General features: G+C 44.8%; 5 protein-coding genes across 6 annotated transcripts; 2 read left to right on the top strand and 3 right to left on the bottom strand.

Annotated features, from left to right (window-relative positions):
• Positions 1 to 33,661: 33,661 nt before the first annotated feature.
• LOC127666160 (60S ribosomal protein L9-like) lies at positions 33,662 to 34,358 on the bottom strand. The gene has a single exon (XM_052158912.1). The coding sequence runs from the start codon at positions 34,333 to 34,335 to the stop codon at positions 33,757 to 33,759; it is 579 nt and encodes a 192-aa protein (XP_052014872.1). The 5' UTR covers positions 34,336 to 34,358; the 3' UTR covers positions 33,662 to 33,756.
• Positions 34,359 to 74,442: 40,084 nt separating this feature from the next.
• Map3k13 (mitogen-activated protein kinase kinase kinase 13) lies at positions 74,443 to 115,036 on the top strand. The gene is made up of 13 exons (XM_052158933.1): positions 74,443 to 75,007; positions 82,160 to 82,343; positions 88,480 to 88,671; positions 90,036 to 90,194; positions 90,682 to 90,840; positions 91,359 to 91,467; positions 93,728 to 93,837; positions 96,052 to 96,168; positions 99,315 to 99,452; positions 105,266 to 106,046; positions 109,090 to 109,157; positions 109,834 to 110,131; positions 111,354 to 115,036. Exons 1-13 carry the CDS (start codon positions 74,518 to 74,520, stop codon positions 111,453 to 111,455), a joined length of 2,907 nt encoding a protein of 968 aa, XP_052014893.1. The 5' UTR covers positions 74,443 to 74,517; the 3' UTR covers positions 111,456 to 115,036.
• Positions 115,037 to 117,863: 2,827 nt separating this feature from the next.
• On the bottom strand, positions 117,864 to 124,364 carry Tmem41a (transmembrane protein 41A). Its single transcript, XM_052158885.1, has 5 exons — positions 124,173 to 124,364; positions 122,765 to 122,918; positions 121,297 to 121,458; positions 120,335 to 120,473; positions 117,864 to 118,569 (listed from the first exon to the last, which is right to left on the bottom strand). The coding sequence occupies exons 1-5, from the start codon at positions 124,289 to 124,291 to the stop codon at positions 118,349 to 118,351; spliced, it is 795 nt and encodes a 264-aa protein (XP_052014845.1). The 5' UTR covers positions 124,292 to 124,364; the 3' UTR covers positions 117,864 to 118,348.
• A 4,210-nt stretch (positions 124,365 to 128,574) lies between these two features.
• Liph (lipase H) lies at positions 128,575 to 163,839 on the bottom strand. The gene is made up of 10 exons (XM_052158949.1): positions 163,594 to 163,839; positions 155,334 to 155,701; positions 153,216 to 153,324; positions 149,478 to 149,579; positions 147,285 to 147,374; positions 141,115 to 141,282; positions 139,177 to 139,272; positions 135,431 to 135,542; positions 131,366 to 131,539; positions 128,575 to 129,866 (listed from the first exon to the last, which is right to left on the bottom strand). Exons 1-10 carry the CDS (start codon positions 163,640 to 163,642, stop codon positions 129,779 to 129,781), a joined length of 1,356 nt encoding a protein of 451 aa, XP_052014909.1. The 5' UTR covers positions 163,643 to 163,839; the 3' UTR covers positions 128,575 to 129,778.
• Positions 163,840 to 179,964: 16,125 nt separating this feature from the next.
• On the top strand, positions 179,965 to 217,971 carry Senp2 (SUMO specific peptidase 2). 2 transcript variants are annotated; one of them, XM_052158122.1, is made up of 17 exons: positions 179,965 to 180,200; positions 181,729 to 181,787; positions 184,255 to 184,388; positions 186,167 to 186,233; positions 188,322 to 188,412; positions 193,532 to 193,700; positions 196,080 to 196,180; positions 197,365 to 197,459; positions 198,149 to 198,200; positions 203,446 to 203,506; positions 205,449 to 205,625; positions 207,041 to 207,187; positions 208,904 to 209,107; positions 209,897 to 209,976; positions 213,368 to 213,452; positions 214,572 to 214,667; positions 216,713 to 217,971. In XM_052158122.1, exons 1-17 carry the CDS (start codon positions 180,100 to 180,102, stop codon positions 216,773 to 216,775), a joined length of 1,782 nt encoding a protein of 593 aa, XP_052014082.1. In that variant the 5' UTR covers positions 179,965 to 180,099; the 3' UTR covers positions 216,776 to 217,971. The 2 variants fall into 2 exon arrangements, with proteins under 2 accessions (XP_052014082.1, XP_052014083.1); XM_052158123.1 differs by having other exon boundaries at positions 179,966 to 180,200; positions 207,056 to 207,187.
• The last annotated feature ends 7,243 nt before the right edge of the window (positions 217,972 to 225,214 follow it).

Here is a 225,214-nt window from a genome sequence, read left to right as displayed (position 1 = left end):
TTTTTCCTACTCTAATAACTTCTCATGTGAAGGCTGTGATCAGGTGTGTGTTTGGTGAGAATATTGCCTTGTCTCCAGGAGCAGGGTGTGGAGATTATTGGAGCAAAGTTTTCAAGCCAATAATTACCTTTCCGTATGGACATTTAATGGTAAAATAGTATTTCATTTTAATTGGTTGAAAATTAGGGACGAAAATTGCTCTCCTACTTTATCCATGTCCTGTTTATCATAGGTAAGTCATGGGTTTAGTTGTATTTTGAGATCACTGAGAATTTGGTGACACACATCCGTGACACGTAGCTGGCCCACAAGCACAGGTGCGCACGAATCACACACTCTCACATATATACTCAATCCGGAACTCTATGTGCCGTCGTCAGAGAGTATTGATGAGTCATTAACTTGCCCTCCCCGTGTGACTAAGCCTCGGCCACAGGTGCTAAGCAGTGAGTGGTTATAGAAGGCATAGCGGCAGGTGTGGCCAGGTTAAAGCTTCTGTTATTTTTTTCTTTGATAATGACATATATCTTGTAATTTGCCAAGTGAAGTCATAATTCAGAATTATATTTAAAATTCTAGGTAGCCCAAGTTTTAAAGGCAGTCACATATTTCAACATGGCTGCTCTGGCAGATTTGTGCCCAAGGACCCCGTGATGGGACTAGAAAATGAGCATGTTGTCCAAGGACTAGGGAGACCTCCCCACCCACCATGCTTCAGTCTCAAGGCTTGTATTAACGCCATGTGTAAATTTTTGCAGTCTTCTCCGTGAGCTTATTTTCTCCCAAATAAAAACTGGTGTTACAGTAGCTTCAAGCAAGCATGCCTGTGGGGGAAGGGGAGGGTGCACATGTATTTGTGGAGTCTGGCTAACAACTTGTGGGAGGTGGTTCTCTTATCACTAACATGTTTGCTTTTTCTCTGCTACTGCAAGCATCCTTTGACAAGTCCTGACTAAGTACTCTCGTGACCTTTGTTTTAAGGTCACCCATCACCTCACCTCACGGCGAGATGCTCCGGTGGCTTTTCATCCTGCCTTTTGATTGTCATCTCTGCTTTCTCCAAGCCCCTTCCCACCCCCACAGCCCACAAACCCATCCTGATCATTGTTTGTTGTTTTTTTTTTTTTTAAGATTTATTTACTTTAGTATATTTGGGTATACTGTTGCTGTGTTCACACGCTCCAGAAGAGGACATCTAATCCCATTTGATGGTTGTAAGCCAACATGTGGATGCTGGGAATTGAACTCAGGACCTCTGGAAGAGTAGTCAGTGCTCTTAACCTCTGAGTCGTCTCTGCAGTCCCCAGTAATGTTTAAAATGCTCAGTTAAAGATGTGTGAAATTGCTCAAGCTATAATCCTAGCACTCAGGAGCTGAGGCAGGAGCTTGCTCCTAGTTCAAGGCCAACCTGAACTACATAGTGATCCTGTCTCAAACCAGCCCAAACTAAGCCAAACAGGCTTTTTTGAGTAAACATTTTATCTTTGGATTAAATTTTTTTAGATTTACAGAAAAGTTGCAAAGACAGTACAAAAATTCCTGCATAACTTTCACCCAACTTCTCACATAAGAATTTTCTATGGACATGACTTGTCAAAACTAAGAAATGAATATGATTATTATCTGAAATCTGCACTTCATTTGTCTTTTACAAAGTTTTTCAAGTATTGTATTTTGTGTCTCAACATGTAATCTAGAGTGTCCTATTACATTTAGCATATTTTCAAATTGATAATATCAGCTTTGGTAAAAAGTGCCTGAAGCACAAAAGAACCCTGTGTGTTCCCCCTCGGAGCCTCTGCTAACCTAGAGTCTGCTTCTGTTTCTGTTCTCTTAAATATCCTTCCTAGAGGTGTCTACAGGCATGTGCGCCCCGTACGCATGCCTCAACCATGCCCATGTGCATGAACATGCACATAGGATTGCATTTAAACAAACTTCTCTGTGCATAGTTTAAATTAGTATAATTTGTTTATTCTCAATGAGTGGCCCGTAACTGCCTTGTTTTTTCTCCCAGATCCCATCAGATATGATAACTGCATTTCCTAGTTCCCTGTGACTTTACTCTTGCAAACAGCGCTGCCGTGGCTATTCACACACACACACACACACACACACACACACACACAAACAGGGAATGTGGCTTTAGTTATTGCTGTGTACTCGTCTTGCGTCCATGTGTTCTCCAGAGAGCTTCTACCAATTTAGCTTCCATCATTTCCCCCTGACTTCACAGCAGTGTCTTATACAGTATTTTGAATTTTACCAAATTAAAGTTAAGATATAGATTAAGATGATGCCGTTTTATAAATTCTTTTCTCTCCTGTGCTAATGAAATTGAGTGTGAAGAGGCACCATGACCATAGCAACTCTTATAAAAAGAAAGTATCCAGTTGGGGCTGGCTTGCACTTTCAGAAACTTAGTCCATTATGATCATGGCAGGAAGCACAGTGGCATGCAGGCAGACATGGTGCTGGAGAAGGAGCTGAGAGGTCTGTATTCAGATCCACAGGCAGCAGGAAGAGAGAGTCACTGAGCCTGGCGTGGGCTTTTGGAAACCTCAAAGCCCACCTCCAGCAACACACTTCCTCCAACAAGGCTGCCCCCCAAATCCTTTTCAGTAGTGCCCTCCCTGGGGACCACACTTTTCAACGTGGGTCCAGTCTCATTCAAACCACCATGGTATCTACGTGTGTTCCAAAGCCTTCCCTCTTCTTGTCTCAGCTGTGGCTAGACCAGAGCTCACAGAGGAGAGCAGAGTCAGAGTGTCTCGGTCAGTGTTCTGCTGCTGTGAGGAGACACCACAACCACAGCATCTCTTACAAAGGAAACCTTTCACTAGGGCTGGCTTACAGTTTCAGAGGTTCAGTCCAGTATCATCATGGTGGGAGCATGGCAGTGTGTGGGCAGACTTGGTGCTGGAGGAGCTGAGAGGTCTACATCTTGATCAGAAGCCAGGAGGAGACTGTCTTCAGCACTGGGCGGGGCCTAAGCTTAGAAGACTTCAAAGTCTGCCTACACGGTGACAGTGACGTGACAGTGAAGGTGACAGTGACACACTTTTGCCAATAAGGTCACACCTCCTAATACTGTCACCCCCTAAGGCCAAGCATTCAAACACATGAATCTGCGAGGGCCAAATCTACTCAATCTAGTGCTACACTGATATTAAATCGCTTGTGTGGGCAGAGACTTGGGGTCTACTAAGTTGAATATAATGCATTAAAAAGCAAAAACAGTGTTTACTTCCAGGCCAAGGATATCTTTTTTATATCTTTATATTTTAATATTTTTTCTTTGTCAGACATCTTAGAATATTCTATTCAGCCTTGAGTATTATACTTTAAAGGGAATATATTGAAATTAAGTTACCTATATTATTTTTCCAGCCTATAAAAATTATCACAAACTTATGGTTTAAATGACTAGAGATTCTCAAGCTGCAGAGATGGCTCAGTGGTTTAAGGAACCTGCTGCCCTTTCAGCGGACCCAGGTTTCTTTGCTTGCTTCTGTGTCCGGTGGCTCTTACTTCAGTGACAGGCCTTCCATGGGCACCTGAATGGACACGCACATGCCTTCCCATAAATATATATGCAGGTACATAATTTAAAAAATAAATTAGGATTATAGACTAGGCTCCAAGGCGTGTCTCACTGGACTTAAAAACAAGTATTTTCAGGGCTCCAGGCCTTCCTAGAGGCTCTGAAGGCACATCTCTTTCCATGCTGCTTCTAACTTAAGTCCACCTGAGGCCGGTAGATTGTGCCTCTTAAAGCCAGCAGGGATTACTGGAGTCCTCACAGCGACTTTCTAATCACAGCTGGGAAGAGTTTGCACTGATAACAGTCTTGTGAGTAGATTGGACTCGTGGATAATGTCATTTCAGCATTCTTAAACTCAATCACGTGTACAAAGTCCCTTGTGTAAAGTAATTTTTACAGGTTCTGATAATGGGGGCATGTCATTCTGCTCATCGCAGAGTCACCAGAATGTGAGGAAGTCAAGTTCTATACAGAGAACCAAGAAAAGTTCAAGATTCCAACATGTATTTTCTGGGACAGAAAAAGATAATGTTCCCAGAGTAGTTAGCACATGTAGCTTCTAATAGATGGCCGATACCGAAGAGGCTCCTGGTGACAACTGGCAATACAGTCAGTCGCTCAGGAGGGAAAGCCTACAGGCAAAGGACAGCACTGAATTCTCTTAATTCAGTTAAACACAATTAAATCTACAAGCAATCCTGCATTATATCATTAGAAAAAGAGGCGTGAAGAGGGAGCTGATGGTGTGCAAACAGAGAAGCAAGCTTCAGGCCTCTTTCTGCTGTGATTGCACAACTCTGAGGAGGAGGAGGAGGAGGAGGAGGATGGAGGAGGAGGAGGAGGAGGAGGAGGAGGAGGAGGAGGAGGAGGAGGAGGAGCCACTTCATGAAATAAGGATTGAAATCCTTGGAACTCTGAGGGCTGTACTCCTCCCGCCCTGGAACTCAGGGAAACCCAGGCCGGGCCATCAGGGATAATGAGAGTTTGCAGGCTTCCTCCAGCCCTCATTACATTTGTTTTTTTCACACACTGACCTGCACCTTTGGGATGCTTCTGAGCCGCAGGAGTTAAAGGAACAACCCCTCCTACCTGGCCTGTAGGGCGGGAGCTTCCAAGGCCACTGCAAACATGTATCTGTGTGAACTTGATCCAGAAACAGCCAGGCAGGGGACAAAGTTTAATCCGAGGGAATAGTTGGCCGCCTGCAGTTTCAGGCTGTCTGTCCAGACTTCAGCATGCCGTAAGTAGTTTCTGTTTTTTAACTTTTGTGACATTTTAATATAAAATAATTGCAAGAATAATTTCCATAAGATTAAATCAAGTTCTACATGGTTTTGTGTCTTCTATACTAGACCTGCTTAGGAAGTTTCACAAATGGTTTTGTTCTTTAAAATGAAAAGAGAGACCATATGAATCTGAAACAAGTATTCTACTCAAACTGATCCTGATTGAACAAAATGATCCTAATGTCTTATGTTGAGTGGACATGTTTACAACTGAAAACAAATGGGAATGGGTTTATGCCCTGTGCCTGGAGATTGAGCTTTTCCAAATCGTGGTTAGATTTCACCCTCTGTTCCTTACAGTTGGTTAGGGCTTATGTTAGCTGATATCGCTCTGGGCTGATCGAGGTAGAGATTTTTATATTCAAAGAAATGAAAAGAGCAAGAAAGTTGTGCTTAAAACACAGCAGAGGTTGGGACCCCAGACTGGTGCAGCAGAATGAAATGGATGGAAGCTACAGACGTCCTGAGGCTCAATGTGGCATGACAGAGAGATTGTAGGACTTTGTCATCTGTACTGATTTGTCAGGTAGAAATCCCAGTCTTATATGCCTATAATATATAAGGCATGCCTCATATATGAGACATGTAATGTGTGTGTGTGTGTGTGTGTGATAAATTACTGCTGCTCCCACTGCCCTTGTTTTGAGATTAGGATTCTGGGAACTGCACACTGGTGCACGAACATGCTGACCTCTTGAGTGTCGCTTCACAGATGTTAAGGCTGCATTTGGTGTTGCAAAGGTTGATCTTTTCTATTTTCTTCTTACTACAATAAATATTTTAAAAACTGGTACATGATAATTGTATGATTTTGAATGCAGATATAAACTTTAACATGTTTAATGTGAATTAAAAGCTAGCTCTTAGCCAGTAACCCTGCAGCCATTGGTAAATGTTGAGATTGTTTATGTAGAAGCTCACAGGGCTTCCCTGCCCCCACTAGGACTTTAGCAACAGTTTATGCCCAAGCCTGTGTCTTGCTTCTGTGTGCGGAGTGGGAACCAGACTGTGGTGCTGGTGCTGGTGGGATGAGAGCGCAGGACATGTTCTAAGCAGGGTCCAGGACTGTTCTGAAGTGAAACTTCGTTGAGCCTTTAGACTGCTGCATCCCAGTAATTCAAGGCTCCTGGTCTGTTAACTTCCTTAAGGCAATAAAGTTTCTTGGGCGAAGTTATTTGGTTAGTTGTTGGTTCATGACGCGAGACTAGGGCGGGAGTACAAGTCTTTGGAAAGAAGCCAGACTGATAGGCCGCCGGGGAAGCAGCTGTTTCCTGGCTGGGTGAGTCCTTTAGCCACCGGGAGCCGGACAAGCATGTGCTGGCTTCTGAATCTTAACCAGAATCCTTTGGTAATTTTAAAAAGCCAAGCTCTTTTGGAAAATTTCAGACACCCCTGCCAGCTGCCTATACATCTCTGAGTCACCTAACATCCATGCCACTGCTGTGCCTCCAAGGTGACTCAGTCTAGCTCCCGAGGGTGTTTGTACCAACTCCACCACCCCTCTCTTCAGTCCGCTCCAGCACATACAAGGCTTTGCTGTTACTTGGTTATATCAGGCTTGCTTCTGCCTTGGGGCCTTTGCTGCCTGGAGAGATCTTTTCCCAGGTTGTCCCTTTCTGTAGCCACCAAAGCTTCCTCCTAGCACCTGGAAGAGTGCCCGGGAGGGCACTGCCCCCTCTCCTGCCCTCCACACTACTCCTCTACCTTTGCCAGGACTTGCTGTTTTGTTTTGTTTTGTTTTTCAATGCCCAGTAGGACATTATGTTATACAGATAAAGAAGAATGCATATCTGTGTATATGTGTACATACTTGTATATTTCGTCTTTTTCCATAGGATGTGAGTTTTAAGAGGGTAAGAACATTATCTTGTTCTGTGCTGAATAATCAATACCCATAGTATTGCCTGGTTGTGGGAATAGACACGGGAAATAGTTGTAGAGAGAGATTTATCTGGTGTCATCTGGTGTCATTAAAATTGATTCTAAACATTCTTTTTAAAATAACTGATAGAGTCACATGATTCTAAGACCACCACCACCACCACCACATAAAAAGGCCCATGCGGAAAAGTCTTCTCACCCAGCCCGTTCCCATCCAGGATGTTTCGCCTCTCGTTAGAGCCCTAGACCACTGCTGCTTCCCGTGTGCCCTGCTCATGCCTTCACGTGGACGTGCTTCCTTTCCCCACACAGCATTTGCATTCTAAACTGAATTTTTCATATATGTTGGATATGTCTTGATAATAATACTTAGAGAACACCTTCATTTTTAAATAGTTGTGTTTTATTATACTGTATGTTTGAACTAAATAGAAGCAGTCTCGTAAAGGCAGGCATTTGGTTGTTTCCTGTTACAGTGGTGGCATTCTTATGGTTCAGTGCATTGTCAAAAGATACCGTAGCCTGTCTGGTTGTCCTCCAGGAAGATGATACCAGTTTGTGGGGCCCTAGCAATATATAAAGACATTGGTTCCAGTATCCCCCTGTCAAGTGTATTATTAGACTTTGGCCAGTCTGATAGATAAAAAAAAAAAATGACTTCAGCATACTTTTTTTGTTGTTTTTAGAGCTTATAATAAATTTTTTGTGAAGTAAAAAATTTTAATTGCTAATAAACAGGTTATGAAATTTACCAACTTAATACCAATTTTCAATATACAGCTTAGAAATAGTGTGTCCACATTGTGGGACAGATCTCTAGAACTTTCTTTTTTTTAAGATTCACTAAGCTTAAAAAAGTATGTGTGTCTGTGTGTGTATGCACATGTGTGTATGTGTACATGTATGTGTGTGTGCACACACTCATGCATGTGCCATGGTGTATGTGCAGATTAGAGGACAACTTGCAGGAGTCAATTCTTTCCTTCTGCTCTGTGGGTCTGGAACTCTAACTCAGGTTGTTGGCAGAAGACCTCTCTCCTGCCCTGTGCGAAGCCCAAGGGAAGAGCAGAGAACTCACCCTCTCGCATGCCACACACACACACACACACACACACACACACACACACACAAACAGATGTGGCTCACAGATAAACAGAGCCCCAAAGCTGTGGAAAGAGAGTGCGGGAAAGTGTGTTTGAGGGGAAGCAGCTTGAGGAAAGAGCTGAGGAAAGAGAAAGGAGATATAAAAAGGGAACAGAAGAAACGAGCTTATGCACTCATGGCCTCTCCGGGACTGTGCTAGGTTACTGTGTTTAATAAGTGGATTGCATAGCATTTTCCAGTGACCACAGAATCATTTCTTTCATCTGGAGCCTCGGTTTGACTGACCCTGTCCTGCCCTGACACCATCCATCAGTTTCAGATTGTTAACCCTTTGCTTCCCCCAACCTTTGAGTTCTGTGGTTCTCGAGTTGCTCTCCAGTATCAGACTGCAGCTGTGTACAGTCTGGGTATCCTTGGCACCAGGACTCTGACTCATCTCTGATTTAATCGCTGTGTTCTTCCTGCTCGTGGAGAATGGACTGCCATTTGTCCTGTTCTTTCTATGAAATATGTAGGCAGAAAGGAGAAAAGGAAAACGGAAGGCAAACTTACCTGAATCTCATTTGGCTCATAGCTCACCTACTTCACAGAATGAGATCTTAGCAAATAAAATAGTGTGTAAGTCAGAAGGAACACAAGAAGTGAATAAGGTTAAAGGGTATGAAATATACCAGGGCATTATAATATATGAGGGCATTATAACATGTGAGGGCATTATAACATGTGAGGGCATTATAGCATGTGAGGGCATTATAACATGTGAGGGCATTATAACATGTGAGGGCATTATAACATGTGAGGGCATTATAACATGTGAGGGCATTATAGCATGTGAGGGCATTATAGCATGTGAGGGCATTATAGCATGTGAGGGCATTATAACATGTGAGGGCATTATAGCATGTGAGGGCATTATAACATGTGAGGGCATTATAACATGTGAGGGCATTATAGCATGTGAGGGCATTATAACATGTGAGGGCATTATAACATATGAGGGCATTATAACATATGAGGACATTATTACATATGAGGACATTATAATATGTGAGGATGGGGCTAGCCTAGGCTATATAACAAGACCCTATTTCAAAAAAACAGGTAAAATTGAACCACTATAATAGATAATAGCTTCTCCTGAATATAGAAAACTAACAGCCAGATATGGAAATGTCATCTGACTAAAGCTTACTAGACACCAAACATGCCCTCCCCTTGCTACAAAAGTATGCATATATGCAAGCACGCATGTGCTCAGATTATCTGTATATGTACGTATGCGCACTCTCACACATGAGACTCCATCCAAGGCACTGTGTCGTTTAGCCATCCAGCTGTGCCCTGGATTCTCTGTGCTGGATAATGTTAGGATCCTTTCTCACTCAGCCTTCCTCATAAAACAATCAATGTGACTGTATCCCGGCAATATACCATACTGTTTAAAGATTAAATCTTGAGTGCTCTGTTGTGAGAGTGGTTTCCATAGCAAAGTGGTGTGATCAGTCTGGTAAAATTAATTTCAAAACACACTGGCAGCACAAACTTAGCAGAAGCCATTTACACAAGATAGTCTGCTGACATCAAAGACAATTATGGAACACCTGGGAGGCATAGGTCAACGCTTTTCCTACTTCTCAGTGCACACAAGGCAGAGTAAACACCATTCCCAGTGGTCTAGAAAGGCACTTGGACAAACAGGCAGAGGCAGGATGGCCACACAGATGACACTTTAGAACCTGAGAACCAATTTGGGGCTGACATTAAGAGCAAATGCTACGTAGAAGGGCACCCAGCACAGGGAGTCAGCACTGATGGGCACTTCAGGGAAAGGTTTCTCACAACTCAACACTGAGAAACCCTCTCCTCTCCCAAGCAGTTCTTGCCTCTTGTTTTTTGTTCTTTGTTTTTTTTTTTTTTAAATAGGATCTCTCTGCATAACCTTGGCTGTATTGGAACTCAATATGTAGACCAGGCTAGCCCTGAACTTACAGAGCTTCCCCTGCCTGTGCCTCCCAAGTGCTGGGATTGAAGGCCTGGGCCACCACCCCTAGCTGTAAGCCATTCTTGTAATCAGCATAGAACAGTCCAATCCATTCCAGGATGTCTTCCCACAATCCTTCCAACTTTCAGAATTCAGTGATGTGGTGGGAGTGGTGGGAGAGTGGGGGCCAGGGGATGACAAATGTCCAGCACGTTTTCTCTCAGGTCCCCAAATCACAAGAGAGTCACAAACTAGGGAGAGCCACAGGCAGTCAGCTGGATGCTGAGCGTGTGTGGCTCAAAGATGACATGTATTCTTAGTGTGTGCAGGGTCCCTGGGCTTGGTCCCCGGACCCAAACCAAACCATTCCAAACAAGCTAAGTGCTAACTGAGGTTTGGGAGAGAGAGCTCAGTGCTTGATCTAGAATTTAGATCCCAGCACCCACTGGACAAGCCAGGTATCCCCGCAATGCCTGCAGCCCAGCTCCAAGGAGGACAGAGGACACCCTGGAGGACAGAGGACACCCTGTACCCTTGCTGGCTTCTACGCATATGCACATACACGTACAGAGACACAGACATGCAAAAATCAGCTACTGAGATACCAGGGAAAGGCTACCAGCAGTCTGTTTTCTGGAAAGCAAGAGGCCTTCATGGCTGTTTCAAGAAACTGCAGAGATCTGTCAGAGTGTTTTCTTCTGCGAAAGGCCAAAGAGCCAAGATTTCAAACAGTGTACTTAAGAAACATAGAAATGGGTGTGGGGGCTCCTGGGGAGTCAGCTCAGCAGATAAGAGTGCTCACAGCTCCTCCAAGGAGCCTGGATATAGTTCCCAGTTCATACCTCTAATTCCAGCTCCAGAGGATCTGATGCTCTCTGGTCATGCACATACAAGATGTGTGTATGTGCGCGCACAGACACACACACACACACACACACAGAGCATGCATTCACATACAATTGCATACAAATGAATATATATTCTTATTTTTAAGAATATATATTATATATATTTAAAGATTTGTTTGTTTATTTTATGAGTACACTGTAGCTGTCTTCAGACACACCAGAAGAGGGTGTCAGGTCCTATTACAGATGGTTGTGAGCCACCATGTGGTTGCTGGGAATTGAACTCAGGACCTCTAGAGGAGTAGTCAGTGCTCTTAACCTCTGAGCCATCTCTCCAGCCCTTACATTAATTTTAGAAAGGAAATAGAACAGAAACATTAGAAGCAGTTAGCGGCTGGGGACTCATCAGCACATGGGCGAGTGTGAATGGGGCTAATTTTCTGGAAAAGAAAAATAACTGATTTTCTGAGACCTCACAGCACAGCTGCCACAGGAGCTGTCTTCATTCTATACTGTACATTTCACAGTTTGATAATCTTTGACTTGTTGCTGTCTGTTGACAAATTCCCTGTTTGTGCGTTCTTCCTTTTCCTACTGGCCCCTTTAACAAAGGCCATTATTGTGATGGCTGTTATAAGAGCTGGTACCTGAGTTTAAAAGTCTCACCAGGACTCACCAGGACTGGAGTCAACAGAACACTTGCCTTGCAAACACGAGGGCCTGAGTTCGAGTCCCAGAAGCACATAAAGGTGTAGGGGAGTTGCTGGCACCCACTTGCAACCACAGGAAGATTAGATGGAGGTGATGGAGGTAGGACACTGCTGGGGCTCACTGGCCGTCCAGGCCATCGTAACTGGTGAGCTGTGGGCCATTGAAAGACACTGCCGTAAGGAGGTAGATGACACACACCTTGGCTATTCTTACAGGTTCATGTGAACCAGCACACACATGTGCACCCACATAAACATGTACCCACATGCACACATGTTCATAAAAAAGTATTTGAACTGTTCATCATAAAATTATACCAAGTACTAATTTCTAAAAAAGAAAAAAATCTGACCTGTTTAATTTAAAATAACATTTAATAGGACTGAAAGCATATTAAGTAGTAAAATATATGCATCAGAAGCACAGAGAATGCAGACCCGAACCGATGCATGAGCTGGATGGTAATACATTAAAAACTGATTCTCCAAGTGCCCCCTGCAGACCAGGCCACAGCAGTGCCCTTAACTGAGCTCTTGTTCAAGATGAAGCTCCAGGTTCTTCTCCATAAAACTTAACTGACTTAGAATATTTCGGAACACAGCACAATAATCTGGGGCTTGATCCGTGCTAACACTCACGAAGTGCAGCTTTAGTGCAGAGGAGCAGATGGACGGACACTCCCGTGGGCTCTGCGGCCGGCAGGACCCTTAGCTGCCTAGAGGCAGCAGTGGCAGACTGTACAGGAGGAGGGAGGGAGGCAGGTGACACCGGAATGGAAATGAAGTATTAAACGTGGGCATTGGGGCTGCAGAGACGCCAGTGGTTAAGAGCAGTGTCTGCTTTTGCACAGGACCCAGATTTGGTGCCAAACACCCACATGCTGGTTCACAACTGTCTGTAACTCCAGTTCCAGGGAGGAATCTGACGCCCTCTTATGGCCTATGTAGGTACTGCACAGACAAACATGCAAGACATACACATAAAATTTAAAATAAACATACATTGTATGCACGTATGAAAATGCCTTAATTAAACCTATTATTTTATATAATTAAGATAGTCTACTAGGACAAAAACGAATACAGACTGCCCTTTCTTTGCAGAGTATTCTAGAATCATATAAATGATCAGGCAGGCTGAACCCATGCAGAGCGCTGTTCAGAATCGATGGAAATGCAGGTGTGAAAGTATGTACCTGTAATCCCAGCACTCAGAAAACATAGGTAGAAGGATCACGAGCTTGATTTGAGGCTAGCCTGGACTACATTGTGAGCCCTTGTCTGAAAATAAAAAATAATTTGGTGAAAATTATGGTTGTTTGATGACCCTTAATTTAAAAACTTCTAAGCATGTTGGTAAGGGTAGAGGAGGCACTTCATTGTATTAGGAAGCTGCACCTGGGGCTCCGCAGACGGTGGAGATGTCACCGGGACTGCTGTTGCCAACACTTTTGTGGGTCAGCACTTGTCCTCCTGAAGGAGCAACAGCAGACTGAGGATGTAAATTGCATGTTTACAAAAGGGTTTTTTGTTTTGTTTTGTCTTAGTACACAATAGAAGTCTGGAATAAAATCTGCAGTTTATAGTTATCAATGGCTATAATATATTTAATAGATTAGGGGCAACTATCCAAATTCAGGAAACAGCAGGGTTGTATAGGTGGTAGGCAGAGAGAAGGAGCAGGGCTGGAGTGAACGTCAGGGGACATGTGTGCCCTGAGCATTGCGAGAAATTCACTCACATACCCCAGGGCCTCAGTGTGTACTCTCCTCTTACCTTGCATTGGGATAATCTTCTGTCTGCTGAAGGAGTGCTGTCTTCAAAGACCCTGCTTCCAAATAAGGTTACTCTGTTCGTGAACTTTCCTTCACTGTAAGGAAGTATCCAAGGAAGGGGCAGGGTCTGCTTTGGTTCCTGGTTTTAGAGGTTGCAATTCGTGTACACTACACTGGCACGGTGTATCAGAGAGGGAGCACTGGAGGAGCCCGTTCATCTGATGGGGCCCGGAAGCTGGTGAGCAAGAGGCGGAGGCGATGGCGACGGAGCTTCAGTATTGCCTTTGATGGCATCTAAGTTGTAATAGCATGGTGCATTAATCCTTTTAATAGGAATAATAGAAACTTATGACAAACGTCCTACCTGGTGATCAGATCCATCAGGTATAAGCCTGAATTCAGTTAGGAATGGCAAACAAGGCAAAGCACACTGGAAGCCAGAGGCTGTGTCTCCATGACGGTTACTACCGATTTCAGGTGTCTAGCCCGAGTGGACCTACATAACCAGGCAGGTAACAGTTGCTACATATTTCTGGGTTTTGTACTAAAAGGAGCAATATACTATGCTATTAGATCTTTATTAAATATACTTCACGGGACTTAAATGCTTTCTGCAGGGGTAAACTAAGTTGTCTGTAGTTGGGATGCTATGAAAAAAATCTGTATGCCACTATGATCACAACTTACTGGCTTAAAAATATGTATTTCTTACCTCACTTATGGGGTGTGGCCTACCTATACCTTCTACTAAAGTGTTCTTATAGCCTTAGTAAAGACAGTCCCCAGGGCTGAATTCCTTCTCCCCAGAGGTCTAACTAAGGGATGGGTGCAGGTAATACATTCAGTTCCTGTGACTGGCTATCAGACTGAGAACTTCCGTTCCCCTACCTCCTTGTTTCCTGCCAAGTGAGGAAGTCTCCCCTCAGCTCTAGAGGTCACCCCACATTTCCTTGCCATGTGGCCCCCTCCAGCATGGCCATATGCTTCCCTGTAGCCACTGTGAGAAAGAGACGGGTGGCAGACCGGAGGCATGGTTCTGATGACAGTGATAGTTACGTGTCCGTAGTCATGTTGATCTTAGCACCTTTCCTTACCCTGTTGATAGGTGGAGTCAGTCCTCAAGGACCGGGGTTGTGGGGAGGTGTGGGCCACTGGACTACCTTAGGGGTATGTGTGCTGCAGAGACCTAGAGGTCACGGAAATCTACTCATGGGGTGACACTGGTGGCTTGCCCAAGGGGCTCCTCTACCCAAATGCCATTGCAGTGTCCTCTTATTTTTTCCTCTAGTTTGCTGTCAGTGACTGGCTGCCACTGGGATATTTTAATGACTAGAAATGGGACAATCAAAACCAGAAGGGTAAAAATATCCACTCTGTGAGGACTGCAGGGTGCTGTGACTAGAAACGTCGAGGTGTGTGCATGCGGCCAGACTGACTTCAGGAGAAGCAATTAGTGTGCTAGAGTGCCACCATTACTATGTCCCTGCTGCAGGTGTAGACGGGCAACTTCTCTGCCTAGTGTCTGCCAGCTGGTGTGCAAGTGTGAAAGGGCTAAAGTGTGAGGCAGACAGACCTGCTCTCCTGTCGCACAGGGTGTGCCATTCAGTGGTCACTTCCTCCAGTCTCTCCTTTCAGAGCTCAAGGTCATCCCGGGCTGTGCAGCTAGTTTGAGGCCAGCCTGGGGAACTTGAGATGCAATCTCAAAACAATAAGACTGTTTCTTTAAGCTGCTTAAAGAACGGTGTCACTTGTCCCGTTATGCCTACTGCCAGAGGCACTGTGTGAGCTCCTGTTTCCTCAGACTTCCAAAGGGAGCACGTGGCCATAGCAACACAATAAAACTGAGCTCAAACCCTTTGCACGCAGAAAGTGGTGTTTGCTTTGTTTCCATTTCTTTAATTAATGTTTAAACTGAACGTTTTTCTTTTGAGCCTTCTATCTTTTCATCTGTGACTTAACTGGTAGGTGAGCCTTTTCCTTGTCCGTCTCATTCCTATGTTTATCCACATTAATGATTCTTTTAAATTGACAGTTTTTTTTCAGACAACATCTTTTAATTGTGTTTTCTTCTCCCCCAACTCTTCCTAAATCCTTTCCACTTCCCTACCATCTCAAATTTATCTCTGTATCTTAATAATTATTCAACTCACAGTTGTACAAACTGTTTCTTTTTACATTTTGTCAACTTTATAAATTCCTCCAAATAAGCTCTTTGGTTCATATATATTCAAGTCGTGCAGGAGTTTCATTTCCTCATCTTCTCTAAAAATAATCACCATGTGGTTTCATGGAAATTATCCCTGGACTGAGTTGTTTAGCGCTTCCAGACCTGGTGCTGCCTTGAGTTGTGACCCTGGCCGGAGGCGGAGGCGGGGGCGGAGGCAGGTGTCTCTTCTTCCCACTTTTCTTCAGTTTCAGGCCCTCTGAAGTGCAGCTGGGAAAGCTGCTGCCCAGGATGGTGCCACAGTCGGGGGCCAGAGAGGGGCGAGTGCGTGCTGGGGAGAGTGTCCTCAGCACAGAGGAACAGGTTCGTGCTTCGGTGTGGATGGTAAAGCGGAGCTGTGTGCACTTAACAAAGTCGCTCGCTGCTGCGCCGGTTAGCTTTCTCTACTTCTCTGCATATTGTCTTATTACTCGCCATTCAGGAGTCTGGCATACTTTAACTGGAGGTTGACTCACTTCTCTGACAAAATGATTCCCAAGTAATTCTAGCACATTGCACTCTCCCTTTCAAGTCCGCACGTATTTCAAGAATACTTTTCTGATTTACAGTAGGTGGCAGCAATGGATTATTTCACGAGGTTCAGCATGCAATGAGGCATGTGCAGGGATATAAAAGCAAGTTCACCATCACCTGTGACTGTATCACAGCCCAGCCATGCAGTGAGCACCAACAACTCCTCTGGGGAAAATATACTTAAACTTCTTAAGTCACAGCTTTGCTTGCAGTGTGTGAATTCTGTGCATGTATGTGTGTCTGTGCACATGTGTATGGGGGACACATGTGTGTGTATGTGTGTATAGGGAGCATTGTATCAGGGTACACATGTTTGTTATGCATGTGGAGGCCAGAGGAGAACTTTGGGTGACTCCTTTATGACTAACTTATTCCTTTGGGACAGGGCCTCTACCTGAGGCTGGAACTGGTGACCAGTGAGCCCCTCCACCATCTTGCTCCCACACCGCAGGGCTAAGGCCGAAGATCCATACACTCACACCTGGCTTTGCTGTGTTGTCCTGGAATCAGAGCTCTGTCACTCACTTGAGCAGAAGGCCTCTTTACATACTGAGCCACTTTAAGACACTAGCCTGTCCTCTATCGGATACACATTTCAAAGATACACATTTCCTACAAAGTCCCAAGTAATTTAATAGACTAAAAATATGCTAAGGTCGAGTCTTTTCCAGGCCAGTGCTTCCATCGTGAGTAGTTTTAAGTGGAGCCATGCCTTGCTGATTTAAATTCCAGGTCTGATATCATCTCACAGTATTTATCACAGTTGTTTCTAGAATGGAGTGTTCCCTATGAAGGTAGCCTTTGGCTGAAGTCCATTCAGGACAGAGGCCAGCCAATCCACAGTGGGCAGGCCAGGGGTACACTTGTGTAGCCAGGAGAGGTGCTGTATGATAGTCAGTGTTCACTGTGCTGTCAGGTCAGGAACAGCCAGAGACCATGACAAAGGTGTGTAAGCAATGGCTTCCTCGTCTCCCTGTAAGAGTGGCCTCAGAATGAGACAAGAGTGAAGATGACAGGGGACTTTGTTACTATCCCAAAATTCAGTGTTTGAGGGCAAATTCCATCCTATCCTGAATTCTCTGTGTAAAAACATATGATGAAAACCAAGTTCTCAGACTGACACACCAGGCTCTTTCGGGACAGGGCTGTATGCTTGTTTATTATCGGATCTCGGTTTGCTGCCAGCACAGTCTAGCAAGTGTTCACCGGGTGAATAAGAGAAATCATCTACTTCCTCTCGATGCCAGCCACCCCTTTCTTCATATGCCCTGTAATGGGTTGTGACAAACACACTGAAGTATGAGTTAGCTCTTCCTCTCCAGCAAGGGCAAGGGCATGGCCAGACTGAGACGGTTCCGGTCAAGGGAGGCTAACCAGTACAGGAGAGCACCTGGGATGCAGACTTTGGAGCTAATTTTTCAAAGAAAATTTCAAAAATTATAAATCGAGGAAAATTGAAAATGAGGCCCTAGGGTGTGGCAGGTATCCACAGGCCAGCACGACTTACATCACAGTAGTTTCTATGTCTCTAAAGTGCCCAGGCCCCCAGGAGCTGCCCTACTGCCCTGGCTCCCTTCATTGCAGGCCTGTTGGGGCTCTACCTAAACTTGCGAGGTGTGCGTCTTTGTCTCATGTTTGCACTCCTTTGCTTCAGCCGCATCCGGTCTACTAGGACTTTCTCTTTTTCTACTTTGCAGATTTTAGATCGCCCACAGCAGCTGACTGTGATTTACCTCGTGCTCCGGCAGAGGCATGATTTTGTCAGCCACAGAGAGTTTCTGTGATTGTGTGACATTTGGAATTCTGGAGAAGTCTCAGAAGGTATTAAAGGCTATAGCTCCAAGAGGTTTGTGAGTTGTTGGTTGGTTGCTGTTGGTTGCTATTGGTTGCAGTTGGTCGCAGTTTGTTAAGTAGTCCTATGCAAGAATAAATTAGATGTTCTGACGGCAAAGATGAAACTTGTCCCAAGGAACTCAACATCCCTAATCAGCAGGAAGTAGTCTAATGATAACGTCGCCCCCTTTCCTTCTATCCTTTTTTCTTTCCTAGCTAGTGATAGGGGGTTGAAAGGGTGGAGAAGGGTGGAAGAAAGAAGAACCTATGAAGTAGCAAAAGACTGCCACAGAACCCCCATATGTGGTTCCCAGGGTGTCCGCACTGCCGAGCCCCCGTCTCATACACCTTTGCTCTGTTTTGCAATTTCTTACTTAAGTTTCTGCCAAGCTTTAATCCTCAGCCACACTGAGCCTAGACCAGAAATTATGAGGTCATTTGGGCAGAAGTAGTTGTTAACCACCAGCAGTTTCTATCTGTCGCTAAAAAAGATAAGACTCCCTTATTTTGGCATGGTGACTGAATGTGACAGAAAACCAAGAGCTTTTCCATTGTGGCTTGTTACTTGGTTGTAAGTATATTGTCTGAACATGGCATCAGTTATATCAAGGAGTGAATATTAAAATAATCTTTCTTGAGAGATTTTTGTATACCGTCCTCTTTGTTCCATTATTGTTGTCAACTGTAAAGAGAGGACAACCGTCCTCTCCTGATTGTGACTCTACACAGTAACAGCCTATTTGTGGAGAGTTGTATAAACACATTTTTAAAAACTGAGTCCATACTGCCTTGATTCAGTGTTTGTATCTTATAATCTGTAAGACTTCTGGTTCCTTTTTTGGAGTATTAGTACACTGTGATCTCACCAGAAGGATGCTTTTAAATTGTTTTGAGCCACAGTGTTATGGAGTCTGAGCTAGCCTCAGACTCGCTCTGTAGTCCAGGATGGTATTCAGCGTCTGAGCCTCCTGTCTCACCTCCCAAGTACTCCCAAGGGCTTACAAGTGTGCAGCCCTGCACCTGATGCCCTATGACCTTACAATGAAAGTCCTAATACATGTCTCATCAGTGCTACACCTGGCGTGGGCACCTCAGCAGAGCTGTCCCTGTTGTCTCCTGCCTATTTTCTCGAATCCTTCCCCTGTACAGACCAGCTCCACTCTACCCTCCTATCATAACTGGCTGTAACTACCCTGCTCAGAATGATCATTCTATTAGAAAAGAAAGAGGTAGTCCAGGCCCTTGCTAAGAGGGTGGCAGTGAGACTGGGAGTGGGGCGTAAGGATGGATGCACTTGTGTAGGGACCAGCCATTGTTCCCACTACTAAAGACAAGCGAGTCACGAGAGGAGCCCTGACCAGGAAGGGTGGCTCTCAGCCTGCCTTCACCTCACTCCCATTCTCAGAGCTCTTGCTGAGGCTCAGTCCGAGCATCTTTGGTTCTCATATCTTTCCTCAGTGGACTGATGTCTCCCCCGAGGCACACAAGGCACCGTTGTCAAAGGATCTGCTCTAATGGAGGACAGTGGTGAGCACCACTCTAGGTTAGCCTGGTCTCAACTGGGACTTCTCAGTCCCCAGGAGAGAGGTGTCGGGGCTTTCTCAGCTGTAAAAGAGAAGAGGTTACTGGGATGTGAGTACCAGTGTGCTTTGCTCTGTAAATCTCATGCAGGGAAGACTTTTCTTGTCCCAAATTTCTAATATGCTCCAACCTCAACACATTTCTGGCCACATTAACTTAGCATTTATACCACATGTGAATTTTCTCGCCTTATCAAAACTCTTCAATGCCAGAAGCTGGCCTTTTCATTGTTGGATTTCCACTTTGGGCTGGCATGTAGCTCACTCGCTCAGTGGTACAAGGCTTACCCAGCATCAACAAGGCCCAAGCTAGGAGACGAGCTTAAGTACCCACATCACAAGAATAAAGTCATTCATTTGTAATCTGTACTCCCTAGATGGTGGACTACAGTCCTCTGCAGGGATGTGGGAAAAGCTATATAGATTAAAAGCCCAGTTTTCACTATGCTACAGGATACAGACACAGCTAAAGTAGAGGAACTAGTTTCATCGAGGCCTTCCTTTCCTTACATATAAAATAAAACTCATGTCAACCTATCTACAACCTTTGTGAACTGTAAAGTGTATTATAATATTGTTTGCTAAAATTATCTTGGGCTATATTTGTTCCCAATTATTTTTTTTAATAAGGGCAACACTTTTTTTTTTTAAAGATTTATTTATTTATTTTATGTATACGAAGACACTGTAACTGTTTTCAGTCACACCAGAAGAGGGTGTTAGATCCCATTACGGATGGTTGCGACACCCTAGTGCACATACACAAACAGACTTCCTGAGACACCACTGTCAGTGAGTCCCAGGAGAAGCTTCTCCTTTTGCTTCTTGCTTCTTCTCCTTTAACGGTGAGCCTTCACCCACTGGGCCATCACAGCGTCTGTGCTGGATTGTAAGTGCAGTTCGGGAGAAATATTCTTTGGAACAGTCTCATGTGGCCTAGGCTGGTCAACTCTGTAGCCAGGGATGACCACGAGCGTCTGAACCTCCTGACTCCTCTTTCCCAGCAGGACAAAGACTACACCATGCTGGAGTTGAGTCCAGGCCTCTCAGTGCCCTCTGAACCACAGCCTCAGCCTGAAAAGTTTTCAAAACTTCCTTGATAGGTCACATAATTTAAGATGCATTTTTCTACCATTGTTTTTGACCTATCAAATATTTCTTTTCCCTAAAGTGGAAAAAAAAGCATATTAAACATAAATTCAAACATTTGAGGCTGTGAACACAACACATTTGTTTTGGTGTCAAACATCGACATTGTTGCTTTTAGTGCTTCTTTAAGAATATTTAAAAGTGTCAGCAGGAGAGAAGGCTCAGCACCCTTGTAAAGGACCTAAGCCAGATTCCCAGCACCAATGTCAGGAGTTTACAGCTAGCTTCGTGTAACCTAGGGATCAATGCTCTGACCTCACATAGACTGAATTAAAAAACAGAAATCAAAATATTTAAAAGTGTTTTGCAATAATTTAAAAATATATAACACCTTTGTTGACTATGTATGTAAATTTTAAACTTTTTTTTACTATTCTTATTAAGGTAAGCTAGACATACAAGAAATTATACACATTTAAAAATGCAATTAGATGTGTGTTTTTTAAGAGATTGAAATATTTTTATTTTTATTTTTATTTTTTATTTATTTTCTAAATTCTTTGTTTACATTCCAAATGCTTTCCCCTTTCCTGGTTCCCCCCTCCCCATATGTCCCATAGGCCCTCTTTTCTCCACCCATTCTCCAATCAACCCCTCCCTTTTCTCTGTCCTGGTATTCCCCTACAATGCTGGATCAAGCCTATCCAGGATCGGGGGCCCTCTCCTTACTTCTTCATGGGAGTCATTTGATATGCTAACTGTGTCTTGGGTATTCAGGGCTTCTGGGCTAATTAATATCCACTTATCACTGAATGCATTCCATGTGTATTCTTTTGTGATTGGGTTACCTCACTTAAAATGATATTTTCCAATTCCAACCATTTGCTTAAAGATTTCATGAATTCATTGTTTTTAATTGCTGAGTAGTATTCCGTTGTGTAAATATACCACATTTTTTGTATCCATTCCTCCATTGAGGGACATCTGGGTTCTTTCCAGCTCTGGCTATTATAAATAAGGCTGCAATGAACATAGTGGAGCATGTGTCCTTATTGCATGCAGGGGAATCCTCTGGGTATATGCCCAGGAGTGGTATAACCGGGTCCTCCCGGAAGTGTCATGTCCAATTTTCTGAGGAATCGCCAGACTGATTTCCACAGTGGTTGTACCATCTTACACTCCCACCAACAGTGGAGCAGTGTTCCTCTTTCCCCACATCCCCACCAACACCTGCTGTCTCCTGAGTTTTTAACCTTAGCCATTCTGACTGGTGTGAGGTGAAATCTCAGGTTTGTTTTGATTTGCATTTCCCTAATGACTAGTGATGTTGAGCATTTCTTAAAGTGCTTCTCGGCCATCCAAATTTCTTCAGGCGAAAATTCTTTGTTTAGCTCTGTACCCCATTTTTTAATAGGGTTATTTGGTTCCTTGGGGTCTAACTTCTTGAGTTCTTTGTATATATTAGATATTAGCCCTCTATCGGATGTAGGGTTGGTGAAGATCTTTTCCCAATTTGTTAGTTGCTGTTTTGTCCTTTTGATAGTTTGCCTTACAGAAACTTTGTAATTTTATGAGGTCCCATTTGTCAATTCTTGATCTTAGAGCATAAGCTATTGGTGTTCTGTTCAGGAACTTTCCCCCTGTGCCCATGTCCTCAAGTTTCTTTTCTATTAGTTTCAGTGTGTCTGTCTGGCTTTATGTGGAGGTCCTTGATCCATTTGGAGTTGAGCTTAGTACAAGGGGATAAGAATGGATCAATTCGCATTCTTCTGCATGCTGACCTCCATTGAACCAGCACCATTTGTTGAAAAGGCTATCTTTTTTCCACTGGATGTTTTCAGCTCCTTTGTTGAAGATCAAGTGACCATAGGTGTGTGGGTTCATTTCTGGGTCTTCAATTCTATTCCATTGGTCCACTTGCCTGTCACTGTGCCAATACCATGCAGTTTTTAACACTATTTCTCCGTAGTATTGCTTGAGGTCTGGGATACTGATTCCCCCAGAAATTCTTTTACTGTTGAGAATAGTTTTAGCTATCCTAGGTTTTTTGTTATTCCAGATGAATTTGAGAATTGCTTTTTCTAACTCTATGAAGAACTGAGTTGGGATTTTGATGGGGATTGCGTTGAATCTGTATATTGCTTTTGGCAAGATGTCCATTTTAACTATGTTAATCCTGCCAATCCACAAGCATGGAAGATTTTTCCATTTTCTGAGGTCTTCTTCAATTTTATTCTTCAGAGACCTGAAGTTCTTCTCATACAGATCTTTTATATGTTTGGTTAGAGTCACACCAAGATACTTTATATTGTTTGTGGCTATTGTGAAGGGTGTCATTTCCCTAACTTCTTTCTCAGTCTGCTTATCCTTTGAGTATAGGAAGGCAACTAATTTGCTTGAGTTGATTTTATAACCAGCCACTTTGTTGAAGTTGTTTATCAGCTGTAGGAGTTCTCTGGTGGAGTTTTTTTGAGTCACTTAAGTAGACTATCATGTCATCTGCAAATAGTGATAATTTGAATTCTTCCTTTCCAATTTGTATCCTTTTGACCTCCGTATTTTGTGTAATTGCTCTAGCTAGAACTTCAAGTACTATATTGAAAAGATATGGAGAGAGAGGGCAACTTTGTCTTGCCCCTGATTTTAGTGGGATTGTTTCAAGTTTCTCTCCATTTAGTTTGATGTTGGCTACCAGTTTGCTGTATATTGCTTTAACTATGTTTAGGTATGGGTCTTGAATTCCTGTTCTTTCCAAGACTTTTAGCATGAAAGGATGTTGAATTTTGTCAAATGCTTTTTCAGCATCTAATGAAATAATCATGTGGTTTTTTTCTTTGAGTTTGTTTATGTAGTGGATAGCATTGATGGATTTCCTTATATTGAACCATCCCTGCATACCTGGGATGAAGCCTACTTGATCATGGTGGATGATCGTTTTGATGTGTTCTTGGATTCGGTTGGCAAGAATTTTATTTAGTATTTTTGCATTGATATTCATAAGGGAAATTGGCCTGAAGTTCTCTTTCTTTGTTGGATCTTTGTGTGGTTTTGGTATCAGCGTAATTGTGGCTTCATAGAATGAGTTGGGTAGTGTTCCTTCTGTTTCTATTTTGTGGAATATTTTGAAGAGTACTGGTGTTAAGTCTTCTTTGAAGTTCTGATAGAATTCTGCACTAAAGCCATCTAGTCCCGTGATTTTTTTGTTTGGGAGACTTTCTATGACCCCCTTTATTTCTTTAGGGGTTATGGGACTATTTAGATGATCTATTTGATCCTGATTTAATTTTGGTGTTTGGTATCTGTCTAGGAAACTGTCCATTTCCTCCAGATTCTCCAGTTCTGTTGAGTATAGGATTTTGTAGTAGGATCTGATGATTTTTTTGAATTTCCTCAGTTTCTGTTGTTTTATCTCCCTTTTCATTTCCAATTTTGTTAATCTGGATACTGTCTCTGTGTCCTTTGGTTAGTCTGGCTAAGGGTTTATCTATCTTGTTGATTTTTTCAAAGAACCAGCTCCTGGTTTTGTTGATCCTTTGTATGGTTCTCATTGTTTCTATTTGATTGATTTCAGCCCTGAGTTTGATGATTTCCTGTCTTCTGCTCCTCCTGGGTGAATTAGCTTCTTTTTGTTCCAGGGCTTTTAGGTGCGTTGTTAAGCTGTTAGTGTATGCTCTCTCCATTTTCTTTTCGGAGGCACTCAGGGCTATGAGTTTTCCTCTTAGCACTGCTTTCATTGTGTCCCATAGATTTGAGTATGTTGTGTCTTCGTTTTCATTAAATTCTAAAAAGTCTTTGATTTCTTTCTTTATTTCTTCCTTGACCAAAGTGTCATTGAGTAGAGTATTGTTCAGTTTCCATGTGTATGTGGGCTTTCTGTTGTTTTTGTTGCTATTGAAGACCACTTCTATTCCATAGTGATCTGATAGGAGGCATGGGATTATTTCGATCTTCTTATATTTGTTGAGGTCTGTCTTGTGACCAATTATATGATCGATTTTGGAGAAGGTACCATGAGATGCTGAGAAAAGGTATATTATTTTGCTTTCGGATGAAATTTTATATATATATATATCTGTTAAATCTAAAAGATCCAAAGTTTCAATTAGTTTCACTGTGTTCCTGTTTAGTTTCTGTTTTCCTGATTGATCCATTGAGGAGAGTGGAGTGTTGAGGTCACCCACAATTATTGTGTTAGGTGCAATGTGTGCTTTGAGCTTTAGTAAAGTTTCTTTTATGAATGAGGGTGCCCTTGCATTTGGAGCATAGATGTTCAGGATTGAGAGTTCTACTTGGTGTATTTTTTCTTTGACCAGCAAGAAGTATCTCTCCGTGTCTCTTTTGATGACTTTAGGTTGAAAGTCAATTTTATCTGATATTAATGTGGCTACTCTGGCTTGTTTCCTGAGACCATTTGCTTGTAAAATTGTCTTCCAGCCTTTTACTCTAAGGTAGTTTTTGTCTTTGACACTGAGGTTGTTTCCTGTATGCAGCAAAATGTAGGGTCCTGTTTACATATCCAGCCTGTTAGTGTATGTCTTTTTATTGGAGAATTGAGTCCATTGATGTTAAGAGATATTAAGGAATAGTAATTATTACTTCTGTCATTTTTGATGTTAATTTTATTTTTGAATTGTTATCTTCTTTTGGATTTGATGAAAGAAGGTTACTATCTTGCTTTTTCCAGGGTATAGTTTCCCTCCTTGTATTGGTGTTTCCCCCCTACTATCCTTTGTAGGGCTGGGTTTGTGGAAAAATATTGTGTAAATTTGGTTTTGTCATGGAATATCTTGGTTTCTCTGTCTATGGTGATTGAGAGTTTTGCTGGGTATAGTAGTTTTGGCTGGCATTTGTGTTCTCTTAGAGTCTGCATGAGATCTGCCCAGGATCTTCTAGCTTTCATGATCTCTGGCAAGAAGTCTGGTATAATTCTGATAGGTCTTCCTTTATATGTTACTTGACCTTTTTCTCTTACTGCCTTTAATATTCTTTCTTTATTTAGTACATTTGGAGTGTTGATTATTATGTGACGGGAGGTATTTCTGTTTTGGTCCAGTCTGCTTGGAGTTCTATAGGCTTCTTGTATATTCATGGGCATCTCTCTTTTTAGGTTAGGGAAGTTATCTTCCATAATTTTGTTGAAGATATTTGCTGGCCCTTTAGGTTGTAAATCATCACTCTCATCTATGCCTATAATTCTTAGGCTTTCTCATTGTGTCCTGGATTTCCTGGATGTTTTAGGTTACAGGCTTTTTACATTTTGCATTTTTTTTGACTGTTGAGTCAATGGTTTCTATGGTATCTTCGGCATCTGAGATTCTTTCCTCCATCTCTTGTATTCTGTTGTTGATATTTACATCTATGGCCCCTGATTTCTTCCCAAGGTTTTCTATCTACAAAGTTGTCTCCCTTCGTGATTTCCTAGTTGTTTCTACTTCCGTTTTTAGATCCTGGATGCTTTTGCTTAGTTCCTTCACTTGCTTGTTTGTGTTTTCCTGTAATTCTTTAAGAGATTTTTGTGTTTCCTCATTCATGACTTCTGCCTTTTGACCCAAGTTCTCCTTTATTTCTTTAAGTGATTTTTGCGTTTCCTCCTTATTGGCATCTATCTTTTGACCCATATTCTTTTGCATTTCTTTCAATGATTTTTGTGTTTCCCTTGTAAGGGCTTCTAACTTTTGATCTGTTTTCTCCTGAATTTCTTTAAGAGATTTATTTATGCCTTTCATGTGTTCCTCTAACAGCATCACGACCAGTGCTTTTACATCCAAATCTTGTTTTTCCGGTGTGTTGGGGTATCCCAGACTTGCTGATGTTGGAGAGTTGGGTTCAGATGGTGCCATATTGCCTTGATTTCTGTTGGTAAGATTCCTACGTTTGCCTTTTGCCATCTGGTTATCTCTGGTGTTAGTATGTCTTGTTGTCACTGGCTGGTGCTTGAACCTCCTGTTAAGGTTATTTCCGCACAGCTGGATGACTAGGTTTCCCCTGGCACAGATTGCTGTTTTGCTGCCCTCCTCTTGGGTGCTGTTGGAGCCCTTGTGTGTTCTGTCCCAAGCAATGTTATACTTGGGTTGTCTCTGTGGACCGAACCTGGTGCTGCCTCTCTGCTCTGTCAGGGCGTCCCGCAGGGCACAGGACCCACCCCTGGCTGACTCACAACCTGGAGCACAGGCTCACAGGACCTGGGCGCAGGTTGCAATCTGCAGCTCGGGTCTTAGTCCCCAGAGGTCTTATACCTGGGATATCTCGGTTCCTGGGGTCACCTGTCCCGTCAGCCTGAGCACAAAGATGGCAGCTGCCAACTTCCAGGACACAGGACTCACGCCTGGCTGGCTCACAGACGAACCGGGCGCAGGCGGCGGCCCACCGCTCGGTGGTCTGCGTCCCCACAGGCCTTAATAATACCCCAGAGGTATTACTCCGGATATCTCAGTATCTGAGGTCGCCTGTCCTGTCCACCTATGCGCAGAGATAGCATCTGCCAACTTCCCACAGGGCCCAAGACCCACGGCTGGCTGGCTCCCAGATGTGTTTTTAACATCCACCTGTGAAATCCTCACTAGCATCAAGGCAATGCGCATAAACATTACCCAGGGGTGTCTGTGGAGCACCCCTTTCTGCCATGCTTCTCCCTAGCTGACAACCACTGCATGGCTTGTCACATTAGCACTCTCTTCCTAGGACTTTATATCACGTGGATCATAAAGGAGGCTAGGCGTGTCGGAGCATGCCTGTAATCTCATCTCTTGGGAAGCAGAGGCAGTTCAGCCTCTACCACATGGTCACTTGGAGGACAGCCTAGGCTATGAGATTCTGACTCGAAACAGTTAGCAACAGAACAGTCATACAAAGAATACACTGTTTTATATGACTTCTTTTACTCCTCAATGTATGTCATGAAACATCTAAATTGCAGCATATATGAATAGAACATCTCTCATGGTTACTGAACATAGCAGTTATCTCTTGTTGGGCTGTACTAAGGTATTTGTGTGTGTGTGTGTATGTGTGTTTTCTAAATTTATATTTTATTGTTTCCTTGTTTCATACAATATTGAAAACAAAACATCATTTTCATTTTCTCAAGGAATGTAAAGATGATCTCTTCAGAGATAACTCTGGCAAGCCTGAGCGCAATCAGCTGGTGCTGAAGGCTACAGCAGGGGAAGCCGCTTGACCTGAATGGTCTGTGATGTGCTACTGTGTAACAGGAGAGGTGGTCAACTTAATAGCAGTGCTTTAAAGGAACTTCCTAGTCCATGAACAGAGTAAGGGCCAAGAGTAAATCAAAGTTCGGAATGATATTCTGTGACCAAATCTTTATATGTGTGAATAACTAGAAGTGGCGTGTCCCTGTTACACAGTAGGTGTGTATTTGTTACTTTAAGAAATTATAGAGGCTGGAGAGATGGCAGAGTCGATGATTGGCATTTCAAGTATGAAGACAGAGTCTGGATCCACAGTCCCCAGGTGTGTCTCTGTGTGTTCATCTCCAAGCATGGTGACATGTCTCTAGTGTGTGTGTGTGTGTGTGTGTGTGTGTTGTGCATCTCTAGGTATGGTGGTCTCTGAAGAGTTGGGGGGAGAGGAAGTAGGTATGTAGCAGAGACAAACAGTTCTCTGCGGCTTTCTGGCTATCCAGTCTAGTAGAACCTGAGCTCTAGATTCAGGGAGAGACCATGTCTCAAATAATAAGGTGGCAAGTCACTGAGGAAGACATCTATAGCCACAAGCACATACCCACAAGCATACAAACACACACACAGAAATTATGGCTGTTTTAGCAGTTTTAAGACTGAAGATAGCCGGGCGGTGGTGGTGCACGCCTGTAATCCCAGCACTCTGGGAGGCAGAGGCAGGTGGATTTCTGAGTTCGAGGCCAGCCTGGTCTACAGAGTGAGTTCCAGGACAGCCAGGGCAATGCAGAGAAACCCTGTCTTGAAAAACCAAATCCAAAAAAAAAAAAAGACTGAAGATGTTCTCTCTAAAATACCTAGCAGATAATCATTGTGTCATGCTGGGCCTCTGCATGCTGCTTGCTCTGTCATACGATGTATGAAGCAGCTCTGTTTTAAATCTATGGGATCAATGGGGAGTGTGTGTGTGTGTGTGTGTGTGTGTGTGTGTGTGTATGAAAATGAATGCAATAAGATTATCATCTCCCAAACAATAATAACTTTATTTCTTCAAAACAAAGTATGTGATTCCTTTAACATTAATATTTTGGGTACAGTTTTTTCTTCAAAACAAATATACAGAGTATGTAATTATTTTAATATTAATATTTTGGGTGCATTTGACGGGGGGAGCTAGAGTTATAGAGCTGGGTAAAGCACATGGTCTCCCTCGGTAATCCTTGGCAGATTGCCTCATGAAATACATTCTAACACATTGATTTTTCATTAGCTTTGTACACTTGTGTCTTTTAAAACAAGGTTAAAATCCTTCTCTTAAATCATTGTAGGAATTGAATGAAATGTTTAATAGGGTCATTCTAGTTTCCTTTCTGTTGCTACAATAATACACACCAAAAACACCTTGGGGAGGAAGAGTGTTTTCAGCCTACTATTTCAGATCACAGGTTGTCACTGAGGGAAGTCAGGGCAGAAGCTCAAGCCTAGAACCACGGAGGAATGGTGTTTAGCCTCACTCTGGGGCTTGCTCTCAGCTAACTTTTGTATACGCAGGCCCACTGCTTAGGGATGGTGCTGCCTACAATGGCTGGCCCTCCCACATGAGTCATCTGTTAAGATGACTTTCACAGACATTGCGGTAGTCACAGACAGTCTAATCTGGAGGGTCCCTCAGTTGACTGCAGGACAGGATTCCTACAGATGACTAGGATGTGTCAAGTTGGCAGTTGAAACTGACTAGGAACAGGGGCTTTTAGCCCAATGCTTAAAATATAAGTAAAACTTATCATTTATAGCTCGGTTAGCATTGTGCTCCATAATAGTTCTGGCCACTGAAGGAAGAGCTGGTGACATAGATAATTTAAGTTGATAAGTGATCAAAATATCTTTTGCTCATGGCACAAAATTCTTTGGTAGAGTCTCCAGTCTCTAGTATTTTTCTTAGGCTCAAATCCCTTTACCTTATATAGTATAGTCATAGAAGAAAGAGCCATTAAATGGATATTCAAACAAAGCAGTGAGAATTGGCTTTAAAATCAGTGTCAGGAAAAGGATCGTAGGAAAAACAGGACATAACAACCTATTTGAATAGAAAGAGACACAAAAGTATATATGTTATAAGAAGTGCAAACAATATGAGATGCATGCAGCGTTGAGATAGAGACATGAACTATAACTGTGTGTGGTCATGAGCAGAAAGACTAGAGGCTAACATCACGGTGTCCAAGGCAACTCTCTGGTGGTCCTCGCAGCTCGAGCTACGTGGGAGCTGGGCAGCACAGGTGCCTGGTCCTCACAGTTTGAGGTCAGCCTGAGCAGCATAAAAAGATTCTGTTTAAAAGGAGAAAAGGAAAAAGAAAATGAATCAAGGACAGAATCTTTCCTTGAGTGGAGACTGCCGAACATTGAAGATGTCAAAGACAAAGGTAAAATGTAAACTCCAGGCATTAGAAAACAGACCTCAGAGGTTGATCTGCAAAACTATGGAGATTATCAGTGTTAAGGGAAAGACTCTGGAAGTGTGAGGGAATGAGTACAATGTCAATAACATTATGTGAGGTCTCTTTTGGCAAGTGACAGGAACCCATGTCAAGTTGGTTTAAGCTTTTAAAAAAACAAAGTTAGAAGGGAGAGGCTGAGTGTCCTGTGAAGTGAGGAGAGACACTTCAGACATGTCTGTTAGAGGCTCTGTCGTGTTTCAGGGAATCTGTCTGTCTTTACATTTGTCCTTTGTATGGACAAAGAATTCAGGTCTCTGCTCATTCTGTCCTTAGGGCTAGGATCCTAATTTTAAAAATTGTCCCCAGTAGTGTCACCAAGCATTCTGGGCTGAATGTGATCATTTTCATTGGCTGGCTTATGCCTTGTGTCTGTCCTTTGTCACTACCAGTGACCAAAGACATGAGGTGGCCAGACTTGTGCCACTGCACGCTTTTGAACCCTAAGTGGTGTTCATCAGAATTACATGGGTTGAAATTAGGAGGAGAGACAGTTTCCTCAAAATGGGGACAGGAAGGAGGCAAACCTAAATGGGAGAGGTGGATGTCCACTACCTCCCATCCTCATCCTTCTTGCTGACTCCGCTTTGAGACTGAGCGAGGTTGTCACCTTGTGCCTAGTGTCCCCTTGCCTTCGGCTTACAATCCTCCTGCATCCACTTTCCAAAAGCTAGAGCTGGAGGCATGCACCACCACGCCCGAGTGGTTAAGCAGATTTGAGTTTAGTTCTATTTTTCCACACCCATTTTCAGGAAGTAACTTCTCCAGTTCTCTGTCGCTGTCCCAGTCCTCACCCTGTGTCAGCACCCTAGAAGATGGTTGAAATCTGGGGTGTTGTGCGGTTTCATTCTGCTTTCAGTGTATAAAGCATTTCCACTAAGTCCTACACAGTACTTTAAGACCTCTGAAAGCTTGATTATGCCTTGCCACCATAATTTATATTATGGATGACATATTTTGAGGTTGCTAAATATTTGATCAACTGAGAAACCATTTGCTTTGGTGAGTTTGCATTATCAGTTGGAATTCCTACATATTTCACTAATAAGCATGCTTTTGGCAGAGAGGATGCATTAAAACTCCATTATGCCGTTAAGGTTTGTTTAGCTAGCATATAGCATTCAAAAAATTTCTCTTCTATAGCTGACTTGATGTTTTATTATCATTTGAAAAATATTGCAGAATTCCTATCCAGTTAAATAATGTTACTCTTCTGGTGCTTGGTAAAACTACTGGGGGCATTTTAAAAATTAGGATACTAGCTATAAGGCTGTGAGCAGAGACCTGAATTCTTTGTCCATACAAAGGACAGACAAACACAGCAAATGCACAACTATGCATATGTTGAAGGGGTTTCTCTTATCATAAAGATGATTGTAGAATTTACCTACATGAGATTTTTATATTTTTAACATTTATAAATATGTATTCCGGGCTAAAACTTTATTCATAATGATTTGAAGGACTTATGAAAAATATATACGTTGATGCTGGGAGGGAAGTCAAACTCAAAAAAAGGAAGAACAAGCAAAGTGTTAATTACAAAAGTGTGTGAGAGACATAAGCAGGCTCTGGCCACCCGCTACAGGAACAGAGATGGTAATTCACTGGTTACACTTGCAGTCGCCTGAAATGTGGGTGGCTAATTCCAAAGAATAGAGAACTTCTCCCTGGTATTCCCCTGTAGTACAAATCCCCTGCCTGAGTTCTTTTTCTGGGAGATAACATGCAAGATAATGGACATGCAGAAGCAATTCGGCCTTCCTTATAATTGTTAAATAAAAACAAAACCATGGAACCGAGTGGCAGTGATCCTGCCAAGATGGTGGCCATGAGAGTATGGACAGCGTTGGGGCGGTCACCTGTAACACAAGGGTAGTGTGTGCGCTAGAGAAAGGACCCAAGGAGCTGAAGAGGTTTGCAGCGTCATAGGAGGAACAATGATATGAGCCACCTAGTACTCCCAGAGCTCCCAGGGACAAAACCATCAACCAGATAGTACGCATGGTGTTAAACATGGCTCCAGATGTATAGGCACCAAAGGATGGCCTTGTTGGATTAGGGGATGAGAGACCCCTGGTCCTGGGAAGGCTCGATGCTGCAGTACAGGGGAACACCAGGACAGGGACGTGGGAGAGGGTTGGTTGGGGAACAGGGGGGAGTGGAGAGGGCTTATGGGATTTTCATGGGGGAACCAGGAAAGGGGAAATCATTTGAAATGCAAATAAAGAATATATCTAATTAAAAAAAAAGATGGAGAACTCTCAGCTACTCCAGCACCATGTCTGCCTGGGTGCGTTCATGTTTCCCACCTCGATGATAATGGATTGAACCTCTGAACCTATAAGTCAGCTCCAGTTAAATGTAATCATTTATAGGAAAAAGAGAGAGAGAGAGAGAATTCGGTTCCTCAAGCACACTAAGCACCTTTGACTCCTTCGCCGCATGTGGTGACCACATCTGTACATTCCTGGCTCTGGTGAGCACGCCATGCGTTTGTGCCACTGTAGCAGGCTCTCCTGGGTGCTGTCCCTTAGGATATACATGTTTGTCTTCCTCTCCCCATTCCCCACAAACAATGACCTCCTCTGAGAAAGATGTCTATATCTTCTGCGATTTGGACAGATGACTTCCCATGCTATTTGACCTTTGTTGGCTCGGTTAGTGGTTTTGTGGTCCAGGAAAGGATGTTACCCCAGACCAGGCTCAGCAGACTGAAATGCTAAGTTCACACAGCTGTCTAGTTTTACTTTACCAGATGATGTATTAAGCAGCAGTCTTGGGTGACTTAATTAGAAGCACGTGTAGACTCGGCATTGTTGAACTGCCACCGACACGATCCCTACCCCGGCAGACCTGTTAGAGATACTGCTGCTGACTGACCTTGGCTGAATGCGGCAGCTTCTAGAGCAGAGCCAGCTGGCTGTTAAAACAGCCTTATTCAGAAAGAATTACATGCAAAGTCATGTGTACTTTTTAAATTTTTTTATTTATTCATTTAATGTATGAGTACATGGTTGCTGTCCTCAGACACACCAGAAGAGGGCATCGGATCCCATTTCGGATACTTGTGAGCCACCATGTGGTTGCTGGGAATTGAACTCAGGACCTCTGGAAGAGCAGTCAGTGCCCATAACCGCTGAGCCATCTCTCCAGCCTGATGTGTACTTTTAATACATATAGCCTGGTGTGCTGGTTCACCAACCTCATTGACACAGAGCACAGTAAGTCTAGAGAATGAGTCTGGATAGTCTCCACTTTCTTCCCATTTAATGATTCTAAAGTAAGCTTGGTATCATGGATATTTGGCATAGCCTCTGGGGCACACACAGCGCCTGCTAGCACCATTTCTATGCTGTATTAGCTACAACCAATCCTAGCTTACACAGATAAGCTTCTTTGGTCTAACTTTTCCACAGTAATAGTCTACAAACTTCTTTATAGTGGTCTGTTGATTCTCTATGCCATCGAGAGTCTATTCCTCACATAATACGATAGTGGAAAGTCTTGTAACGGCACTTTCCCTTTTCTCTGCTGTACAAGGCATCTGGTGAACACCAGAAGGCATCTCCCTTGTGAAGGCTCTCAGCCACGAGACAGTTCACACAGAGACCTTAGGGTAAGCACTTCTGTTCTTACTTCAGTTCAAAGATTTGAGACCTTTTTTTTTTTCAATATACAAGTCCTTTATTGTCCTCAAAGAGCCCAAATTGTATTCATGATCGGGATCTTGTTTCTGGAGCTGGAAACTGAGGCTTCACTCGTCAGCCTGCTGCACGGTTCCCTTCTCAGACACATAGATGCCACCCAAGAACTTCCTGATATCCTTGTTTTTAACTGTTGTGGCTTGCTGAATAAGAGCGGCTGAATTTGAAACAAGTTCAATATCATTTCCTTCAAGGATTAACTCATCCTTCTGGGCTTGAGACATAGAACAAGCAACACCTGTCCTCATCCGAACCCTGCGGATGTATTTCTCACCCAAGAAATTTCGGATTTCAACTAAAGACCCATTCTCCTGAATGACGACGTTGATGGGGAAGTGAGCATACACGGACCTCATCTTGTAACGGAAGCCCAGTGTAACACCCTTGATCATGTTCTGAACATGACTGCAGATGGTTCTGACAGTGGCCAGCTCCTTTCTGTTACCCCACCATTTGTCAACCCAGAGCCTTTTCTTCTTCTTTCCAAGAAGACTCAGTTCTACATTGATGTGATTGAAGTCCCTCCGCAGGGTTCCCCTGGGGCCCTTCACAATGACTGTGCGCCCCTTCAGAGTGATGTCGACATTTTCTGGAATGTCGACAGTCTGATTGCTGAGAATGGTCTTCATTCTCGCAGTAGATGGGGCAAAAAAAGCGATTTGAGACCATTTTACAATTACAAAAATGATGGTCAGTGTTTGGAAAGCATTGGTGATTGTAAAGCAACGTGTTAGGGAGAAGACAGTGGCATTAGCTTCTACTCTGGTATAACATTTCAACCTTAAAGAGTTCAGGACTGTCCTGAGCCCATTTGGTGATTGAACACCGCTGTTTTTGCTGCTAAGATTTTATACTGAAGTCAAATTTTGCCTCAAGATTCATTAAGAGTCCTTTTAGAGCCTTGTCTTAATTAACTATCAGACATAGAATAAAACCAATGAGGGAATGCTGTCCCTTATTTAAATCTAACTGTAAATTACCCTTCTCCTCCCACTTTTGCTATATCACAAAGGTCTGGAACACGTTGGGATAAAAGCAATACAGCTTATGTAATTCCATTTTAGAAAACCGTATGCACGCTTGCCCTATTTTTTTAGTGTTTCACATTGTGTTGTGTGGTGTGTGCTTGGTGATCTGACGCCAATCTTGGGAACAAATTCTCTGACTTTGATTTCTTTTTATTACATTAGGCATGTTACTAAACATCAAGACGGGTTAAAGGAAATCACTCTAATAGCCCTAGTGAATAAAAACTATTTTATCTTTGGGAGCATTGATCCTTCTAAAATTCCATTGACTCTGTCATTCAATAGAAAGAATAATGTGTTTATGATTATCACAGCACGCTCGAATTTGTTTTCTCTCTCTCTCTCTCTCTCTCTCTCTCTCTCTCTCTCTCTCTCTCTCTCTGTGCTGCAGCTCTGCTGGTTTAAGGCTGTAATAGATGTCTGATTGGCGGGCTCTGTTTATTCTGTGACCAGATTCTTTCTAATAGAGGGCTGGTCATACCTGCCTGAAGCCTATTGGCTGGGTTCACTCTGGGCCCTCCCTCTCCCTCTCCCTCCCCCCCCCACCTTTTCCTTCCCGGCTCACACAGCCACTAAGTCTGTGCGGAATCCTAAACCAGCCCAATTTACATCCATTCATGAATGTGTGACGTCAGCAAGCTTTGAGCTCCTTTGCGGTGGGCCAGAGGATTGTGTGGGTAGAATCCCCTCCCCCTTATTTTTCCAATTCTGCAAGGCTCTTTAGATTAACCTTCCATCTTTTTAAAGCAAGAAAATGGAACAGCATGTGTAGGAATTCTTCATTGTTGTGAGTATTACACTCTTTTCCTGTTTCGTCAGCATGTATCTCACAAGGACAGATGGGGAATTTATTTGTGCTTTAAGCTTATTAGAAAACTGATATTACGGAGGGAGACCCAAGGTGAAGGAGACAGCAAAAGCCGTAGGAAACCTGAACCACCCCCACCCCCACCCCCACCCCCACCCCACAATCCCAGCACAGCTCAGCTACTGACAGCTGGTGGTTTCTTCGCTTGTCTGCCTGCTGGATGTGGACATTTTTCGATTATGGCTCTGCACGTCACCTTCGGATGCTTGCTTGGTTTGTCTTAAAGGGAGATTCAGTTCCCTTCGAGAGGACGTGGATGTGTTGTGGGGGAGCCTGGGAGAATACCAGGAAGGAGCTGCAGAAAGGGGCTGGCAAGACGGAGCAGGCTCTAACCCAGCGTGTCTCTGTGTCTGTCTCGGGGCTGCTGTCCCTCCTGCCATGTCTCACCCGTCACCTTGCCTTTGTTTCCTGATCACAGAACAATCAATATCTTGTGTTTGCAATCTGGGAAGATAAATAGATCTTGTTCGACCATTTTTCAAAAACCTTTATGATGCGAGCACTTGGGATATAGTTGTATATATTTGCTGCGATTGTTTTATATATTATTTTTATACTAGAATATCTGTAGTGAAGACTAAACAGGAATTATCCTTAAATTGTAGGGATATATTTTTAAAGATTGCTAATGAAGTTATTTCTTCCTATATTCCAAAATTGTATTGTAAAGAAATGTAACTAAGTAGTTTTCTAAGGTGAGCTTCCAATTGAAGAGTTTACGCCACTGTGTTTTGGAAATAGAGGGAAGTTCTGATGTCGTTCACATTTGAAGTTGGTTTGATAATTTGTTCATAGTTTAAACCAGAAGTATCTGGGGTTGTTTTCCAATGCTTAGGTTTATTTTGAGGAAAGGTGTGTCCTGTTGTGTCCAGGGTGGTCCCAGGACACAGGTGACCTAACTGCACTTGCCAACTTTGAGCAACTGATATTCTGCTCCCAGACACGTGTTTGATTTTTCTTTTGGGGGGAGGGGGAGGGGAAGAGAGAGAGCACGCACCATTATTTCTTGTCACTCAACCATGTCTTAGTCACTTTGTGTAATCAATGCTTCGTTTTGAGTTTTTCTTCTAAGCAGAGGTCCTAAGGTGTGGTCCCCATTTTCAGATTATTCCTTTGTGGATTATTTTGGAGGAAGGGTTATTCTTAATCTTTCTAATGAGCATCCGTTTTGTAAAAAAATTACTACACCCGAAGCTGAAATATTTTATTTTCTTTCTCAAATTAACCTTGGATGCCATCATTTTGGGTTTGGTTTTTTTTTTTCCCCGTGTATGTTCATGCCCTAGAAGAGAGCCCACTGCCTACTGTTCAGAGAATGGCAGTTTTATGTTTCATTGTTTTATTTGCGTAGTCGAACACATTTGATATTATTTTAGATATAATATCTTGATATATTGCAACATTTTTCTATTCTGTGTCCTTCCAAGACTTTGTTGAAAGCATTTCCAAATATGCATTAAATTGCTGAAGTCTACTAGAAGACCAAATCATTAACCATTTAAAAAATTAAGTTTATGTACTCAAAAGTATTTTGAGAAATGTTCATTAGATTCTACCTTTATGCATAGTTTATTAAATCAGAGCTTTATTTTCAGGAAAGAAATTTAGCTTGGTTTAATTTAGCTTCACATAGACTGAGTGAAGTAAAACTGTCCCACTGTGGCACAGGTATCTAGAACCCACTGTCTCCCCTGGTGCCCGTTTTCCAGATTATATTTATTTTTCTATATATTGTACTCATGGGATAAAATAATAACTCTTAATTGTTTGATATCAAACAATAAAATACTGTGTTTCAGCGATTATCAACAGATGCCTTTCTGTCTAAAAGTTGAAACTACTCCAGGAGTAGGAATTAACTTATTTAGGAAACAAACTCAATCAGACCAAAGCCGTGTCCTGGGGAACTGGTGGCGAAGCAGTCCTCAAGGGCAAGAGGCTACATCCGTGGAGTGTGACACAACAGCCAGCCTTGGGTGGCAGAACCTAAAGCTTGGTTCACAATGTCTACTTGCCTCCCCCTGTGTGCCACCGGTCACTAGCCACATGAGGAGCACACGTGACTCGATAGCCAAGAGGATTGACTCTCCCAGGTGGTCGGCCTGAAACTTGTATTCTTTGTTAAAATTAAAGGGCATTACCCAGGAACACTGCTGATTGAAGAGGAAAAAAGTTATTCAAAGGATGTCACACTCCACAGTCCTGCTATGTCAGTTATTATTGGGGGGGGGGAAGAGTCAAAGTTTTAGAAAATGCAGTTTTTACTCCCAAGAAATTAGACATTGACTCTAACATTAGAATTCACGACATAGTTTTTCTCTTTCCCTCCCCTTCTCTTTCCCATCCTTCCTCTTTTCTTTTTCACTATTGGGTGATTTTTTTTTTTTTTTTTGGGTACATTCACCATGACCACAGTCAACTTTAGAATATTTTCATTATCACAAAAAAAGCAGCTGCACACTCATTAGCAGGCCGTGCTTACTTCCCAGCATCCTCAGCTCTAGGCAAACACCAACCAACTCCCTTCTTCGTCCTTTTGTTTATTCTGGACATTTCTTATAGATGAAATCACATGATGCATGATCCTTCGTAATTAGCGTTTCTCACTTTTTCCAAAGTTCATCCTTGTTTTACATAACAGACATCAGCACTTCATCTCTTTATGTTGCCAAGAAGTATGTAAGTGTACATCGTTAGATCGCCGTACTCCCCATCCACCTGTTGTGGACATGGGCTGCCTCTACCTTTAGGTACTAGGATCCTTCTGCTCCTTATATTCACACACAAGTTTTTGCCTATCTTTCCACTTTTCTTGGGATAGAGATGGCAGGTCACATGATAACTGTACAGTGAACGTCTGAGGAGATGCTGAGCTGCTTTCTAAATGGCAGCACATTCCTTTAGCAATCAGAGTTCAAACCTTTCCATGACCTGGGAAGTGGCAGTGTTTCCTGTCAGGTGCTGAGGACTCCCCTTAGCCATCTGAAATCGCATCTCCTTGTGCCTTGTTGACATCTCCCCAGGGGCCAAGGATGTCGAGCACCTTTTGTTGTGTTTACTGGTCGTATGTATATCTTCTTTAGAGAAATGTTTGTTCAGACCCTTTGCATATATTAAAAATTAATCTCTTATGTTTTTGTTATTGATTTATGAGAGTCCTTTCTGTTCTCTGGATACAAGCTGTGTAGAGCTTAGTGATTTGTTAATATTTTCTTTTAGGCCATGGACTATCTTTTTCTCAGTGTTTTTATGAAGTTCAGTTTCTCTTTTTCCTTATTTGTGCTTTTGACATTTTATCAAAGGCAGTGTTCCCTGATAGGGTCATTAAGGCCCATCTCTATGTTTGCATCTAAACAGTTTATATTGTTAGCTCAAAGTTTAATTACATTATCAACATGACATGAGAAAGGGATTCAATGTCACTTTAGAATATGGATATCCAGTTGTTTCGGGACTGTTGGTTTAAAAAGGATACTCTTTCTCTTTTGGCATTCTGTCAGGGAACTTTCAGAAACAAAATACTGCTGCATGTGATGGCCTACCCCTGTACTCCTTCTTGGGAGGTAGAGGCAGAGAAATGAGGTGTTCAAGGCTGTCCTGGGCCACAGAGTGAGTTTGAGGTCAGCCGTAGCTGCCCGAGAGAGCTTGTCACATAAAATAATGCAACGGAAATACCTGCTCTAATGCTTCCATCCCAGGACACTCAGAGTTAACTGGCTGAGTCACAGTTTACTCACCTGTGCTTTTGAAAGCTCCTCTACTAGAACACGTGGACAGGGTTGAAAACTATTTGTATGGGTCATTTTGGGGTCAGTCTTAGGAAAGAAGAGAGGCACTGCTTCTGAGTAAGGACAGAAGATGAATGAAAACAGAATGCAGAGGAGGAAAGAACACACCTAAGGTTACCCATACCAGAGAGCAGGGGCTCTTACCCATCGCACAGGGGAGGCATTGTCACAGGGGCGTGTGAGCCTTCATTTAACACGGTGTACCAGCTTATAAACCTCTTCAGAACTTTTTGTGTATATTATTTCATTTAAATAGAATCCTCATAATACAAAGTACATACTATTCTCACTTTGCAGCTGAGACAAAAGACTGCTGACTCAACCAAAGATACCAGAGAATACACGTGAGGCTCAGTTTTCAAATTCAGTTTTCATGCCTAATCTTTCTTTTGTGTGCTGCGGATTTTGAATTGGGCAGTACTGTGAATTTTTATTGATCTAATCTAGCATGAGTTACAGGTCTTTTCTGCTATTGCTTTGGGCTGGACAAGGAGTGAACTAAGTAATTGTGGGAATGTACGGTTGAGGAGCTGGCACAGCAGGTGCCGTGGGAGATAAGAGGGTGGAGCTAGAGAGGATTGTCATGTCCTAGAAGATCATGGAGCCCGGGCTGCCTGCCGGGCTAGATGTAAGGAAAGCCCTAAGAAGATCAAAGGCTCATGTGCTGGGCTGGAGAGGACGACCGAGCGGGTGGTGGAGAAACCGCGAGGGAAAATAATGGGCCAAGGAGGATAGGCAGTGGATAAATAGTCACATATTTAATGACTGACCGTCTAGTATGTATCTTGGGCACTAATACGTGGCAGAACATAGAGGAGACAAATGGGGCTCACTTTATTCCAATAGAAGGAAAAAAGCAGCAAACAAATGCTAACCCACTAATAACCCACTAATGCTAACCGTTTTCAAGGAGAAAAATAAACATGGGAAGTGATTAGAGACTAGTGGGGTGAGGTAAAGGGAAAGAAGTATCTTTTAGTTGAATTGATTTTTTTTAAAAAGATATTAACTCCTCAAAGAGGTGAAAGAACCAATAAGCACTGGCTAAGTCAGAAGGGAAGAGAGAAAGGAGAGGTGGAAGGAGAGGAGGGTTGGCTGCCTTGAGCTGGAGCCCTCGGCTTGGTACCCAGTGCCCAGCATCCCATAAACACTGTATATTGCAAAGTGTACTTTTGATTGGGAGAGGTGCTGGTGCTTTCTCAGCAGGGAGAGAGAGAGAGAGAGAGAAAGAGAGAGAGAGAGAGAGAGAGAGAGAGAGAGAGAGAGAGAGAGAGAGAGAGAGAGAGATCTCATAGCGTCACCCCTGGGGATCAATGCAGCAGGCCATGGTTAATGAGGGTGGGTGACCCCGATGGATCAGGCAGAGGAGCAGTGGTGGACACAGCTGGGCCCACACTTCAGCTTCTTTCAGTTTCTACATCAGTCTGATTTTCACAGGAATACTACCTTGAAACATTCACCGCCTTCTTCTTTTATCTCAATAGCTACTTAGATTAAAGTACTTTTTAAAAATAAGAAAAATCAGTTTACTGTAAAGAACTTGCATATAAAAACATGATGCAGCTAAGTTAACTTAAGTAAGTACTTGTCCTGGCCCAGAGTCTGTGTGCTCCATGAATTTCTGTGCAGTTAGAGTAGCCATCTAAAGCTGTGAGCTTTGCTATGGATATTACACTTTCACTACCAGTTACATTTATATGTACTTACCTACCAAAAAAAAAAAAAGAAAGGAAGGAAGGAAGGAAGGAAGGAAGGAAGGAAGGAAGGAAGGAAGGAAGGAAGGAAGAAAGAAAGGAAAAGAAAGAAAGGAAGGAAGAAAGGAAGGAAGGAAGGAAGGAAGAAAGAAAGAAAGAAAGAAAGAAAGAAAGAAAGAAAGAAAGAAAGAAAGAAAGAAAGAAAGAAAGAAAGAAAGAAAGAAAGAAAAGAAAAATCCCGACAGAGTTAAAACTAGAAAAACTATTCGCTTTACATCCTCTCTATATACATCTTATAAAGGCTCGTGTGTCCTTTATAAGACGGACTTTTAAAACCAAGCTTGCCATTTTGTGTCTCTGTGGTAAGACACAAAGTCACGATGGATGTAGGAAGACTTGAGCTGAGTGTGCGAAAGGCCTGCAGGGGGTCTGACCATTCTCCACAGTGCATTTGCCATCCCAGTGGCTTTTTTCCTCCATGTCCATTTTAATCCATGAGATAAAGGCAGAGCGTTTACAGAGTCAGATGGCCCTCTAAGTCTGACAGTGTAGGAACCCGGCTGTGAGAGCCAACATCAAACAGGCAAACGGCTATTTCTAAGGCAATCTGCTTAAAGTTCCGGTTCACTCTAGACCTTTCACGCGTCTCCACAGGAAGTGGCTGTGGCCGGTGGGCAGTGTTGAGTGTCTCGGGTGGAGCAAGGAACAGAGGGTCAGATCTCAGACTTGTCCAGGACTTCCTTCTAAACCGGTGGGTCACCCTTCCTAATGCTCGGTTAGCTCAGGGTGGTTTCAGAGTCTCTCGGTGGAGCTGCGGTGACCTTGAACCACCGCTCCAGCACCACTCAGGTGCTGGGACTGCAGGTGCTGCAGGCTATGCTCTCTGCTCTTGTCTTAATTGCTGTAAGGATTTTGTGTGTCTGAGTGTCGACTCCTTTAATACCAATACTCTGTGTGACAGCGTGATAAAAAGCTGTCTTCTTTCAAAACCCAGTTGTGTGTTGCAGAGCAACCTCCAGAGAATGCCCAAGGTGCAATTTTAAATGTTTGAAAACGCTAAGGGAAAACAATGTAGGGCTTCCTGCAGACAGATGCTGGTTGTCTCCAGTGACTTCCTGGACTCAGTCAGGGGTGGAACTGGCAATTTTAAGGCAATTTGGTGAAATTATGGCCTCAGAAAGGTTGGAGAAGCAAAAGACTGAGTTGGTTGGCGAGAAGGACTGAAGAAATGGAGAGAGAAAAATGGAAGAAAGAAAGAAAGAAAGAAAGAGAGAGAGAGAGAGAGAGAGAGAGAGAGAGAGAGAGAGAGAAAGAGAGAAAGAAAGAGAGAAAGAAAGATGTGGAGACCAGAGGCCAAGGAGACAGTTGGCTAAATCAAGGAGGGGAGGCAGCCAGGACAGCAGTTCTCACCTGAAACTAGGGGAAGTCCTGCTGGATCCAGACTGAGAAGGGTTCTGTTATAGAGTCCTAAAGGGGACTGTCACAGTTGCTATTACTAAAGAGGGATCAATTTGCAAAATAAGTCCACTGAGGCTTCTTATTACCCCCAGGCACGGTGCCTGCCTTGTTAGCTGCTGGCAGGCCTGCCGTTAATGGGATACATTAGACTATCTGCAGGCGTGGATAGCCGTGGGTAATTGAGCCTAGTGAGATAAAGCACCAGAGAGCAAAACACAAGCCAGGATTGCATTTTCCAGAGAAAATAATCTCTGAAGTAAGAGTAAGCATTTTACTAATCACGCAGCAATTATTTGCCATATCACAAGTTTAAGTGCAAATGCATATTGAAGAGAGAGAGACATCTGCACCATACCTATGGCCCATTGTGACTTCCAGACCTCAACTCTGGGCTCCCCTTCATTTTGTTGAGCAGAGCAACTTCTGGGACATGCCCACAAGACAGTCAGTGCAGCTGGTCAGGCCCTAGAGCCAATATGATAGATTCCGCCATTTTGCTGTACCCCTCCCCACCTGCCTGTCTCTTTTTTTCCATTTTGCTATATCCCCTCCCCCACCCTCCATTCTCTTGCCATTCTGAGTAGAATCCCTTCCATCTGTTCATCCATGAAAAAAAATAGCTGAACATTTGCTTCATATTGCTTGTGCTAATTTTTTAAGCTGTGCCTTTAAGTACTCTCAGAGACCTCAAAACCAGATTAGGCTTCTTGGAGAAAGAAATGCAATCATGTGGCTTTTCTGGCTTTTGCCATGATTTTGGTCATCCAGGACTTTTTCAATCACTATTTCCTGCTCTTCTTTGAGCACAGAATTACTCAGGAAGGTGGGTGGAGGTGGGGATCACTTGAGTGAGAGGCCATCCTGGGGAGCAAAAGGAGACCACTGCCCCAGCTCAGAAGCAAGGATGGGTGCTGGGGATATAGCTCAGCCCGTAGAGTGCTAACCCAGCTTGCATGGAGCCTGGGTTCCAGGCACATAAACTAGTGTGGGGGCGTATACTCCCAGCACTGGAGAGGTAAAGGCAGGAAGATGAGATCTTGGGGTGCATGGGGGGGGCAGGGGTATCTATATTGGCAATAAGGTGTGTGTGTGTGTGTGTGTGTGTGTGTGGCTGTGTGTGTTTTGCTTGGTATTAAACCAAAGGCCTTGTGTGTGCTAGACAAATGCTTGTCACTGAACCACATCCCCAGCCTGTGTAAGATTTCTTTCCTCTGGATCTTACACCAGGATCTTATAAAAGGGTTTGGCATGTTTCATATCTGCTAACTATTTAAAAGTCCATGGGATGATTTTGAAAGCAAAGTCTGAGCTTCTAAATGCTCTGGACCAGCCCTTTCCTCTCTTTTCCCCTCTGTCTTAATGAGTGTCCTGGCTGATGCTATCAAGAACATCAACAGTGCTGAAAAGAAGGGGCCAGTGCCAGCCACTTGCCGGGCCTCTCCGGAAGTCGCCGTCGGGTTCTTCTTCTTCTGCTGCCGATATACTTAGAAGAGCTGATGGTCAGGAAGCCGGGAGTGTGCGCGCTTTAAACACAGCCGGGAGTGAGCCAAGCACTGAGCCATCTACTTAGACGCAGTAGCTGACAATGGCAGAGTAACCAGCTCCCTCTGGTCAGCTCGGAGCCGTTGTACCAACAGCTTCAGCTGGCATGACAGACCACAGAGAAGAAGGGGGTGGGGGGGGGCTCTTTTCTTTTCTGGGAATGCAGTGCTCATTCAGATAAGGTGCTCAGTGGGGAAATGAGCTGTAGTCTAGTTAGGCCAGTGATAAGGGTCATTGGCACACAGACATAAGAACCAAAGTTCAAATCCACAGCACCCACAGAACACCTCTAATCTCAGTGTCTGGGTCGTGGAGGCAGGAGATCACTGGCAGGCTGACTAGCTAGACTTGCTGAAGCCACGAGCTCTGGATTAAATAGTAAGATCCTACCTCAGCCAAGTGCGCTGGCAGCACCTTTAATCCCAGCACTTGGGAAGTAGAGGTAAGTGGATCTCTGTGAGTTCCTGGACAGCCAAGGCCTCATAGAGAGACCTTGTCTCAAAAAAAATAAATTAATTAATTAAAATGAAAAAGCAGCAGCAAGCATAATTTAATATCTAAGGTGGGATGTGATGACTGAGGAAGATACCTGTTATCATCTTCTGGCTTCCACTTCCACACACGTGTGTGTCCATATGTGTGCCAACATGTATACACACATGCACACCATCCACACAAAATAAAAACAGGAAAGGAAGTGTGGGGAATGACAGAAGAACCTCAATATCACTGCAGAGCAGAGCAGATCACAAGAGAGACCTGACACTGCAGGGCGTCTATGCGGGAGACTAAGAGGCCATAGGAGAGACCTGACACACTCCAAGGCAGCGTCTATGCAGGAGACTACTTTATATCAAAGCCTTGCCAGGCTCATGAGTAATATGAATTTATAATGGTGACTTAAATAGCTTATCCTCAGAAATTCTGCTATGCTGAGGAATCATGCATCTGAGTAAACCGTGTTCTGGGCCGGATTCTGTGTGAGCTTCTAAGAAGTATCTGGTCTTTTCCTGAGTAGCACTAGCCAAGGATTTGTCAGAGACCAGGAAAACATTGAAAAAGCTTAAGAAAAGAAAGTACTTTTCCTAGAAAATCCCTCAGCTTATCTTCTTGTATATAATTGTAAAATATAGTTGATAAAACAAACAATAATAAATTTTTCAGTTACTATGTGATAGTTTCTCTCATGGCATATACCTAAATAAGAAGAATTAAACACATTTTGTTCTCTTCTGTTTCTCAGTTGACCCTTCCATATTACCTGCCCCTGCTAGAGACAGATCTACCCAATCTGGTTAGCTTGATCTAGTTCCAAAGCAAGAAGATTTCTTCTGAAAGTTATAAACCACAAGTGTGCATCAGGTCCTTTACAGCACTGGTTCTGCCAGAGTCTTACCGTGAACCAGCCAAAGCAGTGCCTCAGAAATGTCTCCTAGTGTCGTGTCCTCAGCATCACTGGGGAACTTGTCAGAAATGCAAAGTCCAGGCCTGCTCCACTTCTGCCATCAGAACTGCTGGCAGCAGGTCCCGGCATCTGCGTTTAACAAGTTGACTAGTGGAGACTAGTGCATGCAGAAGTCTGAGAGCCCTTGGTTTATAGCAAAGCTGGGGATTTTGTTTAAAACCAGATTCTGGATACTTGGTCTGGCAGCTATCTAAGTAGCCCCCCAAGGGATGCTGATGCTGAGGCTGATGCTACCAGTCAGTGGCAAAGCACCGAAGTCTGGATCTGGGATGCTACCACTGTCAAAGGCCCATGTGTTAAAAAGGCTCAGTGCTATTGGGAGGAGGGCGAGCTTGTAAAACGTAGGGCTAAGTGACAGGTTTAGGTCATTGAAAGCATTTTCTTGGGATTATAGAGGCCAGTCTGGTCCTTTCTCATGAGGTGAGCTGAGCTGCTTGCTCTACCACACACTCAGCTGTGGTGATCTGACTCACCACAGGCCCCAAAGCAGCAGATCATGGACTGAACCTTCCCAAACTTTGATCCAGATTAAACCTTTTCTCTTTATAAGTTCACTATCTCAAACATTTGTTACAGTAACAGAAATCTGATTAATACGTATGGATCTGGAAGAACTATTATGGGCTGCTCCAAGAAGGAGCGCAGTTAAGTAGGCTTCATCAAAGCCGGAAGTCTCCCACTAGGTCCCAAGGGAATGCAGCTCCCAGAAGGCGCCTGATGAACAGCACTGAACACAGCCACATTCTGAATAGGAAAAAACCCAGCTTAATTGCCCAGTAATTGGAAACTACAGTGATTCCTCCTTCACAAATACTGGTTTTACAAATTTACTTGGCAAGTAAAGTTTATTCTTAGACCAAATCAATACTCCTGGTCCTCTTATGATCCTGTTCACAGATAAGCACAGAATAGCAAACATCTGAGTGTGTGACACACTCTCAGCCAATGCAGGACAGAGGGAAGCTCTGCTTTCTTATTTAGGCTCCCTGAGGTGGGCAGATGTCTTCCTGGTCTAATAACTCATGAATCAGAACTAATACACTTCTGTGAGAACTAACCCAGTCTCACAAGAGCTACGTCAATCATCCCTAAAGGTCTTCCCTTACAATACCATACTTGGGTAATCACATTCCAGCCTGAGTGTGTCAGCTATCATCAGCCTGAGTTGTGGCACAACACCAGGCTGGGGTGTGTGGTGGAGCAAGTTGTTCACCTCCTGAGATAGGAGCATTACTGTTATCTCCTATCACTGCTTCCAAGTGTGTGCTGCTAATGACCTAAACCTCTCAGTTAGCCAACGTCTCACCATCAACTTTAGGGTAGGACCCCAGACATGTTGGTAAATGGAGTTACGACGGATGACCAAAGAGAGACACTTGAGGATGTACAGACTTCGCACCAGCAGGGGGACAGTCTCAAATGGTATGAACCCTGGGCAGCTTTGCAGAAGCATATTTATTGATTGTTTATGCAAATGTTATTTTTAGAATAAGTCAAGTTTCTCATACCAGAGCCTCTGATCTGATGTATGTGCTATCTTAAAAACACATGGCCCACACCCTTTTGTCATCATTGTGCAACATTTGTGCAGTATTGTGTAGTGCTCAATAATACAAGAATTCCAGGTTTGCCAGGAATGTCCTATAACTAAAGTCATATGTAGGCCTTAAAGCTCCTTCAGAAATACAGTTCCTTAAGTCTCAGAAGACGATCACCAATCAGATACAGAACATAATCTTGGAGCTTAGGTGGGCCTAGAAGAACTCTGGGTTTAGACACAATGGCTTTACTAATTTTCCCACTACACGGACCAAAACTATAGTGCCTCATAAAATATCTATTTTCAGGAAACTATAAATGTCAAGTAAGTGTCATGAGTCATTGGACCATGGATTTCATGTTAATTAATTAATAATATAAGTGTACATATGACCTGAACATGTGACCAGAGGCTCATAGAAGCCTTACCCTGTGTCAGTCCGGGAGCAAAGGTTCAGAGTTCACTAATCCAGTCTTCAAAGAGGCCTCATATAATGTAACCATGTCAGATAAGAAGAATGAACTGCCAGACTGCATTGTACAGTCCATGCTGCATTTAGAAACCATGGGGCATGCATGCAGCTGCAGGAAAAGTGTTGACGGAGTCACGAGACACAGAAGAGTTTTCAAGTATAGCACTGCTACTAGATTTAATTTTTCAAGTAGGGAAAATTGGAAGAAGCACACCAAGAATTTGGAGAGGTTATTCATTTTTCTTCACGTTTTATAATGTTATTGTTTTGACACGTGTGTCCTCTTCATTCCTTTAGAGGTGCTGTGAGGCGCCTCTTTTCCCCTGGGCTGCAGAGGCCACACGCTCTGTCTGGGTGAGGACTTCGCGCACATTAATAGAAGAGCACATCCTCTCATTCAGCCAAGTAAAAGTTGCTCCACGTGACAAAGTGACAATCCCAGAGGCATCTAGAGCTCCAGGCGCTAGGCAGCAGCAGAGCGTGTGATTAATAGCTGTCCTGGGCTGTGCTTTGTGAGGGAGTGGTTTTGCCTAACAGCTTTGACTTCTTCTAAATCTCACTTGTCAACATGGTTGACAATCTGGTCTCTGGAGTCGGACAGATGAGAGGTGGGTCCTGATGCTTCTGCTATTTGCTGTGTCTCGTGTAAATTGTTGAACAACTCTAAATTTCTCTTATATATAGTAGACATGGTCGTGGAGGCAAGCGAGGGTTCAGTCAGAGAGACCACGCACAGTGTAGAGCACACACTGAGCCCGAGTGGACAGCAGCTGCTCCTTGTCCTTTGTTTATTGTATCATGTGCTGTGTAGGAGACTGTCAGCTGTTACAGGGGCATTTTAAGAAAAAGGAATAGAAAGAAAGTAGGCTAGGTGGGAGAAGGAAAGAAAGGGGCAAAAAACATTATGTCCCAAGGATTCCCAGCTTGCTGGGAGTCGGTCATATACACTGTAGTATAATATAATAAATATAATATAATATAATATAATATAATACAATACTGACTCTCTGACAGTTGGTCTTTAGACTAGAAAAGTGAGGGCCCCCAAATAGTTCATTTGTCTGAGTTGTTTATCTGTATTTAGTAGATTAGGATTTAAAACTGAAAAAAAAAAAAACCTTAAAATGTTTTAATTAAAAACAATAAGTAATAAACTTTTTACTAACAAAGATTATTATCTTTTTTTAAAATAACAACAGCAGCAGCAGCAGCAACAACAACAACAAAACAACTGTTTTCCGACCTTTCAAGCCTCTTTTTCAAAAGGTAGCATGGTGAAGAGGTTCTCCTATCTCCTCAGTGTCTGACTTGATGCTGGATGGAGCGAGTTGGCCACTGTCTTAATCTGTGGTAACATAAGCTTGCCTGCAGTGGCTTCTGGGACAGTCGCTACTTAGAATGAGAAAAGAGGTGAGGAAAGAATGGCTGGAAGCAGTCGCCCCCTCACAGACCCCGTCCCCAGAGCTGAAGAGGGTATCAGATCCCCCGCAGCTGGAGCTGCAGGTAGCTGTGAGTCACCGGCTGTGGGTGGTGGGGACCAAACTCCACCTTCAGGTCCTCTGCAAGGAAAGCATGTAGCTTACGGCTGTGCCATCTCTCCAGCCTTTCATCCTTAGCTTTATAGAATGAGTTTCTTCTACAGCACTTTAGATTTGGGTTCCCTCCCCCTCCACCCCTGGTACCTGTGCCAGCAGCACAATTCTGCACACCCTAACCTAGGTTCCGTAGTTTCAAGGCAAAAGTAATTCTTACCTTAAGTACCTCACAGACGGGATGGCATGTGTGATTTGATCCTTTCTGACTGGCTTCCTTCATTTAACATAATATGTCCAAAGTTCATCCACACAGTGTTCTGCAGTTTCCTCTTTTTTAAGCCAAATAATAAGGATGGGATTTTGTTTGTTAAGGATAAACTTTATCTGAGCATGGCACATCACGCCCATAATCTCAGCATTTAGGAGGCTCGGACAGAGGACTGCCATGAGTTTGAGAACAGCCTGGACCTCATAGTGAGTTCTAAACCAGCCCAAGCTATGGGGGGGGGGCTCTGTCTAAAATAAATAAATAAAATTTATAAGCACAGCACCCAAAGAAATAGCAGTGAATTAAAAGTGAGTATAAACTACATAATTTAAAGAAAGGAACATTGGCTTATAGTGTTCTGCATTTATGCCTTATTATAAAGTTTCTATTTTCAAAGATTTTTTTTTTTCTAAAACTCACAATATTGAGCTGGTGGAATGAATAAGGTAAGGGCCCTTCCTATAGAGCCTGAAGACTAAAGTTCAAATCCTAGGGCACACCTGGTGGAGGAAAAGGACAGACTCCTGCAATATGTCCTCTACACACACACACACACACACACACACACCACTAAAAACAAATTCTTACTGTTTTCTCCATTAATGCATATGCCAAATAGAATCTTTGACACTGCTATTTTGAGTGTGCCAATTAAAGGTTCGTGTGTTGGAAGCTCTGTTTCCAGTATGGTTATGTTTGGGTGGTAGAACCCTTTTTTTTAATTATATATTGTTATTTTCTATATTCTTTGTTTATATCCCAAATGATTTCCCCTTTCCCAGTTCCCCCCTCCCCATATGTCCCATAAACCTTCTTCTCTCCACCCATTCTCCAATCACCTCTCTCCTTTTGAGTCTGGTGGGAGGGTACTACCCTTAGGAGGAATTGGCTTATCTCTCTTGAGAACTGGTTGTTAGAAACACAGCAGACCTGGTTCTGTGCTTCCTACACTACCATGTGAGGTTGTCTCTGGCATAAAATTATTGTATTGCTACTTCATAACTGTAATTTTGCTACTGTTATGAATCACAATGTAAATATCTGATATGCAGGATATCTGATATGTGATCCCCAGAGCGATTGCAGCCTACAGCTTGAGAACCACTGATCAAACATGGGCTTAACAGCAGAGCTATGCTCTCATATCTCCAGAATTATGAGCTAAATAAACCTCTTCATTGTGTGGCACCTAGCCTCAGGTATTTTATCACAGTAAAATAGAAGGTCCAAAGACATTTCTAGCTTTTAGCCAAAGAAAGGAACCATTTACTTTTCTTTGGAATCTTTTCAACTTAAACTTCCTAGCCAATTGTACTTGTTCTCATCATTTATCCCCTGAAGAGGTATCCCTGACTGCTTTTATGAATCTTGAGCAATGACCAATTTGACTTTGACTTAATGTATATGGATGTCAGGTGAGGTAGTCTTGGTCCCCTGCGGTTGAGCTATTGAAAAGACCCTATCAGTGGTTTTCTTCATATAACCTTCAGGTGTGTGGGGGAAATGGAAATCCTTGACCGATGCCCAGAGAAAGCTGAGGGAAGAGTAGAGACAAGAGTTACTAGAAGGGAACCAGGAGAAGAGGCAGAGGCTCTTAAGGAGGTTCCACACCAAAGTCCACGAGGTCTCTTGATAACATCACAAGAGCATCCATCTATTAGTCCTCCTCATTTTCCCTTTGCCCTCTAAGCTTGACTTGATAGTGATAAACCCAAGAGCTTCTTTCAGACACTTTGATAGTGATCAGAATGTCTACAATCACCATGTGAGGGCCCTCTAGAAAAGCAGAGAGAAGATGTTTAACCATCATTTGATTCTTCAGTTAAAACAGTAGTCTGTTTCTCTTGTCTATGGGCAAACACTGCAATGTTGGATTAATCCACAGTCTAAAGTCTTGTATCTTAACAGCATCTTTATCAAGAAGAAAATCATTAGAGAGATATAGTGCTCTAAATAATATTAAATTTGGGGTTAAGTTTGTTGTGTAGAAAATTCGAGCCCTTGGACAGTTAGAGAGCATAACAATAATCTTTGGTTATGTTTTCATGCTGGATATTTGAGACCATGTATTTAACCAAAATTAATAGTTTTCCTGTTTTATTGTCAAAGCTAGTTGAGGGTCTGTTTACCAGGAGTCACTTGGGTTTGGGTTGGGGCTTTTCTGGCCTTCCTTTTGCCAGTTGTTCTGTCTGTGTAAGGTAAGTCAGTGGTCTTCTTTGACTGTGGCTTTTCTTGGAAGTACAGAAGACACAGGTTAGAATCCACCCAGGTTTCCATGGCCTCCCCAAACAAGAGAGCTGATGATGTCCCCACAAGATATTTAGAGAGATGTTCTACAATTTCCTGGGGCCTTCTTGACCAAGGAGAGTGTCTTAGTTAATGTTCTGTTGCCATGACCATTGCAACTCTTATAACAGAAAGTATTTAATTTGGGCTTGCTTACAGGGTCAGAAGTTTAGTCCATTATCCTTGTGTTAGGGAAAATGGCAGTATACAAGCTGACATGGTGCTGGAGAAGGAGGAGAGAGTTCTACTTCCATATATGAAGGTGGCAGGCAAAGAGAGAAAGACACTGGACCTGGCCTGGGCCCTTGAAACCTCAAAGCCCACACCCAGTGATTCACGTCCTGCGGTAAGGCCACATCTACACTAACAAGAACACACCTCCTAGTCCTTCTCAAGTAGTGCCACTCCCTGATAACTAAGCATTCAAATAGATGAGCCTGTGGGGCTGTTCCTATTCAAACCTCCACTGAGGGCAAGGGGTAAAAGACTGTCTCTTTTGGTCCCTCTTGACTGTGTTAACATCGGCCTCCATGTATAGTTATGAGACATGCAGGCCAGTTCACCAGTCTGTTTCTTTTAGCTACTACATAATGCTTAGACAAAGCTTGGAAAAACTGAACACTTTTAGTCTCTGATGAGATGCACATTTTTATTTCTTAAGTCAGTCTTTGTAACTGTTACCAAAGGCAGATCAATAACTCTTAACGATTTAAGTAGAAGTTTGAACTTTGATCTTAGACACTCTTAGGAACCTTTGTAACATGTACAGCCCCTCTAGCTTTCATTGTCATTCTGGAAGCATACATCCATCTTAACCCTCAGATAATGCAAAGTCTTATTTATTAAAGCTATTTTTTAAGTTTTCCTCATTTTGACTTTTTTATGTACCGTTTTTATCTTAATAACAGGAGTCACTGTAACATTAACAAATAAATTTACTAACTGTTCTGAGAACTTTCTCTGTGGAAGATGAACAGCCTTTACTCGTCCTCTAAAGCTCCAAAGACAAACCAAAGGTCACATTGCCACACCCTTCCTGAGGAAGCAGGAGGGCTGGGGGCTTAGAGGGTGTGGTCAAGGTGTCTTCACTCACAGCAGTGTGACCCCAAGGTAGTCGAACTGGAAAGTCCTCACCAATGTGGGCAGTGAATTTCCCATAGCCACACAGGCGGAGGCCCAGCTCCTCATTTCTCAACATTTAGGCTATTTCATAGTCTTTACAGTATTTGGCTTTTCTCTTCCTGGTAGTCTTGCCTTTCCTCATTCCTAATTCAACTTTTAAAATATTATAATTCAATATTGTTGTTGGGTTCTTTTTAAAAATATATTTTCCGAAATTCCATATCAGTATTTTAGTCTTCTCCCATTTATAGAAGACATAAACACATGTATTGAAATTATAAGCAGATACACTCTTCCAGATTTGCCTGACAGGATCATAGGGCTGCCCAGGTGGCTCAGTGGTTACAGGTGCTTGATGCCAATGCTGACAACCTGAGATGGATACCCAAGACCTACATAGTGGAAGGAGGGAACTGACCCCTGCAAGTTGTCCCCTGACCTCTAAACAGGACATGTGTGTGTACAGACACAATCAATCAATCAATCAATCAATAAATGCAACTCAAAATTCAAGTCATATAAAGGACTTAAGGAAAGAGCGTGTTACTAAACCTCACTAAATCTCAATTCTCTTCCAAGAAGCATCAATACTACCTGCCATGCACACCTTACATGGCTATTCTGAAACTCAAATGAAATTAAAATCTGTGAAATGACTTTGGAAGCACAGCAGTATACAGATTTAAGATAATGGCCATTTTCATTCGTAGCTCTTTAAGAAATGTCTCTAAAGGCACAGCCAGGTAGGGAATAGGTCACTCCAAACAAGTAGGAGATGACTGTCAGAAGAGACTATGTAGTGAAGCCCGGTGTGTTCAGTCTGGAGCCTGAGCAACTGCAGAGGGTGGGCCCTTGTCACTGCTGGGGGATGCGCAGAGGGCGGGCCCTTGTCACTGCTGTGGATGCGTTCACAGTTATGTCCATACAGCTGGCCTGAGGCAAGCAGACGCATTAGCTCACCGTGGCTGTCGAACATTTGCTGAGCTGGAGGAGCCGGAGGATGGTGATCCCTCCCCAGTCTCAACATTAAATTAATTTCTTCTGCTGATGGTTTTACGATCTCTAAAACTAACCCGTAAGTTTAGAGCATCTTACATGTGAAAGACATAACAGAGATAATTTGGGTCAGTGCCCCTCACAAAGTTAAGAGTGTTTTGTACAATTTCTCAGATAGATGTGGTCCCAAGGGGGGCCCTTCTAGAAACTGTTCTCTTGCCTATATTTGTATTCACAGACTAAAAAGACCTTGGAGAGCATTCTAGTTCAATCTATCTGGTTTGCAGATAAGGAAACTGAGGCACAGAGTTGTTAAGTAAGTTGCGCAGGGCCAAGTCCCTCGTGACCCGGCTGGCTGGCATCCATTGGCACTTCTTTCTGAATCATTAAAGTGCAGTTGAAATGTAATAAACATCCAGGGGTATTAAACAGTATCACATAGCCTACAAAAGCCTTAGCATAGCAAATATCTACCTTAACTATAGATGAACTTATCTTGATTTTGGACTGGGTAGAATCTAAATCTTCTTAAATATGTTCAAAGACACTTAAGAGGCTTCTACAAAACCTCTTTCGACAGCTGGTGCTCTCTCTCATCCTCTCCCCTTTCCTGTTCAGGAAATTGAAGAAGAAAGAAAGAAGGCATCAATCTGGCCTGATGTCAGGAGTCATGTGACTGGGGGTTGGGGAAGGCCCAGTTCTCTGCCTGACCAGAAGGCTGTGGCAATGTGGCAGAGGCTCAGGCCAGAGACTTTGAAAGGTTGCCTGGCCTCCCCACCTCTCAGAAAGACTTTGTATCTGAAGGAAATTTGCAACCTTTGTCCTGTGACATTAATCACTGGAAACTTCTTGCGCACCCTGTGCTGGGGGTGGGGGCAGCGGGTGTGGGCAAGGGTTAACGCAGGGGCAGAGCACTAATTGACTGTGGTGAGAGATGCTGATAAAGCATGCTGGGAGAGGGCTTGGTATGGGCTTGGCTGTTAGAGAAGCGCTGGGAATGGTGCGCTATAAAGAACTGGCAAGCAGTGCTGGTTCAAGGAGTTCCCAAGATACCTAACAAAGAAGCAGCATCTTCGAACGTGCGCGCCCTCGGATTAGCCATTTGCCGTTCTCAACCCGGCAGTGAGATGTATCCCTGAACAGCAGTGAGAAAGGCATCCTCCCACCCAGACCTCAAACCTGATAGCATTTCCTCGTAAAGACAGATGGCCAGCCCCCTGTTCCCTAGAGGCAGAGATTATGCTCCCTGCCCTCGTTGTACCCCGCCTCTGTCTTTGCATCTCTGTCATGGCTGCACTTAACCTGCCTTCAGTCCACACTGAAGTGTTTGTCCTTGTTTCCTACCTAGATCCAGCCATCTTACTTACCTGGCTAGACTTGAAGTCTGAAGGACAGATACTATTTCTTGTTCAGTTGCTTTTAAAATTATAGCATTCCAGGAAGATAAAAATCAACAAGGTGCCAGCTGTCCATGCGCACGTGACTGTCCATGAACACAGCGTGCCACGCACAGCAGCCTCTCCAGACAGGTTTGTTGAACTCTGATGTTTTCTCACCCTCTACAGACCGGGTGGAATTGTAACCACCTTGTTCTGTCAGAACAAGGCCTCTTGTGTCAGAGTCAGTGCAAATAGACTGATATTTATGGATGTTATGGCTGTTCTAATGAAACCTTGAACAGCAGTGTTCACAGTAGACAGCCTTACCTACTGATAGTCATAGGGAGTCAGTGGTTCCAGGTCTTCCTTCTGAATGCAGAACTCTAATGCTTAAACAACGCAATGGAGGGCAGGTATGGCCATGTGCTCCTGTACTCACAGCACCCAGGAGGCTACGCATGAACTTGATAGTTTAAGGACAGCCTTACGCAGCGTGGAAGGACCCTATCTCCGTTTGAAAATGCAGCAAGCAATGAAGACATGTAGTCAGCCATCGTTGCGTATGAGTTCCACCGCTCTTACAGGTGTGATGGCCACATCTGGTCTGAGCATGCGCTCTTACCAGTTATCTCCACACAGTGGCCCATGACAGTGATTTGCATTGCACTCTCATTATACTAGGCATTATAAGCAATCCAGAGAGTGTTTAAAATACACAGTGGATCACATACCTTCTAGGCCAATATGTCTTCTTTTTGGGTGAGGAACTTCTCAGGGAGTCCTCAAGTCAATCCCTGCAGATCCTGGAGGGTGACTGTATTGCCAGTGAGAATATAGATTTTGTGTATTCAGTCAGGAAAGTTTGTCGTCTACCGTTCTTCTGTAACTGTTGTTGTCTGTTGAGTCCGACAGTGGCTTATAGAAGACGGGCTTTGAAGGGAAGGGGCACTGTTAGGATGGGGGAGGCATGTGGAAGATTGTTTATGTGTGCCAGTGAGAAAAGACAAGACAAGAAAATGGAAATTACCCTTGAGAGAGGAATAACAATACTGACCACCAATTTAAGACAGTGAGCCCATGAGAACTCTGCGGACATCATCGTAATCCTGGGAAAATCTCCCCTTACTTTTGTCTTTCTAACATCCCCGACTCCATTTCACTTTAGCCGCTTCCTCCCTGTGTTTCAGCTGCCTTTTCTGAAAGTGTGTGCCCTGCTTAGTGACAACACAGACTGGTACCTCCTGTGGTTCCTGCACTGACATGCAGCAGTGGCCCACCCCCGACTCCAGCCAGCCAGCGCACGTCAGCCCTGTATTCTAAACATCATTCTTAGTCTTCGCATCCCCTCTGTACTAGTTGGGTTCCACGCACTGCTCTCCTCTTATCTACTACTCTTAAACAGAGCCATCTTTCAGATCTAACCGTCTCATGTCTCTGTCAGGAGGACAGACAACCTTACTCCACCTCCCCTGCCCTGCTGTGTCTCCCTCTTGTCTTATGATTCCTTGTGTCTCTGTGTGTGAATGCGCCTCTCCTGACTAGTGTTCTTCCCGCTAGTCATGTTGAGTAGCAAGCTTACTTTTGAGCTTCCAAACTTAAATCCTTTACAGCAATGGTTCTCAACCTTCCTAATGCTGTGACCCTTTAATGCAGTTTTGCACGTTATGGTAACCCCCCACCACCATAAAAATATTTTACAACTTAATGACTATAATTTTGCTACTGTTGTGAATCATGATATAAATATCTGAGCTTCGGATCATCTTAGGTAACCCCTGTAGAAGGGTCATTCGACCCCCAAGGGGATCACAGCCCACAGGCTGAGAACATTGCTTTAGAGGATCTCACAGTGCCGAGTTACATTTATTTGTGTGTTCTCCTCTAATAGATCCAGGGCAGGACACACTGCTTTGTTCATCTGTGTGTTGAACTTTTTACCTAATAGCAAGCCAACACCATCAATGATTAACAAAGTATCTGTAAATGAGTAAGTAGAAATATGTGGTAAGTGATCATCCTCACAGACAAGTGGCGCTTTTGCTGTAGTCTGGTGACTTGGATGACAAATCTGAGGGATGTCTTTCTCAGAGGGCAGTGGTGAGAACTAATGTGGAGATTTTGAGTCTTCCAGAAGACATGGCAGGTCTAAGCTGTAATGCCAAGATGAACAGACACGCAAGAGGTGGTTGTTTCAGCACTTCTGGTTGTATTTTTCTCCCAAGAGTGAACTCAGGTTTCATTAAGGCTACTTCTGGTTTGGTTTTGGTTTTGTAACCTATAGTTTTCTGGTTTACTTGATAAATTTAGTTCTCCGTTTTATTATCTTCTTATTTCCTTCTGTCTTTCCCTTGCCTATCCCATCTTTAAAAGTATCATATTTTAAGAAAATTACCTGAGGCAGCTAAGCTTTTAGCTTGCAATGAGAGGCAGAAGGGCATCGCCAGCAGTGGGGCAGTGGGTGCTTAGTGTCCTCACGCAGTCCATGTTGCTTCTTGTGAGGTTAACATCTCCGGCTACTTCTTGTAATATCATAAATAATATTCATTCTCTTGTCAAGAAATAGTTGCAAGTTGACTAGAGGTGGAGGAAGCATCCCTAAAGCTGTTCTTCCTTCTCTTGAGTTTGCTTGTCTAGTGCTCTCTGAGTCCTAAACTCCCTCCAGGGTGCAGACACTTCTCTTTATACTTAACAAATCAAGGACTTTGCATACGAGGGATGTGTGCGTGTGTGCGTCTGTGTGTGTATGTGTATGTCTGTGTGTGTGTCTGTGTGTATCTGTGTGTGGTGTTCATGTAGCTTTGGAAAACCAGACAATGCTGTATCTCGCTGCTGTAGCAGAGGCCCTTCCTGAACTCAGAACTGCCCTTCCCTCAGGGCCGTCTATGGATGGCTGCATTGATAGATGGAATCTCCTCAGGGAGCCTTGTGGAGCAGCCCTGTCTGTTCCCATTCAGCAGGATTGTAATTTATAGCCCCAGATGGCGACTTCCACCTCATCACTCCTTGCTTGCTTCAGCAGACATTTACCTCTGTCTTTTAAAAATATTCTGTACTGTTTGCAAATGAACATACACAAATGTTTATCAAAATACTGTTTAAAATGAAGTTTCATCAAAATGTGATATACATTGTAGAAACAAATAGTCAGACTTTTTAGTGGGATTTTAACTGGAAATGAAATATTTAGGAAAATATTCAAGTCAGATTCTTGAATTTTCCTGGGGGTGTCGGGTCTTCTTGGGTGGGTGTTTTCAGTGCTGAGGATCTTGGGGTGTGTTCTGCCACCACTGAATTACACCCCTAGCCTCTTACAATCATCTAGAGCTCAGGAATAAAAAACAGAGATTTGTCTATGGCAGCTGTGGCTTGTGTCCTAATGGATTACCTCAGGTCTCGACACAATGTGCTGCCTTTCTGGGACTTTGGAATGTGTCACCTGGTCGGGAGAGGTACTTGGGAGAGGTACTTGTGCTGTATTTGAGGGGTATCACTGTGGCTCTGCCATCTTTCTCACTTGGGGTACATCTCTGAAAGGAGGCTCTCTTGGAAGAAACAGAAACTGCTCTTACTTTTTCTTACTTGAACAATTGTCTTTATTTTGATCCAAAGAAAGTGCTGGTCCAGCTCTGTGAATTATTTTTACATGTTGTTAGACAGTATTTACATTTTTTTGCCTACTTAACTTTTAATTGTTTTGAGCTTTTATCTATATTTTTCTTAACTCCTTTATTATGCTATGCATATTTTTTGTTAGCAGCTTCAAATATTATTTAAGGCCAAGTCTAGGTGTCTTCTCTTAATGTTTGTTTTTAAATTAAATCCTTTTCAGAAGCCAAGCTTATTTTATCTGTCTTACAATAAAATCATATCATTACTATTAAATATTAGTATCTAGTTGTAAATGTTTTTGAACTCTTAAGCTACACATCATGAAATACAGACAGCATTAATTACACCGGATGTCGGGGCCAGGTGATGTCTGGACGTCTTGCTGTGTAATTTAATCCTGGGTGCTGTGTTGTTTGGCTACACTGGACTCTCAGTGAGCATATGTAATTAAGTGCACATGTGTAAAAAGCAGGCCCCGATAGGAAGGAGAGGGAGAAAGATCATTAGCAGGGATTAGATTTGCCTCTCCAGCTGGGCAGTATGCCTCTGAATTCCAAGGGCTTTCCCCAGTGTGAATTATGAGACTGGCTCAGCTGCCACTCAGTTCCCCTCTGGCTGAACTGCATTTACTAATGCTATTAAGCTGTGTCCCCGGAGGCACCACACCCTGAGGTTCCAGATATATCTTATGCATGCAAAAAGAACACGGAATCCCTGGTACATAGTCTTCCCAGATCAAAAATTGAATGGCAAAGTGGAAATTAAAAAGAAAAAAAGCTGTGGGCGAACTTTAGGTACATACATGGGGCTTTGGGAATGGTTAGTAGATGGGAACAATTCCTGTCTAGCTGAAACAAATAGTAACTAATCAAAGGAGTGTAGTTAAATCAGTTGAGACCATCTGCCCATCTGCTGCTACCCTGAACTTGTAAAGACCGGTGAACCAATCCCTCTCTGAATCAAGTCCTGTGTCCATCTTCCTTGATGAGGTTCTTGGGTAGAGATGGTACATCAGAACTATGAAGCCACGAACCCTTTTAGTACAGTGTGTCGCACAATAACAAGACACAAGTTTGGCCCATCAATTGGCTGACTAGAAATTGTAGCTGCAGTAAATGTTTTAGGGTTTTCATTGACAATTAGGGCCGCAGATATGATGCTGCTGTAGTCTTCAGAGGCAAGGTGAGGAGTGGGTATATTAATTGTGGTCATTTTACAGCATACATAAATAACAAGGCATCACATTATATACCTTTTGTCTGCCAGAGTATTTTATCAGAAGTATAACTTTTGCTGTGACCCAATGAAGCTGGAAAACAAAGAGGCCTGGTGTCTTCCCCCTGTGACTTACCTAAAAAGACCAGCATGCCACAGATAACAAAGACATTGTAACTAAAGAATCGTTTTTAAGCTTTTCCAAAGCCATGGACAGTTTTTTTAGTTTGTCAACAAGTGTTGACATTATCGTATCTGAGCGTTGAAGCCTGCATGAAGACATGTTGGATGTTGTCAGAGGGTTTTTCTGCATCGATCGAGAGGATCATATGACTTTTACCTTTAAATCAATTTGTATGGTAGAGGGTATATTACATTTGTCCCAGTGACAAATGAAGTGGGGGATGACTAAAGATTATACTAGAGTTGGCTTCTAGCCTCCACCTGCATGTAAACACACATACACATAGACATATACACAGGAGTGCTTGTATAGAAAGTTTGTATGCATACACTTATTAAACATGCTCTTACAATGGGCTCAAGTTATAAATCCAGAGGAAGCTGCTGACGGTGTCTCTAAATTCTACCCTCTGTAGAACTGGTCTTCGAATTGAAAGGCTGCATCCTATTTCCACTCCAGACAGTCTGTCGTTCTGCATCTGTTCTTTCCATCGGAGCTGCCGCGTGCACTTGTCTGCAGTACGCATCAAGAGCAAGCCGCAATTCCTGACGGCCGCCCTTGTGCCCATCTTTTGAGTGGATGCAGCTCTTTTGAGTGAATCATGGACTCTTGAATAGTGTACACAGTCTCAGCTATGTTGGGAATAGAAATGGAAACTCCCCCAATGAATAAATCATAGGCATAGACTAAATAATTAAATTGTAGATATGGTTAACTCCCTAGCACCAAATCTAATCCATATTCTAAAATGAAAAGTTATTGATTGTTCCCAATTTCAAATTTAGATTCTTGGTAAAGCTCAAAATGTTCTAGCCTGTTTTCCAAAGCACTGTGTGTACTGAGCCAGTGCTTAAAAGATTTAAAGGGCAGGGGTTTTTCATATTCCAGGCTAGCCTGAGCTACACAACAAGGTCATAACGTGTTAGGCCTTGGCTTCTGGCTGCAGCAGTGGGATAGCCTGTGCTCAGCTCCTGTGTTTAACACCTAGCTAACAATGGGTCGTTGAAACAGTGTACACTCCGACTTGTTCATTCAGTGTTATCAGGGATAACATGAAGTCTTTGCCTGGTGGGTCTATTGAGGATTGGAGTAACCAGGAAAACGGTTTAGGGCTGTAATAGGCACGGACCTTGGTTAGTGTTAGCTTCTGTTGTTATTTTTTTCTTTCTCTTTTTTTGAGGCACAGAACATGACCAGAACCTTCAACATGCTGGGCAAGAACTACATTACTGAGTGTGTGTGTGTGAGTGTGTGTGTGTGAGTGTGTGTGTGTGTGTGTGAAGTCCTTCCCATGAAGTGAAGCATCCTATTACACCTGGGCCTGTGTTTGGTGATGAGCCAACTAGTAGGGAGGGGCAGGGGACACAAGGTACAAAGGTAAATAAGACCTGAATTTTCGCATAGTGAATTCACACAGTTTATTACAATTAACAGTTTCTCCTGAGAAGCAGATACTCCTGTCTCTGTCAACAGTCTAAAATTCCACTGTTTCCAAGCAACAGAAAGCCAGCAAGCGAGCAAAGGTGGCAGGAGAGCCTTAACAGTGTCCTGCCTCCCACCTCTGGGCATCGTGTCCACCCTGGCGCTGGGGTCGCACTGCATGACACAGCGCAAAATGGGCCGCACTCACCTCTGCTTCCGTTCGACTCCACTGCCCAGCCGAGCAATCGGCATGCCTGGCCGTGACTGGAAGAGAAACCTCAGAGTGTAATTTCCCTCCTTTACCACTCGCTCAGGGTCGTGCTGTTCCTAATAGCAATGCCAGCAGTGCTTTTTAAAAGACGTTTTTGAGATTTATAATTATACCATTTCCCCTCCCCTTTCCTTCTGTCAAACTCTGCCATGCGTCTGCCCACTTACTCTCTGTAAAACTCATGGCCTCTTTTTCCTTTCTTATTGTTACACACATGTCCACTCACTTGAGCACGCATGTATATATATTTATATACATGTATAAAATACACACATGTATATGTATTTATTCATTGCTCGTGAGCCTCATGAGCTTCCTTCCCTCCTTCCGTGTTAGTTTGTCTTTGGCATCCTCCTTGTTCAGCTCATGTTGGGCAGCCATGTTGCTGAAACGGTATTGGTGCAGCTCCTAACATTCCTAGGACACAGCTTCACAGGAAATCCCCTGCCTTAGGTACAGGAGGTGTGTTGTAGGGCTGTCAGGTGGAACTGGGCTCCGCAACTCTGAATTTTGGTTGGTTGTGGGTTTTTTGCAGTGGACTCTGCTTGTTGCAAAGAGATGTTTCCTTGATGAGAGGTGAGGAATATTCTCATCCAGTTAGACCCTGGAAAAGGATGGCCAGACCGTTGCTAAGCAGTGGTCATCTTTCGCCTCCCTAGAGCCACCGTCAGATTTAATAGCCATGACCAGCACGGGTTATTGCTTCATGGCTTTTTTTTAAAGGTTTATTTAGTTCTATGTACATTGGTGTTCTGCCTTCGGGTTTGTGTGAGGGTGGCAGATCCTCTGTTATTGGGGTTACAGACAGTAGCGAGCTGCCATGTGGGTGCTGGGAATTGAATTCAGGGCCTCTTTAAGAGCAGCCGGTGCTCTTAACCATTGAATCATCTCTCCAGCCCGCTTCATAGCTTTAAAAGTCACTTTTATGTCTTTTATTTAGTATTAACATAAATCCTATGCAGACGTCTTTTGTTATAATTTTTCATAACCTGTGTTATGAAAGGGGCCTCCACAATAAGTATTTGATCATAAGATGAATCTCATATGGTTTCAGTTAAAAAAAAAAACCAGTATTCAGCATACTCCGTGGATGACCCAAATATAATAATGGCACTTTCCATATTTAGAAGAAAAAAGAGTCCCCACACATTTGCTCAGGCAGAAAAGGGCATTTTCTAATGGATCCCCACATCTGTAGAGCCAGTGACTGCCGCCGGTTCCGGTGTTCTCAGCACAGAAGCCCCTGGGCAGCGTGGACCCAGCTCTGTAGCTTCATTCCCAGCTTTGGCCGGTATGTCTCTGCCTTTGCAGGGCTGTCCACTGCTGGGACGCTCAGGCATGACAAGACTTTTGGGCCTTCACACAACACCCTGTTCTGCGCCTACAGAGGTTGACATGACAAGATACCTTGCTTCGGATGTGCCATCGGGTTCAATCAGTGAGAGGCCCTCTGGGCCCGCAGGGAGTGGCAGCGAGGGGTTGTGACTCAGTATCAGCGCCTCCGGCTCACACTCACATCACCACACCTTGCTCCATCACTCTGTCAAGGATGGAGACAGTAACTATGCTCTCCAAGACTAGCAATCATTCTTCCCGTTGTCTGGGAAATAGCTCACCGGTCAGTTCACTCTGGGGCACAGAGCAGCCCTGTGCTTTTTCTGTCCACCCCTTTGTGAATTATGTATTTTATTGAACTTTCATTTGCCCCCTTGGGCAATGCCATCTGTTTCCTAACAGGACCCAGACTCATGGAAGCCCCCAGAAACGTATATGACAGTGCTTACCACTGCTGGTCATTCACCGTGTCGCCAGTGGTCACCCAGACACTGGAAATCTGAATTCAGAAAAATGCTGATATACAGTCCAAGGTTACCTTCTCTATAACCACAAGTACATTTGGAATGAGATCAGTCTAATTAGACTGTGCTTCCTCCTTTAGGAACATATCAAGGCTGCAAAGAAGAACCACGTGACATAATGTGTTCACAACATGGTGTTTACTAGAAGCAACCATTAAATGTTTATATTCTCGCCATCAGATGACATCCTTGTGACACCCCTACTCTACCTCACTGAGGGAGTCATTCATCTTTCAACATTTACAATTCTTCAAAGTGTATCCATTTAACACTAAATAAGGCGTAGAGACTGTGGGCTAGTCAGCGCGGTCCCCGGTGCAGGGACCGTGACAAGTGATACTGAGTGAGTGGGGCAGGACATCACTTATTTCTGAGCGGCTTGAAAGTGAATGGCCTTTTCATTTCTAAAATGGAAGCATCCATTCTTTGCGAGCACATTAAAGTTCCTTTTTCCCAGTGAGGTAAAGATACACTTGTTTTCAAATTCATGTTCCTCAGCTAACAAGATGGCGCAGCGTGTAAAGACACCCGCTGCCTAGCCTGTGACCTGAGTGGCAACCCCACGGTGCACTTTCTACCATCGTGGCCTCACATGGTGGAAGGAAAGATTTAACTCCAGCAACCTGACCTCTGACCTCCACACAGTCGCTGTGGCCTGTGGGTGTGGGAGCAGAGACACCAAAGAATGAAATGATTTTAAGAAAACCACAGTCATTTGAGCTCACTTTTAATTACACAGATAATAATAAATAATTCTGACTTGGCTTGGTGGAAGTCATTTGCGCATGCGCGCGCGCGCACACACACACACACACACACACACACACACACACACACACACAGCATGCGCTTCCTTATTTTAGAATGCAGTGCTTATGAATTAAAGTATAAATAACAAGCCTTCATTGGTGCCTGGCTCTGAACCACAGCACAGGCTACGCGAGCTGCGTGGCCTTATTTAACCCTCGTCACCTCCGTAGAAAGAAGCACAGGGACAAAGCACAGGGACCAAGATGCATGAGGGCTCAGAAAGCTTGGGTCCAGAGCTCGTGTTTTATAGCAATGCTAATTTATCTAATTGTCATTTTCCAAAAGCAGTGTTTTCCTGGAGACAGTTACTTAAATGAATGAAATAATCTCCTAATTTAAAACACATCAATGATAAAACTCTGGGAATTTATTTCCCCTTTTAATATCAGAATGATTGGGTATTAATATTCTCTCAAATATTATAGCTGCTTTGAGCTTTCTTGCATTTGCATTTTGTGATTTATTAAAACCTGGAGTATAAAAATAGCTGCTGTAGTTAGAGACAAGGAAATTGAGTCTGTCTGTTTTCTCCTTCCTGTGTCTCCTCTGGCCCCTGAGCTGCCGGGTCTGTTCCCTTTGTCATTTCAGAAGCCACCTTGTTACCCCTCTCTGGCAACTGATTGATCTTAGCTTTTCTTTTTAATTTTTTTCAGTTTTAAAAGAAAATCTTATTTGCCCCTCACTGGTTCTTCCTTTATTCCTCTTGATTTCACAAGAGTTGAGCATATATCTTCTTATTTTAGATTTGGTTAGCCAGGCATGGTGGTTTATTTCTCAAATTCCAGCATCCCAGAGGCTGAGGTTGTGAGTCCAGGTCTTCCTCCCAGGCCTTCTGCCTTCTGCCTTTATAGTTTTGATATCAGTATGAAACCCATGGAGGCAGGATATAATGATTTATACTTTTAATCTTACAGTGGGGAGGCTGAGGCAGGGGAATCTATGTGAGTTTGAGGCCAGCCTGATCTTTCTGGTAAGTTCTAGGACAGGCAGAGCTACAATAGCGGGTCCAAAGAAGCTTGTCTAAAGAAGAAAGAGAAAATAATAAATAAATAAATAGATAAATAAATAAGAAAGACAATGTCAGAGATTGTCTGGAAAGAGCTCGCCACTAATCAGTAACTCTCAGAAATAATGTTTAAATTAAATTTCTGTTCAATTTTGAAGACTTTCAAATCATGTGTAGGGTAAATTTTGTAAGACTATTTTGCTCACTTTATGAAAGTAAAATCTGAACTTAATAATAAATAACGTTATCTTCTATTAGCGACATAAAATAAAATCGTGTAATCCAAGACTGATCCAGTCCAGCACGTCTCCTTTCTTCTTTCTCTCTACCCTGCATCCTGGGATGTTGGCATAAAGCCAAGGTAATTCCAGAAATTGGCAGGTCCCTGTCATGCGTGCAGCTGCACCGTCTAACCCTTGCCTGCTCGTTTTGTATAAATCAGTTCTTCCTTTTGAAGACAAAATTTGAGAGGGCAGAAATGTGTCCCAAGGCTAGGAAGGAGCACCATCACGTGCTCCTTCAGACAGAGGCCAAAGGCGGCGGGCACGGCAGCATCTCAGCATCTGGCTGCAGCTCCGCAGTGCCCAGGCGGAAGCAGGCTTCTCACCCTCTACCCCTCTGACGTTCCGCATCTTTTCCACTTGCCTGTCAATGTTCTAACAATTTTGCCTTATCTCCCTTCCTTTAAATAAATAATAGCGTTGATTTTTCATGAATAAAAAGAACCAAGTAGTCAGTCCCCAGGGAAGGTACTGAACCAAATGTGGCCGCGGAGAGGGAGGGGAATAAACGAGCAAGCAGCGCAGGGAGTGTCTGCTGGTTCCCATCAGCTTCTGCTCGCCACGCCCTCCCTCTGCAGTGGCAGTGGGTGGGTGCGCACAAACAGGTAAAACCTAGATATTTTTATCTTCCTTCTCACATACAGCTCTGATCACATTTGAATATAGTCATGGAGATGGTTTTTCTCCCCTTCTGTTCAGGCTCTCTTGATTGCCCCGCCTTTGTGGCTTTGTGCGGGCGCTGATATTCTGGGGGAAGCACAGGGGAAGCCCCACCTCGTGCACACAGTGAAGCTGGCCTCACGCCTGCCCGTGGTGATCCGAGAGTGCTGATTGCTGGGTAGCCTGTGCTGCTGTTGAGAGGTGCAAGCTCACCTCTTCAGTGGGTCTGTGCCTCCTTGGATCCGACTTGAGCAGCATTCTGAGCTGCTAAATCTCTCTTGGCATCTGTTCTGGTGATACTGTGGCTACTTGTTTCTCTGCATGAACAAACAAGCAGGCTAATAGAAGGAGCCAGGGGGAGAGCGGAGGACTCACCCCAGGTTTGCCCCTGTTGAGCAGCCTGCATCCACTCTGGGACTTGATTTGCATTGAAAACAGTTGGGGGTGAACGGTAATCCTTGAAGCTCCAGCTACCATCCTCTAAGTCCTGTGTCCAAACTGCGTGCAGTGTGCAGGAGTGGGTCTATTTTCCAAGCTCCGGTATGCAATCAAGGGCCAGGGCAATGGCCATAGCCTACATTGTTTGAGGGGGTCTCTTGGGCTCCTCTGACCAACGACCAAAGGGGGGTTTTCATGGCTGAACCTGGAGGTTTTTTTTTTACTAGTCTATGGTTCTTAGGCAATCATTTCATCTCAACAGTGTAACTTCATTTAAATTATATATATATATACACACACACACACACACACATACACTTGTATGTAGTATACACATCTTTAAGTAAACATAAAATAATGTTTTCCTGTGGCGTTTTCATCCACAGTGTTCTTTATCCCACCCCTTCCCTGTCAGTATTGAATTCTCTTCTTCCTTCTCACATTCCATCGGCACAGCTCCATTTCAGAGCACCCGTGTCTCTAGAGTCCCTCCCCACCACGGTCCTGTTGTTACTTTCCTGGTAACTTCAGGTTACAAACCCAATCTAGGGATTCGGAGTGAGGATTCACAAATAAGAGAGCACTTGCTCTGTTTGTCTTTGGGATTTGGGCCACGTCATTCCTTATAGTATTCTCTAGTTCCGTCCATTAACCAACAGAACTCCCGATTCCATTCTGTAAGTCAGGTAGAATTCCGCTGTGTATGAACCTCACTATCCGCTCATCAGCTTAAAGATGTGTAGGTTGTTTCTATCCCCAGCTATTGTTGCTAGAGCATCAGTGAACAAACATGGTTGAGCCAGTGTCTGTAGAGGAGGTGCCAAGTCCTGTGGCACATGCCAAGGACTGGCTTAGCTAGCTTGTGTGGTGAGTCTACTTTTAGCGCTTTGAGAATTCTCCACAGTAACTTCCACAGTGGCTACACTAGTTGGCAATCCCCCCCATAGGAAATGAGGGTCCCTTCCCCATATTCTCACCACCGACAGGGAATGAGGGCCCCTTCCCCATATTCTTACCACCAACAGGGGATGAGGGTCCCTTCCCCATATTCTCACCACCAACAGGGAATGAGGGTCCCTTCCCCATATTCTCACCAGCATTTCTTTTCATTATTTCTTGGTCTTAGCCATTCAGACTGGGATGAGATGGAATTTCAAAGTAATTTTAATGTTCATTTCCTTAATTGCTAAGGATACAGAACACTTTAAAAAATCCAGGAAAGACTTGATGCCCCAGTGTAGAGGAATACCAGGACAGGGAAGCGGGGCAGGGTTGATTGGAGAAGGGGAGATGGCTTATGGGATTTTCAGGGGAGGGAGAACCAGGAAAGGGGACAACATTTGAAATGGAAATAAAGAATATATCTAATAAAAATATTTTTAAAAAATAGGTTTTTTCTCTTACAATATATTTTGATTAAAAGTACATGTGTTTTTACTTTTTACTTAATATTCTAAAGATTTATATATTTCATGTGAGTTACAGATGGTTGTCAGCTGTCTTGTGAGTGCAGTGAACAGAACCCAGGTCCTCTGCAAGAGCAGCAAGCGCTCTTAACAGCTAAACTATCTCTCCCATAGCTTTTCTTGATTTGGGGAAATATTCTTCCATGACATTTTGAATATCCGGTCCATGTCTAGTCCACTTGGGATTCTTCTCATTCATCTATGCCTACAATTCAAAATTTCTACATGTTCCTTTCATGCATTTGTAATGCTTTCCCCACATTTTTTTGCATGTAAGGTCTAATTTCAATCCTGCCTCTTACCTCTGTCCCGTCTTATTAGTAACTTTTCCTACCATTGCATCCAAAAGCCTGACAGGAGAGCTCTTGCCCTACCTCAGTCACAAGTGCCAAATGACCACCAGGGAGTCGACTCTGAGGCAGTCACACTCGGGCTCTTTATTTCAAACTGGAGTTTGGATCACACTGCAGAGCAGCAAAGCGAGAGGGTGAATCCCGAGCTCTCGCTCGGTGGTACGAGGTTTTATAGGAAACAGCAAGCAAGACAGGGGATCTCTAGCCTGGTGCACATCTGGGGGGGGGGGCTTATGGAATTTGCTGCCCTATAAGATAATTGGCTGGTGGTGGGAGCCAAACCATAAACTGAACTTCTGTCTTCCTCCTGATTGGTGCTTGTTAGGAAGTGGTGCGAGAGGAAGGCTTGTAACACGGAAACTAGGGCCAAACACAGGTATACCGGGGAGTAACCTGGAAACTGGTGCTAACCGCAGGCTTGTTAGTTAGCTGGTGTCCAACCTTAGGTCAGGTTCTCTAAGATGTAGTCTGAACCCAAGATCTGTTCTCACTATGAGGGATGTGTGATGGAAGGCTGCTTGTTCACTTGTAGGCATATGAGGAAGTGGCGAACAGGGACTTCACCTGCTCTCTCCTTTCCGCCTTTTTATCCAGCCCAGACATTCAACCCATGGGACGATAATACCCACACTCAAGAATCGTCTCCTCCTCCGCTGGTCCTCCCTGGAGGTACCCACCCAGACAAGCCCCCACGTGTGCATTCTTCCTACCCCATGTGTCAGTAACCTGATCAAGGGCAACAGGATTAAACTGCTTGCCATGCTAGCGTTAGAGTTGGCTTCAATCCCCAGCACACTTTCTACTTCCAGGGATACCTCGTTTATCAGCCTGTGGTGCTGCAGGACAGATGGTGTGGTTTGCGTGTCCACAAGGTGTGCAATCATTCTCTACCCTTAAAATGGAGTCCAAAGCCGCTTGAAAAATGGAGTGTTTGAGGGTAAGGCCTGGCCTGAAAAACTATGGTTTCCACAGTGTCAAGTAACATAGAGTAGGGCATGGCCTGATCCCATCACCAACTTTCTAGTCAAGCACTTTGCCTGCTGAGCCATCCCCTCCCCCCCAAGAATACTTTTTGTTCTGCTTTAGTTTTTGAGACATGGTCTCACTTCACCCAGGCTGATCTTGAACTTCTGATCCGTCTGCTTCCAGCTTCAAGGGCTGGGATTCCAGTTGCACAGCACCAGACCTGTCTCTATCTCTCCTTCCCCATCATTCTCCAGTGTGATAGCAGAGTTATTAAGGTCTGGCATCCCTAGTAGGTCAGGCACAGCTAACTGTCCTCCGAAAGCCAATTACAGAGATAAATTGGTAGGAGGTAGGGGCAGTCAATGTGGCCACACTGAGAAAAGGATGACTCCCACTCCTGCCCTGAATCCATCTTCAAGATCCTGGCACGATGTGTAGGCTTAAATAAAGAGCCAGAGTCACACACAACCATGGTGTATGGATCTATCCACTGAGCAGCCATCATTGTCTCAGCTCCTGTTTCTCCTGAAAGGCCCTTACACAAGTTCAGATCTCCTTCTGAGAGGCAGGTTTCTCCTCTGCCGGGCCCTGGACTTCAGCTAATTTCTCCTCCCGTTTCTTGGGGTCTGTGCTCCCAGCAGCCTGACAGCCAAAGTGAGGGGCACTGTCTTTCAGAACATCCTTGATCTGTCCAGCTGGTTGCAAGCTCCTACTCTTGATTCTTAAACAGTTTTCTGTTTTTGATTCTGCATGTGCCTGAGACCATCTGGCACTGTTGTGTCTTTAAGGGCAATAGAGCCCTTTTTGGCCCTCATAGCCTAGATTCAGAGTCCTAGGATCCAGGATGGCTAGCAGTCACCATGTCAGCGGTAAGGGAACAGAGACACAGTTCCACCTGATCACCCTTAGCAGCCTGGGATCCAGCCTAAGCAGGATTGGTAGCTTTGACATGGAGAAGAGTTTTAAGGCTAGCTAGGGGAGAGCAAAGCGGGGTTGAAGACCAGGTGATGACTTTTTTAGTGTATGTTTAAGTTGCAAGCGTTCAGTGAAAGAACCACTCAGAGAAAAGGAAGCTGCATCCAGATGTGTGATGTGCTTCCCAAGGGAGAGTAGGGAAATAATTGTCTTGATATTAACCTGATGTAACATTTTAGGGGCTCTCAAGTTACATCTCACACGGTTGCTAAGAAACCTTTTTCTTTTCTCCTTTGTTAAGTGGGAGAAGTGAAGTGGCCCCAGAAGGCCCTGGGTGTAATTATAAAGGTGAAACTAGAAGCCACTAGGTTTGCACAGGGTTAGAACGTGCCCTTTCCCTGTCGGTGGGCTTCCTGGTGAGATTCCTAGAAACTTCCAAGCTAATGAAGGAGAAGGAAGCAGAGGCTTACATGGTTGGTGGGCAGGCTGGGACTCTCTTCTGCTGGCAGAGGCTTCAGCTGGATTCCGGGCCGAGGGAGCCTTGGTCCTTCCTGGGCCCTCAGAATTTCTCCTGCGTTGTGGCCTGCTTCCGCCAGTCTCTCCTATCCCAGCCAGTGGCTTGTCAGGTGCACAGTGTCTCGTGCTGATGAGGGATAAAGATTTGAAGGAAAGACGTGAGGGAAATGAAAGAAAATTGACTAAGGAAACTGAGATCATGGTTCCAGTTGGTTGGGTGGTTGGTTGTTTTTTTTAATCTTATTTTCATATACTTGTTTTTCAAGTTTTTTTTTTCATATACTTATTATCCCATAAATGCCTGTTTGTTTTCTAATGAAAGACAGAAAGAGTGTGGATCTGCAAGGGAGGGGAGATGGGGAGTCTGGGAGGAGGAGGGGCAAAGGAAACTAATCAGAATATATTGTATGAAAAAAATCTATTTTCAATAAAAAGGAGAAAAGAAAGTGAGATGAACTCCCAAGCTGCCTTCTAAAGAGAGGGGCACACACTCCCACCTAGGTTAGTGGCACTGATGGGACTTATGTCAATAACTGAACAAAGACAGGCAATCTTTATTGAAATCGGTCATTCTTTTTGTATTGAGTTGATTTATTTAAGTGTCTGTGTGTCTGTGTATGTCTGTGTGTGTGTGTATCTGTGTGTGTCTGTGTGTGTGTGTGTGTGTTCACACATGGGCTCATGCACCACAGTATGTGTATGGAGATCAGAGGAAAACTTGGGGAAGCTGGTTTCCTCCTTCTGTCTTGTAGTTCCTAAGATGGAACTCGGGTCATTTGCCTGTCTTGGAGGCAGGAGCCTGTGATGCTAAGGGCCAGCTTCCTGAGCAGCCTTATGCTGCTCATCCAATCAGGTCACCTAGGTGCCTCTCCCTTCTCTTTCCCCCTGCTTCTCTCTTGTCTTATTTATTTTGTAGACTACTGATTGAGTCATCTCTCTCTTGTTCATGGGCTACACTGACTCACTAACTTATGATTCACCATGGACCCTCACCGTCACGTCCTAAGGGAGCTCAGTCCTGTCTTACTTGCTGCAATGTGACTGGTTTTCTTATTATCCCATAATAAGAAAATGAAAAACAACACAATAAGATTTAAAAAAAACCCAACCAACCAACCAACCAACCAACCAATGATCTCAGTTTCTCACAGTGTCTTATGGTTCCCTCCGCGTTGTCACAAATGATAGGATAGCATCCTTTTACGGCTGAGTAATGCTGCATCGTATGACATACAACTTTTGTGTATCTGCCCCAGTTTCTCTATGCGTCCCTCTATTGATGGATCTGTAGGTCTGCACTTGTGACTAATGAATGCTACAGTAAATGTGAGACTGCAGATGTCTCTCTGACAGACCGATTTCATGTCCTTTAGACAGGAGCACATTGCTGGGTCATGTGGGAGTTCTGCAAACCCACCATACTGTTTTCCGCAATGGCTAGACTAATTCACGGTTGACTGATGGTAGTCAGCCCTCGCCCTCGCTTGCCCACACTCCTTGTGGTTCTGGTTTTACACAAACCTGATAGGTTGGGGCTGAGCGTTTTCTTGGAGGAATCTTGACTGCATGCTAACTCCGCCTGCTTAAGTTTTACTGCTGTTGACTTGAGGTCTTTATATAGTCCAGGTACTGTCTCTTATCAGATGTGTAGTTCATGAACATCCCTCCCAACCTGTGGGCTGACTCTTCAAGGCCTTAGATTGTTTCTTTTGCTGTGGGAAGGCTTTTTAGTCTAATGTCACCTTATTTCCCAGCTTTTCATTTATTTCTGGGATAAGAGTCTTATCCTGCTTTTAGAAAATTTGAGATTGATTTTTGTCAATCTGATAATCTACAGCAAATCTTTGTTTTCAGAGGTCCAGACGTCCCCCAGTGTTTCTGATGTGTAGATAAGAAGCAAAGAATAATTGAAAACCTGGGGCTTAGTTGTGCTGCCCTAGATTAACAAAAGCCGTTACAGCTCAGGAGTTTGCCTTGCTGTGCACCTGTAACTTTTGTCTGTATGAACTGAGAATGGCAGGAGAAACCGCACCAGCCTAAGACACCAAAACAAAGGGAGGAGGACGGATTGGAGCATGCAACAATCTATATGTCATGTGCAGTGTGTATCAGAACCGCATAGTTTTCTCTTGTAATGCTCTTAATAGAGCACCCTGGGACACCATGGAAATCAAAACTGCTTAGCCTTGAAGCTTGACCCCCTGAAATGAAATATTGTTCATTTTTTGTATGAGTCCTTCCAGTTTCTTTTTGAAATACATGCTTATGTATTCTTTTAATACTTTCTCAAGCACGTGTCACACGCTATCCTAACTGTTCTTTATATTGATGTCATGAAAAGTCTCACATTATTTTCACTGCTGCCCATATTCCATTGTCTGTAATAAACTTGCCCAACCTCCTCATGGTTTCAGTGGGTTTTTTTAAAACAATATTTACTTATTTTTATGTGTATATGTGTTTGCCTAAGTGTGAGTGTGTGTGTATGTGTGTGTGAGTGTGTGTGTATGTGTATGTGTGTGAGTATGTGTGTATGTGTGTTTATGTGTAAGTGTGTGTGTGAGTGTGTATGTGCGAGTGTGTGTATATGTGTGTGTGAGTATGTGTATATGTATGTGTATGTGTGTATGTGTGTGTATATGTGTGTGTATATGTGTATATGTGTGTATGTGTGAGTGTGTATATATGTGTGTGTGAGTGTGTGTATATGTGTATGTATGTGTGTGTGAGTATGTGTGTGTATATGTGTGTGAGTGTGTGTATATGTGTGTATGTGTGTGTGAGTGTGTGTATGTGTGTATATGTGTGTGAGTGTGTATGTGTAAGTGAGTGTATGTGTGAGTGTGTGTGTGTGTGTGAGTGTGTGTGTATATGTGTGAGTGTGTGTGTATGTGTGTGTGAGTATGTGTGTATGTGAGTGTGTGTGTATGTGTGTATGAGTGTGTGTGTATATGTGTGAGTGTGTGTATGTGTGTGTATGTGAGTGTCTGTGAGTTTGTATGTGTATGTGTGTATGAGTGTGTGTGTGTATGTGTGAGTGTGTGTGAGTGTGTGTGTGTGTGTGTGTGTGTGTAAACCATGTGCATTCTGGAGCCCACTGAAATCAGAAGTAAGTATTTGATCCCCTGGAGTTACTGGAGTTGTGAGCTGCTGTGTGGGTGCTGGGAACCAAACCCAAATCCCATGGAGAGCTGTCAGCTCTAACCACTGAGCATCTCTCCAGCCCAGTGTCAGTGTTTTGGTTGTGTAAACAGAAGTGAAGCAGTGTGGAGACTAAGGAAACAGTGGCCTCATGTTCTCCTTTTTTTCTCCAGGTTTTGGAGTCCTCTCTTGTATCCAACCTCTGTTGCCGTAGTCCTCTGACTGTCATCTCAGGACCTGGGTCACCCTCATGGCACAATGGCCAGCCCTCAGGAGCACCTGAGCTGCTCCTCTTTGCCGCCCTTGCCCTTGACTGAGAACAAAGCCTCTGGTGGACGAAATGAGCTTGCAGCCATGGGGAACCACCCTTCACCCAAGCTCCCTGAGGACCCGCAGGAGAGGGGGGCTATACGGTCAGAGCTGATGGAGATCACAGGCAGCCCGATCTCCACCACAGTGCTGACCAGTGTAAGCGAGGATTCCAGGGGCCAGTTTGAGAACAGTGTTCTTCAGCTAAGGGAACAGGATGAGTCAGAGATGACCATGTCTCCGGGGAACAGCAACGCTGTGGATGGAGAGGACCCGAACGGACCTGAAGACATTAAGATTCAGTTCAGTCGGTCAGGCAGCGGCAGCGGCAGCGGCAGCGGCAGTGGCGGGTTTCTCGAAGGACTGTTTGGATGCCTCAGGCCTGTGTGGAATATCATTGGGAAGGCGTATTCCACTGACTACAAACTACAACAGCAAGGTGGGTAGAGCAGGTGCGTCCTGGGAAGGCGCGTCCTGCACCACGCTCCCTCCACCCCACCAGTAACTGGCTAATCTTTAAGGAGTGGGCCAGCAGCGAGGCCAGATGACCACCCTTTCACTTTCCTACGGACTCCGAATGGAGCAAGTTCATACTTAGGGCTTCCTTCTTATTTAGAGCGGGATAGACTTTGTGGTCCACCAGCCTAATGGTGTGTAGAGTTGAGAGCACACATAAGGTCATAAGGAGAAGCCTTGGAGCTCCCGTGTGTTTATCTCATTTAAGATGTCTGTTATCACATGTCTTTGGTATCCAATATTTTAATATAATTGTATAGATATATAACTTATGAATGATTGTCATCGTGGATTCGTTTAGGTTTTCTTACTGATAATTTACAGAGTCAAAAAGTCTGATGGCCAAAGTCAGGCACAGTAGTGTGGGCTTATAGTTTCAACTATTCAGAGGCTGAGGCAGGAGAGTTACTTGAACTAAGTTAGGTCATTCCTAAGCAACATAATGAAACTGTCATTTAAAAAAAAAATAAATAACATGTCTAAACAAGCCTGAAGGACATTTGACTAGTTCCAAACCAAGCTGACCCCAGGCCAGCTCATCAGATTCCAGGACTACCTTATATTGTAATAAAAAAGAATTCTTGTCTTGCAATGCAGGTGCAGCAGACTCAGAAAGCAGAAGGTTCTGTTTTGCAGAGCATATAATTTCTCATTTTAAAATACACAGTCTTAAGATGGGCAGTAGTGGCACATGCCTTTAATCCCAGCACTTGGGAGGCAGAAGCAGGCAGATTTCTCAGTTCTAGGCCAGCCTGGTCTACAGAGTGAGTTCTAGGACAGCCAGGGCTCTACAGAGAAACCTGTCTCCAAAAATAAACAAACAAAAACAAAAACAAAATACACAGTCTTAAATTCCCATCATTGGATAATATATATTCATATATTTCAATTTGAAGTAAAAGAAACATATGTTCTTGATGTTGTAAATGGGTTATTCTCTAAAACAACGTGACTCAACTTCCCCTCCAAAATTTAAAATAATCTATCATTCATATCTTAGGAATAATAGTCGTTAATATTTTAACAATATATCAGGCTGGATATAGTGATATGTGCTTAATCTCTGTATTTGGGAGACTGATGGAAGAGAATCATGAGTTCAAGACTAGCCTGGTCTACATAGTGAATTCTAGACTAGCCTGGACTATATAATGAGACATTGTCTCAGAAACTATGAAAATAAATGCTCTACAGCTTGATGCCCTCAGTGGGCACAGAGTCCACCCTGTTGGACCAGGTACTGGGCAGCCGGCTGGTCTCACCCCGCCCTCAGCTCTGCCTGCTACTGAAGGGTTTAAATAGTAGTTGTGGACTCGTGTCAATAGTCCCAGCTACTTGAGAGGCAGGAAGATCACAATTCAGAGTCTTCCTGGGCTAAGAGAATGATTCCAAAGTTAGCTGAAGCAACTGAATAAGACTGTGTGGGGAAAATGCAAAGGCCTGGGATTGAGCTTGGTCCTAGAGCCTCCACTTGGCACACCTGAGGCCTGGAGAGCCTTCAGCATAAAAAATAAAAAATTAAGGAGTTTACTTTTGTTACTTTGGGTTTTTTTTTGTTTTTTTTTGTTTGTTTGTTTTTGTTTTTTTTGTTTTTTTTGTTTTTTTTTTTTGGTTTTTTGAGTCAGGGTTTCACTGTGTAGTCCTGGCTGTCCTGGAACTCACTCTGTAGACCAGGCTGGCCTCGAACTCAGAAATCCGCCTGCCTCTGCCTCCCAAGTGCTGGGATTACAGGCGTGCGCCACCACTGTCTGGCCAGGAGTTTACTTTGTATCGTGAAGATTTTTCCATTTCTGAAGTATGACTCTTCAGCGTCTTTTATTTGTTTTATGATTTGTGGCAGTGCTGGGGACTGACCCAGTGCCCTGCATATATGTTAGACAAAGACTCTAGACACTGAGATATACCTGGACCCCTTCAGCAAGCATAATTTTAATGGCTATATAATATGTAATTATTTAAATATGCTGATATTTAAGCCATCCCTTTGGCTTCACACTAGTTTGTGATTATTAACTACATTACAATAAAATTAAATATTTTATTATATTTTAATTATTTGTTTTGTGAATGTGTGTGTGTGTGTGTGTGTGTGTGTGTGTGTGTGTATGCACCTGGGGATGGGCTTGTAGAGGTCAAAGGACAATATCAGGGAGGGGTGTGTGTACTGCACATACACAGCTGTACCTCTGAACCACACCCCAGTCCTCTGCCTATTTATTCATTTGTAATGTTTGTATTGGGGGTGGGGGACAAAGTCTTGCTTTGCAGCCATTGCTGTCCAGGGACTCACTGTGTAGCCCAGGCTGGCCTCTAACTCTCAGCAGCCCCTCTGCCTCTGCCTCCAGTGTGCTGGGATTGCAGGCGTGTGTCACCATGCCTACCCTTGGTCTGCCTTAGAAGTGCTTTGTCCTCCGTTTCTCACAGAACCAAATGATATCTATTTCCTCGATGAGCTCCCTTTGGTTCTCAGAGCCTCCGCTTGTTCAGCACTAATTTGCATCCTAACGTGAAGATGTCTGTATCCAAGTGTATCAATCACTGAGCTTTAGACTCAAATGAATTATTACCCATGCTTGCCAAAAGAAGCCCTTTAATTGTTCTACAAATTAACATTTAACTTAGCTTCCAGTTGATCATGTGACCTTCAGAAAGGCTCATTTTGGAAATAATTGAGACACAAGCCCAATCTATCAGAATTATAGTATATCCTATTGAAGGCTGGTGCTGCTTATGGCCCCAAAAAGTGACTTGTCAGGAATCGAATGTTGTACTTTCCTCGTCAGGATCAAGATGGTAATCTTTAATCCTGCATCACAGGCCACCAGAGGATGAGAGATGTGCCCCTGTGTTTGTCCTGGATCACAAGTATCACTAGCTTTTGAAGCATCACATCTGCATCTTCCTTTTAGTGTGCTTGTTATATCACAGTAGTAATGTGTTGTGATGTAGGAGTAGTGCGTTGAAACCTTTTTGTTTGTTTGTTTGTTTGTTTGTTTGTTTGTTTTGAGACAGGGTTTCCCTGTGTAGCCCTGGCTGTCCTGGAACTCACTCTGTAGACCAGGCAGGCCTCGAACTCAGAAATCCGCCTGCCTCTGCCTCCCAGAGTGCTGGGATTACAGGCGTGTGCCACCACCTCCCGGCTGCGTTGAAACCTTTTATTGCCAAGTAGTTTGCAGTATCACCAAATACTGTCATGGCCAGATCTGAGTGCACAGACAAAGCCTTAAAGCATCTGGGCTTGAGGGGCATCCTCAGTCTGTGGATCGAGGTGTTATCAGATAAGAGATAGTGGTCATGGTGCTTCAACAGAACAGCTGGAGAAGTGCGGTGTAAAAGCAGGGGGCGGGTGGGATCACATTAGCGATCTGGTGTGTGGTTCTCTAGGGGCTCAAGCCTATGTGTCTTTAAGACTCTCTTCCTTCTACTTTGTCCTGTCTTGGCCTCTCCTTGTAGGTTAATTATCAGCATTAGTCGGATCCCTTCCTAATTGCTGATCGTTAACCTGTGAGGTTAAACAAAGAAGACTCCGTTGGCATTACTCCATTTTGTGTCTGGTAATCAGCTCATGCAGAAGGTTGTTGGGAGCATGGCTTGAGTGCCTGCCTCATGCTCTCTGTGCCTTCTGCAGTTGCAGGGGCAGACCCTTCATGTCTGGGGACGGCCGAGGCTTCACTGACTGCAGACGAATAGCTGCAGCATGCGCTGTCGTTGATGGAGAATTGTGTTATCGTGCTGTCGTTGATGGAGAATTGTGTTATCGTGCTGTCGTTGATGGAGAATTGTGTTATCGTGCTGTCGTTGATGGAGAATTGTGTTATCGTCATGGTGGCAGCAGTTGGGAGTTCAACGGCAAATGCATGCCGTTTGCAGTTTCATAATTCACTCCCCACTTTTTAAAACTACTAATTAATAGACCCTGCTTCTGGAAATATAGTAATTAGAGTATGAGCATCGTAAAGCAGTCTGAAAGAAAGAATTATTTAGCAAATCACTAAATATTTATGTAGATAAAAATAGACTTACATCAGCCTTCATAACATATGCCAAAATAAACGTCACATGACTATAGAGAGACATTTTTTCATTTATTTTGTGTGTGTGCACATGTGTGTTTGTACATGCATATCACAGCATGTGTGTGGAGATCAGAGGACAACTTGTGGGCCTCTCCTTCTTCTATATGGGGACCCAGGGGTCAAACTTAAGTCCATAGACTTGATGGCAAGGGTCTTTACCATGGTGCCATCTGCAAAAGTCAATGACAGAGAAGCACAGAAGACAGACTACAGACAGTGCAGGAAAATACTGGAAAAGAATACAAAGGAAGGGATGAATAGGAGAATGTATACAGCAGAGCCGATGAGCTCCCAGAGCTTCGCCATGCCTGACAAGCAGATGCAGACCCTTGTCACTGACACACCCATTCACACGTAGAAGACAAGTGTACAGCAAGTTGGGAATTAAAATGAAACAGTAATCACTATGCTCATTATGCCGTAGTGTGATGAGACCATCATTTCTGGGTGTCAGTCCTGTCAGCATCAACCACATAAATCCTTCGTGTCCCTGCTCAGAAGGCCTTATCCCCAAGGCTAGGAGACTGTCTCTAACCCAGGGAGTCACTCTGAGGAAATATATAAAGAAAAGGCATTTTGTATATGCAGTTATACGCTGAGGCCTGCAGAGATGCCCCAGTGGTTAAGAGCCCTGCGTGGCCCTCCAGTTATGTCACGGTCAAGATTTAGTCACTGTTATGAGAAACCACGTTTTGTTATGACTTGAGAGAACCGTTCCTCTCTCCTGGATACTGACTGAAGGAGGGGTGCCTCTCTGGATGCTGAGTAACTCTCCCTACTCTCTGATGGACACAGTGGGTAGAGATTTCATTTGACTTTTTAAGACCAGAACCGATTCACAGCCAAGAACTCAAAGCTACTTCAATTAGTGTCCCACAGATCACTTGTTGGTGAATCTGGAATCTCTCGTGCCTTTTAAGTGGTGCTGTCATCCTCCTCACACCGATGTGTCTGCTTCTTTGGATGATGCTTTCTTCAGAAGGGGGAGGGGGCATTGAGGAGGACCAGTGGATGCATTCCTTCTTAGGTTTTGTAAGCTAAAATTACACGTTAGTGGATTTCTAAAGTGTTTTATTTACATATTTATACTTTACTTATTTTATATATTTGTGTATTATTTATATATTTATATATTGTTTATTTGTGATATCTTAAACTGTGAGTGGTGGTACATCCCTGTAAGCTCAGGAACAGGGAAGTAGAGGCAGGAGGGGCAGGGTCATCCTCAGTCATACAGTCTGAGCCACACAAGAGCGTGTCTCAAAATAAAATACCATTTTATTCATTATAAAAATGATATAAGCTTGTATTTTAAAAACCAGTACAGAAAAAGATAGACATTAATATGAATTACCATAACTACTTAGAATAAAATTTTAAAAAACATTCTTTAAATGAAGGCAAAAGTTGAGAGTGGTGCCGTTTGGGTGGACAGCAGCCAGGGCCTCCCCAGCTCCATCACGCACAGAAAGCAACGCAGGACAGTAGAGAAGGTGCTGTTTCTAGGATGGCTGCTCCTGCTGTTGGTTTCTGCATTCAAAAGTCCTGTCTGCTCACTGCGTCTGCTCGCTGCGCTCACTCGCGCGCGCCACACCACATGCGGGGATGCGGTGGAGCCATGAGCACCAATGAGACACGCCAGGCCAAATAGTTCCACGTGGGACTTTATTTAAGATAGGGAAGGGGTAGCGGGCGGGAAGGAAGGAGAGAAAGAGGGAAGGGAAAAAGGGAAAAGGAAGAAGCGCTGCCCGGTTATATACTGGTGGTAAAGATAAAGGTAAAGGTAGGCTATGGAATTCTGGGTAAACAGCAGCTGTTGCCTTGGCAACAGACCTATACATTGCCAGCTTTGCAGGCCTCGGGTACCTACACCTGCTTTACCAGTCATGCGACCTTGAATAGTCACTCAACCCTGTGCTTCAGTTCTCTCCTCTTTACTATGACGAGGCCAGTGGATAAACACACTTGCCGTGCAAGCCTGATGTCTTCGTCAGGGTTCCATTGCTGTGAGGAGACACCACGACCATGGCAACTCCTATCAAGGACAACATTTCGTTGGGGCTGGCTTACAGTTTTAGAAGTTCGGTCCATTCTCATCCCAGCAGGAAGCATGGCGGCATCCAGGCAGACATGGTGCTGGAGGAGCTGAGAGTTCTACATCTGGATCCAAAGACATTAAGCATAGAGATCCCAAAGCCCACCCCCACACGTCCTTCAACAAGGCAACACCTCCTAATAATGCCACTCCCTATGGCCAAACGTTCAAACTTGAGTCTGTGGGGACATTCCTATTCAAACCACCACACCTAAGGACCTGAGGTTGATCTCCAGATTCTGGGATGGAAGAGAACTGACTCCGAAAAGTTGTCCACTGCCTTCCACATGATGTTGGCATACATGTATTCACACACATGCCACACACACACACACACACACACACACACACCAATAAGAAAAAGTGGATTTAAAAAATAAGGCCAGAGACATAAAGGTAATAAAATGAAACATGACTCTGCTAAAATTAAATCATTTTGCTAGCTTCTGGTATCTGGTAAGTGCTCAGTAAGGGTAAACACTGAGAAAAGTGTTACACACAATCTGGTTATTGCGAGGATGTCTTTGAGATGGAGCCAGGGAGGATCCATTGAGCATCTGCATGAGCAGTCCAGAAGAATGAAAAAGCACCTGTAGTGGGTGGCAGGGTAAGGATGGCAGTGTGGGGACAGAAGAAGGGCCGCTGGTTATCCCGGCTTAACATAGGGGAGAGGTTGTCAGAGTGACAGGGTGTGGGTTTCTGGAGGAAGGTCTCCTGAGATCTCAGGCATACTTGAGTTAAGCAGTTAAAAATCAATATTTACCAGTATGTGACTTGTAGTGCCCAGGCCCAAAGGAAGGTCACGTCTTTTGGTGGGGATCAAAGAGTAGGGTAGTTGGTACCTTCAGAATGGCCTGTACAGCGGTCTCCAAATTCTGAGCTTGTTTCTTGATCATGTGCCTAGATACTTGGGAAGTGCCGTTTGAGGAAATCTCAGAGCTGCAGTGGCTGGGTAGTGGAGCCCAAGGAGCTGTCTTCCTGGGCAAATTCCGAGCAGAGGAGGTGGCCATCAAGAAAGTAAGAGAACAAAATGAGACGGACATCAAGCATCTGAGGAAGCTGAAGCACCCTAACATCATTGCCTTCAAGTAGGTCCACACTTGCTTGCGGGCGTTTGCTTAGTTAGTTAGCTGGCTGGGTGGGTGGGTGGGTGAGGGGGTGGGTGGATGAGTGGGTGGGTGGATGAGTGGGTGGGTGAGCAGGTGAGTGGGTGAGTGGGTGGGTGAGTGAGTGGGTAGGTGAGTGGCTGTGTGTGTGTAGGTGGGTGGGTGAGTGGCTGGGTGAGCAGGTGAGTGGGTGGGTGGGTGAGTGTGTGTGTGTAGGTGAGTGGGTGAGTGGCTGGGTGAGCGGGTGAGTGGGTGAGTGGGTGAGTGAGTGGGTGGGTGGATGAGTGGGTGGGTGAGCAGGTGAGTGGGTGAGTGGGTGAGCAGGTGAGTGAGTGGGTGAGTGGGTGGGTGAGTGGGTGGGCGAGTAGGTGAGTGGGTGGGTGAGCAGGTGAGTGGGTGAGTGGGTGAGCAGGTGAGTGAGTGGGTAAGTGGGTGGGCAAGTGGGTGAGTGGGTGGGTGAGCAGGTGAGTGGGTGAGTGGGTGAGCAGGTGAGTGAGTGGGTGAGTGGGTGGGTGAGTGGGTGGGCGAGTAGGTGAGTGGGTGGGTGAGCAGGTGAGCAGGTGAGTGGGTGAGCAGGTGAGTGAGTGGGTGAGTGGGTGGGCAAGTGGGTGAGTGGGTGGGTGAGCAGGTGAGTGGGTGAGTGGGTGAGCAGGTGAGTGAGTGGGTGAGTGGGTGGGTGAGCGGGTGAGTGGGTGGCTGGGTCAGTGGGTGAGTAGGGGGTGGGTGAGTGGGTGAGTGGGTGAGTGGGTGGGTGGTTAGTTGAATGGCTTTGTTTGAGGAGTGGTTTTAGAGAAGCAGAGCTACTTTATCCCTCCATTGTAGACACTTAAGTTTCTGCTTTGGAAGATATTTCAAAATCCCTTGATAGGCTTAGCACAGTGCTAGTTTGCTACAGGACTGCGAAGCCTGAGTCATACCCTCAAGCTTTTTAATCTAGGAGTTCCTCTTGCAAGGACACGTACTGAATGCACAGGAGGGAGGAAGGACAGCCCTGCCAGACACCATAGATCGGCCACATCAGTAAGATAGCAAAGGTCACTTCACAGTATATCCACCAACTGCCAGTTCCAGCAACTCAGGCATCTGAGTGGCGTAACCAGTCCTCCCTCCGTGACGACTCATATTTGTGTCTGTTAACATCCTTCTTAAATACTACCTCACGAAGACAGGTGTCCACACAACAGCATCAGGTTTTACTTCAACCCTCCCCTAGTAACACCAAACATGGAAGCCGAATTGTAGAGTCATTAGTGATTCATTCATTTTACAGAGCAGTTGTGTTCAAGTGCGTGCTTGAATCCACTGTTTCTTAAGCTCTCTGCTCACAGCCCTCTCTTGCCCTTATAAACCAAACACTTCCTAATATTGAATCATAAATTCATTTTAACAGTTCTCCAGTGTATATATAATTTGACCATTTGTTAAACACGAAGGAACTTCACATGCTAACAAGTTGGGTGTGCTGGTTTGCTTTTTCACAAGGAATTAAGTCTTGGCTGAATTTTAATTCCACAGGATGTAGACTATCTCCAGTGTTTTTCAGAGTTGCCTGATACTTTGATGTCATAGCTGTTTGTACTGAGAACACCACACACACAAATACATAATACAAAATGGCAGAAGTGTGCGTGTTCAGGGCTGTCTCAGAATCATTGGAAATTCTGTCCTAATCCCAAGCTAAAACTAATTCAATGAGCTTTTATGAATCTTAAGTGAGAAACCCAAATAGTAATTTTAGAATCAAGCATTTAGGGCTGGGGAACTGGTCGGTAAATAAAGTGCTTTTACACCAGTGTGAAGACCAGAGTTCAGATCCCAGCTCCCTAAAATCTGAATGTGAGGGTGTTTGCCCAAAACTCCAGTGCTGAGCAAGCAGCAGCATATTCCTGGTGCTCTAGTGGTCGCAGACTAGTCGTTCTGGAAAACAGCAAGGTCAGGTTCAGTGAGAGACAAGAAAGGAGGTGAAGCAGTTAAGAAGGATTCCCTAATGTCAACTTTGCCCCATAGGCCAGCATACCTGCATGCACACATGTGCACACATGCACAAGCATGCACATGTGCACACAGACACACACACACACACACACACGTACATAAAATGCAGCATTCTAACATAATACAATCCAAAGGTAGACTGATTTGCACTTACCTGCTGAAGAATGATAAGAAAACGCTAAAGTATCTGTTTTCCATAATTGAATCATTGTCTTTCTGTAAGAACAGAAAAAGATACAGCAAAAATAAAAATCCATAATATGCAGTCTCTAGTGTGAGCTGAGGTATTACAGTGTTTGATGGTGTCTGTGGCTGGCAGCAGGCAGAGTCTGAAGGGGACCAGGGCTGCTGCGAGGTCCAGCCGCACTTGGATTCATTGTGTGTTTGATTTTGAATTAATTTTGCTCATTGTACATTCTGAAACATGTTACCATTGCCAGACTTTTTCTGACCCTTCCATTGTAGCCCCATGTGGGGTTACAGCCCATGGTTTAAGAAGGGTTCTAACTGGGTTCTAACTCCAATCTTGGATAACTTCGTGGACACACTGGAGTTGGAAGGTGGCTGTGATCACGGTGTACCACCAATGCGCTGCAGCACTGGCTGCAAGGTCAGCTGTGTGTTCTGCTGCCTGAGGCTCTCCCTTGAGCTCTCCGCCTTGTCTGTCTTTATGCTGTCCCACCACAAGCCTGAGCACGTGATTAGAAGAGGAAGAATGAAGAACAGGGATTGCGGCCCAAGTGAGACAGAAGACCGAAAAGGACCTCTGGCATGTTGGACCCTATTTTAAACTTTTGGGAGGTAGTACAGTACAACCAATGAGGCTTTAGCAAACATGGGGGAAATTACACATTGTCCTTCCTTAACTCAGGAGCAACTTTCCCCAGCAGAGCCAAGGGCTCCTCCTCTGGAAAACTACGTTCATGAAGTAAAGATGCCATGTTTCTCATATCCTCAGAGAAAGCAATAGAGTTGATTCTTGGGTACAGTTTTATGGGATGCAGTTTGGATTCCCTTTGTGGGAGCCCTTACATCAAGGGAAGGGTGTGGGAAGAAGACCTGCATCCGCTGGAGTACAGAGGCTGGGGGCAGTGACTTGTTCAGAGGACAACCACTGTCATAATCCTGTCATCGAGTGCCCTGGTGAAGATGTTAGGCTGTAGAGGCTAAATATAATTTTTCCAGAGCCAGTAAATTTCAAGTTAACAGAAGGAGAATATTCAGCAGACAGACAGAGAGATGGACAGACAAATAGAACCATCTTTTCCATTTTCCTTCACTGAAATGATTGTGCATCCCTTCATGAAAGAAGGGGCTAAGAGCTTTGACTAGAACTGAGTTCCTTTGGGCTTCCTGGGATACAGTAAGCTGTGTGTCATTGGTAGGAGAACTTCCCAAGCACATGCCTGAGTAACAAAAGGTAGACATGAGTCCTGAGGGGAGACAGGGCATTGCTGTCTTGTCCCTTCCTACCATTTCCTCGCCTGCCCTGCCAGTCCTCTACTTAGGGTGCATCTTTCAGTGCTGTTGGGTTTGAGGAGCTATGCTGGGGCCCAACTCCCTAAACCACGTTCAGATCATCTCTCCTGCATGGTGAGCCTAGGCCCCCCTCACACAGAGTCATCGCACAATGTCATGTTTACAGTCATGTGCCATGTGTTTCTTTGGTCCGTGAACCACAGTCATGAATCTCTGGAAGGCGTGGGTGGGTTTTAGCACATGTTTCTGTGCTTATAGATTCATTTGAAGTTAGTAAGAGCCACACACCAAAAGAAAGGACAAGCTGGGAAGACAGTAGCCATTTTTTTCTTATTTTAAGAAAAACCAGCTTGACTATTTCTAATAGAATTCAATCCCAAGCGAAGGTAGCAATTAGAACTGATGGCACAGCTGTTATTTCTAGCTGCCTGGAAGCCTTGTCACAGCAGGGGACAGGTGGAATGATGACTCCTCACCTGTCAAGGTAAGAAGAAAAGCTCACAAGCTGTGTCTCTGTTAGAGCATTGCCGTCTGTGCGTCAGCTGAGTAGGCGCTGAGTCCACGCAAGTATGTTGACCTTCGCTTTCATGTGCGCATTACGTTATTCCCTGACTGGTTTCTACACAGCCATCAATTACCTATTTGTAGTTGTTCACGTATGCATCACTGAGCTTCCTAAAAAAAATTCCATTAAAAGTCAAGAATTCTAGGGCATCCTAGAAAAATGACAAAAGAATAGTTGATGTTTTTGTGGCATTTGATAAAAAAGACAAAAACCAACAACTGATTGCTCTTCCTCATATACAGCCCTTAACACATATCCACTGATGTAAACAGATGCATGTGTGGATCCAGAATCATGTGTAGATGGGAGATCAAGAAAGCACGCAATGGGTGACAGGGACCGAATGCAGGGGATGTCCACCATGGTGTAGAGGGAATATGAAGTTGGTTGTTCTTCTAGCTCTAACTGCGGTGGGCTGGTCCCCTTAGGTGAAATGAAATGTGTGCTACCATTCTATTCTGCAACACAAGTCCCCTCTTTCTTGAACAGGCTGGGCACTCATGGGTGCCTAAAAATGCACTCGGGAGTGAATTTTAGGATGCAGTGTGGAGTCCAGAAGGGCCTCTCTAGCTGTGTGGATGTTGGAATTGCTCGAGGTAGGAGAAGCGCAGGCTGACATGCATGCAGCCTCCTGCTGGTGCGTGTCAGGGCCTTATGCCGTGCCCTAATACCTCCACTGCTTCCTGCCTCAGCCTGGGAGACAGGGAAGGGAAGCCAGCTGAAGACTGTCTCTGTCTTGGCCCTGAAGAAGGGGAAGTTCTGAGGGGGGGCCTGAGCATACCTAATGGATCCATCTTGAAAACAGAGCTGTGATGTACAGTTCATATTATTTCTAGTTAGTGAACTAACAGCATTAACATAGGAATCCCCAATATAACTGTTTATGTAGAAATTTAAAACACACAGAGTATAATACAGTGAGGGCTGGCACCTGGGCTTTGAAGCTAGACTACCTGGTTCCTGACTGACTGAATGGATCTGGTATGGTAAAATAACTCACTTTCACCCTGATCCTTCCCTGTAAACATGGAAGAGGTTGAGTCTATCCTGTGATGATTCCAGACAGATGAAGGAAAACATAGAAATGTGCTTGAAACCCGGTCTCTCCCGTGTGATTGTGAGAGCCTGTCAGTCATGAGTGCTGGAGTGAAGTCTGACATGCCAAGGACTGCCTGGGCCTCCACGCCTCACAGACAAAAGACCCTGAAGGCCACCACCACCTTCAGAGTCTGCAGTCGGTGTGAACAGAGAAAACTCGTGGCTACTGAGAGAAGAAAAATCCCTTTGGACTTAAATAATCAAGACAAGTTTGATGGAAGATACGGGAATCAATGGAACCATCACCTGTGTAGATGTATAATTGATATAATGTTCTCTTTATTATAAATCATTTTCACAGAACTGTTCATTCGTAATACTTATGATTCAAATAAATTCAAATAAATATTCATTTATTTCCTAATGATTTTAAATTTGAGGAACTTAAAGTTTAATAAGCAATCATAAAATATAAATACTTTAATTCTCTGTTTATGTTAAAATCTGTTTATGTTTAAAAGGAAATTTTTTTTGTTGTTGTTTTTTTGGATTTTGTTTTTTCGAGAGTGTTCTCTGTAGCCCTGGCTGTCCTGGAACTCACTCTGTAGACCAGGCTGGCCTCAAACTCAGAAATCCATCTGCCTCTGCCTCCCAGAGTGCTGGGATTGCAGGCGTGCTCCACCACAGCCCAGCAAGGAAAATATTTTAAATTATTTTAATGATTAAAAAAAAAAAAAAAAAAACCCTGAGTGCATCCAGCCTATCCAAGCCTCAGGAGAGAATACTTTTTGTCTCAGAGTGAATAGTGTCACACAAAGCTACCAGATTAGCACAGCCTGTTGCTGTCTAGACTTAAGCAAAAAGCAGAAATGACCTATGTGCTTACCAGAGAAATGGGTATGCTAGAAAGATGCAGTTCTTATTTAAGAATCGAGAACTCTCATCTGTATTATTGTGATATCTTTGGGTAAGGAGTGGGAGTCAGATGTGTATGCATGCATGGGGTCTGTTTTCATGCTCTCCCGTGTGCTTTCTTCAAAGGGGCGTCTGCACCCAAGCGCCGTGCTACTGCATCATCATGGAGTACTGTGCCCACGGGCAGCTGTACGAAGTCCTGAGAGCTGGCAGGAAGATCACGCCCCGCCTGCTCGTGGACTGGTCCACGGGGATCGCCAGTGGGATGAATTACCTTCATCTCCATAAGATTATACATCGAGACCTCAAGTCGCCCAAGTGAGTCCTCGAGCCCGGAGCTCACCTGTTTTGTTTTCTTATTTTGAAGTAAGACGTCTTTATCAAGTGTGGCCAAGGGTCTCAGACTCATAACTTGATTTCAGCTACACTGTGGGTAACTGTTGACACATCTTAGCACTGAAGCTGAGGTCACCATTTACCATGGGGACATGTTCTCATACTTAACTCAGGCTTTCCCGTCCATGGCTCAAATTGTACAGCTGTGCAGCAAACTTCATTATGACCTGAAGCATTCATCTTTCATCACATCAAATGGTTAATGCTAGTCTTCCGTACTGGAAACCCTGGCTTGTGAAACCCTCTACTTTAAAAACTGTCTACCTGACTTTGAGAAATGTTTATAGCACAACAGAATAAAAATGGCTGAATGATAGCCGAGCAATGATAGCGCACGCCTGTAATCCCAGCACTCTGGGAGGCAGAGGCAGGCGGATTTCTGAGTTCGAGGCCAGCCTGATCTACAGAGTGAGTTCCAGGACAGCCAGGCCTACACAGAGAAACCCTGTCTTGAAAAAAACAAATCCAAAAAAAAAAAAAAAAAAATGGCTGAATGAGACAGAGCCAGGTTGGAAATACAGCTCAGCAGTGGAGCACTTGATTCAGTCCCCAGCATGGAGAGGGGGAGACGTAGTCACAAAATTCAGGCCACAGGCGCTGTCCAGTTATCTGAGGTAGACTTCAGACTTGGCTTTGAGCTTCTGAGAGTATATAGCACAGGAAGAAATAGGTAGATACAAGGTTCCTAATGGCTGTAAGAAATAGGTCCCTGCATTGTTTAGGGCCCTGGCACTCAAATCATTCTAACCTGTTGAAAGAGTTTCTTCAGGTGAAGCCAATGTGTGTGTGTGTGTGTGTGTGTGTGTGTGTGTAGGGGAGAATCAATATTCTCATTTGTATACACCTTTAAAATCAGCATGCTTTTGCCAGTTTGTCCCGGTACCCATTGTAAGTGGCTCTTGTGAGGAGCAAAACATGCCTTGTACGGAACCTGCTTGCACTTGGGTTATTAGTGCCCACCCTGGGCACGAAGAAGACGCAGTACTCCTCTTAGCTCGGGCTCATCTCTTGAATGTGATGCCATGGTCCCATTCGTGGGTTAGAGAGAGAAAATAGGCCTACAAGACTAGGTGGCTTGGCAGACGTCACTGTCACTACGTGGACGAGGCTGAGCACCTGGCCTGTGCAGGCTTCTAGTGTGGTATCCAAGAGCAGTGGGAGCTGTAAGCTGAACTCTGCAGGGTGGGAGACTGTGGGTAAGAGGTGGGTAACGCGTCAGCCACTGCTTACACTCACGGCTCTCACGAGCGCTAATTGATGTCTGTTGTCTTTGTTTCTTTTTAAAGTGTTTTAGTGACTCACACAGATGCAGTAAAAATTTCAGACTTTGGCACATCTAAGGAACTCAGTGATAAAAGCACCAAGATGTCCTTCGCTGGCACCGTTGCGTGGATGGCACCAGAGGTGATCCGGAATGAGCCTGTCTCCGAGAAGGTCGACATATGGTGGGTAGCACCCTTGGCAGCTTGGAAGCCCCGCCCACTTCCGCCCAACTCCTGCCCTCCCTGCTTCTCCTTCCGGGAATGCTCTTCTTTGCTTCTCACTTCCGGTTGATTCTGGTTTCACATTACCACAGGATCAGTTCTGAGGCACCTCCATGAATATGCTGAACTTCCTGGAGAGTTAGAACTTAATTTTGAGCAACAGTTTAGTGTTGAAGGCTTTATGAAATGCATTGGATAACTCTCACTTTTTTAAGTAAAATGTATTAAACAAAACTTACTTGGTCTTGATGACGTGGGTCCCACTATACAGCCCAGCATGGCCTGAAACCTGCCATGTCCCCAGGCTGTCCTTGAACTCATGATCCTCCTGCCTCAGCTGAGGGCTGGGATCGCAGGCATACCCCATCTACCAGGCCTTCAGCTCTTAGAGCTGAAGTGGGGCCCCGCCCGCCCATGTGAACGCCTTCCATGGCCCCCCCTGCTGCAGGTCGTTTGGTGTGGTGCTTTGGGAGCTGCTGACAGGGGAGATCCCCTACAAGGATGTGGACTCTTCAGCCATCATCTGGGGTGTCGGGAGCAACAGCTTGCATCTCCCCGTTCCTTCCACTTGCCCGGATGGCTTCAAAATCCTTATGAAGCAGACATGGTAAGAAAGGCATTTCTGCTGCTGTGCTCTTACTTCCTGCCTAAAAGGCTATCACAGTTTCTCTAAAGGAGCAGAGACATCTCCACATTGTGTGGAATGGCAAAGGCTGCAGAAGTTTAGAACCTTGCAATCAAATGCTGGCTCTGACTTTTTGTTACCTGTGAAATAGGGGGTGTGCCTTCCTGTAAAGTAGAGCCAACTCCTACATGTGGAGTTGTGTGTGACTGATCAAAATATAAGTGAGGGGTTCAGTGTGATGTCCTGAGGGTGTGTCCTGTCTAACAGCTGATGGCTAGGACAACTTCACTGTCCCCAGGAGGTCACAGACCTAACTCTCCAGGCCATCAGTAGATGTTTGCCCTAGTTGTGTGTTCCCATTGCATTTCAGTACATCTAAACTGTCTGGGACATGGCAATTCTTAGAATACATGTGTATCTCATAAAGCAGAATAAAGCCTCGTCCCCACCCTCTGCCCCCAGACACAGCCTCTGAGGTGAGCATGGTGTCTTTCTCTTAGGCAGAGTAAGCCTCGCAACCGGCCTTCCTTCCGGCAGACGCTCATGCACCTGGACATTGCGTCTGCAGATGTGCTCGCCACTCCTCAAGAGACGTACTTCAAGTCTCAGGTGAGCCAGCACATTCCTACCTCGAGGGACTGAACAAGGAGCGCCGTTAACCATGTAACAGTCCTATGACCCTATCCGTTGTGAGACAGTAACTGTGATAGTCGGTGGATGCGACTGTGAATCTTGGTGGCATTGTTTAAGGAGAGAGAGGGTGTGAGGGCCGCATCAGGCCTACACTGCAGTCAATATCACTGCTGCTGCTCATGAAGGCCTTGCTCCCTTTGATGCCCAAAAGCTGAAAACTAGGGCAGGAACTTGAGGACCAGACAGAGCCACAGCAGAATTAGACCATAAAGCATCTGTTAACTGTCACTATACTAAAATTTCCCATAACTTACATGAAAAAAAGTACACATTTATTTAGCCCACCGTTCTGTAGGCAGTTTAAGCCAGACAATGTTTGTGATGTTTTAAATTTACCGGGATGCCTGTAGTCAGATCCCAGGTTAGCAGGAAGGTGGCTGGTTCCAGGTGGTCTCCTTAGCAGGTGTGCTGATGTCTGGCTGGGAGCTAGAGCTCCTCTGTCCTCCCTGGCCGCTAGCTCAGCCTCAAGCTAACTCGACCTTGGGCTAGCTCGGCCTTGGGCTAGCTTGGGCTAGGGCTAGCATGGGCTTCCTCATTCCTGTTTGTTTTCATGGTGGCAAATGGATCCGGAAAGCAAGCCTAACACTGTACAGGTGATGTTTGTGCTGCATTGCATCATACTTGCCATAGTTGTCACACTGGCTGAAGCCAGTCACGGCCACCAGACTAGACTCTCCAGACAGAGTGGAATAGACAGGCATGGAGCCAGAGAAGGGGGGTGGGGTGCAGCTGTTGGGTGAAAATGTCACAAGGATGGTGCTCTGCCCACTGTCACTATGAGCAAGGAGTGGGCAGAGATGAGAACATGTTCCCTATCCCTAACCAGGCACAGGCGTGGTCACATGGCACAATAGTTATCCCTCTGTGTGTACAAAAGCATCGGTGTTGTTATTATTGTTGTTGTTGTCATCAGCGTTGGTGTCACCGTGGCAGCACAAGCAATGGAACCTAGGGCCTCTTGAGTGCTAGACAGTCAGTCTACCACCGAGCTCTACTTTAGACTTTTGTTGTTTGTTTCATTTTATTTTGTTTTGTTTTTATACAAGGTCTTGCTAAGTTGCCCAGGCTGGCCTTGAACTCACTCTCTAGCACAGACAGATCTTGAACATGGGATTCTTCCCGCCCCAGCATCTAGGTAGCAGGGCTTGTGGGCCTGCACCATGGGCCCAGCTTAGAACTGAACCATTACTACTAACTTTCCTATTAGACATATGGCTTTATCTCACTTAATGTTATTAAGTTTCTAAAATGAAATTTTCTGGCATGAATTCCATCTCTGCAGTGGCTTCCAATATTGTTTCAAAGATTTATTCTCAGAAGAGACATTTTATTACATACATTAATTGACTAAAAATGAGCTAAATTAAATGTAAAAATAAATGTTAAGATAGGAGCAGATGCAGAGACCCACAGCCAGACATTAGATGGAGCTTAGGGAATCCCCAGCAAGAAACGGAGGAAGAATTGTAGGAGCCAGAGGGTTGAAGACACCACAAGAACACGGCTCACAGAACCAGCTAAGCATGGCTCACAGGGGCTCACAGAGACTGAGGCAGCCATGGGGGGGGGGAGGCAGTCCTCTGTATATAGGTTATGATTGTGTACTGATGTTCTTGTGGGACTCCCAACGATGTGAGTGGGGCTGTCTCTGACTTGTTGCCTCCTTTTGGGACCCTTTTCTTCCTACTGGGTCCGCCCCCATCCCCTCCTTTTCTCCCTCTCCCCTTACTCGTCCTCCCTCTGTCCTTCAGTCCATACTCCTTTGCCATATTCCGTTCTGCTGCACACGCTCTCTGGGATGCTGCGCTCTAGATCGTGTCTTGGACTTTTGTCCTGAACAAAGCCGAAGTCCTCCCAGACGGGCTGTCCTCCTGCCTCCGCACTCCCTGACTTCAGCTGAGCACTTTTGTCCAAAAGGGACGATCACTGTGCTGTTCTGATGGTCACTGCTGTGGAGACACTGGAAAAGAGACAGCACGTGTCGGGACAGAGAGTGGGGCTTGCAGCTCCCACTGGGGTGGGGATGCTCTGTGACTGCTTTGGCACTTACCCTACCCTGTGTAGGAAGTTTGGGAAAAGCGTGCAGAGGCACAGAGGGAAATGCCTTGTACATGGTCCTGTGGACACATCAGGAAGGAAACTACAGCATCCACAAAATTAACCTTTCTTCACGCAGGCTGAATGGAGAGAAGAAGTGAAAAAACATTTTGAGAAAATCAAAAGTGAAGGGACCTGCATACACCGATTAGATGAAGAACTCATTCGCCGGCGCAGGGAGGAGCTCAGGTCAGCTGGCCCCGCCCCTCTTCTCCCCCCAGTGCTCAGGTCAGCTGGCCCCGCCCCTCTTCTGCCCCCAGTGCTCAGGTCAGCTAGCCCCGCCCCTCTTCTGCCCCCAGTGCTCAGGTCAGCTAGCCCCGCCCCTCTTCTGCCCCCAGTGCTCAGGTCAGCTAGCCCCGCCCCTCTTCTGCCCCCAGTGCTCAGGTCAGATGGCCCCGCCCCTCTTCTCCCCCCAGTGCTCAGCTGGCCCCGCCCCTCTTCTGCCCCCAGTGCTCAGGTCAGCTAGCCCCGCCCCTCTTCTGCCCCAGTGCTCTGGTCAGATGGCCCCGCCCCTCTTCTTCCCCCAGTGCTCAGGTCAGCTGGCCCCGCCTCCCCCCTCCAGTGCTCAGAAATGTGCAGGAGCGAATCGCCACTTCTTCTCCCTCATCTTTCCCCTAGCTTTCTCTATTGCTCAGATTTAGCCTTCCAGGGGGAGTCTGGAAAGGCTGATCTCAAAGAAGCGGAGACTAGGATGGTGCTAGGATGGGAGGTGTGCGGAGGCCTGGGGTGGGAGCCGCTGACTAATGGATGCTGTTATAATTAGAAGAAAGGTCTTCCATTCTGAGCACTAGGGCAACGACAGGTAAGGTAGAACTCTGATTTCTCAGCTTCCTCCCTCCCTCAGAGTGGCTTGCTTGCTTATTTGAGGCAAGATCTCACCATGTGGTCCTTGCTAGCTTGGGTCTTAGTTTGTAGAATACGCTGCTAGAAATTATAGGGACCTGCCTTCCTCTACCTCCTGTACAGGATGGTAGACCTAAGCTACCAGGGATTTTATTTATTTATTTTTAATTAAAGAAGCTAGAAGAAAGGATTTGGAATATTTCCATAAAGAAACCATCATTGTCGGAGGAGATTGCCATAGTTACCCCGATTTTTCCACTTTTATTATTTTAAGTTATATTTGTGTCTGTGTATGACCACATGAGTGTGGACGCCCCCAGAGGCCAGGGTTATCAGATGCGCTGGAATACAGGAGGTTGTAAGCCACCTGATGGGGTGCGGGGAACTGAACTCCAGATCTCTGGGAGAGCAATACATGCATTTATCTGCTGAACCATCTCTCCAGCCCCTGATTTGAACACTGTACAACAAATACATGTATCAGAATATCGCTTGGTACCTCATAAATACGTACAACTTTTGTATCAGTTAAAAAAATAGCATATGAACAATAAAAGCTCATCCTGTAGATAGAGATGGCTCCGCAGCAAAGTCTTGCCACAGGAGTATGAGGAACTGAATTCGAATCCCCAAAGCCCATACAAAGCAGGGCATGCAGCTGTCTGTGACCCAAGAGCTCCTGGGGTAAGATGGAAGGCAATGACAGGAGAGTCCCCAAAGCTTGAGGGCCAGCCAGCCTGGGATATGCAGGGTAGAGGCACACAGAGCCCCCAGCACAGCATTAGGTGAGGACCAACAGTTGAGACTGATCCCACACCTCCACCCGGGACACCAGGGTATGTGTGTGTCCACACACATAGTTACCTCCATGTACAACTCTTTTCCTCCTCTCTACTGTTCCCTCCTTTAGGATCCTTTACAACAGAGATTCTTAGAGCACTTCCACCTTCTCAGTGCCGTTGGAAGCCAGCAGTTTATAAGCAGTAGTTCCTGGCCTCCACCGTATTAGGCAGTTTGGCCTCTATAACAAAAATGCCATGAATTTAGCAATTTATAAACAGAAGAAATGTACTGCTAGTGGTTCTGGAGGTGGAGCAATTTAACATCAAAGCACCAGGAGACTCAGTATCGGTGAAGATTATCGTATCATTCATTATCATATCCTTATCATATCGTTATCATATCCTTATCATATCATGGCACCCACAAGTTTCCTCACATGGTGGAGAAACAACAGGTTCCCCCTAATAGCTCTGGCACCAGCGTCACCTTATGGGAGAAGGTTTACATTTGGACCTGAGGGGAAGCACTGAGACCACAGCAGCCCAGACAAGCTCTGTGCAGGGATAAGCATGTGATCCTAGAGTTGGCTTGAAAATCTTTCCATAAACGTATGAGGATACTATATTGTATTAATTGGTGAAGACTCTACCGTGCACACAGACTGTTTTGACTTCACCTGGCTCTCGGTATGGCTGGAGGGCCTTGAGCCACTGCGCATGTCATTAGAGCTGACGCTGGTTCTCCTCAGTCTTGCTCACGCCACGTCTTCCTTGACAGACACGCTCTGGATATCCGGGAGCACTATGAGAGAAAGCTCGAACGGGCTAACAATCTGTACATGGAGCTGAGCGCCATCATGCTTCAGCTGGAGATGCGGGAGAAGGAGCTCCTCAGGTGCGTGCCCGCCAGGCCAGCTTTCGCTGCTTTGAATCTGTCAGTCAACAGGACGTGTAGCTCTGGTGTGGGGCCGGTACAGTGGACATGCAGATATTTCCGCTCCTTAGTCAACATTCCTGAAGGACTTGGGTGAGGCGTCCGAGGGAGAGTCGCTGCAGGCCTGACACGGGCGGGCGCGCTCACGGGGCTAGCATGTCTACTTCAGGCTGCCACAGGGCTCAGAGGGGAGCTTCATTTTCAGAACTTAGTGTGGATAAGCAAGACTTACTGACCTTTAGGGAGTAAAGTACTGCTAGAAACTGTTTAAGGGATCCCTGATGACCAAAATGACCAGAGGGTCTTGACCCCAAATAAGCAAAGCTCTGTCCTTTATCGCATTAGGGAAGAGAAAGATAATGCATGAGTTAGAACTAAGAACAGAATAAAGTTGAGAACTTAAATTCAGTACCTTCAGTGTGTTTGCCTAAACTCAAGTAGCAGCCTGGTTGTACAATGAGCTGGTATCTGTTAAGCGTGACGAGAACCCATGGGCAAACGAAGATACTCTACCCTGACCATACCCCTGTCTGATAAAAAGTTAATTTACTGTACACATTTTATTTACAACTTTATATGTATTACTATGAATGGGACCTCTTTTCTACTTGAGGCATTTTTCAAATCAGTTATTTGAGAATTTTCATAGAACGAGCTGAGTTTTAACCATATTCAGCCCTACCCATGTCTTCCCAGATCCCCCTCCACTTCCCTACCCATCCAGCTTTATGGGTATTAATTATTTAAAAAAAACTAAACAACAACAACAACAACAAAAACCCCAGCTCTCCCTGAGCAGCTATTAGTCAGCAGAAGCCCCTTGGCTTGGGGGTTCATGTCAACCTCTCCTTGTTAGGATTTGGTTTGCGCTTGCATGGGGCTGGTGCACGCTGTCAGATCCGCTTTAAATTCATGTGTACGACTGTCATATGTGCAACTGTCGTGTGTGCGACTGTCGTGTGTGCGACTATCCTGCTGTCTCCAGAGGACGCTGTTATCGTATTTGTTCAGGACCTCTGACTCCTACAGTCTTTCTGCTCCTTCTGCCATGAGCCCGGAGCCTTTGGGAGGAGAGGGCACTGTTTATGTTCCCAGTAGGGCTGAACCACATCAGCCTCTTACGCGCTGCACCTCGGCCAGCCGCAGGTCTCTGTTAATCACTACCTACTTCAAGTAGAAGCTTCTCGGATGAGGGTAGAGGGAGGCATAAATCTGAAGGTGTAAAGAGACGTCGTTAGGAGTCGGTTTGATACTATGTCCATTTAGTAGGAGAGTAGGAGGTTCTCCTTTAGGGCCTGTTCTAGTTTAGTCAGAGATGCTCAGCCTTAAAATGATGCCAGCTGTGGGCCTCATCTAGAGCCAGATGAGAAAGCAGTTATTACCCCTACACTGTATGTGCCACGATTGCACCCGTGAGCGTGCCTCTCCAGGACGGTCATTATCATAGGTTTCGGGGTTCCCAGCAGGGAGGATCGGTAACTCCTTTCCTTCACCAGTAGCATATGTAGAACCATCCAGCACTATGAAAACTAGCCAGTAGAGATGGGCCTTCCAGTCAGTACCAGCTTAATGTTCCCACGCTATATAATTCAATACAAGATCTTCAGCGATGGGGTCTTATGGTCAAGTTCTGGAGGGCAGCCAAGACTGGCTCCAGCTACAAGAGTAGTCTTTTTATTTCTTAGTCCATGGCATCTAGTAAGGGCACTGGTGAGCCTTTATAGGATCTCTCTCTCTCTCTCTCTCTCTCTCTCTCTCTCTCTCTCTCTCTCTCTCTCTCTCATGTGTGTTTCCATTTAATTGCTTTGAGAAGTTTCTAGGGATTCCTTATCCCCTTCCACACCCCCTCCTCTACCCGGCTTTCCCATTCCCTGTGCCAATTTAACTGCACCTGTTCTGTTCATCCTCTTCAACCTTTTATACCACTGCTTCAGGTCTATCTGCTCTCCCTTCAAAGCCCCCCCTGGGCTGACCCTTCAGTGTTTTCTCTCTAGAGAAATCTCTAGAAACTTCTCAAAACAATTAAGTGGAAACCTAACACACACACACACACACACACACACGAGAGAGAGAGAGAGAAATGAGAGAGAGAGAAATAGTAAACATATCTGACAGTTTTGACAGTTTCTTTTTTAAAATGTGTTTGTATATTATGGTTGTTTTGCCTGCATCTATGTCTGTGCACCATGTGTGTGCAGTACCCACAGAGGACATCAGATCGACAGGACAGGGGCTGTAGACGGCTGTCAACTGCCATCAAACCACTGCTCCTAACTGCTCAGCCATCTCTCCAGCGCCATTTGTTTTTTTCTTAATAGCTGAATAATATTCCATTGTGTAAATGTATCACCTTTTCCTTGTGCATTCACCGCTGCACGGATATCTCGGCTGTTCCACTTCCTGACTATTGTGTCTGATGCAGCAATGTGCAAGCATGAGTGGGTGTCTCTCTAGTGGGAGATGGAGCGCCTCGTGTATGCGACCGGGAGTAGCATAGCTGAGTCACGTGATAGATCTATTTCTAGCTTTTTGAGGAAATGGCACACTGGTTTCCATGGTGACTGCACCAGTGTGCACTCACCTAGCAGTGAATAAGTGTCCCCCTTTCCCCACATCGATGCCAGCATTTACCATCATTTGTTTGGGAGAGCGGTAATCTTAGCTATCTAATTAGGATAAGATGAAACTTCCAAGTGGTTTTTATTTGCATTTTCCTGATGTCTACGGGTATTGAACATTCTTTAAAAATGTTTCTCATCAATTTGAGAACTCTGTTTAGTGCTATGGCCCATTGGATCTGGAGTTACAGACAGTTGTAAACTGCAAGAGTCTGACATGGGTGCTGGGAATCGAACTCAGGTTCTCTGGAAGAGCAGGTACTGCCCTTAACCACTGGGCCATATCCCCCGGGCCTACCTGTCCTGTGGTGGATGCTCACTTAATATAGTGCTCTGATTAGTAGCCCCTTATTAGATTCTGAGTCTTCCTCTTCTGTAGGTGGGAATTAGGAGGTGGTGTCTAGTTCCACAACAGCCATCTTGGATCAATCTCTGTCCTCCCTTTCTTCTACCAAAACCAAGGAGTGTCTTTTTTCCTTTGTCCCACAGGCGAGAGCAAGCAGTGGAAAAGAAGTGCCCTGGGACCTACAAGCGCCACCCCGTCCGTCCAATCATCCACCCGAACGCCATGGAGAAACTCATGAAAAGGAAGGGTGTGCCTCACAAGGCTGGGGTGCAGACTAAGAGGTGAGCCCCGTGTCCATCATCAGGACACCGGGAAAGGTGGCCTCAGAGGGGGGTGGCTGTGTCCATCCATCAGGACACCGGGAAAGGTGGCCTCAGAGGCGGGTGGCTGTGTCCATCCATCAGGACACCGGGAAAGGTGGCCTCAGAGCCGGGTGGCTGTGCCCATCCCTCAGGACACTGGGAAAGGTGGCCTCAGAGGCGGGTGGCTGTGTCCATCCATCAGGACACCACACTGGGAAAGGTGGCCTCAGAGGGGGGTGGCTGTGTCCATCCATCAGGACACTGGGAAAGGTGGCCTCAGAGGGGGGTGGCTGTAGCTCACCAGCCACACCCTGGGCTGTAGATGAAACCACACAGGAAGAGGAGCAAGAGCATGGCACAGACCCCAGACACCTCAGGCTCACTTACTACCTGAGGCACTTTGTTCTTAGCCCCACATGCGGGAAGAGAAGAATCCAGCAAGGACAGGCAGACCTGGGTTGGCCTCCAGCCATGTTGCCCCGCCTCTTTCAACACCAGTATCCTCATGGGTAAAACAGACCTGAGCAATCCAATTGTTGATTTTGTTACTGTGATCTGTGCATTTTTATCAGGATGTTTACTTTGTTGTTGCTATTTGTTCTTCCTCCTCCTCTTCCTCCTCCTCCTCCTTCTCCTCCTCTCCCTTCTCCTTCTCCCCTCCTCCATCTTCTTCTGCTGTTGCCCAGACTGGCCTCAAACTCAGTGTCCTCCTGCCTCAAACTCTTAAGTAGCTAGGGCGGTAACAAATGTGTTTGATCAAACCCAACTGTTAAGTTTTAATAACATGAAATTACCTTTAGGGCACTGGCATTCAAAATCAGGGCTTCAGGTTTTAAGAGATCACTCTTTCCCCCCTTTACATGCTCATTGGTTTTTCAAGATAGAGTTTCTCTGTGTAGCCCTGACTCTCCTGGAACTCACTCTGTAGATCAGGCTGGCCTCAAACTCACAGAGATCCACCTGCCTCTGCTTCAAGTGCTGGGATTAAAGGCGTGCACCACCACTACCACTAACGAAAGAGGTTTCTTTCCTCTTTTATAGCACTTGCTTTATATTGATTTAATCTCAGTATTAAAGGGTGGAGATACATCTCTGTAAGAGTAGGCTGAGGGCGCTTGAAGCCCAAGTTGGATGCCTAGAACCTTTGAAAAGATCTTAAAATACCTTTCACTCCTTTTGGAATTACCGGATGCTATTGAGTAAATAATAATTCTCACATGCCAAAGAACTGGCTCTACCCAGCCAGGTTAACAGAAGGAGAGGATGTCCCAAGCCTGAGCTTGTAAGACTTGAGCCAAAGGCAGTAAGAAAACAGGAAGGCAAACACAGGCCAGAAGTGTGTTTTTACCTTTTACATTCAAATAAGAAAGCAGCAGGGGCTGGCATTTTCATACATACCTAGGTCTTGTTGACCCTGCCTCTCTCTTCTCTCTTCTTCGCCACCTCCCATATTCCTGCTCCTCATCCAGGCTTGAACACGTCCACCCCAGTCTCCTCCCTCCTCTCTCCGAAAGCCCTGCCCCTGACTCTCCAGGGCCTCTTCCTAGTTTCCTGACTTCCACACATGCTCAGGGGCACATAAAGACATGTCTCTACATCTGAAGCTGGGATCCACATATGACAGAGAACATGGGGTATTTATCTTTGAGCCTGGGTTACCTTAATAGTTTTCAGAGCCATCTTGTTTCCTGAATTTTCCGTACTTTAATTTTTCTTTACAGCTGACTAAAGTTGTTATGCCCCTCATCTCCATTCCCTCTCTCCTGGGAGAGAGGTGGGTAGCAAGGCTACAGCAAACATGTGTGTACATGATTCCCTGCAGTAGGCCATGCAGTCCGTCAGGTATTTCCACAGGCGTGGTAAAACTGGTCATGTGACTCAGGCTCTAGCTCTTTGAAGATCCCCCTGGTCTCCACAGCAGCAGCACCAGTTTACACTCCTGCCAACGATAAATAAGTTCCTCCTCACATCCTCGCCAGCACTGGCTGTCATTTGTTTTTCTTGATGAGAGTCACTGCCAGAGGTGAGAAGGAACTTTACCATAGTTTTGTGTGTGTATGTGTGTTCATGTGTGTACAGATGTGCACATATGTTCAGCTGTACATGTATGCACATACAGAGAGGAGGGATCACTCTTGACTGTTGTTCCTCATGACATCTACATTGGTTTTCGAGGGTTTTGGTGTTTGTTTGTTTGTTTGTTTGTTTGTTTGTTTGTTTTGAAACAGGGTCTCACAGGCCTAGAGATCACTAAATAGGCTAGACTGAATCTTCCCATCTCCGGCCTCCTCCTTTCCCCTAAACCCCTCAAACCCACTCCAAGCTGAGGTTCCTTTTTTAAAAACAAGAGTAGTGAGGGTCAAACGCATTTCCTCAGGCATCTGTGGCCAGCACCTTGCTGACTTCTCTCGCTCTGGACATTTGTAATTCTTCCTTTGAAGATATTCTCTTCAGCTCCTTAGTCTTTTTTTAACAGTCATCTCCTGTTTGTGTGGGGCTCTTTGTTTTTCTCCACACTCACCCTGTGAGATCTACAGCTGGCAGAAATCAGAGACTGTTACCCCATTCTGAAGGCTTCATTCAGTTACCTCATGTCCTGCGTTGTGGAGACCCCTTAATTTCCTGAGGTCCCACTTGTCAGCTGTTGCTTTATTTCCTGAGTGCTAAGAAGGCTGTGGAAAGTGGACATTCTAGCAGAGAACCCTGCAGTCCTAATGTCTAATGACCACACCATGAACTAAATCCAGGCTTCCATTTCCTTATTGTCCTGACCATCTTCAGCAGACGCTGAGAAGCTGCCTTCAGGGAAGCTGGCACGACCCTCGCCTTAGCCTTTTGGGGTACTAATTAGGGGCAGCCCACCCACCGACTTTTCTCTGCCCACGATTATAAGACCAAGAGTTCCCAGGAAGCAAAAAGGACCATGTGACTTCAAACCCTGGGTTGTTGTTCTCTTTAATGCTGGTCGCGAAAACTGTCTCAGAGTTTGCTCTAGTCACTAGTAGCTGCTTAGTGAGTGAGTCCAAGAGCCACACCCAGGGCAGACATCCGCGAGGCTCTGCTCTGGGTCACCTTCAGAGGTGGACATGTTAGATTATTTAGAAGGTTCAGTAATTTCCAAGTTGGATATTCAGAGACCTTGGGAGAGAGGTCAGAGAGAAAAGAAAAGGTGCTCCCAGGCTGTTCCCCATCAGTCACCACCTGAAGTCTAAATTCCAGTTTACCATTTAGTCAAGAACTAAAAGGGTATTGAGTTCCATTTGCTTTTTGTTGCTATGATAAAAAACGTTGACTAAAACCAACTTGAGGCTTGCAAGGGTCAGTTTACAGATTACAGCCCAGGGAAGCCACGGCAGGAACCGGAGAAGGAACCTAGAGGCAGGAACTCAAGCAGAGACCCTGGAGGAACACTGCTTTCTGGCTTGTTCCCAGGCTCACTGTGAGCTACCTTGCTTAGGCCAGGCTACTCCCTCGTCTAGGCGTGTCTAGCCCACAGTAGGCTGGGCTCTTCTACAGTGACAGTGTGGAAAATACCTCAGTTTTATATCCTCAGGTAATCTTCACTTAAAAGTCCCTCATGGGACGATGTGTCAAACTGACAACCAAGATTGGCCGCCATGGTTTCATGGTAGGGTCCTTCCAGCCTGTTTCCCATAGACTGCAGTGAGTGTATAGAAGTCTTTCTAAAAGAGAAGCCTGAGGTTGGAACGAACTGTGCCCTGGAGTCAAAGACTCCAGGTCAAAGAATCAGCTCTGCTTGAGGATGACAAGCCACACTGCTGTGATGCCCAATGGCAATCTGACGTCCTGATGTCATCGATGTCATTGTGTGAGCCAATCCTTTACATACGGGAGGAATTTTGCAGGCTCCCCCTCTGTGGGGCTTGCACACAGCCTGTCACCATGCAAGTGCATGCTCTGCAGCTCTGGAGGGCGAGCTCCCTTATCTCAGTAGAAACCCTTGAAGCGCTTTCCCCCAGGCCCTCTCTACAGCACAGGCTGAGCAGCAACACTGTCTGGTGTGCTCCTAGGCTGGCACAGTAGCATCTCGGATGCCTCCGCTGAGCTCGGAAGAACTAGGGCAGCAGGCAGAGGGGCTGCTGCCTGCCTCCAGCCAGGGCCACCACATCCGGTGCCTCATACTTAGCTGAGAGAGTATTTCTGCCGTTTGTAAAAGGAGTGTGTGGACCTTCCATCTCTAAAAGTTCTCTCGCTTCGTGTCTTGTCTGGTCCCAAACACAGGACACTGCTCAGCAGCCGCTCCCTTACCTGTGGGCTGAGATGATCTTCCACGCTCTCGCTCCCCTGCCTGTGGCCTTCATGGCTGCTCCTGGAGGCCCTGGAACACACTGAGCGAGGTTTCCTCCCACGAGGATAAAAGCAGACTGTTAGGTTGGAGCCATGGCCCCGTCGGTAGAGTGCTCTAGAACATTCACCAAGTCCCAGATTCGGTTCCCAGCATGGTATGGGCAGGGCACAGTGGCGCATGCCTGGAATTGCAGCACTGAGAGGTAGAAGCGGGATGATTCGCTCAAGGTCGCCCTCAGCAACGTTCAAAGCCAGCTCAGGCTGGGGACCTGGTCTCAGAAGGGAGGAAGAAGCAGAACGCCACAGGCTTCCCAGCAGCCCTCTTTTGCAACTTCTGCCTAACTTCCGGGGCTCCCTTTCCCTCTCTGACCCCTCCTTTCCTGCCGGCCTTTAGGATTATTGAGTCCCTGCTAGGACTGGTCAAATACAAGGATAAAGCATAGTGGCATCCTTCCATGACCATGACCATGTCCAGGCCAAATCCTTGAACAGTTTAGACCCCGCCTGTTGAGCCGCAGGTCTGCTCTGTGGTACCGTACCTTTCCTTTGTGATGCGCAGCATGCCAGGTGCAGACTGATGTCTGATATGGGCACACTCCCTTGCCGTGCCAGTACTGTGGGACAGAAATCTAAGGAATGAGTGTATACCTTAGTGACTCAGAATCCAGATAAATAGACAGCTTACCTGGTAAAAGAACACACAAACCTAATGACCTGAGTTCAATCCCAAGATCCCATGATGGAAGGAGAGAACCATCTCCTCAATGTGTTCTCTGGCCTTTAGACAAGCACTATGGCCTTTAGACACACACACACACACTCACACACACACACACACACACACACACACACAAACTCACTCATATACTCACACACACACTCACACACTCATATACACATATACACACACTCACACACTCATATACTCACACACACACACACTCACACACTCATATACTCACACACACACACTCACACACTCATATACTCACACACACACTCACACACTCATATACACACACACACACACCACATATACTCCCTATAATAATAATTAAATTAAGTTAAAAATAAGAAATCACTGTAAGTGGACATTCAGATTGTTCTCCAGTTTTGTGCTCTTTTAAACATCCAACATTAAACAACTCTCTTGTGTCCATCTGTTGCCTCCAGTGGATAAAATCCCTGTGTCTGTGAGTGCTGACTGAAAGGGTCTGTGACGCCAGGAAGGTGGCCTGATAGCTCCCAGGACTCGAGAGGCTGAAGCAGGAAAATTGCCGCAAGTTTGAGACTAGCCTGGGCTATAGAGTTAGACACTATCTCAAACAAACAGACAGACAGTAGCAACAGAGATTGTAGAGTGCAAGACACTGCATTTGATCCCCAGCTTTGCAAATGTATAAAGTATTGTAAAGCCTGGCATATTTTACTCCAGTGTTAAACATGTTTTGATGCGTCTGAAACAAATCTGTTCTCCTTCCCAGGCCAGACCTGTTGCGATCCGAAGGCATCCCTAGTACAGAAGCGGTTCCCACTGCATCCCCTCTGTCTGGAAGTCCCAAAATGTCCACCGCAAGCAGCAGGAGCCGGTACCGAAGTAAACCACGTCACCGCCGAGGGAACAGTAGGGGCAGCCATAGCGACTTCGCAGCCATCTTGAAAACCCAGCCCACCCAGGAAAATTCACCCCACCCCACCTACCTACACCACACTCAGGCTCCGTGTGCTTCTGTCCATCAACATAATCCTCTCCAGCAGCCATACCAGCAACACCCTCCTGCCCTGCCTCAGAGCCGCCATCCCAGACTCAATGCGCATGGGCAGGACATTGCAACCTGCGCCAATAACCTGAGGTACTTTGGCCCAGCGGCAGCCCTGCGAAGTCCACTCAGCAACCATGCTCAAAGACAGATACCTGGCTCTAGCCCCGACCTCATCTCCACAGCCATGGCGGCAGATTGCTGGAGAAATTCCGAACTTGAACTTGACGAAGACCAAGCTGGACCCTGGGGCTGTTGTCAGGCTGAACCCTATGATCCCTGTTTCCAGTGCAGGCCAGAACATTCTGGGTCTTTAGACGGTCCCACTACTGAGCCAGTGGGGAGGAGCCCAGACCATTCCGGTTCACCAGCGCACAATCCTCTTTCAGGAAATGCCCAAGGCTCTGAGAGAACGGAGACAAATGGATTCAATGGCTGTCAGTCTGGTATTTCTCATCAGTTCACACCCCCAATGCTACCTCAGAAGACACGGCCCCTTCAGAAGGTAAAGTTTAATGAGAGTTGACATCCTTTGATGTCAGAGACGGTCTAGTGGTGCACATTATGAAACTGGACATTAAAAGGTGTGCATTTGAGAAAAGTGTGTGCACTGGGAAAAGACTTATAGCACTTCAGTGTGGGCCAGGGAGATCTTTAGGGGATTACTGAACTCGGAGACTGGGATAATCATATTTTAAAGATATATAGTCAGCATGTTTGGAAACTGTTACCCTAGACCTCCAGTCTTGAACAGTGTCACAGGAAGTTTAGGAAATAGAGGCTCCTGCTGATCTTGGAGAAGTCCTTTAAAACTTGCACTTCTAATCCCCCTTGGCACCAGTGCTCTTTATAATATTCTTTAGAAAACATGAATAACTATCTTGACTCCACTAGTTCTAAATCGTAACTTGTTTGTCCCCTCCACTGGCTGCCTGGCAGTCCTCTGTGGTGCTAGAGATCCTAAGTTTGGGAGTCAAAGCAAGAGCCGACTACCTAGCACCCTGTGCATCTGCCACTGTCTATACTCGGCTCTGCTCCTTGATTTGAAAACTATGTGAAACAGTAAGTCGTGTCTAAAGCAGCACGTGTCTTTAAGCCTTTTTAGCCCGCTTAAAAAGGTATATTGTCTTGCTAAGGTTTCTAACAAAGATTATTATGAGAAGTATTGGGAACACGGTAAACACGTAATTCTGAACATTGCTTTAGCTCATCGTCACTGTTAAGGAAAGGAACGCGGAGTGTGTTTGGATGCTGGATACTGCATGGGAGAGGAGCGGAGGCTGAGGACCGTGCACTATCTCAGATCTGTGTTTCTGTCCATACGTGCTGCTGCTGCTGCTGCTGCTGCTGCCTGAGCAGAGGCTCATGTGTGCTGTCACTTAATATGAGATCATTCATTCTGTAGCCCGCCCCCCCCCAGCTCCTGTAGCCAGTAACATAGAGTCCTTCCATTTAAACTTCACAGGATGGTTGGTTGGTTAGTTGATTGATTTGGTCTGGTTTGGCAAGGTTGGGGAGGGCTGGGGGTTGGGAGGACAGAGTCTCGTTAGATAATAGCTCAGGCTGGTCTCACACTCAGAATTCTCTAGTCTCAGCCTCCTGTGTGCTAGGATTATAGCACACACTGTAGCTGGTCTTAGCTACTTTACAGGTTCTTTTCCCCACCCTTTGTCTGTCCCCACTCCAGTTTCATCTCCTAACACTATTTAGGAAGAGACAGGGGAGAGAAATTAGGAAAATCCCTGAATCTAAATTCTTTCCTCTTGTTTCTTCTTTGAGCACAGCTACTAACAAACCACAACCAACCTACTCACTGAATGATCAGCAACCACCAACCCCACCTATCGGGGCATTAATATGCCCTCTGAAAAGTTCCCACAATTCCAAATGTCACACAATTGCAGAAATTATCTGTAGCTGCCAAGACCACGCCTTTGCTAGAGCACGAGGCCAATCCTAGCTGCTGCGGACCGTCCAAAGCCACCCTGTTATCCTGTACTTGAGATTAAAAACAAAAGCACATGCTTACAGTATTTTTGAGTTGTCACTACAGTACGTCACCATACCCATCTTGGTTTGTTTAGTGACAGATGCCTTTGCCCCCAGCCATCTTACCAGCCTTGACCTAGTTCAACACTTTTTATCTACATTATCTCAACCACCAATTTTAAAACATTTTCATCGACACCAAAAGAAACCCATATCTTTTCTTAGTCATTCCACATCACACGCACCTTTGAATGACCTTGCTGCCGTTTTGATGCCATCCATGGCTCTGCGGGTCCTGGAACACACAACACATTTGACTTTGTTGGAACTGTACACCCAATGGCTGCTCAGCTTCTCTATCCTAAGATGCACTTCAGGGGGTGTCCCCAAGGTGCACTTCAGGGGGTGTCCCTAATATAACTAACTGCTTGTCTTCACAGTTAGGACAACTCCCTCCCTGACATTCCTATTAAAAAAACAAAAAACAAAAAAACAAAAACAAAAAATACAATGAATATGATTATGATATTTTATAATGGGGCTTTTAAAAATGTAAATTACCCTCAACCTTTGGATCATTCCCTCTGGCCCAGGGGTGGGACCATCTAAACTCGCAGGAAACTCTGTAATCCAGGGCACTGAGGTGCTGGGGTAAGGGCAGTTGATCTTACCTGTGGCTGATTTTCTGCCTTTGGTGCCAGATGAGATCTTCCCTTGGGGAAGATCAGCCGTCAGCCAAGCTATCCGCTTCAGCCATAGAACCCTGCGGTCCTCTCAGAGTTCACAGCCCGAGCACCCATGTCCCTACCAACATGTGGACTCAGTAAAAATGCCTAGGGACCATTTTTCCTTTCCTTTTTTTAAGTTGGAAAATAATGACATGCATTTGTGTGATTGCACCTTCAATGAACTATACTGGAGTTGAGTATGAACAAGGTACAATCTGAGGTTGAAACACTGTTTGTTTTGACGTAGCTTTAGGATTAGTAATGAAACAATTGCTATGGAAACAGGAAAGCACTGGCTGGGCTTTGCAGAACTAAAATCACCTAGATGGAATTTCTAGGAAAGACCCTAGAACCACTCGTGGCAACATTTACAGGACAGTGTCCCAAATCCATGACCTCACCACTTCCTCTCTGGGACCTCTACCTCCTGAGGGCCAAGGGCCCATTGTTGTCATGGAAACAGGGCACACTGCTGCTGAATGGAAGGTGTATATGGATGTGTTGGTTTGGGCTGCTGTTTTGGTATTGGGGAGTCGATTGTTTTATCTGGGAGCTGCTTTGTGGGTTTTGTTGGTTGTTTTTGAGACAGTGTTTGACTAATTAGTAGGCCAGGAACTCACCATGCCTGAGCTGTCTGCATCCACCTGCCTCAGCCTTTTGAATGGTAGGATTCCAGCTGTGAGCTACCCTACCCAGATGTGGATGGACGCGTTTAAAGAGGCAGGTTATCACTAAACCCCTCTGCGTGAAGGTTAAATCTGTGAGAGGCAAGGATAGGAAAGAGGGGAGATTCTAAAACCAATAAAGGCCTTTGCTCCGTGTCCTCCTCAGAGTGGAGATGACTCCTCAGAAGAGGAAGGGGAAGTGGACAGCGAAGTAGAATTTCCTCGACGACAGAGGTAAGGCCCGCACAGCCCGGGGCTATGTTCAGTGTGATGGGGAGACCCTGCATGTGCTACACCTGGCTCAGCCGGAGACCCAGCTACAGCCACTGCACATGGAAAGTGAACCAAGTGCTGATGTCTTCCCGTCACCATGTCTGAAAGTTGCTTCTGCACAGCAGGTCACAGGTCATCAGTTTTATTTCCGGAGAAATGAGGCAGAGAACAGACCCACTGTCACACTGAAGGACACAAAGTCTGCTTCGGGAGGGGTGGTACTTGTTTGCGGCTACTGCTGGTTTCCAGCGGGCCTCCTTGAATGGGCTGTTCATGCTGCTAGAGTCAAATGTCGCACACAGGGGTGTTTACCGAACATTTCTCTCTCCCAGCTGTGGAAGCGGGAAAGCCCAAGCTCACGATGGCGGGCGATTCCATTCCGCTAGGCACCGCTTGCTTCCTAGCTTGTAGCTAGCACCTTCTTCCCTTGTCTGCACACGGGAAAGATGGATAAATAACAGAGTTTGGGAATGCACAATCCAGTCCAAAGCTCCTCTCTACTTCTGTAAATGTCCAACCAAGCTTGGCTTTTAGTCTTCCTGTGGGGCGGGAGGTCCAGCCTTCCTGTCACTCTGGGGAACAGATGAGGCAGGGAGAGGCTCGGCTCTGGTTACATCTGCGCGTTCTCCGTTTGCAGGCCTCACCGCTGCATTAGCAGTTACCAGTCATACTCAACCTTCAGCTCCGAGAACTTCTCTGTGTCTGATGGAGAGGAGGGCAACACTAGTGACCACTCCAACAGTCCTGATGAGTCCGCCCTCAGACGGCAGGACCGACTGGCAGAGACACTGGACGACCTGCTGTCCCAGACGCCCGAGGCCCCCATCGAGATCTCCTCCCACTCAGATGGACTGTCTGACAAGGAGTGTGCTGTGCGCCGCGTGAAGACACAGATGTCCCTAGGCAAGCTGTGTGCCGAGGAGCGCGGCTACGAGGTGGGCACAGTGCTGCTCACCCCACTCCACCCTTTCTGGTTCTCCTGCGCTTAGAGTATTTTCCTAGTTTGCCCTCTGTTGCTGTGATACACACTATGACCGAAAGCAACTTAGGGAAGAAAGGGTTTATGTCACTTACAGCTCACAGTCTGTCACTGAGAGAAGTCAAGGCAGGAACTGAAGCAGAGCAGGAACCTGGAGGCAGGGCGTAAGCAGCAGCTGTGGAGAAAGGCTGCTTGTTCCCATGCCTGGCTCAGCCCGCGCCCACCTGCCCAGGGGAGTGGTGCCACCCACAGTGGGCTGGATAGCAATCTTGTCAATCAAGAAAACAAGCCACAGACTTGCCTATAAGCCAGTCTGATGAAAGCATTTTCTCAATTGAGGTCTTCTCAAATGACCGTAGCTTGTGTCAAGTGTGGGGGTGGGGGAACCCTACCAACCCAAGTATGTTCATGCCTCAGGGTTTTTATAATTTTTACTCAGTAGATAAAGTATACATTGCCTCCACAAAGTACGTGAAAGCAGGTAGTCATGGGTCTCCCTGAATAAGGACAATATCTCACCAATGAGGCAGAGACATGGAATGTTCAGGAATCCTCACCTCCTCAGCTCATCTTCCATTCCCACTAAGGGACTGAATATTCTTCTATCCACACCCTCGATGTCCTCTGGAAGACATTGTCACAGAACAGAAGACACTGTCTCTTATATAGACTAGTACAGGCTTTGGAGAGTCAGGAGAATGTGGTGCTTTTAGCTGTAAAGCCTGGACTAGGACCACCTAGATGCAAGCCCCAGTCACTACCTACTGTGTGACCTTGAACAAGTTGCTTATCCTCTCTGAAGGTCAGTCTCCTTCCGCATAAGATGTGTGGTTTCTATCAGATCTATGAAAAATGATCTATTTCACCAGGTGAGTAGATTGGGGTAGCAGAGGTAAAGGACTTACAGTAAGTGGTATCTGGGACACTGGAATGCTGTGGGGATAGGGACACGGTGCCACCCCACCGTCAGCATTACCAGCTTTATGTAGCTATGTTCTCCATAAGCAATCCCAAGAGCAGGGCCCAGCCTCGTTCATCTTTGTCGGCTCCGATAGATTGGGCAGTGTCGCTCTCACCTTCAGTGAGGGCTGTAGAGGGTGAGGCTCCCACGGGGGACGGGTTCAGTGGCCACGGAGGGGGCTAGAAGAGAATTAAGAGCTCTTGTCTGAACTTTGCAGAACCCCGTGCAGTTTGGAGACTCAGACTGTGACTCTTCAGAGGGAGAGTGTTCCGATGCCACAGTTAGGACCAGCAAGAACTACAGCTCTGCCACCTGGTGACAGGGGCTCTCAGCTCCTCTCCAGCAATAGACTCCTCCCTCCTCCATCTGACTGGGAGGAGTGGCCCAGTCCCAGAAAAAAGCCACAGTGACAGGAACATGAGACTTGTCAAATCTCTGGGAAATACCCAAATGAAACTATGTCTCACTGAGCATTTCAGTCAAGAATGGCAGGGATCTATTGTACTGAATATTCCAGCTACTGTAACATTGATATTTATTTTTGTTGGACATTTTAACACTTTGTATTGTAAAGAGTGAACTATATATGATTCAGACACAATAATTTCTTTACAAAAAAAAAAAAAGTAAGGAAATGTTGCTCTTTCGGAACAACATTTGGAATTGTGGGGCCAGGTGTCACTGTCACTTGAACATGGGACCGGATCTTTGGTTTATGCTTGAAGAGTTGTAAGGAGACACGTTGAACATTGAAAACACAAGCCAAAGGAAACGCAGCCACATTAAGGTCAGCTGGCTTGTCATGCGAAGGGTGGAAGTGACCTGAAGAGGAGTGACCTCATAACACCAATGCCCTGGAGGGCGTGTGCTTCCTCCAGGAGGAAAAGCCGCACAGAGCTAGAGCTGCACATCTGGAAGCCATTTTGTTTCTTGAACGTTAAGCAGAACCTGGTAGTAAGAGCTTCAGCAGCTTCAGGTCCTGCCCTCAGCACATGCTTCCCGTTCAGTGACGCCATTTTCATGCCCCTGACCAGCGTGCTCTTCCAGACGCAGTGCCATTTCTCCCAGGTAGCATCCCTTCTTTCTGCCTGTTGACCGCTACTTTTAAGAAGGGGAAAGGATCCTGAGGGGATGAAGGGGTAAGATGGACAGAGCACCTGTGGCACCAGCCTGTAAAAATTCCTTCTCGAGGTGGCTCTGTTCAGTTATATAAGCAAGACGGTGGGTGTGACCCCGCTCTGACCAGGTTGTCTACCTCCCGGAATCACACTGATTCACACAGAAGGCAGCTAGGACGTGTGTATCCAGTGTCCAATCCCAAACCAGCTTTATTTTGTTCATGTTCTCGTTCTAGCTTGGATGCTTTGGTGGCTGTCTGCCAATCACTGTAGCATAAAGGCTAAGTTAGTTGCTCGTAGAAGGTGACCCCCCCCAAACATTTTTGTTAAATGCTATCTGTAAAATACGGTAGGTTTTTTGTTTGTTTGTTTGTTTTTTGTTTTTATTCTGAATCACTGTGGTTTTGTTTAGTTGGGTTAGGAAATTGGTAGAAGGAACAGCTGATGCTAAGAAGGAATTAGAATTACTTTAGTTTCCCCAAAGAATGTGATTCTTCCTGTGTCTAAAGCCCTGGGCTATGAAAGGTACCTGGAGGTGCTTTGTGGAGCCTTGGCTTGAAGCAGGAAATGTCTCATAGTCCCCTGAGGGCTGGGTCACAGGCGGGTACCACCATGCCTGGCTTAAAGATGTTTCGTCTAGAATTTATGTGCACACACGTTGGCCCAATTCCTGCCTCCAGTGCAGGCTTCTGCCAAGCATTGCCCCGCACTGGCTGGAATCTGATGTTGCATCCTGTGAGGATGTCAGGCAATAAGACATTCCGACCCCAGTGGAGACTGCAGGAGGGACTCAGAGCCAGTCTTACCTGATCCCTCCTTTGTTTACACTTTATGTTGAGACCTTGATTTTAAAATTTAGTTTATCATTTTTAGCTCATAGGAAAGATGAAGGAACATGCACTAAGAAAGCAGTATTGTTTTGTTAAATTATTCCCTTTTGTATGAGCTGTAGCAGGACTACACAAAAGAGCTTAAGTTATGACATTATTATTCTTGTTTTTATTTTATATCGTCATAATTTTCTGTTGACCAGAAGGTGTGGCTTATGATGTAGCACATTGACTGTTTATTGCTAACCGTGAATTACTATGGACTTCTGTGGTCCTAAGTGAAGGCTGGGGATGGAGCTGCCCTTTGGTACTCCCGGCATTCCTTGGTGTTTTCCCTAGTCACCTGAATACTGCAGCAATGGTCTGAGGAGGTGTGCTCTGCCCTGACACCCCACAGGTACACTGTGATTTTTTTTTTACTTGATTGTAAAATCTCCTGAATATGCAGATGACCAAGTTTGTTTAAAGGCTTCAGAAGTTATAAACTTTCTAAAGTGTCTTAGAACAAAATCATGGGACTCTAAGGGAGGCAAAAAGAGATTGAATGGTCAGACGGCAAGACAGAGCTTTCTGTGAGTACTCGTGAGGTAGTTTCAAGAGCGGACAGCAAACCACGTCCTCATCTCCTTCCTGCTGAGTCCCCCAGATTGGGGCAAGCAGAAAGACTAACAGAGACACGTCAACACCAGCAGGCTATGCCTCTGTGACTGCCTCAGGTCCCTCAGTCCTTAGAATGCCCATCCTGCATTCCCACACACCTTAACTGGATCCACCATTAACAGGATGCCACAATATGTCAGGGATGTGGTGATGGACGTGAAGGCCACACTTCTGTAGTAGAATCAAAGAGATTTCAGGAAAAAAAAAATGGTTCTAAGAAAGGTTAAAAGGGAAGAGCAGTCCCCACCCCACCTGCCTTGTAAGATCCAGGAAACTCAAACTGTGTTTCCTAAAAAACATAGTCATCAGAAGACCCTTGAGTGGAGAGATCAGGGACCTAAGAGTCAGCTCTTCAGTGCTGTTCGAGGCCACCATGCTCTGGTGCTTTGAGAATCCCTGCCTGCCAGACCGATTTCCAGCTTCAGCACTCACTGCGAGATGAATGGCTGTGTTCTCTGGCCAGCTTTTTTTGACTGACCACTAAGATGAGATTCATTTTCTATTGTTGTCAAGCACTGGACTTTTCCCTTTTTTCTAAATTATGTCTCTAAGTAAAAATCCATATTAAAATAATAGCCTAGCACAGTAATGGAGAAGCCTGTGTGCACTTTAAAACATACCCCACCCCCACCAAGTTCAGAGCTAGCTGCAAGACTGGGAGAGTCATGACAATGAAGATGATGTTTTAAGGTGACTTGGGTGGCCTGCTTGAAGATTGAGTATTTTTAGTATTTTAAGCCTTTAGTTCCACCAAGTTAATCCCGGAATTTAAGTCATTTTGAGTCAGTACTGTCTCGTGATTATTCAGGGCCATTGTGCTAAACCATTCTCCTGAGCTGCTCTGAGTGACGGGGGCAAGGGCGCTGGAGTTCCTTGTTACTAATGCAGGCTTGTCAGTGCTGCCACGAGGTAGCCCTGACGCCATCTTCTCTGTGAGCATGTGTTCCTGTTGATTCAGTGCTTTACTGTGTTTTCCTTATAACCTTATGTCTTAAATGTTTTTAATTGTCTATTGTTTTAATTCTTTGAGAATGTCATATACATAAACAATGATCATATTCAATCCATACCCCTCTATAACCCACCTAAGCCAGCCTCCTCCCAACTTGAGGCTTTTGGGTGGTTCTTTTGATAATTCACTAGTGCCACCCAGGTATGCGTATGGCCATCACTGGAGCAAGGGACACACACAGCGGGCCGCTTCCACAAAAGCGTGATTCTCCCTCCCCCAATAGCTGTCAACTGCCAGTAACTCCTCCATAAGAATAGGGCCCAGAGATCTCTTTCCCACATCAAATTCTCTCTCTTTTTTTTTTTTAAAAGGGGGTGTGGTGGCACATACCTTTAATTCTAGCTCTGGGAGAGGCAGGGACAGGCAGACTCTGTGACTTTGAGGCTAGCCTGGTCTACATACCCAGGCAGAGTGATTTGGTGATATCCTATCTCAGTGATGATGATGATGATGTTGATGATGGTGATAATGATAATAATAATAATTAAATCTAAGAGATCCCTGCTTTGACCCACATATACTATGTTTACTTCTCGAACCCAAAATACAATATTCCACTGTTCTCCACCTCTACCCTAGACACCACGGCCTGCATCTGAGCACCATCTTGCTCCTGGCTGATCCTTACTATAGCCTCAGTGCAGAGCATCACTCACAACTTACTGGAATTGGTGTGCAAAGTATGCATTGCCCATTTGAGATCCTGCATTCCCTGATGGGCAAGTGCAGGACCATGCCCGGGGTCTCCTTGTGGGTCCCCAAGGCCAGCAGGGGTATGCCAGGGCAGGCAAAGGGCCACTGCCTTTACTCTGCCCCTTTGGAGTGCAGTCCAGTTGGCTAACCACCAATCACAGCTCTTTACCCACACGGAACTGTACTGAATGAGCACACTTTTCCCCTCCTGAACAGAAGGTTCTGGCGTGTGGTCTATTACTCATTTCCTCCCGAGATGATGTGGAAAATGTGATGTTTTTATTATTTTCTTCAACCATCAGTGTGGATTCAGTGCCTTTCCAGGCAGCAAGCTTTGCTTTGCTGACGCCATAGAACAATGCGCTCTCGTCCCTCAGACTGGCCCACCGGATCCGTAAATTTGCTTTTCTGCCTGGATCAACTGGCACTGCAAAGCCGTTTAAATGAGAATGAGCTGACCCAGGCTGCTAAGTGCAGGACCTGATGGAGCCTAGAACATTTCTCAGGGACAGGGGGCTCAAGACGGTAGCTCTCAGAAACGGAAAGAACTGGGTGAGGCTTTGGGCAATGTCACATGGCAACAGTGTGATCGAAGGATTTCAGCCCGTGCCACACCCGTAGATGGCAAGGCCACTGTAAGGAAGCTTCCAGCAGAATCACAGCCCTGCTTCCCAGGGCCACTGTATGACTCTGGGGTGGATCAGCGGCATCTGGCCCTAGGCTGCTGTCCTGTGATCATGATCCTCCCATGGCTACAAGCTAGAGGGCCCGGCCACATGTGAGGGGTGGGACGGGGGTGGGGGGGTGTATCATGATCACCCCACCCCAGTGGCTGTCCACATCTAGAGGTCTACTTCCCAGAGGATAGGGAAACCCTTTGAGTCTTTTTTTTTAATGTATGTACATCTACCTTCTCTCTCTCTCTCTCTCTCTCTCTCTCTCTCTCTCTCTCTTTTTCCCCCTCCCTCCTCCTCCCTTACAATATTGTGGGTTCCTATTGATTTAGAGTAAATGAATTTCTCTGTAATATTTAAGTCTCGGAATGAACTCCAGCGTCTCTCCCGTGGTGTCAGCTCCCAGCCCCCCACTCCATGTCCGTTTCAGATACTGGCTCTGGCTTTGTACTGAACAGCAATGGGAACAAGAAATGATGATGAAAACCAACCAATGCATGAAATTAAACAAAAAGTATACCTTATGTTTTCTGGTCCTGTCTTTTCCTAAAGGGGATGCTTGCCCTACACGCCGTCCTGCCGGGATGTCAGGGAAAGCCAGGCTGGGTTCTGCAGCAGGGTCCCACATTTCAATGACAACCACTCAAGTTGTGGTTTCCACTGTCTTATGTTCCCATAAAGGCCTAGGCAGGCTCTCTGCTTCTTCCTGAGCAATCCTGCTGCCCTTCCCACTGCTGTCCTGATGCCAATGACATCACTCTTAGAGAAGCCGAGAGAGGGAAATGGGAAGCTGGCATAATTCCGCCAGAAGCTGCTGAGAGTGAAAAGCTAAGCTAGCCTTTTGGATGATCTTTTTTTCAGCCAGTTCTGCTCCCTCTAGCAAGGGCAGTTGGGAGTCTGCAGTATGTGCAGACAGGCGCTTACGGAATCTGTCTTCGATGCAGAACATTTATGTCTATAGATTTGGGAAATCTCATCCCCTGGGAGCTCACACCTGATAAGGCACACTTGTGCAAGATCCTGGGGACACGAATCTGGGGAGCCTGGAAGGGGATATAGAAGGCAGGAGTGCAAACAAGAAAACTCCCTCTTCTCTCTTTCTCTCTCTAGTCCAACATGCTACAGAACCATTCTTCAAAGCAGTCTCCACCTCCCCACCACCTTGTTAGAAAGCCTTCTTTTTAAAAGAAACACTTCATTTTAAAAAATGAAAGATGTGGAAATCCACTCTTATTGTAGAGCCTGAGAATGCCCAAGAATCTACACAGGCACAGTAGGCCTAGAGAACCCTGACAGGACTCTCAGCTGAGCCCAGTCTTGAGACAAACACAGCAGCCCACAGGTGATGTCTTAAAGGGCAGTTCTGCTAAGTTCTTGTCATGAGTTGTTCCCGCAAGGCCCAAGGCCACAGAGCTATCAGCGTCCACAGCCCAGTGCCCTTAGCTGGAAGACACAATCACAGCTCTAAGTGATCACAAAACAGATAGGCAACCACACTGCCTTCTCCTCTTTGAATTAAAAAGTACAACTATTCCTCAGCTGTTCTCAGCAAATAGCAAAATAAAAAACGTACATAGGGCGCACTGGCTGGCAGCCTCGTTTACCGACCCAACACTTCCAGCAAGAGGAAGTAGAAGATTTCCAGGCAGAAACCAGAGATGGCCACTTGATTCCAATGAGACAGAGCAGGATCTTCAGAAGGGAAGAATTTCCTCCGAACACATTCAGAATAAGCAAGGCTGGCTCCCATTCATTTTTAATCATGTTTGAATCAGCCCAACTATCAAGACATATAACTACATATAACTACAAGGAGCATAAACATGGATACAAGGATCTGTGAACAGGGGCACTGCAGGAATCGTTGCACGTACGTGCATGTTTCCCTTGGCTTATGAGAGGTAGATCATCAGCAGAACTGTAGAGAGGATACTCTTCAACAGAGTAACCGAGGACACACAGCCTGTCCAAAAAGGCCACCAGCATCTTCTCCCAAGGCATCTCAGGGGCCAGCAAGAGACAAGCCCGACAGACACTGGATAGGTTTTCTAGAAAGCGGTCCATTTCATAGAAGCTGATCAACAGGACAGAATGCCCTTCTAACAGACCTCTGGACACACTGGAGCACTGTCCACCTCATCTTTTGAGAGTAATTAAAACACAATGAGGACATTAAAAGGACCAGGGCAGGCGCAGTCCAGGGCCCCTTAAACACAGAACCCACGTCACGCGTCCTTCCTGCCATCCAGGCGGCCAATGTCGCTTGTTTCACTCAGCGCCAGGTGCTTCTGACTGAATTTTCTGATGAGTGTCCCAGGAACCAGAGCGACCAGGGCGATGGCCAACAGCTTCAAGATGGTCTCCCAAGAGAAGAGGGCATCCAGAGACGTGAGGGTGGACAGGATGGAGCCCGTCTGCACGCAGATGAAATTGTACGGGATCAAACCTGGAAAATGGAAAGTGTAGACGGTCATTAAGGGGGCAGGGTGGCCAGGGATTCAGAACAGGGAACCTAACTGTCTGTCCAACTCTTAATCCCTCCCTTTTCTCCCCACACTTCCTGCACGTACCTGCCTTACCTGACAAAAGGCATTCAGATAGGCCACACAACTATATATATATATATATCTCACAATAAAAACATACTTATCACACAGGGGAAAAAACTCAGTAAGCTGCCCTTTCCCATGTGTGTTTTAGAGAAGAAGGGCAATGTCATTTCTCACATAAAGTTTGTATGTTCTGCACTCTGAGAATCCAGAACAGCACTGGATCCAGAGGCTGGTAGCCAGACAGAATATGGCATAACAATTCCTTAGAGTCAGGCTGGGTGACACTCACTTATAATCTCAGTAAATGGATGCTGAGGCAGGAGAATAGCAAATTCAAGACCAGTCTAGGCAACATGTTCAAAAATAAAAACAACAACCAAGACCCCTGTAATGTGTAAGAAACAAAAAGATGTATGTGAGGGAAATCAGAGCACGCCTTTAGCGCGGCACTCAGGAGGTGGAGCCCTGTGAATTTCCAAGGTACCCTGGTCTACAGAGTGAGGTGAGTGCTAGCCAGAGAGCCACAGCGAGACGGTCTCAGAGAGAAACCTGAAGCGAGTGTGGTGGGTGCCGACGGTGCTGGACCTGCAAGGCTGAGGCAAAAAGACTGAAAGCCTGAAGCCAGGCTACGCTATATTGCAACCAACAAAAAAATAATAATAAGTCAAAATACATTCTTAGGTGTCCACCTCAGAGGCCTGGCTCCTTGCTTCTGCCGTGCATCAGAAGCCCCTTCCCTGCCCCACCCGGATCTTCCGGTTGCCTGGAAGCCGCTAACACGGTCCTCTACTGTAGCGAAGAGGTGTATGGGAGATAATGGTCAGAGCACTCAAGGTCACTCAGCTCTGCCCTCGGGAAGGAATTCTGTCTCCAGAGTCTTTCCACAGACTGGCCACGCTTCCGTAATGGCAAGCTGTTAAGCGGCGTTAGCTGAGGTGCCGAGGTACTCAGCATTGATCAGAACTCCATCTGCTTCTCTCAGACATCCCTATTAATAACACCTGCCCCGCCACACGTCTGTTAACTGGGACATTAAAACCTGAGCATCATTCCCTCCACACTCTAAGAAAGCTCTGGGCACCTCTGCCCGTGGCTTACGGAAGGTGGTAATTTACCTCAGAGACATTAACACCCATGATGGGATGTTATCACTTTAACTTGCCCGGAAAGGAGGCCCGAAGCCCACACGTCAAGAAACGCTGCTCCTAACCCCAGCTCTGATCCGGTGTAGTGTTTCCTGAGGGAAAGCGGCTCACTGATGGCTGTGCAGTTCTCCAAAGGTAGACAGGAGCCTCCCTGATGCCGGGCCTCTCTTAGCAGAGGGGCTGGTGCCAGAAAGGAAGTACCTTGCTCTGAGCTAGCCCTTTAGCCTGCTAGCAACGTTTTAGAGCCAAGTCATGTGCTTTACAGAGATGATCCTGTCCAACCCCAGTGCCCAGCACATCTGGGCACACAAGGAACACTGTGGACATGGGGTGAACAATCCTGAACTGTTCCAAAAGTATTTGTATGGGTTTCCTATTGAAGCCAGAGGAGGTTTGAAATTAGAGAGACAACCGTGTCAGATTCAGGCTTGAAAATGCTGTTCTAAGGCACGGCCCACTGACAGGGGACGAGGACAGCGCCATCACGACAACCCTCCCCCCACCCCCATCTTACCGATAAGCACTGAGAAGAAAAACTGCACGATGGGGATGTTCAGAATTGGGGCCGAGAGGTTCAGGAACCAGTTTGGCGACATGGGGAAGAGTCTGAGAAACAGCAGGAAAAAGAACAGGCTGTGTCTGTTCTCCTCCACCTGCAGAGAGAGCGAGGCCGGCGTCAGGAACAGAACCGGCACTGCAGCAAGGCTGAAGGTGGCCAGCTCCTTCCCAACTCCTCTCCAGCGGCACAAGAACCCGCCACCCCACCCCCACCCAGACATGGTGGCTCACACAACCCCAGCAGTCGAATTCAGGGGGCTGAAACAGGAGGACTTACATGAGTTTGAGGCCAAAAAACAAAAAACAAACAAAACAAAACAAAACAAAACAAAAAAACTGGGCTGGGGACATAGCTCAGAAGTAAAGCTGCTTGCCCTGTCAGCATAAGGATCTGCAATTTGGTCACCAGTACCCATGTCAAACAAACAAACAAACAGTCTGAGGCAGAGGCACAGGCCTGGCATCCCAGTGCTGGGGCACAGAAGGATCCATGAGGCCTGCTGGCCAGCTACTGTAGTTAAATCAGTGAACGCTAGGCTCAGGGAAAGACTGTCTTCGAAAACCAAGTAGACAGTAACGAAAGAAGATATCAGAAGTAAACCTCTGGCTTCCACATGTGCTCACACATACACAAGCCTACACACACACACAAACACACACTCACAAAATTAAAGTAATTAATAAAAACATTGTAAAACATTGTGCCTGGGAACCGGAGCAGTCTCAAAGCCATCGAGCAGGTAATGACAAGAACTAAGGTCTGGTCACAGGCCTGTGCTTCCTAAAGACATCAAAAGAGCCAACCCTTCCCAGCTCCCAGGTGGAGCACTGTGGGAAATTCCAGCTCCACACTCCTCTCAGCCCATGAGCTGATACTCAGGGACCCAGCACTCAGGTGTGCCCCACCCCCCACCTTACCTTCCTCTGCAGCAGAGCCACTTTATCAGGAAAGTAGGAGATGACCAGCTGTTTGCCGAAAATACTGGAAAGCAGGTAGCAGCCTGTGGCACCCACGGATGTCAACACGCAGCACAGCAAGAGTCCCAGCCATGGCCCGAACAAGGCGCCAGCCAAGACATTCTGCAAAGAAGGTGGCCTCAGTCACGGGAGCATCTAGCAGCTTCCGGTTTGCTGGTCTAGGAGCCTCCCCTTTCAGTGGTTTTCCCAGCCCCAAACCCAAGGCCCACTCTCAAGAGGTGAATGAAAGCAGGGGACTGTAAGCCTCGCCTGGGGCTCCTCAGCTTTACAAAGTCGGGGCCTAGAGCTCAGTGGCTACAAAGGAGACTGTGTGCAGACATTATCTGGCTGTGGCAAGGTACCCTGCAGTCCCTGGGGCACCAAATGATGGGAAATGAAGCTCACATGCTAATACTGTTGTACAGACCATGAATCCATGGGAAATACTTTCTTTGTCATCTGATTAATAAGATCACACTGAACTTTTGATTTGGCCACAGTTCTAAGTGACCTTAATGTCTCAAAGATGAAGAAGTTAGTTAATACTGCACACATGCAGTTTGGCTAATAATTATCATCCTACCTCAAAGTATGGGATCCTGGAGAAAGCACCTGGGAAAGGCCAAGTGGGCTGGCACACACCTCAGCAATTAGAAGGCTGAGGCAGGAGAATTGCTTTGAATAAAAGGCCAGCCTGGGCTAGAAAATGAGTTCCAGACCAGTCTGTGCTACAGAGTGAGACCTCATCTCAAAACATAAATTGATAAATGGGACTAAGGTTGCTTTCTACTGTTGTGGAGAACCAGTGTTTGGTGCCCAGCGCCCACACTGGGTGGCTGACAATTGCCAGTTACTCCAGTTCCAGGGGCATCTGGTGCCATCTTCTAGCTCCACAGTCGACCATACACATGTACACAGCCATGCACATCAATAAAAACAAGTCTTTTAAAAGGCACGAGCAAGTGAATGAACGATTGAGCTCAGGTAAGCCAGTGAAAGCGGGGGCCTGGGCAGTGAGGCTGGGCCTTCGGTACACACTAACCAAGAGTCCTAAGCAGTCCTCGCTATACCCTGAGTATTGTGCTATCTCTTCCCCATCCTACATGTGAGAGACAGCTCACAACCAAGCTCACACTAGGCAGGACTAAAATGCACCCCAATTCTAGGCAAGTCAATCCAGGGCCAGCCCTAAGGACTCAGCTGTGCTTAGACAGATCGAAGCAGAATCTGGTATAGAATAAGATACTGGGGAGGAGAGAGGCAGGATGGTAGGGAGCTTAGAGTTATCAGCAAGCGTCCGGTGCACACTCATGCCTGCCTCTCCACACTCTCAGTTCTCTATCCTGCCACTCAGCTAAAAGGGTTTCAGGGGGAGCAGCCACATTTTACAGAAAAGGAAACCCAGTTGGAAACAAAGCAGGACACTGACCAGGAAGCTGGAACCAGGGATGGCAAAGCCCTGTTTGTAGAGGTAGGCACTGCAGAAGAGCAGGAACACATAGGCCTCGTGCTCCTTCCGGTACTCTCGAAGGACCTCGGAGAGCTCCCGCAGCTCAGCCAGGTCTGAAGGGAACCACAATGACCTACGGGTTGGAAAATCAGATGTAAGTGCGGATTCCAGAGACACCAGGTGCCTAAGAAAGTCAGAAGTGTGTCTTCTTTGCTGAGTAAGTTTGTAAACATAAGATGGCCATCATATATAGAAAGAACTCAAGATAACAATGGACCCAGTATAACACGGGGCAGATAGGAGAGCCCTGGCGTGGGAGCAAGTGCCCTGGGCTGGCACCCTCGCTCTGCTCTCTTCTAGTTGTGTGACCTTGGAGTGACCATGGGTCTCATCTTCCTTGCCTAAAAAAGGGTCTGGTGCTGGATAACCACTAAATTCCCTCTTTACTAATTTAGGGGTTTTAAGACGGAACCCCACAGCCTCCGACAAGCTGAGCCTGGGCTCCAGCACCGATCGATGTACATCCTCCGTCTTTTTTAAATCTTGTCGGAAGCCACACGTCTATTCTTCTCCAGGCAAGTGCACACCGTCGTGAATTGCCTCCCTTTCTAGGAGACCCTCTCCCAAGCAAACCCAGAACTATTTAGACAGCATGTTGCCCAGATGTCCTAGGCAGAACAACAATTTCGTCATTTTTAAAAGATTCCCCCGTAGAAGTACACCTCCCATCATAATAAATACAGCTTTCTTGATAACACGGCTGGAGGCCAACCCTTTCCAAGATCCTCCTCCCTCCTCATCCCGCTCTAGGCCTGGTACATTGTGAATCCCGTCCAAAGGTCACAGTACAAAAACTACCCTGCCTCTGCCATCTCAACAGTTCTTTGCTCCAGCAGAGATAAACTATGAACACCCCCTCCTAGTTCTCACGAGTACCTCCGACATCCACAAGAAAGCTTTTTCAACTCCACTAAAAGACAATGGTAACTGAAAACAGCTCAAATGCTAGTTACGCCTCTTGGTAACGCGGCAACGTGCCAGACACACTCTATGCACTTTGAAAGTAATAAGCAGCAATCGGAAACCCGACCGGCAAGTCTTCTGCCTCCTGACTCGCTCAGCTGTCGTGGGAAGCCGAGTCAGGCAGAAAGAGGGCAGACTGGATCATCGCCTCGTCACCCCACCCTAAGTCCGGGCTGCACCTCTGAAGCCTGGCTGCTGTGGTAAAGTGGGTTGAGGAAGGAGAACTTGAAGGAGAGCCACAGTGACCGAAATGGCTGGGGCTGGAAGGAGACCACTCGTGCAGAGCAGTGCAAGGGCTCCGAGGCATCACTGCCAACCCTCCGACCTCCGCCCGGGCCGCCACCCGGTGGCCTCCCTCTCTCACCGGTCTTCGGGCTCCCCGGCTGACCCCAGTCTCCGCCCCACGGGTAGCCGCGTGGAGAGCAGGTATAGCGCGAAGGTGCAGCCTCCGAATACCAGGAGCAAGCCGAGCAGCGCGCGCATGCCGCGGCCGGGCCGGAGAGCGCGCTCCCCGCGTGGCAACGCAGAGCCCTCCCCGTGCGCCGACTGGGCGGGCGGAGCGCGTTCCTGGAAGGGCGGGGCGTGGTCCTCACAAAGCCCCGCCCTCGTCCCGCTGCAGGCCCCGCCTCCGCCAGGGACTCATCGCTCGCTAGTCTAAAGTGCTCCCTCTGTCTGCACTGAACCTAGGCTGCCGCCCAACGCTAACAGAGCTGGGAGATCTAGGAGCGACACCTGGCTTGCAGTATGGCGGTCAGTCCTGTCCACAGTCTGTCACACAAAGTAAATGTAGCCAACAAATGTGGAACTGGCACCGATGGTGTGGGGAGAAGGTAATGACCACCACAGAAATAAACAGATGTGCCTTCTACTCGGTACCTGAAGTGTGCTCGTTATCCCCAATCCATGTAAACACATTTCAGTGTGCCTTAACGGATGAAAAGTTTACTGCTATCACTCTTGTCTAGGAGCTAGGTGTACAAACCCGTAATACAGATCTTAGAAACTGTGGTGCTGAATATGGTGTTCATGTTACTGACCCCAGCACTTGAGGAGAAGGAGGAGGGCCCGGGGTTCAGTCATCTTTAAATACTAAGCAAAAATTCAGAAAGGGGCAGGGTTGGCAGGTAGCGAGAATGACATCTCCCAAAAGAAAACCCAGATTCAAATATCTAAAACTAGTGAGGTCCTCGCATTGTGTGCACTCAGAAAGAGGTGAGCACTGAGTTTACTCACCGTCATGAACAAGCAGAGGGGCAAGTGAGCTGGCCCTAATAAGGCAACCTTCAGGGATGCCCGAAGTTTGGGAGACCTGATTGGCAATCGACACTTGGAGAGTGCTAGAAGATCTGCGGGGTCATGGGGCTCCAGTAAACTGTGGGGAGATGAGCCTGGAAGCATTTAGTAAGAACCATTCTGCTAGCCAGACATCGCTGTGCATGTCTGCAATCCCAGCATGGGGGACACTGAGACAAAATGGAGGCTGAGGACAGCCGGGGGTTACAGTGAGAAACTGTCTTCACAGAACGGGGCGGAGGAGAAAAGAAGGGAACGTGTCCCTTCTCGGTTGAGAATGCCTACGCGTCCGAGCAAGTGGTTAGATAGAGTATGCTCTGAGTTAACAGTAAATACCTCAGTTGGGAGGGGACCACAGCAGTGGGGACAGAGCAAGAGGGACAGGCTGCACAGTGGAGACTTGAAGTGACAGCACACATGACTGACCACCTGGGTGAGCTCTTCAGAGTCAAAAGATAAAAAGCTCCTCAGAGCATTTCTTTGGATCAAACGGGGCTCATGCATCAAAATTTGAGAGTACAAAATCCTAGCAACTCGACATCCAAGAATTAAACCCACAAATATGCTTAGCCTTGTTTTGATATCAAGAGACTAGGAGCAACTCAAATGCCAGTCATCTCAGGACTAGGAGGTTACTTATGGCGCATTCAAAAATGGGATATTAAGACACTTCCTAAAAGAAAGGGGCAGTTTTACAGACCCCGAGCTGGTATAGTGTGGTGGTGTGGATGAGAGAGGCCCCAATAGACAGTAACTAAGATTCAGTTATGGCAGGAGAGCATGGAGACTAAACAGTCAAACAAGTGACAGAGTTAAGAACGTCCTGTGAGAGCCGGGATGTGGGGGTAAGGTGGGGGGTAGCGCATGCTTGCAATCCCAGCACTCAGGAGGCAGAGGCAGGCAGAGCTCTGATTTCAGTGCTGGACTGGTCTACAGAGTGAGTTCCAGGGCAGTCAGGGCTACAAGAGAAAACCTGTCTCAAAAAACAGAACAGAACAGAATGTACTATGAGTTGTTTATTAGAAGGAGAGGGGAGGCCAGGCAGTGGTGGCACACGCCTTTCATCCCAGCACTCAGGAGGAAGAGGCAGGCAGATTTCTGAGTTCGAGGCCAGCGTGGTCTACAGAGTGAGTTCCAGGACAGCCAGGGCCACATAGAGAAATCCTGTCTCAATAAATAAATAAATAAATAAATAAATAAATAAATAAATAAATAAAGGAGAGGGGTCTACTTTATCTTTTTAAGATACTGAGGTAAAGTAAAGCAAGGCATAGTGGCAACTTGAGGGCTGAGGCAGGTGATTTACAAAATCAAGGCCAGCCTCGGACAAAGCCCACACCCCACACCACCGCAGACATAAATGAGCTCACTGGCCAGCCTGCCTAATGGGCGACCCTCACGTGTCAGTGAGAGTGGGGGCTGGAGAGATGGCTCATCAGGCAAGAACATGTGATGCTTTGCTGAGGGCCTGAGTTCAGTTCTCAGCACCCAGGTCAGTGCTCAACCCTGAGCGCTCCTGTAACTCCATCTCCAGAGGATCTGACACCATACTCGTATTTAAAAAAATAGAGAAAATTAGCAATTTTTAAAAACCACAAGGTGGACATCTCAGGACGAAGAATGACATCGAAGTCCCTGCTAGTCTCCACATGCATACATATGCACCACAGGTACACATGCAACCACATGGAACCACAAACACCTACATATACCTGTGTACATACATGCAAAATCCTCTTTTAGGATATAACCTAACAATGTACATTAAAAGAAAATAAGAGTTTAAGGAGAGAACAAATAAGTGTCCTGCTTTGTGCTCACAGTTCTGGGGAGGGGCCATTCCAATGTCAGATAGAACCACTGCCCCGGACTTCCGGCAGAGTAGTCACTGATGGGAGCAGACGTGGAGTGTGACTGCTTATGTCATGAGCCAGGTAGCAAAGACAGGAAGTTCCTTCTAGAGCTAAGTCCCGCGGTGACCTGAGGACCTCTCTGGAGTCTCCCCTCCCTGAAGGCTCTGCTACCTCCCAAGAGTACATGAGCATCAGGGGAAGAAGGAAGCATTCAAAGAACATGAAGGAGAAAGGTGTGCTGTGAGAGGACATGAGGTCTGAGCAGATTTATGCACAAGGGACGTAAAGGCAAAGATGGGAGTGGTGGGAGCAGAGACCTGAAGGAGCTAAGGGGACGCTCGGGCTCAGCTGGGTCATAGACTTGGAACTCAGACAGAAATACAAAGGAAGAGAGGCAAAGACAGCAATGGATCCCAAAGCTCCTCGATGCCAGGCCCACACTGTAGGGGAGTGGGTCTGCCTCCTCAGCCACTGGGCAAGGGCGCTTGGGGAAGCAGATCGAGGGGAGTTTGACTGCACTTACCCCACGCAGCTGCTGGCGGGGGCTGGGGGTCTGCTGGACTGCAAACAGGCTGGGGCCGTGGACTTCCCAGGCACTGCTGGGAGTCTCTGAAGAGCTGAGAGTGGGGGCCCATGGGCTGAATCTAGCCAGGAGCCAGGGTGGGGGTAGGAAAAGGGAACTCCAGCTAGTCCCATGGGGAGAGGCCTTGGTTTGATAGGCAGCAGGCTTGATGGCAGTTGTGGCTGGGAGCACAGAGAGAGATGCCTTCTACGGGAGACCAGACAGTGGCTCTGCAGGAAGGCCTGATCCATGGCTCCCCACAGTCGATCCCGATAAAGAGGCAGTCCATGGTTTTAAGGCATTTATTGTCATAGCAGAAAGTGCATGAGTAAAACCATACCCCACTTCTCAGGGTGACCGGATATTATATACCTTTTGCAGGGAGGAATGTCCAGGAAGGAGATCTTATTGGCAATGCTCTCCGGGCCTCTTGGTAACTCCTTAACATGGAGTTCTCTGTCTTGAGGCTATGTGACCACAGGCCATGTCTCTTTTCCTATGTCTTGGTCTGAGAAGATAGCGATGCCTCCATCTACATGTGGAAAGATTACGTGACTGATGGCCACAAGTCTGGGGGTCTGTGGCTATACTCTGAATCTGATGAACCCCACAATCTAGGGGGGGGCTGTGGCTATACTCTGAATCTGATGAACCTCACAAGTCTAGGGGGGTTGTGGCTATACTCTGAATCTGATGAACCCCACAAGTCTAGGGGGGCTGTGGCTATACTTTGAATCTAATGAACCCCACAAGTCTAGGTGGGCTACGGCTATACTCTGAATCTGATGAGCCCCACAAGTCTAGGGGGGCTGTGGCTATACTCTGAATCTGATGAGCCCCACAAGTCTAGGGGGGCTACAGCTATACTCTGAATCTGATGAACCCCACAAGTCTGGGGGGCTGCGGCTATACTCTGAATCTGATGAACCCCACAAGTCTAGGGGGGTTGTGGCTATACTCTGAATCTGATGAACCCCACAAGTCTAGGGGGGCTGTGGCTATACTCTGAATCTGAGGAGCCCCACAAGCCTGAGCAACAAATCTAAGATTGACATTAATCCTTGTAACAGGTGCACGGTTTATTTTTATTTTGCATCTATACATCTTAAAGAATTTCCTGGAATAATTATGGATTACACCAGTAGGAAGGAAAGAAAACTTTTTGTTTGCTTGTTTTGGTTTTGGAGACAGAATTTCTCTGTGTAGCCCTGGTTGTCCTGGAACTCACTCTGTAGACCAGGCTGGCCTCGAACTCACAGAGATCTGCCTGCCTCTCCTCTCAAGTGCTGGGGCTAGAGGTGTGTGCCACCACCACCCAGCTTTTGTTTTTGTTTTTGTTTTTGTTTCTTTTTCTTAAGAAAACAGTCTTAAGGACTGTTTTTTTAAAAAATCTCTGAAGCTGAGAACAGGGCTCTGTGCACTTAGCACATCAATCCCAGAGCAGAAAAACAACCCTGTAATTGACACTTTTGCAACTTCAGTGAAAGCAGGCCAGTTTCCCTCCAGCCTTTCCTCTGCCCAGGCCACTGCTGCAATGCTACCCCTGTTTTTTCTTTCTTCTTCCACTTAGCAGCACAGGCCTAGGGGTTATGAGCCCATCCCATACCTCTGGCCTTCAGCATCCCTTTAGAAAAGGCTGGACTAAGCCAGAGCCTTCTTGTCGCCCCAAGGCAAACAGTCCAAGAGGAAAGCTGGTGTTGAAAAAGAGAGATTTTTATGTGTATCTTTACGTAAAAGCTAAACCCTATCAAAATAAGGCATGTTCACAGTAGTCCAGGCAAGGGACCCAAGGGACTTCATAAACCCTTCACAGGCTGGCCCTCCCACCCCACAGTTCCCGGGAGGCAGTCCGGTCCAGTGCACGCCAGGCTGGCAGAGGGAGCACAGATTCCTGGTGGGGCCTTCCAGCTGCACTTCTCCCTTAGATGCTTGCCCCACGGCCCTGAGGGTGTGGTGTGACAGGCAGCAGATCTGACAGTTGGGAACAAGCGAGGCCTCAGGATGCAGCCAGCCTGAGTGCTCCGCTGTAGGGAGCTCAGCTATTTCTGTCTCGCCCTAGTTAGGGGCTCCCCTCCCAGGGCTGTTTCATAACCACAGGTCCTTTGACATTTTGTGATGTGACATCCTTGGAACACAGCCGAAAATAACCTTGGTTTTCTTCCCCGCGCTTTGGGAGCCTTCAGGACGCAGCAGGGCGAGGCACTAAAAGCCTGTGGTTGTAGAGATCCTGACGTCACCATTGCCCACAGGTCTTAACAGCAACTACAACTGCGACTTGGAGCACGGGATAGGTTGGAAGAATGTCTCCACATTCTCCATAAGGACGAGATCATATCGACACAAGTGAGGCCTAGGGAAACAGAAGACCTTTGTCAGTGAGCTCACACAAACCTGCCAGTGTAGCCAGGGAAGCCTCATCACCTCCTTTCGGTGTGGTCTTGTAGAGCAGCAGTTTCTAATGCAACAGGCTAACGTGGTGGTTTGAATAAGCTCAGCCTAAAGGGAGTGGCACTATTAGGAGACATGGCCTTGTTGGAGTAGGTGTGGCCTTGTTGGAGAGGTGTGTCACTGTGTAGGCAGGCTTTGAGATCCTTTGCTCAAGCTCCACCCAGTTCAAATCACTCTCAGCACCAAAGTCTTCCATAGTCCTACCAGGATGGCCCATCAAGCCCCTTAACTAAAGCATTCCACTATTTTCCAAATCCAAAGTTCCAAAATCTACATTCCTCCAAACAAAAGCATGGTCAGGCCTATCACAGCAATACCTCAGTCTGCAGTACCAACTTCTGTCTCAGTTAGGGTTTCATTTCGGTGACGAGACACCATAACCAAGGCAGCTCTTATGAAGACAACATTTAATTACAATTTCAGAGGTTCAGTCCATTATCATCATGACAGGAAGCATGGCAGCTTGCAGGCAGACACGGTGCTGGAGTTGCTCTACATCTGGATCTTAAGGCAGCCAAGAGGAGTCTTCCTCAGGTAGCCAGGAGGAGGCTCTCTTCTGCACTCAATGGAACCTCAAACCCACCCCCACAGTGACATACCTCCTCCAACAAGGCCACACCTCCTAATAGTGCCACTTCCCATGGGCCAAGCACATTCAGCTCACCATGGCTAGGGAAGGCAGTCATGAGCAGGAGAGGGGGTATGAAATTCCACTCAACTCTACTCCACTCGTTTGTTACAGATTTATCTTATTTATGTGTACGAGTTTTGTGCCTGCTTGTGTGTGTGTGGACCACGTGTGTGCCTGGCACCTGTGCAGGTCAAATGAGGGCATCAGGTTCCTCTCCAGCTGGAGTTTCTCAATGGCTGCAAGGCACCATGTGGGTGCTGAGAATCTAACCCAGGTTCTCTGCTTCTCTCTTCATCCTCCTGCCTGGACTTTGCATGTGATGAGATCGCAAATCACGAAACTCTGCTTCTTCCTTTTTTGTTTTTGAAATGGGGTCTGGATAAGTTTCCCAGGTTTGTCTTGAACTCATGTAGCCTCTTGAGTTCTTAAACCTTCGATCCTCCCCCTCAGCCTCCAGACCAGCTAGAAATACAGGTCTGTACTAGCCCCAACAATCAATCAATCAATTAATTAAAAGTCTCTGTTTTAAGATACAATGAATACCTTCTTAAAGAATTCTGTATTACTAAATATTTTTGCAGTACCCTAAATTTTTAAGTAAAAATTCCATCCCTTTGGAGGCTGAGACAGGGGAGTTGTCACAGGTTTGAGGGCAGCCTGGGCTACATTATAAGACTGTCTCAGAAAGCAAAAAGGGAGCTAGAGGAGAAGGGCGGAAGGGCGGAAGGGCGGAAGCGCACAGGAGCCTGTCAGACCTGCGTGCGGCTCACCTGTCTGGATGCGCCAGGGACCTCAGCTTCATTCGCAGGACTCTGAGCTTGTACTTAGGGCCCACTGCAGACCTTGTGGAGAACAACAAGGAAATCTCTGCCACTTTATCCAGATCTCGATTAAATCTTGCGAGGAGACTCACTTGATGGTATTTTTGGAATGCGGATGGCTCACTGGAAGGAAGAAATGGCATTTTAAGATGAATATGTAGAATATAAGATGAATATATATTCATTTAAAATGAATATAATATAAATCAGTACTGAGAGAAAGTGGCTTCCAGCCTCCGAGTCTGGTCCATTTGCGTACCCAAGCGGACTTTCATGAGCCCTGACTTTAGGGCTGCCTAAATGAAGTGACTGACCTCCAGGTGGCTCTGGGGACCTGTGCTGCTGTGACTGCTTACTGTGTTCAGGGTGGCGTCAGTGTCTCTGGGCACAGCCACAGCTGCAGTGGGGTCCAGGCTCTCCGTGTGGTAGGGCTTATATGCAGCAGCTCAGAGTTCTTAGGACCCTGCCACTCCCCAGGAAGGCTCAGATGAGGTTCCAGTGGGGTAGCAAATGTCCATGGAACCCCCTAATCCCAACCCAAGGGCTGTGGCTTCCCTTTCCAGCCTGGCACAGAAATAAAAACCATGCAAAGACTCCCCGGGGAGGGCCGCCTGAGCACCGCCGGGGTCCCACGTTATGATGCACTGGATTTGGCCAACAAAATTGGGATCATCTAAATTAAGTCCTGCTGCAAATTCAAAATACACGTTTTCACCATTAAAAAAATGAAATGCCAAAAAATGCGCATTGAAGATGTTAAGGCTCCTACTGGATCAAACCGAGAGATCGCCTGGATCAGCGGCAGAGGGCTCACAGAATGGAGCTATGGAGATCCAACCCAATGTTCTCAGCATTCGGCCTGCCCAAGGTCTCCATCTTGAATTTTCTTTTTCTCTTTCTTAAAGTTTAGCTTTTAATATATAACTATTTGAAATTACATTTATTATTTCTCTTTCTCTCCCACCACACCTCCTGTGTGCACGCCATGGCACAATGTAGCTCAGAGGACAACTTGTGGGAATTCTCTCTTTCCACCAGACAGGTCATCAGGCTGAGCAGCCAGTGGTGCTGCCCAACTCACTGGGCCAAGACCTTAATCCTGATCAAATGTGAAGGCAAGAAGATGAAGCTAGTGAGCTCAAGACCAGCCTGGATCATATGAGGCCCTGTTCCAAAACAAACAGGAAGATATTTCAAAATTCCAATTTAGGGGTTTACAGTTGGCCAACATTCACTTAGTATAAAATAAAAGCTCTCCGATGTACATAAAGGAGACTTGAAAGCAGTTGCTGGTGTAAATGCCCGAATCTGGTCAGAGGCCTGTCCTGCCCCTTCCTGTGTGTGACTGCACGGTGTCCTTGAGATTCCTTGGGTGCTGTGTGTTCTGAAAGGCTGGACTCCAGGTCAGCTCTCCATTTTGGTTCCCTCACCTCAGCCCAAATCCATGTACCACTTGAGGACGTCCTCAAGACGTCCCCCCTACCGCTGCCCTTCCAGAAGGGCACTGACACCAGCTCAGTCCAGACATGGGGATATCAGATGGGAAACAAATCTGTGGGGAACCCTAAAAACACCACTGCTCACAAACACCAAGTGCAGGGGTGGGGGCAGGGGTGGGGATAGGGGTGGGGATGGAGGTGGGGATGAGGGTGGGAACATAGTTCAGTGGGAGGAGTGGACCTAGCACAGTGATTCAGGTGCTTGGTAAACAGAGCTGCCCCTCTGGCCACGTTGACACCAACTAGGTATGTGGCTCTGGCTAAACTATTCAGGTCTCTAGCCTCAGTTTCTTCATATGTGGAGTTTGTGGTATGAGTATCTTACACTAGGCTAGAAATTCCTCAGGCAATGTGTACCACACACTCAATTGGATAACCCAAAACTACTATTATAAATCCAAGATGCATTTTCAAAGATACTGCTATAGTTTGCTTCCTATTGCGTAGTAGAAATAACCAAAAACAACTTGGGAGAGAGAGGGTTTAGTTAGCTTACTGAGGGAACTCTAACTTGCTGAGAACTTACTGATCCAAGAACCCAAGCCCAGCAGGAACTGCGGCAGAGGCCTTGGAAGCACACTGCTTACCTGCTTGCTCTCCTTGGCCTGCTCAACCTGCTTTCTTACATAACACAGGACCACATGCCAGGGGCGGTGCCCTGCAGACTGGCTGGGCTCTCTCATGTCAATCACTACTGAAGAGATGGCTTCAGAGACACGCCTGCAGGCAATCTGGTGGAGGAGGTACTCTCTCAGTTAAGGTTCCCTCTTCCCAGATGACCCTGGCCTATGTCAGGTTGACAAAAACTAACCAGCACAAGCACCTTCAGGCTCAGGTTCAGGTCCGTGATAGAGCATGTACTCTCCGTGATGAAGGTTCATGGGCCTTGGTGGTATCATGGGGAGCATAGCTACTTCCAAGGCCCTGGGTCCAGTTCCCAGCACCAAAAATAAACAAATAAAACCAACTCCAAGCCATCCATCCACACATACCAGCTACCTACAAGGAGCCACAAGCAATTCCCAGTTGCCCATGACCTTCTGTTTAGTGTTTAATGCATGTATCCAAGCACCTCAAAGACACGGAAGACGCTGTACATTTGAATGAATGACCCTCTCATTCTTTTGCGTAAATAAAGAGCTTCTCTCCAACTTCCCTTTATTAGAAAAGTGACAGAATAAAGTATTAATGCATACATATTACTATATGTACATACAACAAAAACTGTACATATGAATATGCACTTATAGAAAACTGAAAATTCCCCTTGTTCTGGAAAGACTCAGTGAAGCAGTATTCGGCAAAACCAGAACGGGGAAATGGGAAGGGGGTGGGTGGGAGTACAGGGGGAGGGAAGGGGGCTTATGGGACTTTCGGGTAGTGGGGGGCTAGAAAAGGGGAAATCATTTGAAATGTAAATAAAAAATATATCAAATAAAAAAAAAAGAAAACTGAAAATTAGGGCCAGTGATAGGGGCACACATCTGAAGTCCCAGCACTCGGGAAGCTGAGGCAGGAGGATCATGCATTTGAAACCAACTAAGAACTTGTCCCCAAATATGTGAATAAATAAACCAACAAATAAATGAATAAATTTTTAAAAATACAAAATGACTGAATATTTCTAAACTTCCTCCTTGGTTTTTAACCTTTGTTTCCAAAAAGAAGACATTTGAAAAACAGAACCTGTCAAGATTCTCCTTAGCAAGTCTGGACTTGCTTTTTTATGTTGTATATTCCTCTATGTTTAAAAATTTATGTTCTTTGTATGGACAAGTCATAATTATGTGCATTTATGGAGTGTTGATTAAAGTTCTGATCTATGTGTACAGTGTGAACTGCTTATGTCTGCGCACTCTTGTAGGTGTTTGCATGTATTGGGTGTTTGTCTTCATGTCTGTCTGTACACCACAGGTACGTCCCAGATGCCCTTGGAGGGCAGAAGGGGGCACTGGATGCACTGGAACTTAGTTATGGATGCTTGTGAGTCACGACGTGGGTGCTGAGAACCGAGCCTGGGTCCTCTGGTCCAGTGAGTTTAACTGCTGAGCCCTTTTGGTTTTTGAAACAAGGCTTGCTATAAAAGTCCAGCTTGATGTAGATTCCCTGTATAGACCAGGCTACCCACATATGTGCCACAAAACTCCTGCCCCTGACTCCCAAGTGATGTGATTACAGTGCAGTCCACCAGCACACCTAAACTAGCATAGCCCTTTATGGCTTCAACTTAGAGAGGGTGTGGATGGTTTTTATTATTAACTGTTTAATTGCTATAAATGAAGAGAGAAGGAAGAAAAGTGACAAGCAAGAGGAACAGAGGGAGGACACGCAGAAGAGAAAGGGAAGGGTGGAGGGAAGATGAGGAGAAAGCCGTGGTACCAACTGCACGTCCAGCTGCAGAGGCAAACCCAGGAGCAACAGTGTCCCCTGCCTCCAGGCACAGAGAATGGCATCTATCGGCTGCTAAGGAGAAAAGTGTCTGAGCCCGAAAACGCAAGCCCAGAGACCGACTTACTGATCAATTCTGGATTCTGTGATATTGCCATCTTCGCCTCTCAGTTTGATTGTAATGAACCCTCTTCTTACACTCTTGTTCCAAGATACAATGTCCACAAAATAATGATATACTGTAAAACAGTGAGAGAAGCCCGTAAGAGAAGCATACCGAGCTCCCCAGGAGGCTTGGGTCTAAAAGCCAAGATCCCTTTCTCTCCCTCTACAGTTTCTCTGCAAAGACCCAAGGAAGAATTCCCTTTTGTCTCTAACATTGTTTCTCAGGCCTGGTCCTTCAAACTCATTATGTAGGCAGGAATGACCTTGAATTTCATACACACATACACACACACACACACACACACACACTTTAAAAAAATATTTGAATTGTTGACTTGAGTTTTATTTGTAAGAAGGACCAGTATTCAATCCCTAGCATCCACATGGTGACTAGGGTTGTTTCTCACTTGCTGCGGAGATCTAGAAGCCTCTTTTGGCATCTGTAGGAACTGAGTACACGGCACACAGACACACATTTAGGCAAAATACCCATCCACATTTTGTTTATCTGGTTTTTGTTTTGTGTTTGTTTGTTTGTTATTGTTTGGTTGGTTTTTGCTTTTGTTTTTGCCTTTTTAGATAGGGTTTCTCTGGGTAGCCCTGGTTGTCCTGGACCTTGCTCTGTAGACCAGGCTGGCCTTGAATTCACAGAGATCCACCTGCCTTTGCCTCCTGAGTGCTGGGATTAAAGGAGTGCACCATCACTGCCCAGAAAATAAAATAGTTTTAAGAAACCATTAAAGGAATTCTATCTTCGGATGACAGAATTTCCAAAAATTTCTACCAGTTTGGTCTGCTGATTCATCAAAGCAACATACTTACTGATTATTATACAATCAGAATGATGATCAGCTCTGCAGAACACCGATGATGTCCTGTATCTAGCAGTATCAGATGTTTAGCCAAACGTTAGCTCCTTATGTAAAATAAGCAGGCACATCTATCTCATCAGAATACAAACGTGCTTTTGTCCTTAATAAATGGTAAAATTATACATATATACCAAATAATTATTTTAAATCAAATTTCTTTATGATTTATTTTTAGTAAGTATTTTATTTCTATATTAGCGTTATATAACTATGTATCTGGGGGCATTTGAAATATTCACAGGCTGACTCCCTGGGAGCCCGCAGGCCACTCTGGTCACAAAAACAGGTTGGTTTTTCTGACCTTCCCTCAACTGCTCCAAACCCAATCATCCAGCCTCATCCCTGGCTCCACCTGCTGCGGAGGGCTCCCCGCCTGTCCTGCCCCCATCTCCTGGGGACTACACAGATCCTCCTGACCTCCAGCCCCTCCCCTCAAACAGGCAGGCTAACTGCAGGGCCTCACCTCTCCCTCCACTCCCTGCCACCAGGCTCATCCCTGGCTCCGCAGCAGAAACTGCTAACTAAGCAAGTGAAAAACTGTAGGATCAAAAATGTCAAGTCACTGAGGAAAGAAACTGAAGAGATCAGAAGATGGAAAGATCTCCCATGCTTGGGAATCAGTAAGATTAATATAGTAAAAATATTCATCCTACCAAAAATAATCTACAGATTCAGTGCAGTCCTCATCAAAATTACAACACAATTCTTTGAAGTTCTTGATAGGACAATTTTCAGCTTCCTATGGAAACACACACACACACACACACACACACACACCAGGATCAGGATAGACATGGTAGCTCACACCTTTAATCCTAGTACTTGGGAGGCGGAGGCAGGCAGATGTCTTGAGTTTAAGGCCAGCCTGGTCTACAGAGTGAGTAGGACGGCCAAGGCTGCATAAGAAAACAGGATACCTAAAATCCAGATATCTGGTTAATAAAAGAACTGCTTGAGCTATCACCACCCCTAAGAGCAACAAAACAGCATGGTGTCGGTACAACACCAGACACTGAGCAGGGGAGTCGAGCTGAAGACCGGGATGTAAGGCATACACCTATGGAGACCTGATTTTTGGTAGAGACCAGAAATATGTGCTGGGGAAAAAGACAGTATTCTCAAGAAGTGGTGCTGGTCAAACCAGATATCTGCATGTATATATATATATCACCCTGCATAAAATCAACTCCAAATATATCAAAGACCTCAACATAAAACACTGAACCGTATATAAGATAAAGTGGAGAACAGCCTTGAACTCACTGACACAAGTTGTGGATTAGGGCTAATGTTGCTTGTATTATGCTAATTGGTCCCCAAAATTGCAGGAGAATCTGCACATAAGATGCTGAAGGACCCTGCCCCCAGTTGGTTTTGATTGGTAAATAAGATTGCCAGCACCAATGGCTGAGCAGGGAGCAAGAGGGCTGCGGGTCCGGGGCAGCCAGGAGGGAACATAGGTTTTAGTAAGTACTAACTCAGGAATATCAGAGAGGAGGGTGTTAGCCACATGTAGGTTTGGAAGTGGCCCAACCATTGAGCTGTTTAAGGCATATTAAAATACAAAGGCTGCCTCTTTGTGTGTGTGTGTGTGTTTCATTCAGAAACCCAGAAGACATTACTAGGGTTGATTTGAGTAGTGTGATACAGGAGAGGTGAGGATGTGGAATTAGAACATTCACTGCTTGTGGAAGCACAAACTAATACACCACTATGAAAATCATCATGGTGGCTCCTCAGGAAGATCGGAATCAATCTACCTCAAGATCTAGCCCCACCACTCTAAGACATATTCCCAAAGGACGTTTCACCTGCTCTCAGGGTACCTGCTCAACTGTGTTTATCGCCCCCCTGTACATAATAGCCAGAAATTTGAAACAACCTAGATGTCTCTCAACACAAGAACGGGTAAAGAAAATGTGGTACATTTTGCACAATGGAGTATTACTCCGCTGATAAAACAAAATAACATCATGAAATTTGCAAGCAAATGGAATTAGAAAGAAATCATTCTGAGTAACAAAATCCCAGACCCAGAAAGACAACTATGGTACGTATTCACTTACATGTGGGTACTGGTGGTTAAGTGATGGTGACCAAGCTTCAATCCACAGAGCCACAGAGGGTATGCACAGAGTAAGAGACGAAAGCAACAAACAGATCTCATTAGGAAAGGGAAATGAAATAGGTAGGTATGGGTGTGGGGCTGGAATGGGAGGATCAAGTGGATACTGGGAGGGGAGAGAGGGACAAAGGGGGGACTACGGGAAAAGGTGGCTAAAGTAAATGAAACATTATCCTAAAGAAAGGAAGAAAAAAGAAAGAAAGGAAGAAAGGAAGAAAGGAAGGGAAGGGAAGGGAAGGGAAGGGAAGGGAAGGGAAGGGAAGGGAAGGAAGTAGGCCACACTCACAGGCAAAGGCCTGTGAATGGCAGACTCGGGAAAGCCAGTGTAGGTCAGAACTGATTCACATACAGAATTCACCAGTTTGTCCCTGACTCCAACTTTAGAAACAACTTCCCGGAGGAGCCCAGTGATGACGGTGACTGTTCTGGGATGCTGGCACTTTGGCTTAGCCTTACTTTAGTCCTAATAACCTAGATGGTGGGTGTGATTGGCTCCATTTACCAAACTGGGCCGTGACACTCACAAGGGAGAAGAAGCTTGACCAATGTCACACAACTGTTGCAGACAGAAGCTGTGTTGCTCTTGAGCCCTTTTAGCTCCATAGCTCTATCTAGCACAATCTTCATTTTCCAGGAAGGACCCAGAAAGCTGAGACTCTGTCCTCCCCAAAATGCCAAGGTCAGACAGCACACCCAACAGTTACTACTCACTACAGTATGGTTTTGTCTCGGCCGTGTCAAAGAAAGCCTTCGTCATCGGAGGATCTCTGTCCCATAAGTACTCTTTCCAGTTGTCTGCATAGTAGCCTACAAAACAAGCCAGAAGCACCAAACTGTGTTACATAAACATGGAAGCCACAGAGGAAGCAGAACAGTTTCTTACATTTGCAACAGCTCCCTCCCACCCCATCTCCAGTCCCCACCACAGTGGCTAAAGGCTGGGAAGGGCCATGAAGAGCATCCTGTTCATGTTCTTCCCTCTCGCTGGTTGTCCCGGTCCTAAGAACTGGGGTGTAGAATGACCCTACTGTGACTCCTCCCCTTACTGTGTCCTTTGGTAGCTAGGTGGGGAACCAGGGTAACACACACTAGTCATGTGGATAGTTTTCAGCAATGCCTTCATTTTCAACATTAAGCCAGATTGAGACCCGTACTTAAAACAGCATCACTACTGCGAAGTCTTGTTAGTCTTATTCTGAAAATAGGACCCAGAGTGTGCACTCTTTACCCCACACAATACACACAATACACATGATACTCTCTCTCTCTCTCTCTCTCTCTCTCTCTCTCTCTCTCTCTCTCTCTCTCTCTCTCTTTCTCTCTCTCCTGCTAGAAATCATTTCAGGGACTGAAGCACACAAGGCAGGAAATCTACTACTAAGCTATATCCAGAGTCCTGTTTTACTTTTTATTTTGATATAAAGTCTTGCTAATTTACTCAGGCTGGCCTTGAAGCCACTGTGGAGTTTTTGTTTTTCTAATATAGTTTTGGAGACAGGACCTGCCTTGCCCTGCACATGCCTGGGATTATAAGCCTACAGGGGTCTAACTAGCCCCAGGACTTTCTTAAAGAACTAAAGTGAGGCTAATAAAGTGCACAGGGCATAGGCTCGGTGTGCAGCCATGTCGCTGAGCAGATGAATGTCTCCCACAGGCCAATGCCTGAAGGAGACAAGGCTGCCCAGTGAAGCCTCTTTCTGTCAGTAAAACTGCTCTTCATCGCCCACCAGTCCTGAAGTCCTGACCACCTATAGCATTTCTTCTATTTCCATGGAAAATACCTCAGTGGTCTCTACAGTGCCCTGTGTGTGGATGCAGGAGCCAGAGTGTAGAGGGAAAGCAGTCATAGCCACAGCCTGTGTAAAGGGATCACCCTCAAGTCTCAGCCTTGGGCCTGGCCTCTGGCTCACTGTGGACTTCTCCTAGCAGAGAAGTGTGTCCATGGAGTGGGTTCTCCTGTCCTAACAGGAGCAGGTGGTACAAAGCCTAAGTAGGCTTGCAGCCTCTTTAGTTTCTCCTCCTCCTCCTCCCCCTCCTCCTCCTCCTCCTCCTCCTCCTCCTCCTCCTCCTCCTCCTCCTCCTTCTCCTCCTTCTTCATGACAAAACAGGAGGACTGCAATAACCTCCCAGTGGAAACCCATGTAGATGGTTCTAACACTAGGTAGATGGTAACTGTTGTTTATTTTGGCTTTGGTGTGTGTGTGTGTGTGTGTGGTATTTTAATGTTGTTTTTAAAAAAGAAGGTCTCTCTCTTCGGCCCAGACTAGCCACAGACTCAATCATCCCTGCTATGCTGTCATGCCCTAACCTAATACACTCTATAATTCAAGACTAGATTAGATCAGAGAACAAACTGGCTAGGAAAAGTTGGATATAATGTTTAGCATGTGATATACTCTTGTAATACCTGCTACTCTGGAGGCTGTGGTCATGTGGAGGTCTCAGTGTCATGGCTAGCCTGGGTTACAAAGTAAACTCAACCCAGCATAAGCTAAATAGCAAGTCCATATGTCAAATAGTAAGCAAATAAAGCTGATTATCTAAAAACTTTAGTAAATACAATTTGAGACAAGTTTTCAGAGAGCAAATGACTCTGGGAACTGAAAACAAATTAACTATACATTAGAGATGGGAACTTCGCGGTCTTACCCAGGTTAGGACAGGACACAATTTGTCCAGCGCCACAGCTGACACACTTGCCGTTCCTATAATCCCGATAGGAGTCGCAGGGATAGGCAGTGATGGAGCACTCATTTTGCAGGGATGCAAGGTACAGGAAGACAGACATCTGGTGGTCACACTTGAAGTACTTCATACCTTGATTATAAAGGGACCAAGAGCAGTTGCAGCATTTACAGGAAAGCACATCTCACATTTTACACAAACGCCGCCATGTCTGACGGCAGCTGCTCAGAGTTCACTGCACAGCTCCCATGTTCTCAGCTCCACTCAATCCTGTGAGAACTGCAAACAGAATCCACTGTGGCCAGTGCAAGGCGGAGAGTCAATCAAATAAAGGTGGTTGTCAGAACAAAGGCAAACTTGGGGTGCGGGGCTGGAGAGGATGCTCGGTGCTTCAGGGTGTTTGCTGCTCCTCCAGAGGACCCCAGCTCTGTTTCAGCACACATGCTGCCAGCTCACAACTACCTGTAACTCTAGCTCCAGGGATCCAATGCCCTCTTTTGGCCTCCACAGACACTCATGCACAAATGCTCATGCACACTTACTTTAAAAAGAAGGGGGTGTGGAAAGTTGACAGTGCTCGCTCAGTATGCACTAGACTCTAAATTCAATCTCCAGCAGCACCAAAAGGGAGGGTTGCAGAGATGGCTCCATGCAAGCACGAACCCCGGGTTTGGATCATCACCACACACGCCTGTGACCCTTGTAGAGACACGGGGCTCCCGGGTTTGCTGGCCCGCCAGTCTAGCTTAGACAGGGAGCTCCGTGTTCAATGAGAGACTCTGCCTCAAAAAACAACATGGAGAATGACCATGGAAACCATCTTCCAGCCTCCACACATCCACTCAAGGGCACATGGACCTATAATGAAATCACCACCACCCATGCACATAGATGCACATAGATGCACATACTACCATCCAATGTTTGAGCAGCAGGATACCCTCACTGTATTTATACTTAATGAAATGCAGGATTCAGGGCCACTCCCGAACACTGCTGACTTAGAGGAGGGATTCTAGCACTCAAGAGGCAGAGGCAGAAGGATGATGGCTTTGGGGCTAGTTTGGATAACACATTGAGATCCTTGCCCCAACACACCTGCGAATCTGAAGAACTTCAAAGCATGGGTCTAATTGGTAAGGTTGCTTCACAGACTAAGTAACAACTGTGTCCACCTCTCAGGTTGACAACTATGTTCATGGACAGTGCTAATCAAAAGGTCACCAAAAAATGATTTTTTTCCATCAAAATCATTGTCCAAAGAACAACTTGGGGCTGGCAAGATGGCTGAACAGGCCAAAGACACTTGTCATCACACTTGTCATCACACTTGTCATTACACTTGTCATCACACTTGTCATTGAGGCTGATGGCCTGAATTCCAACCCTGGGTTCCACAAGGTAGAAAGAGATAGTTGAGTTCTGCAAGCTATTTTCTAACATCTGGGTACATGTGACCACACACATACATTTTTTTAAAAAAATGTAATAGAAATCTAAACTAGATTAGAAACTAATTAATAATTTTTCCTTACCTATTATTATTTTTTTCCTTGCCTATTATTTAGAGGGAGAGTAAAACAAAACTGGCCTTGGTCATGAATTTGCCTTATTATTTGGGAAATTGTTAACAGAAACAAAATTTGAAAGGTCAATGTAAAGAGCCGTCATGAACATAACCACTCTGATAAACCTATTCTGCTATCTAACACCCTCACCCCCATTCAGATTCCTGGACTGTTTGAGACAGGAGCTCAATGCGTTATCCAAACTATCCCCAAACCCATTATCCTTCTGCCTCTGCCTCTTGAGTGCTAGAATCCCAGGAGTGCACCAATACATCTGGCCAGCTTGTGAGCTCTCAGAAAACTCACCACTCACCATTAAATATCAACATTAGTTCTCATCAAGAACTACTTTCTAGCTGGGCAGTGGTGGCGCACGCCTGTAATCCCAGCACTCGGGGAGGCAGAGACAGGCGGATTTCTGAGTTCGAGGCCAGGCTGGTCTACAGAGTGAGTTCCAGGACAGCCAGGGCTATACAGAGAAACCTGTCTCAAAAAACCAAATACGAAAAACCAAAAGAAAAAAAAAAGAGCTACTTTCTAGGTCTGGAGAGTTGTCTCAGTGATTAAGAGCACTTAACTGTTCTTGCTGCTCTTGCCAAGGACCTGAGTTTAGTTCCTAATACCCATTGCAGGCAACTCAAAACTGCCTGTACTCCAGCTCTAGGGGATCTGACCCCCTCCTCTGTCCTCTGAGGGTTACACACACACACACACACACACACACACACACATATACATAAATAAATTTTTAAGGGCTAGAGAGGTGGCTCAGCAGTTAAGAGCGCTGACTACTCTTCCAGAGGTCCTGAGTTCAATTCCCAGCAACCACATGGTGGCTTACAACCATCTGTAATGGGATCTGATGCCCTCTTCAGGCATGTCTGAAGATAGCTACAGTGTTCTCACATACATAGAGATAAATAAATCTTTAAATAATACATGCAGTTTTAAAAAAGTAAAATAAAATAAATTTTTAATCATTTTCTAAAAAAAATATGTTTCTCTCCTTTATAGAATAACTATAGTTCCTTTGTAAATGAGGACTGTGCCTATTTTGTTCACTTTTGTGGATTCTAGAAGGCTGCCAGGCATGCATTCTCTAGAGTCTGGTAGATGGTGAGAAAGCACAGTTTACACTATTCTGCTGAGTTGTGGAACCTGTTCCTACTCAGGGTTAAAATGGAAGTTATGTGAGGAGTTTCTGAAATCTGTCATTGGCCAGTACTGACAACACCAGCAACTCCAAAGGTCAAGGGCCAAACTGCAGTTCTTATGGTCACGGTGCTCATTCTTGTCAAACTTCTGGGTAAGACAGCAGACTAGAGCAGCCTCTGTGTGGCTCACTGAAGGAGATGGAGGATAAGAAAAAACAGACCCAGGCTCCAACACACTGCTACACACCTGTAATCCTAACACTTGGGAGGTGGAGGCAAGAGGATCAGGAATTCAAGGTCATCTTCAGCTACATAGTGAGTTGGAGCCCAATCTGGGCTGCAAGAGACTATTTCAAAGAGAGAAAGCGTGTCAGAAATCAGAGAAATGTGGACACAAGGTGAAGGACTCTCTGAAACAGTGCCAACCTGTCCGGGCAATGGTAGCACTTACCTTTAATTTCAGCAATCGGGAGGCAGAGGCAGGTGGATTTCTGAGTTCAAGGCTAGCCTGGTCTACAGAGCTAGTTCCAGGACAGCCAGGGCTACACAGAGAAGCCCTGTCTCTAAAAACAAAACCAACTAAGCAAACAAACAAACAAAAACAACAACAACAAAAAGAATGATGCTAAGCTGTCTCCATGTTCAATGAGAAAACCCCTAGGAAACCAGGAATTGTTGAGAACAATTCTCGCAGGAATGGGAGGGGGTGAAAAGGGGGAATAAGATGAGAGGGAAACTTTTAATTGTATAACTGGAAAAAGACATCAAACAAACAATATCAAAAATTAAAAGTAAACTTGATGAAACTATGACTGTGTCGGATTTGAGGTAACATGTAGCTATCTATGTTCCTAGGCCTTGATCATTGTTTTTGGCATCAAAATAAACTATCTTGCATGGTGGTGTTCACATACGCCTTTAATCCCAGCACTCAGGAGGCAAGAGGAAGACAGATCTCTGAGTTCCAGGCCAACCTGGTCTACACGGAGAAGCTCTGTCTCGAAAAATATAAAATAACAAATAAAAAGGCCCTATCTCTGACTCTGAGTGAGAGCTTAGTCATTGACAAGGATTGCCATAACTTGAGGCCAGCCTGAGGTTTGTCATAAACACCAGGGCTACCAGGGCAGCGGGGGTCTCAGAGCCAAGTCCCTGGCTAAAACAGAAACAAAAGAAGGGGAAAAGCAGAGGCGAAAGAAGGAGACTGAAGAGCTGGCTCAGTGATAAAACAACTGCTGCTCTTCCAGAGGACCCAAGTTCAGTTCCCAGCACCGGCACCAGGCAGCTCAGGACTTCCTGTAATGCAGCTCCAGGCAATGTGACCCCTCTGATCTCCTCAGGCACCTGCTCCTACATACACACACACGGACACACAATCATACACATCCAGATAATTATTGCGGGTTGTTTTTTGTTTTTTGTTGATTTTTTTTTTTTTTTAAGGAAAGGGACGAGCCTGGGTTTTAAGTCGCCTCTCTGGAACTGGCCTCAAGTGGGCACCAACAGGCAGCAGCTGCAAGAAGAAAGGCATGCTAAGACTGAAGGCCTCAGAAGCGTGCGGCCTGGCAGGCGGCAGGCAGGGCAGATGAGCTTAGCTGGTTTCCAACAATTCTTCCCGTTTCCAGAGGGAAATCTGAAGCCAGAAAAGCAGATTAAATATTAAAGGGAGAAGAAAACTAGATGCTTGAGACAGCCTGGGGAGAGTTACACTCAGGAAATCCTGAGCTCAGGGACCATTGGAAGGTTAGCGTCTCAGCTGGTGTCCCAGAACGCAGAAGGGCAGAATTTCACAGAAGCCAGGCTTAGTGGGACTGAGCACTGGGACCGTGGGAAAGACTGAGCTGAGAAAAAGTCCTCAAACTCAACCTCCCCACAGGCAAAAGCACGTGTGGAGAAACTGAGGGTGTGGGTTAATAGGGAGGTGGAGGCCGAGAAGATGCCCATGGTGTGTTTGGGGGAAGGGAAAGGTGACGACCACTCACTGGAGAGAGAAAAGGGAGGCCAGGGAGAGAACTCAGATGGCAAAGTGCTTGCCTGCAAGCAAGATGACCCAGCATGGACCCCCAGAGGCCACATTTAAAGAAGAAGCAGGCTTGGGGTCGGAAAGGTGGCTCAGCGGTGAAGTGCTCTCACTCTGCTGAGCAGACAGGGTCACTCACTGAGTATGGCCGTAGGCTGGCAGCCAAAAGGACTCGAGCTCCTCCTGTCTCTGCCCTGCACACCTTGTTCAGGAGGGTGAGGTCCGGTCCTTGTATTGTGCTCTGTCACTCCGAGCCACCTCTCAAGCCCTGAGACCACCCTCCTTCTAGAAGCTTTTCAAGATGGTTTTCCCTTCTCTAGCAGTGGTGAGGTATAAATTAGAGCAAGTAGGGAGGGCAGGATTATAACTCTGTCCCTCCGCCCACCTTTATGGGTCTGTCACCTCCTCTGACTTCCTATGTGTGATTTGTCATCTATATTCCGACTACATTATAAAATATTATTTTATATTTTAAAATATTATTTTAAAGATGTATTTATTTATTATGTATACAATGTTCTGTCTGCATGTATGCCTGCACACCAGAAGAAGGTATCAGATCCCATTATAGATGGTTATGAGCCACCATGTGATTGCTGGGAATTGAACTCAAGACCTCTGGAAAAGCAGCCAGTGATCTTAACCTCTGAGACAGCTCTCCAGTTCTATAAAATATTATTTTAAAATATTAAAATATTAATTTGAAGACGGGCAGTGGTGGTGCACACCTTTAATCCCAGCACTTGGAAGACAGAGGCAGGCAGATTTCTGAGTTTGAGGCCAGCCTGGTCTATAGAGTGAGTTCCAAGACAGCCAGGGCTACACAGAGAAACCCTGTCTTGAAAAAAAAATTGAACTGCATTTTAAAGCATTTAAAATATGTTTTAAAATATAAAATCATAAAATTATTTATTTATATTTCATTATATATTATATATAAATATATAAAACATAAATGTATTTTATACAAAATTTCTTTAAATATAATTAAATTTATATAACATATAATCTAATAATAATATAATTATAATACAATAATATAATTTATTTTAAATATAAATAAATGTAATATATAATAATATAATAATAATACAAATTTATATAAATTTGCTATAAAGATATATATTTTATATTTCTATTACATTATAAAATATTGCACACTTTTCAGGCTGTCTGTTTTCTATTTACAGTGCCCTATTGATATCAGGTAATTTATTGGTTGTTTTTTATTTGTTTGCTCATTTGTTTTTTGTTTTGTTTTGTTTTGCTTTTGAGACAGAGCCTCTTAGCTGGGATTGAACTCCTGATCCTCCTGCCTCCAAACCGCATCCCCCCCATCAGATATTTTAATATTCTTTTCCAAACTACTGTCTTACAGAGGATAACACTTACCTCCAAATATTGTCTTGGGGCAACCGGGTTGATCCAGTCCTCCATTCGGGTAGAAGTCTATGTGTCCCAGGGCTTCCCTGTAGCCAAGCGCTAAAAGAGAAAACACAAGGCTCGCTTGGGGCTTGGGACTGTGCACATCCTGATGTCACCTGCCTCAGGGTTGGCCAGTGGCTGGGTCCTGGTTGCTATCATAGCAGCCCTTACTCTATTTAAATGTCTTGCCCAAAGCTGTCGCAGATTGCACTCACATCCACACAGGGCTGACTGAGCACAGAGACAGCACAGACTGCATCCCACTGTGCTCAGACAAGCGACTCTGCAGGGCTGACAAGACAGCCTGCTTCTTCTTCACATTTAGTCAGAGCTCTCTAAATGCCAGGAGATTCTTCTTGCATTGGATAAATCTTCACACCATGAATTATTAATGATTTTTTACTTAGCAAGTAAAATCTTAAAATGTTTGGATCTGATCTGGAGAAATGGCTCCGTGGTTAAGAGTCCTATCTATTCTTGCCGAGAGCTTGGTTAGGTTCCCAGCACCACGTGGTGGCTCACAACCACCTGTAACCCAGTCTCCAGGCACCGGGCACACATGTGGTACACAAGACATACATGCAGGCGAAACACCCACAGTGATAAAAATAAAAGGTTTAAAACAAAAATGTTGAACCTAAGACAGGTGTGGTGGCTCACACCTGAGCTACCAGTGCTTAGGAGGCTTAGGCAGGGGGATTGCTACAAGCTTGAAGCCAGCTTGAGCTAAAGAGGGAGACCTTGTCTCAAACAGAGGGGGATCTGGGATGATAAGATTTAAAAGGGAAATATTTTTAAAGGTGGGTGCCTAGAAATGCAATAACTTTATTTTCTCTAGCCATATAAACCCCAGATAATTAAAACATGCTCTATTAAAAGGTTAACATAGAACCCGGCTGTGGTCTAAGACCAGAAGGTTGGCAGCTTATAGTTAGCGTCAGCTGCATCATGGTGGGCCAGCCTGGGATGCATGGCAAGAGCCTCAGAAAAAATAAAAGTCACTGTTCACATATATGTGTATATGTTATGTGTAGTGTACTGCAGCAATCATAGTAGTTTTCCTGCTTTGAGGTTCTGTGTGACAGCTGGGTGTCTCACACGCTCTTCTGCTCTTCCGGTTCCATAAGGTCTGCCACACAGCAGAGGGAGCTTAGTGGAAGTAGCCGAGAGGAAGGGTGGGGCTGGCAGACTTGGGTTTGGCTCAGCATCCCCAGAAAGAACAGAGCCGAGGGTCTGCCTCACTGCGACACTTGTATTCTTTTCTTCAAAATTCACTTATCAAAAATAAAAAACAAATTGTTTTATTCTGTCCACCTTAAAACAGCACTTAAGCAAGAAACTATTTTTTTTTCAAATGTCACGGTAATGACGCAGTTGTCCACAAAAAGCCATTTCCCCCAGAGATAAACAGTCACTTCTTGTCACACAGGCATGCCCATGATACAGGATCAGGGGTAATTTAAAAAAAAAAAAACAAAAAACAAAAATGTGTAGCGTCTGTGTGTTTCTGTTCACATGTACCAGCATGAAGGTGGTGGTCTGAGGACAACCTCCTTGTATCAGATGGATTCCAGTGACCAAACTCAGACCCTCGGGTTCCATGTCAGCCAGTACCCTTCCTGGCTGAGCCACCTCACAGACCTCAGGCTGACTTGTTGGTCTGTTTCCTGGAGCTGGAGCACACCACACAAACACTACCACAGAGCTATGTCCTCTGCCCTGGGTCCTCCATTTGTTAGCTTCTAGTTCCACAAAGAAGCACAGTTAAGTGAGTGAGCACTCTACTGCCGCACCCCTCCTCCCCAAGTTCCCAGGTGGCTCATCCCTGGGACAGTTGGATACAGTAGATATTTATCCTTGCTACGTAGCCTTGACACCCAACTATGAACATCACCCCAATACCCCCCTTGTACCAAATGACAGATAGGAACCCGCCATGTCAAGAGACGTGTCTGGGAGACCCACTAAAAGCCGGGAGTAGTCCGGGGGTGCTCTGGGTCAGGAGATACAGGATTCTCAGCCCAGGGAAATGAGAGAAAGAGACGGGCCACCCTGGAAGTGTCACAAACCAGATCCCAGCTGCGGCAGGGTGGGGGTGGGATGGGGGTGGCATCGACTGAATGTCTTGGGGCCACTAACACACAAAGACAGGAGCACTACCGTCGGTGTCGGAGTGGATGACGTCCACGAACTGTGCGTCGCTGGGATCTAATCTGTCTTCAGGAGGTCTCCCATTGAATAAAGGGCCTGCAGGGTCAAGACCTAAAAGAAAAGCAGAGCAGCTTGGCAGCCCCACGCCCTGAGTCAGTGCTCTCTTCATCCCTCACGGAGAGGGTGGCTCACAGGCTGCAGGGCATGCCTGGGTGAGTAATCACTAGCATCTCATCTTGCAGTCAGGACTCCTGTCCACAGCCTGTAGCTTTTTCCCACAGCTTCTGACAGTAGCTCTGAGAACGGCTCCATGAGGAGGCCCAGTTGGGGGGGAGAGAGACCACTCAGCAGGGAGTCAGCTTTGGTGGAAAAGCTCCTCTGGCAAAAACCCTCAGAGCGAGTGAAAGAAGAACTGTGGGGCTGGGAATTAAACCCAAGACAGACCTTATGCATGAAGCTACACCCAGCTATACCCCCAGTCCTTGACAAAGCTCCGTCATATCACTCTAACCCGCCTGAATTAGCTATGTAGCCCAGGCTGGCCTCTAACTGGATTTTTGTCTGCTTCAGTCTTCTGCGTGTCAGGATTAATCACTTCTCTGATCTTCCCCATTCTAGGGACTTCAGAAGCCCCACTCTCTCAGCTTTCGTTTACTTACTAAGTCGTTTGAACCAGATCACAAAGCCAGGTTGGCCAGTATGGCTCCACCCTGCAGGGGCTCAACCTTCCCAGGGGCTCAAGCATCCTGGCCAGAGTCTGGCCCTCCATCTGCTCTTGGTCTCTCAGTCCCTAACAGAGCCAACTAAGCAGGAAGCTGTGAGACCATCTGGAGAGGCTAGGTTTGGAAGAGGACTGTATCGCACTATCATCGGCACATTAAATGCATCCCATACTGCCTGGACTGATTCTTGGTCTTGGTCAGAGTGAACGGGGCTTTATTACCACAGCAGTGAAACACCTGGAAAATCACACTTGAGAGTCTAGAACCACGACATGAACTCTGACAAAATCCCCACTTACTAGAGCCCTGTGCAAACAGGGTTTTTAAGGGTATCCTCCTTGGAAGTTTAGCCTATGAATATCATTGTATGTTTAAATATGTTTAAATTCTTTTTTTTTCTTGTTTTAGGTGCTGGAGGTTAAACCCAAGACCTCATGCATGCTAACCATGTGCTACCACACAACTGCTCTCCTGGTCCCTCCGAATGCTTCTCTGAGGACATCTCCCCTTCCCATGTTCCATGCACAGTCCAGAGGCAGCATCCGTGGTTCTGTTTCCTCCCAGTGTCTTTGTGATTCCTTGAAACATCCCTCCCTTCCTTGTCCCTCCACCCCCAACTTTCTTCTTCTGTCCTCTCCAACTGAAACTGGTGTGGGAGGGTGTGAGGTAACTCCCAGTCACTCAAGTCCAACAGGTGGCCTCAATACAACAGGCTCCAACACAGTAGGAAAAACCTCCACAGCCTTGGAAAGAATTTACCCAGAAGCCTCCCCCTCTTCACATCAGACAACACCAACTACTTTTGGGCCAAAAATATAAATAGTAGGTGCTCTGGCTTAGAGCCTTCTGTAGATCTAGATAAAACATTTACACCAGGGAAGGCAGAGAGTGTTGGGAGCTATCCACATACCAGGACATATAAAATGGAGGGAAAGTATGCTCTAGAACCTGGATCCACATTTGAAGTTAAAAGTTTCTAGCAGTCACCTAACGTGTGTGTGTGTGTGTATGTGTGTGAATGTGTGTGTGTGTGTATGTGTGTGTGTGTTGTGCATGTGCATATGCATATTTGCATATACACATATTTGAACCTTCATCTTCAAAAGCCAGTGCTTATTTTGCACTTAACAGCCCATCTCAGTTCACACTGGCTTCAAGTGTCCAGGCCTACAGGTACCTAACAGCTGTTGTACTGTTTCTCAAAGGACTGTGGTCAGACTCCCTACATCTTCTGGTCAAAAATGTAGGCTCCTTATCTTGGACGTAACTCATGGCAGAGTCTGGGCCTGGCATACATAAGATTCTGGATTCATCCCAGCACCACGGAAGAAAGGAAGGAAGGAAGGAAGGAAGGGAGGGAGGGAGGGAGGGAGAAGGAAGAGGGAAGAGAGGAGGGGAGGGAAGGAGAAGAAGGGAGGAAGCTAATGAGAAGTCAAACCAAGAGCTATACCTGGAGACGAGAAGCAGAAGAGAGGAAACTGACAAAGAGACACTAGGGTGAAGGGACAAACAGGAGTCGGCCTGACCTACTTTGGTCTCAGGAAATCAGGATGTGACTTGTGTCCGATCACAAACAATACCTGTACCTATAGCCACTGGACACTTGAAATGAAGTCAGTGCGAACTGAGATGGGCTATAGGTACAAAATGAGCACGGGCTTTTGAAAACAAAAGTTCAGAAAGAAGAAAAAAGAAAGAATAGTGAATGTGACAGTTCACATTCCACTCCGTGACCCAGTGAGCACACCCAAGCAAGGACACTGGGACTCAGAATTCTCCTGACACAGCTGGGACTAAATTTGAGGTTCAGAGATGGTGAGGAAAGGGGTGGCAATCCATGGTGGTAGACAATGATTTGAGGACTGGAAGTTGAGTCCGGGTCTCAGGGTAGGTCACATGGGCTAGGAGTAGCAAAAAGCCTGGCTTGGAGAATTTCTGTAGTTAGAGGCTAGGAACTCATGTGATCAGGAGGACACAGGGAGAACAGGACACTTGGGCAGAATGAAACACTTGGCTTAAGGTTACATCTGGTCCGAAACTCAGTGACCTCGAGTTGGCAGTGACATCATTAGTCATTATCAAAGAAATCAGCATAGAAACCAGCAACTGTATAAGTCAACACCTGCCACTGAACCCCACTGCAACACATCATGGGATGGGAAAGAAACAGACCCCTCTCAGAAAAGGGATTTCCAGGGTAGGGCAAACCCAAGCCTCTGTCCTTCTAAATGTGAGGATTCCACACACACCCTTCAAGTATAGACACACTGCTTTTTAAAATATAGTCTTATTAATACATTCTGAACTTTTAAAACTACTTTGGTTCTCTAGGAAGGAAGGGAAATTAGATAATTAAGGTACACTTGGCTTTTGGGGAAAGGGAGGGAAAAAATTGAAGACAAACACTAGGAAGTCATGCTAGCAAACTTGGTGCAGGGAGGGGGGTTTGGGGCTGAGAGGTTATACACACCACAGTAGGTGTTTGAAGTCATTTACATTTCCTCTCTGTCCACACACTGCTGTCTTACAGTCCCCCTAAATTTAAAACCTGGTGCCTGAGGGAAAGGTGAATGATAAACTCCTGAAGGCTGGAGCCCTCAGCCCTCAGCCCTCGGCCCTCAGCCCTATGAACAGCTGTGGAAAATTCCTAAGCTCTAGGCAAGAGATCCAGAACCACTTTGTTCTTTGGGGTTTGACCTCCTGCAATTCTAGATTTTTTGCAATTTTTGTCATTTGCATTTGCTAGAAAGCTGGTATTTAGGCACGAATTTTCCATCTCCTTTTCCGTCCATGAGTCTACAGCCATGCCTGGTGAGTTGCTTACTCTCTGGGCACAGATCAGATCCCCATGAGATATTGGTGGGGGGTTATCATAAGAAAAATAAAGCCAGCACCAAGCTTTTCTGTGACATACACACTTTGCAAAATGTTCTACGTGGGCTGAAGTCGATATTACCCGTGTGGTAGTGCTCTCCCAGAGAACACCTGCCCAGGCGAGACCCCTGATAGCCCACAGGAAACTTACCTGTGATTCTCCCCAGCTTCCCAGCATACATTTCTCCAACAAATCCAGATATGTGGGCTCCCAGACTTACTCCAATCATGTAAATGTTGTCCAGAGATGCTCCTTTGGCCTAGAATTTCATTAATAACTTTTAAGAGTTCAAGAAATCGACCACAAAGAAAAAAAAAGAAAAAGAAAAAAGAAATTGACCACATTTGCAGAGTCTTCCTGTTTACTTTGGAGGAATAGTCCTAATATATCCTCTAATAAATATATTAGGAATACATGTATTCCTAATATATCTATTCTCACTTGGGCTACTTTGTGTGTTGGTAAAGACGCACACATCTGTACACTTATTAGTAGAGGTCAGAGGTCAAAGAGGCAGGTGTCAGGCTGGAGGGATAGCTCAGGGGTTAAGAACACTTGTTACTTGTTGCACTTGCAGAGGAGCCAAGTTCGATTCTCTGCACCCACACAGCAGCTCCCAACTGTATGCAATTCAGTTCCAGAAGCTCCAATGCCTTCTTCTGACTTCTGTAGGCATTAACACATGCATGGTGCACACATATACATGCAGGCAGAACACTCATAGACATATAAAAAAAAATAGAAGAAAGAAATCTTTCTTTTTAAGTTAGATCTCTCCCTCAATTGCTCCTCACCTCATTTTTTGAGACAGGGTCTCTCTCTCACCAAGCCTGGAGTTAGCTGATTTGGTTAGACTGGCCAGCAAGCCCTAGAGAGTCTGCTGTCTCTGCTTCCCTGGGTCAGGGATTACAGGAATGCACTGTTTTACTGCTGTGCCCACATTTTTCATTAGCTGCTGGGGGTTGAAATCAGGTCCTCTTGCTTGTACACCAAGTGTTTATCAACTGAGCCAACTCCTAAGGCCCTATCGGCTCATTTGAATGTTGTTGGAGGGCTGGAGAGGTGGCCCAATGGTAGAGCACTTGCCTCCTATGTTGTAAGTCTTAAGGTCAATCCCAAGCTTGGCAGAAAAAGGGGGAGGTTGCAGCATCCTGCATTGTCAGTATGGCTCCTTTAATACACAAATAAGGAGAGTGAAGCCCAGAGTTGAGGTCATCTGACCCAGTGGGGAGGCAACAGAGCAGGATCCAAACCAACCTGCTAGCCCCAAATTTGTGTCTTTTAGTGTCTCCACTCCTGACTCTGCTAAATGTCGAGCAGAGATGTGCTTAGAGCTTCCCAAGAGGGGAAGAGGTTACAAAGCACTAAGATGACCTAATGGAGTCACTGTCCCAGGAAGAAAAGATGAGGGAAAGTAGACATCGCTGATCACAGGCTGCAGGCAGCTTTCTCTGAGCCACCCAAACATTAACCTGCTTGCTGAGGAGCTCACATAAAACTCATGTCACCACCAGCCACAGTGGTCATCACCAGTCACAGTGGACCACGTGGGGGGCTCTTTGAAATTGCTCTGACTTCATGTATTATTGTTTGGTTTGGTTTTATTTTGTTTTTCAAGACCCAGCTTCTCGTTGTAGACTTGGCTATTCTGGAACTTGCTCTGTAGACCAGACTAGTATCGAACTCAGAGATCTACCTGCTTCTGCCTCTCAAGGCCTGGGATTAAAGACTGACAAGCTGGCTCATGTCACTTCTTTGTTATGTTAAAGGAGTGGGTGTGAAGCTCATGAAAACACTCTCTAAATGAAAGCTAAAGCCCTGCCTTGGGAGGCTTTCTAAAACCACTGACTGTCCCACTGAACCATGTGTTTTCACTGTGACTGGGAATAATCTGGAAAGTTTGGTCTTTTAGCTGAACAGCTACAGATGTTGAAGGAGGTCCAGGCGTTTAAACTAACTATTCTAGGCAGAGCCTCTTCTACTCAAAGACACCCTCACAGGAGTCACACAATGATGCTTCTTTCACAGGCTTTTTACCATTAGCTACAGAAGATTAAGATCTACATTTAAAATGAGAAAGTTGCTCAATATGCCTTTGCTATAGGATGGACCACCTGCAGAGCCACACCCTCTTCTCTGGGTTTATTCAGATTTGCACAATGTTAACAAAATGTTACAAAATAGCCCCCATCATCCAACCAAGTGATGCCGCTTGGCTTTAAGCTTCCAAACAAGTCACCAAGGTCATCTAAGACAAGTCTTTCTTACCAACATCTGGTCGATAAATTCCTTCAAAATAAGAGCTACTTTTCTGGTCTTGCTAGCAGCATGGGGGTATATCACAGTCGTAGCTCCCCGATTCCAATCAACAACCACCACATTCATCTCCTGCACACTGATCAAACTCTCTACCAGCTCCTTCATCCAAACTGGAGGGGAGCCTGTTGGCCGGAAACCGTGGATTATAAAAGTCGTTTTCTTGGTCACGTTTAAGCTCCCCAGAGCTGTGGAGTTGATGACCTGTGCACAGGTCTGGTCTCTCTGTGTGTAGAGCATCAGTCTCACAGACAGTCCTGTGCCAACCACCGCGCTGTGGAAGTTGAGTCTGGTGAACAGTGGGCATGCTTCATCTGTGTCTGGAAGTAAGAATTAGATGACATCATGCAGTGCCTCCTAAGCAAGACAGTGCTATGATCTATCTGCTCTTTGATGCTCTTACATTCCTCTTACATTCCTCGCCAGCTCCCGGAGCCTGGACCTAGCTGAGCGAAGTTGAAAACATCATACTTAATCCAGTATTTAGTAAGTAGTGATTCCTGGTTTCTCCAGACATCTTTCTCCAGACTCCTTCAAGGTCGAAAACAGAAGTTAGTTCAATGGAGCTTCAACAAGCCTCTCAGCCTTAAGCATATCCTCATTCCCCAGCCCTCTCAGAGCCCGTGAGTGCCTCACTTACAGCACAATAAATCATCTCTCAGGGGTCTATTCTGGGTACTGGGTATGAGTGTGTCTACCCTATGAAACCTATTCTCCTTGAATGGTCATTTCTAGGCTGTGTATCCTCAGAGGGACAGAACACAGCCGGAGAGTCAGCAACTGAGTCTCCATGGTCTCCTGTGTGGAGCCCTCTCCTGGGAGGATGGTCAGAGGGTGGTCTGTCCTACCCTGAGCATATGAAAATGCAGACTGTGTCAGCTGGTGCTGAGCCCTTTTCCTCTAGACTCCTCGAGCTCTCCTTTCTCACTTTTACAGCATTGTCTAGATTCCAGTTTTCCTGACTTCGTTTCTTTGATTGCATTGCCCAAAAGGCAGGGAACTTCAGGACACATCTATTCTGACTTCTCTCGATGGCGACTTAAGAAACTATCTAGAGACATGTGGGTACTTTTGGTCATGACATCAACCACAACAATAGTAACCAAGTTATACACAATGCTCTGGGCCCTACATTGACGCTGGTATAATCAGGAATGATCCTGTAGTAGGTCAACATTACCATGTCACCCTTCATTTCCTCTTCCTGAAGAAATGTCATCTGCTTGGAGAGCCCATCCCAGAACAACAACTCACCATATAATTTGTCATCACCAAAGGTGTTGTGGAATGGGGCTCTGTGGGTCTTAGCCATCTGCAAAACTAGGGGGGGGTTGTTGTTGGGTTTTTTTGTTTTGTTTTGCTTTGTTTTGTTTTATTGGTTTTTCAAGACAAGAGTTGCTCGGTGTGTAGTCCTGGCTGGCCCAGAACTCACTCTGTAGACCGGGCTGGCCTCAAACTCAGAGATCGGCTGCCTCTGCCTCCCCGAATGCTGGGATTAAAAGCGTGCACCACCACCGCCCAGCTAAAGCTAACATTTGCTCCAGTCTGTGCAGCCTACTCTCCAGATGGCCCGAAAGTCATGTTGCCTTTCACACGTGTGCGAAAGAGGGACGTGGCCGGGACTGGTCCTGAGTGAACTCATCCCGGGGACGACAGATGTTTCTTCGCTTAACTACAAGGTCTGTTCACCTTGGGACACATGAACTGTAGGCCTATGGTCAAGTCACATATTCACTTGGGTCCTTGAGAGACAGGAGGCTAGTAAGCTAAAGGTCAGCCTGGGCTATAATGAGAACTTGTTACAGGGGTGGGGGTGGGGAATCTGTAGAAAGCACAGTAGACTTCGCCATGCCACCTAGCAGGCCACCTGCCCTTTAATCCCATCTATCATGGCTTATCTGAAACAGGCATAAGAAATTATGCCTGTCCTTTCTGGATTCCTTTGGAATTCAGTTACACTGAAATAACATTTCCTCTCACCCCGTGGTCTTAGGATGAGAATGGCCCCCGTTGGCTATCTGCATGCTTAGTCCTCCATTGATGAACTATTTGGGAAGACTTAGGAAGTGTGACCTTGTTGGAGGAGGTGTGTCGCTGGAGATGGGTTTTAAGGTTTCAAAAGTTCATGCCAGGTCCAATCTCTCTCCTCCTCCCCCTCCCCTCCCTGTGCCTGCTGCCTGTGGATCAGGATATAAGGCTCTTAGCTATTGCTTCAACACTATGCCTGTATGCTTCTTGACATGATAATGAACTAAGCTCTGAAACCGTTCGCAAGATCCCATTTCAATGGTTTTTTTTTTTTTTTTGGTTTGGTTTGGTTTGGTTTGGTTTTTTGGAGACAGGGTTTCTCTGTATAGGCCTGGCTGTCCTAGAACTCACTCTGTAGACCAGGTTGGCCTCGAACCCAAAAATCTGCCTGCCTCTGCCTCCCAAGTGCTGGGATTAAAGGCGTGTGCCACCACTGCCCTCAATGCTTTCTTTTATAAGACTTGCCTTGGCCATGGGCCTCTTCACAGCAATAGAACAGTAAGACACACCTCTATGTCATGGAGGCTGTCTGCTTACAAGCAACTTTGTCTTAGGGGTTGGCCATCAGTCTGTCTGAAATAGTCCCTGAACTGTGCTGGCACTGACGTTTGCTCTACCCAGTCTTTCTAACCCTCCCTTTCTCAGATGCCAGCCCCAAAGCATGCTGGGAAGAGTTCCTGCCCCCTCTTCCCTCCTTTCCTGAATCCATCAACTGTAGTCCTGTCAATAGAGCTCTTGGGTTTGTTGGTTTCTTTGGTTGGTTGGTTGGTTTGGTTTGATTCTTTTGTTTTAATTACACCAGTGAGGCACACAGCACGTGTGTGCCAGGGTGTGGAGGACAGAAGGTACAGTGGTTGGCTCTTTCCTCCTACCATGATGGAACTCTAGTTGGCAGGCTTGGCAGCAAGTGCCTTTGACCACTGAGCCATCTCATTAGTTCCCTTGGTTTGGATTTTTGAGACGAGGTAGCATTATACAAGTCAGGCTGGCTTCAAGCTGGGAACACTTCTGACTCAGCCCTCCTAGTCCTGGAGTTAGAGGCCTGTAACACCATGCCTAGTTCAAAACTAAACTTACTGTGTATTAACTTTTTCCTACTTGAAAAACATTTTATGAGGGTATCATGTACATGCCTGGTACCCACAGATGCCCAAAGAGGCATCCGATTCCCTGGAACTGGAGTTACAAAGGAAAATGAGCTGCCACATGGATGGTGGGAACCAAATCTCTGTCCTCTGGAAGAGCAGCAAGTGCTCTTAACCACTGAGCCATCTCTCCAGCCCCTCTTTATTAATTTTGACTTTTAAAAGGCCCAACTTGGCCCTTTTGCACAGGAGGCAAGTACTCTACCACTCAGCTTCATCTTTGGTTCCCAGAACTAAACATCTCTAACGAACAACAATGCATCTGGACCATGTTACAAATTAGCTTAAGCTACTTGGGATCAGGTATTGTATTGCTTGTATCAAATGTGTTCCTGGTACTAGAGCTTTTCCTTGGTGTCAAAACTTCTCAGCACTTTGGAGAGCATAGAAACACTAGACGTTGTGAGAAATAACTGCGTCCAATGGTTTCCCACATAGAGTTCCACATTTTATTTTATGCTGGTGTATTTAAGTTATGAACTATTTATGCTTCCCAAAGGCAGAAAATTTTCGGGCTATTTAAATGATTTCTTACAAAGTCAAGGTTACTCAGAGGACAACCAGTATATTAAACTGGTTTTTCAAGTTTAACTTCATCTCTCATAGTTCACTGAAAGAGGAGAAATTATGCCTGTCCTCTTTAGACTGCTTACCCTGAAATAAGATTTCTTACTGACACCTGGAAAATTACAAGGAAATGGACTCTGTATACAGTACCCTTTGAGGAAGAATCTGGATTTTATTCAAAGGTGGCATAATTGTTTATTATGACCTTCTTTCTTATATTGGAAGAAACAGAATCAAGTTGACATTGATAACCTTTTTATCTTGTGTAGCTCTGGCTGGCCTTGAACTCACGATTGTAGCTGAGGATGATCTCCCTGCCTCCACTTCATATGTGCTGGGGTTGCAGATGTGCACACCACATCAAGTTTCTGCAGTGCTGCAGATCAAGGCCAGGTTTCACCTATGCTAGGCAAAGCACTCTTAACTGAGCCACAGCTCAGACTCATGGAGACACTTTCTCAAAGCCTTGGCCCTGTCTATTTACGTACCGACTATAGATGCTCTCTGCTGTACCGAGTACCCAAGTTTCCTTACAAGAGTTAAGCCACCGTGAATTTCAGCTCATATAGTGAAAGTCTTAAGTAAAAACACAGTATAGTTCTGGAAAAAGTAGGGGCTTCAGAGTCAGACTAGGTTTGAGAACTAGCTCTATTTCCTAGGTACCCAAGCAGGCACAATCAATTGCCTCACCTCTCTTGAACCTCAAGCTTGCATTTATAAAATGACCATAATAACAGTAATCTCAGGCAGTGCTCCACAAAGGCAGGGTGAATTTGAAGTCAAAAACATGTGTCCCTACACATATGTAGTTATTTGATATGAAATGTCTTCCACAGGTTCATGTGTTTGAACATTTGTCCCCAAATGTTGCCTTTTTTTTTTTTTTTTTTTTTTTTTTTTTTTTTTTGAGACAGGGTTTTTCTGTGTAGTCCTGGCTGCCCTGGAACTCAACTCTGTAGACCAGGCTGGCCTCGAACTCAGAAATCCACCTGCCTCTGCCTCCCAAGTTCTGAGATTACAGGCATGTGCCACCACTCCCGGCCAACACTTGTTTTAAGAAGCTGTAGAATCCTTGAGAAGAGGGTCCTAGCTAAAGGACGTGTCTCTAAGGGCCAAGGTCTTAAGCATTCTGGGCTGGGCCTGTGTCCAGCCCTGGCTCTGTTTCCTGACTGCTAAGGTGTAGCAGTCACATCATCAGCTCCACCACCACCAGAGCCCCGAGCCACCCTGCTTTCTCACGTGATGGACTGAATCCTCTTACACCTCCAGCCTCCCTTCCTCATTTAAGTTGTTTCTGCTGGTATTGACACAGCAACAGGGAAATTAATTCAATATGCTCATATGGGTTCAATATTCAGCGCGCGCACACACAAACACACACACACAACTTTGGTATTTTGAACCAAGTGACAACAGTTCATCAACTCCACCATAAGGGGAAGGGAAAGGGCTCTCTGAATAAAGCTCTGTGTGATTCAGTCTGTTTACACAGCATCATCAACCCTCATAAACTGCTGTACAAGGAAGTGGAGCCAGCCTGGGCCACCCGGGAACAGGTGGCTGATAAGTGGCTCTCACCACACAGTATAGGTGATAGTTTAAAAAACAAAAAAGTAGCCTTTCTTTAAGAAAATGTTGGTGTTTTGTTCGCTGTGCATTTACCCGCAATACTTTTAAATATTGTACTGAAGTATGGCTTACCGGAAGGGTAGAGGGCTCAACGCACCGGTGAAGGCACCGGTGAAGGCACCGGCGAGGGCAGAGCCTGAGGACTTGAGTTCAGAACCCACATGGTAGATGAGAGAGCTGAAGCCTGCAAGTTGTTCTCTGCCCTCCCTAGCACACTGTGGTTTGTGCATATATTCACATTCATGCATTCTCATGTGTGAACAAGTCACACAAACAAAAGGAAATAAATAAACTAATTAATTAAATGTAATTTTTTAAAAGTAAAAATCATGGCGCTGGAGAGATGGCTCAGTGGTTAAATTCACCGTCCACTCTTCCTGAGGACTTGGGTTTGACTCCCAGCACCCACATGGTGGCTCACAGGTAACAACTCCAGTCTCAGATCAGACACCCTCTTCTGATCTCTATGGACACTGCATGCACATGGTACACAGACTACATTCAGAAGAACACTCAAAAGGAGATCTCAGAGAAAATTTAAAAATTACTTATCTTGATCTGAGTTTTGGTCCCTCTTCTCCTTGGCTGTTTTTTTGGGGAACGTTATTCTCACCCACTTTACCCTAAGCCCCAGACTGTTAGGATTGCTCTAAGAATTATTAGTGATGCCTATGAGGTTTCCAGAGCTTTGGCACATAGATGTTAAAAAGTTAGCAACTGTTGATTTGATGATGGACTGGGAAAATACTATTTACCCATAGGATTGTACAAAGACTTGAAATAGTGTGTTCAAGGTAGGTTGAAAGTAAATCCTAACATAATTATCATACATTTTCTAGTTTGATGCTAAGCTTCATCTGTTAGCATACTTATATGACTTTTAACAGTTTTAATCAGTTTACAAAATTGACTTCTACTGTCCTATGCTTGCATTATTTTATTTTTAATTTTTTTTTACATTTTCTTTGTGTGTGCGCATGTACATGCCCTTGCATGCCACAGCTCACACATGAAGAGCTAGTGCTCCCCTCCCCCCTTTAGGAGGGTTGGGGGCTCCAACTCAGCTCACCAGGCTTACCACACGGTTGACACTTTCACCCCCTTAGCCATCTCGCCAGCTCCTTTTGAATTAATTCTAAAACATGTTGGGGCATTTCTGGAAAAGCATCAAAATTATTTTAATGTTTTTTTTTTCCTTTCCCTCCTTCTGGCACTCCTATTCATGAGTGGTGTGTGTGTTTGTGTGTACACATGTTCACATGTGTGCACGTACACATGTGTGAGTGTGTTTGCACATGTGGGGACTCTCAGAATTTGGCAGGTGTCTTCTTCAGTCGCCCTCAGCTCATGAACTGAGGCAGGGTCTCTCATTGGAGCCCAGAGCTCTCGGATTCCGCTGGTCCACTTGGCTTAGGGACCCTGTCCCTGCCCGCAGAGCTGAGCAGTGGGACTTCACACCCCTTAGGCATTTGTGTGGGTGCATACTTGTCTGGTAAGTGTTTTATCCACTGGGCCATCTTCTCAGCCCCAAAGATCACTTTCTTTAACAACCAGTTTAATACTGGAACCAGCAAGATGGCTCGGTGGGTCAAGGCTGATAGCAAGCCCGACAGCCTGAGCTCTATCCAGTACCACACAGTGGGAGGAGAAAGCCAGCTCCCACAAGTTGTTCTCTGACCTCCACATGTGTACTGTGGCTTGAGCGCCCACACATATTAAGTATGTAAACAAATGTAATGGAAAATAGTTTAATACTTAAAACCTTATCCAATCCTGGAGTGGAGACATTTCTGCCATATCTAGCCTGCATTTGAGGTTTCCTGTTGGTTGGCTGGCTGGCTGGTTGGTTGGTTGGTTTTTAACATTATTGCAGTTGGCAACATAACTCAGTAGGTGCGAGTTTGCCCAGTGTGTGTTAAGGCCTGGGTCTAAAGGACCTAGCTCCGTCTGCTGCCTCCGCCGGACGCTATTTCCTTAGAATACACAGCATGGGCCACTTTCAGGAGCCTCGGGGCTTCAGTGGCCTCAGATCTGATGTCTGCCCCCTGCCCTCTAGAGAGTCATCTCAAGGTTGGGTGCGGTGGTGAACACCGCTATCCCAGAGAGTTAAAGACCCGCCTGATTTACAGAGTGAGTTCCAGGGCAGCCAGGGCTACACAGAGAAACCCTGTTTTAAAAAAACAAACAAATACAAGTTATGTCAGAATTCACGGTCACAAGCTTTGTGTGAAACAGAAGTGGATTCCAGGAAGAACCGAGAAGTGCATTTCACGTCATGTTTGTTATTTCACCATGGAGATTTATATTTTCATTTTGATTTTGTTATCTTTCCTTGTATTGGAAATTGAACCCGGACATACAGGCATATACTCTATGACTGAACTACACCCACAGCCTGGCAATTTATAATTTTTAAATTATAAAGATATCACTCACACACGATTATAAGAAATTTATGTATATGAAATTATGATTTTCTAACAGTGGTTAAAATACACCTAAATAAATACATACAAGTATAAAATTTTACATGAATTTTTATACAAAAAAAGAGAAAAGCTTAACTTCTCTATGTACGTATCACAAAATAAATTTTTACAGCTTCAAAAATAAGTTATTTAATTTTATATAGGTGGGAAGACACAATTTCACTATGAAAAAATTAATACTGCCTTAGCCTTTTCACATTAATTCAAAGAGTTAAGGGTTTGATCTTTGGTTGAAGGGAAAAAAAATCACCATAAGAAAACTCATTTTACCCATAGCTCCTGGCCTCAAATATGGTCACACATAACTTTGAAAGTCCACTAGTACTTCTTAAAAACATTGGCTAAATGACCTACCTGATTTCACCAAGCATATGAAACTGATGAGAAAGCACAACCTCAGCATAGGGAACCTCAAGAGATCATGTGTCCCAAACACAAGGACGAGTCGCACTCCGCAGAGCCTGGCGTTCCCGCGTTCCCGAGTTCCCACCCCGGGAGTCTGGCTTTCTCCAAGCGAGCTCACAGAGAACTTATCCCTAATTCCGTGACAACAGGAAGTCCCAGAGGGAGGTTCTGTGGCCCTGTTAGTCCTGTCAGATCTTTGGCTCCTCCTCTTTGCAATAGAAGGTCCGGGACTTTCTGCTAGCACAACTGGGGCGTATGTTAATGTGTCATTTGCATTTGAAGGGTGGCGGAGTAAAAAGTTTCCTTCATCGTGGGCGGGTTACTAGCTGTTGGGCTTGGTGTGTTGCAATCAACCTCATTTGGGATCCTTTTCCATCATGAATGAATCCGGGATGACAAATCCGGGTCAGCATTCCCCTATTACCTCTGTGTATACAAACCTACTTTCAGGTTAACTCACATGCACGCTCTCCACAGCGCAGTCTTCGGACTTTATTAAGAACATTCCATTAAGTTCAGTTATACAGCCCTCCTAAGAATACATGCTTCAGATTTGTACTGAACTTTCTTACTTCTCATCCAGAGTCCTTGTCTCCCTCATAGCTGAGTTTTTATTTTTGAATTTTATTGTTGGGGGTGGCAGGTGAGTGTGGGTTAAAGTCCCTGTCCTTCCGTGCAAGGTCTTGGGATCAGGCCTGGGGATGAGAATCTTTACCCGCTGTGCAATCTCACGCATCCAGTTGTCTTCTTTAAGGAGACACGTCTACATTTTCCCAACGTTTCTAAGGCCCATGCTAGAAGTAACCAATCCTGCTCTAGGAGGAGGCTGCGGGTGAGGGTACTTTGGCAGTAGAGCGTGTACCTAGCCAAGACGGGAAGACAGGTCACTAATGGCAGGATAGACTGCAAAGTGATGTAACCCTCTTTCTAGTGAAAATTCCCCTAGCAGTCAGTTTCTGGGTATTTTATAACCTTAAAAGTAGTAAGGACAAAAAAACTAACAACAAAACCCACATTTTTCATTCAAGCATCAGGCATTTAGCATTTAACATTAGTCATTTAGCATTGTGTATGTGTCTGTATGAAGTGCCTCTTGGCATAGGTATGTGGCCTCAATAAATAAAACATTTATGTTCTGTCTCAACTTTCTCAAACATCAAATGAAGATAAGATCTCTTGACTCACGGGGCTATGCCAATTAAATGAGGTATGGAAGCTGAGGTCTTCAGCTCGGGCCTGCTGCCAAGGTAATTGCTCCTGCCTCTTGCTAACTCCAGGTACTAGTATCTTCCAGGTCACACACGCTGTCCCCACCCCTCTGAAGACTTGCTATAGAACCAAGAAGGAGGCTTCAAAAGGAAGCTGAGGAATCGGGGCCTCCTTCTAGACCTTTCGTGAACACTGCAGGAACACACGGTAGTGTGTTTTGCTTTTCTGTCCTGGCTGGAAATGAATTAAGGAACTGTAAATAGGAAACTCAAACCAACCTGCTTTTCTGCTTCGCACTAAGCCTTGCTCCTTTGAAAACAAGGGCTCAGCAGAGCAGAGAGCTGGTCTGTCTCTTTAAGGAACCTGCCCTGGAATGTGCCGCTCCCTGCTGGGTCAGTATAAGTACTACCTGATAAGTATTTGTTGAGTTCCTATCTTAAGTGTTCTCTGGACCTAGCCAAAGTACTTTAGGGGGGCAGAAAGTAGCCGATCCTCAGTTACAGGAATAAGGGTCACTCTGCAGAGTGGTCTTCTACCGGACGCAGAATTCCCCTAACTTCATGGATGGGTTCTCAGTTTTCATTCCAGCACTGAATGCAGCCGATAAGCAATGGAGGGCCCCACTCTTTCTCTTTTAGAGGAGTAAGATACACTGACACTGCAGTAACAAATACCAACTGTGCAATAGAATAACAAAACACTCCAAAGGTGGGGGAGAAGAGGAAAGAGTAGATGTGAGTGAGCACAAGGGCTCTTACCTGTTTAGTGGGTGGAGAAGGGATCCAGACCCTTGGGCTGAGCAGGTGCTCTACCACCAGGCGGTCTCCCTAGCCCTGCAAGAGATACTTTAATGGAGCAAGACTTCTGTACTTTAATTGTGGCGGTGTCCATAAAAATCCATGCAGTGTGATTACAAACACACACACACACACACACAGACACGGACACATATGCATGCGGTGCTGACAGAGTCTCTAGGTTGTACCAATGTCTATTAGTTTTGATAGAATGTTACTACTTACATAAGATGCTGCACTGAAGGGAAACTGGGTGAATACACAAGAACCTATGGTTTTTGCAACTTCTTGTCAACCAATTTCAAAGTAAATTTTTTTTTACTTTTACAAAGTAAAAATTTTCAAAGCTTACAAAACTGGGTTAGCTCTTACAGTGACTGAAAGAACATTAATGGGAAGGCATTCTGAGGAAGCCCTGTCTTTATCTCTGTCAGCCAACAATCTCTCAATTCCTATGGACCTAGTAAGGGATAATTCACAAATGTCACTATTGTCCTCAGTCTAGTCTTTTATCATCACCATCTTTGTTTAGTGTACTTTTCTCTTTTTTTAAGATTTATTTATTTTATGTATATGACTACACTGTAGCTGTATAGATGGTTGTGAGCTATCATGTGGTTGCTGGGAATTGAACTCAGGACCTCTGCTTGCTCCAGCCCAAAGATCATATGTGAGTACACTGTAGCTGTTTTCAGACATACCAGAAAAGGGTGTCAGATCTCATTACGGATGGTTGTGAGCCACCATGTGGTTGCTGGGATTTGAACTCAGGACCTTCGGAAGAGCAGTCAGTGCTCTTAACTGCTGAGCCATCTCTTCAGCCCCCAGTGTTCTTTTCTGATACCAAGTCTCATGTAGCCCTACCTGGCTTCAAACTCGCAGGCAATGAATGTCCTAAACTCCTGTCTCAGGCTCCCAAGTGCTGGGACTCTGAATGCCCACACCTGCCTCTGCAGCCTACATTATGTGTGTAGTGTGTGTGTGTGTGTGTGTGTGTGTGTGTGTGTGTGTGTGTGAGAGAGAGAGAGAGAGAGAGAGAGAGAGAGAGAGAGAGAGAGATGTGCTTCTTCTTTTCCTCTTATCCCCACTCACCACCAGGGTAGAAAGTGGCAGTCTGGCTTCTAGTGTGGGCTGGAAGGGCAGGTGTGCAGGGGTGATAGAACCGAGGAGAGGTAGTTTGATTATTCTCTATTTGATAGCCAGGAAAGGTGACCTGTGTCTCCGCCCTTGGCCCTAAAAGGGCCAAGCATCGAGTCATGACTGACTCACCACTGTAACACTCTTTTGCCAACCTGCTGTCTCTCACTCGGAATACAAGTTCAGAAGGGTGAGTCAGTTTCCTCGACTCATCCAACAGAGGTTAGATTTATATTCCCCAAACTGTGCCTTTCTCCCCTCTCGCCCTCCCTCTTTTCCTCCCTCCCTCTCTCCCTCCCTTCCTTCCTTTCTTCCTTTAAATGGTTTTCAGTTCTTGGATTCCCTGCTCCCCTGTTTCGTCATGTTTGCTTCCACTCAGCCCTACCCCTCAATGGTTTTCTGTTCTAATTTAATTTCCTTTTTACTGTTTAATTGTGCAGTGCTGCAGGCTGAGCCCAGGGCCTTGAGCAGGCCTTCCACCACTGAGTGAGCGCACCCTCTGCCTTCTCCCTTCTGCACTGGAAACTGAGCCCAGGTCCAGAGATTCCAGGACACTGCAAAACTAATGAGTTAGACTCTCCAGCCTTTTCAAATTTTGTTTGGAGACATGGCCTAGATAGGCTGCACTTGCTGGATGGAGGCTGGGCACATGGCTCCTTTGGAGAACTGATGTCCATGAGCATGAAGGCCTGAGGTTAGATACCTAGCACCCATGTAAAAATCCCACAACCCACACAAGAAGCTGGATGTGGTGGGACCTAGACTCCCAGCACTAGAAATGGGGAGACAGGAGGATCCCGGGGCTTGCCAGCCAGTCTAGCCCTATGTTCCCTGAAACCTCATCTCATAAAAGTACATATGTGTATGCAACAGAAACGAATGAAAAAGAGGTCATGAATTTGAAAAGGAATAAGGAGGGGGATATGGGGAGAAGGGGAAGGAGGAGATGATGTTATATGATATTATAATGTTAACGTTAAGTATTATAATCTCAAAAATAACTTTATAAAAGGTGGAAAGTTATTGAGAAAGGCAGCCGATACTGACCTTTGACCTCTCCATACACAGCTGTACACACACATGGGCATGAACATAGACACACACACACACACAGACACACACAGACACACACAGACACACACACACACACACACACACACACACACACACACGGAGTTGCACAGTATGTTTTAAACTTGCCATCTTCCACCTCAGCCTCCTCAGTAGGTAGACCTGATTATGTATGTATGATAATGTATGACTTGATTATGTATGTATGATAATGTATTTGGCTTCTCTTCTCCCTCCCTCTGTCCCTCTCTTCCTTCCTTTCTTCTTTTTCTCCTCCTCTTCTTCCACTTCTCCACCCCCAACAAGCAGATGACCTGACTGAAACCCACAGTGGGGGAAGAGAACTCCTAAAAGTTGTCCTTTGACCTCCACCTGCATATGTGCCAATAATAATAGCAATAATAATGACAATAATAAAGAAATAATAAAATGCTTACAAAGTATTTTTCTGGGCTGGAAAATGGCTTAGTGGGTAAGAGCACTCGTTCTGTAGACATGAGGACCTGAGTTCAAGTCTCCAGTCCCCATGTGAAAAGCCAGGTATAGAGTCAGTCACACACCTGTGATCTCAGGGTTGTGGACAGAGACAAATGAATTGCAAGAAAAGGTAGCAGGCTTCTGAGCAAGTCCCAGATTCCATGAGAGACTTTGTCTTGAAGAAATAAGGCAAGGACCCTGTCCTCCTCTGACCCAGAGGACACTTGTGCCCACATACAACACAATCACACAATTACACACACACACACACAAATGGCAGGCCTCATAATATCAACCACAAAGAAAGCTAATCATTGTTTCCAGGCATCCTGGTTACAACAGGAGGATAATTTGAGGTCAAGATTACTCTGAATCCCCAGACAACACAGCCAGTGAAGAATCTTACTTCATTGGGGTCTGGGGGCACTAATGGGTTTTTTTCCATGTCATAACATTATATGTTTAGAAAGCATAGATTCCAGCCAGGTAGTAGTGGCCCACATCTTTAGTCCCAGCACTTGGAAGGCAGAGACAGGCAGATCTCTAAGTTTTGGGCTAGCCTGGTCTACATAGTGAGTTCCAGGACAGCCAGGGCTACACTTAAAAACCCTGTCTCGAAGAAGGAGGAGGAGGAAGAAGAAGGAGGAGGAGGAGGAAGAGGAGGAAGAGGAAGAGGAAGAAGAAGAAGAGGAAAAAGAAGAAGGAAGAAGGAGAAGAAGAAGAAGAAGAAGAAGAAGAAGAAGAAGAAGAAGAAGAAGAAGAAGAAGAAGAAGAAGAAGAAGAAGAAGAAGAAGAAGAAGAAGAGGCTAAAACCACACCAACAGTGTGGTAATTAAAATTGGCTAAGTGTCAGGGTGCATACCTTTAACCCCCGAGGATGAAGATCCAGTTTGAAGTCAGCCAAGGCTATACAGATATACGCAGCCTCAAAAACAAAACAAATACACAGAAGCAGGGCATACCCAGACATTACAGAGTGTTAACACAGATACTCAGGAGTGTGAAAACAATCAGGGCAACAGCAAACTGCTTCGTCCTGCTAAAAGTTCTAAAACAAACACAATTTAATAAGGTCTGAGGAGTGTCCAGCATCTGATGAATTCTTTTTGGTACCATGGACTTTAGAGTCATCTGGATCTTGAATTGTTATGTCAAAATTGAATGCAAGAAGAAACCAAAATGGCTGCACTGTGTATGGAAAAGGAAAAAGCTTATTCCAAACTGCCAAGGCTGTCTTCTCAGGAAAACAGAGAGAAGCAAGAGGGGCAAAATCTCCAGGGTTATAAGGAAAATGGGAGCGTGCTTGCTGGGCTGTGGAGGCTGTGAAGTGTAAACAGGTTCCTGTGGGTGAGCGCTGAGGGAGCCTGGAGCTTGGTTTGCTGAGAGGCACCACAGGCATGTGTTAGTAATGGTGGAGCCTTACATCCCTTTTGCTGGAGATAGGGAATGACTCTTTTGGGCTCCTGGGAACCAGTTTCACAAGTTTCTGAGGACAGTTGGTTTTTAACCCGGAAATACAATAAGACTATAGTCCAGGACTGCCTTTCAGAATTTAGAGGAATAGAGTTTCCTTTAGACCTAACGAAAATGTTTTTATTAGAGCCAGATTTGTTTTCGTTTTGAACCTCGTTTCCCCAGCACTGATCATGAAAATCTAGAGTTGTCATTCCACTATCTCCAAGGGAAACCTGAGGCAGATGCAGGGCTGTCCATATGAGAAGCAGCTCCATGGGAAAGTTCCACAGTCTGGAGGGTCAGCCCTGTGACCTATTAACTAGGTCATCATTTGGAATGGTTAAGAGCTCATGTGGGCTCACGCAGCCTTGGTCCACGGGATAGTCCCTTGGAGAGAGTTTCTCTTCAGTGTCCTTGGTTTCAACATTGTCTCACCACCAAAATGTGTTCGTGTGTCTGTATGTGTGTGCATCTCTGTCTGTCTCTGTCTGTCTGTCTGTCTCTCCCGTGTGTGTGTGTGTGTGTGTGTGTGTGTGTGTGTGTGTGTGTGTGTGTGTGTATGTGTGTGCACTCTTGATATAGAGTTGCTATGTAGCCCAGACTGGCTTGAAACATCTGATCTAGCCAGACTGACTTGGGAACCCAGTATTCTGTCTTGGGCTTCTGAGTATTGGAATCAGAAGCACGTGCTTGTGATATCTACCTTCAGATCTATATTTTAAATCAAACCACTCTGAGAAAAACCTAAATATGGTGGAAAAGCCAACCACTTTAATTTGTTTTTATATTTTATTATTGTGGTGTACATGAGTTTATGTCGATTTCCTGATGACAACAGACACTGCTTTAGCAATGATTCTGGAACAATATTCTATGTCCAGAATTATGACCTGGGTCTCTATGTGACCTCTGGCATTTGTTTTGTATGATTACTGTGTGCTGAGCCTGAATGAGGTCCTATATTCAGGTGATGATTTAGTACTTAGCCCCCAAACATGCCAAGACTCAAAGACATTCCCTGCCTTGATGGATACGAATCTCATGCCTGGGGGGCAGGCATTGCAGCATAAGCCGCCATCTAAACATTTTAGAAATTTGTAAATGTTTGGGGCTAGAGAGATAGCTCATAGGATATAGGCACTCTCCACCTTCCAGAGGAGAGAGTTCAAGCCCCAGTAGTCATCATGTGGCTTACAATCTATAACTGCAGCTCCGGAGGAGCTCATGCCCTATGCACAAACACAACACACAAGCAGACGTAGAGAAATGCATATAATTTCAAACTTAAAATAAACCTTAAAAATATGTGGGCTGGAGAGATGGCTCAATGGTTAGGAACACTGACTGCTCTTCCAGAGGACCAAGGGTCAGTTACAGTGCTTATGTGGTGGCCCACAACCATCTGTGACTCCAGATCCAGAGAATCCAATGCCCTCTTTTGGGTGCTGCAGGCACTGTATGCACAGACTGTACAGACGTATGTGCAGCCAAACTCCCTCACTCACCTGCCCTGCCTGCTGAGTTTTCTGGGGCACCCCCAGCTGCCCTGAGCAGCCTGCTATCCTTGCTGGACCCCCATTCTGCTACCTTTTAGCCCACCTTCATTAGACCTGCTGAATCAGAACCATAAATCCCCAGGATCCCCATCAGAGGCCTGCCACACAAGGATCATCAAGGTTAAACCCCCTCCCAATACCTAGTACAACAAGAACATTCAGGAACTAAAGCCATCCAGAAGGCTAAAGGTCCTCAAAAGAACACAATCAACAAAAGCCAGGGCAACATGACACCTCCAAGGCACAGCTACCCCAGTACAGTAAACCTTGGATATCCTAACACAACGGAAGAACAAGAAAATGACCTTAAATGCAATCTTATAAAGATGATAGAGGCCTTTAAAGTGGAAATGAATAAATCCCTTAAGCAAATATAGGAAAATACAATCAAACAGGCTTTTAAAGAGGAACAAATAAATAAATAAAACTGTGCAAGAGCTAAAAGTAGAAATAGAAGCAATAAAGAAAATCTGCTTGGAGATTTTCCTCCTAGATGCCTGAGGACTCCCAGTCTGTTCCTGGATTCCCTTGGATAAAAATGTAGAACCCTCAGTTCCTCCTACACCATGCCTGCATGGATGCTGCCATGCTCTCATCTTAATGGACTGAACCTCTGAACCTGTAAGCCAGCCCAATTAAATGTTGTCTTTTATAAAATTTGCATTGGTCGTGGTGTCTGTTCACAGTAGTAAAACCCTAAGACAGAAGTTGGTACCAGGAGTGGGGTATTGCTGTGATAGGCCTGACCATGCTTTTGTTTGGAAGAATGTGGATTTTAAGACTTTGGATTTGGAAATCCATGGTAATGCTGTAAGTGGGGCTTAATGGGCCAACCTAGTAGGAATATGGAAGACAGTGGTGCTGAGGGTCATTTGAACTATATAGGCCTGATGGCCCAAGAGGTTTCAGTGGAGAAGAACTTTAATATGTGGCTGAGAGAGTGGTTTTGTGATGTTTTGGTAAAGAACATGGCTGCTTTTTGCCATTGTCTGAAGAGAATGCATAGGGCTAAGGTAAAGAGATTTTTATTAACTGCGTCGACAAAGGAAGTCTCAAAAAAGCCCACAGAGACTTTGTTCTCTGGTTAAATATGATAAAGAGCATTTTGAACAAACATAGCAAGCTGAGAAAGGAAAAATACAAAATATATAGTTTGAGTATTAAAGGGACTCCAGAAAGTGAAATGAAGATGAATTCAAAGATATTAAATTTAATTAAGGGAATGGTGACCGCAGGGTGGTGGTGGTGCACACCTGTAATCCCAGCACTCTGGGAGGCAGAGGCAGGCGGATTTCTGAGTTCAAGGCCAGCCTGGTCTACAGAGTGAGTTCCAGGACAGCCAGGGCTATACAGAGAAACCCTGTCTCAGAAAAAACAAACAAACAAACAAACAAACAAACAAAACAAAAACAAAATCAAAAAAAAATAAAAAAAATAAAAAATAAAATAAAATAAAAAAGGAGTGGTGACCTTGGGGCAAGTTTCCATCCAGCTAAATTTGGGTTCAGGCATGGTAGTAAAAGCCTTTAATCCCAGGAGGCAAGGATAGCAGATCTCTGAGTTTAAGGCCAGTCTAGAACAGAGCAAATTCTAGGTAAAGAAAAAATTAAAGCCAGGCATAGTGGACCACACCTTTAATCCCAGTATTTAGGAGACAGGCATGCAGATCTCTGAGTTCAAAGTCAGTCTATGGAGCAAGATCCAGGACAGCCAAGTTTAGGCAGTTGGAAGAAAAGGAAACTAGTGATAATGTAATAGAACAAGGGGGCCAATGTTCCAGCTCCTGCAAGCAGCAGAACTCAGCAGCTTCGGCCATGTGTCTCTGGCTTTATATTTAAGAGGAGAAAGAGACTACTGAGACTACTGAGACAACTGATGCTGGTTAGCTGGAGCTAAGAAATTAATGGTGATTAAGAAGAGACTAGCATTGCTGAGGTGAAATCTTCTGGGAAGTGTTTTCTGAGAGCACAAAGAAGCTGTATTCCAGAGATAGCCAAGGTTGTACCTCATGCTGTAGCTGTACTTGGTAATGTGTAAGAATCACCCATATGGTACTGGTTTTGAAGGCATGAAGGCATAATGAAGAACAGCTAAGGCTTGGCATTGTGAGATGCCATGGAAGGTCCATTGGTGAAAGTTCACCTTCAGTTGTAGTTGACAGCCCAGGACTGAAGGGGTCATGCAAAGGAGTTGAGGCTTGGGACCATGAAGAGAGCCTATGAGAGGCTTTGGTGAAGCGTAGTTGCAGTGGAAGACCCCAGCATATTGGAGATGCCAGTACCATGGGATGACCACCAAGAACAGCAGTGGCAGCAGAGTAGATCAACCTGAACTTAGAGTGCCACAGAGGGCAGAGCAGGAGAAGTGACACCGGCTCTTTGGAGATGCACAGAAGATCATGTGTGGATCTCAGACACTGGAACAAGAAGCTGTGAAGCTGAAATTGATGTGGGGACCCCAAGATGTTAAAGATGCCAGAGCCACAGGATGCCTGCCAAGGAAAGCTGCTAACAGGGAGTGGAACCAGCCCAGGAGAAAGAACCTTGTTGCAGTCAACAAAGATGAAAAGGAGTTGGATGTCTGAAGACTGCTTTGCCATCAGACATGGAGATGCAGAGTTTGGACTTTGCCCAGCTGGTTTCCTGTCTTGCTTTGGGGATTATAGTTAAATGATTGAATGACTCTCAGAAGAGACCTTGAACTTTGGACTTTTAACACTGATGAGACTGGTATAGACTACTGGGACTTTGAAGTTGGACTAAATGCTTTTTGCATTATGCTGTGTTTAAGTATGGCCCCTATAGACTCATGTTTGAACAAGCCTATGGAGGCCAGGAAGTAGAATGTGATGGTTTGTATATGCTCATCCCAGGGAGTGGCACTATTAGAAGGTGTGGCCTTGTTGGAGGAAGTGTGCCACTGTGGGAATCTGCTTGGCGATCTTCCTTCTAGATGCCTGAGGAGGCCCAGTCTGTTCCTGGCTTCCTTTGGATAAAGATGTAGAACCCTCAGCTCCTCCTGCACCATGCCTGCCTGGATGCTGCCATGCTCCTGTCTTGATGACAATGGACTGAACCTGTAAGCCAGCCCCAATTAAATGTTGTCTTTTATAAAATTTGCATTGGTCATGTTGTCTGTTCACAGCAGTAAAACCCTAACTAAGATACAAGGATACCATGAAAAAAACAAACCTAAGAACAATAGGAATAGAAGAAGGTAAAGAGTCCTTTGCTGTTCTATAAGCTTCTTGTATTTTTCTAAGCATCTCTTTCTTTAGGTTGGGAAAGTTTTCTTCTATGATCTTGTTGAAAAAATTTTCTGGTCCTTGGAGCTGGGACTAACCAAGCAAGTGAAAGACCTTTATGACAAGAACTTCACGTTGCTGAAAAAAAATTGAGGAAGATATCAGAACACAGAAATATCTCCCATGCTGATGGATCAGTAGGACTGACATAGTGGAAACAGTCATCTTACCAAAAGCAATTTACAGATTCAAATGCAATTCCCATCAAAATTCCAATACAAGTCTTTACAGACCTTGACAGAGCAATTCTCAACTTCAGATGGAAAAACAAAAAACCCCACCATAACTAAAACATTCCTGAACAATAAAAGAACTTCTGGAGGTATCACAATACCTGACCGCAAGTACACTACCGAACAAGAATAATAAAAACTGTATGATACTGGTATAGGAACAGTCAGATCGATCAATAAAATTGAATTGAAGACCCTAAAATAAACCTATACACCTATGGATGCTTTATTTTTGACAAAGAGGCCAAAACCATAAAATGGAAAAAAGAAAGCATCTTCAACAAATGGTGCTGGTCTAACTGGATGTCTACATATAGATGAATGCAAATAAATCCATACTTATCACCCTGCATAATACTCAAGTCCAAGTGGATCAAAACCTCAACATAAAATGGGACACACTAAATCTAATAGAAGGGAAAGTGGTGAATAGCTTAAAACTCATTAATAGAGGAAATAACTTCCTGAATAGAACACCAGTGGCTCAGGTACTGAGATTAACAACTGATACATGGGTCTTCAAGTGACTGCAAAGCTTCTGTAAGGCAAAGGATACTGTAAACAGTACGATCAGCAGCCTACAGATTGGGGAAGGGTCTTCACCAACCCTGCATCTGACAGAGGACTAATACCAACATTTATAAAGAACTCAAGAAGTTAGACACCAACAACCCAAATAACCCAATTAAAAAGTTGGGACAGAGCTAAATAGAGACTTCTCAACAGAGGAATCTGAAATGGCTCAGAAGCACTTAAAGAAATATTCAACATCCTTAGTCATCAGGGAAATGTAAATCAAAATAACTCTGAGAGTCCATCATACACTGGTCAGAATGGCTAAGATCAAAAATTCAAGTGATAGCCCATGCTGTTGAAGATGTGGAGCAAGGGGAACACTCCTCCATTGCTGGTGGGTGTGCAACCCCACTTTGGAAACCAATTTGGAAGTTTCTCAGACAACTGGAATAGTTATACTGGAAGACCCAGCTATACCATTCCAGGGTGTATACCCAAAAGGATACCCCACTATACCACAGGGACACTTGTTCAACTATGTTCATAGCAGCTTTATTTGTAATACCCAGAAACTGGAAACAACCTAGATGTCCCACAACTGAAGAAAGGATAAAGAATGGATAAAGAAAATCTACACAGTAGAATACTATTCAGCTATTAAAAACAAAGACATCATGAATTTTTCAGGCAAATGGATGGAATTTGAGACTATCATCCTGAGTGAAATAACCCAGTCCCAAGAGGACATATATGGTATATACTCACTTATAAGTGGATATCAGCCATAAAATATAGCTATCCACAGATCCAAAGAAGCTAAATTAGAAAGAAGGCCTGATCAAGGATGCTTGACTCTCTCTTAGAAGGGGGAATAGAAGAGTCATAGGAGGCAGACAGAGGAGGGAACTGGGTGGGGGGAGAGGAGACGGGGAGGAGAATGGGGGATTTCAGGACCAAATGTGGGGAGGGACAGGAGAGATGGGCAGACAGCCATGAGAACGATTAGAAATTTGCAGCTGATAGGGGTGGGGAGGTGGTTTGAATCGCTAGGATGTGACAGAGACCTGGAATAAGGAAGGCTCTCAAGAATCAGTGGGGAAGACAATAGGTGTAACTCACAGCAGTGGGGATAGGGAACCTCAAGAGGCCACCTCCTGTAGCCAGGCAGGAATCCCAGTGGACCCTCCCACAAAAATTTCAACCCAAATGTATCCTACCTGCAAAAAATACAGGGACATGGCATGGAGCAGAGTCTGAGGGAATGGCCAAGCCACAACCAGCCCAATTAGAGATCTACTCCATGGTCAAGTACCAATCCCTGACACTATTAGTGATACTCTGTTATGCTTGCAGACAGGAGTCTAGCATGGCTGTATTCTGAGAGGCTCCACCTAGCAGCTGACTCAGACAGATGTAGAGACACACAGCCAAACATTGGATAGAGCTTGGAGATGCTTATGGAAGAGTTAGGGGAAGGATTGAGGTCCCCAAAGGTGATAGAACTCCACTGGAAGACCAACAGAGTCAACTAACCTGGACCTTAGGGGCTCTCAGAGACTGAACCACCAACCAAAGAGCATACACTGGCTGAAATTAACCCCTCACCCCCCATCCCACCCCACCTCCACCCCCCACCCCCGTCCCCCTGCATATATGAAGTGGAGTTTGATTTTCATATGGGTCCTGAACAACGGGAGTGGGGGGCTATCCCTAAGGCTGTTACCTGTCTGTGGAATCCATTCTTCTAACTCAGTTGTCCTGTCTGACCTCAGTGGGAGAAGCTCCTAGTCTTGCAGAGACTTGATGTGCCAGGGTTGTAGGGGATCTCCAGGGGGACCTCTACCCTCTCAGAGGATAAGGGGAGGGGGAGTGAGGGGAGGATATTAGGAGGGAGGACAGCGATCATGCTGTTCAAACTTCCTTTCTAAAATTATGTTTTAATAGCTTGTAAACTAATGGATTTCTCCAGGGTTTTCTGTGTAGACCAAGTCTGGGCTAACCACCCCTATCCTCTCCTCTCCCCAGTTCCATTAACTGGACTAAAACCTTTAACCCCTGGTGGAGTCCCTCTCTCCTTTCATGTCACCTGTGTTGTCCCATTGTTGAAATGTTTTTTTAGAGTTGGAAGACCCCAGGTTGCATCTTGGTTAAGGCTTCTTCCCACCCTCCATTTACCCACCTCCCACCCCCTCATGCTGAATCTGACCCCAGGATCCCCCTCTTTTATCTACATTTTTTATATCTTTTACCTATATTTGACTATTCTCTCTCCCTTAATTCTCCACTCCCCAGTAGCCCATTGTAATTTTCTGTCTTCCACTGTACTTGCGTTTAAACAAACACAACAGGATTAGAAGCAAGGGTCCACATGAGAGAAACATGGTGTTTGTCTTTATGCCTAGGTGGCCTCACTCAGTATATTTTTTTCCAGCTCTCCCCATTTGCCTGAAAATGTCATCATTTTGTTTTTCCTTTACAGCTGAGCAATATTCCATTGTGACCATGTATCACACTTTACTTATCTATTTGTCAGGCCATGGACATCTGGGTTGTTTCTATTTCCTAGCTATTGTGGAATTGGCACAGTGATACTGGGGTGTCTTGGAAAACAACATGGTCTTTCTTGGGGAGATTGGGTCCTAAAACTTGATTATCACCACAACCACTATGGGCTAGTGACTTTCAGGTTCTTGTCTCATAAATTTAAAGTGTGAAGTTCATGTACCACAAAAGGTGAGTTTGGAGAGAACTTTACTATAGATTCCTAGGTATGGGGGTGATGCCCTCCCCTCCCTCACCCCCTAAACCTGTGGCAGTCTGGAGAACTGGCCCTGAGGTCATGAGGGTGAGCTGGTCCTGTCCCTCCCTACTATAGCACCTTGGAGAATGGGCCCTGTACCTTGCCTGGACAACATGTTGGAGCTCTCCCTGTTGGCAAAGGCACCCGGTGTGAGTGGGAGAGCTGGCCCCGATCCTCACAGGCTGCATTACTTGGGAGAGAAAGCTCCAAACCTTGACTGGGCACATTGGAGGTATGGGTCTTGGTGACCTGTCCTGAGGGAGAGGAGGAGAAATGACCCTGCCTCCTGCAGATAGCAGCCTTGGGTAGGCTAGTTGGAGCAGTGCTGGAGAGCTCACCCTGTGGTGTGATAAGGCAGAGTCAGCTCAGCTCCCACCCAGTCCATCTCTTTGGCCACTTCTGCTTCACCTACTCTAACCACTTGCCTCTCCTTGTCTATTCTGGTGACCATCACAGCAGGGAGCATGACAGCAGGCAGGTATAGTCCTGGACCAGTAATTGAGAGCTCACATCTGATGAACAGATAGATCCTCAACTGGCCTTGATGTGTGTGCATTGGGCAGGTAATTTTGGCTAGCTGTATGGTCTTATATACCCAACAGGAAGATAGAGACTGTTTTTTCTTGCTTTGTTTGTTTTAAGAGAAGGTCTTTCTACATAGTCCTGGAACTCACTGTGTTTGTTTGTTTGTTTGTTTGTTTTAAGAGAAGATCTTTCTACATAGTTCTGGCTATCCTGGAACCAGGCTGGCCTCTAACTCACAGAGATCCACCTATCTCTACCTCCCAAGTGCTGGCATTAAAGGCATGTGCCACTATGCCCAGCAGAGACTATCATTTAATAGTTCAAGGGACTACATTCCCAGATATTATACTTAAATCCATAGGAGATATTATTTCAACAATTATTTTTAATGGTTTTCCTTCTGATAAGAAAAGTATATCCATTCACAGAGAGGACAGTGAGAATTGATTACTACCTGACAGCTGATTAGAAGGCCACAGGAATCATTCAGTCCTTTTTTCTCTGAAGCTTTTCCTAAGGAGTCATGCCCTTCTGCCCTACCCACTCCCCAGCATCTGGTTTTCCTTTCTCTAGCTCCATTGCACATTGCAATCATTCATCACAACAGCGGATGACCTTGTATTCTAATTTATAATTATCTATGAAAATAGACTTTACCCGGTAGACTTTACCTTAAGAGTGCTGAATGAGCCCTAGTACTTAAATTGGTTCAAATGCTAGTGGTTAGCTCCATTTTCTTAGGCACATGATTAAATTGCTATATACTTTTGGTTTTTATGACATTCATAAGATTCATCGCGTCCGGTTGCTGTGAACGTGACGGATATCCGTGTAAAGTATGAGACTAATTCATATGCAAAATAAAGCACAAAACAAAAATACTCATTAACTAACCTGACCTATTTTCTTTAACCTATGCAGTCTTTTACAGAGCCCCCCCTCACTGTCCGGTGGCTTGGGTAGCTCTCACAGCAGCGATACACGTGGTTTGGGTCTGTGGGCCTTGTCCCGAGACCGACTTCTGACTGGTTCTGCCGAAGAGAAAGCCCCGCCCTTGAGCCTGCCAATCAGACTCGCTCAAGAGCCCGCTCTCACCGTCCGCTTCCTGTTGCTAGGCTTGCAAGGAGCAGGCCCAGTCTGCGCATGCGCAGACTCAGAAGGTCGCTTTCCCGTTGGGCGGGAGAAAGTGACGTCAGCGGCTTCTAGAGAGTCCTCCCATAGCCCGGGGAACGTTGAATCTGTGGGCCCTCTGATGGCGTCATAAAACTGCGCCTGATCCTGGCTACGGCCGAAGCGGTGAAGGCGGCAGCGGCGGCGACAGCTCTGGGGTTCGCGTCTCGGGGTGTGTCGGCCGCCGCTGCTGCTCAGGCCTGGAATGTACAGATGGCTGGCTAAGGTTCTCGGCACCATTCTTCGCTTGTGCGAGCGGCCCGCGCCCGGGGCCCGCGCTCTGCTCAAGAGGCGGCGCTCCAGCAGGTAAGGTGGCCGCGCGCCGGTCGGGTCCCCTCCCCCGCGCTGGCGTTGGGCGTCGCGGGCCTGTGGGAACCGGCGACTACGGGACTGCGAAGGCCTGGAGAGAGTCCGTCCCTCTAGCTGTGAGCTGAAGGGGAACGGGAAGGCGGCGATGTGCTGCTCGCCGGATGCGGCTCCTGTCGCCCGGTGTCGTCGCGGGCGGACAGCGCAGGAACGAGTCACTAGGTTAGGAGTTTGCCCATAGTCGCTTGACTGCGAGTACTGTTGTCTTCGCACCGAGGAACAGCAGTTGTCTTGTTTGACAGCAGCTGTCGGGGTGTGTATATGTTGGGCTGCAGGGGAAGAGAATGGTAAGAGGCAGAAAGAAAGAACTTATCGCACTCTTTTAAGACTCGGTTAAAATGAAAAGGAAATGACAAATATTAGTACTTAGCATCTACTCCTTTATTTACAGTGTCTTTCCCTTTAAGGATTTATCTAGAAAACAAATACTCTGCAACTTCTGTACTCCCCTGAAGCGTCTCCGTCCCTCTCTCCCTTTCCTTCCTTTGCTATGTCTGCTTCGCTTATTATTATGATGATGGTGATTATTTTTGTTTCCAGGTCAAGAGAAGTGGACAAAAAATTGGTTTAGGGGAAGTAGTTCAAAATGATTCATAGATGATTCCAGGAATGTAGGTCATTGATGAAACTGTTCGCTAAACTGTAGCACATATTCCAGAGATACATGGCTTCTGCTGGTCCGTGGGGTTCAGATTAGAATCGGTTACGAGATGTTATAAAGTTCTCAAAGTGATGCTTATGTAAGAACAGTTTCTTCTCCCCCAGTGTTTTATGCTTGGACTAGTGCACAATGAAACTGCATATTTGTCCAACAGGGACTGGTGATCACCTCATCTCATTCATAGTCTCTCAGCCATGCAGTGTGCCGCCCCACACCGGTGTGTGAATGTGTTCGGGTCAGCCTTGAATTCTAGCTGCCTACTGTTCTTTACTACATTTAGGGGCATATCTTTAAAGACAATTCATTTTAGGAACTAGAGCTGTGCCTTAGTGGTAGAGTGCTTGTCTGTCATACCTGTCCTATCTTCAATCACCAGCACCAGGGTGTAGGGGTTGGGGATAGTTAAGCAACACCCCCCTCGCCCAACTCCCAACTAATACCTTATCTCTTTAGGCTTTTTATGTTGTCACTTGAAATAAAAAAAGAAGTCTGTATTTAGGGTCAATATCCCAAAAACAAATAATGTTTTGATTTAATTTGACCAGATAATACATCATTATGTAGTAGGGAGTGTTGAGTCTTAAGGTTTAAAAAAATAGCATTCTGCTTACACCTTGCGTCTCATTTTATGACTGCATTGGACATGAGAGAAGGAATGTTTTTGTTTGGGTGGTAGGTGAGGAAACCATGGTCCTTTACATACTAAGCACATGCCCTATAACTGAGTCACAACTCCAGCTCTGAGTAAGTTTATTTATAGAAATGCATGTATTACCTATATACATACATCTTTTCCTTTCTTTGCAGCACTCTGTTTTCTACTGCAGTGGACACTGATGAAATCCCAGCTAAGAGACCAAGATTAGGTACTACATTTTTTAAAAATTAACTTCTTTTAGTAGGACAAATATATGTATGGAACAAAACTCAAAAGGTAAAAAGTCCAGACAATGCTCTTTCTCTACACCATTGTCTTTCCTAGAGGTGACTGTTTTCAGATATGTGTGAGTTGAATGTGTGTTTAAAGTTCTAAAGTCTTCTATAATAAAAGTAATTTTGGGGGGGTGGGGTGGGAGGAGGAAGCTAGTTCAAACTGACTGATCTGATTCATCTGGCTGAGTGAACCAATATAAGTTTTCATCACAAATCTCCTTTTTTGTATTTGACTGGTATATGAGAATAAAAGTAGATTAAAGGGCAAGGCACAGTAGAATACTATAGGGTGTCCCTTTTTTAACTATCTAAGGGAAAAAGCAAGCTATTTTTAAAAATGAATATAAATAAATAATGGTTTGTATGTGAATGTAGTAAGATACATAAAATGACATGACTAAAACCATCTGGTTAACCCAGGGCCTGGTTAACACAGCCTGTGGCTTAGCTACTCAGGATTTTGAGGCAGGTGAGTCACAAGTTCAAAGCCTGTTTAAACAATTAACGAGACCCTGTTGCAAAGTAAAGTAAAAAGAGGATGGGACTATAGCCTAGTGATTGTCTAATAGACTGAACACCCAATGTTCAGTTCCCAGCACTCCAAAACAAATCTTTGGTGATGTTAGAGAAGGTTCCTGAGCTGGTTGTGTATGATAATCTTCTACTTCTGTCCTAAGGATCACCCCCCAATCTGTCATTTCTGTTGAATACAGTTAGATTTCCTCAGTGCAAACAACATAGAGGAATGTGAACTAGAGATGAAGCTGGGTATGAGAGAAAAGACTATTGTAATGTCTACAGAGTGCTGACCAGTAGATCTTCCTGGAGTGATGTCAGTCTGAAATTGGCTAGTTTAACTCAGAGAATTCAAGCTTTTTAAATGTAATTTATTTGTGTGTGAGGCTAGGCAATCCAAATTGGCCTCAATCCTTTTTCCTTAGCCGCCCCTTCCCCGCCCCCTGAAGTCTCAGAGTACAGGTGGAAGCCATCGCACCTCAGTAAAGAGCTGGACTTGAATTCTCACCAATTTAAAAGAAATCTGTAGGGAAGCATACCTGACTGCTGGCTTCTACTATAGACAAACTTTAGGCAGCTCTGGGGGAGAAGGAAAAGCAGAGGTAAAGGGGAGAAGGAGGCCTCCTCGTAGCAGACCCATGATTCTCTAGGCGAGAGCCAGAGTCTCAGGGATACAAGGTAGTGTTAGCCTCTTAGAAAAATGAGGCAGGATCACCCCCTCCGAAAAAGAGTGCAAGAGATAATTTAGCACAGTGTTAGGACACATCCATTTTTTTTATACAAGCTTTGTAGAAAAGTAAAACATTCCAATACTTTAGTAGCTACTGTTACTATCACTTGTCTTTTTGGGTCTGTGGAGTAAACAACACATTTTCTCACTGGTTTGAGCCACTCCCCTTCCTGGAGAGTATTTATTTCATATTTTACCTATATTGGAACTCTTTTTGCTTAAAGCCACAGGCTATTTTTCTCTGAAGCAGACACTAGCTGTTTATAATATCTTCATTTAGTGACTACAGAAGAAATTGTAGGCAATATAGTTGTACAGGAAGTGAGAAAAGGAAGTGGAGGAACACTGAGGCAAGTCTGTCCCGTCCCCCCAGCCCCCATTTCCACATTTGTTTCTCTGTTTTGTAATCCTTGGTACCAGGAAGAAGTGAGCGTGAGATGGTCTGATGTATCTGGTTCAGTAGAGGGATAGCTTCTTCTTGTCACAGATGCTCAAAAGTGTGTTTTATCCTTCAGTCAGTCATGATTTATCAGGGGCTTTGAGGATGGTTTTTTAAGGCAATCATTGTTACCTGCCTGGGATGGATGGGCAAACTGTGAGTGTCAGTGCTTCCTGGGGGGTCACCATGGTGTGTGTGTGTGTGTGTGTGTGTGTGTGTGTGTGTGTGTGTGTGTGCTCACTATGCCAACGCCTCTGGGAAGGCTCACTATATGGACTCTACAAAAGTCCCTTCTTGGGGAACCAGTTTGCGATTTACCACAGTAGTAGTTGAATGCTTTTGTAGCAGCTCAGGTAGTTGACTAAGACAAGTTCACAGACTAGAATTCCTTTTATCAGTCAGGAAAAGTATTATTAGTGTGTATATGGTGCTCATGTGTGAGTGTACTTACTGTGACTTGTCTGTGGAGGTCAGAGGAAAAGTCTGTGCAGTGGGCTCTCTCTTCATTTGGGTTCTGAAGATGAGACTAGTGCTGCCAGGCTTGAGCAGCGAGACAGCCATGTGCTAACATCTCAGTGGCCAAAAACATTTTTATAGGTACAGCTTAATCTTGGTGTTTGGAAGTAAGACTATTAAGAATTAAGATTCTTTTCAAAATATAATTTTTTTCTGAAAGTTTAGTGCTCGGTGTTTATAGTTGGTTGATACTTTCTAGATTGCTTCATTCACCAAGTGAAGAACAGTCTCTACAATGCTGCGAGTTTATTTGGATTCCCATTCCAGCTGACCACAAAACCCATGGTGTCTTCTGCTTGTAATGGAACACGGAATGTGGCCCCTTCTGGAGAGGTCAGTGGGGCTGGGACTTGGGTACTGATCTTTTTTCTTTCCTTTTTTGATTTTTTTGGGTTTTTCATTTGTTTGTGGTTTTGATGTTGCTGTTATTGTTGAAATTTATTTATTTATTTATTTAGTATGGAGACGGAACCCCAAGCCTTATATATCTTTTTTTGTGGCTTTGGTAGCTTAGGTTGTTGTTGTTGTTTTGTTGTTGCTTGTTTGTCTTTTGTTTGTTCATTTTTTGAGACATGGTCTCTTTACATAGTCCTGCCTGTCCTGGAAATCACTTTGTAGATTAGGCTGGCCTTGAACTCACAGAAATACTCATTCTTCTGTCTTCTGAGTGCTAGGATTAAAGGCGTACTCCGCATGAGTCTTGTGTGTCTTAAGCACGAGTCTACTACTGAGTTATATCTCCAGCCCTACACACTGTGATATTTATTCTTTGTTTTTAAAAACTAAACATTATAAAATAAAATTTTAAAAAATCTTATAGTCTTTTTGGGGAATTAACATATAGCTTGATTTATTTCCGGAAATGATAAGAAGCTTTGATATAAAGGTCAAGAAATTAAAGGTTAATAATTTAAATATTTTAAAAATATAAAGAATATTTGGGAGCCAGCAAGATGGCTCAGTGAGTAAAGCCCCTTGCTACTAAGCCTGAAGAACTAAGTTCAATTCCCAGGACCCACATTATAGAGAGAACTAATTCCTGCTGGATGTCCTCTGACTTCCAGACATGCACCAACACATGCACAAGTGTTTGCACACAGACACACAGAGAGAGACAGACAGAAAGGGGGGGGGGGATGCAATAGTTGTTTTAAACAATGTTAGCTCACTCAGCATGGTGGCATGTTCTTGTATTCTGGTGTTCAGAAGGCAGCTGCAGGAGAACTGAGGTAGATGACCTTAGAAATTCAAGAACATTGTGATAGCCTAGTGACACCTTCACTTAAAAAGAAGGAAAAGCAAAGCCAGGTGCAGTGGCTAATGCCTGTAATCCTAGCAGGTAGAGGCAGAAGAACCACTATGAAATTGTGAATTCCAGACCAGCCTGGGCTACAGTCAAACACTGTCTTAAAAATAAAAGAACAGGGTGGAGTGTTGTAGAAATTATTTAATTCTCACCCAGGGTTTCTATCCTGCCTTTGACCATTTAGTTCCCAGATAAAAGACACACACAACCTTTATGTTTACAGTAAGCTTTAAACAGTACAAGAGCTGGGTAGATACATACCCTCTATGCTATTAGAATCTACTTTCTTATGGATAACCCCTAGTTATTGTTATGTTTCATCTGGCCTGCTCTTAACTCCAATTGGCTATGTATTTCACCTAACCTATAGTGGCTTCTCTTCCTCCACCTTCTTCTCCAAGAAACCGAAACCCCACCTATGTCTCTTCTGGCCAGCTATTGGCTGTTGGCATCTTTATTTACCAATCAGGAATAACTTGGTCACAGGTCTGCATACAGACTCCAGGTCCGTGGGACCACACTTAGCATTACAATAGATAGCAAGACCAGATCTCTACATTGAAGTGAGGGTGTGGTTAGCCTGCTCGTGTAGCTTCTCCTTTGAAAAAGGAAATTTGTTTCTTACTTTTCTTATTTAAGTATTTGTGGGAAATCTGTAATTACCTCTTAGCATTGTTTTGTCACCTTTTAAAAATCTTAATGGCATTATTTCTGTGTGCTAGCTTGAAATAATCATGAGTTGAGTGAGCTTTTATATTAGTAATGTTTTTGAATTGCAACTTTAGAAGTGACTGCTTTATTTTAGGTCTTTTCGAGCTCTTCGCCTTGTGAACTGATGAGTTCTGGATCCTGCAGCAGCATGCTGAAACTGGGTGAGCTGGCCAGGGTGCTCTTGCTTTCCTGTGCTTGCAGCCGCGCCCCTAAATGTTAAGATATGAAAGGAAAACATCAGTTTGGATTAGGATTAAATAAAGGCATAATCTCTTTACCATCCATAAAACCAAATATAAGTTTTATCTTAAATTTCTAAGACTAGAAATATCTTTGGTTTTAGAGTTTTTTGGATTTTTTGGAATGTCTGCATGGACGCCAGCAGTTGAACATCCCTGAGGTAAACTCTGAAATCTGAAGCTGGAAACATCTGCATCAGCATCAAGTTTTTACAGGAAGGATGTTTAACCTAGAGCTCTCTTTTATAATTTTTTGTCTGATTATAAATTTTTTATAATTTTTTGACTGCTGTGTTTCTTGTTTACAAGCATGATTCTTAATGTGACTTCAGATCAAGGCTTATTGATTAAAAACTGAGCAAGGGCTGGTATGTGGCTAGGTTTTTAAGTGTCTATTGCTCTTGCAGAGACCTGTTTGGATTCCAGCACCCAAGAGGCAGGGCACAACTGCCTCTAACTCCTGCACCAGGGGATGTGATCCCCTCTTCTGGACTTTATGCATACTATATTCACATGCACATATCCACATATAGATTCATAGATACATACACATATGATTTTAAAATAATAAAGATAAATCTTTAAAAAAAACTTCCTGAGAGCTTACTGTGTACCTAGCACTGTGTCTAAATGGTCAGGAATAACAGAAGACCTTGTCCGTGCTCTCAGAGTTCATGTGTATTTGTTGAGCAATATTAAATTTGTAATTCCTGCAGCTGTATAGACATCAAGATTGTCATTAGACCCTGAAGTGGACTTGTAGTTGTATGTACTGGTAAATGGTATTGTGAAGAACGTTCAGAAGATGCCCGAGTTCTGAGATGGTTTTAGTGACTGCCCTGCGGATTGAGTTGTAGTTGGGGGGCGGGGAGGGAGGGTAGTAGTGAAAGTCAGTGTTAGAGAAGCTGAGGTGCAGAAATCTGAAGTAGGAGGAGCTAAGAAACAACGCTTATAGTTATACTCCTCAAGCTTGTTAATTAAGGCTCCCTGTGTAGCCCAGAAGTACAAGGATGAGTAAACGTGTATTTTGTGTATTAGTTCTTTGCCGTTGCTGTGACAAACAATGGAGATGACAAATTGGGGAGAAAGGTTTGCTTTAGCTCATGGTTTTAGAGTGCTTGGACTGTGGTTTCTTGGGAGGAGTATCAGAACAGTGGGATCTTGTGCCAGAGGAGAGACCGCTTACCTCATTGCAGACTAGCAAATGAAGTGAAGAGAGGATATTGGGTCTCCTTCCCTCCTCTTATGTAGTTCAAGACTGCAGTCCACAGTCAGGGTGGTCTTTATCCCTCATTTAGTCTGCTGTATAAACCTCCTAGATACACAGACTTAGATCACCAGTCTCTTCAGTCAAGTTGGCACAGAAGATTGGCCATCAAAGGCTATGCCATCTCCATGTGATGCCCAGACACATCACTTTAGACCATTGTACTCTGTGATTAAAGTAATTCCAGGAGCTGGAAAGATGGCTCAGCGGTTAAGAGCACTGACTACTCTTCTGAAGGTCCGTCCTGCTGGTTAAATCTCAGCAACCACCTGGTGGCTCACAACCATCTGTAATGAGATCGCATGCCCTCTTCTGGAGTGTCTGAAGACAGCTACAGTGTACTCACATATAATAAATAAATAAATCTTTCAAAAAATGTATTACAAAAAAAAAAGTAATTCCAAAGGATTTGAAAACTGGTGATAAGTTTGGGCTTTTTTTTTAGTCTTTTTTAAGGTTTATGTAAATTGAATTTGGCTTATATACTGTTTTAATATCAGTTACTTGGTTACTGTTGTGGTTTTGTGGTAGTGAAATTGAACTTGGGATCTCATACACGTTAGGCAGTACTACACTCCAGCCCCGCCACTGCTTTCCTTTAATTTGTTTGTAACATTCATGCCGGATTACTATGCTTTTAAAAAAAAAAACAAGATTTCGTTCTACCATGTAAATAAGCTTTCTGTTCCAATTCAGGCTGTTGACTGGTATTTTTTCTTCTCATTACAAATATGTTGTTAAAGGTAATAAATCTCCTAATGGAATAAGTGACTATCCAAAGATCAGAGTGACAGTGACCCGAGATCAGCCACGGAGAGTCCTGCCGTCCTTTGGGTAAGTTAATTGTACTCTGCAGCGAAGCTCGCTGTTGTTAGATGTTCAGTGTGTTCTATTACATGATCAGGGTAATAGCTGGGCATCATGGGACTGGTTAGACTTGAGTTTGCTTCTTTTCCAACTATATTACATGTCCATGGTATGACTTGGTTTTGAAAACCATTTTAATACTTTTATTTTTAATAATTGTATGAGTATTTTGCATAGATACCAGTGTAGCATTTTTATAGCTCGTGCCTGAGGAGGCCACAAGAGGGCACTGAACCTTCAACCCTGGTGCTCTGGAAAAGCAGCCAGTATTCTTAATCACTGAGCTATCTGCACACACACACACCCAGTCTTATGTTTTTATTTATCTTTGAGAGTTTCACACAATTTTTATTATGTTTGATCAGTTATTTTGATCATGTTTATCTCCAACTCCTCCCAGATCCTCCCCCACCTCCCTGCCCACTGAACTTCTTATTCCCTCTCTCCCTTCGTCCCTATTCCTCCCTCCTCCCTCTGTCTCTCTGCCCCTCTCCCTGTCTCTCCTTCTCATCCCCCATCGAGTCTGGTTTGTGTTGGTAGCTACTCCTGAGTATGGGATCTGTTCTGGATAGATATGATAGATATTCCTGGTGTCGCTCCACTGAAGAAAACTGACTTTCTATTTTCTAGAAGGAGTCAGATACCAATAGCTCCTCAGCCAGGGATGGGACTTTGTGCCCACTGCCACACTAGGCCTTTGTTTGGCTTTAGCTTACACAGCCTTTGTGTATGCTGCCACAGTCTCATTGTGAGTTCATAGGTACATCTGCCTGTTGTACCTGAAAAGAGTGTTTTCTTACCACTATTATCTACTGCCTCTTTGGTGCTTTCTGCCCTCCCTTGTAGATCCCTGGCCCCTGAGGGGAGAGGTGTGATATAGACAACCCATTTAGGGAAGAGCATTCCAAAGTCATTTATTCTCTGTTGACCTGTTGTGGGTTTCTGTGTTAATAGACGCCACCACAAGAAGTTTGTCTAATGAGAGTTGAGAGATACACTGGTCTGTGGTTATACCCTGATTCATTAAGAGTCGTTTTTATTGCTGTGTCCATTTAGCATACCAGTACTAGTGAACTCTCCCCCAAGCCTAGTGACTTATCTTGCCTTAATAAGGCTCTTGGCCTTATTGACAATGTCCATGTGGGTTTCATCTCATAGAGCAGGCCTTAAATCTAATTAGAATGGGCTGGTTGCTCCCACAAAAGCTGTGCCATTGTTGCACCATCATTTTAGCTTGCAGGGCTCACGACTGGGGAGTTACAGTGACTACTTTTTCTTTGGTGGTATGCATGCCACCTTCCAGCACTCGTGATGCTAGCCATGTGGTTTAAGCTTTAAGTAGAGTGCCAGCTAGATTTCTCTGTTCTATGACTCAAGTATTTTGTGTTTTTCAGGAGTAGGCTATTACTGTCGAGTTCTGGAGGGTGACTGAGCACTGGCAATAGCCTATAGTGTTTAGGGGGCTGGTCTATAGGATTCCATTCAACACCAGCTCAAACAAGAGGGAGCCCATTCCTGGTACCAGCTAGTTTCTTTGTTATTGTATGGTGTCCAATTAGGGAATATACTTTCTTCTTGGGAGCTTTTATAATTTGCTCCAAAATTGACCACATTTTAGAACACAAAGCAAGTCTCACAAATGTAGGAAGATAAAATAACATCCTGCATCCTATGTGACCACAAAGGAATAAAACTAGATATCAACAAGTAAAAACAGCAGGAAGTACCGAGACTCATGGAAACTAAGCAACACACTATTAAATGATAATTGGATTAAAGAAAAAGTCAAAAGTGAAATAATAACCATCCTAGAATTAGGTAAAAATGAAAACATAGTATCTTATCTGTGTTTATGTGTTTGAGTGTTTTGCCCACAGAGGCCAGAAGAGGATATTAGAACCCCTGGAATTACAGATAGTTATTAGACACTTTGTGGGTACTAGGAACTGAATCCTGGTCCTTCCCAAGAGTAGCAAGTGCATTTACCCATTGAGCAATCTCTTCAGCCTCCTTGAAAACCGTTTTAAAAAGAATCCAGCCAGGCGGTGGTGGCGCATGCCTGTAATCCCAGCACTCTGGGAGGCAGAGGCAGGCGGATTTCTGAGTTTGAGGCTATCCTGGTATACAGAGTGAGTTCCAGGAGAGCCAGGGCTATACAGAGAAACCCTGTCTTGGAAAAAAAACAAATCCAAAAAACAAACAAACAAAAAAAAGAATCCATACTCATTTCTTTCAAACTCTGTGTGTGTGTGTGTGTGTGTGAATACAGAACAAATTTTATACACTGAACATGACAGGTCTTTTAAATATTTTTTCAATAATTTTCTTTCCTCTTAAATATTTTATGCATTTAGTAAATATGTGTGTCAAAGTTCAATACAGTTTGTGAGAGGTTCTCTCTGCATCATGCAGGGTCCAGGGATCAAATCCAGGTCATGAGGTGTGGCACCAAGTTCCTATGCCCTATGAGCTCCCTTGTCAGTTGTCCTCTGTGTATTGTTACCTTCTAGAATTCCTATAGCTTAGAAATCTAACTTGATAGTGTCTTGTCTTTTCTCTTACTTTGTTCCTTTTAAAATCATGTGGTTGATATCTTTAATCCCAGCAAAGGGAAGCAGATCTGAGTTCAAGGCTAGCCTGGTCTACATACTGAGTTCCAAGACAACTAGGATTACATAAAGAGACCCTGACTCAAAAAACAAAAACATTCTCCCAAAAAGCTATGTTTTAGTTGTTATTGTTTGTTTTTTATTTTGTTCTTTTGTTTAGTTTTGCCTAGGGTCTCAACCACATAGTTCACATCAGACTAGAATTTATTATGTAACTCAGATTGTCCTGAATTCACTATGTAGTCCAAGTTGGCTTTGAACTCTCAAATGTTCTGTTTTCACCTCCTGATCTTTATTTTTAAGCTCTCATGGTTTTTAAATTGTAAGACTCCTCTCCAATCTGCATGAATTTATTCTGTAAGTATTTTGTTCCAATTATAAATACACAGTGCCTTTTCTTATCTCAAAAGTTGTTTATTATTTTTACATTTTTTTGACCTTGCTTTTTCTGTTTCCTCAGCCTTTCCCGGCTGTCTTTCGGTCTGCTTACTGCCTTGGTTTATTTTAGTCTTATCTTTCAAGTTAGAGTCTTTATTAAAAATTCTGGGTCTGGAGAGATAGTTAAATCAATAAAGTGCTTGCTGTACAGGCTAAATTTGGATTCGTAGCAAAAACTATACCACAGCTGCACACTTTTTTTTTTTTTTTTTTTGATGTTTGGATTTGGTTTTTTCCAGACAGGGTTTCTCTGTGTAGCCCTGGCTGTCCTGGAACTCACTCTGTAGACCAGGCTGGCCTTGAACTCAGAAATCCATCTGCCTCTGCCTCCCAGAGTGCTGGGATTACAGGCGTGCACCACCACTGCCCGGCAGCTGCACACTTCTGACACGCACAGTGCTGGTGGTGGGAGAAAGAAACGATGCCTGAGCTCATTGGCCAACCAATCTAACTGAATTGAGCTCCCAGGCTCAGTGAGACCCTGTCTTCAAAACCAGGTGAAGAGCAGTGGAGGTAGGCACACGTGTCAGCCTCTTGCTTTCACATGCACAAGCACACGCATGCAAGCATGAACACATACAAATGCAAATCCAGTAATCCTTGGCTAACTACTTATAGTTGAAATGGAAATCTGCGTGGCCTTAGAGTTGATTCAGGGGTAGAGAGCTCTTACTGCTCTTGTAGAGGACCAGCCATCTCAGTGCCCAGCACTCAGATGATAGCTTCAGCCACCTGTAACTTGAGTTCCACAGTTTTGATGCCCTCTTATGGCCTCTGTAGATACTGCATGCACATCTTGCACAGACATACACTTATACATAAAATAAATATTCAAAACATTTTAAAAAGAAAGACTGCTGTGGTAGTACTCACCTTTAATTCCAGAACTTGGGAGGCATAGGCTGGTAATGTCAACTTCAAGGACAGCCTGGTCTGTGTAGCCAGTTCCAGGCCAGCTATGGTTGTATAGAGAGACCAGCTTAAAAGGGGGTGGGGGGGGGGGGAGGCTGACTAAAAATGAGGTGCTCTGAATTTTGGTAAAAGATAAACTGTAGAGGTAGAAGGGAAAATAGTAATTGACACAAGAGTATCTTGTATTGGACCATGAAGGAGGGCCCAAAGACTAGTGAAACTCCAGCCCAACTTGGGGAAAAACTTGATTGGTATTTAGTGGCCAAATAGGGGACAATTTAAACATCAAAATGAATAAAGCTTGTAACACCAATACTAGTGGGAGGGTGTATATTGTGGGAAGGTAGATCTCTATAGAAAAATGCTGAAAGAGTGCAGAAGGCATGAGAAAGAGTGACTGTCACAGTAATGATTACATGGAAGCTAAAGTGTGGATTTGATAAGGCCTAGAATACTTATATTAACATTATAATATCCACCCCCCCAAAAAAAGTCCCTTATTAATTATAAAGGAGAGAGAAGTGTCTTGTTACAGAGAAACCTGCCTGACACTTGATACTCCTAAATAGATAATCGTCGTCAGCGGCACAGAGTGATAGCAGCCTCCGAGCAAGTTGCACTGAGGTGGACATCATTACTCAGGGTAGTGTTCTTGCAGAAACAGGATATCTAGACTTACCTGTGAAACTAGTTCATAAACTGGAAATGCAATCTACAAAACCACAGGCCTGTACTCTATTTTTAAGTTAAAGATGCAACAAGATGCAGTGTGAAATCTGAGTAGCTAGGACTATAGGCAGATGGAACTGTCCCAGCATAGGAACTGCTAGCATGTGGCTGGTGTTTCCATGGTGCCCAGTGAGTAAAGGACAGGGATATAGCTCAAGAGAGAGGAATGTGCAGTGGGGTAAATCTGGGGCTGCCCTTGGAACCCTGGCTTCGAGGATAGCTTTCTTAGAGCAGCTCTGGTGGTCTGAACACACACTCCATAATGAAATGCTGCTATAGCTATCTTTGCAAATGGTGATTGTTTAGAAACAAGTGGTCTTAAACTAGAGCAAAATATTTGGATGATCTAGGAGCTTGAATCTCAATTCCATGATCCAGTCTTTTCTTTTATTCTCCAGTTTTACGTTGAAATCGGAAGGCTATAATAGAAGGCCAAGTGGTCGTCGCCATAGCAAAAGCAATCCAGAGAGTTCCTTGACATGGAGATCTCAGGAGCAAGGTGTAGCAGAGATGATTTCTGAAGAGGTTGGCAAGGGTGTGCGGCGGCCCCATTGCACCGTGGAGGAGGTAAACCCTTTTAGCCTGATATCTTAAAGAAATGTTTTAATGATTTTTTTAAGTAATAATTTGTGTACTATGACATAAAATTCAAAATGTACCAAGGAGGTACAGCAATTATAAGTGTCCCAGCGTCCCTTCCCTACCTGGCCTCCCTCACCTGCTTTGACTCCTGGTACCTACTGTAACTGTAGCTGTGCAGTCACAGCTACTCTAGACACTGAGTGTCAGATGCTCGGTCCAGAAAAGAAGAAAGAATCCTTCTAGGAAGAGATTACTTCTTAATTATATGTTTTGAAGAACATAATTATATGTTTTTATATGTCTCTTTACATAGCCCTGGCTGTCCTAGAACTACTGTATATAGACCAGGCTGGCCTAAAACTCACAGAAATTTGCCTGCCTTTGCCTCCTGAATGCTAGGATTACATAGCAGCCCACGCTTTGCCTAACGTATTTATGTAAGCCTTAAGTGTGATTAAAGGTGCTGAGTGATGTGCCCTCTGCTTTTCCTTCACCTCTCAGAGCACTCAGTGTGGAGAGGAGACAGGGCTTCACTCTCTCTCGACATCTTCATTTACTCCAGGGTTGTTGCTGTCTAAGAGAAGCTCTTAGAGAATTATTTCTGTCTCTGGCATACCCCAATACCATCAGCTGTTTTAATTTGGTAGATGGTTTTGTGAGCTATTTGTGACTCATTGAATATTTGGTCTAGTTTTTAGTAATTTAGTATCTGAATCCTAAATATATTTGGTCCCTGCCTTTATGAGTTTAACATAAATAACTTATAATTTATCAGAAAGGCCAAGGGAATAGTGGACCAGAGGCCATCTGGGAGTTTAAGAAGAGAAATGAGTGTTTTAAGAGATCTGCAATGACTCTGTAGGTAGATTCTAGAACAATGGGTAGTCAGTCTTAAAAACACGTTTGTCAATTGAGAATAATAGTACTGAGCATATAGGGAGAATCTGAGGTCCAACCTTCAGTTCTGAATAAATATGTCGCTAAGCAAGATGCCCTTTGTGTTTACTGGGGGCGGGGAGGGGGGGTGCTCACTTCAGTTTTGGACTGCCCATGAAACATGCAAGAAGACCTCTACTGTAGACTCTGGATATATGTGATGGCAGGCAATTTTGAGAAGAAGGCAGGGCTAAAGACACGTTTCTGGATTTTCTACATTTTGATGTAATTTAATTCAAGTGATCTGAAAAGATTGAGAGACGACTGTATAGTGTGAGAGGATCTCTGGGCATTTATGGCAGGCAGAAGAAAGTAATCGGCGGTGCAGGTTGAGGAGAGGAGGAGGAGGAGGAGGAGGAGGAGAGGAATCACAAGAGTTTCTTGGTCAGGAAGGGCCAGGCAAGGTGAACTGGGTGATATGCTGAAGGACGATCATAGAGCACAGGGCTGACGCACTGCAGAATAATGTGGCTACAAGGCCACTGGGGATGTGGGGAGACCAGTTCCAATGAGAAAGTCAGGAAGCTGCAAGTTTCTTGCTATAAAGTGGATTATTCCTGCTGATGTTTCTGGTCAACTCAGTTTTCTTCAGCATAGTTCTGTCAGAGACACAAATGACTCCATAATCTAGTATAGGGCTCTCAGCCTTCCCAATGCTGCGACCCTTTAATACAGTTTCACACCAACTGCTGTGCTGACCCCAACTATAAAATTATTTTCATTGTTGCTACTTCATAACTGTAAATTTGCCTCTGGAATGAATCGTAATGTAAATATCTGTGTTCTCTAATGGTCTTAGGGGACCCCTGTGAAAGGGTCATTCGACGCCCATAGGTGTTCTCGACCTACATATTGAGTACTTCAGCTCTAACAGATAATGTAAAGGGTGAAGCAGGGTGGGAAACAAGCAATCTTCCTAGAGGGGAGACAGACCTCCAGGCTGTCAGCTCATTTCTCTAAAGAGGTCAGGGTTTGGGGATTTTTTTTTTTAAAGTGTAAAGCTAGTATTTGATGAAAGCAACTCTAAGAACAGTGTGCTCCAAGTGAAGTAGTCTATGTGCTCCATCTCCGGCCGGTGCCCCGTAAGAGTGAGCTTCAGGTTCATGCGCTCTATCTCCGGCCGGCACCCCGTGAAAGTGAGCCTCAGGTTCATGCGCTCCATCTCCGGCCGGCACCCCGTGAGAGTGAGCCTCAGGTTCATGCGCTCCATCTCCGGCCGGCGCCCCGTAAGAGTGAGCCTCGGGTTCATGCGCTCCATCTCCGGCCGGCGCCCCGTAAGAGTGAGCCTCGGGTTCATGCGCTCCATCTCCGGCCGGCACCCCGTGAGAGTGAGCCTCAGGTTCATGCGCTCCATCTCCGGCCGGCGCCCCGTAAGAGTGAGCCTCGGGTTCATGCGCTCCTACTCACCACTCATACTTTTTTATTCAGGGTGTCCAAAAGGATGAAAGAGAAAAATATCGAAAGTTATTGGAGCGTCTTAAAGAAGGTACTCATGGAAGCACTTTCCCTCCTGCAGTTTCACACCATGGGTAAGGTCTAAATTGCTTTGTTAGACGTTTTCCTTAGTACAGATCCATTTTTCTCCGTTTTAGAGAGGTGGTGGTGTGAAGAGAAGCTCTGTGTAGTTTGTCTGACACTGTACTCCGTGCTTTAAGAATTTCAGACACTACATAGTGGCTTACAGAATGGAATATTCTGTTAGTTTTAGAGTCCTTTGCCCACATGAATTCTTTTTTCTTTTCTTTCTATTCTTTTTTCGTTTTTGTTTTTTGTGTTTTGTTTTGTTTGTATTTTGAGACAGTTTCTCTGTGTGTAGTCTTGACTGTCCTGGAACTCACTCTGTAGACCAGGCTGGCCTCAAACTCACACAGCTCTGTCTGCCTCTGCCTCCTGAATTCTGCTGGAATTGAAGGTGTGCACCACCACTGCCTGGCTGGGTTTGTTTGTTTGTTTGTTTTGATTTTTTGTTTTGTTTTATTGTTTTTCAAGACAGGATCTCGCTATCTAGCATAGGTTAGCTTACAGTTTATAATTCTCCTGCCTCCACTTCCTACTTGCTGGGATTATATTCATTTGATACCACATCCAACTCACATGAACTCTTACTCATGTAGAAAAAGGAAATCCCCTCCCAACATCATCAATACAAATATTTCCCACAATATCTGCGTGCCTGTCTGCCTTTGTCCTGGCTCCTTCCTTCTGCTCAACTTTCCCTCCCTTTGTCTCTTCCTCCTTTACCCTGTCAGTCTCTTTGTATTTCATTTTCCTTCCCGTACACACACATACACACTCTCAATCTCTGGGGCATCTGGTGATTGTACTTTGGCATCTTCTACTTAGAAACAAGATTAAAGTCAACTAGTCATAAGGACGTGCTTCTGACATTGTTTGTTAACTAAATACTAGTAATTTGAGCAGATAAGTGAGGGAGGAAAGAAAGTGATATCTTATCTAGAGAGGTGGGCAGAAGGCACAAGCCCAGGTGTCAGCTCATCTGGTAACTTAGCAAGGGATTGCAAATACAGAGTCCCATAAAGTGTGAAACTAGCAAGCTGAGTCACAGCTTGTCTCGCTTATTGAATGCATAAAGAATTCATTATTGTTTGGGAATTGTAGGTTTTGTTGTTCTCCTGCTGTGGGTGGGGATGGTAATGCTCTGTCTTTCTCCCTTTGTATCTGATCTGATCTTCCTCACTGTTGTCTTTCTAAGTTCTCAGAGAATTCAGATGGACACGTTAAAGGCCAAAGGCTGGGTGGAAGAACAGAATCATGGCGGCAGAACAACCCATTTTGTTCCAAAACAGTGTGAGTTCCACATTTAGCTTTTTCTTTTTCTTTTTTTTTTCTAAAGATTTATTTACTTATATGTGAGTACACTGTAGCTGTCTTACGACACCCCAGAAGAGGGAGTCAGATCTCATTACAGACGGTTGTGAGCCACCATATAGTTGCTGGGATTTGAACTCAGGACCTTCAGAAGAGCAGTCAGTGCTCTTAACCGCTGAGCCATCTCTCCAGCCCCCATTTAGCTCTTTCTTAAGACACTGCCCGTAGTTCATGTGAGAGCACACTACTGAAATATGGTACCAGGCCATAAAATATTGTCATGCTTCAAGACATTGGTTAGCACTTATCTAGTACCTGAAGTTTTATTTTGAAAAAGAAAATTGTTTTAAGATTAAGTTGATTACTGAAATGCCTATATAGTAGTATATTTCATAAGGAAGTAAGTTCCTTATATTAACTTCCTTGTATTTCTCCAATAACTGTTCATTGACTTTAACTTATGAACTGGTTGGTATCAGTTGTGCTCAGGATTTAAGGAAGAGAAAGTTACATGTATTTTAGGTGCTTGTATGTGAGGCAGCCAGTGGTTTTTTAATTCACATTAGTGTAGATACAAACAAATGTGCTGGTACTTGCAATCTGTGGATTGAAATTCCAACCTGGAATGGGATTGGTTAGTAAAGGCTCTTTTCTTTCCATCCCCACAGATAGAGTTGTGGAAACAAGAGGACCTCTCTGTTCAGTGAGAAATGAGAAGAGGTACGCTGCTCATTTGATTCTAAGGTTTCATTTAGAATTACGTTTTCTCACTTTGCAGATTACACTTATGAATAACCATGAGGAAGTGCGAATCTCCTCCGTCTGGTAGCTAGTCAGCACTCAGGAGTGAGTGACTGGTTCTTAAGTCAGACCCTTCCAGGTGCCCTCGTCCGTCAGTCATCAGGGCTTGCGCAAGTAGATGCTCTTCCGAGTGTGCTTGCTCTCCAGCAGCCGCTGTCTTGAACATAGGACTGGTGAAGGGCGTTCTGCTTTCCTTGGGATTTGGGGTGGTTACTTTATAGCAGACTTGCCGGCTGTGACCAAGAGTCCAGATCTGGTCCATCTGATTGTGTTTGTTAAGGAAACCACAAGGGTAAAGAAGTTGTGAATGAAGCTATACGCACTTGTGTGCTTGGTGTCCGCAGAGTCCAAAGAGGGAGTGTTAGATCCCCTAGAACTGGACCGAGAGCTACAGAAGGTTGTGAGCTGTGGATGCTGGGAACTTTGCAAAGTAGCAAGTACTCTTCAAAAAGGCTGTCAAAGACTTCAGGCAACAGTTAGCTGAGACTCCATATAAATGCAAATGATGCACCTCTGTTTATACTGTGGCCCAGGGTAATAGTCCATCCTCAAAGTAGCTAATGGGACAATGAGACCAAAGCAAGATCACAGCTCAGCAGAGACAACATCTGTGTAGTCTTAAGATGTGAGGTGGCAGGTTGTGAGCTTGACTACCCTTGGCCTTGCATTTGAGGTTCCGTGGACACTCATGAGTATGCATTACACATGGCTTTCCTCTGACACACCAGAGTCTGCATTGACACTGAGGCTTTACTGTTGCCCTCCCAAACCTGCCCACAGGGAGGCTGATCCTGTTACCCATTGCCCAGTCTCCAGGCCCTTGGAAATCAGGTGAACACCTCCCTGACCCTATACCCCCTACATAATGTATGCCTGTAAGTACAGTACCACATGACAAAACCAAGGTCTCTTCCCAGCTTGACGAGAGTTGCTGTGGCCTCTGAGTGTCTAGGTGAATGACCCATAGGCGGCTTTCTGCAAGGAGGGTACCTGTGTTCTCGAGCTCTCTTTAAAATGAATTTACAGGGCTTGCAAGATAGCTCAGATGCTTGCCACCAAATCTGAAGACCTGAGTTTGAATCCCAGAACTCACATGGTAGAGAAAACCAACTTCTTGAGGTTGCCCTCTGATTTATATGTGTGTATCAGAACATTTGCTGCCCCTCAAGTAACTGTAAGATTACAGGCAAACAAATGAACAGTGGGTTCTGGAAACAGTAATGCAGTAATGAGTTTTGTGCTCTAAAGCCCGTGGCCAATTCCTTACTCTAGGGAAGAATACCTAGGGTTTCTTCAGGTCAAGGGTGCTGGGGTGAGCCCTATCAGTGCTAATCATTTTTAATAACTGCATCACCTTGTCCATTGCCTTCAGTGTGTCAGTTTTCAAATCCCTGTGCTCTGCATTTTCTTTGCAGGTCTTTTGTACGCTCAGCTACACTGCCTTTCAAGTTCCTCAGTCACTTCAATTTGTTACTGCTTCTCCACTTTTTTTTAAGGGAATGGGCACATGGGTATATATGTGTGCATGCATGTCAAAGTCAAAGATAGAGACAGTAGACGTCTTCCTCAGAGAGACACAGTCTCTCACTGACCCAGGAAGTGATTTGGCTAAATTGGCTGGCCAGCAAGCCTTAGTCCACATTGTACACGTGTTGTTGCACAGCTTTTACATGGATCCTGGACCAAACTCAGTATTTTACCAGCTCATCCACCTCCTCAGCCCCCTTTTCCTGGTCTTTTGATACAAAGTCAGTGATGGTTTGTATATTCTTGGCCCAGGGAGTGGCACTATTGAAGGTGTGGCCCTGTTGGAGTAGGTGTGTCACTGTGGGCGTGGGCTTCCACTAGCTGCTTCAGATGAAGATGTAGAACTCTGAGCTTTGCCTGTACCATGCCTGCCTGGGTGCTGCCATGCTCCTGCCTTAATGATGGTGAACTGAACCTCTGACCCTGTAAGCCGGCCCCAATTAAATGTTGCCCTTATAAGACTTGCCTTAGCTGGGGCAGTGGTGGCGCACAGCTTCAATCCTAGCACCTGGGAGGCAGAAGCAGGCAGATTTCTGAATTCGAGGCCAGCCTGGTCTACAGAGTTAAGTTCCAGGACAGTCAGGGCTATACAGAGAAACCCTTTATCAATCAATCAATCAACCAATCAATCAATCAATATTTTTTTTAAAAAAAGACTTGCCTTGGTCATGGTGTCTGTTCATAGCAGTAAAACCCAAACTAAGACAGAAGTTGGTACTGGGAGTGGGGTGTTGCTGTGATAGGCCTGACAATTTGCCTTTTGTTTGACAGAATGTGGATTTGGGGACTTTGGATTTGGAAAGCCATGGAATACTAAATGGGACTTAATGGGCTATTGTTGCTGTTAGTGATTTGAACTGTGCAGACGTGGGCCTAAGAGGTTTCAGAGGAGAAAAATTTCAGTATGTGGCATAGAAACTGTTTTTGTGATATTTTGATAAAGAATGTGGTCACTTTTTGCCCTATCTGAAGAGTCTGCCTGAGGCTAAGGTAAAGAGACTTTTCTTAATTGCATTGACAAAGGAAATCTCAAAAAAGCCCAGTACAGACTTTGTTCTCTGGTTAAGTCTCATGAAGAGCATTCTGAACAAGCATAGCAAGCTGAGAAAGGAAAAATATAAAATACATGGTTTGAGTATTGAAGGGGCACCAGGAAGTGAAATGGAGCTGAATCCTGGCTTCTAGAAGACAGCAGATTAAGGGAGTGGGACTTTGGGGTAAGATACTACCTAGCTAAATTTAGATCCGGGCGTGGTGATAACACACCTTTAATCCTAGGAGATAAAGCCAAACCGATCTCTGAGTTCAAGGCCAGCCTAGGACAGAGCAAGTTCTAGGTGAAGAAAAGCTTAAGGTCCAGACATGATAGTACATGCTTTTAATCCTAAGAGACAGGCATGCAGATCTCTGAATTCAAGGTCAATCTACAGAACAAGATCCAGGTCAGCCAAGCTTAGGCAGTGAAGGAGTTGGAAAATAGAAAGCTGGTGATAATGTAATAGAACAAGGTAGCTATGTTCCAGCTCCTGCAAGCATCAGAACATGGTAGCTTTGGCCATTTGACTTTGGCTTTAGAGTGAAAAATAAAAGGGGCTCTGGGACAATTGATGCTGGTTAGCTGGAGCTAACAAATTAGCAGTGATTAAGAAGAGACCAGCATCACTGAGGTGAAATCTGGGAAGTGTTTTCTGAGAGCACAAAGAAGCTGTGTTCCAGAGATAGCCAAAGTTGTATCCCATGCTGCAGCTGGACTTGGTAATGTGTAAGAGTCACCCAGGTGGTACTGGTTTTGAAAGGTCAAGAAGAACAGCTGAGGCTCGGCACTGTGAGAGGCCATGGAAGGCCATTGGTAAAAATGCAGCCTCAGTTGGCAGTTGAAAGAGAGCCTATGAGAGGCTATTGGTGAAGCCTAGTTGCAAGGGAAGATACCAGTATATTGGAGATGCCAGTACCATGGGATGATTACGAAGGACAGCAATAACAGTAGAGTGGACCAACCTGAGCTTAGAGTGCTACAGATGGTAGAGCTGGAGAAGTGATGCCAGCCCTTTGGAGGAGCCCAGAAGATCATGTGTGGATCCCAGACATCGAAAGAATAAGCTGTAACATTGAAGTTGCCTTGAAGACCCCAAGATGTTAAAGATGCCAGAGCCGTGGGATACCTGCTGAGGAAAGTGGCTAACAGTGGAATGAGCCCAGGAGAAAAGTTTGTTACAACAAAGATAAAAAAGGAGTGGAGATATGAAAACCATTTTGACATCAGACATGGAGATTTTTGGAGTTTGCCCAGCTGGTTTCCTATCTTGTCTTGGAGATTACAATTAAGTGATTGCTTATATGAATCTCAGAAGAGACTTTGAAATTTGGACTTTTAACTTTGTTGAGATTGCTATAGACTATAGGGACTTTGGAAGTTAGACTAAATGTACTTTTTTATTATGTCTAAGTGTGGCCCCCATAGACTCACATGTGTGAACAAGCCTATGAGGGGCCAGGGAGTGGAATGTGATGGTTTGTATATGCTTGGCACTATTGGAGGTGTGGCCCTGTTGGAGTAGGTGTGTCACTGTGGGCATGGACTTAAGACCCTCACCTTGGCTGCCTGGAAGTCAGTCTTCCACTAGCTGCTTCAGATGAAGATATAGAACTCTGAGCTTTGCCTGCACCATGCCTGCCTGGATGCTGCCATGCTCCTGCCTTAATGATGGTGAACTGAACCTCTGAACCTATAAATCCTTTGTAAAACTTGCCTTGGTCGTGGTGTCTGTTCACAACAGTAAAACCATAACTAAGATATGGTCTTATATGTAACTAAGGCTGACCTCAACTCCTGATCCTCTGTCCCCTGCCCATTGAGAGCAGAGTTTACAGGCATAGACCATCTGCCTGAATGCCATCTTCTTTTTAATTGCCCTTGAGTAAGGTTTCTGGTTGCAGAGAAAGTGGAGCCATTTTTACCTAGTAGTATCATTGCCCTTTCTGATCCCATCAAGGGCTGCCTAGTGTCTGCATTTCTTCTCACATTCTGGTCTTCTCAGTGCCTGTCAGAAGCTCCCATTAAGCTCTCCCATTATAGCAGTCTAGAGTATCTCTCTTTAACTTAGAGCTGCAATTTTTTCCCATATTCTTCCTCAGACTAGTTCCAGCATTTATAAGAGCTACAGAGAGGTTGGTAACACAGCAACCCCACTTTTCTAGCATTTGTTTTTCATGTTGGTTTCCTTCCATTGCTGCTAAACTGCCTGACACAAACGACTAAGGAGGAAGGTTTATCTTAGCTCAGAGTTTTAGAGAAGTCAGGATGTTGTGGTAAGGAAAGCATTAGAATGACACAGTCTGGTTTTGTCGGGCCGGGAAGCAGAAACAGGGCAGTGCCAGCACTCTCAAGGCCATTTTTGTTTAGAGACTAATAAATTCTAATTTTAAAATAAAAAAAGAAGATTTGAGGCAGTGTCATTTATCCCTGGCTAGCCTTAAACTCGTTATGTAGCCTTGAACTACTGGTCTTCCTGCCCCCACTTCCCTGGGGTTACAGATGTGCACCACTCTCACCAGTTTAATCAATGTTGCTTATGGAACTAATTTGTATCTTGTTAAACAGCAGAACTCTGTAAATCTGTAATGGTCTCCTCCCCAGGTATTCAAAAGGAAAAGCTGATACAGAGAAGGTGGTGGGACTCCGATTTGAAAAGGAAGGTGTAAGTAAAATCCCTTGGTAAATGTTAGATTTGCCTTGTCACTGGACTGACATTTTGATGCCACAGGGAACAAGGAAGTAGTCCTGGCTGTCCTAGAACTAGCTCTGTAGACCAGGCTGACCTCAAATTCATAGACATCTACCTCCCAAGTACTGAGATTAAAGGTGTGTGCCACCCCTACTCAGTCTACTTTTAATATAAGTATTAGAATTAATGTTTTAGTCTCTGTAGGCATATTCAGGTTTTTAATAACAATAAAGTTACTTTGTTAAACAATATCTGGCAGAAATCAATCTCAATCCATCTCAGTCCCTACCTCCCTTGGTCTTACTGTATAGCCTTGCTATATAGACCAGACTGGCCTCAGACTTGTAGAGATCCATCTGCCTCTGCCTCCTGATTAATTAATTAACCCTCTGCTGGGATTACAGGTGTGCACTACTACATCCCACACAGAAATATATTTCTTGCCAGACATGGTGTCGCACACCTGTAATCCCAGCGCTCTGGGAGGCAGAGGCAGGCGAATTTCTGAGTTCGAGGCCAGCCTGGTCTACAGAGTGAGTTCCAGGAGAGCCAGGGCTATACAGAGAAACCCTGTCTCGAAAAAACCAAAAACAACAACAACAACAAATATATTTCTTAATTAAATGCAACTGAAAGTTTGTTACTTATATTTTATTTACATAGAATTATAAAAGTAGTCTTAAAACATCCCCTTATCTAATGTTCTCTTGTTTCCAGTGAATCCACATGGACTCTCTTGTGTTTATCATTTGTCATCCATTTAGTCAAAACAGAGAGCTCATAATCTTAGCACTCTGGGAGGACCAAATCTAGACAGTTAAGCCAGTCCAGACAGCAGAGTGAGAGCTAGTCTTTATAAAATGAGGAAGGAGCGGGTGGGAACTAACAGGCAGTCAGAAAGAATGAGGAAAAGCTCACTGCTATCTGGAGACTCTATAGCTCTACTCCAAAGTTCCTTTTCTAAATACATTTCCTAACAAACTTGTAAGCTTTGTGTCTGCAGGCAAGTGCTTTACCACTGAGCTCCATTCCTGGTCCTAATCTCCAGTCCTGTAGAGGCTTTCACTTGTATACACATTTAATCAGTGGCCATTCGCAGTAACTTCCTGTTCAGTGCATTTCCTACAGTATTTTCTTCAGTATAAACACAAACAGGCGTGGACTGTAGCTCAGTGGTAGAGTGTTTGTCTAGCATGTTAAAGGTCTTAGGCTCCAACCCTTACACAGAAAAAGGAATGAATAAATAAATAAATAAATAAGTAAGTAAGTAAATAAATAAATAAATAAATAAATAAATAAATAAATAAATAAAAAGCAGCTTTAACTAGCACAGGATGACTTTGACTAAGAAGTGGGTTCTTTGGTGCGATGCTCTGTAGGCCATCCCTTGTACCTTTCTACACTTTACACACATGTTTTAACTATGTTTTTAGGACGGGAGGGGTTCTGAAAATGTTTTCCTTCCTAGTTGCAGAGTAATGGTGTTTCTGAAACTTATGTCTGTCTTTGCCAGGGCAGGCAGCTGAGTCTGTTTCACTGTCAGGACAGCTGCTAAATCTCATAGTCATTGGCTCTCTTCAGGTTAATGCCACACTTTTACATTTTTTAAAAAAAAATTATAAACCTTATAAAAAACATTTCACACCAAAACTGACTAGACCCAAAGTCTGCATGTCTGTGGGCTGTGCAGTAGAGAAGGCACTTGGAATGGAAGCCGTGGGGAGTCACGTGGGTTCTTACCTTTCACTATATGGTATATCTTTATGCACGTATTCACTACCCAATGTGGAGTTCCATGGTGGAGTTAAAACAGTTAGTTTCTTCCATAACTTGTGCAGTGTTTTATATTCTGTATGCACTGTTGCGTTATATGTACAAAATCCAGCATTGCCAATGTTGAAACTTTTTTGGTCAGACAAGAGGACACCAAACGGAGCCTGATCTGTCAGAAGAAGTGTCTGCCCGGCTTCGCCTGGGAAGTGGAAGCAATGGCTTACTCAGAAGGAAAATATCAGTGCTTGAGGCAAAGGAAAAGAGCTTCCCAAGCAAAGAGAAGGACAGAAGAGCAGAAGATCTCTTTGAACTTACAGAGGTATATTCTTTGTGTGGGTAGAGTTACATGGCTAGGTCAGACCAGCCATAGCTCCTCTAAACTTAAGTGCAGTTTTGTTTTGAGAAATCTCTCCAGATAAGGAATATACGAAGTTTAAAAACACAAAACAAAGCCTCCAGATCTGCTCCTGTTGTCTCTATTGATCATGGTCTGTGTGAGGGTGGCCTTGATGGATCAAGTATCGTTGCTGTGGGTGGCTTGTTTTGGTTGGTGGTTGGTTGGTTGATTTTGGTTTTTGGGTTTTTCTTTGTTTCTGAAACTGGGTCTAGATAGTTACTTAGCCCAGGTTGGTCTGGCATTCATGACAATCCTCTTGCCATGAGCCTCATAGCAGCTAAAATTCTTACTTTAGAAGGGACTCTTCATACTGAAGCTGTGTGCAGGGGCTCACTTAGCATGGATGTCTCTGATGCTTACAGTGGAGTTTCTGTAGCTTCACTTTTTACTGCTATGACAATATGACCTGACACAAAGTGACTTAGGGGAAAGAGCTTACTGCAGTTCACCCTTCCAGGTGTGAGTCGGAAGTCCCACCTGAGCACTCATTGCTCATGCTCAGGGTCTGTCAGCGTAATTAAGACAAACTTTACACGCGGACCCACAGGGTAACCAGATGTAGATAATCCCTAGTTGTAACTCTTTTTTTTGTTTTGTTTTGTTTTTTTTGTTTTTTTTGTTTTTTTTTTTTGGTTTTTTGGATTTGTTTTTTTCGAGACAGGGTTTCTCTGTATAGCCCTGGCTGTCCTGGAATTCACTCTGTAGACCAGGCTGGCCTCGAACTCAGAGATTCGCCTGCCTCTGCCTCCCAGAGTGCTGGGATTACAGGCGTGTGCTGCCACCACCCGGCCCTAGTTGTAATTTTTTTTTCTTGTGATTCTAGGTCCTGTCAAGATGAACATAAAAGCTAACCATGTCAGAGGTAGAGCAACCAAGCCATGAGATAACAAAATTGTTATTGCAAAGGAGAAAAACAATAATGGAAATAATTTTGATTGGGTTCATAAGTTAAATACACATTTGAATGCATAAATCATTATAATAATTCATGGAGATAGCCATTATTAAGACTGGTTTGGTTTTTGTTTCTGTTCTCATTTTTGTTTTTTGAGACAGGGTTTCTTGTGTAGCTCTGGCTCTTCTGGAATTCATTCTGTAGGCCAGGCTGGCCTTGAATGCAAGAGCTCAAGGGACTCAGACTGCCTCTGGCTCCCAAGTGCTAGGATGCGCTACCACCATCCAACTTACTAAGACTGTTTTACAGTTGTAAATTTGAATGTTTTTACACTGCAGTTTGAATAATGGTGTTTCTCAAAGATCATCAGGTGTTGCTGAGATGAAAGGCTTTTTTCAGTCTGAGTCTTTCGGTACCTGATAGTGGTTCTGTGCTAATGTAGCATCGTCTAATTCAGGACATGGAAAAGGAAATCAGTAATGCCCTGGGCCACGGCCCACCAGATGAGATTTTGAGCAGCGCTTTCAAGTTGCGAATCACCCGAGGAGATATCCAGACCTTAAAGAACTTCCACTGGCTCAACGATGAGGTCAGTCCTCTTCCTTTCCTGCTCTGCCTGTCACTCTGCTCCGGGTCTCCGTCTAAACCTCTGCCTGGTGGGCAGAATAGGAAAGCAACTTCTATTTCTGTTTTGCTGCCTTTTCTTTGAGTGCTGAGGTTTGAACCAAGGGTCTCCCACGTTCAACAAGCAGGGGCACTCTCTGCTCTGAGCTATATCTTTACCCTCCTTTTTTCTCTTTTCTTTTAGATTTTTATTTTAAGACAAGTTTGCACTAACTTGTCTAGGCTGGCCTATCTTACATAGCTCAGATGGGCCCTGACCCCTGTTGTGATCCTCCTGCCTCACTCACCTCGTCCTCCTGAGTAACAGGTCATAGGTTTCTCCACCACCCCAAGTGTGTGTGTGTGTGTTTGTTTGTTTTATTATTCTATACCAGAAATTGAATGGAAGGCCTTGTGCAAGCACTGTCCCTGTGGGCTGTACCTCCCTGACTAGTCATTTTTAAAGCAAAAGCATTTCATTGATTGTGGTGGGTGTGGTGGTACATGTTTTAGAAATACCAGAACTCGGGAGGCAAAGGCAGACAGACCTCTGTCTGTTCATAGTACATACTGAATTCAGGCCAGCCAGGACTATGTTGTGAGACACCTCCCACCAACCCCCAAAAGGCTTTGCTTGCAGTCGTGATAACTACAGAGCCTGATATCGGAAGCCTGTAGCTTCCGTGTCGGTACAGTGAGGGGAAGGGGAAGGGCACGACGGGCTCTCTCCTTCAGCATCTCTTAGTGCTAGGCTCGTGCCTAGGCTCGTGCGTGAGGGCTGGGGTGCCCTTGAGAGTCATTGCCTGCTGCTGCCATGCTGAGTAGCAAGGACAGAAGGTGCTGCTACAGTGGAGAGCGCTTGCCCTGCACAGGATCCTTGCCTGCTTCCCAGCCTGGGCCTCCAGCTCCAGAGGAGCTTACGCCTCCCTGTACTCAGGCGCATACCCCACATAATTAAAAATCAGTCCTACAGAGCTTTTGATTGATGTGTGTGTTTAGGCCCTAGCAAGTGATAACTATAAACAGTCACTTCATTTGGTATCTGAATCATACATATTCTACAAAAGTCACTACAAAAGTCTCTTTTTCAGTTGACTCTTTAACCAACTGCTCCGTCCTTGAATTTTCTCCCGTTTGCTCTGTCTCTCCCTACGTCACAAGTCTAGTTACATGAAAATACTGTCATTTGTAAATATAAGTGTAAATATGCCTATTATAAAGCTTTTGAAAAACACTTTATATTTGAAATTTTTTGAAGAAATTATTTTTCAAGAGTTCATAAATATTTTGACATTTCTCCTTCTGGGAAGTATGTCCATATTGAGGTATATTTTGGATGTAGTCCTGTAGTTAAAAGTTCATTTTTCTGCATAAGGTTTGCATATGCCCTTTCATTATCCCATAGAAATGTTATTCACGTGCTTCAGAGTTTCAGTCCCATGACTTGCTGGGTCTTACTTAGGGAGGTGGTCCGGTACTGGGCTTGCATCCTGAGCTGTGCAGGTACTAGACAAGCGGGCTGCTGAGGGGCTCTGTCTCTGGCCCTGACCCTTCTCTGCCTTGCTCACTTGGATCGAACAGTTGTTTCTGACTTCTTGTGTGCTCTGCTCTTTCCCTAAGCATCTCACTCTGACTCATATAGGACTTGAATTTTGTAAGGTATTTGCCATGTTCCACATTATAATCTTTTGGTATTTTACAGGTCATTAATTTTTATATGAATCTTTTAGTGGAAAGGAGTAAAAAACAAGGCTATCCAGCACTTCACGCATTCAGTACATTCTTCTATCCTAAGTTAAAGTCTGGAGGTTACCAAGCAGTGAAAAGATGGACCAAAGGGGTGAATCTCTTCGAACAAGAACTTGTTCTGGTACCTATTCATCGGAAGGTACATTGGAGCCTGGTGGTGAGTTGAGAGGATGCATCGTTGGAGTTTAGATACAGACTCCTTCTTCTCTTCCTTTCTCCTTCCCCCTTCTGTTCCCCTTTTCCTCTGTCCCAGCTCTTTCCTTTCTTCCTTTCTTATCTTGGGGATCAATCCCTGACCTTTATACATGCTAAGAAGAGATTCTGCTGCTAATTGTACCGTAGCGTAGATGGTTTTCCTCCACAGCGAGGGCTGCTCTCACTTGCAGTAAATGAGCAGCAAGCTTCGCTGAGTCCTTTCTCCAGTGCTGCTGTGCTCAGTGTCAAACACTAATCGACCTGCTTCCATGTCCGTCTGCAGAAGTGCAGGGGAGGTGGAGCCAGTGTAGAAGGATCACAAACGCTAAACGGCATGCTTCTATGTCGGTCTGCAGAAGTGCAGGGGAGGTGGAGCCAGTGTAGAAGGATCACTAATATTTGTTGAGAAAGTTCTAGGCCTTTGTATAGAAATTAGAACATGTTCTATAAATCTCACACCATCTGTGATATTTTATCACAGATAAAGTTTCTAAGTCTATTTCATGTATTGCTGCATGTATTAAACATTTATAGATGCTTTTATTTTTTAGAAATGAAATCTTGCTGCTATCAATGTTTACAGTTTCTGGCATGGTATGGTAGTACATGCCTCTGATCCCAGTACTTAGGAGGCAGAGAGGAAGATCTGGAATTCAAGGCCAGGCTGGGCTACATAGTAAGACCTTGTCTCAGTAAAATCAAACAGCAAAAACAGATGTCTGTCTAAGGATTTTGCCTTTTCCTGTTATAGGTGATGGACCTAAGAAAAAAGTGTCTTAAATATCTGGATTCTATGGGACAAAAAGGCCACAGGATCTGTGAGATCCTTCTGTAAGTAAAGTCTGAAAATCTCACTGTGTTCTGTTATTCCTCTATTGGATAATTTCTTGTATTTATGGAATTGTGTTTATGGATCATGGAAAGCAAGTCATCAGGTCTTTCAGAATAAAGCACATCCTCTAGAAACCTGGTTGAAATTATGTTTTCTTGGAATTGGTATTCTGGGTGTCCTGAAAAATTATTAACCAAGGAGTCTTGGCCTGTAATCCTGATGCCAACTCATGCCTGTGTTTTCCTAGATAGGGCTCATTTCATAGAACTTGAGGACATTTTTTATTAAAGTATGTGGTTTGTTCAGCTAAATATTCCAAATATAGTATTTCTCATTGTGAAGGATATATTCCAGGTTAGTGTCTACAACCACAGGCATTGTAGCACCAACCTGTGTGGACTGTGCTTATCCAAAGTATGGAAGTAATCTGTCTTCTTATGTGTCCCCAACTCTCCTTCGCATTGTTACTTTTGCCTTTTGGGTCCACTATTAGTAAGATAATTGTTATTTGGACATAGTATTCTGCTGTCATGATAGAGGGTCTGACACTTAGGAGGGCACGCAAGTATAGAAGGGTGGTGTAGAGCAGACCTTCTTCCCTTTTCATCTGAGAACCTTCTGCGTGTCCCTATGCACATAGGCACATAAAATAGTGTACAAACATTGTCTAATGAAAAGTGGGTCCTGGGGATTGGACTAAGTGGTCAGGATTGGCAGAAGCTCCTTTGCCAGCTAAGCCATCTTGCTGACCCCAAACAGCAGTTTTGTTGTGTTGTTTTGTTTTGTTTTCTTTTGTTTGATTCAGGGTTACTTTGTGTAACAGAGCCCAAGCCCTGGCTGTCCTGAACTTGCTGTGTAGACAAGGCTAGACAAGGCTGGCCTCAAACTCACAGGGCTCTACCAACGTCTGCCCTCCTCAGTACTGGTATCAAAGATATGCAACACCACACCCAGCTCCAAACAGCAATTATTAGAATCAGACATTTTACAATAATACAATCTAGAGATATAATCTGAAGGTATATTCTTCTAGAGATATATTCACTTGATACTTTCATGCTAAGGAATAATGGAAAATAGTAAAAATTTGTTTTCTCTAATTAGACAAATTTGTTTCTATGGAGCAGAAAACTGTATAGTAAAAAAACTCTGGTTTATAATGTACAGCAGTCTCCGGTCTGAGGAGAGGTGATTCAGTTAGCATTGGTGGGTGGTGGTGGTGTATTGGCACTCATGGCACGGAGTATACATGCTGTGGATTGAGAAGCAAGACTGCAGGGAAGCAGCCACTGCTGCGCAGACACCTCATTCGTTCACCTGTCATCATACATTTGATGCTGGCTATTGAACATTAAAAACCTTCTGCTGCTGCCATAGCTTTGTGGCTGCCATGTTTAGTCACACGGCCCCATTTCATGTTGTGACTCTCATTTTCCAAAGCTTATGGGTGTCTATTGTGAATGTTCTACATCAAAGCAGGCAGGATTAGAGTTTCCTCGTGCCTTTTTTTTTTTTTTTTTTTGCTTTTTCGAGGCAGGGTTTCTCTGTGTGGCTCTGACTGTCCGGGAACTCACTCTGTAGATCAGGCTGGCCTCAAACTCAGAAATCCTTCTGCCTCTGCCTCCCAAGTGCTGGGATTACAGAACAGTGTGCAGTTTAAAAATTATGAAATGCTTATTCCTAGAACTTTCCATTTCATATATTGGACTGAGATAATTGAAACCACAGACAGTAAACCTCAGAGAAAGGGGACTCTGATTGCTAGAAACCCCCCTTTAAAGCATAGCCGTTTCCTCATCGTGCTGCTTGTTGTATACTCAAGCACGTCAATAAGGTCAGTGTGCTGGACAGTTGTTTGTCAGCTTGACACAAGCAAAAGTCCTCTAAGAAGAAGGAACCATAATTAAGAAACTGCTTCCCTAAGTTTGTACTGTACGCAGCCTAAGCCATTTTCTTATTTAGTGGTTAGTGGAGAGGGCCAGCCATTTTGAGCGGCCATCCCTGGTGTCATGGTGCTGTGGTCTATAAGGAAGCACGCTAAGCAAGCCAGGAATTAGCACCCTCCATGGCCTCTGCATCAGCTCCTGCCTCAGGCTCCTGCCTTGCTTGAATTCCTGTCCTGACTTTGAGTGATGGACTGTGATATGGAAGTTTAAGCCAGATAAATCCTTTCCTCCCTAGGTTGTTTTGGTCGTGGTGTTTCAGCACAGCAGTGATAACCCTAAACCTTTAGCAAGTGCCACTTCTGCTTTTAACTTTAGTAAGGATGAACAGATGTGCTAATTCATCTTACAAAGAACTGTTACTGCGAATTCAGTTTTCTTAAAGATGTAGCTCCTCTCTCCAGGCTGGACCATTTTCCAGAAGGTCACATATCCAAAAGTTTATTGGCAGCAAATGGACATGCTGTTTTTTTTTTATTTTAATGAAAGTATACAAGGTCGGGAGGGTAGGGAGAAGGGGAGGAGTTGGGACAGACATGAATATGGTCAAAATACATCTATAAAATTCTCAAGTAACAAAGAAGTTAACAATTCGTTTTTCTTTTTCTTCAGTATTTTAGTATAGCTCTTTTATCTCATACAAAAAGTATAAGAGAAGAAATATTTAAGATACCAAATTCTTTTAGTAAAGAATTATATAAGTAAACTCTTAGTAGAGTTTACTTGTTCTTATAATGGAAAATTAAATTTTTCTCAAAAAACAAGCAAACAAATAATTTTCCCCTAATTCAAGCTTCTTTAGAACCTTTAACATGAAGTAATGTTGTTTTGTCAGTTTTTTTTTCTACGTCTCTAAAGCTATCCATGGGATTTCTGTCCTTGAGTCCATTCATATAATTCAGAACATTGATTAAGTTACACACGTTGAACCTTGATCACGCTGCACTGACAACTTTATCACCATGAATGGTCTTTTCAATGTGTTCTTGACTTCAGTTTGCAAGTATTTCGTCTTGTGTTTAAATTTATCAGGGAAGTTAGTTAATCTGCCTCCATCCCCACCTCATGTCTTCATCTGCCTTTGACTTGGAAGTAGTTCTTCCTTTTCTTTCTTCTTATGGAGTGGCTTGAAAAGCCTGGTATTAGTGGTGAATTCTTTAATTGTATATATAGAAATGGTATAGAGAACTAGAAACATCCAGTGTCTGTTGTAAGGGTTTTGCTTTTTTTTTTTTTTTTTTTTAAGTAAGTATGATATCTTTTAACATGTATATTTTTTACTAGCAGGGGAGGAAAACCTAAAAAATAAAAGTTAGATTTCTAAAAACTAAATAGATCCAGATTTGAGAATGTCATCCCTGCTAAACATCACAGTCCTTTTTAATCACAGTGGGTGCTCTCTTGGGCCTTCATTGATACATTCATTCTTTGTTCTTGTTCCCTTTAGTCAGTATTTACAGGATGAAAGCAAGACCAAAAGAAATACAGATCTCAATCTCTTAGAGTGGACACACTACAGCATGAAGCCACATGTAAGTGAGGCTCATCTCCGGTTCACTCGCTCAGGCCTGGACACCTTTCCGTTTTCTTTCTTCCTTCACACATTTTCCTAAAGTATGCTGTGTGGTATGTGTGTGAGACCCCATTGTCTGTACATGTGGTGGGCATGCTCCCTTTCCTTTCCCAATTGGACCTACATTTGGGAATCAGAGGGAAGCTGTTGTCATCCAGTGTGAGATTCAGCAGTGGAGTAAGCCTCCCTGTGTTGTTCTCCTATAGCCGTTATGTCTAATGACCAAGCCTGGGGTGATGACACAGGCCTGGGCACACAGCTTGTTCCATGTAGATTTGTCTTCTGTGTACTTAGAGCTGCTTGTTCCTGCTTGTGTTTCCGCCTCAGGGACAGGACTAACCCTACAGCATGATCTTAATTGATGACAGCCTCTGAGGTTTTCTCAGCTCACTTGAACCTGGCAGGATCCTTAGCAGCGAGCACTTGTCCTGTTTGTTAAGAGGATGTGACCTTTGCAGTATTGAGCAGATTCCTCTGTTTCATATCTACCTGAATGACCCTTTCCCCTTTTAAAGTTGATAATACTTTTGAAATGTCGACAGTATTTTTTAATTAATTAGTTTATTTTACATCCAAACTACAGTTTCCCTTCCCTTCTCTCCTCCAGTCATTCCCTCCTATCCCCTCCCCCAACCCACTCCATCCACCTGTCCCCCCTTTCTCTTTAGAAAGGGATGCCTCTCATGGCACATCGTTGCAGTAAGAACATTTCCTCCTACTGAGGAAACCCAGTAGTGGGAAAGGGTCCCACACACAGAGCCACTAGATTCTTATAGTAAGCCAGATGTGGGTCCTCTTTTCTCAGCCCTCACTCGCTGTGTGTTGGGCTTTGTTTTGCTTTCTAGTAGAAGAGCTCTCACTTCCTCTTCCTTCTATGAAATGCTTCTGTGTTGTGTGGTCTCCTGCACTGTACCGTGGCTAGGGCTTTACACCACAGAGAGAGAACCAGGGCTTGCGCTCGTGTACGTCTGTTTGCCACAGCAGATTCAGCATGCTGCTTCCCACAGTCTGTAGAGAGAGACTAAGGAACTCTGTAACGATATTTACCTCTTCCTCTTTTCTGTTTCTTTGGTTTTAGGAGATTCCTCAACAGTTGAATGGGAGTGATTGTGGAATGTTTACTTGTAAATATGCAGATTATATTTCTAGGGACAAACCTATCACATTTACTCAGGTGAGTCCAGCTGCTTCTTGTGTCTTACTTGGTAGTACGCTTTGGCAGCGCCTGGCACACTTCAGGCTCTTGCAGTGAACAATACTATTGCTAAGAACCTTGGGTAAGGCCCCTTCTTGCCAGAAGCAGTGCGTGCTCTGTTGTAGCGTGCATTCTTAGGCCTGTCCTGCTCTCTGATGACCAGGGGATAGCTTGTTTGTCCTTCAACTCCAGTTTTGATTGGCTCATGTGTGTTACTGTTATTTTTAGCTAGAGAGAGGCGTGTGAGAATAGATGATAGCGGGGAGCTGGGCCTGTGAGGACTCACCCGAGGCTAGGATGGACACAGGGATGAATGCGCTTTCCTTCTGCACAGTGTGGTGTACTTGAGAGGAAATGCAGGTACATCAGAAACTTTTATATTTCTGTTTGATAGTGGATCCAATTTAGGTACAGCCAGAGTTGACCCCAACTAAAACTATTTCTCATTCATAGACCTTTATTTGATAGTTCCTAACTGCCAAACAAACTGCTTATTGAATAGTAGAACTAAATGCTTTGGAGGAACATGAAGTAAACTGGACTCCCCTGCTGAATTTATATCTTTCTGGTCTCGAAGAAAGTACTCAGTACTGATTAGTCTCAGTTGTTTTCTAGGAATAAATGTTGTGCTTTACTGGGCATGGTAGTGCATCTCTCTAATCCCAGCACTAGAGAAGCAGAGACTGGAGGAGGGAGGGTCTGTGAGGTTCAGGCCAGCCTGGTTTGCGTAGTGAGTGCTGCTGGGCCAACCATCACTACATAGTGATACTGTCTCAAAAAAAAAATAGCAACCCTGTGATTTTTTTTAATTAAGATTTTTGCCATATATATCCTCTGAAAATGGATAGATTTGCATATTTATAGCAATGCACCATGAACAGGGCAAAGATGTGAACTTCAGTTTTGATTTTTTTTGAGACAAGGTTTCTCTATGTAGCCAAGGCTGTTCTCAGACTCAGAGATTGTGCATGCCTCTGCCTTCCAAGTGCTGGAATTAAAGGTACAGACGCCCACCTCCCAGCTGGAATGTAAATTGTATCGGGTGGGAGTGGATGTCTGAGTCACAAAGAGTTTTGGGTGTTTTGCATTTTGTCACTCAGAAAACATGGCAGTGATTCTTGGTGAAAACACCGAGTGTCTCTCGCTTTCCTGTTTACTGACACAGGGGGAGTGAGGAGCCAGACGAGCCCCAGGCTCCTGAGCTGCGTTTCTTAGCTTCTCTCTAAAGCTTTGGGGTTACGGGTGTGTACCACCATGGTCAGCTAATGTAAACAACAAGGACTTGATTTTTCTGGGTGACTTGAGATTTCATGGGGATAAGCAGCTTTTGGAACAAAATTGATTGTGGTTGAGTAGAAATAAGATTGTAGATTTGTTTCGTTTTCATCTTTTAAATAAACATCACTTAAATTGAAAACAGGGCCTAATAATTACTAGGCAAGACCTCTACCACTGAGCCATACCTTCCTGCTCTAAGGTCACTTTTACTATAAAAACAAAAATTTTTCTAAATGATGTTCATTTAGAATGTAGCCACCATGTTTCCTGTTGTGCCACTGCATGGACATTTCTATTTTGGTGCATGTTTTTACTCTTGCCCTGTAGTATATGATTCTGTATCCAGCTTTGGTTTTTCTTAGCATGTAAGTGCATATGCACATGTAATTACTGCCCTAACATATGCATGTAGACTAGGTGTCATCACTTGTCACCCAGAACTATGGAGGCTGGCATCTGGAAGCTTGTGGCCACATCCAGCTTAAGCTGTTTAGCAAGATCCTTCTCAAGCAAACAAAATAAACAAAAAACCTTTGTCAAACATGGTGACACATGCCTGTAATCCCTACCCTGGAGATGTAGTCAAGAAGATAGGGACTAGGACTCAGTCCCTGTGCTTTAGAAATAGTCGTGTGCAAGATGTAACACGTGGCACTCATAGAGGACATGTGCATTGTTTTATTATGACACCTAAAGGCTGCTGTGCTGCACACAGATGTGTATAACACAGTTGTGGTTCTTTTCAGCACCAGATGCCTCTCTTCCGGAAGAAGATGGTGTGGGAAATCCTTCACCAGCAGTTGCTGTGACAATGCCCCGCCTGGTCTTCTAGCTGCTGGTGGTTCTTTCATGGATGTTTCCATATACCTCATGCATTGTGGGTTAAAAAGTCCCCGATCATTTCTCTTCTCTAACAGGTACTAAGCTCTCAAGAGTGCATGAAGGTCTCTCCACAGTGGCCCTGACTAGAGGTGTGGAGGGGCTGCTTGCAACCCTGTTTGTAAGGCTGTGCCTGCTCAGAGCCCTGGACTGTTCACCCCATACAAGAACAAATGCTAATTAATGTGTTTTGTTTTAAAGCATTATTTCCATATGAATGTGGGAAATGCAGGATTTGTTATCTGACTTGTTCTGTCTGTGTTCACACGTATTCACTCACTCATTTGCAAACACTGGGCAGTGCCCTTTTCCCACTGCTCTTTTATAATTAGCTATAAATAATTTGTTTGGACTATTTATTTCTGAAAAGAATGTTAATCAAACTGCCACTTCCTGCTGCAGAGAGATCTCAGCAGGGGGAGGAAGGAGGTGTTCGCTAACTTCTCCAATGCTGGAGTGGGAACTGCCAACATACAGTTAAGGTTCTCTCTTTCAAGGCTTGAAAATGCCAGAAGAAATGACGATGTTCTATTGTAGGCATCTGGCTGCCTTTTAGAGAGTATGATGCTATGACACGGGCACAGTTCGTGGAAATGTGGCCAGGGAACTCAGTCTGCATCCTCAGAACACGGCGTGCTCATCTTAGAGACTTTCTTTTCTAGAACTGAAGTAGCTTGGCTTCCTCTTGAAACTGGATTCAAAGTAACTGTGACCATAGATGTTAAATAGCAGGTCTGCTGAGTATAAGCCTCACAGTGGTAAGGGCTGGCCTGAGCTGTTGATCAGAAGATGCTCCTCAACTGAAGCCTATTTTTCCTCAGAGTTTTTTTTTAAATATATATATATATATAAAGCTGACATTAAGTTCCTGGCTCATCAGCATGCCCTGCTCCAGCCCCACTGAGCCTCTGGAGAGAGATTTAGCACTTGGCTCTGAGGTTGCCGGGTTTACAGTCATCTATTTTGCATATGAAAGTTTGTATTTAACTTTTTTGTTCATTAAAAATCTTACAGATGTGGTTATGCATTTTTAATTTCAGAAAGTTGGTCAGAGCATATTTTGCAAGATCTAGTGCCTAGTGTTGCTTTTATGATGTAATAAAAGACTGTCTGGCAGAACCTAGAAGTTTATGCTGATCATCTTGCCTTTTTTCTCTGCTTCGACCTCCAAAGTTGTTCTGGTACAAAAAGGTGGGGGAGGGAGGAAATTAGAGAAGCTACACTCCACGTTAGACACAGACGGAAGTAGTCTGCTCCTGGGCAGCCCGGGCAGCTGAGCAGAGGTTGTAGCTGTTGAAACTTGTTTTAACCTGTTTTCTCTGAGACTTGAAGTGGCCTTCATTATGGACGCTGGGCCTGTGGTATGGACTGTAATGGCTGAGCCTACCCCATGAGACCAGGTGGCCTAGCCAGACCTGAGAGAAGGTGGTCTAACAAGTCAGGGGTAAACTTGTATCCTCTTCCAAGCAGACTACACAGGGACCCCATCCTTTAGTCTGCAGCACCTAAGAACTGTGCAGTGAGGCCTGGATCAGGCAGCTGGCATAATCAAAAGATCCCAGAAGTTGATCGTGTCTACACTACCAAAAACTGGGTGCTAGAAGTCTACCTGGGAATTATTATTGGGACCTATCAAAATAGCTACCTAACCAGAATTTGATCCCCAGTACCCACACTAGAAGGTGAAAACTGACTCCCCTAAATTGTTCTCAGGCCTCCATACTTGCACACACCAACAAATGGACCAAAATAAATAAATAAATAAATAAATAAATAAATAAATAAATAAATAAATTTTAAAGCAATTTTAAGGACATTGGGTAGGGTGGTTTCTGTTGGCTCAGTCGTGCCTGGATGGTGATTTGTCCTCCACCCAGTGAGTGATGCTGCAGCTGCTGTGGCCTTTGAAGGTGTCCTCAAGCTTGCCACCCGCGTGTGCTCTGGACACAGATTCTTAAGCTTCAGAACAGGAGGCTGGAGAGATGGTTGGTGGTGAGGCTAAGTTGGCTTTTAGTCTCAGCCAAGTGCATCTCTAAACAAACAAGCTGGGCACCTGCTCACATCTGTAATCCCAGCTCCCAGAGAAGAGAGGCAGGGTCATTAGACCCTTCCTGGGAGGAACCGGAAGAGTGATGGAGAGAACTTCCGCTCTCTACCTGCCTTCTCGTGTACACTTATCTGCTCCAAAGTGCGTAAACCACACTCCTGTAGATATGTAGTAGATTTTTTTTTTTTTTTTTTTTTTTTTTTGGATTTGGTTTTTTTCGAGACAGGGTTTCTCTGTATAGCACTGGCTGTCTTGGAACTCACTCTGTAGACCAGGCTGGCCTCAAACTCAGAAATCCACCTGCCTCTGCCTCCCAGAGTGCTGGAATTGCAGGTGTGCACCACCACCGCCCGGCAGTAGATTTTTATAGAGCATAGAAACTATGATTGAGCTGTGGTGGCACTGCCTTACCTGAGGGACTCCAAGCTACGCCTCTCATGGCACTCATGTCGCTCTTTGTACAAACAAGGGTGTGGGGAACAGAATCGTTACATTCGGCTTAGAAGAGGAATAAAAGTAAGTGATAAAAAGCTCTTGGCGTAGCTAGTGAGTCTGCAAAATTAAAGCCAGTAATGTTTTTGTGAAATTTCAGTTTTGGAACCTAAAAGAAATGTTGTGTTGTTCTGTTTAGCCCATAGTCTGTCTAAAAATGAGTAAAAATTAAAACCTACACACTACTGGTGACATCTCTCTCTGTAGCCGAGTGCCTTCCGCTCCGCTTTCCCTTGTGTTGGGGCTGGGTATGGAGAGCCATCTGCTGGCTGTCCCTGTAGATGATTGCCTGTTGTACCTGTGCCAGCTAAGGCTGTCAGAGCCCCTGCTTGCAGACCTGAGCACAACTTGGGGACTGACTGCGAGGGATGCTGGGTGTTCACCTTCACCACGAGGATGTACATGATGCTGGGACCTTAGCCTTCCCAGGATGCAGTAAACCCCAAATACACAATTGGAAGTGCCAGTCAACCCACATATTGAAATGGCTTTGAGAACTAATTTTGAGAAATCCTCTATGTCAAGTAAGTTTTTAGAACTTATTTGTAAATTGGAGATACAGCTGGCTTGCTAGTTTACTGTTTTTAATTATTAAATATACACATTATTTGGGGGTGTTGGAATAATTTTATCTACTTACTAATAAATTAATCTGTTTTTAGATTTCTTAATTGAAACTCATTAATATGTTTTATCCTATATCCTATGTTTTTTAATTGAAACTCATTAATATATTTTATTCTATGTCCAATACACAACACAGATATATACCTTTTTATTCTTTTTTTTTTTTTTTGTGTGTGTGTGTGTGAAATGAACGTTTGCTTTTTCAGGCTTGGGAGATGGCTCAGCAGTTAAAGAGCACTTTCTGTTTTTATTGAAGACCATAAGTTTGAATCCCAGCATCCACGCTGCAGTTTACAGGGAACCCACCACCCTCTTCTGGACTCTGGACATGCTCACATGGTATACACTCAGGACAAATACACAGGGGGCGTCAGCTGGAGAGAAGACTCAGTGGTTAAGAGCACTCTAGCCCCAGGGAACGCAATGCTCTCTCTTTTGGCCTTCTTGGGCACCTGCATTCACACGCACAAAAAATATGTAATTAAAAATAAGTTGAGACAGGGCCCTGCTTGCCTCATGATACGTAAATGAGACTGGCCTGGAGTCAACAGCAGTCTGTCTAGCTCTAAATGTTCTGTTTCATTTCTCAGTGCAGACAGAGGTTCTAATCCAGTGACTTCGGTATTCTGGGCAAGTGTGCCATCACTGAACTAAACCATCCACTGTAGTTGAAAACACTGGTAGCAAAATAAAAGGATTTTTAAAGACAGAATGAGGGAGAAAGACACAAGCAGTTTGAAGATGATCCATTTAAACTTAGGCAAATAGGGCAGAAGCTTCCAGATACTTGATGGAAATCTGTGGATTTATACATTGGCCCTTCCTAAATATGTTCAGTAGAAGTCCTGTTACTTGTCTATATAGGTGATAAGACAGGAAGTCTGAGATTGACAGGATGGCCCAACAGGAAGCCGGGTTCACTCTTCAGAACTTGTGGGGGACGGAGAGCACTGACTTCTAAAAATTGTTCTCTGACCTCTATATGCACCCAACACACACACACACACACACACACACAAATTCAGATTTAGAAAACAGAATCTGGCTCAGTGAATATGTGGAGTGTGTCTTCTGCCTGGAGATGCATAGCCAACATGAAGGTTTTATTTTAATAGTGTCTTTTGTTTTTACTTTGTATTGAGAAAGGTCTCTATAATAATCTAGGCTGGCTTGGAATTCACTGTAAAATAAAGTTCATACTCTCCTCAAGCCTACCACAATCCTCCTGCCTCAGTTTCCTGAGTGCTGGGATTACAGGCATCTATAACTATGTCTAGCTAACTAAGGTCTCAGCCTAGCATTTTTAAAGTGTGATACTGAGTCTTTATCTCAGACTCCTGCGAAACTGTTTACAGGAAACTGTCAGAAGAACATATAGAGAAAAGCTCTACCACCCCCAACCCCACACTATGTACATGTCACATGTCAAACACATGGCAGTCATGAAGTGTGATCCCAAGTGATGCCTTCTATAACTTCCTTTAATATCACTAATATGTACTACGATAGGAAAATAAAATGTTGATAGAAGATAAATATTCTGTTGAACTCTACTACCCACTCCACACCCAGACTTCCACCACCTCCCACTCCACACCCAGACCGCCTCCACCCAGTCCACACCCAGGCCTCCTCCACCCACTCCACTCCCAGACCACCTCCACCCACTCCACAGACTAACAAAAACAGTATGGTGTTGGCATGACAGTGACTTGAAGACCCATGTAACTTCAGCCACTTGATATTTGACTAAGACTCAGGCAACAACCTGGAGGAAAGACAGCATCTTCAACAAATGGTAATGGGAAACTGGATGTCCACGGGAAACTGGATGTCCATGTGCAAAAGAATGAAATCATATCATCACTTTGCAGAAAAATTAACTTCAAATGGAACAAAGACCTTAACCTGAAACAGTTGAACTGCTAGAAGAAAACACAAGCAGTATTCTACAGGTACAGGTGCAAGGATTCTTGAACAGGACTCCATTCATCCAAGAATTAAGGTCAACAATTGACAAAAGGAAACTTGACAAAATTAAAAGACTTGTTCTTTTTGCTGTTTGGAAGTAAGTCCTCCAACAGATGGATAATGGAAATGTGGTATATATACACAAGGAATCCTAATCAGCTGTAAAAACAAGTGACATCATGAACTTTGCAGGCAACTGGATAGAAGTAGAAAAGATTGAGTGAGGTAACCCAGACCCAGAATGACAAATACCATGTGGTCTCTCTTGTTGGAGGCTCCTAGCTCCAAATCTTCAGATGTGAGGATAGAGTCTATAGAAAATCAGAGCAGAATCATTGCCAAGATAGGGAGGGAAGTAACAAAATACCAGTGATTTGGTTGATCAGGGAAATAGGTAGGCAGGGGTGGGGTAGTGGGGGGTGGGGTTCTTAGAGAGTGGGAAGGAGGTAAATACAGAAAAGAGATAGAAGGAGGGAACAGGGGAATGACATGATACAAATAGAAAAAGGACCTCCTTTGGGAGGGGGTGGGAAGAGGGGAAAAGGGATAGCAGAATACAAGTGATCTGATATGGGGAATGGGAAAGGTGGGGCTCTTTAGAGTCTGATGATGGTAAATACAGAAGGAAGGGGATGTGGGGAACATAGCAATAAGGTCATCTAGCTTGGGGGGAGATGGGGGGGTGGCGATTGCAGTGCACATCCTTAACTCCAGCACTCAGGAGGCAGAGGCAGATGGATCTCTGAGTTTGAGGCCAGCCTTGTTTAAAGAGCGAGTTGCAGGACAGGCAGAATGATACAGAGAAATCCTGTCTCAAAAACAAAAAACAACCCCCAAGACAGACAAAAACCAATAAGGAAATCTGAATAAAGCTACAAGGAATCGTACTATTAACTATTAAAAAAAATAAGAAATTTTGATGTACATACATATACATTTCAATGAACCTTTCTCATCTACACTAATTGTATTCCCTCCAAGAGACAAAGACCATCCAACAAAAGCCCCAGTAACCATCCAGGGGAAGCCCTCTTTTGAGTTGTGTCCAGGGTTAAGAGACTCCTAAAACATGTAGCCTATTACTGTTACCCTTGGTTACTCCCCAGGGCTAGAAGGTAAGTACTTATTGCTGAAGGCCCTATGCACTTCAGAATCGGCCCAGAGATCCGTGAACTGAAACACACCTGAAAACTCCCCTCCCTGGGGACTAGCTTTCATGGTATCAGAAGCCTATCTGCAAGCGTCCAAAGGAGGGAGGCAGCCAACAGCCCCACCCAGCTATGACACCTCTGAGCATCAATGACCAACAGAGCATAACCCTAGGATGCAGTAGTGGTACACACACCTTGGTGGTAACCAACTGCTCTCTAGTTGGACTTAATGCAAGCTCAACAAGACATTCATGCTAATCAGCACTAGTGAAGTCATGGTTATTGGAAGAGACTCGACAAACACTGATTCACTAAACCAGCATAATCTGTATAAAAAACTATAATCATTTGTCTTTATACGCACAGAAGTGTATTTCTCATCATCAAGGAAACTTCTCCTCATCATAGGATATTACAGAAACCCACAAACCAAGTTGTGGAGCCCAGTCTCAATGGATACAGCTACAAAACACTCCAGTGCCTAAAGCTCAGGGAAAATTGTGGAAGAGGGTGTAAAATTGTAAGATCAGGTAGTTTGCTGTAGGGTTTGTATCTCCTAGTAATATCAGAAACTGCACCCATAGAGTCTCACCAGCACGAGTCCCCAAACATGAGCTGAGCAAGGAGACGCCAATGACCATGCCAAACAGGACCGAGAGCCCACAACCTCAACCCTACACAGTGAACCAGAGACAACCCAGGAAGTCTGGGAACCGAGGTCACTTTCTCCTTCCAGAGAAGGGCACAACAATTGACTGTTCAGTGCCAAATTATATGGACCGAACTGGTTGTATTTAGGAATATATATGCATATCATATACATATATGTATGCAAATCACAATTAGTTAAAAAAAAAGGATAAGAATTTGAAAGACTGGGGAGAAGTGTATGGGAGGGTTTGGAGGGAGGAAATCAAAAGGAGAAATGTAATTAAAATATAATCTCAAAAAATATTGGTTTTGGATTTTTCAAAACAGGGTTTCTCTGTGTAGCCCTGGGTGTACAGGAAGGAGCTCACTGCATAGACCAGGCCAGCCTTGAACTCACAGATATCTGCCTGCCTCTGCCTCCTGAGTGCTGGGATTAAAGGTGGGCTCTACCCTCACTAAGCTAGCTGTTGCTGCTGTTTTTATTTGTGTGTGTGTGTGAGTGTGTGTGTGTGTGTGTGTGTGAATAGTGGCAGTGAATGCTGATGTCTGACTGCCACACACCATCCTCTCGGCACAACACAACCATTGCAACCAGGAGCAAACGTGATTTTCTTCTGAAACCAAGTGGAATAAAGACACCTGAAACGGAATGATTTTGCTTCTGAACTTTTATTTCATAATTTTTGAGGGGGTATCATAACCCATTATAAATTTCATCAGAAAAAATGCAGAATCTACATCTGAACCTTTTTTTTTTAACTTTATTTTTCAGAAGTGAGTTAACCCTGGGGCCTATATATCTATAGGCGATCACTGGCTTTATTTTTCAATTTGAGGTAAGAGTCTCACTAGATGACCCAGGCAGGTCTTGAATATGAGATCCTCCTGCCTCAGTTTCCAAGGGTCTGGGGGAGGGCTCTTCTACCTTTCTACTCTCTCCCTCTCTGCCTTTCTCTGCCTCTACTACCCTCTTAACTCCCCTCCTCATGGCCTGAATAATTATACCGTTGTTGTGTGGCAGGTCCCTTGGGGAAGGGGTGCCTTGGCTTGGGTCCGCTGAGACCCCCCCCCCATAGAACATACTCTATCTTTTTATAAACTCATTAACTGGCATGCACACACACATACACGCGTGCACATATATGTATATACACACATATTGTATCCTCTATGTGTGAGATGCATGCTAAAGGCCTCAATAATGGTAGCTGAAGAGAATATTCTCTCTAGGACCAATCTGCCCCTAGGCAGTCCACCACTGAGGTAGTAACTTCATGGTGTCAAGTGTTGTCCTTTAACACCTGTCCCTACCAGGCAATCTGGTGAAGTCCCCGCCCTTGCGAGGCTGAGCCCAGATTGTGGTGAGTTCCCGGGCAGCATACTGCACACTCTGTCTCACCACATCAGTCAGGGCTGCACACTAGGATCTC

Source organism: Apodemus sylvaticus, chromosome 15 (assembly GCF_947179515.1).
Source record: "Apodemus sylvaticus chromosome 15, mApoSyl1.1, whole genome shotgun sequence".
NCBI classification, from domain to species: Eukaryota; Metazoa; Chordata; class Mammalia; order Rodentia; family Muridae; genus Apodemus; species Apodemus sylvaticus.
The sequence above is the reverse complement of the archived record's forward strand: the minus strand, read 5'-3'. Positions and strand labels throughout refer to the sequence as shown.

Bases quoted from the DNA above. Each gene is read 5' to 3' on its own strand.
- LOC127666160 (XM_052158912.1), bottom strand. From the start codon at position 34,335: ATGAAGACCATTCTCAGCAATCAGACTGTCGACATTCCAGAAAATGTC.
- Map3k13 (XM_052158933.1), top strand. From the start codon at position 74,518: ATGGCCAGCCCTCAGGAGCACCTGAGCTGCTCCTCTTTGCCGCCCTTG. The intron at 75,008-82,159 runs GTGGGTAGAGCA...TCATGTGCCTAG, and splicing joins CTACAAACTACAACAGCAAG to ATACTTGGGAAGTGCCGTTT. The intron at 90,195-90,681 runs GTGGGTAGCACC...CCCCTGCTGCAG, and splicing joins TCCGAGAAGGTCGACATATG to GTCGTTTGGTGTGGTGCTTT.
- Tmem41a (XM_052158885.1), bottom strand. From the start codon at position 124,291: ATGCGCGCGCTGCTCGGCTTGCTCCTGGTATTCGGAGGCTGCACCTTC. The intron at 122,919-124,172 runs GTGAGAGAGGGA...TCCAACCCGTAG, and splicing joins GCCGGGGAGCCCGAAGACCG to GTCATTGTGGTTCCCTTCAG. The intron at 118,570-120,334 runs GTAAGATGGGGG...TCCATTTTCCAG, and splicing joins TTTCTTCTCAGTGCTTATCG to GTTTGATCCCGTACAATTTC.
- Liph (XM_052158949.1), bottom strand. From the start codon at position 163,642: ATGCTGAGGTTGTGCTTTCTCATCAGTTTCATATGCTTGGTGAAATCA. The intron at 147,375-149,477 runs GTAGTGCTCCTG...TTTCTCTTTTAG, and splicing joins CATCCACTCCGACACCGACG to CGCTTGGCTACAGGGAAGCC. The intron at 135,543-139,176 runs GTGAGTAGTAAC...ACTGTTTTACAG, and splicing joins CGAGACAAAACCATACTGTA to TATATCATTATTTTGTGGAC.
- Senp2 (XM_052158122.1), top strand. From the start codon at position 180,100: ATGTACAGATGGCTGGCTAAGGTTCTCGGCACCATTCTTCGCTTGTGC. The intron at 186,234-188,321 runs GTGAGCTGGCCA...ATGTTGTTAAAG, and splicing joins CAGCAGCATGCTGAAACTGG to GTAATAAATCTCCTAATGGA. The intron at 205,626-207,040 runs GTATATTCTTTG...GTGCTAATGTAG, and splicing joins ATCTCTTTGAACTTACAGAG to CATCGTCTAATTCAGGACAT.